Source organism: Eubalaena glacialis, chromosome 4 (assembly GCF_028564815.1).
Source record: "Eubalaena glacialis isolate mEubGla1 chromosome 4, mEubGla1.1.hap2.+ XY, whole genome shotgun sequence".
In the NCBI taxonomy this organism is placed as follows: domain Eukaryota; kingdom Metazoa; phylum Chordata; class Mammalia; order Artiodactyla; family Balaenidae; genus Eubalaena; species Eubalaena glacialis.
In genome coordinates, this window is record NC_083719.1 from 62,471,210 (window position 1) to 62,759,567 (window position 288,358).

At 39.8% G+C, this 288,358-nt stretch overlaps 3 protein-coding genes and 1 pseudogene across 4 annotated transcripts; 2 read left to right on the forward strand and 2 right to left on the reverse strand.

The window, feature by feature from the left end:
* Positions 1-719: 719 nt before the first annotated feature.
* On the reverse strand, positions 720-182,506 carry ARSB (arylsulfatase B). The gene is made up of 8 exons (XM_061189387.1): positions 182,025-182,506; positions 163,317-163,503; positions 152,981-153,171; positions 145,629-145,836; positions 102,454-102,697; positions 76,804-76,874; positions 4,297-4,419; positions 720-3,520 (listed from the first exon to the last, which is right to left on the reverse strand). Exons 1-8 carry the CDS (start codon positions 182,328-182,330, stop codon positions 3,255-3,257), a joined length of 1,596 nt encoding a protein of 531 aa, XP_061045370.1. The 5' UTR covers positions 182,331-182,506; the 3' UTR covers positions 720-3,254.
* LOC133089786 (large ribosomal subunit protein eL15-like) lies at positions 105,880-106,547 on the forward strand (annotated as a pseudogene).
* Positions 182,507-199,831: 17,325 nt separating the features above from the next.
* DMGDH (dimethylglycine dehydrogenase) lies at positions 199,832-260,483 on the reverse strand. 2 transcript variants are annotated; one of them, XM_061189390.1, is made up of 16 exons: positions 260,287-260,483; positions 259,203-259,377; positions 251,344-251,442; positions 249,722-249,886; positions 246,810-247,014; positions 240,413-240,661; positions 238,350-238,548; positions 232,022-232,191; positions 231,406-231,559; positions 229,228-229,393; positions 228,634-228,764; positions 227,142-227,359; positions 225,589-225,746; positions 223,173-223,232; positions 207,215-207,349; positions 199,832-200,181 (listed from the first exon to the last, which is right to left on the reverse strand). In XM_061189390.1, the coding sequence occupies exons 1-16, from the start codon at positions 260,370-260,372 to the stop codon at positions 200,038-200,040; spliced, it is 2,514 nt and encodes an 837-aa protein (XP_061045373.1). In that variant the 5' UTR covers positions 260,373-260,483; the 3' UTR covers positions 199,832-200,037. The 2 variants fall into 2 exon arrangements, with proteins under 2 accessions (XP_061045373.1, XP_061045372.1); XM_061189389.1 differs by having other exon boundaries at positions 200,089-200,970.
* BHMT2 (betaine--homocysteine S-methyltransferase 2) lies at positions 260,308-275,978 on the forward strand. The gene is made up of 8 exons (XM_061189391.1): positions 260,308-260,572; positions 265,396-265,528; positions 267,477-267,568; positions 268,536-268,727; positions 269,964-270,111; positions 271,177-271,359; positions 271,621-271,849; positions 275,058-275,978. Exons 1-8 carry the CDS (start codon positions 260,498-260,500, stop codon positions 275,137-275,139), a joined length of 1,134 nt encoding a protein of 377 aa, XP_061045374.1. The 5' UTR covers positions 260,308-260,497; the 3' UTR covers positions 275,140-275,978.
* Positions 275,979-288,358: the final 12,380 nt, after the last annotated feature.

Consider the following 288,358-nt stretch of genomic DNA (forward strand, 5'->3'; position numbering starts at 1 on the left):
TCTTTCTCTTCAAATAGCAGCATTTGATAAATGCATGTGGACTTGATTGTACAATCAATTCCCCAGGAAGCTACATTTGTCCATTCTCCTCTGTTGTCTGCGGTGGTGTCAAATAGGTCCACAAGTCTAACACTTCCTTTAAAAGGTGGAGCCTAATTCTCCTCCTCTGTGTATGGGCTGGACTTAGTGACTCCTTTTTCAGGAAGTGAAAAAAGGTGGAAGGGACAGTGTATGATTCTGGAGACCAGGTCATAAAAGGTACTGCAGCTCCCTCTTTCTCTCTCTGGATTTCTGGCTCTGCTGGAAGTTTGCTGCCATGTGTGAGGATATGACACAGCCCATGGAGAGGCCCACAGGGCAAGGAACTGAGGCCTCCAGCCAAGAGCCTTGTGAGTGAGTCACCTTGGAAGTGGGTCCTCTAACCCCAGTCAAGCCTTCAGATGACTGTAGCCCTGGTCAACTGCTTGACTACAGCCTCATGAGAGACCCTGAGGCAGAGCCACCCAGCTAAACCACTCCTAAAGTCCTGACTCTCATGTAATGTGTGATGTAACAAATCTTCATTGTTGTAAGCTGCTAAGTTTGGGGGTAATTTATTATATAGCAATAGAGAACTAATACACTCCCTTATTATCACTTTATATTTACTCTGACCCTCTCTTGACCTTCCTCCAATATCCTTTTTTATAGTTTGTGTCTTTGGGGCAATGATGGACACATTTTTTTTAGCTCTGATATTTTTTGCTATATTTATTTATTTAATAGCTTTCTTGAGTTATAATTCACATACCATAAAATGGGCTAACACATTTTTGAAATTGTGGTTAAAAACTACACATTTTAACCATTTTAAAGTATACAATTCAGAGGCATTAAGTGCATTCATGATGTTGTGCAACCACCACCACTATCCAGTTCCAGAACTTTTTCATCTCCCAAATGGAAACCCCATACTCACAGCTGACACATTTTCAAAGATAAATTTAATTTTTTTGTCCCCCAAATCTGACACAATCAGGTAGTAAAAAGAAAAACAATAAACAAAACTTCTTTAAAGGTAAACAAAATCAGAGAGAAACACCATTAATACTTCTAATGACAGCATATGAATCTGTTCACATTCTTATACAGAATAAGAAAATTCAATGAGTACATTCTATTATGGATAACATAAAATCTCAAATAAAAGTTTTACCAAAAACTCTGTCTTTAAAGTTCCCTTTAGGTCCATCGAGTGTAGAACATCCACATCGTACATAGCGATCAAGGAACTAGAACTGGGAACAGCTGCTGGGACAGCAGGGGGAGCAAATAGGTGTCATGTAGTGATGTCCTCCAATCTTATAGTATTAATGGTACCTACAGTCCTGGGGTTAGAAGGATCCAGAAGGAACCTCTGGGCTCAGTTAGTTCCTAATATCTGCCACAGGTATGGGAGTGAGAGTTAGTAGCATTTTGGCCAGCTGCATGCCAGCCCAGGAGTAGGGTACAGGTTGGTAACAGGTGTCATTAGTTCTAGCACCATTTCTTTCCAATCACTGTATTTTAATACAAGTTAGTCGTAACTGGAGAATACTGCTACTGAATTGAAGGATGGCCGTACCATGACCTATATCATACGGCTTGGTAGTTTTAGTTTCTAGTGTCCTCTGAAGAAGAGAACTGAGGATTATTGGCAGAAGAGTATCTTCAGTAGGCATATTTTTCTCCCCTCTCCCTCTGAGAGGACATTACAACTTCACTGTGGCGTGTCCTAGACTTCCCAGATATGCAGACTGTGCTCCTACCCCAGGAGGGCAGCTCGAGAACAGAAAAGCGACGGTTGGAAGATATTTATATTCAGCCCTGTATTCAGCTCATTGGACTAGCACCTTCCATGGTGTGAGACTTTCTCATTTACTCATTTGTTCATTCATTCATTTATTTTTTTAAAAGTGTATTGAGTGCCTTCTATGTACCAGGCATTGGTGCCAGTTTGACATTCCTGAAGCTAATCTGGACTGGTCCACGTTAGTAGGACACTGGTGGGGCTAAGAAAGAGCTGGCAGGTCAAACTGTGCATCCTCCTTCCCCAACTTCAGAATCTCAATACAAGCAGTAAAACTGAGAGACTAAGAGAAACGTGGATGTGCCTTCATCTGTGTTACCAAGGCCCGGTATCCCGGATGCCGGCCATTTCCTTTTTCAAATTGCCTACTTGCATCGTCTCAGGACAATATTATCCTTTCCCAGGGTTTCTCCTCACTGCTACCGAAGAGCAGTGCAACTGAATATATTATGAGACACAGCTACGCTCATGAGAATAAACTAGAAAAAAAGTCACCAAGCAGATGACAGAGACCCAAGCACTGCCATGAGCATGCCCACAGAGCCAGACGCACTGCCCTTTCTGGGCGGGGCTCTAGCTTTAGTGTCAGGAACAAAAGGAAGGCAGGCCTCAGCAGTGTTCCAAAAACCAGTGGTGCGCATAGTGGAGAAGCGAAGCAGCCTTCCCAGGCATGGGATACCTGAGTCAGAAGAAAGGGTAGAAAAAGAACCACAAAGGGAGTGGGGTAGCAGGCAGTCCAGGCAAGATGCACAGTGGCTGGAAAAAACTGGGGAAAAAACAAATTTCTTTATTGTAAAAACCAGAACCAAGGAGTAGGCCTAGTGCCACACTGATCTTAATAATGCAATGAGCTTTATGCTCCATGACGGGATGAGTGACGAGGTGAGTGAAGACATGCATGAGCGAGCAGTGAACCAAGCCGGGGTATTCACATGGGATGCCTAAACATGATCTCTCACAGACAGGGAGAACCCCTGGCCAATAGAACCATTAACAACTGTGTGACCCTTTCATTTTGTTACAAGAAATGTGAATCACTCCAATGAAACCCAGCTATGGGCAGAGGGAAATCTAACATCTGACTTGTGAGGCAAAAAGAGCCAGCTGCCCCAGGTTCCAAGACTCAGTAACTTCCTCTTTCAAATCGTGTTCCCTGCTGTCCCACAGCTCAGGAAAGAGAGAATGAAGCCAGTCACCCTCTCCTCTAGACACACGCCCCAGTCAACAGCAGAAGTACTCAGATTTTATCAGCATCTCAAATGTACTAGGGGTTGAAATTAGACACCTCAGTGTGGTTTAGGAGCAAGAGAAGGGCCAGGTGAACCTAGGTTGGGAGAACAAATGAGACAAGAGTCATAAAGTAAAGGCCTGAAGTCCAACTCGCAACAGAAAGGCTTTCTAGCTGCCCCTTAGGTTGCCTGAAATCCTACATCCAAGGGCCCCAAGCCCCAGTCGCCTTAGGATCACAGCGGGGATCTTGTGCTGGGAAGTACACGGGCACTGAGTGTTTCTGGTAGAACTGCAGGCGGGAAAGGAGCTGCTTGACGATATGAGGATATTCTCTTGACAGGTCATGCCTTTCCTGTGGGTCCTGATCAATGTCAAAGAGCCAGAAGGTCTTGGTCGGAGGGTCCGAGGAGGGTATCACGGAAACATTATATTGAGATGGTGGAGGAAACCAGTAACCACAGCCTGGCAAAGAAATACAACAGTTTATTGGAGGAGGAGTATTGTAGGCAGGTTCTAATTTCAAGGAAGGAGTCTGGGGGACAAGGCTGAGCTCTGTTGTGGGTATGGACACATAAAAAAATCTGGCCCTTGATGCTATGTCTAGATCTGTCTCCGACTCTGACTTCTGGGGCTTTAACTAAACATGTCTCATGTGTGTGTGTCTGGGGGGGGTGGTGGTGGTGGTTATTTTTAGTTGTCACAGTGACTTGTCGGGGGGTGCTACTGCCATATAGTGGTCCGGGCCAGGGATACTAAAATATCTTAGAACGTATGGGACAGTCACAAACGATGAAGGATTGTCTTGCCGCAAACGCCAAGAATGTCCTCATTATAAACATTGCTTAATTGCATCACAATCTTAACCATCATACCACATACCATAAAAATATTTAAAAGATGTCACTTCTAGAGAATGTGCTCAGGGGAAGCAACCTCCTCCCCCTGCTATACCATTGGTTGAAGATGTAGCTTTCAGAGATTCTCTTTGCTAGCTAGAAGTGCTGTGCTTGACGGCCGTGCGTATCTGAAACCCTTATTTTCCATGAAGCACTAGAGCTGCATTTCTTCCTTTCACCCTCCCCCCACCTCTACAGTTAATTCTTAATTTTTTAAAATTTAGGACCAGATGACACTCCTTCCCCTCATTCAGCAGCCCCAGAGATCATGTTTTGCAAAAGGCAGTTGCTCTTTGGTAAAATTTTCCTAGCTGTTCTAGTGGGAAATGTTAAGCCTTCTACCTGGGTAGCCCGTGAGGAGTTTCCAGTTCCTGTATCTAATGGCAGCATGGACAGATGTGTTGAAGGCTGAATATTCTGGAAGGGAAAAATCATCCTTTGCCGGAACCATGCTGTTCCCAGGACCTGGTGAGAGGGTTTGGAAGAATTAGATCACTGTTACTGGAATGTGTCGTTATAAATCAACATTTTACATCCCTCTTGCAGAACAGTAGCTTTTATTCAACACTGGAGCGTAAATGTGGATCCTGCCACAGAAATGAATCTTCTATTAAATATAAACAGAAAGCTCCAGTTACATTAAACGTCAGTCATAAACCACCACTAATATAAAGGAAATCCCAAAGAGATTAGAACACTAATTCATCCTTAAAACCACTATGTTCTGCCTACGTACAGCTGGCCATATGCAGAACTGTGTTCTGTGACAGCATGTGGGGTGGGTTCTTTGGTAGGTTTTGTTTTTGCTGTTAAATGATTGAGTTAAATCCATTCTCTGTGTATACTTGTACACCTATGCAGATAATGTAATACATTATAAAATGCACATTTTAATGGAGTCTGTCTCAAGCTATGAGAGTTCAAGCATGCCATGATAAATCGTACATACATTTATTTTTTTAACCACACTTATGAAATTTAAAAGTAAGTGAGCAATGCTCAGTTAACTATTCAGATAAGATAATTCTGGTATATAAATTATTGGTTGGTATCATGGATTATATTAATTTATCATCTTGAGGTCTTATATTAATTGATCATCAGGTTTTGAGGGGAACAATTAATAGTACCTGCTCCCTCTTCCCCTCTTGACTTTGGAACCAGTTGAGAGGTAGAGGCCAGAGAGATGGAGCTAAAAATATTGCTTTTGTTACTGATGAAGTTGATCGGAGAGAACATAACTTCAGATCTGTGTCAGAGAGGCCTTGCTAATAATTGACCCTTGTGTGTTGACATATATCCTGGGGACAGGCTGGCTCCAAAATTAGACAGACAGAAGGGTCTGAACTGAGCATGCTCAGTTCCTTCTTTCGGATAACTTCCTTCTGCGCCTGCTTGTGGGGAGGAGCGAATAAGGTGAGAGAGACCTGAGTTCTACTCTAGTTGAAGACCCTGGTGGATCCCTGAAGGCAAGGTATGGAGGTCCCCACCTCACTCCTACCTGTGCATGTTTAAAAGCCTCAACTTAGGGCTTAATTGTTTAATATTTAGTCTGTTTTAAATCCACATTTATCTGTCAACTTTTCAAATATGGTCATAGCAATCACCTTGGGTGTACTTCCAAAGGCTGTCAGACTACCTGTCCAATGACTAATAGCTGTAGTGTGTGATGTGTCTGTAAAAGTGCCCTCACCACCATCTGTCCAGCATCACCATCACGTGATAAAGGACTTTGACAGTGCCCTCCACCCCGCCTGAGCGGGACTTCTGTGCTGCACGCAGTTTAACGCGGGAAGCACCGTCAGTGGTGGAAAAGGCAGGGAGTTTCGTTCTTTTGTCAGTCTTGTGGGAATGACCCTGGAGAGGCATACTGCAGACTGAGCCAATAAATACTGGTGGTTTCAGACCTTCAGTCTTAACAATCAGTACCAACAAATCATCAGCACCAAAGAGGAAATCTTTTGGACTTCTTGTTTCTCTGTTTGCTTGTGGCTATTTTGGCTCCAATACAAACGGATGCTTCTAGCGATCGAGGTGTATGAGGACGTCTACCATAGGAAGTATGTTCTTAATATACAGGCTGTGGTAGAACTGTGAGCCCTCATGATTTACTACGCACAAGTTTGTATATAAAGACCACATTTTGATAGCAAAGAATGTTAAATAAAACAAGTATGCTTTGTGAACATAAACAAAGGAAGGAAATTTAGCTGTCTCAGCTATACTTATATTTATATACATTTATTTTTAAAACAAACAGGAACATAAAATATCTAAACAATAAATAAGTCTAAGACTAAATGATGAAAGATGCTGTTATCTCAACTTAAGTTTTTTCATTTTGAGAAATTAAACAAAGAGCAAAGCACAAAGAATAATATAACTAACACCCTGTGAGCTGTCACCCAGAATGAACAGATGTTAACATTTTGTCAAATTTGCCTTTTTTTTTAAATAAGGGAAGTAGGACAATTAAGACGAAGTGACAGACTCCTTTTTCTCCATCCTCAATCCCAGTCCCTTCACCCACTGCCCCAGAGGCTGCTGCTGTCACGACTTCAGTGCGTCCTTCAGCCATTTAAAAATACAGTAACACATATGTGTCAAGGAATAATACACAGTAGTTTTATACTTTAGAAATGTACATGTATGTGTTATGCTATACATATTTTGCAGCTTGCTTTTTCACCCACTACTGTGTTTTTAGAGCTCAGTGATTATGTATGTATATATATATGTATATGTATGTATGTATATATATATTCTTTTTAACTATTTAATATTTCACTACATAAAAATACCACATTTTATTTATGCATTCCCCTTTTAATGGGAATTTAGGTTACTTTACTTATTTATTTATTTTTGCTATTACAGTTGACCCTTGAACAAGATGGGTTTTTTTTTTTAAATGATCCTATTTTATTTTTATTTATTTATTTTTAACATCTTTATTGGAGTATAATTGCTTTACAATGTTGTGTTAGTTTCTGTTGTATAACAAAGTGAATCAGCTATATGCATACATATATCTCAATATCTCCTCCCTCTTGCATCTCCCTCCTACCCTCCCTACCCCACCCCTCTAGGTGGTCAGAAAGCACAGAGCTGATCTCCCTGTGCTATGCGGCTGCTTCCCACTAGCTATCAGTTTTACATTTGTATATATGTAGTGTATATATGTCCATGCCACTCTCTCACTTCGTCCCAGCTTACCCTTCCCCGCACCCCGTGTCCTCAAGTCCATTCTCTATGTCTGCGTCTTTATTCTTGTCCTGCCCCTAGGTTCATCAGAACCATTTTTTTTTAGATTCCATATATATATGTTAGCATATGGTATTTTTCTTTTTTTTATTTAAATTTTTGAATTTTATTTTATTTATTTTTTTATACAGCAGGTTCTTATTAGTCATCAATTTTATACACATCAGTGTATACATGTCAATCCCAATCGCCCAATTTAGCACACCACCACCCCCCCCGCCCCCCCGTGGCTTTCCCCCCTTGGTGTCCATATGTTTGTTTTCTACATCTGTGTCTCCACTTCTGCCCTGCAAACCGGTTCATCTGTACCATTTTTCTAGGTTCCACATACATGCGTTAATACACGATATTTGTTTTTCTCTTTCTGGCTTACTTCACTCTGTATGACAGACTCTAGGTCCATTCACCTCACTACAAATAACTCAATTTCGTTTCTTTTTATGGCTGAGTAATGTTCCATTGTATATATGTGCCACATCTTCTTTATCCATTCATCTGTCGATGGACACTTAGGTTGCTTCCATGTCCTGGCTATTGTACATAGTGCTGCAATGAACATTGTGGTACGTCTCTTTTTGAATTATGGTTTTCTCAGGGTATATGCCCAGTAGTGGGACTGCTGGGTCGTATGGTAGTTCTATTTTTAGTTTTTTAAGGAACCTCCATACCATTCTCCATAGTGGCTGTATCAATTTACATTCCCACCAACAGTGCAAGAGGGTTCCCTTTTCTCCACACCCTCTCCAGCATTTATTGTTTGTAGATCTTTTGATGATGGCCATTCTGACCGGTGTGAGGTGATACCTCATTGTGGTTTGGATTTGCATTTCTCTAATGATTAGTGATGTTGAGCATCCTTTCATGTGTTTGTTGGCAATCTGTATATCTGCTTTGAAGAAATGTCTGTTTAGGTCTTCTGCCCATTTTTGGACTGGGTTGTTTGTTTTTTTATATTGACCTGCATGGGCTGCTTGTATATTTTGGAGATAAATCTTTTGTCAGTTGCTTTGTTTGTAAATATTTTCTCCCATTCTGAGGGTGGTCTTTTCGTCTTGTTTACGGTTTCCTTTGCTGGGCAAAAGCTTTAAAGTTTCATTAGGTCCCATTTGTTTTTATTTCCATTTCTCTAGGAGGTGGGTCAAAAAGGATCTTGCTGTGATTTATGTCATAGAGTGTTCTGCCTATGATTTCCTCTAAGAGTTTGATAGTGTCTGGCCTTACATTTAGGTCTTTAATCCATTTTGAGTTTATTTTTGTGTATGGTGTTAGGGAATGTTCTAATTTCATTCATTTATATGTAGCTGCCCAGTTTTCTCAGCACCACTAATTGAAGAGGCTGTCTTTTCTCCATTGTATATTCTTGCCTCCTTTATCAAAGGTGACCATATGTGTGTGGGTTTATCCCTGGGCTTTCTATCCTGTTCCATTGGTCTGTATTTCTGGTTTTGTGCCAGTACCAAACTGTCTTGATTACTGTAGCTTTGTAGTATAGCCTGAAGTCAGGAAGCCTGATTCCTCCAGCTCCATTTTTCTTTCTCAAGATTGCTTTGGCTATTTGGGGTCTTTTGTGTTTCCATACAAATTGTAAAAGTTTTGAACAACACGAGTTTGAAATGCATGGGTCCACTTGTACACGGATTGTTTTCAAGAGTAAATACTACAATACTACAGGATCTGAGGTTGCTTGAAACCGTGGATGTGGAACTGTGGATACAGAGAAACTATGGGTACAGAGCTTTGACTATAAGTTATACGTGGATTTCCAACTGCACAACAGCACAGAGGGCTGCCGCCCCTAACCCCCACATTGTTCAAGGGTCAACTGCATAAGCTATCCTACAGTGAACATTGGTCTTCAAGAGTCATCTCATCATTGTTGGCCTTTTGTATTTTCAATATACATTTTAGGATCAGCTTGTCAATTTCCCAGACAAGCTGCTGGGATATTGATTATAAAGATACTGACTTCAGGGATCAGTTTGGGGGTATTGATGCCTTAAAACATTGAGACTTACAGTTCACGAGTACGGTGGATCCCGACATTTATTTAGGTTTTAAAATTTTTCTCTTAATAACATTTTATGATTTTCTGTGTAGAGGTCTTACACATCCTTTGTTAACTCCCAGTTGGTTGATGTTTTTTGATACTAATATAAATTCTAAGATATATTTCACATTCTGAATGTTTGTTGCTAGTATATAAAAATACAATTGACTTTTTCACATACTGACCTTGTATCCAGTGATTTTGCCAAATTCATTTGTTAATTCTAATCCTTTGTTTATAGATTCTTGGGATTTTCTACACATGATATTGTGTCATCCGCAAATAACAACATTTGTTTCTCCCTGTATTATCTTTACATCTTTTAATTTCCTTTTCTTACCTTATGACACTGAACAAAATCTCCAGTATAATTTTTTTTTAATATCTGAATCACTTTACCACACACCAGAAACCAACACAACACTGCAAATCAACCACACTTCAGTTAAAAAAAAAAAAAAAAGGATCTATGGCAAAGTAAAATAGGTGGTAAAAGCCAGTATAATTTTGAATAAAAGTAGTGATAGTGCAAACTTCTGTCTCATTCCTGATTTCAGAGGAAAAGCTTTTAATAGTTCACTGTTAAGTATGATGTCAATATAAAATTTTTATAGATACACTTTATCAGATTAAAGAAGATCCTTTCTATTCCCAATTTACTAAGAATTGTTATTTTATCATAAGTGATTGTTAAATTTTATCATATGCTTTTTCTGCATAAAATGAGAATATCATATAATTATTCTTTTCTACCCTTTAATGTAATGAATTATATTTATTGATTTTTAAATGCTAAACCAACCTTGCATTTATGGGATAAACTGCTTTTAGTCATGATGTTTATCCTTTTTATATATTGCTGGATTCACATTTTGTTTATGACTGATTATATTTGCCAGCAAATATTCACATTTTGTTTAAGATTTTCACACCTATGCTCAACACAGAAATTGCTCTAAAATTTTTTTTGTAATGTTCCTATCATGTTATTGAATCAAGGTTATATAGGTTTTATAAAAGGAATTGGAAAGTGTTCCCTGAAGAGTTTGTGTAAAATGAATGTTACTCCCTAAATATTTTGAAGAGTTCATTTGTGAAGCTATCTGGGCCTAGAGTTTTCTTTTGGGGAAGGTTTTACATTATTGGTTTTTTAACAGATATAGGGCCATTCAGATCTTCTATTTCTCCTTTTGTCAGCTTTGATAAATTGTATTTTATTGGGAATTTGTCTAGTTCATATAAACTTTGGGTTTTAAAATTCTCTTTCTAATGCCTGTAGCATCTGTAGTAACACCATCTTTTCATTCCTGATATTAGCAATTTCTCCTTTTCACTTTTTTCCCATGATAAATTTTGCTAAAGGTTAATTGATTTTGTTAGTTTTTTCAAACAACCTATTTTTGAGCTTTAGATCCGGACTGTAGTATGTTTTTCTATTTCATTAATCTCATCTTTTATCCTTTCTTCTATTTTCTTTGGGCTTAATTTGCTGTTTCTTTTATAACTTCTTGAATAATTGATTTTCAGCATTCTTTTCATTTCTTATATATACATTTAATACTATAAATTTTTATCCAAGCACCAATTTTTTTTATCATGCAAGTTTTAAACATGTATCTTCATTATTCAGGTCAATGTACTCTCTAATTTCCATTGTGATTTTCTTTTTGACTCATGGTTTATTTGAAAGTATTGCCTAATGCTCAAACATTTAAGAATTTCCTAGTTATCCTTTTGTTATTAATTTCCAGTTTAATTCCATTATGGTTAGAAAATATATTTCTTGAGTTTTAAAACTAAACTTTTAATTTTAGAATCATTTTAGATGTACAGTATATGATTTAAATCCTCTGAAAAGTGTTGATATTTGCTTCATGGCCCAGCACATGGTCAATTGTGTACTATTCCATTCTTACTTGAAAAAACATGTATTCTCAAGTTGTTGGGTGCAATATCATAGTTTATTAACTATGCTGTTCAAATCTTCTATATCTGTACTGACTTTTTGGTTTCTTTGCTTGTTCTATCAGTTACTGACAGTTATGTTGAAAATCTTTCACAATAATTTAGAATTTGTTCATTTCTCCTTTTAATTCTGTCATTTTTTGCTTCACACATTTTGAGACTATATTATTAAGTGCTTACAAATTTAGAAGCAAAATTCTGGTTGATCACCCCCCCCTTTTAAAAAAATATTTATTTATTTACTTATTTATTTGGCTGCACCAGGTCTTAGTTGTGGCACACGGGATCTTTGTTGCTGCGTGTGGGATCTTCCTTGTGGCGTGCGGGATCTTTAGTTGCGCCATGCAGGATCTTTTAGTTGCAGCATGCAGGCTCTTAGCTGTGGCATGCGGGATCTAGTTCCCTGACCAGGGATTGAGCCCGGGCCCCCTGCATTGGGAGTGTGGAGTCTTAACTGCTGGACCACCAGGGAAGTCCCTGATTGTTCTTTTTATAATTTTGAAAAATTCCTCTTTATCTCTAATAATGTTTTCTCTCTTTAAGTCTACTTTGATGTATAGATACTGCAGTATTAGCTGTCACTGTTGTTGTTAGTCTTTGAATAGTATGTTAGTCTTTGAATAGTATATTTTTTTCCATCTATCTTCACAGTGTTAGGCTCATATGCAATACAAAGAAGTATAAAAAAGGGTGTGGTAGGCAGGATAATGACCACTAAAGATGCCCATGGCCGAATGCCCCCGGAACCTGTGAATATGTCACCATACTTGGCAAAAGAAACTTTGCAGATAGGATTAAGTGTAAGAACCTTGAGATATGGAAATCATCCCAGATTATCTGGATGGGCCCATTCTAATCACATGAGTCCATAAAAGCAGGGACTATTTTCTGACTATAGTCAGAGGGAATTTTGGCCAGAAGAAGAGTGAGAGAGATTGCTCAAAGGCAACTTTGCTGCCTTTGAAGATGGAAAAGGGGGCCATAAGCTAAGGAATATGGACAACCACCAGAAGTTGGAAAAGGCAAGGAAATGGATTTTATACTAGAGCCTCCAGAAGGGAACACAGCCTTGCTGATACATTGATCTTAGCCTTGTGAGACTTGTGTTGGACTTTTGACCTACAGAACTGAAAGATAATACATCTGTGTCATTTTAAGCCACCTAAGTTAGTGGTAATTTGTTACAGCAGCAATAGAAAACTAACACACAGGGGCTCTGTTATTTGTAATCTTACAAATTAATTAGGAAGAAAGGAGATTATATATGAAATGGTTAAATAACAACATGATACAGAATATGATTAAAATCAAACAGTAAATATTATAAAAAGGTCATGGTAGGAAGAAGCTGGTGAAGGCTGAAGCACAGAGAAAAGACTGAGGAAGGAAGTGAGACTTTAGGTAAAGACTTGAAAGATGCATCCCTTTGTTATCTACCACTCCTCCCCGTTTCTAGTGTACAACAATATAGGGTATGGCCGAAGTCGGATTCATCTCTATAACCCCAAAGCTTAGCCCAGTGCCTTGGCACATCAATGATAAGTGCTCAACAATGCTTTACTGAATCAATAAATGACTAAAAATTGGATAAACTGGAGGTAGAAAAGGGAAGTTTAGACTGAAGAATGAGAAGAGCAGTCCCAATGATTAATGCCATTTGAATCACAGTGATGTAACTGCTGTTGGAAGTTTGGGTGAGACAGTTGGAAGATGGGGTGAAACAACGTCAAGGCGCTAAATACGAGGTTGAGAAATTGCTGCTTTTCCCCTTCATCAGTAGGAAGACACAAGAGGAATTCAAATATGGTTTTTAAAGATTGAACTATTTTTTCTAACAGATTTATTAAGATACAATTCACATATGATACAATTCACTGCTTTAGAGTATAAAATTAAATGGTTTTTAGCATATTCATAGAGTTGTGCAATCATCACCACAATAAACTTTAGAACATTTTCTTAAAAGAAAACCTATACCATTAGCAGTTATTCCCCATTTCATTCCATACCCTCCAGCCCTAGGCAACTCCTAATCTACCTTATGTTTCTTTGGATTTACCTATTCTGGACCTTTCTTATAAATGAAATCATATAATATGTAGCTTCTTTCACTCAGCATGTTTTCAAGTTTCATCCATGTTGTAACATGTCGCAGTACTTCACTCCTTTTAATGGCTAATATTTCATTGTATAAATATGTTGCATTTTATTTATCTAGTCAGTGGTTGATGGGCATTTGGTATGTTTTCACTTCTTGGTTATTATGAATAATGCTATGAACACTGATGTATGTGTTTTTGTATGGGTCCATGTTTTCATTTCTCTTGGATATAGACCAAGGAGTGGAGCTGCTGGGTCATATGGTAACTCTATGTTTAATCTTTAGAGGAACTGCAGACTGTTCCAAAGTGACTGAACCATGTTATATCTCACCAGCAGAGTATGAGGGTTCCAATTTGTCCATATACTTGTCAACACTTATTATTGCCTGTCTTTTGATTATAGCCTATTGGGTGTGAAGTGATATCTCATTATGGTTTGGATTTGCATCTCCCTGATGACTAATGAAGCTGAGCATCTTTTCATGTGTTTATTGGCCATCTGTATATCCTCTTTGGGGAAATATATATTCAGATCCTTTGCCCATTTTAATTTAGGTTATTTGTCTTTTTATTATTTAGTTGTAAGAGTTCTTTATATATTTCAGATACAAGTCCCTTACCAGATGCAAATATCTTCTCCTATTTTGTGGATTGTCTTTTCACTTTCTTGACAGTGTCCTTTGAAACATGAAAGTTTTAAATTTTAATGAATTCTAGTTTATCTAATTTCTATTGTACTGCTTATGCTTTGGTGTCATATCTGAGAAACCATTGCTTCACTCAAGGTCATGAAGATTTACGTCTATGTTCTCTTTTAAGAGTCTGTAGTTTTAGCACTTATGTTTAGATCTTTGATTCATTTTGAATTATATTTATATGTGGTGAGAGGTAGGGGTTCAACTTCATTCTTTTGCATGTGGGTATCCAGTTGTCCCAGCACCATTTGTTGAAGAGACTATTCTTACCCTATTTAATTCCCTTGACATTCTTGTTGAAAATCAGTTGACCATAAATGTAAGAGTTTATTTCTGGACTCTCAATTCTATTCCACTGATCTATATGTCTACATTCTTAAGCCAGTACCTTGATTACTGTAATTTGTGTAGTAAGTTTTGAAATCAGAAAGTATGAGTCCTTCAATGTTTTGTTTGTTTGTTTTCTCCAAGATTACTTTGGTTATTCTGAGTCCCTTGAATTTTCTTATGAATTTGAGGATCAGTTTATCAATATCTGCAAAGAGCCAGCTGGGATTTTGTTAGGAAGTGTATTAAACCCATAAATCAATTTGGGGAGTATTGCCATCTTAATGGTATTAAGTCTTCTGGTCCATGAACATGGGATATCTTTCCATTTATTTAGGTCTTCTTTAAGAAGACAGCTTTTGTACTTCTTTTCTTAAATTTATTCCTAAGTATTTTATTCTTTTCAATGCTACTGCAAATGGGACTATTTTCTTAATTTCATGTTTCATGTTCATTGCAGAGAAATACAGCTGATTGTTGTACATTGATCTTGTATTGTGCAACCTTGTGGAACTTGTTTATTAGTTCCAATAGTTTTTTAGTTGACTCCTTGGGATTTTTTATATACAAGCTCATGTCATCTACAAATATGGGTAGTATTACCTCTTCCATGTCAATCTGGATATCTTTTATTTCTTTTTCTTACCTAATTGCCCTGTTAGAATCCCCAATATAATGCTGAAACAAATAATGAAAGCAGACATCCTTGTCTTATTCCTGATCTTAGGGTAAAGCATTCAGTCTTTCCCCATTCAGTATGATGCTAGCTGTAGGTTTTTTGTAGATGCCCTTTATCAAATTGAGTAAGTCCCCTTTTATTCTTAGTTTGAGTGTTTTTATCCAGAAGAAGTATGACATTTTGTCAAAAGCTTTTTCTGCATCTATTGTGATTACTAAATATTTTTTGTCCTTTATTCTACTGATATGGTGCATTACATTAATTGATTTTAGGTGTTAAACTAACCTTACATTCCTGGGATAAACTCACTTGGTCATAGTGTATAATCCTCTTTATATAAATTCCATTTGCTAGTATTTTGTTGAGGATTTTTTGTATCTATATACCTAAGAGAATTTGTGTTTAGAATTATTAAGTTTGTGTTTTCATTACTAAATTGACAGTGTATTAGATACACTGTTGAGACAAAAGACAGGAAGCAGAGATTTCTTAGAATGTTAATGACTTTCAGAATTTTACTGACATAGTTGGACTAGATCCAGATTTAGAAAATATTTATTAACAACTATGTGATAAGAGAGCATTGTGTTCTTAAATTCTATGACATGAAGTGATGAGCAAAGACACATCTAAGGGAAGTTTTGAAGGTAAAACCTAAGATTTCTGGTGACTAAAGGTTATAAAAGATAAAATTCCAAGGTTTCAAGTTTGGTGATTGAGAGAATATTGTTGATATTGGCAGAATAGAGATGTTAGGGCAGGAAATAGTGGTGATTATATGACCCTGGAGTTAGGCATGCTGACTGTGAAGAATTAATATGAACTCAAGAGAGAGATATCCACTACCCATGGAGCTAAAACACTGGACTCTATAGGAGAGACTGAAGGCACACACTGATTCAAGCACTATCCACAATACAGTGATCATGGAACCCTGGAAATGGATTAGCTGTCTGTAGAGTGAAGCAAGAGGAAAGCAGAAGCCCAGAGACAGAGACTAGTGCCAAAGGAAAACTGTCAGCAAAGGAGGCAGAGGAGAAGAAAATAACATGAGGAAGAAAACCGGTTCAAAAGGACATCACAGAAGTCAAGAGAGCGGAAGCTTTCGGACTGTGATTCAAAAGTACCAACTATTCCATCCATCATCTTGATGGATGAGAAAAGGGCATAGAATTTGTTAACCTCTGGGCAGAAACGAGGGAGTTCACACAGAAGCATAAACAAACACATCTTTCTCTTTTCCTTCCGAGCTGAAAGCCACCTCTGAGATAGATAATAAAGCTTTCCGGTCAGACAGATATACTCAGTTATAAGATGGATTAGTCATGTGTATTGATTTTGGATGTAAAGAGGAGATCAGCAGAAAAATTTAGGGCAGATGAAGAAAATCACTATCTTACATAATATATAGTAAACGTATAGAGCTCCTTATCTGAGCAAACTCTGGAAATCTAAAGGAGTTCAAGTTTCCAGAATGAGGTGGACCATCAGTTTCAGTGGAGAACTGTGTTTTCCAAAGCCAGAAGGGCTTCCAGACACACCTTGGGAGTTGCCTTTAGATGGGATGGTGGGTTAATGGGTGAGGATCCAGGGTCCCATCTCCATTTCAATCAGCGCAGTTTAGCCCTTAAGAAAGAATCTGTAATATATATTTGCTAAACATATTGTACTTCTCTACACTTTTGATAAAAGGGTCTGCGGCTGAGAAAATTTGAGAGACACTAATTGGGAAGGGACTGAGGGATGCCTGGGACACTTCTGATGGTCTGGTGTTCATGAAAGGCAATCTTGCCTTCTTGGCTATACAACGGATCCTCCTGACTCTTGGGAAACTACCCTCTGATATAGTCTATGATTGTATTTTATAAAATACATTATTTTTTCTATGTAATTTATATGTTTACTGTTATATAAGTTGGAAAACACAATGTATGAACAGGAAAATTAAAATTACCTGTAAATTTATTAGCTGCTGTTAACATTTTGGTGTATAACCTTTGAGATTTTTAACTATACAAGGCTTAAACAAAATGTTAAGTCACGTTAGCTGGCTTGCAAATAAGAAGAGGAAAGCTCATAGAAAACAAAGTTTCCATGGTTCAGAGAAAATTGGGCGGGGGGGCGAGGAGTCTCCAGCATCAGTGCAGGGCTGAGCGGGATCGTCTGGGTCTCTCCCTCTCTGTACCGTCCGAGTAGAATGGACTGGTTGTGGCTGGAGAGCAGGGCCTATGAAGAGGTAATGTTGTGACCCCCCGCAAAGGAAAGCACTGCTGGGAATGGTAATGAGGGCAAAAGGAAAGGGCTGGGGGATTGAAGTGAGCCCCTTATATCCCTCTCCCAGAAGGCCATGGTGCATAGCAGTACAGAGCACATACTTTGGGAACCAGATTGCTTGGGTTCGAATCTCTGCTCTATCACTCACTGGCTGCGTGATCTTAGGTGTCTCCTCATTTGTAAAACCAGGATAACCTAATTTATTTCACAGACTAGTTGTGTGGCCTAAATGTGATGACGCATCGAAAATGTTTATTAGCAGTATGTCTAGCACATAGTAGGTGCACAATAAATGTTATTATTTCCAGTTGTGCAATCTTGGGCAACTTTCTTAACCTCCCATGCCTCAGTTTACTATCAATAAAATTAGTAGAACAACAACAAGTGAGATAAGGCATATACAAGTGCTTAGCATAGTATGTGGTATGTCGTCAACACTATCAACATTAAAGATAATAACAGCTAATACTTATAAGAACTTACTACATGCTGAAAAACATAAAACCACTGTGTTAAGTGTTCTATGTATAGTAACTCATTAATTAACTCATTAATTCCCATAGTAGCTCTATGAAATAGGAAATAATGTCCGGCAATAAAGGTCACTGAAAGCTAGCTATTATCAGTTTAAAATAGGTTTTTTCTTTTATATACTGTTCTACTCAAGACTTTACAAAGAAGAGGAAAGTAGATAGAATTCATTATTACACCAGAAAAAAACAAAAAAATAAAACAAAACAAATCATTTCTCTGGTCTGGGTTTAGAGAGGACCTATTTGTTCCCCCATTCATGTTCTTCCAGAGTTTGAACAGGATTGGGGAGAAAAGCATTTATAGTGGAACCATTAATTTGTCACTTTGAGGGTTTAGTTCCTTTTCTGCCCTGTTGTATGGCCTGTCATTCATTCCCACTGAGCTCCATTTGTTTTTGCTTTGTTTGTTTTATAATTTAAAATTTCATTCTGCCTCTAATGACCCATTTTATTCTTCATGCTAGCGTGACGCCATCTTTGTACTTTGATGACAGTGCATATATACTTACCGCAAACTTAATCACTTGGGCTACCGGGGAAAATCCCCAGCTTTTCCAGGTATTTGGTTATCAAGGTGTTTTCTAAAATGCAATCCTTTCAGGTATATTTTTAGTGAACAGGTTGGATTTAAGTATAATTAGCAACAACTACCTTCAACTTTCGTGCTTAAAAGTTCTTGAAAGTAGCTTGTTTGTCAGTTTGTTATGTGAGTCAAACGTGTCTCTTAAAGTTTATTACACTAAAGTTTTATTTACACTAAACATTTGATTGGATTTCTTCAATCCAATAGAAGTTCAAGGGATCCCGAATTCAAGGTGAAGTTCAAATTACTAAGGTCCCTACTGTGCCGGCCAGTCCGAGCCCCACTGCCCACTGCCTGCACCTCCGCCCACATCATAGTGCATTCGGGCTACTTGTGGAGAGACACGCGGAGTGCACATGTGGATCAAATCTCCAGTCTGCTCACGGTTTTACGTGTCCTGAAAGCTCAGGCCACGGCTGCCTCCCATCTCACTGTGTGGTAAGGACTTACATATCCAGATGCCAATGTGCTCATTGTTGTCTTGAGTTTGTTTTTAAAAATCATTCTGGGTCTAAAAATAGAAGTTTTTCCTCTAAAAATAGTTCCTGAAAAACATTGGTTAGAACCGCCACACTCTGAGCTGACACTTTACTGACCCTCTTTCCTTAATTTTCAGAGATGAGAAAAAAGCCCCTAACAACCATAGGGACGGCCCTCCCAGCTCGAAAGCTGGGATCCACAGAGCTTTTAGGAACGCAGCAGTATTCCCTCTGCCATTACTCTCTAGTTCTGAAAAGGAACTCAGAGAAACCACTGTGCATTTCAGTGGCCTTTAGAATAATCTCTTTCTATTATCTTGTTAGATCATTTAACCACTCTGACTTCCTGTTTCCAAGTATGTCAAATGAGGATAAAAATAATGCCTACCTCTCAGGATGGTTGTGAGGATGAAATGAGATCCTATCGATGGTGAGTGTAAGTAGAAAAATCCTGGTTACAGGTCTTGAGTTCCCACAGCAATTGCTACAGGACTGGGCACACAGACAAAACCAACTGACCAACTCAAAAAAAATCATTGCAAGTCAAGTTGAACCTGTGGCCTTGGAGTGATAGCCATCAAAATCAAGGTGTGATCAACTACCCTACCCTGTAATTACTGAGAGATTTGAACCAGCTGGAACAAGGTATTATTAGACAATTATAGGGAGAAGGGGATGGGGAAATTAGTCAAAGGTATTAGTCAAAGGGTACAAAGCGTCCTTTATGCAAGACAAGTCCTAGAGATCTATGGTACAGCATGGTGTATACAGTTAACAATACTGTGTTGTGTACTTACAAATTTGCTAAGAGGGTAGATCTTATTTTAAACATTCTTATCTCATACACACACACACACACACACACACACAATGATAATAAATAAAGGAGGTGGGAGGAAACATTTGGAGGTTATGGATATGTTTATGGCATAGATTGTGGTACTGGTTTCATGAATGTATACTTATTTCAAAACCCAAGTTGTATACATTAAATATGTACAGCTTTTTGTATGTTGATCATACCTTAATAAAGTGGTTTCAAAGTGAATGAAGGAATGAATGAAGAAAGAAAGAAAAAAAATTTTATGTGAAAAAAATGTGGCGACACCACCTAAATTTTATATGCTAAACCAGAGGTCTGGCCAAAATTGTGGAAATAGAGTGAAATAGAACAGGGATTCCCAATTCTGGTTCTACATTGGGATCACCTGACCCCTATAGTCATCTTAGTACTGAACTCTGCTCCCTGAGCCCCATGCAGCTCAGCCCTGGTCTCTTGCCGGGCCCAACCTGCCAACATGGACTGCCCAGTCCTCAATGACGTGAAATCACCATCGTCAGCAAGCAGCATCTATTATGCTTGCCACGGTCTTACATAGTTCTTCCCTCCGAACAAACTCTGTGGAGCTGCCCATCATATAAAAGAGCTAAAAGCAGAGCTGTCCAGTCTCCACCTGGCTTCACTGTCAGTAGGCCCCAGAGGACCCCTTGGGCGCCACAGACCCCAGGGTAAAAGGCAGCGGCCCAGAGCACTCTGCCGGTCTACGGCCCTACCACCCGGAATGTGCCTCATCTTGTCAGGGCACTCTGCTGGCTGCACCCACGCGGGCACAGGTGCTGCAGGTGAGGGGCTGGGGGCCTGGGGAGCATGGCGGCACTGGCGGATGGTAGCGCTGTTTAGTGAGTCTGGGTTACAGCGGGCCACGTGCCCTCTGCCCTTCAGGGCCACCTCCACCCCTCGGGGCCTGTGTAGCCCTGCTGGTGTGTACCCGGAGAAGGGAAAAATAGGGAGGCCTGACCACCATGAAAAATTCCTCACCAAACTCATACTGCCTCTTATCTCTGGACTTAACCCTGATTGCTGCAAGTTTATTGTTACACCCACACGACTTGTTTAGAATCTTGTCTCTCCTTGATGAAATCCTTACAACAGGAAACAGGAGTGTTGGGGAAATATGCCAGACATAAAGCTAATCGGAAAAAGGTGAAGAGGAATATTACGGATGTTATTTATTACCTACAAGGGAAAAATCAAAATGCTCATAATTTCTATATATGCACTCCACATGACAGATTTCAAATGAATCTAGGTTTATGATTTTTGGTTTACAAAGTCAGTTTCTCCAACACCTACTCATTCAGTCCATATTTGATATTTTAAAAGTCCTAGTGAAAAAAAGAGCTTTGATGTGGCTTGCTCAGCCTAGACACAGTTCAAATGTTAATCATTATTGAATTGTGCATAATAAGTATTCAGAGAATGTGCCTGTGTTACAGGGAACTTCAACAGTTGGTCCATGTCTGACATTAACCAAGAGTGTCAACTGAACAGTGTAAACCAAAGCCACAGAAAAGCACCATTCAGGGAATCCTCAAGTCACAACTGTCCTAGAAAATTAAGCAATTTATACGGCAAATGGATTGATGAGAGATCTTCTCATACTTTGGTTCAAATGGATCTTGAATAAGTATCCTATTTTACATTAATCACTCATTTGCCTCTTAAACAAGTATTTCTTTGTTGATCACTCTACGTGCTAGATACTAAATCTTCAGCATGTAAAAACCAGAGTCCAGCAGGTAATAATAAAAGAATTTTGTTAAAACAGCAGAAATTCTAAACTAGTGGAATGAACATGTGTTGACGGACTGAATAAAATGCACAAAGCGCTGGGTGATTCCAAAGGAGATGCTAGCTGCCTGGGAGGATCCAGAAAGGTGGTGATCTCTGAGCTGGGCCCTAAAGGACAGGATGACGTGACAGTAAAGAAAAGGTGACAAAGATGATTCAGGGACGGGGAGTGTCTTCTTGAAATTTTCTTCTCCCTATGGTATCTTCCTTCTTTTCTGTCTCTAAATAGGAAAATGTGTGCAACGCACTCACCAGGGTGCCTGGCACAGAGAAACTGCTCCATCAGAGTTAGTTATTATTCCTACCTGATATCGTTTTCCAGCCTCTTTTGCTTCTTCTTTCTCTGTTCATCTCTTAAGTGTTTTCCTTCCCCAAGGTCAATGCTTAACATTCCCCTGGGTATGCTGGACTCCACAATCTCATCTGTTACCCAGACATTCTTCTGTCTGTCCAATCCCCCATGTCTCTAACCCAGGCCAACCTGCCCAGGCACCACGAAGCTGGAGCCCAGCCTTCTTGCCTCACTCACACGTTGCCCTTCCCATCACACTCCAATCCTGCCTTTGGAGACAGGGAATTTGACATGCATCCCCTATTTATGGCCTTGAGCATCAAAACAGGTTCAGCTTGTTCCTCCCCTCTCCTCCACGGACAACAGTTGAAGTACTCTCTCTGGCTCCACCACCTCTCAGTTGCCCCCATGAGCCACCCTGCCGTTCTTCAGCCCTGTGACCGGGGTGAGGAGGAGGGACGGGAGTCAGGGCGATCCTGTAGATCTGGCTGCCCGTAGGAGAGCTTCTACAGGCAGCTCCTCTCTAATGTCCCACACGCACCGCCAAGTCTTGGACTCCCAACCTTGGTGCTTTATCTCCACATCTTCCTGTTGCAGATAAAGTGGCAGAAACATACAGACTGAGAAGAGAAAGGGGTGGAGGACGGAACCCTGGGGGAGAACCACCATTTGAAAGGCAAAGCAGAAAGGGAAGGAACCAAAAGACTGAGGAGGAGTTGGACTAGAAGAATGCCTCAGACGCCAGGGGAAATATTCCATGGAGAAAACGGTTCATGTCAAAGAGAAGGAAAGTATGAGAAAGCAGGGAAGAGAGGCTGAATTTGGCATATAGGATGTCACTGATGGCTGTGGAGATGGACTCTCACTGGGCTTAGAACATATAATGCCCATAAGAAACATGAACGAGGGGTCCAGTGAGCTTGTAATAACAAAGATAAGACATAGAAGAGTGTGTTTTTTCTCTAATCAGCCTCCAAAGAATGTGACAATGGACAATCGTTTCCAGTTCTGGCATCATTGTTCACGTGCCAGCCACCATCTCCATTCTGATCCTGCCCCACAATGGGCTAATCTAATGCAGAACTATGGCTATCCACTGAATTCACATTTTTAGTCTGTCTCTCTCTAAGTACAAGTTTTTCAAGTAATTGGTAGAGTCTGTCAGCAAATAGCTATAAATAGGCACCGTGTATATATAGAAAAAAGAGAAACTAACCAAAAATATTCATCTTCAGCCTGTGATTAAGATGATGAGCATGAACGAGGCTGAGTCGTCTGTTCCTTGGCTGGGGATGAAAGAGGAAACACTCCCCTGCCCCCAACATGGCATTTAGTGAAATCCCAACCACAAAGCCTCACGGTCCAAGATGGCTTACTGAAGGCCATGTCTAGGCTCTGAACACATTTTTGGATAAGGATGAAATAATGCTAATTTAATCCTTAATTTGGAAAGGGGGCCCTGCTTATGGGATCAGCCCATAATGGCTGTCAGGTGGGCCTGGCTGCTCTTGGGCATCTGGTGATGCCGCCCCTCCTGACCCTGGGAGCTCAAACTGGGGCAGCAGGGGCAACAATTACAGTGCAGAAAACTGAAGCTGGTTGGCACTCCTCTGAGGACAGCCCTTCCCAGCATTGCTATTCCATGGCCCAAACTCCAGCATGTTACACAAACCCTATAATCACCGAAATGAGGACCACTAGGTGCTGCTTGCCAAAGGTCAAAAAGCAAACATTTGCGACAACTCTTTCTAGACTACCCGAGTCGTTGGCAGCAGCCCAGTTGAAACGAAGGATGTTTTATATTTTGAGACCATCAGGTTCTCACAGCAACCAGGATTCAGAGCACACTCTCCCTTTCCATGGAAGACTGGAAACGCATCGGAGACAGTAAGCAAAGATGGCGTCTTGGCTCTCCAACTGAGTTAGAGAGAATGAAATGGTCAAGAGGTGCCAATAACTCTTCAGATCAACTTGAAAAGGTTCGGTTCCAGAAAGCACCTGCCTTAAAGATTCATGAATCTGCAGATGCTGATTTGAATCTGGCAGCTTGATTATGGAGTCCACCAGACAGATATCCTGAGATTCCTGAAGCCTCAGTCCTCTCCCTGAAAACCCCGTATTAACTGTCACATCCATATTCCTGAAAGTGCTTCCTGAAGAATGCTGGCTGTTAGGCACCTCACACAATTCATGAAATGACTCACAGAAGGGGCAGAGTGTGACTCAGGGGTGGCCGTCCCTGTCTGGACAGACGTTCTCTTCCTAGTAGTCAGGTTGCCTTTTTGAGGCCCAAAGCAGGTAGGAGGGACTCCATTCTAAATGTCACTCCCCACTTCTTCTCTTTCCCCTGACACTAGTGTCAGCCTCGTCACATTAAGGGAGGATGTGAACAGCAAAGCCCTGTTTCTGAGGCCTGCATACGGGAAACCAATTAAGATGGGGAAAAAAAACCCAAGATAGTACTGAATTTCCCATCTCACTCAAATAAGACTGTTGAGAAGCAGGCAGGTTTAGAAATGGAACGGAGGGGCCAGCTATCCTATCAGGGGCTCATCTAACTAGAGGATGGCACCCTACAATGGTTTAGGTGATCAAAACCCCACAAAGCCAGGGAGATTCTGCAAATATGGTCCTTTGGTCTGATGCTGTCTTCTGTTTCTTGTACAGTTTTTCACGTGAAAAATCTTGATAACATGGAAAATCTGAAAGACAGACCTCCAGGGCAATACCGCTATTCTCTGCAACCCCTTTCTTGGGGGAAAGGAGTATTGTAAATAGGGAAATGGGAATATTTGTAACTGAAACCTTCATGACAAACCCAGAGTTGGTCTCCTGAATGGGCAGAAGAAACAAAGTAGGAAGCTGCCTACAGATGGCTAGGGACTCACTGACAGGCACGGCTCCCCATCAAATATTTTGTCCAAAGATCTCCCTTTGGGGCTGGAATTCCCAGAAGAAGCATTCCCCCTTAACTGGCTAAGGCTTTACATTTTAGAAGAGATCATATATTCAAACAACAGCAACAATGACCACAACCACAAGAAATCAAAAAGAATGTTCTGGGCATCTGCTATGTTGAAGGAACTATGTGTTATAGGAATTATAGAAAAGCATTAATTACTTATTTCTTTTTGTGAGGATGTGCCAGGTACTGTTTTAGATACTGAGGAAAGTAGCTCTACTTCAGAAGTTTAGAATGAATTGGAAGGATAAATGTCAATAAAAGGTGAAACATGATAAATGCCAAAGGAGTGGTAAGATATAATATAAATAGGCATTAATTAAGCACCTAGAATTTGCAATCCCTTGTGCAAAGGACTTTGGGGAGTGTAACAGGACTCCAAAGACAGAAAGCTTATTTGCTAGTTGGTGGGGTAAAGAAAGGCTTCCCAGAGAAGGTGAGACTTGGGCATGAGCGCTGGCCCTGAATAATTGGTAGGATTCGGAGAGATGGGTGGGCAGGAAGAGGATGTCCCAGGCAGAGGGGAATAGTATGAGATGGGAATTCACCGAGTCTGTTTTGACTCTGGAGGATAGTTCTGATTCTCATAAAGCCCTCACTGGTAGTGATTCATGTGTGTGCACTTTAACTTGGTTATTGCATTTGCCTCTGACATAGGCTTGTGACCTTCAAGTCATAGGACCTCAGTATCTATGAAATGTCTGTCCTGCCTGAGGGCATAGAGAGAGAATCAAACACTGAGCGTTTGGAAAAAAATAATTTGTTTTTTGGAGAATAGTTGGACACCCTGGCTGGCTGGAGGGGGTCTGGGATAAGAACAGTTTGGAAAGGATAGGTTGACTGAGTTGCCCCAAACTATAGAAGTTAGACCTTTTTGCAGTAGGTAACTGGTAGCCAGTAACATAATTTTGAGCAGGCATGAAAGGCACATTTTAGAAAGACTCATCTCCACATTCACTATGACCTGATTATTAAGCTTCCCAGATGACTTGATACTGCAAAAACATCGCAGCCAGGAATAACAGGGAAGGGGTAGTCCACACTGCAGATGTGTAAATTAGCATTCCATAGTAGAGCTGGAAGAACCCAATCAAACAGCCTCGCTGGGAGAGTACTGAAACAGTCCAGGCCTGGGAGGCAGAAGGGAAGTCTGTAGACGGTAGAGCGGGGAAAAAAGGACTATGAGGTCTGCAACAGCATCACTGAAAGAAGAAGCAAACACCGTGGGGGAGAGGTTGCTTTTTGAGGGGGATGATGAATTAGGTTTAGACACGTTGTATGACATAAGCAAGCAGACACGTAGGTTTAGACGTGATGATGGATGTACCGCAGGTGCTCCAGGAATAGAGCCTCAACCCTGCAACATGGCCCACGGGGCCTGCACGATCTGCTATGCCTCCTTCTGGGGATCACAATCCCATCAGTTTCCTGGCCTCCTTGTTAGCTCTGTACCAGTGGAATGCGGACGGGGTGGGAGCACGACTCCCAGGCAGGCCTGGGCCCAGAAAACCCTCTTGTGCACAACTCTCCATGCAGACAAGCATGCCGGCCTTGGCCGCTCATGAAAAATGTCAGAGCCAAAGATAGAAGGAGCTGTGGTCCTTGAAACACTGCTGGGAAGAGAGCTGTCTACTGATTAGGAATACTCACCTTGTACTCTACACGAATGAGAAATGTCTGGATTATCAGAGAGTTTGGGTTTGTGCCGGATGCCAGCATTATCTTAGTGAATCCATCCCTCCTCTGGTCTTATCCACTCCCCTTGTCAGTATGTTCCAACCGCACTGGTTTCTTTCAGTTCTTTGGACACACGGAGCTCTGTTCCTCCGAACGGCCCTTCCCTGCTGCAGGCGTCTTCGCACCTGCTCTTCCCTCTCCCTAGAAAGAGAACAACTCTTTCTTTTTTTTCTACAACTCTTTGCCTGGTTAACTCCCTTTCGAGGTCTCAGATCAAATAATACTTCCTCAGAGTAGCCTTTTTTGACCTCTGAAATGAAATGAGGTCAACCCCTGTTCATCTTTCGTAACCCCCATTACAATCTGTAGTTATCTATTTCTTTGTTTCTATGTCTCCCTCTACAAGTATAAGATCCGAAACGGGCAGGGACCATGAGTGTTTTGTTCGGCAGTGTACTGTACACTGGCGCTGTGAGCTGATCAACATTACCGATTAAGTGACTGAGCTGGAGCTCCCGGGGATGGTTACACTTGAGAGGGAGCTACGTAGGGACAGATGGACAGAGACAGCGGCCGAGATCCGACTGTGGGAAATACACATGCGGGGGTAGCATCTGTATCTCAATCTCACACCCCCAAAAGAATAAGGTGTAGAGAAAAGACACTAGAATAATTAAGGAGATAATTACTATAGAATGAAGAATGTTAGCGCTCCCACGGGGCCTTAGACATCATGTAGCCTGAGCTCCGCTTGCAGAGATGAGGGCGTGGAAGCCAAGCTCCCTGACCCGGCTAGTTGGTGTCCGAGGAGGGAGTTGTGGTCAGGTAGCCAGCTCTGCATTACGCCAAACTAAAAACGTTTGGTCTCTTCTGTTTGCGTTGATAGCTGAGAGGGAATTTGTGGCCAGGATGAACCTGCGGTCCTACCTCTCGATCTAAGGGTGTCTCCTGAGGTTCTTATGATGGATTTCAATGAACTGGTATCTCCAGGATCTTTTCTCCTGAATGGTCAAAGAGAAGGAGGGCTGTTTGCAAGCATGAGGAGGACACATCTACATTCTTATTTGGTTGTGTTTGCTCTCCTGAGAATGAAACAAGTACTTACCCGGGTGAGATAAAGAGCTTGCTTTGGAGGGATAAAGTGCAGGCACCCTGGGACCTGGGAAGCAGCATTTCCCCCTCCCCATGCGACTCCTCTGCTCTCAAGGAGAGTGTTTTCACTCACCTGTGGCAGCTGGAGCTCCAGCCCTGAAACTGACACTTCACTATCATATATTTCCCTCTGCGCTGGGGACACTTCTTGTATTAATACGATTAAACCAGCTTGTCAGTCCTCTGGTATGCTTTGAACACTTGAGGGAAAGCTGGCAGCTTACTGGGGCTTTTCCAAAAGAAATATTTGCTACTAAAAAGTGATTTCCACACACATCCCTGCCTCCCTTGATCAGGAGATAATTACTGGGCTGTTCAAGCTGCTGAAGCTGGGACCTGGCACAGCAAAGCATGAGCTGCTGCTAAGAATGCCAAAGCGGGCAGAGGAAGCCCCCGGATTTGCACCACCCCAGGCCTGCTCCACTCTTGCAAGCTTCCATGAGGTCAGGGCATCCAAGTTCCCACAGAAAGAGTGCTGGTCTCCTTGGCTGGAGGGCTTGGATGCTTTCCTATTTTATCCAGCCTGAGTCCTTTTCAGAGGTTCAAATGAGGCAAGCTCTATGAAGACTGGAATTCTTCCTCCATGAAACACTGTAATTTATTCATATTTCAATGAACATTTATTGAGCATTTACTCTAAACCTGGTGCCATACCAGGAACTGGTTTTATTCCATTCAGTGATTATTTATTGAGCATCTACTAGGTGCAGGGAGCTATGCTCCAATGCTATTCCCTGCAGGCCAGGAGCTCTATGTCTAGCAAAGGGCCCGTTGCTTGTTTCAGTGGCCTTACCCCGCACTTGAAGGCGGCTGGCAGAATCAGACAGGCTGCCTGGCAGTCCTGGTGAGTCAAGGGTACAAGCAGAGTGCCCGAATGGCTCTAAGACTCTTTAGCCATTAATGTTTTGAGAATAGAAAAGAAAAGCCCCTTAGCTTCAAGGAGCTCACCTAAGATATATGTAGAGCTAGACTCCTGCCAAAAGAAACAGAAACACCAGGGGAGAGATTCTCTCTCAGGATTCGTCAGTGCTCATGCAGATGTAACCAAACTGTGAAATGGAAAGAAAAAGAGTATTTCACCCTAGGTCTGGTGAATTTTTTTCAAAATGACTTCATTCTTCTCCATGCCTGGCCACCTCCTCCAAACCCACCTGCCACTGAGGTTAGAGAATTTGGTTGATGCAATGACATAAGCTTCTCCAGAGGAAAAAGGGAGAGGGTAAGTTAGAGAGGAGAGGAAGGTTGGAAACTGCCTGACTTTCACGTGACACAGAAGAAACAGAAGCCATGGAACTATTCTGACTTCACAAGCTGGGTGCAACAGCCACTGGGAGGACAAGGGCGACAGTTCACAGGGATCAGGGGAAATCTCTTGCCGTGGCAGATAATTAATACACTAAAACTCACAACCAAAGGCAGAAATGGAAGCTGTAATTACCCAAGTGCTTTCAGAGTGGGCCCTGGAGAGGAGATAAAGTGGGCGGTCCTTACTTTCACAGCTGCTGATGGCCCAGTGGGGATGGCCCGTCTGTCCCCATGGGGTTGGCTACAGTTGTCGGCCTATCTCCCACCTCCCCGCTCACTCACAAGGCTCCCTGCTCATGGGCAGCAGTCCCCACAGCTGTGCACTCGTGGGGCATCAGGACAATGTGGCCAGGTGTTCCTGTGTCCTCAGAGGTCCCTGTCAAGTCTCATAAAATCAAGACCATTTGAGGGCAGGGACTAGACCTTCAAGTTCCTTTCAAATTACTAGGACTTAGCTCAGTAAGAGCCCCATAAATATTTGCTGAGTGACTGATCCTTCCCTGCAACATTCCTGTATCTCCTGGCCAGGGACCACTGGTGGGGTCTCAGCATCGGCTGCCAGGTTTTTGTGAGAACAACACACAGACACGGTTTCTTAGAAACGGGAAGTTCCTCACCGATTTACTCAAAGGGATGCACGCTGGAGAGTGAAACCCCAACTAAATTATAAATCACATTTCAAAGGGACAGTTGAAAACACCAAAGCTTTTTCCTAATGATCGCTGGATCGTGTAACCAAAGCATCAGATTGAATCCTAGAGTCATATCAGGTTTACCTGTACGCCGAGTTACTTTCTTTATTTGCCCCTTATCTGTGGTGGGAATCTGACATTTCAGCTACATGTCAGAGCAGAATTACGCCAGCGAAGCCCATAGGCAGCTACTATTCCATTGTTAGAACCTACACTTGTATACCGGATACGTGATTTTATACCGGCTACGTGATGAAGATTTAATAAGACTAGAAGGAGAACAAAATGAAGTGATTAGGAAGAAATATGTCCTTTTGTTTCCATTCATTAATTTCATTTCTAATTATTTTCCTTCTATCTATCTTCCACTGCAGAAGGAATAGGCAAATGCAAACTTGTCTTCTCTTTTCCATGGCAGTAAGAACTATTTCTGAGAAAGCAAAACTCTCTTTCTGACCTTGACTAGAAAAGCAAACAGGAAAGGGAGGGAATGATAATAAGTGAGGATAAATATATGCTCAACACTGCTTTGTCCTCTGATCAGGAAAACGGTGGGGCGAGCTGGCATGTCCACTTTAAGCAACTTTCCAAGTTTTGGTTATCACTGCCAAAGCACTGCTGGCTCTGAGGCTCTGGTATACGCCCACACCCAGAAAGGATGCCCGAGGCACTCACCAAAGCACCGAGCCCCGCAAGGAATACATCAAGGAACAGTCCCTTCAGGCTGTCCAAAGGGCAGCCCTGGAAAGTCAGGAAAAGCCTGGACTCTGGCAATAACAGAACCTCAAATCCAGCTCTGACCCCTTCCAGCTGTGCAGCATGGGCAAATGACTTAACTCTTCTAAGGCTCACTTCTCTATAAAATAGGAATAACACCACCACCTATCTTTCTGGGGTTTCTATGAGGATTAAAGGGGCCAATGAATGCAAAGTGCTGAGCCAGTGCATGGCACCAAATAGACGGAAAATATGGTGGCCTTCATTGTGATCGTTATTATTATTATAAAATCTACTCTGGTCCCATCCTCCTTTCTACCACCCTCTGTGTAACTTAGGAACTTAAAGCAGACAACAACAACAGCAACAAAACTAACCACCACTCAGAGGAAATGAAAAACAACAACAGAGTCACAGCGCCCCCTGACACGCATAACAATTTGATACTTGAAGGATGCCACGAAGATGTCAATAGGAAAGATCTTTTTTTTTTTTTTTTTTTTTTTTTTTATGTCTGGTTTCTTTTTTTTTTTTTTTTAAACATCTTTATTGAAGTATAATTGCTTTACAATGGTGTGCTAGCTTCTGCTTTACAACAAAGTGAATCAGTTACACATATACATATGTTGCCATATCTCTTCCCTCTTGCATCTCCCTCCCTCCCACCCTCCCTATCCCACCCCTCTAGGTGGTCACAAAGCACCAAGCTGATCTCCCTGTGCTATGCGGCTGCTTCCCACTAGCTATCTATTTTACATTTGGTAGTGTATATATGTCCATGACACTCTCTCACCCTGTCACATCTCACCCCTCCCCCTCCCCATATCCTCAAGTCCATTCTCTAGTAGGTCTGTGTCTTTATTCCCATCTTGCCACTAGGTTCTTCATGACCTCTTTTTTTTTTTTTTTTCCCTTAGATTCCATATATATGTGTTAGCATACTGTATTTGTTTTTCTCTTTCTGACTTACTTCACTCTGTATGACAGACTCTAACTCCATCCACCTCATTACAAACACCTCCATTTCATTTCTTTTTATGGCTGAGTAATATTCCATTGTATATATGTGCCACATCTTCTTTATCCATTCATCCGATGATGGACACCTAGGTTGCTTCCATGTCCTGGCTATTGTAAACAGAGCTGCAATGAATATTTTGGTACATGACTCTTTCTGAATTATGGTTTTCTCAGGGTATATGCCCAGTAGTGGGATTGCTGGGTCATATGGTAGTTCTATTTTTAGTTTTTTAAGGAACCTCCATACTGTTCTCCACAGTGGCTGTATCAATTTACATTCCCACCAACAGTGCAAGAGTGTTCCCTTTTCTCCACACCCTCTCCAGCATTTATTGTTTCTAGATTTTTTGATGATGGCCATTCTGACCGGTGTGAGATGATACCTCATTGTAGTTTTGATTTGCATTTCTCTGATGATTAATGATGTTGAGCATTCTTTCATGTGTCTGTTGGCAATCTGTATCTCTTCTTTGGAGAAATGTCTATTTAGGTCTTCTGCCCATTTTTGGATTGGGTTGTTTGTTTTTTTGTTATTGAGCTGCATGAGCTGCTTGTAAATCTTGGAGATTAATCCTTTGTCCGTTGCTTCATTTGCAAATATTTTCTCCCATTCTGAGGGTTGTCTTTTGGTCTTGTTTATGGTTTCCTTTGCTGTGCAAAAGCTTTTAAGTTTCATTAGGTCCCATTTGTTTATTTGTGTTTTTATTTCCATTTCTCTAGGACCTGGGTCAAAAAGAATCTTGCTGTGACTTATGTCATACAGTGTTCTGCCTATGTTTTCCTCTAAGAGTTTGATAGTGTCTGGTCTTACACTTAGGTCTTTAATCCATTTTGAGTTTATTTTTGTGTATGGTGTCAGGGAGTGTTCTAATTTCATACTTTTACATGTACCTGTCCAATTTTCCCAGCACCACTTATTGAAGAGGCTGTCTTTTCTCCACTGTATATGCTTGCCTCCTTTATCAAAGATAAGGTGACCATATGTGCGTGGGCTTATCTCTGGGCTTTCTATCCTGTTCCATTGATCTATATTTCTGTTTTTGTGCCAGTACCAAACTGTCTTGATTACTGTAGCTTTGTAATATAGTCTGAAGTCAGGGAGCCTGATTCCTCCAGCTCCATTTTTCGTTCTCAAGATTGCTTTGGCTATTCGGGGTCTTTTGTGTTTCCATACAAATTGTGAAATTTTTTGTTCTAGTTCTGTGAAAAATGCCAGTGGTAGTTTGATAGGGATTGCATTGAATCTGTAGATTGCTTTGGGTAGCAGAGTCATTTTCACAATGTTTATTCTTCCAATCCAAGAACATGGTATATCTCTCCATCTATTTGTATCATCTTTAATTTCTTTCATCAGTGTCCTATAATTTTCTGCATACAGGTCTTTTGTCTCCTTAGGTAGGTTTATTCCTAGGTATTTTATTCTTTTTGTTGCAATGGTAAACGGGAGTGTTTTCTTAATTTCACTTTCAGATTTTTCATCATTAGTATACAGGAATGCAAGAGATTTCTGTGCATTAATTTTGTATCCTGCTACTTTACCAAATTCATTGATTAGCTCTAGTAGTTTTCTGGTAGCATCTTTTGGATTCTCTATGTATAGTATCATGTCATCTGCAAACAGTGACAGCTTTACTTCTTCTTTTCCGATTTGGATTCCTTTTATTTCTTTTTCATCTCTGATTGCTGTGGCTAACACTTCCAAAACTATGTTGAATAATAGTGGTGAGAGTGGGCAACCTTGTCTTGTTCCTGATCTTAGTGGAAATGGTTTCAGTTTTTCACCATTGAGGACAATGTTGGCTGTGGGTTTGTCATATACGGCCTTTATTATGTTGAGGAAAGTTCCCTCTATGCCTACTTTCTGCAGGACTTTTATCATAAATGGGTGTTGAATTTTGTCGAAAGCTTTCTCTGCATCTATTGAGATGATCATATGGTTTTTCTCCTTCAATTTGTTAATATGATGTATCACGTTGATTGATTTGCGTATATTGAAGAATCCTTGCATTCCTGGAATAAACCCCACTTGATCATGGTGTATGATCCTTTTAATGTGCTGTTGGATTCTGTTTGCTAGTATTTTGTTGAGGATTTTTGCATCTATATTCATCAGTGATATTGGTCTGTAATTTTCTTTTTTTGTAGTGTCTTTGTCTGGTTTTGGTATCAGGGTGATGGTGGCCTCGTAGAATGAGTTGGGGAGTGTTCCTCCCTCTGCAATATTTTGGAAGAGTTTGAGAAGGATAGGTGTTAGCTCTTCTCTAAATGTTTGATAGAATTCGCCTGTGAAGCCATCTGGTCCTGGGCTTTTGTGTGTTGGAAGATTTTTAATCACAGTTTCAATTTCAGTGCTTGTGATTGGTCTGTTCATATTTTCTATTTCTTCCTGGTTCAGTCTCGGCAGGTTGTGCATTTCTAAGAATCTGTCCATTTCTTCCAGGTTGTCCATTTTATTAGCATAGAGTTGCTTGTAGTAATCTCTTATGATCGTTTGTATTTCTGCAGTGTCAGTGGTTACTTCTCCTTTTTCATTTCTAATTCTATTAATTTGAGTCTTCTCCTTTTTTCTCTTGATGAGTCTGGCTAATGGTTTATCAATTTTGTTTATCTTCTCAAAGAACCAGCTTTTAGTTTCATTGATTTTTGCTATTGTTTCCTTCATTTCTTTTTCATTTATTTCTGATCTCATCTTTATGATTTCTTTCCTTCTGCTAGCTTTGGGGTTTTTTTGTTCTTCTTTCTCTAATTGCTTTAGGTGCAAGGTTAGGTTGTTTATTCGAGATGTTTCCTGTTTCTTGATGTAGGCTTGTATTGCTATAAACTTCCCTCTTAGAACTGCTTTTGCTGCATCCCATAGGTTTTGGATCGTCGTGTCTCCATTGTCATTTGTTTCTAGGTATTTTTTGATTTCCCCTTTGATTTCTTCAGTGATCACTTCGTTATTAAGTAGTGTATTGTGTAGCCTCCATGTGTTTGTATTTTTTACAGATCTTTTCCTGTAATTGATATCTAGTCTCATAGCGTTGTGGTCGGAAAAGATACTTGATACGATTTCAATTTTTTTAAATTTACCAAGGCTTGATTTGTGACCCAAGATATGATCTATCCTGGAGAATGTTCCATGAGCACTTGAGAAAAATGTGTATTCTGTTGTTTTTGGGTGGAATGTCCTATAAATATCAATTAAGTCCATCTTGTTTAATGTATCATTTAAAGCTTGTGTTTCCTTATTTATTTTCATTTTGGATGATCTGTCCATTGGTGAAAGTGGGGTGTTAAAATCCCCTACTATGATTGTGTTACTGTCGATTTCCCCTTTTATGGCTGTTAGTATTTGCCTTATGTATTGAGGTGCTCCTATGTTGGGTGCATAAATATTTACAATTGTTATACCTTCCTCTTGGATCGATCCCTTGATCATTATATAGTGTCCGTCTTTGTCTCTTGTAATTGTCTTTATTTTAAAGTCTATTTTGTCTGATATGAGAATTGCTACTCCAGCTTTCTTTTGATTTCCATTTGCATGGAATATCTTTTTCCATCCCCTCACTTTCAGTCTGTATGTGTCTCTAGGTCTGAAGTGGGTCTCTTGTAGACAGCATATATATGGGTCTTGTTTTTGTATCCATTCAGCCAGTCTGTGTCTTTTGGTGGGAGCATTTAATCCATTTACATTTAAGGTAATTATCGATATGTATGTTCCTATTCCCATTTTCTTAAATGTTTTGGGTTTGTTATTGTAGGTGTTTTCCTTCTCTTGTGTTTCTTGCCTAGAGAAGTTCCTTTAGCATTTGTTGTAAAGCTGGTTTGGTGGTGCTGAACTCTCTCAGCTTTTGCTTGTCTGTAACGGTTTTAATTTCTCCATCAAATCTGAATGAGATCCTTGCTGGGTAGAGTAATCTTGGTTGTAGGTTTTTCTCCTTCATCACTTTAAGTATATCCTGCCACTCCCTTCTGGCTTGCAGCGTTTCTGCTGAAAGATCAGCTGTTAACCTTATGGGGATGCCCTTGTGTGTTATCTGTTGTTTTTCCCTTGCTGCTTTTAATATGTTTTCTTTATATTTAATTTTTGATAGTTTGATTAATATGTGTCTTGGTGTGTTTCTCCTTGGATTTATCCTGTATGGGACTCTCTGTGCTTCCAGGACTTGATTAACTATTTCCTTTCCCATATTAGGGAAGTTTTCAACTATAATCTCTTCAAATATTTTCTCAGTCCCTTTCTTTTTCTCTTCTTCTTCTGGGACCCCTATAATTCGAATGTTGGTGCGTTTAGTGTTGTCCCAGAGGTCTCTGAGACTGTCCTCAGTTCTTTTCATTCTTTTTTCTTTATTCTGGTCTGCAGTAGTTATTGCCACCATTTTATCTTCCAGGTCACTTATCCGTTCTTCTGCCTCAGTTATTCTGCTATTGATCCCATCTAGAGTATTTTTAATTTCATTTATTGTGCTTGTCATCGTTTCTTGGTTCCTCTTTAGTTCTTCTACGTCCTTGTTAAATGTTTCTTGCATTTTGTCTATTCTATTTCCAAGACTTTGGATCATCCTTACTATCATTATTCTGAATTCTTTTTCAGGTAGACTACCTATTTCCTCTTCATTTGTTAGGTCTGGTGTGTTTTGACCCTGCTCCTTCATCTGCTGTGTGTTTTTCTGTCTTCTCATTTTGCTTATCTTACTGTGTTTGGGGTCTCCTTTTCACAGGCTGCAGGTTCGTAGTTCCCGTTGTTTTTGGTATCTGTCCCCAGTGGCTAAGGTTGGTTCAGTGGGTTGTGTAGGTTTCCTGGTGGAGGGAACTAGTGCCTGTGTTCTGGTGGATGAGGCTGGATGTTGTCTTTCTGGTGGGTTCGTCCACGTCTGGTGGTGTGTTTTGGGGTGTCTGTGGCCTTATTATGATTTTAGGCAGCCTCTCTGTTAATGGATGGGGCTGTGTTCCTCTCTTGCTAGTTGTTTGGCATAGGGTGTCCAGCACTGTAGCTTGCTGGTCGTTGAGTGAAGCTGGGTCTTGATGTTGAGATGGAGATCTGTGAGAGATTTTCGCCGTTTGGTATTACGTGGAGCTGGGAGGTCTCTTGTGGACCAGTGTCCTGAAGTTGGCTCTCCCACCTCAGAGGCACAGCCCTGATGCCTGGCTGGAGCACCAAGAGCCTTTCATCCACACGGCTCAGAATAAAAGGGAGAAAAAATGGAAAGAAAGAAAAAAAGAGGATAAAATAAAATAAAATAAAGCAATTATAATAAAAAATAAGAAAAAAATTATTAAGAGTAAATTTATTAAGAAAAAAAAATTTTTTTTTAATTTTTAAAAATAGATTTATTAATTTTTTATACTAAAAATAAGAAAATAATTATTTAGAAAAAATTTATTAAGAAAAAAAATTTTTTAATTTTTTAAAATAAAAAATATGAAAAAACTTATTAAAAATTTTTTTAAAAATAGAAAATAAGGAAAAAATTTATTAGGGAAAAAAAAAAAATTTTTAAGCCAAAAAAAAAAAAAAAAAAAAACGGACGGACCTAACCCTAGGACTAACGGTGAGAGCAAAGCTATACAGGCAAAATCTCACCCAGAAGCATACACATATACACTCACAAAAAAAGGAAAAGGGGAAAAGTTAATATATCCTGCTCCCAAAGTCCATCTCCTAAATTTGGGATGATTCGTTGTCTATTCAGGTATTCAACAGATGCAGGCACATCAAGTTGTTTGTGGAGCTTTAATCCGCTGCTTCTGAGGCTGCTGGGAGAGATTTCCCTTTCTCTTCTTTGTTCGTACAGCTCCCAGGGTTCAGCTTTGGATTTGGACCCGCCTCTGCATGTAGGTCCCCTGAGGGCGTCTGTTCCCCGCCCAGACAGAACGGGGTTAAAGGAGCAGCTGATTCGTGGGCTCTGGCTCAGTCAGGCCGGGGGGAGGGAGCGGTACGGAGGAGGCGGGGCGAGCCTGCGGCGGCAGAAGCCGGCGTGACGTTGCAGCAGCCTGAGGCGCGCCGTGCGCTCTCCCGGGGAAGTTGTCCCCGGATTACGGGAGCCTGGCCGTGGCGGGCTGCACAGGCTCCCGGGAGGGGTGGTGTGGAGAATGACCTGTGCTCGCCCACAGGCTGTTTGGTGGCGGCAGCAGCAGCCTTAGCGTCTCATGCCCGTCTCTGGGGTCCGCGCTGATAGCCGCGGCTCGCGCCCGTCTCTGGAGTTCGTTTAAGTGGCGCTCTGAATCCCCTCTCCTTGCACGCCGCGAAACAAAGAGGCAAGAAAAAGTCTCCCGCCTCTTCGGCAGCTGCAGACTTTTTCTCGTGCACCCTCCCGGCTAGTTGTGATGCGCTAGACCCTTCAGGCTGTGTTCACGCAGCCAACCCCAGTCCTCTCCCTGGGATCCGACCGAAGCCCGCGCCTCAGCTCCCAGCCCCCGCCTGCCCCGGCGGGTGAGCAGACAAGCCTCTCGGGCTGGTGAGTGCTGCTCGGCGCCGAGCCTCTGTGCGGGAATCTCTCCGTTTTTCCCTCTGCGTCCCTGTTGCTGTGGGATCCGCGCTGATAGCCGCGGCTCGCGCCCGTCTCTGGAGCTCGTTTAGGCGGCGCTCTGAATCCCCTCTCCTTGCGCGCCGCGAAACAAAGAGGCAAGAAAAATTCTCCTGCCTCTTTGGCAGCTGCAGTCTTTTTCCCGGACTCCCTCCCGGCTAGCACCGAAGCCCGAGCCCCAGCTCCCAGGCCCCGCCCGCCCCGGCGGCTGAGCAGACAAGCCTCTCGGGCTGGTGAGTGCTGGTCGGCACCGCTCCTCTGTGCGGGAATCTCCGCTTTGCCCTCCGCACCAATGTGGCTGCGCTCTCCTCCGTGGCTCCGAAGCTTCCCCCCTCTGCTACCCGCAGTCTCTGCCCACGAAGGGGCTTCCTAGTGTGTGGAATCCTTTCCTCCTTCACAGCTCCCTCCCACTGGTGCAGGTCCCGTCCCTATTCTTTTGTCTCTGTTATTTCTTTTTTCTTTTGCCCTACCCAAGTACGTGGGGATTTTCTTGCCTTTTGGGAGGTCTGACGTCTTCTGCCAGCGTTCAGTGGGTGTTCTGTAGGAGCAGTTCCACGTGTAGATGTATTTCTCATGTATCTGTGGGGAGGAAGGTGATCTCCGCGTCTTACTCTTCCGCCATCTTGCCCCTCCCTCCAGGAAAGATCTTTATGGACCAACTTCTGCATGCAACACACAGCATCAGGCACCATCACAGAAATAATCACACCTTTCCTACTAACAGTTAATGTTTATTGTGATGGCTCCCTCCAGAACTTACAGGAAATAAAACATAGTATCTGGATTGGCCCTTCTGGACATGTTATGGTTTCGATGCTTTCGATCTCAATTATCCACGCAACTGGATTTAAAAAAATGTGTTTGTGGGTCTGTGCAGCCCCATCATTCTGTTGCCTCATATTAAGTTCCCAGTCAGAGATTCCTTCTCACCCTGCTCTTTGCAAAGGGCCCCAAGCACAGCTCTTTACATTTACCCAGATCGCATTCCAGCCTGTTAGATTTGTCTCATTATTCTCGACTCTCGGCTTCTCCTGGATCCCAACTTGGTTGTCCACTGTACTCATTCTCAACCACAGCTCTTATGGCATCTGGAATGTGAATATGGCTTTGGCAGCTTCCTCCAAGTCACACCACTAGAAAGTGGAACATGGGCAGGAAGCTAGACAAGATGTTAACTCAAACGGGGACATGCCCCCAAACTCTTAAGTCTTACATGGTTCCATTGAAGACTCCACCAGTTGGTGCACACTTGCCGTGCTTACTCCTCCACTCCTTGTCACCCTGAATGAGCTAGTCTTTCTCAGCTCCCTTGCAACTATGTCTGTGGGCTGCATAGGAGGAAAGCTGGGCCAGGCAGCTGGGAAGTGGTTGAGGACCATAGCGTGAGCACAGAGCATCCCAAGGTGAAGTGTGCGTGTGTGTGTGTGTGTGTGTGTGTATGTGTGTGTGTATGTGTGTGTGTATGTGTGTGTGTATGTGTGTGTGTGCACGTGCAAAGAGGGGGTTGTTTTAGAAACAAGAGGGTGGTGGAAATGAGACCAGTGAAAATCTATTCTGGAGAACATTAAGCTAATGGACTTCAGAGCAACCAGTCTGTGGAGGGAGATAAAATGGAAACGTTCGAGAGATTAAATAATTCAGGGCTGAGCCTGCCCGCCACACTGTCTGTTCCTAAGTGGCTGGTGGTCCCCAGGCTCTATCAGATAACACATCTTCAACAGTTGGCTTCCAAGCAGAGTTAGCCCCATGAAGCTGTCTTTCTTTTAAAAGGTGCCCTTGCCAGCTCCCCTGGGACACAGGCACATGAAGTGGCACTTTCTCTTCTATAACCTGTCAGCAACGAGGCATCTCTCCCATTACCTCTGGGGAGAGGTAAGTGCTTCATCCCAGCAGGAGGCGAAGCCCAGCGCTCTGGGCGCAGATCTGCTGTCCAGAACTCAGGGCTGTCCCCAACCCCACCTGACCAATGGGAGGAGACGAGTCTTCTTTACAAGGCCTTACACATATTTGAGAAACCTGAGGAAAGGTCTTTTAAGAAGGTGCTGGAGGGGTGGAGAAGCCAGTAATTTCGGTCCTCTTCCCTAATCTTCAGAGGTGATCTTGCACAAGGCAAAGAAACATAATAAAGTGAATCCAAGAATTGAGGGGATGAGAACAAAATAAACTTATTTCCACCTTTTCTCCTACATACTTAAAAAACATCTTATTATGAAAAATTTCAAACACACACAAGAGTAAACTGACTAGTATAACAAGCACCAAGGCACCCAACTCCAGCAATTATCCGCCTGTGGCCAATCTTCTTCCACCTTTACCTGCTTCCCCCTCCTCCCCACATTGTGTCAAAGGAAATCCCAGCCATCATAAAATTCGCCTGTAAATATTTCAGTATATATTTCTAAAAGACAAGGTTTCTTCAAAAAAACATAATTGTAATACCATCATCACATTAATAGTGATTTAATGGGCAGAGATGAGCAATGTTTCCTAGAACATTAACAGTAATTCTCTAATAGCTTCACATATCCAGTGCTGTGGTCTGAATATTTATGTCGTTTCGAAATTCGTACATTGAGATCTTAACCCCCAAAGATGATGGTATTAGGAAGCGGGGCCTTTGGGAGGTGCTTAAGTCATGAGGGTGGAGCCTTCACGAATGGGATTAGTGCCCTCATAAAAGAGGCTCCAGAGATATCCCTTATCCTTTCACCTTGTAGGGCACAGGGAGAAGTCATGGCTGTGAATCAGGAAGTGGGCCCTCAACAGTCTGTGACCCCGTTAGTACCTTGAACTTGGACTTCCCAGCCTCTAGAACTGTGGGAAATAAATTTCTGTTGTTTATAAGCCACCCAGTGTGTGGTATTTTGTTATAGCAGCCTGAATGGACTAAGATATCCAATTAGCGTTCAAATGTCTGACTCTGTGTGTTTTTTTTAAGTAATTAATTTTTTAAAATTTTTATTGGAGTATAGTTGCTTTAAAATGTTGTGTTAATTTCTACTGTACAGCAAAGTGAATCAGCTATATGTATACATATATCCCCTCTTTTTTGGATTTCCTTCCCATTTAGGTCACCACAGAGCACTGAGTAGAGTTCCCTGAGCTATACAGTAGGTTCTCATTAGTTCTCATTGATATACATAGTATCAATAGTGTATATATGTCAATCCCAATCTCCCAATTCATCCCTCCCCCCCTTTTTCCCCCCTTGATGTCCATACGTTTGTTCTCTATGTCTGTGTCTCTATTTCTGCTTTGCAAATAAGATCATCTATACCGTTTTTCTAGATTCCACATATATCCACATGGTTTTTACAACACTTTTCTGATGAGGCCTGCATCACCTCCAGGTTGGCCGGGAGGACACCATCCTAGTGCACATCCTTGTGTGCGTAGCTGGCATGGGGTACATGCTCGCAGAGCACATCCTGTACTGGGTGGAGGGAAATTCATTTCATGTTGCATTTACATCCCCCAGCACAGAGAAGCACTCCCATTAAAGCACTTCCCTGATTTCCGGAGCCACAGGCAGCTTCAGAAAGCCAAATACTTTGGAAGGCCACCAGGGACCAATCTCACTCCACCTTCAGGACAGCTCAGTACTCAATCAGCTGACACCTCCGTCCTGTTTGCAGTGTCACTGGACGGACTCTGCCCCCCTTGTCCAGTCCCTCCCTGCTGGGGCTGATGTCCTGGCTGACACTTCTGTTGGATGTGGAGTGATGGGGGGCAGCACACAGAAAGGCATAAATATTAGCTATTCCACTTGCCCTCCTTTTGACTTTCTCAACTAGTCAGAGCTAAAATGTTAATGAGTGCTAAAGGTGTCCATCTTAGGTAACAGAGTTGTAATAAGATGTGTAAATTACAAACTATGTTCCAGGTAAATTACAAACAGATTTGCAAGAAGACTGTGTAAATTACAAACAATGTGCTGGGAGGGGACACAAGGATGAATGAGCAGACATTCAGGCCCCTGTCTTTGAGAGGTTTGGAATCTAACAAAAAATATACATGAATTAGCCTGCCATAATGGGCTAGAGGTGCTGAGTGGTCGCTGAGGAAGGAGCAATTAGGACTTAATTCTGCCAGGAAAGGAGGTGGTGGTGCTTCCTGGGAAAGCTTTACCGAGGAAGGTTACGTCTGAACTGAAGGATTAGCCAGATTTTACCAGGCAGAGGAAGGCAAGAAAGGGCAGTCAAGGCAAAAGGAAAAGCATGAGGAAAAGCTCAGAGGCACGAAAGCATGTGGCATATTTGGGGGGGACAGGAGGAACACGGCATTGCTGAGCACTGGGAGGGAGGGTCAGGAAATGGGGCTGGACCCCGTGGCTGGGCCTCACCTGGGCAGGGCCTCTACAGTGTGGACTTGAGCCCAGCTCTATTCTGCGGCAGCACTGGGATCTCACTGAGCAGTGCTAACCAGGCAAGCAACTCTTATGGAGAGGATTTCAGGCCCACCTCCAGCCAGCAGGAGAAGCATCTGGTGACAGACCTTTCGGCACATACTGTGGGTGACTCTCTCGTGTGTCTACGCCGAGGGCCAGTCCCATGGAGGAGCTGGAACAAGTGAGGAACAAACAAGGACACAGATGATCTGGAGCATGTCTGGGGAGGAGGGTAGGGGCTGTCAGGTCTGGCTCAGCTCCAGAGTCAGCAGCACTTCTTGCCCTTCAGCTGCAGCTGCGAGATCCATGCTGCGGTCAGGCTGAGGCCGGCCAGAGCCCCAAACCAGGCCTGACACCAGGCAGGCGCAACCCTGCAGCTGTTTGGGACAAAACATTTGGCCACACTTGCTGCCCGTAGGCTTTCAGCCCTGGGCTCCTGCTCTGATAACCATGTCCTGGCAACCTGCCCATGAGACCTGGGGCCTGCCTTGCTCTGCCCACAGCAGGCCTGTAGGCCTGGCCCTGAACCCCATCCCATCGACGTACTTCTTAAGCTCCAGGCCCACTTGCCTGGTTCTGTGATTCCAGCTGACCTGGGGACCCCCGGTCTCAGAGAGGAGTCGGTGCGGCTGAATGTCGGCAGAAGATGTAGACTGTAAAAGCAGGGTTCATCTCTGGCCTATCCCCCTCCCTCCACTGAGAAACCTCAGTCTACTGATGCAGCATGGCGAGCTTTCTCCTCGACCCCTGGATTAGGCAGACAGTAGTCCATCTGCTATCCCAGAAGAAAAGGCGCTGCACCCCAGCTTACCCTTAGCAAACTTGCTCTCTTAATCTCTGTTCACTTCTCCAACTTCCTGTCAGCCCTATGCCTCACTGCCCCCCGCCCCTGCAGATCTCCCTACTGAGGCAGAATGAATGTTAACCTGTCTGTCCTTCAAGTGCTCAGAGTAGGACAGTCATTTCTCTTTTGGAGACAGATGCAGACAGAGCCTGCTATGCAGGAAGTCAGGACAGGAGGGGAAATAAGAATGGAAGTGATTCCATTTATGTCCCAAACCAGATCTCTGATCCCATGAATTTCTAGTACCATTGGTACAAGGATTCTGGGAAGAACTCAGTTGTGAAAAGACAGAAACAGTATAGTGAAAACTCTCCTTGCTTTGAACTGAAAAATGAAGTGGGTGCCTGTGAGTTATTTGTTTCTCATTTGCTTTGGAAAGAGATTGTCTACAGAATTTGGAAACCTACATTCCATTTCAGAAAGCAGACCCAGATTTCTGCCGACAGTCAGTTTGGCGGGGGCGGGGGTGGATTTTGTCTGTTTTTGCCATGTGAGCTCATGTTCTGGGGGACGCACTCTGCTGTTCTAATTCTAGACACCAACAGAGCTGTACCTTCAATCACGCAACTGTAATTAACATGGAATGAATGGCTTTTGAGCTTTTATTGAGGACGCATTTTCAGAAAACACAAGAGCTTCCTTCTGCAAACAGTCAGCGCCACCAGGGACTCCATTAGTTAAACATCTTCAACCAGGATCTGTACTCGGCCTTCCTGTGCTTTGAGAGTTTCAGGAACTTTCAACCACCAAACCCTCCCATGTTCGATTGCACCAGAAAATGATTGTGGTTGGACGTCTCTCAAGCTCTCAAAGGCTTTGAATCTTTGACCTACTGTTAATGTACTTAAACTTCTTGCTATGCAGATGGCTTTATACCATATGACAACTCAGCAATACAAGAAAAGTTAGGTAAATTTCTGTGGAAAATTCAGGTCCTGAAGGGTCGAGTTCAATTTAAGGTTTGGAGCAAGCGTCTGGATCTGTGGGTGTGATAAGCTGAGGGCTCTTCCTTCTTGCGGGGCAGCAAGAGCACAGAAGCAGGAGGATAGTTGACACTTAGCATGCACTGCCAGCCATTGTTATTTTAGGTTTCATCTGTCCAGCTAGACTGCACATTTCCTGAGGTTGGCATCCATATATTTTTGCCTTGCCCACATTTCCTCGTAGAGTGAGGCAACGGGTATTCATATTTGTTGATTTAATAATGGAGGGCACACATTGATAAGGCTAAACTTTTAGGGGGTGGCTCTTTTGGTTAGTGGAATTCTATTCTGGGTAATGAAACTGCATCCCTTATTCCCTCCCTAAGAACCCAAGTTCTATCAAGAAGACACAGTGAAACTAGTAATATAAACTAGTGGGACCTTGAAATTCATCCTAGGAGGCCACTAAAGAGTTAATTCAGTTCTTATATGAGAATTATGAGGCAAGGCTATAAGAATTACACACAATGGATTTATAACACAATAAGATTTTTTTAAAGGACAAAAGTAGTGACTGGGGACGTTTCAGATGAAGAAATAACTATGTTAACTTCACTGCTTTTTAAACATTTGCATCTGTGAATTGCAGAGGCTCAACATAAAGCAGATTGCCTATATCCACTGAAAGTCATTCTGGCATGAGAAATTTCTCTTGCATAAAGCAAAACAGATGTGTGAGAAGGAAAAGCAAACTCTCTTATGGGTGTATCAACGTTCGGAATTATATAGTTATCTCAGGAACTGCATATTGTGTGAAGCAATGAGTACAGAATCTTGACCATACTATGTCCCTAAAAACGCAATATAAAAAGCAGAAACTTAATATCTGGAAAATACTAATTAATGCATATGAAAAACCTAACAGTGTATTCACACTTCATCCACAATTTTTTTTTAAACTGGAAGGATATCAGCCAACTGAACTAAACCTGCACCGGAGATTAAATATTCAGAAGTTTTGGCCAAGTACTGCCCGGAAGATGTGAACTGAGATCCACTTAACTGTTCAAGCAATTAGAAAAAGTGCCACATCCTTGTGAGCAGGAGAGTACACCAGGGGCCTATGCGTGTGTGTCTACATATTGGGATCCACAAGCTCATCAATTTGGAGATAGGAAAGGGCTCAAAGGCTGCCCCACTGGAGGTATGGGTCAGAATTTACAGAGCAGTAGACAAGTGCTCTGCTGTCTGCTAGGTCCTGGGAAGTGCACAGAAGAATCACAAACAAGAGCACAGGCACCAAGCCAGGAAGGAAAGCATAGTGTTCTGGGGGGCGCCCACCTGGCCTGAGAGAAAAGTAGAAAAGTATTATAGTGAGGAGGAGAAGAGAGAGCAGACCAACTCCTTAATGAACAACCAATGTGAAACCAGACTGGGAAAGCTGTTCAAGGAAACTTCAAATATGATCTACGTGTTTAAAAAAAAAAAAAAAAAAATACACACACACACACACACACACACACACACACACATATATGCATACACATATATATGTACTAGATTGGGAATGGCAATATAACAGTCAAGATCAATTTGGTAGAAATTAATGCTAATATGATTAAAGTAATCCCAAATATTTGATATGGTCACATTCTAGAAGCAAAGTCACAGGAACAGTTTTTTTCAAATACACACACACACACACACACACACACAAAATATCACTCACACAACATAGCATTAGCTGCAGCTAAGGCTCGGAATTGTCCTGGGCACACATGAATATAATAATTGATGATGGTGATAAAAAAAAGTTTACAAATTATGAGTGTACATCTAAAGAATAAATAAATGTATTTCCACTAATAGTTGTTCTATCCATGCAGTTATACATATTAAACTTTAGATACAGTCTCTAGCAGAAGCCACACAACATTTATTTATCACTTTAAAAAAGCCACAGCAATGATTTGTACTCTAAATAATAGTCATGCAATACTATACAAATACCTACTTTTCTCATTTTGTATTTATTGTATCAGCAAAAGAGAGAGCGCTCTTCGTTTCCTTCTGATTTTACTAAATATATTTTCTGAAACTGTGTTCTGATATTCAAAATTACTTGACCACGATGAAGAGTGGCCCCCACTTGCCGCAACTAGAGAAAGCCCTCGCACGAAACGAAGACCCAACACAGCCAAAAATAAATAAATAAATAAATAACAAATCCTTCCCTCTACTTTAAAAAAAAAAAAAAATTACTTGAGTGAGAAAGAATTATAAAACACAAGTATCAAACACTCTTCAGTAACAACACTTGGGATTTTAAAATCCATTTAAAAAGAATGAACTCCAAATATGGGTTGTATGAATAAACAAAGTCTGCACATTGCAAAAGGTTGATAGTGTGTCTTCACATCTAATTGTGTGACCACTTCCTTTATTTCACTGATTGGCAGTATAGTTTGAGATGTCTGTTGGCCTGCCACTTCCGAAGGAACATATAAAGAACAAACGAAGTACACGGAATAAAAAGTTCATTGTTAATGAAAGGCTCTGGCATCTGAATTTAATAATCAGATGCCATTTGGAATCCATATTGGTTTTCAACATTAGAGACACTTAAACAAATCAGGCTGTAATTATACATAACTCATGCATATATTTAAACACTGATTAATCTCTCTTTTTTTTTTTTTAAAACATCTTTATTGGAGCTTAATTGCTTTACAATGTTGTATTAGTTTCTGCTGTAAAACAAAGTGAATCAGCTATATGTATACATATATCCCCATATCTCCTCCCTCTTGCGACTCCCTCCCACCCTCCCTATCCCACCCCTCTAGGTGGTCACAAAGCACCGAGCTGATCTCCCTGTGCTATGCGGCTGTTTCCCACTAGCTATTTCACATTTGGTAGTGTATATATGTCAATGCTACTCTCTCACTTCGTCCCAGCTTCCCCTTCCCCCTCCCCGTGTCCTCAAGTCCATTCTCTATGTCTGAGTCTTTATTCCGATTAATCTCTCTTTAGATGTACACATGCAAACTCTTATGAAGGATTCTTAAAAGCAACCTCATAAGGAAGAAGAATGAGGTTGTGGTTCAAGAGGGATCACCAATGATGCAATGAGGAGATATCAGTTCAGTGTCCCCCAAGTTGCTTTGAGCTGTCTGTCACTGCATGAAATCGCAGTGCCTTTATTCATCTGTTTTCCCCACCTGAAATGGCTTCTCCCCTCTTTTAAAAGCCCAGTTGAAATCCAATCTCTTTTCTGAAGTCTCCTGAGAACTCTACTTAGGAATATTTTTCTTCTCCCCATATAACATCTCCCTATTATCTGTCTTCTCTATTACTCATCTAGTTCTTCAGCATCCACTGAAATATATCTACATTTTATTTCCCTGACTCATTACATGCTCTTTGCAGACAAGGAACTCTGGGTTATACTCTTTCCATCCCTACAGCAACCTTTCTCAGTGTTATCCTTGTACCACTAGAACTGCCTGAGTGTTTGACCACACCATAGCTTCAGAGATCCTGCAGCTATATGGAGAGAGGGCCCAGGAAGCTACATTTTTAACATGCTGCCCAGGTGATTTTTATGCACTCTAAAGATTGAGGACCACTATATACAAGGACTACATATAAGAACTAGGAGAGTGCTGTGAACATAATCAGTACCAAGAAATATCTGTTGAATATACAAAGGCACCCCAAAACCCCATACTAAACCAAACCAAACCAAAACAACAACAGCAAAAGCAAACAAACAAACCAAACAAAAAAAGTGTGAAATTAAAGGCATTAGGCTTCATTTTATGTCTATAAGCTTAATCACAACGCAATTATCTTTTCATGAAGTTGACTGAACATGAAGTGTTATTTTAAAGAAAATGCTTATTTTCTAGTATTATGGTTGCTGAACAGGGCAAACCATGTTTCCTAAACTTTTAATTAGGAGGTCTTATGGTCACCTCCCTTTCCCCTCTTTGCCTTTCCCTACTAGCTTTCCCCAAGAATTTTTTCCTTGGCTTTCCTTCTTGTCTCCAATGCTCCTTCCCTGCTTTTTGTCCAAGAGATTGATTACTTTTCACCCATTTCACTGTGACTCACAAGCTCAAGATAAGGAGAGAGCAGGTGCAAAGAACAGGGCTCTACAAGTTTACAGAGTACGTTATTCAAATTAGAACAAGACACCCTTTCTGTGCCAGGAAGCATAACTTGGCAGATGGAGGACAGGTTGTGCCCTTGTGCAGTTAGCAACCTGAGAAACTGTGCATGGCAGCCTGTCAAAAAAGGGGAAGGAAAGCATCTGAGCCTACTATCCTTGTTCCCACATTTTCCTGAAGAGAGCTTCTCTAGAGCTCCATTTTTACCTGACTTTACTCTTTTTGCTCAGGTCCAGATGCTATTAAGTAATAAGGAAAGTTCCAAACATTATTCATTTGAGTGCTCAGAAGAAAGCTGCATGTAACATATTATTGTGAAACTAGCGTGAAGCACTTGCTTTTTATTTCCACAGAGGAATGAACAAAGGGAAAAGAATTTACAGGTTGGGAAAAGGTAAAGAACTTTAGCCTTATGAAGGAGACTGAGGAATTCTTATCTCTGGAGATGGTTTGAAATAATATAGGGAATGATCCATCTTTGGTAGTTTATGGTTGATCTGAGCAAGGTAGCCTCCTGGGACCCGTTCTTCTCCATGAAGGCCCTTTCCCTATAATGTGAAGCTTCTGGTCCCTGCCTCTGCTGCCATTTCTGCTGGAGCCCCCTGAGGCCTTGAGGCCCCTTTCAGAACCACAACCTTGGTTCTGAAGTCCCTGCTTCTCAGGGCCTGAGTTACCCCCTTGAGTAGAAAGTTGGTGGTGGTTGCAATAGCAGCAGGTACTCAGGCAGGTCTGTAAAATATATAAAAGTACTTTCCTGAAGATATGTAGATTTCTCAGGGTACAAATTTGATCAGGACAGCATATCCAGTCTAGGAGATATCTCAGAATCTCACTAGCCTGTGGACTCCTAAATGGCAGGGACCCCACATTCTCCTTCATTATTCTAACGCTTAACAGTGCCTCACAAAGAAACTTCTCAGCAAAAATGCTTACTGATGAAAGGAGCTGAATTCCTCCTCTGATTCTGCCTCCAAAAGTCCTTCTCTGTTTGGCTCCTGGAGGGTATTTCCTTCCTTGTGTCGCTCACCATCCCCCACCACCACCCTCAGTCACGGGTTTTCGGGGCCCTAGGCCCTGGATCTCCAGGTGTCATTTCAAGGTCAGATGGAACCACACCCTGGGCAGCTGTGGTTGGCTGAATTCTCAGCCCCATGACCTTCATTCCCCGGTGTTACTCCTGTGATTATGCAACTTACGTGGCAAAAGGTACTCTGCAGATGTGATGAAGATTACGAATCAGTGACCTCAAGATAGGAAGATTATCTGGGCAGCCTAACCTAATCACAAGCCTTTTAAAAACAGACATTTCAGGCTTCCCTGGTGGCGCAGTGGTTGAGAATCTGCCTGCCAATGCAGGGGACACGGGTTCGAGCCCTGGTCTGGGAAGATCCCACATGCTGCGGAGCAACTAGGCCTGTGAGCCACAACTACTGAGCCTGTGCGTCTGGAGCCTGTGCTCCGCAACAAGAGAGGCCGCGATAGTGAGAGGCCCGCGCATTGCGATGAAGAGTGGCCCCCACTTGCCGCAACTAGAGAAAGCCCTCACACAGAAACGAAGACCCAACAAAGCCATAAATAAATAAATAAATAAATAAATAAATAAAGGAGTTCCTTTAAAAAAAAAACAAAAAACAGACATTTCTCTGGCTCACAGCAGAAGAGACATCAGACATTCCAGACCTGAGAGGGATTCGACAAGAGGAAGATTCTTTCTGGCTCTGGGGTAACAGGGCAAAGATGTGAGAACGGGCTCTAGAAGCTGGGAACAGCCCTGCAGGGAGACCAGGACCTCAGTCCTACAACTACAAGCAACCGAATTCTGCCAACGACTTAGAGAGCCTGGGGGCAGATTCTTCCCCAGAGCCTCCAGGTGCGAGCCCAGCCTGGCCCACACCTGGACTGCAGCCTGGTGAGGCCCTAAACAGAGAACCCAGTTGAGCCTGCCCAGACCTCTGACCCTGAGAACTGGAAGATGATAAATGGGTGTTGTGTGAAGCTGGGAAATTTGTGGTCATTTGTTACACAGCAACAGGAAGTGAACCCAGCAGCCCTCTGGGAGTGTCTGGAGCAGTGCTCCACATGCCTCCTGACTCTAGTTGACGTGCTTCTCTACTTGGGGAGATAAAGAATGGACATTCATAGACCAAAAACAAACTCCAGCTCTGGTTCTTCTTATTGCTGTCCTTGTTCACTGACCCACTCGACCAACTACTTCATTCTCTCCCCTCTTAGCGCTGCCCTCCCCAAACCTGCACATCTGTCAAATCTTGCATTCTGCCCTCTGTCTAGCTGGGCTTGTACTTTACAGTGAAAGCCTCTATGCTCCAGATCTGTCCTTTATGCACTCAGGACCCCACACGGCTCCAACCTAAGCAATTCGAAATACAAATATAGAACTTTTTTCTTTTTGCAAATTATGTGCAGTGCCTTTTATTTTAAAATTGGTTGGCAAACGACCAAGACCAACATCTGAACGATAACTTCTGTGGAATAGAAAGACAAAAAAACCCCACTATGACTGGGATGGGGTACGTTAAAACGGGGGAGGCAAAAGAGGATGCCTCTAAGCTATCCGTGAAGATGGGTTTGGACATGGCTCTTTTAAAAACTTCTTTGTCCCTTTGCAATCTTTTCAAGTTAAAAAAAAAATTCACCTCTGTCCTCTTGTAGTGGTCTACAGATCTACACAGATCTGGAGCAATGCAGTGGATGTGCCTTTAAGAATTAGATAATGTGACTTGCATAAAATGGTCTTGAACGGAAATGAGTCAAAGTAAGATCCTTGACATACCACCAGGGCTGCTGAGACTTGAGTATTTGGGGCAAAGACAGCCACCATCCTGGATGTTTTTACTGAGTCTTGAGATAAATATCTGAGATTAAAAACTCCTACGTCTAAGGTTCAGGGGCCTTACCCAAACTACATGGCGCTGGGCAGACCGGCACTCTAGAATCCAGTTCTCTAGACGACACTTCATCCCTTCTTTCCGGAATCCTACCTCCCTTGTGTTTAAATCGAAAGAATTCATCAAACAAAGCTGCTTGTATTTCTAAGAGAGAGGGGAAACGATTTTCAAGTGCCTTGCTTGATCCCCTGTCATAACTAATCCCCTCTTTCTCCTTAAGCAACTTGGCTCAGTCCTCTTTTTAGGGCTAACTGTATTCTGCCTTGCATTCTAAGTGGCTGTTTATACATGCTCTTCACCCACAGCTCCCTCCAGCTCCTTGGGGCAGGGCCAGGTCCCCGTTATCTTTGTACCTCTCAGGGTCTGCCCAGGGACCATTCAGTCCTTGCTCAAGGAGTCCACTTGGAGCACTGAACTGGATTTATAGTGGAGCTTTGCTTTGCTGTCAGCTTTCAGGTAGGGGCTTAAGGTTCCTTGATCCAGAGAAACAAGGGCCAGGCGGCAGCTGCACTCAGCCCACTCCCGGAGACCCCTCACAGGAGGGAAGGGCTCACAGCCCCAGGAGGTGCAAAGCACGAAGCGGGGGTGGGGGGGAGGAAGGAGGCTCCAGATGCAGAGGAGGGCGAGCCAATCTCATTTCCCACCTGGTCCAGCAGCAAGCCGGCTTGCTCTCTAATTTGATCTTCTCTCTGCCTTGGCCAAGGCCAAGTGCATTCCCTGTAGAGCAAGTGTGAAACAATGCAGTTGCTGTTTCAAAGCAGAAAAAAAAGAGTGGTGGTGGGAAGATGTGAGGAAAGCATTTTTCCTGATTTATTTTTTTAAATCTATGTGGTGGAAGAAGCAGTCATGAAGATCAAATATGCAGTAAATTCAGAACCGTGAAGGGAAAACATTTTCTATTGTCCTTTAAAATCTTTGACACTTTATCTAATCACTTATTCAGTCACTCAGCAAACTCAGCATATACCCTGATTAGGGCGTGTCTCACTTTGTGCAGCTGGTGTATGTGCTTGTCCCCTAGACCAGAGAGTCTCCAGGGCAGGGACCTTCTCAGTCCATCTTCACATCCCCAGTGGCTAGCACGGTGCCTGGAGGGCAGCCGGCATGCTTCCAGAAGAAGGGAGATGAGCCCAGATAAATGTCACAGAAAGGCCAAGTCATCTCGTCCCGAAAAGGAGCCAATGGATTTGGAAATTAGGAGGCTACTGGTGACCTAGAGGGTATTTGAGGGAGAAGGCAGATTGCAGTTGGGTAAAAAGTAAATGGGAGAAACACTCACTAATGGGCACAAATAAGCGTGTTTTAAAAAATTCATCTAAATGTACATTGTTACACGACTGGTGAAAGAAACTACAGAATACTATACAGCAGTTAAAAGAATAAAGTAGATTCATATCAGCGTTTTGCAACCTCGGCGTTATTGACACTTGGGTTGAATAATTCTTTGTTTTCGGGGCTGCCTATGTATTGTAGGATGTTTAGCAGCATCCCTGGCCTCTACCTACTAGATGCCAGAGCATCTCCACTCAGGCTGTGACCATCAAAAATGTCTCTAGAAATTGCCCCCATTTGAAGACCACTGCTGTATACGTACTGACCTGGAAAGATCTCCAAGGTAGATCGTTGGGTACCAAAAAAAAAAAAAAATGTGGCAAAGAAGTACATTTTATGATACCATTTATGTAAAAAAAGTACTATATATACACACATACATAATTTCCATAAATCCATATTATATAAGTATGTACATCTTCAGTGGTCTAGAAGGACAAAACTGCTAGCAGTGGTCATGTCTGGGGAGGGGCCTGGGGCTGGAGGGGTCACAGTAAATGTTGGCTTTATTTGTACTGCTTGTGTTTTTAAAACATGAAAATATACTTTGTATTAAAATTAAGAGTTTGTAAATGAATGGAAATAGTAGATATGGAGAAAGTACATGCACGTTACTCCTTGACAAAGTTTAAAGATGAAGAGAAAGTTGGCTAGAATGAGGCAGAATTAAAGGAAGGAATTTTTAGGATGTGGGAAAATTGAGCACTGCTGACTTCGGTCAAGTTACAATTTTGTATAAAGCATTATGGGGGGGGGTAACTTCTAGAATGCTTCCACTTATTAGCTTAAGATTTCAATAATGCTTTGCCAGCAATGATTTTCCCACTACAGTTAAATATGCATGAAATGATAGAATTTCTCTTTCTGTTTTTCCACCGCATGTTTCTTTAATTTGTGTTTCTTTGGTGTGTGTACAGCTTTCTGTAAGTAAAGTGCTGATGCCATTATGGAAACTGTCACTCTTCAGAGTTGGAAAGACCTGAGAATAAAAGCTGACTTTGACTTGTGTTTGGTCTGGCATGGCTGGGGATACTGCAGGAGTGTATTTGTTTTTCATTAATTTGTTTGTCATTTTTCTCCATGATCTATGGAACATTTATTTCCCCTGAAGCAAATGTCAGAGGTTTCTCTTGGTTCTGCTGGGGTAATGAATTGTTGAGAAAAAGAAATTTTTCTTATATGCTATTTGATTGTGGAAGGAGACATTTTGTGACCTTTTGCTATTTTACAGTGATAATGAATTTCCTGACACACATGGAAACTTTGGGCTTCTTTATTAAAATAATAAAGTTTGAGGAATAACTTTGACCGGGACCTTTGTAGAATTAATCAAATACAGATTTTGGAAAATTGATGAATTTGGTCTTTACAGAGACATTCTAATTTATTCCTGTCACCAAGGCAGTACACAGATCTATACCACATAGAAACATCAAACAATTAACTACAAACCCAAGTCCCAGAACAGAGATTTAGGCGTGTTTGGTGCGAGGAGGTATATATAGGCTCAGGGACTGTCAGCCTGATCACAGTGTTGCTTTGTTTCCTTTTCCTTTGTTCCTTTTTTTTTTAATTGCAAAAGTATTAGTACAACTTGTAAAAAAAATTTGGCCTACACTGAACAGAATGAGAAAGATAATAAAAATCATCCATAATCTCACTCTCCAAAGCTAGTGGACCATCATAACATTTTGGCGTATCCCTTCTAATCCTATTTTGATGCCTGTATTTCGTGTACAATTGAGATGATACTGAATATAAAATTTTATATTCTGTGTTTTTTCTCTTAAATATGCATTTAAGGTTTTGTTTCTCATCTCTAAACACTTTAAAGAAAAACTATACTGAGTCCTCTTAGGATGTTCCAAACAAAGGCATCAACTCATGGGGAAAAAAAGAATAGGTTTTCTTCTTCACAATATGATAGGAACATCAGATTCTACCATTTTTCCCTCTAAATGTGGTAAGTGATGATATGTTTTTCAGATGCTCTGAAATTATAGACATGTCTTTGTTTTTAGTTTTGAGAGGTGATAAGAGAAAACGAACCTGCTGAGTCCAGGATGCATGACAAGCTCACACGACGACACTAGGTGAGGATGCTCTGTGTTCCTTGGAGGCAGAGTGACAGAGTGACAGGGTTCCCAGCCCCTGTTTTGACCAGCCACATGGATGCATGCATGTCCAAACCCACACCAGAGTAACCTCTCAGTCATTTACAAAGGCATGAGCACGGGGCATCTTCTTTTCCACACAGCACCTTTAGCCACTGAGTTTCTCCACATAGTCTCTCTGGGGGTTCACTGGAGTTTCTCTGTACTCATCCCCAATAGTCTACAAGATCAGAGCAATACCTAGAAGGAGTGAGAACCCACAACCAAGGCAGGGTCTCAGAGAATCTGGGTGAAAGAAGTTGGCTACCCCATTCTTGACTTGGAACCACTTCCTGGGTGGTATATGCTCAGTTTACTACCATTTTTTGGAAGCTTGGGTTTTCTTCCTGAATGTTGACAGAATGAGAACATCAAGAACAAAGGGGAAAAGGAACCAAGTTTCTGAGATAAGTTCTAAAATCTTCACGCCTCACTGGCTTGAATATATTCTGAATTTTTTTCATCAAACACCAGATTACTTTAGGATCAGAAAACAATTTGGCATTTGGATAATGAGAAAGACAATGTAAATTGCTATCCAACTAGCCTAAATAGAAACTTGGGGGGAAATTTATAAAGACCTATAAAACAGTTCTAAGATTTAAGGTCTCGTATCTGTCTTTAACTGCATATCTCACGACAATACTTAATTAGTCTTAAATCAAATATTCATGCAAATATTTTAAATTGTGAATCTTGAACTTCAAATCCGGTAAAAGTCCTTCCTAGCCTAGGGACCGGCTACGCAAAGGATGCTCAGAGAACCAACAGCATTGGCAACACCTGAGACCTTGTTAGAAACACTGAATTCAGGCCCCAGCCCAGCCCACCTGAACTGAGTGACCCACATGCTCATTCAAGTTTGAGAAGCACTGGTTTAGACTCGGGTAATAGACCAGACTTTTGGAATGCAAGTGTTGTCACCTGGTGGTCACAGATGACTTCTTAGGCGATGCAGGAAAGTTGTTAGTACTGTTCACAGACTGCTTTTTTCTTCCCCATTAACAACCTAATTTCTAGTTTAATCTTTTCATCATCACCTCACTGATGGTCAGAAGCTAACCCTGACTGCTGAGAGAGACTATAGCTCAGGTAACTATCTGTGATTTTCTGAGGTGGGAAAACAATGCCAAGATGATTACCCTTTTGATTTGGGGTGAGATTAAATGAGAGAAAAGAGGATGCTTGGTGTGAAAGCATCTGAATGGCTGGAGTACTCCACTGATAATACAGTGCATTTTGACAGATACGATCCGGAACTTTAAGGAGTGTGTTTTTCTCTCACTTGCTTACTTCTGCTTCTAGAAATAAAGCAGCCTATGTGCAATATAAGTTTTCAAGAGTGCTTACAAGCAGGCCTAAGCTCAAGAATATGTTTGGTTTAGCAGTTGGGGGAATTTAAACTCAAACCCAGTTTTTTTTTTTTTTTCTTTAACATCTTTATTGGAGTATAATTGCTTTACAATGGTGTGTTAGTTTCTGCTTTATAACAGGGTAAATCAGCTATACATATACATATATCCCCATATCTCCTCCCTCTTGCATCTCCCTCCCACCCTCCCTATCCCACCCCTCTAGGTGGTCACAAAGCACCGAGCTGATCTCCCTGTGCTATGCAGCTGCTTCCCATTAGCTATCTATTTTACGTTTGGTAGTGTATATACGTCCATGCCACTCTCTCACTTCATCCCAGTTTACCCTTTCCCCTCCCCATGTCCTCAAGTCCATTCTCTATGTCTGCATCTTTATTCCTGTCCTGCCCCTAGGTTCTTCAGAACTTTTTTTTTTTTTTTAGATTCCATATATATGTGTTAGCATACGGTATTTGTTTTTCTTTTTCTGACTTACTTCACTCTGTATGACAGACTCTAGGTCCATCCACCTCCCTACAAATAACTCAATTTCATTTCTTTTTATGGCTGAGTAATATTCCATTGCATATATGTGCTACATCTTCTTTATCCATTCATCTGTCAATGGACACTTAGGTTGCTTCCATGTCCTGGCTATTGTAAATAGAGCTGCAATAAACATTGTGGTACATGACTCTTTTTGAATTATAACCTAGTTGGTTTTTAATTCAACCTTATCACAAAACTTGATGAAGTGTCATCAAGTTATCTAAAAGAAAGCAGATATTGCACAATGGAAGAGCTGATGTCATCCTTGGAGCTGCCAAACCATCAACAATTTGGAAAGTGAATTTTTTTAAAGGGAAAATATAAAATATGAAAAACATGTAGTTCTTAGATTTGCTTACATGCTCTTCCAAGTGTCTGGTGATTTATGTACATTTTTTTCCATTCTTTTCTAGTTTGGTTTCCACTGTCAATATTTTCATTTTAAAAGAATGTATTGAGCTCAATGAAGAATAAATGTAACCCTTTGTAACTTGTAGAAAGATTAAGAAAAATAACCTCACATAAATCTGAAAATATGGTTGAAATTAGAAAAAAAAGAGAGAGGTTTAGATTTTTTTGTCTCTAACATTAAAATTTTTAAACATTAGTTATTAACAGAAATCAGGTACTACATTCTAACTTGTCCAAGAAATAACCAAAATCTAACCCTCGACTTTCTTTAAATGAAATATATATCTTACAAATAATTCTTACATCTCAGGCAAATGATTATAAAGGAGGGTGGTACTTGAGCTGACTTTCTTTCTCTTTCCTCTTTTATTCTTATTTTCTCTTTTGAGAAAAGAGCTAAAAGTCAGGTAAGTACCAAATTATTATCTGGAAGGAGTTTTTACAAAATGATATAGAAGAAAGGCACTGAAACGAATTTTTCTAAGTGGTCAAAATAATCGTGACTTCCTGTTTAAGTCATTATAAATTATACTAGTGTCAGACTCTTATTTACCATCAATTAAGCCAAATCTAAGGTTTTTGTCTTACTTTATGAACAAACATTAGCTATTACAAATCAAGTACTCTGATATCTATCTAATCTCTTTTTAAAAGATATTTAAGTCTTTCCCAAGTCTTTCCTTTTTCCACTTGTTTTTAAATAAAGAAGGACATGTATTTGACCACTGCTTTTTGTTGTGCCACTGCTCTAGACACTTGGGGACAGTTACGAATAGAAAAGACAAAACTGTCTGCCCTTGTGGAATTTATATTTTAATGGGAGAGGAAGATGATAAACAAATAAGTATTTAAAATATAATTATGCCAGATGGTGATATGCACTCTAAAGAAAAGAAATGCAGGTATGGGGGAGGGGAGGGAGGGTGCCTAGAGAGAGCCTAGAACACAGTGCATTGTCAACATTCGTTTCTTTTCTTTATTTTCCTTCATGTGCTTTCTCTCAATTCCCTTACTTAAATCATGTGTGTACCCTGTTCAAAACTGCTTATGTGGACACATTTAGGAAAGGGGGCAACTATCACAGGTATCTAACACCCCTCACATTTTCAAGGGAGGAGTTAAAGCTGGCTGACAGCTCCTTTCCTGAGAAAATAGTCCAGTGCCCCAGGAGATGAGTAAGAGAGAGACACACTAGTAGACTTTAACAAACATTTCTAACTTGGAAATCAGGGCAGGTCAGAAGAACAGAAAGGAAGCCTCCAAGTGAGAACCTCTTTCATTACTATGGGTCAAGAGTATTAGAAATCACCTATGCCAGGAAGCCCAAGAGCATCTCTAGCACACTAGATGGGAAGATTGCATGCAGGGGGTCCATCCTAATACGGGGTACAGTAGCACAAGGAAAGGAACCTGCATACCTGGAACAGAATTGGGGTTGATGAGAAATGACCATAAAACTGACTCCACATCAATGGCTACATCAAATACAAAGAGATCACCTAAAGATTATTTTCGCCTTTTAGGATGGCTCAGTGCACCAGACCACTCCTCCTCATCCACTGGCTGTTAGATCACTGAACTAGTTCTCTATATCTCATGTAAACTAGTTCTTCTGTTTTTATAGTTGAGATTATTCTAACAACATACAGAGATGGAACCCAAAGATAATCCATCTATGCCATTTTTAGCAAAAACCAGCTAAGTTACACTCAGTAACAAAACAATGCCAACATGGAACATATTAAAATCTACAGAAATATGAAACTATTTCACAACATAAAAGAAGGAGATGAACATATCACTGGAGGCAGAGGCACAGCATACCTGAAAACTATTTACTGAAGAGAAAGAGGAAGCTGTCAGCATCAGTTTTGTGTACTTCATACAAACAAGTGAAATATTAACTCTGTGAAGGAAGAGGCAAAAGATATAACAATAAATCTGGTAATTTTTTCTTAATAAAAAGAGCTGGGGGAAGCCTATAGAAAGGCAGGGAGGAAAGATAATTGCCATCTTACATTTTGAAAAGCCCTTGGAAGCATAAAAGAGAAGTAGAATGAGATCTGTGAAAAAATAAAATAAAATCAGCAAAGTGGAACTCACCCCAGACTATAGGGGAAAAGGGCAAAGACATAAAAATGAGAAGTGAAAAACATATATATGAAGGAAAAAGTTTATCTAACACACATGTAAGTGGTGTTACTGCCCAAAAGACCAGAGTACATTTAACAGAGATAAAATCCAAAGATAGATCAGATAAAAACCTCCCTGGGATTTAAAACAAACACACAAACAAACCCTGACTCGTGCAGTGCTCACTGTGTACCAGGAAATGCTGATGAACTAAATCCAAAATACACTGGTGATATAAATATTTTTAACTATCAGTACCAAAGACAAAACACTATAATTATCTAGGCAGAGGGAGAAAAACTGGATACCTGCAAAGCAAGGCTATCAGGGTGTACTAAGGTTACTTTTCTGTAATAATAAACGTCAGAGACCATAAGCAATGTCTACAGAATTGTGAAGGGAAAAATTGTGACCTTGGGATTATTTACCCAACAAAGTTGTCATTATGCGTGAAAGTAACAGAAAGATTCTCAAATATTCAAGGCCTCAGAAAGCACACCACCCATGAAATTTCTATGGAAAGAAGATAATTCCAAGATGTACCTAAACCAACGGAAAAAAGAATGAAAATGAAAATTCTATCTCAAGATAAAATTAGTTATAGTAAAAGGAAGCAAACACTGAAATCTATAAGTAAGTTACATAAAATTAAATTTGTTCTTCACTCCTACACCCTGGGATCACTTCCCAGGTAAACTGACTACATGCAAGTCTTTGTCTCATGTTCTACTTTTTTGTGAACCAAAACTAAGACAGTGAACAAGAATGAATAATTCAACACACGATGCTGAAAATATTAACTGAATAAAAAAAAATAGTTCTCTAACTGATGTCTCATAGTAAATGTTCATTTCTGGCAGTATGGTGAACTAGAAATCTCAATAGACCCTCCCTCCAAAAACAGCAAAACAACCTATATAAGTTTATTTTTAAAAGAAAAAAAATTCAAATGCATTGGTGATATGTTAAGAAATTAACATTGGGGCTTCCCTGGTGGTGCAATGGTTACGAATCCGCCTGCCAATGCAGGGGACATGGGTTCTAGCCCTGGTCCAGGAAGATCCCACATGCCGCAGAGCAACGAAGCCCGTGAGCCACAACTACTGAGCCTACGTGCCACAACTACTGAGCCTGTGTGCTGCAACTACTGAACCCCCGTGCCTAGAGCCTGTGCTCCACAACAAGAAAAGCCACTGCAATGAGAAACCTGCCCACTGCAACCAAGAGTAGCTCCTGCTAGCCTCAACTAGAGAAAGCCTGCATGCAGCAACGAAGACCCAATACACCCAAAAAATAAATAAATAAAATTAAAATAAATAAATAAAATTAAAAAAAAAAAGAAATTAACTTTGAAAATTATAAGGTGAGGACTGCTGCTTCCAACCAAGTAGGAGAAATGGGAATGGTGGTTGAAAGGTACCAACTTCCAATTATAGGATTCAAAAGTTCTGGGGACCTAAAGTATAGCATGGTGAATATAGATAACAGTACTGTATTGTATACTTGAAAGTTACTAAAAGAGTGAACACAGGAGATTGGTTCAAGATGGCGGAGTAGAAGGACATGCGCTTACTCCCTCTTGCGAGAGCACTGGAATCACAACTAACTGCTGAACAATCATCGACAGGAAGACACTGGAACTCACCAGAAAAGATACCCCACATCCAAAGACAAAGGAGAAGCCACAGTGAGACAGTAGGAGGGGCATAATCACAATAAAATCAAATCCCATAACTGCTGGGTGGGTAACTCACAAATTGGAGAACACTTACACCACAGAAGTCCATCAATTGGAGCGAAGGTTCTGAGCCCCACGTCAGGCTTCCGAACCTGGGGGTCTGGCAACGGGAGGAGGAATTCCTAGAGAATCAGACTTTGAAGGATAGTGGGATTTGATTGCAGGACTTTGACAGGGCTGGGGAAAACAGAGACTCCACTCTTGGAGGGCACACACAAAGTAGTGTGAGCATCGGGACCCAGGGGAAGGAGCAGTGACCCCATAGGAGACTGAACCAGACCTACCTGCTAGTGTTGGAGGGTCTCCTGCACAGGTGGGGGGTGGCTGTGGCTCACCATGGGGACAAGGACACTGGCAGCAGAAGTTCTGGGAAGTACTCCTTGGTGTGAGCCCTCCCAGAGTCCGCCATTAGCCCCACCAAAGAGCCAGGTAGGCTCCAGTGTTGGGTCGCCTCAGGCCAAACAACCAACAGGGAGGGAACTCAGCCCCACCCATCAGCAGACAAGCGGATTAAAGTTTTACTGAGCTCTGCCCACCAGAGCAACAGCCAGCTCTGCCCACCACCAGTCCTTCCCATCAGGAAACTTGCACAAGCCTCTTAGATAGCCTCATCCACCAGAGGGCAGACAGCAGAAGCAAGAAGAACTACAATCCTGCAGCCTGTGGAACAAAAACCACATTCACAGAAAGATAGACAAGATGAAAAGGCAGAGTGCTATGTACCAGATGAAGGAACAAGATAAAACCCCAGAAAAACAACTAAATGAAGTGGAGATAGGCAACCTTCCAGAAAAAGAATTCAGAATAATGATAGTGAAGATGATCCAGGACCTCAAAAAAAGAATGGAGGCAAAGATCGAGAAGATGCAAGAAATGTTTAACAAAGACCTAGAAGAATTAAAGAACAAACACCTAGAAGAATTAAAGAACAAACAAACAGAGATGAACAATACAATAACTGAAATGAAAAATACACTAGAAGGAATCAATAGCAGAATAACTGACGCAGAAGAATGGATAAGTGACTTAGAAGACAGAATGGTGGAATTCACTGCCACGGAACAGAATAAAGAAAAAAGAATGAAAAGAAATGAAGACAGCCTAAGAGACCTCTGAGACAACATTAAACGCACCAACATTTGCATTATAGGGGTCCCAGAAGGAGAAGAGAGAGAGAAAGGACCCAAGAAAATATCTGCAGAGATTATAGCCAAAAATTTCCCTAACATGGGAAAGGAAATAGCCACCCAAGTCCAGGAAGCTCAGAGAGTCCCAGGCAGGAAAAACCCAAGGAGAAACATGCTGAGACACATAGTAATCAAATTGGCAAAAATTAAAGACAAAGAAAAATTATTGACAGCAACAAGGGAAAAATGACAAATAACATACAAGGGAACTCCCATAAGGTTAACAGCTGATTTCTCAGCAGAAACTCTACAAGCCAGAAGGGAGTGGCATGATATATTTAAAATGATGAAAGGGAAGAACGTACAGCCAAGATTACTCTACCCGGCAAGGATCTCATTTAGATTTGATGGAGAAATCAAAAGCTTTACAGACAAGCAAAAGCTAAGAGAATTCAGCACCACAAACCAGCTCTACAACAAATGCTAAAGGAACTTCTCTAAGTGGGAAACACTAGAGAACAAAAGGTCCTACAAAAACAAACCCATAACAATTAAGAAAATGGTAATAGGAACATACATATTGATAATTACCTTAAACGTGAATGGATTAAATGCTCCAACCAAAAGACACAGGCTTGCTGAATGGATACAAAAACAAGACCCATATATATGCTGTCTACAAGAGACCCACTTCAGACCTAGGGACACATACAGACTGAAAGTGAGGGGATGGAAAAAGATATTCCATGCAAATGGAAATCAAAAGAAAGCTGGAGTAGCAATACTCATATCAGATAAAATAGACTTTAAAATAAAGAATGTTACAAGAGACAAGGAAGGACACTACATAATGATCAAGGGATCAATCCAAAAAGAAGATATAACAATTATAAATATATATGCACCCAACATAGGAGCACCTCAATACATAAGCCAATGGCTAACAGCTATAAAAGAGGAAATCGACAGTAATGCAATAATAGTGGGGGACTTTAACACCTCACTTACACCAATGGGCAGATCATCCAAACAGAAAATTAATAAGGAAACACAAGCTTTATATGACACAATAGATCAGACAGATTTAATTGATATTTATAGGACATTCCATCCAAAAACAGCAGATTACACTTTCTTCTGAAGTACACATGGAACATCCTCCAGGATAGATCACATCTTGGGTCACAAATCAAACCTCAGTAAATTTAAGAAAATTGAAATCATATCAAGCATCTTTTCTGACCACAACGTTATGACATTAGAAATCAATTACAGGGGAAAAAATGTAAAAAACATAAACACATGGAGGCTAAACAATACGTTACTAAACAACCAAGAGATCACTGAAGAAATCAAAGAGAAAATCAAAAAATACTTAAAGACAAATTAAAACGAAAACACGATGATCCAAAACCTATGGGATGTGGCAAAAGCAGTTCTAAGAGGGAAGTTTATAGCAATACAATCCTACTTCAAGAAACAAGAAAAATCTCAAACAATCTAACCTTACACCTAAAGGAACTAGAGAAAGAAGAACAAACAAAACCCAAAGTTAGCAGAAGGAAAGAAATCATAAAGATCAGAGCAGAAATAAATGAAATAGAAACAAAGAAAACAATAGCAAAGATCAATAAAACTAAAAGCTGGTTCTTTGAGAAGATAAACAAAATTGATAAGCCTTTAGCCAGACTCATCAAGAAAAAGAGGGAGAGGACTCAAATCAATAAAATTAGAAGTGCCGTTTACCATTGCAACAAAAAGAATAAAATATCTAGGAATAAACCTACCGAAGGAGACAAAAGACCTGTATGCAGAAAATTATAGGACACTGATGAAAGAAATTAAAGATGATACAAATAGATGGAGAGATATACCATGTTCTTGGATTTGAAGAATCAACATTGTGAAAATGACTCTGCTACCCAAAGCAATCTACAGATTCAACGCAATCCCTATCAAACTACCACTGGCATTTTTCACAGAACTAGAACAAAAAATTTCACAATTTGTATGGAAACACAAAAGACCCCGAATAGCCAAAGCAATCTTGAGAACGAAAAATGGAGCTGGAGGAATCAGGCTCCCTGACTTCAGACTATATTACAAAGCTACAGTAATCAAGACAGTTTGGTACTGGCACAAAAACAGAAATATAGATCAATGGAACAGGATAGAAAGCCCAGAGATAAGCCCACGCACATATGGTCACCTTACCTTTGATAAAGGAGGCAAGCATATACAGTGGAGAAAAGACAGCCTCTTCAATAAGTGGTGCTGGGAAAATTGGACAGGTACATGTAAAAGTATGAAATTAGAACACTCCCTGACACCATACACAAAAATAAACTCAAAATGGATTAAAGACCTAAATGTAAGGCCAGACACTATCAAACTCTTAGAGGAAAACATAGGCAGAACTCTCCATGATATAAATCACAGCAAGATCCTTTTTGACCCAGCTCCTAGAGAAATGGAAATAAAAACACAAATAAACAAATGGGACCTAATGAAACTTAAAAGCTTTTGCACAGCAAAGGAAACCATAAACAAGACGAAAAGACAACCCTCAGAATGGGAGAAAATATTTGCAAATGAAGCAACTGACAAAGGATTAATCTCCAAGATTTACAAGCAGCTCATGCAGCTCAATAACAAAAAAACAAACAACCCAATCCAAAAATGGGCAGAAGACCTAAATAGACATTTCTCCAAAGAAGATATACAGATTGCCAACAGACACATGAAAGAATGCTCAACATCATTAATCATGAGAGAAATGCAAATCAAAACTACAATGAGGTATCATCTCACACCGGTCAGAATGGCCATCATCAAAAAATCTACAAACAATAAATGCTGGAGAGGGTGTGGAGAAAAGGGAACCCTCTTGCACTGTTGGTGGGAATGTAAATTGATAAAGCCACAATGGAGAACAGTATGGAGGTTCCTTAAAAAACTAAAAATAGAACTACCATATGGTCCAGCAATCCCACTACTGGGCATATACCCTGAGAAAACCATAATTCAGAAAGAGTCATGTACCAAAATATTCATTGCAGCTCTGTTTACAATAGCCAGGACATGGAAGCAACCTAGGTGTCCATCATCGGATGAATGGATAAAGAAATGTGGCACATATATACAATGGAATATTACTCAGCCATAAAAAGAAATGAAATGGAGGTATTTGTAATGAGGTGGATGGAGTTAGAGTCTGTCCTACAGAGTGAGGTAAGTCAGAAAGAGAAAAACAAATATCATATGCTAACACATATATATGGAATCTAAAAAAAAAAAAAAGAAAGGTCATGAAGAACCTAGGGGCAGGATGGGAATAAAGATGCAGACCTAGCAGAGAATGAACTTGAGGATGTGGGGAGGGGGAGGGGTAAGCTGGGACAAAGTGAGAGAGTGGCATGGACATATATACACTACCAAATGTAAAATAGATAGCTAGTGGGAAGCAGCCGCATAGCACAGGGAGATCAGCTTGGTGCTTTGTGACCACCTAGAGGGGTGGGATAGGGAGGGTGGGAGGGAGGGAGATGCAAGAGGGAAGAGATATGGGGATATCTGTATATGTATAACTGATTCACTTTGTTATAAAGCAGAAACTAACACACCATTGTAAAGCAATTATACTCCAATAAAGATGTTAAAAAAATAAATAAAATGATCATATTAAAAAAGTAAAAAAAAAAATTAGGTAATGAAATAATATATCAGGTGATCTGCATTCTGTAAGAATGTGTGCGTATGTGTATGTCAGTCTGTGAGTGAGGGTGTGGAGGGGAGAGTGAGAGAGAAGAGAAAAGCACACCAAACATTAATATTAACAATGGTTACTTTGGGGTGGCAGGATAGTGGAATTAGAGTGATTTTTACATTTATCCCTGAGCGTTTCTATATTTTTCAAAATTTCTAAACAAAAACCCTCCCATGTATTATTTGTGTAAAAAACAAACAGGGAGCTTCCCATTGCAAACAGGATCAAGGCTAATCTCCTTTGTCTAACAACCTATCCTTATTTATCTTTCCCATCTCTTCTTTCCTGCCTTCCCTTTGGCCCCAGAACAATTTTACTCACACATCCTTTTACTGACACACTTCTTCGTCTCGGGATTGATCTCCACCTCAGGAAATCTTACAACCATGTTCAGAGCAAGGCTCCCTTCCTTTCACGAACTAGCCTTGCACAGCAGCTCTCTATCAGACTTTAGGGCAATGATCTGGCAGTTAATCAGGCAGAACTGGTAACATCTCTACCACGGTTGACTTCAACTGTATTTGATTCTCTTTTAACTTTTTGTATGTTTTTGTTCTTCTCTTCAAATTGATTATAAGCACTCTTTGTATTTTTCATCAAGTCTAGTGCAACAGAGTAGTTATCTGTGGTAGACAAAATAATGGTCCCCCAAAGATATCACCTGTAAGCAAGTGACCAGAACCTGTGAATATGTGAGGTTAGATGGCAAAGGGGAATTCATACTCCAGATGGAGTTAAGGTTGCTAATCAGCTGACCTTAAAATAGGGAGAGTATGCTGGATTATCCAGCTGGGACTAATGTGAGCACAAGAGTTCTTAAGTGGAAGAGATGGATGGAAGAGGTCAGAGGAGGAGATGTGATGATGGAAGCAAGGCTGGAGTGATGTGCTCTGAGAAGGACTCAACTCTTCACTGCTGGCTTTGAAGATGGAAGAAGGAGAAGATGGAAGAAGGAGGCTGCGTGCCCAGCAAGGCAGGCAGCCTCTCGAGGCTGGGAAAGGCAAGGAAATGGATTGTCCCTTAGAGCCTCCGGAAAGGAACGCTGCCCTGCTGACACCCGGGATTTTTGTCCAGTGAGATCCATATTTTAACCTAGATAAATTTCTGTTGGTTTAAGTCGTTAAGTTTATGGTGATTTGGTCCAGCACCAATAGAAAATTAATACAATGCTAACTATTATTTTCCTTCATTCACATTAAAATCAAGAAAGATAAAACCAAAGTTGTTGAAATAATAAATTTAAAACTATACTTTCTGAAGAAGTCTACCTTAATCACCCCAAATGCCTCTCATTATTTCTTCATTTCTCCTTATGCCTATGTATTTGATTTATTATCACTTATCATTTGTTGCTACTTTATTTTATAATTGTGTTAATACCATTTCATGGGCATATATATTTTTCCTCTGATTCAAAAGGCTCTTCAGAAGCAAGGACCATGTATTTATTCTCTAGGTATTTGCTGCCAGTGGTAGCAGATTTTATTCTATAAATGCCTGATTACTAACATCTTACATTATGGGTTACTTAAGGCAGACGATGTCCTCAGCTTTCTGCAGTGTACTTCTCAGAAATGTTTTTACAAGTTTCATTTCAGCCTTATACATAAGCACCCTAAAGCCCGTAAAAAATCTGACCAGATTAGTCAACATTTAGAAAGTGGACTTAATACACTTTAATTCCACTGGATTTGTCCCATAAAATTTAGTGAGGTTTTATGTTTTTCCAGAATTTTACAGTTGACAATTTCAAGAACGGTATATATCTTTACCCTTACAGGCTATAAGACTGGGGAATTGAGGTAGGAAGATGTCTGGTCTAGACTGGGAGAGAAAGGAGACAGTCTGGACATCCCCAAATCTTGAAGAGACCTGGGTGCAAAGAAGGCTCCAGTGTGGAGGGTGGAGTGGGCACAGGGGCTGGATCTGAAAGGGACTATTTGGACAGTAGTCTATTTCTGTGTTGAGTATCAAAATCAGCATAGACCTTCTAATAAACTAGGATTGTCAGGCTACTCTTGGAAGCCATTGCTAAAATTTCTAAGCTCTACCAGAATTAAAGAAAAGTAACCAAATAAATCAGCGGTCAGTTGGAAATGAGAGGATTTGGCATCATCGTAACCCTGGGGGAAGAAATAAAAGCTGATGTGTAAATGGGGTTTCGGGCAAGTAACCACATGGCCAGATGCCCTTCTCCCAGAGGTAGGCCCAGCCCAAGCCCTTCAAGTCAGTTTCTGTTATCTGGCCCTGAGAAGCCTTAAAAAAGGTGCTTACCCTGATTTCTCCAAACATAAAATAGGGGCAGTGGGATTTGCCATTTCTGTGTAGTCTAGGCCTGTGGTGAGGATTAATTAGTGTTTTGAAAGTGCTGTGGGTTTGGTTTGGTTTATTTATTTTCTCAGGACGAAAGCCAGTACGCCAGCACCAAGTGTTAACAGCGAAGGTTTGATGTATGTTACTTGAGATGCACTGGGTGAAGTGGGGCAGATGGGAAACGAGGCTTGTGGGACCACTTTCGGCATCAAAAAGGCCACATTTCCAAACACATTTAGTACTCCCCAAAGTGAAGGAGGCAGAATAAAAGGCTTTGAAAATTAAAAAGGAGAAAAGTTATCTGTATTTAGGCTCTGGGATTGAGGGTATGTACCAACCCAGACCAAGGAAAATTTGACGAGCTGCTACAGAAAAATATTGGCAGCTAGAGAAGACACAAAATTCTGCTAACTTTGTGACAAGCTGTAAAATGAGCTCCTATATTTGACAGAGAGAAAGAATGGAACTCAGGCAGTCAGGGTATCAGGGTTAATAGCTGAGGACAAATGCTGTCACATGCTAGCTTCTTTGACCCAGGACAGGTGGGCATAGGGACCAAGAACTCTGGTATGGCCCATACCTCCACTCACTAAGAACCCAGCAACCTTCTAGATATTACAATCTCATAAGAACCCTCTAAGCTGGTTTTTAGAAATAAATCTTTATGGCTTTATTCCCGATTATGGAAGTAATGCATGCTCATTACTAAAAAATAAAACTGCAGAAATACATAACATAAAAAGTGCAGGGCTTCCCTGGTGGCGCAGTGGTTGAGAGTCTGCCTGCCAATGCCACGGACACGGGTTCGAGCCCTGGTCTGGGAGGATCCCACATGCCGCGGAGTGACTAGGCCCGTGAGCCACAACTACTGAGCCTGCGCATCTGGAGCCTGTGCTCCGCAACAAGAGAGGCCGCGATAGTGAGAGGCCCGCGCACCGCGGTGAAGAGTGGCTCCCGCTCGCCACAACTAGAGAAAGCCCTCGCACAGAAACGAAGACCCAACACACCCAAAAATAAATAAATAAAATAAATAAATTTTTAAAAACCCCACAGCAGCACCGCAGAGTGACACCTGTCCCCATTTAAAAAAAAAAAAAAAAAAAGTGCAGACACTGCACCTCCAATCCAACAGCCAAGATATAGGCTCTTAGTTATTGTTTGGACATATTTACAGGTGATAGCTATAACGGTCTCCAATTTATAGGTGATGAAACAGATAACTCAAAGAACTTATCCACCGGCTCACAGGAAATAAATCAAAGCTGGAATTCAAATTCAGGTCTTTCTGACACCCCGGAACTCTGTATGTTCCATTAGGCTACACTGCCCTATCCCCACACCCTGCTCCCTCATCCCACCACCATCCTCAAAAGTAATTACTACAAGGCACCAACCGGGTTTCCATAACTAGCTTTACAAAGAGAAGCTGCCGTCATCCACAGCATCAGGTTACATGTGAAATAGCAAGGTTAGTGCCACAAGGAGATCTGTTTTCCCAGCCTCATTTAAATGTATAATCCTCCATCAACATGCTGTTATTTGAGTGAGATGATTATACTTTTCCATCAAAACCAGTGTAGAACAGAAAGCAAAGAGACCCCTGAAGTCAGTAGATCATATCTTATATGTGAGGCCTGGACCTGGAGAGCCCCGAGTTCCAGGTCTGTTATCTCTTAGTTGTTTGTGACCTGGTGCCTCAGTTTCTCCATCTGGATTGTAAAGCGGGTGGATGAACTGACTGCCAACATGCCTTCTAGCGGCTGGAATGACGGGCAATCTCACTGACGGCTGGTGGGCCTCATGTATCCCACCTAACTTCTAAAATTCTGCTCAACATCTCATTTCAGGCTGAAAGACAGAAAGTTGTCCTGTGTTGCGACTTCTCAAATATGCCCAGAAAGAAATGAACATGCTTTGAAAATACTGTATAAGGTTATTGTTCTTGCTAGAGTTATTCTAATTAAATGAGTGGATGATAACGAACTTAAATGACTAGTTTATTAGCATGCATTCTTGCAGTATGTCTAAATCTCCTATACATAAGGCATTGAGAGAGCTATACTGATGAAACCTTGCCCTCCTTGAATATAATATACACATGAATATAAATAACTACAGTATGAAGAAGCAAGAGCTCAGTGTCTCAGGATGCTCGGAGAAACTCAAGTGACTCTAGTTTGGAGGGATCAGGCAGGGCTTCATGGAGCAGTAGGGATGTGCCCTGAGCCCCCGAGAAGAGTCAGAGAAGCAAAGGAAGATGGCGGAGGGCATTGCAATGGTGCTGAGGGGTTGCTTCGGCGGAAAGACAGAGGTTGTAAAAGGCAGGCTAAGGAGTCTGCCTGTGGCTGTAGGCAGTTGGCAACCACTGACGGCCATCAAGCAGGGAAGTGAGGGGCTCTGTCTGTGTTCTCTTCCAACAAAACCTAAAGCCTACGTGATTTCCAGTACGTACAACTGTACCTAGCACGTCGTGGGCAGGCAGTATCTCCTGAATGAATCATCTCAGAAATGGCAACCTAATGTCAGGGAGTGGATTTGAATTTGCTTTTAGGAGGAAACATGGAACAGCGCCAAGCATGTAAACCTGGACGACTCTTGGATCTCGAGTACGGATCTGGCAATTCTGCCACAGAAAATGCATGCGTGAGAGAGGGGAGGGAGCGAAGACTGTTCTTTCACCCTGTAATCACGAGCAGAAATAACATCCCATTATAACCTTTAAAGAGAAGAGGCCCTTTCAATGAAATAGTAACAACACTGTACAGTATCACTTTGAAGACTTGGCCTTTGGTGTGGAAAATGCTAACATCTGTCAGGGCCCTTCATTTCTAATCAAGCTTCTGCCAGCAGAGTCTAAGTGCTTTCTATGTGTGCATGTGTGTAGGGTATCTACGTACACGTTACACAATTGGACGGACGTGAGAATTCCGATGATTCACAGAATGCCACGTCTGACTTCCAAGGTGAGTTGCGCTCACAGATGGAGGTGGTAGCATCTTTACCTCAGAACAGCCCGGGTCAAGCCTGGAGGCTGTAGGATGAGTATATATATTTTCTCTAAGGCAAACTAATGCCTTTGAAATCATTTCTCCTCCTGGTTTGAGGCAGGCTGACTAGAACCGAGGGAGCCACAGAGCTTGGAGGTGGAGTGCCTCAGAACCAGGTTGAGCGGAATTCACACCTGTGGGACCTCGGAGCCTAACCTGGGATCAGAGCTGCTCCCCACCACTTTGGATGTTTTCAGGCTTTCCCATTAAATCAGCTTCAACGGTACCATCCCCTTCCCTCAGGCTCCCGCACAGGTTTTCTCCACGGCCCACTCTGTACTGCTGAAGAAAGACACTGAGTCAGGTCAGCCTGCTAGAAAGAAACACTTTAAAGAAATGCGGGGCGGGGGGGGGGTGTGGTCCACAGGGGGAGAATAAATCTTAGGATCTTAGAAAGGAAGGAGGGAAGAAAAAGATACTATGTGAGAACATGTCCATGCAAGGTCACCTGAGAACAAAGTCTCTGAAGATGAATAAAAAGTTTCCTCATAGCACACAGGAAAGCAATTACAGCCCACATGTGTGACACTGGCCATAGGGGCCGGCGGCCGGGGAGATAAAAGTAGAGCCAGATTTGGGGGCACTGAGAGAGCCCGTGACCAATGCAACAATGAAAGGGAGCCTTCCAGGAAGGCAGGGATGGGAACAGAGCACAAAGAACAGGAAGAAGAAGCAGCGCCCTCAACTCAGAGGGGAAGTCAGGCTGAGCTGAGACTGGGGCAGGGGCTCTGTCAATATGTATTTGTCCATCAAGGAGGTCTGGGGGAAAGGAATGAAGAGGGCAGGGAAAATGCCACATCATCTGATATTTTCAATTAGGGGAAGGGTGAGGGTGGGCATTTATATGCTGAATAAATCGTTTCAAATATCTGTATGTGATAATGTTAATTAAAATAAAAAGTAGCTTGTGAGTGTTATTTTTGTTTTAGGCACAAAAGGTAGGACGGGAGTTCAGGGTTTAAGAGGAGAGTGTGAATTGCCATCTGGAGTCACTTTTAGGTTCAAGGCTAAGAGACAATAAAACAGAGACTTTAACCTGTTGATCTGTTCATCATTAACAAATATTTATTGAGAACTTAGTATGATGGTGGGCCTTGTGCTATGCACTGGGAATGTGGCAGTAAATGAAAAGGGTATAGATCCTGTCTTCATGGAGTTTCTATGATTTTTTTGGGTTTTACATTTTACTGTTAATATTTAAAATTGTGGTAAAATATACATAACATGAAATTTACCATCTTAACCACCTCAGTTCAGCGGCATTAAGTGCATTCACATTGTTGTGCTACTATCACCACCATCCATCTCCAGGACACTTTTCATCTTGTACAACTGAAACTCTATACCCACTAAAAAGCAGCAACTCCCATTCCCCTCTCCACCTAATCCCTAGAAACCACCATGTTACTTTTTGTCTCTGAATTTGACTGTTCTACGTACCTCCTGTAAGTGGAATCATACAGTATTTGTCTTTTTGTGACTGGCTTATTTCATTTACCATACTGTCCTCAAGTTTTAACCATGTTGCAGCATATGTTAGAATTTCCTTTCTTTTTAAGGCTGAATAATAATATTCCATTGTATGTATGTTGCACATTTTGTTTATCCACTCCTCTGTCAATGGACATTTGGGTGGCTTCCACCTTTTGGCTATTGTGAATAGTGCTGTTCAAGTCCCTGGTTTCAGTTCTTTGGGGGTATATATCCAGGTATGGAATTGCTGGATCATACGGTAGTTCTGTTTTTAATTTTTTGAGGAATTGCTATACTGTTTCCATAGAAGCTATACCATTTTACATTCCCACTAGCAATGCACAAGGGTTCCAGTTTCTCCACATCCTCATCAATAGTTGTTATTTTCCTTCCTCCATTTCTTCCTTTCGGCCTGTAGCCATTCCAATGGGTAGGATCTATGGTTCTTCGAGACACCTTTATGCTTTATTGTAGAATCTCCCGGTCTATGGGAGATCCTATGACTTCTGGGGTGTGTTTGTGTATGTGTGCGTGTGTGTACACTAGTCTTTTTTGGAAATATTTTTACTATTAGTACCCAAGCCACAACCTACCAAGAGTATGTGGCCATGAAAAAACCCTAACTCCACAAGTAGGAAGGGCCTCTGGGGGTGCCCTCTACTCTTAGAATAAGAGGGAGGTGGTATAGATGTTAAAACCCAAGAGGCCAGATTTTGAGGGAGCTGGTCCTACACGGAAGGGAGGGCCTCCCTGGGAAAAGTCTAACATCGATTCCTCTAATTCATGACAGGAGGAGACATTGGTCCACCACTGCCAACAAGACCAGCTAAAGGAGACAGTGCAGGTGAAAAACTGGAATGATGCAGTGACGTTTTAGAACAGGGATCAGAAAGGTGGGCAGGATGTAGTAACAGCAAAATCATATAATACTCACATTACTCTAGTGCTTATAATGTTTCTAACATTATCACGTGTATTCATCTATTTACAGCCATGTCTTTGGCTACACCACTGCTTATTAATGCGTGCACCTTTTCCAGCAGGGTGAAAAAGGAGAAAGTGAGGAAGCAGCTTGCTCCCTTGAGGTCCTGTGTATACAGAAACCCACAGAATGCTGAAGCTAGATGGGACCTTAGAGGTCACTTAATTCAGTCTTCACCTCACAGATAAGGAAGTGACAAAGTGGCTTTGGGGAAGGTGGAGGTGGAATATTACTCTCTTATCCCGTAAGTAAGTACACATCATCTGGGAAGTGCTGGAGTTAGAAACCAAAGAAACGTTTCTGTGATAACACAGACTCAATTGTCAATCCTTCATTGATACCCTAGATTGGCTGCTTTCTGATTTTATTCCACAACAGCCTCTAGAACATAGTCATAAAACATATTCTGTGAATATAACATGCAGACTTGGCTGTCCTATAAATACATATTTTCTTATAGCTGGATTTAATTTTTCCCCCACAAACTAATTGCCCAGAAAAGGAACTGGGCTTGTATCACCATCCTCTGCAGGCACAGGACCCCAAAGATAACTCCCCTTTTTCCTAATTCTGCCACACAGTGGTGTGAAATGGATATGAAAACTGGGCAGAAAAGGTCCCTGGCACTGCCCACACATAAGGAGGAGGCGGCACCTTGCCACCCGCAGGTACACACAGTAGGGGACACCCTGTTTTTGTGAACCAACAGTGAATGTGGCTCTTTGTCAATGGCAGGGCCTGACAATGTCCCTCATTACATGCAGGGTTACAGCAAGAGTCCCCAGGCTGGCAGGGAAGGCCAACAGGAAGGCCTGGAGTGGACTCCTAGGAGGGGGGAAGGAGCAGCAGGCAGCTAGAAAGTGTCTCTGAATTTGTGACAGCAGCAAAGGGTCTCAGTAAGTCCAGCAATTAACATGTGGGAAACTAAGTTGAAGAAAAGTGAAGGGACTTGCTCAAGACCTTACAATCTATGAGGGGCAAGGCTAAGACAGTTCTCTCTTCTGATTTCCATGCCCCAATTCTTACACTGGTGAAACTTTCTGCCTGTGCTATTACTTTGCTAGAGGCACTTGAGGGGACGCAAAAATCACAGCAGGTTATGCTAAGAAGCCCACGGCAAGCAGCACTATGGTCGGGTCACATGGGCGTATAGCTCTCAAGCTCCCATTTCTCATGCCATGACAAAATGCAGCTTCGTGAGTGAAGGGGGCTTAAGGCTTTTCACTTGTAGATGGAACTTAGTGGATGAGGACAGCTTAAAACCACTGTAATGTGGGCAGCATATTCAGCACATCCCTGGAGGCTATGCTGGGCTTTGCAGTGCATTAAATTACTCAGAAGCTGTAAAAACCATTCCTGCCTCCCTTCTGGCCACCCTGAGGGATTCTGATATGACTGGCTCCTGGTTAGCAATCACTTCTCCAGTGAGCCGGTTACAGACTGCAATGTGTCATATCCCTAGGTGTGCTGGGGCAGAGAAAAGTTTAAACGATTGACGTAGCTCCACAGGAACTAATCATAGGTGTGTGATCCTCTCACACAGCTGATCAAATCATTTCCAAGCATTTTCTAGAACAATTCTTCTAGACCAATAGACATGCAAGGCAAATTACACATGTGATTTTAAATTTTCTATTAAGCACATTAAAAAAGGAAAAGGAAACAGATGAAATTGCGATCAATATATTTAAACTCAATATATCCAAAGTACTGCCACTTCAACAAGTAATAAATGTATATATGCTTTATATTTTTCATACTCAGTCTTCAAAATCGGATGTGCGCATACTCACAGCACATCTTGATCCACAATTAGCCATATTTCAAGTGCTCAGTAGTCACACAGGGCTCGTGGCTACCATATTGGACATATTACTACCCTTGCCTCTCTCACTGACGTCTCTTTACTCCAATAAAAATAGAAATTTCTCCATCCTGTAGCCATTCCTACCTATCTCAGGGCACTTTCCTTTCCAGGTCTAGTGATTCTAGGTGGTCTTTATTCCATTTCAACTCTCCTCCAACTGTCCATTCAGTCATTAAGTAATCATCACTGAGTACCTACCAAGTGCCGGGTGTTTGTGTTAACTTATGAGGATGTAAAGATAAATATGACATAGACCCTGATATCCAGGAGCTCTCGGCTTAGTGGGAAATGCAGGCACATACAGGTGAATTTGGTGAACACTATACAGAGATACATACGAAGGGGTGCACAGAGGAAGGAGTACTGCTTCTTCCAGGGCTTCTGGAAAGCATTCACAGAGGTGGGACAATAGCGCTGGGTTTTAAGGGATGAGGAAAAATTGTGGAGAGGCAGGGAAAGGTGTTTCAGGCATAGGGAAAAGCATGTTCAAGACATACGTATGACAATCTGCATGCTTGGAAATGGCAAGTGTCTAGTAGGGCAAGAAGATGGCAAGGAGGGCCTGGAGTGAGGCTGGCGAGGTGAGCTGGACCTCAAATGCCTGAAGACACACTCAGAATTACTGGGGGTCATTCTCCAGAAGGGGGAATCTTAAGGCAGGTTGTAACACAGATTGGAGAGGACAAAAGAGTAAGGAGAGCCTGAATGATGGGGTAGCAGTATGTCTAAAAGGAGGGGATGTGAGCACCCAAGTGAATGAAGGGAGTATAAGAGCACTGTTTTCTGCAGACAGTCTCACGATGAGGCCTTATGATGGAACCTGGGCAAAGGGCCAAACAGTTAAGGTTTTCTAGGCCCAAACTCATGACGTAGGGTCATCAGGGCCACCAGCATGGTATTTATATAGGACTATTACAACCTGTGGGGATGTGAAAGCACCACATGGCCTCTTTCCCTGCAGGAATTAATAGGGTTCCCTATGGGTTAATTTAGGCAGTAGGCAGAATCAAGCTAAATTGCAGCCTTGCCAGGGAAATCATGGGTTTATGAGACCCAGCAGGTCTGGGCAGCACCTGACCAGCCTGATCAGATGATGTGATGGCTTATTTGACCCTGAGTTTTCTAGAAGGAGGCTCTGACACTCTCAGGTAAGAACGGGGCAACAACAGCATGACATTTACAGTTAGAAGGAGGCTCGGAGATCCCATGGGTTCTCCTTTTATAGATGGGAAAACTGAGTCATGGAGAGGGAAATGGCTTATAAGGTCATATAAGCCATTAAGCAGCATTCACCCTTTGTGGCACCAAAGCCACAGTGAGATTGGTACAACAGGTGCCATGGAGAACTGTTTACCTTTATAGAAAACTCAAGTGGAGAAAGAGAATTAGGCTAGAGAGACACTAGGTAATAAAACTGTCTTTGTGAGCCAACAATATTTAAATTAGTAGCAATAAACAAGGTACTCACATGGTGAAACATCTACAAAGTTTGGATCGATATTGTGCAGCAGCTCCATTCTGGGGGATGGGCTTCCTTCACTAGAAAAGAATTTTTTAGAAAATGTTAATTTCCTCTCTCAAATGGGTATCAATGATTGTAATACTTCCTTTCCTCGTATTTACAGGAAATAACAAACCTGCCAGTTAACAACTTGGTCATGAATTCAGAGGCCTCCAAAATGTGTGGTTGTGCATCTTCAAGTAGTCAACACTTGTCTACATTGTCACAATGACTGAACGTTTACATAACAACTTCAAGGTCAAGCACGTTACAATTAAAAAAATGAGTCCTGTGACCCTTTGCAATAAATAATCTGGCTGTACTTAAACATGACCATTCGTTACAGCAGTGAAATGAGAACTCAAGTCATTCAGTGTAGACTTCATGCTGAACACTCACAGGGAAATGAAGAAAGAGCATCTGCCAAGATGGCAGCGCCCATATCACAGATGCAACATGCCTTTTAAATATTAGCCTGCATGAGAAAAACGAATGTCTTCCATGTCTAAATTTACAATGTGAAACTTGTATGTAATACAAATACATGTGAAATAGTTATAGTTCTTTAAGATTTTTAAAAATTGTACGTGCAAATACAATCACAACCTACATTACTGTTGAAAAGAACTTGGAGATCAGTTAGTCCAACGCCCTCATGTTACAAATGAGAAAGGCCCATAGTAAGTTACTGGCCAAACAATGGGTAGTGGGTGTTTTTTAAAAATTGGGAGCGTAAACACGACCAGATGTATGCCGGGTGTGCATGAGGCACCCATGTCATTTTGCTAGTATAGACTCAGCCTTATGGAAGAAGTTGTTAGGTATAATTTCAATCGTTGGACTACTTGATAATCCAATAAAAGGTTGCAAAGTACTGTTAACACCATAGGATTTGTCCACATAGGAATAACCAATAAGGCCCCTGAAAATAAGAGGACATGTTTTCAGGTGGTTCAATGTCCACACCCCAAACTCACAGCTAGTTGTCTACAGCAGTGGCTTGGGATTTCAAGGACCCATAAATTTTCAAAAAATCTGGATTGTGATTGGCAACGTTGTATTTGCCAAGTAAGGAAATGTTAAAACAAAATTCATGAATTAAAAACAAAACCAAAAAACTTTCAACTACCATTACCATAAAATAAAGGTAATTTTAATAGCAACAAAAGGTAGGATGAATACAATCTCAGAATAAGTGACAGTCCTTTAAAGTGAATATGTTTAACTTCAGAATTCTATAAGATTTCCTTTTTCCTCTCTATTCCATAAAACCCACTAACTAGAGAGTGAGAGGGAAAAATGCAGGGATGCCTCTAGGCCTGGGGGCAGCACTATGGGGGGGGGCAATATTTCCCTGGACTCCTCATTTTCTTCCTGAGGCATTTAACTAACTACCTGTATACCATGAGACTGTCAACCGGTCCAAAATGACAGGAACTAGGGTTTGATCCTGGAAGCTCTGAATGCAAGTAGGGATGATGAGCAAAGAAAATGGTGAATGAGAGAAAATCTTAACAGAATGATGATGATGGTGTCTAATTTGTGGGGTTAAAAACAAGCAAACAGAGCTAAAATCTGGATGATTAAAAATAGCAAGTAAGTCAGGAGGGGAAATCAGAATGAAAGCATTTTAAAGTCCTTGTATTGTTTGGAAGAGGGTAAAGCTGTTCATTAAATTTAGATTTAGCTAAGTAAAATTTGCATGTTAAAATTTTAAGGTAACTTAAAAACAAAGATAGGACTTTTCTGGACCACGGAAGAACAAAACAAAATTCATTCAATCCAAAAAAAGGCAAGAAAGGAGGAACCCCCAAATTTCTCATCTTTAAAAGCAGAGCTCACTGGAATACCCCCAAAGTATTAGGCATGGTTAAATAACACATATTTTTCTAATAACTTTTAAAGAAAGTGTATCTGTATATTATTCATTTGTTTCATTTTTTCATTATTCAGAAGAGCCACAGATATTGCAAAATAAGGGAACTTAATAAGATGAGATGAATTTTGAACACTAAAGGTTGTGAGTAATCCCAGTGATGAATTATTTGCTGGGAAAAATCATCACAGGCAGAATCATCATGATGCAAATCATGATGAAATAAAACAAAAGCCAACCAACCTTCCTAAGTATGCTGTGATGCTACTTTTTAAAATGTACGAATCAGAATATTTTGACAAGGATGTGGTTGGAGATATATGCCAAGGAAATACAATAGAAGACAAGCGATTAAAACAATAACCAAACACCCTAGGGACTCCAAGTTATTAAATAAATCAAGAAAACCAAATGTACATTTAAGGGAACTGAATAAAGTATCATAAATCTTGGGTTACTCCACATCAAAATGTTAAAAGTTACTAAAATCCCTAGACAAGGTCATGTACCAATTCCCTGGAACTAGTCCTTTGGAAAGTGATGGATTTTAGAAATATCTCCAGGTGAATTTTTTTAAAAGAGGCATACATCCATGGGAAGGGAAGATGGTAATAATGGAAATATGGAAAAATATACACCAAACTGTTAGCTGGGATGGGGGAATGGGTGGGGTGAGACTACAAAAGACTTTTATTTTCTACAGTGCTTTATACAACTAGCATGCATTATTATTGTAATCAGGAAAATTTTAAGATTTTTTAAAGTATAGAACTTGTGAAAATTTCTATGCTTCCATAAAGACATTAAAAAGTATAACAAAGAGAAAACTCAGATATTTTACAGAGTTTGGGAGTTTAAAGACAGGAAAACTATCCAGAACTACAAGGTACATGCAGTATTTAAATGCATTAGTTGATTTTTGGAATTTAATTGCATGCTACCCACGTATGTGGTATCACATACTGATAATAACTGATCATGTAATTTCCCTCTCAGGAGTGTAGAAATTTCCCTGTATGTTTAAGATCAGGCTTGCCTTTAGCAAAAACAGTAATAGTTTTAGGGTCACTGGGTTCTCATGTGTCACCACTTAAGTCACTTCTTTTCGTTTTGGTAAAGGGTTCAGAGCCTCAGTGCCTGAGATGGAGGGAATAAGAGGAAAGAGAGAGAGATGTTAGGGAGAAAGGAGGGAGGGAGAAAAGGGAGATGAGGAGGAGGAAGAAGAGGGAGAAGGAAAGAAGGGAGGAGAAGAGACTGTGGGTTTCCTTTAATAGTTACGCACCAAGTTAGCAGAGACTCACTAAAGCACTTAAAACGCGCACACACACTACACACGTCAACTCCGCGTGGCTAATTTCTGCGGAGACAAGGGCACAGTATAGTGATGCTGGAACAGAGAAGTGGACCCAAGTCACCTGGAGAAGAACATGTGCAGAATGAGGCTGGTGGGAGGGATGGGGAGGGTGCGGGGTGAAATGAGAGATCACAAAGGCCCGCTCTGCAAGCTTCATAGCCTTGCCTAGGGAACACGTTAAGAGTATTTAAAGTGATTCTGCAAAGACCAGTTATGGGTAGAGAGGCACTGGTCATTACAAGGCGAGGCCCATTGTTGGTGAGGGGAATCCTTCAGGCCCAAATGACACACCCAGGAAGAACACCCCCGACTCAGCTCAGCTCCCACCATCTGTAGGAATTCAATTTCCCCAGAACTGAGAAACTGGACACTGATACTGGGACACTGGTACTCTGGTTATTGGGAAGGAATATCTACCACTGGATTAATAAACACTCTTTTTTTTAATATATATTAAAAGAAAGGAAAGTTCAGTAAGTAGCCACATATTTTCCAGTGCAGTTTAAAAACAGTCTTCCCTTAAGAACTCACAGGGGCTTCCCTGGTGGTACAGTGGTTGAGAATCCGCCTGTCAGTGCAGGGGACATGGGTTCAAGCCCTGGTCCGGGAAGATCCCACATGCCGCGGAGCAACTAAGCTCGTGCGCCACAACTACTGAGCCTGCGTGCTCAACTACTGAGCACATGTGCTGCAACTAATGAAGCCTGCCCGCCTGTGCTCCATAACAAGAGAAGCCACCGCAATGAGAAGCCCGCGCACCGCAACGAAGATTAGCCCCCGCTGGCCGCAACTAGAGAAAGCCCGTGCGCAGCAATGAAGACCCAACGCAGCTATAAATAAATAAATAAATAAACAAATAAATAAAATGTCCTTAAAAAAAAAACAGAACTCACAAACCATTGGCCACTTAAATTTGAGTACTCTCTAATAATCATATAAAAGATCACACTCCTGTACCTGGAGGGGAAAATGCTTGGTCATTTTTTTTTTTTCCTATATCTTTTTAGGGCAAACCTTCCCTACTGTTGCTGTACTCCCGTTCCTTCCCCACACCTCTGCAAATTTTTATCAATAATTTCCACTTGCTTATGCATGTTCCTCTACGTTTATGTCAAAAACTAAATAAATAAATTTTATTTTTAACTATCTTTTCTTCTTTTCACCATTAAATGTCCCCCAAACAGTATGTTTACATCAGTTATTCTCTTTGTCTCACATTAGAATCACCTGAGGAACTTCTAAAATCCAGATGCTGTACCTCATACCAGAAGCATCACTGGGGGTGGAACCCAGGCGTCAATATTTTTTTTGGACTCCCAGATGATTTCAACATTCAGCCAAGACTGAGAACCACTGACCTGGAGCAGTGCTTCTCAAAATTTAGATCATTTGGGGATCTCATTAAACTGTAGATTCCGATTTACAGAGCCCGGGGGTGAGGGGAGCTCAGGAATCTACATTTTTAACAGGTTCCCAAGTGATACTGATGTTGCTGGTCTGAAGACCACACTTTGAGTAGCGAGATTGGGAAATCTACTAGAGTCTTCTTACCTCGGATCTGAACTCTTCTGGAGTTTCCTAAATCAGAAACTCATTTAGATTAGAGCTAATTTTAGAGCAATGATTCTCAACCTTGGCTACACAATGCCATCACCTGGGGAGCTTTAAAAGATACTGATGCTTGAGTTCCACCATAAGAGAGTGATCTCATTGATCTAGGTTCAGCCTAGGCATAAAGATTTATAAAAGTACCCAAGCTGATTTTTGTCAAATTAGCTTCACTGAAATATAACTTACAAACTATACAGTTCATAATGTTTTCAAGGTGTATCTATTTTATAGCATGTATCAATACTTAATTCCTTTATATGGCTGAATAATATGTTATTGTATGGATGTATCACATTTTCTTTATGTACTCATTTGATGGACATTTGAGTTGTTTCTACATTTTTTGGCTATTATGAATAATGTTATTATGAATATTTATGTATAAGTGTTTGTATGGACATTTGTTTTCATTTCTCTTGGGTATATACCTAGGAGTAGACTTGTTACATCATATGGTAACTTTATATTTAAACTTTTAAGGACCTGCTAATTTTACGCTCCTACCAGCTATGTATGAGTATTCCAATTTCCCCACATCCTCTTATTAGTGACCCTTACGGATGTCTACCTTTTTTATTATAGCCATCTTAGCTGATACAAAGTGGTATCTCACTGTGGTTTTGATTTACATTTTCCTTTTCATGTGCATATTGACCATGTGTATAACTTCTTTGGAGGAATGTCTATTCAGATCCTTTGCTCATTTGAAAAGTGGGCTATTTATCTTTTTATGATTGAGTTGCAAGAATTCTTAATACATTCTGCATGCAAATCCTGTATCAGATACATGATTTGTTAATATTTTCTCTGATTCTGTGGGTTTTTTGCTTTCTTAATAGTATCATTTGCAGAAAAAAAGTTTAAAATTTTGGTTTAGTACAGCTTAACTATTTTTTCTTTTGTTGCTTTTGGTATTTTATCTAAGAAATAACTGCCTAATGCAAAGTCATAGAGATTTACTCTTATGCTTTCTTCTAAGATTGCTATGCTTTTAGCTCTTACATTTATGTCTATGATCCATTTTAAGTTAATTTTTGTGTATTCTGTGAGGTAGGAATCCAATTTCATTCTTTTGCATGTGAATATCTAGTTATCACAGTAACATTTACTGAAAAGATTCTTCTTCCCAATTGAACTATCTTGGCATCCTTGTCAAAAATGCAGCTGATTCTCCAGATTTAAAAATGGGCAGAAGAACTGAATAGACATTTTTCCAAAGAGGAAATGCAAATGGCCAACAAGCACATTAAAAGATACTCAACATCACTAATTATTAAGGAAATGCAAATCAAAACCACAATGAGATATCACTTCACACCTGTCAGAATGGCTATCATCGAAAAGAACACAAATAACGAATGTTGGTGAGGATGTGAAGAAAAGGGAACCCTCATACACTTTTGGTGGGAATGTAAATTGATGCAGCCACTGTGGAAAACAGTATGGAGGTTTCTCAAGAAACTAAAAATAGAAGTACCATACGACCCAGCAATTCCACTCCTGGATATATATCCAAAAAAATACTAATTCAAAAGGATGTATACACCCAATGTTGACAGCAGCAAGTAACCACCAACAGACGAATGGATAAAGAAGATGTGGTGTGTATATATGTAATGAATACTATTCAGCCCTAAAAAAGAATGACATTTTGCCATTTGCAACAACATGGATGGACTTGGAGGGTATTATGCTAAGTCAAAAAAGTCAGACAGAGATAGAGAAACACTGTATGACATCACTTCTATATGGAATCTTAAAAAATGCAACACTTCAGCAAGTGGTGTTGGGAAAGCTGGATAGCTGCATGTAAATCAATGAAGTTAGAACACTCCCTCACATCATAGACAAAAATAAACTCAAAATGGCTTAAAGATTTAAATATAAGACATGACACCATAAAACTCCTAGAAGAGAATATAGGCAAAACATTTTCTGACATAAATCGTACCAATGTTTTCTTAGGTCAGTCTCCCAAGGCAATAAAAATAAAAACAAAAAGAAACAAATGGGACCTAATCAAACTTATAAGCTTTTGCACAGCAAAGGAAACCATCAGCAAAATGAAAAGACAACCTACATATGGGAGAAACTATTTGCAAATGATGCAACCAACAAGGGCTTAATTTCCAAAATATACAAACTCAATATAGAATTCAATAACAAAAAACCAAACAACCCAATCAAAAAATGGCACAAGACCTAAATAGACATTTCTCTACAGAAGACATACAAATGGCCAATAGGCATATGAAGATGCTCAACTTTGCTAGTTATCAGAGAAATACAAATCAAAACCACAAAGAGGCATCACATCACACTGGTCAGAATGGCCATCATTAAAAAGTCTACAAATAATAAATGCTGGAGAGGGTGTGGAGAAAAGGGAACCCTCCTACACTGTTGGTTAGAATGTAAATTGGTGCAGCCACTATGGAAAACAGTACGGAGGTTCCTTAAAAAACTAAAAACAGAGTTGTCATATGATCCAGCAATCCCACTCCTGGGCATATATCCTGAAAAGATGAAAACTCTGATTCAAAAAGATAGCAGTCCAATGTTCATAGCAGCACTATTTACAATAGCCAAGACATGGACACAACCTAAATGTCCACTGACGGATGAATGGGTAAAGAAAATGTGGTATACATATCATATTTATATAATGTGGCATATATGCACATATATATATATATATTTCACAATAGAATATTACTCAGCCATAAAAAAGATAATGCCATTTGCAGCAACATGGATGGACCTAGAGATTATCATACTAAGTGAAGTAAGACAGAGAAAGACAAATATCTGATATCACTTATATGTGGAATCAAAAAATTATACAAATGAATCTATACACAAAACAGAAACAGACTCACAGACATAGAAAACAAATTTATGGTTACCAAAGGGGAAATATGTAGGAAGGGATCAATTAGGAGTTTCAGATTATCAGATACAAACTACTATATATAAAATAGATAAATAATAAGGTCCTACTGTATAGCACAGGGAACTAACTACATGCAATATCTTGTAATAACCTATAATGGAAAATAATCTGAAAAAGAAAATCTATCTATCTATCTATCTATCTATCTATAGATAGATAGATATATAACTGAATCACTTTGCTGTAAACCGGAAACTAACACAACATTGTAAATCAACTATACTTCAATTAAAAAATAAAAAAAATACAACAAACTAGTGAATATAACAAAAAAGGAATGGACTGACAGATATAGAGAACAAACTAGCAGCTACCAGGGGGGAGAGGGAAGCAGGGAGGGGCAATATAGGAGTAGGGGATTAAGAGGTACAAACTATTATGTATAAAATACGCTATACGGATATATTGTACAACAATATATAGCCAATATTTTATAATGACCATAAATGGAGTATAACCTTTAAAAATTGTGAATCACTATAGTATACACTTGTAACTTATACTGTACAGCAACTGTACTTCAATAACAAACATACACACACACAAATGCAGCTGATTCTAACACACAGCTTAGGATGAGGATCGCTAATTTCAAGGCTTGCTGTATAAGGTCACCATATTTGATTGTATGTTCTAAATTCTTGATTTTTTTTTCTGTAGAGCAAAAGATGGGTGCTAAGCTTTTAGGGTGCTTATGTAATGAGTCCATATATAACGATAATGACTTCCTCTTGAAAGGAAGTCAGTGCGCCAGAAAATACCTTAAGAAATCTATTGACAACTTCCTACATTCACTTTCTTTATATGTCCCTGTATAAGTACCTTGAACACGAACTTTTAGCAGATGATACAATTTCTTCCTCAAAGGTGTGTGTACCAAAGTGAGCTAGAGGGGAAAAAAAGTGTATTTTCTGTATTCATAACACTTTTCAGCAATATCAACTGTGTGATCATCACAATCTTGTAGAATAAATAGTGGCCTCATGAAGCTCATAAAATGTTCATGGGATTGATTATTGCTATATTATAGTGTGTTAACTTTTATCTTCTATATGTATCTATGTATTTACAGGTAATGCTACAATTATTGTGGCATTTCATGATTCTTTTGTATATCATACTGTTCCAAAGCTTCAATTCCACACAACTGAACCACTAGAAAGTGGACAATGTCAATTGCTTCAACAGTTTATGGTCCTTTTTCCCCACCAATTCCACAGGCCTCACTCTCTCACATGCAGCCCTGTGCTGTCTTTAAGAGCATAACCTTTCAGGGTCTGCATCTCAACTCCACAAGGTTATATAAACTTGAGCCTTGTTTTTCTCTCTAGCAGAAGGTGGATAAAAAACACCTACATACAGTGTTGTTATGAGAATTAAATGGGGAAACGTATGTAAAGTGCTTGGGCTATATACTAAGTGCTAAATAAGCTGATAGCTTAAAAACAATGACAACACCTTTCGTTGCAAAATTCGGATCCTGACTCTGTAAACATGGAAAGAATATAATCACGGATACAGGACTATAACCTAGATACAGATACAAGAATAATATGTAGATAAAATGGAACATTAATATTCTTATCCATCCCTCTTGCTGGCAAGAGTTCCCCTTATGAAATACACTGGTGTAGCTATAACTTTAATTTCCAAGATGTATTACGATATTCTCTTCCATGTGAGGGTCTCTTTTTAGAAAAGTATCAGTGCCAAATACAGCCAAGTCACACAGTCCACTCACGAACTGCACATAAAAAAGATACATTGCAATCTGTTATCTATGAATTTCCCCTATTTTTTGGATTAAGCATATGGTATAGTTTAGCTGTATGAGCAATATTATCTTCATTAGACTGTTGATTCCAATTGCAAAATGTCAATCTCTAAATAATGACGGATGATGTTCATGGAAAATGATTTTTCAATAATCATACAAGTTCATGAAATGCCCTGGTTTTATTATGGCAAGGTAATGGGTGTTTTTATTAGGGCAAAAGTCTGGGCTCCAGGCTGATAGGAATGAAGCAGAGCCCTCTAATCAGCTTCTTTAACGTAGGCACCTAGGGGACTGTTCAGAGACACTTCCTTCCTGCAATGTTCACTACCCACCCTGGCGTACATTAATGGTCATGGCAGTAAGAACCATGGTGGTAAGAATTATGCAACAAAAAAGAACTGTAAGATGTTCACATTGACCACTTAACGCAGAGACCTACCTCTAAACCAGTGAAATGGACTTGTCTCATGCACGTTCATAACAACCAAACTGGAGTAATAAGGAGGGGGGGGAGAGTGTTTGTTTTGGCCAAGCTAGTTAGAATAATAGTAGCTAGAATTTAGAGAGCATGTATTATGTACCACACACCATTTCAAATGTTTTACATGTACTATCTCACTTAATCCTCAACATTATGATGTAGATACACCTTGGCACAGAGCAGCTGAGTGACTTACAAGATAACCTGTTTGAGCAGGTGACAGAATTGGGTTTGGAACTCAGGCAAACTCCTGAATTCCCCACTCCTAACCACTATGCTAAATTGCCTCCTTGGTCAAATGTAGATATGGCCTCAGTATCTTTTTAAATGTATAATGTTTCCATTTGTTCAGCTTATTTTTTCTTTTTTTAAAATTATTTATTTTTGGCTACATTGGGTCTTCGTTGCTTCGTTGCTTCGTTGCGCATGGGTTTCCTCTAGTTGCAGCGAGTGGGGGCTACTCTTGGTTGCGGTGCGCGGGCTTCTCATTGTAGTGGCTTCTCTTTGTTGCAGAGCATGGGCTCTAGGCGCACAGGCTTCAGTAGTTGTGGCGTGCAGGCTCAGTAGTTGTGGCTCACAGGCTCTAGAGCGCAGGCTCAGTAGTTGTGGTGCACAGGCTTAGTTGCTCCGCGGCATGAGGGATCTTCCCATACAAGGGCTTGAACCCGTATCCCCTGCATTGGCAGGCGGATTCTTAACCACCGCGCCACCAGGGAAGTCCCCGTTCAGCTTATATTTAAGGCTGAATTAACAAATATCTCTATTCACTTCAAATGCCTCTATTAACAAAAGAGTTAATCATTTTTCTTCATCCTCTTCTCTTAAAGACTTATGTAAAATGATACATAGTTAATTGTCTCTGATGCCATTTCAGTATTCAATTCTAATTTACCCAAATTTCACGTTTTCTGGGTTAGTTTTTTTTAAAAAAGGGGGCAAGGATGCACTGATCAGTAACTAGTTTCCAATATGCTATAAATATTTTCTAAAAGTCTACAGTTTCAGACACTGAGATCACAGCACTGTCCATTTATAAATAGAGTTTCCAGTTTTTGATTTTCAGTTTCCAACTAGTTGAAGGGTGCGGCAGTAAAACATTTCCCATAAATAAATGAAGTACTATGATACTCCACACTTCTTTTACCACTAGCTGCTGACCATCTGTCATAAAAAAGACACACCCTGGAAGGCAGTATCAAATTTTTAGAAACAGAAGTAGCCATGGCACTATTTCCTGAGATGAAATTTTGAAAAAAAAAAGTTACTGACTAAAAAATTCAAGAAACACCCACAGAGTAACATCCACCCTGTTTACCTTTTGTAAGCATCATCATCATCATCATCCTTATCATCTTCCCCTCACGCTACTGAGTTGCTACTATGTTCCAGGCACTGTGCTAAGTGTCTCATACATATTCTTTCAGTACATCTTCACACAAGTGCCTATGAGGTGGGCATCACTAATGTTACATTCTACGCATGAGGAAACTGATACTTAAGAATTGTAAAGTAACTTTCCCAAGATCATACAAGTAATAAAGGGAAGAGACTGGATTTGAACCAGATCTAACCACAGACTTCACATTTTCAACCATTACACTAGTGAAATTCCCCACAGGACTTATTTTCTTTGTTATGTGGGTGAAGGTGATATTGGGTTTGTGTGAATTCCATGCTCCTTCAAAAGCCATTTTAACATGCAAACATTACCATGAATAAAGTGTTTAGCCAAGGAAATTATAAACTTTTGACTAAATTTGGTGAGGAAATACGTAACTTAAATTCATCTGATGTAAGAGTTTTAGATGAGGAGAGAAATTTTTCATGTACATTTTTATTAAGGAATCATTAAATGTTTAAAGTAGACTACTTGAGAAATATGTAATATTATTAATAATTGAATCACGCCCTTATTACAATCTTTTCCTATTCATTACTAAAAAATAATTGGTAGGACTTCTGGGTTAGTATCAGGGCAAATCAGCAGAATCTAATGCGCCTTTTTTCCAATTTCCATTATAATATCTGTGAAGAATTACAGAAAGATGAAAACTGGCAACAGTGTTGGAAACTAAAGAGAAGACCAGATGCCAAAGTCTTGAGGGGATTTTCACTAATGTCAATGCTGAAGAGATTAACAACATATTCTTGGATTCTAACATAAGAATCAAAACCCAGTACGAAAGAAAATCGAAAAAGATGGATTCACTTTGTCTACCTCTAGCTATAGAACTCAGGAGCCGCACTAAACCAAAATTGGGCAGTGATCTCCTCTTAGCTGTCTTCCAGAGGTAGCCCATCATGCCTTTCCTCTCTCACTGACAGTTTCTTCCCTCTCTATGTCCCTCCGGACAGCAAACACCAGACCAACCTGGGAGGAAACAGAAGAAACTAGACAGATGTGTCACATCCGAGAATGTGATGCAGCCAGACAGAAAATGTCTGCAACAACCCTCAGAGCACTACATAACTATGGACATAGTGTAGAAGCTCTTTTGTCAAAAAGGGTAAAGTAGGGAATCAAAAAAAAACATCATTTCTTAAACATTTTTTTCCTTTTTTAAAAATTCAAGTATAGTTGATTTATAATATCATGTTAGTTTCAGGTATACAGCACAGTGATTCAGCTATATATATATGTATGTTCCAGTTCAGATTCTTTTCCCTTATAGGTTATTACAAAATATTGTGTATAGTTCCCTGTGCTACACAGTAGGAAACATTTTGCTTTAACTTAAAAAATATATATATATATGTATATTTACTTGACTGCAGTGACTACACAAGTAGACTTTGAATGCAGGGCTACTGGTTGGTGTTCCCTATCATCTTTATTTCATAAGCCAATTTTATAATGCTCCATCTCCAGTTTCTAGTGCTGTTTTTCTTACACTGGAGCAAAAGCTGAAGAACATGTGAATTTCCAGATTTCCATAGAATAATGGTGGCCATCTACATTTGAATCTCTCCACACACTTCCCTTAAAAAATGTACTGAAAAGGAAAGAAAGTCAAGTCACCCAACACCCAAACCTACAACATAAGCAGGAGAGAGAACATATTTAAACCTGGATGGACATGAGGAAATAACCATCTAAGACCTGAAGGGTCAGTGCCAGTGCCCACGCTAGGGAAGAGTCAGGCTGGGATCATGCCAAAAAGGGTGCAGGGTACAAGAGGGGAAGGGACTCAGATCATGTCTGATTAAATAAACCCAGAAAGAGGGCCCCACCCTGAGTGACCAAAGATCTGGTACCTGGGGGATTGGATGACTGGCTACCGGGGAGTCATAAGGAAGTGGCTTGGAAAATGTGCAGGATCAGAGTGGCAGTCCCGGGCAGGTGCCAATTCTGAGAGAGGCAGTTGAAGAACAGGTGTCTTTTGGAAGATGGATGGTAAAGGGAAAGGAGGCAGAGGCAAAAGATCATGGTCCTCCTGTAATGACATAGTATCTGTCATAGAATCATAAGAAGGTAGACCAGAAAGAAAGGGGCAGCATTTACTAAAGAAAGTGTACTTCACTGGAGCAACATACGAAGGGGCTCTTGAACTAAGAAATAAATTAAACTATCCAAATCCCACCCCCACAGGTCACCTGCTATTGTGAGTCCAGGAAAAGCTAACATACATAAACATGAAAAAAGAGCTCAGCATCTAAACAAAATTACCATAGAAATTTTTAAAAATAGCAAATGAGAATTCAAAATTTTGACAAATGAAAATACTCTCCCATATGGAAAAAAAGTCACAAAGCAGAAGAAAACATTTACATAATATTTCAACATGAATTAAATATAACTAAATCAGCAAATGTTGATATTAAAAAAAGTTACCATGAATCAAACATTTAAAAACTCAAGACACCGAACTAGGGGAAGAAACTGAAAGAAAAAACAAAATCTCAGAAATGAAGGGACATTATATATAACTAAAAGTATATGAAAGCATATAGAGAATGAAAATGAAAAGAGAGAAGCTAATTAATTCAAAATAAGGGAAAAAGAGAAGTGAAAATGATCAGAAAGGAACTGAAAGAAGCAAAAGATATGCAAACAAGGTTCAATAATATCTGTAATTGGAGTCCCTGAAAAAGAAACACAATAGAATGTCAATTTAAAACTATAATTAAAATAAACTCTGAAATAAAAGACCTGAGTGTACCCTACTGTGCATCTGGGAACCTGACCCAGTTTGGTCACTTTTGAGACATAGCTAGTAAAAAAGTCTTAGACTTTAAATAATAATAGTGATAATAAAAATCTTTCAGACCTCCAGAGACCTGGTCTGGGAAGATCCCACATGCCAGGGAGCAACTAAGCCTGTGTGCCACAACTACTGAGTCTGCACTCTAGAGCCCGCGAGCCACAACTACTGAGCCCATGTGCCACAGCTACTGAAGCCCACGCACCTAGAGCCCGTGTTCCGCAACAAAAGAAGCCACCACAATGAGAAGCCCGCACAGTGCAACGAAGATTAGCCCCCGCTCACCGCAACTAGAGAAAGCCCGCATGCAGCAATGAAGACCCAATGCAGCCAAAAATAAATAAATAAAGTAAATAAATGTATAAAAAAAAGAAAGAAGATCACAATAACATTAAATTTATCAACAGCAACATACAAAACAAGTATACAGTTGGGTAACATTTTCTAGAAACTGAAGGAAGGGAAAGTATGAGACAAGGATTTTATATCAGTTGAACTGCTTTGCTATTATCAAAATTGTAGGAATGGTTTTAATATATGGGCAAAAATCCAAAGAATCCTGAGAAATCTATTAAAGAATGAATTCCTCCAACTAAGAGATAATTGAGAACACTTTAGAAATGGACAAGTGGTTAGCACAGAATATATTATTATAGATCTAAGACAAAAACAAACTTGTGGACAAGGACAGAAGAACAGCATTATATATTATATGCTCTGACAAAGCAGAAATAATAGAACTAAAAATAAAACTGAAAGAGAAAGGCAAGAGAAAGGGTAAAATTGAATAAGTTGTTGATTTCCTTATAGGTAATAAGTGGGAGTCGAAGATGACATTTAAAGCTGACAAACCAAATAGAAGAACCTAAAAAGGGACTAGAGAATTATATAAAGATATTAGTATAATGATGACACTAGAATAAACTATACATTGTTCTAAATATTAAAAGAACCAACATAAGATCAAAGATAAAAAATACATATGGGCTTCCCTGGTGGCGCAGTGGTTGAGAATCTGCCTGCCAATGCAGGGGACACGGGTTCGAGCCCTGGTCTGGGAGGATCCCACATGCCGCGGAGCAACTGGGCCCGTGAGCCACAATTACTGAGCCTGCGCGTCTGGAGCCTGTGCTCCGCAACAAGAGAGGCCGCGATAGCGAGAGGCCCGCGCACCGCGATGAAGAGTGGCCCCCGCTTGCCACAACTAGAGAAAGCCCTCGCACAGAAACGAAGACCCAACACAGCCATAAATAAAATAAATAAACAAATACTTTAAAAAAAAACAAAAACTATTTTAAATAAATAAATAAATATAACATAAAACAATACAACAAAGCTAAGAATTAAAATTATAGCAATATATAAAAACTCATCTACCGAAATAAAATATTTTCTGATTGGATCACAAACAAAACCTAATATTACACCTAATAACTACAAAATACACATTCTTTTCAAGACTACATGGCATAGACTCCAAGAAAGTGGACCAAGTCTCAAATTTAAAAGGACTGAAATAATAAAAAGTATGTCCTCTGACAACAACAGAATTAAACTAGAAATCAATAATCTAACAGAGAAAACCTGAAATATTTGGAAAATAAACAACACACTTCTAAACACATGGGTCAAAGAAGAAATCACCATTTGCACCATTTCCACGATTATTCTTAACAATAATTTTGACATAAATTCTACCTTGTCAGATATACCAAGATTGTAATCTCAGCTTTCTCTGTGTTTGCAGGTAAACTTGGTACACTTTGCTGTAAAGGTACTTACCAGAAGACAATAAAGTAGTGTCTATAGAATCATAAGGAGAAAAGATTTGACAAGAATTCTTTGTCAAATTATTATTTTTGTTTGAAGGTAATAGAAAGATATTCTTCCATATGCAAAGATTTTTTTAAAAAAACCTTATCATTTATGTGCCTCTATGAAAATTAAAGTATTAACCAACTGATCAAAAGATTAATTAAAATTAGGAACTGAGAATGTGAAAGTTAAGGAGTATTTGTAATATAAAAAGTAATTAACATATAGATCAATATACATACTTTCTCTATATGTGATTACAAAGTTGAATGCAGAAGAAAAACTCTTTAGAAGAGTTATAAGATTTACAATATTATATTTCAGAAAGCTGGGTTTATGATTCCAGATTGAATTAAAAAGCACTTGAAAGTAGAAAATAAACAGGAAAATATTGATCAAAAAGTAAAGGCACAATAAAATTTTCTTGGGTATTTCTGCTTCCAGCCAAGATGGAGTAACAGGCAGACTGGATTTACCCTCCTACCTAAAACAACCTAAAGGGAAACAGACAGAATATATGAAACAACAGTTTTCAAAAGATGAGATATCAGGCAAAGGACAGTGATCCCTGAGTGACAGGAAACAAAGGAGGTGAGTCTTATCATTGCCTTAGCTTATTACCTTGAGAATAATAAGATTCTAAGCCCTGGTACAGGGATGGGGAACTGAGGCATAACCCAGCGGACTCCCTGATTTGAGAGTTGAGGGTCCAGGGAGACCCAGGGAGCTAGAGTTGATAGGATAGAGTACCAGAGAAGAAAAAGTTGCACAGAAAGAGAACCCTGGAGATTTGCAGAGAGCCCCCTTAGAATATTTAGCTGAGCACTGATCAGATGTATGTGACAGAACTACCCAAAACTAGGGAAAGAACCATCTGAAAGGATTAAAGGGACCAGTGCCCAACATTCACATGGAGTTGGGAAAAATAGTATCTGTTCCCATCAGCCAGATTGGAAAAACTTAAAATTCACAGGGCACTTGGTAGATTACTAGGGAGGTTTTGACTCAGCAGTGAAGAATAGGTAGCCCTAGACTGGACACTGCTCTGGACCTGCCTAATAAATCATAAATGCAATACCCAGAAGGCTCAAAGTGTTCTCAACTAATTTAACTTCATCTCAGAACAAAGCAAGAAGAGTCATAACAATAAATAAATATCCAAGAAGGTAAAATGTACAATGTCTGGCATCAAATCAAAGATTAAAAGTCATGGAAACATGACCCATAATGAGGTAACCATTCAATCACAACCAACCCAGAACTGACATAGATGTTGGAATTAGCAGAGGACATTAAAACAGTTATTATAAACTATATTCTGTATGTTTAGAATGTTGGATATAAAAAAGATATAAAAGATCCAAATTGGACTTCTACAAGTGAAAACCTAGAATGTCTGAGATGAAAAACATACTGGATGGAGGCAAAACATTCTTGGACATAAATCATAGCAGTATTTTCTTAGCTCTGTCTCCCAAGGCAAAAGAAATAAAAGCAAAAATAAACAAATGGGACCTAATCAAACTTAAAAGCAAAGGAAATCATCAACAAAATGAAAAGACAATCTGCAGAATGGGAGAAAATATTTGTACATGATGCAACTGATGAGGGGTTAATATCCAAAATATAAAAACAGCTCATACAACTCAATATCAAAAAAACAAACAACCTAATCAAAAAATGGGCAGAAGACCTAAATAGACATTTCTCCAAAGAAGACAGACAGATGGCCAATAGGCACATGAAAAGATGTTCAACATCGCTAATTATTAGAGAAATGCAAATAAAAACACAATGAGGTATCACCTCACACTGGTCAGAATGGTTATCATGAAAAAGTCTACAAATAATAAATGGTGGTTCCCCTTTCTGGGAACCCTCCTACACTGTTGGTGGGAAAGTAAACTGGTGCAGCCACTGTGGAAAACAATATGGAGGTTCCTTAAAAAACTAAAAGTAGAGCTGCCGTATGATTCAGCAATCCCACTCCTGGGCATATATGCTGAAAAGGTGAAAACTCTAATTCAAAAAGATACATGCAGCCCAATGTTCATAGCAGCACTATTCATAGTAGCCAAGACATGGAAACAACCCAAGTGGCCATCGACAGATGATTGGTTTAAGAAGATGTGGTATATGTATACAATGGAATATTACTCAGCTGTAAAAAAGAATGAGTAATGCCATTTGCAGCAATATGGATGGACCTAGAGAATATCATACTAAGTGAAGTAAGTCAGACAGAGAAAGACAAATATTATGTGATATTGCTTATATGTGGAATCTAAAAAATAATACAAATGAATTTATATACAAAACAGAAACAGACTCAGAGACATGGAAAACAAATTTATGGTTACCAAAGGGAAGGGAGGGGGCGAGGGATAAATTAGGAGTATGGGATTAACAGATACAAACTACTCTACATAAAACAGATAAGCAACAAGGATTTACTGCATAACCCAGGGAACTATATTCAATATCTTGTAATAACCTATAATGGAAAATAATCTGAAAAAATATGAATATATAACTGAATCACTTTGCTGTACACCAGAAACTAACACAATATTGTAAATCAAGTGTATTTTAATTTAAATAAATAAGTGATATTATAAGTTCTGAATATTTTCAATTGCATGATTTATAAGATCATTGATGACTAGTATAAGATTCATAAATATTAAGCTAATAACTGCATTCAAATATTTTAAATATACAAAATTCATGAATCCTTTATAAAAAACTATACATCAAAGGACATATTCATTAGAATGAAAAGGCAATCTACAGAATGGGAGAAAATATTTGCTAACCATATATATATAAAATAAGAAGTTAATATCCAGAGTATATAAAGAACTCCTGCAACTCAACAACACAAAAAACCAAACAATCTCATTTAAAAATCGATGTTTGTTTTTTGATACTGAGCTGCATGTAAATTTTGGAGATTAATCCTTTGTCAGTTGCTTCACTTGCAAATATTTTCTCCCATTCTGAGTGTTGTCTTTTCATCTTGTTTATGGTTTCCTTTGCTGTGCAAAAGCTTTTAAGTTTCATTAGGTCCCATTGGTTTATTTGTGTTTTTATTTCCATTTCTCTAGGAGCTGGGTCAAAAAGGATCTTGCTGTGATTTATGTCATAGAGTGTTCTGCCTATGTTTTTCTCTAAGAGTTTGATAGTGTCTGGCTTTACATTTAGGTCTTTAATCCATTTTGAGTTTATTTTTGTGTATGGTGTTAGGGAATGTTCTAATTTCATTCTTTTACATGTAGCTGTCCAGTTTTCCCAGCACCACTTATTGAAGAGACTGTCTTTTCTCCACTGTATATTCTTGCCTCCTTTATCAAAGATAAGGTGACCATATGTGTGTGGGTTTATCTCTGGGCTTTCTATCCTGTTCCATTGATCTATATTTCTGTTTTTGTGCTAGTACCATACTGTCTTGATTACTGTAGCTTTGTAGTATAGTCTGAAGCCAGGGAGCCTGATTCCTCCAGCTCTGTTTTTCTTTCTCAAGATTGCTTTGGCTATTTGGGGTCTTTTGTGTTTCCATACAAATTGTAGAACCCTCTTGCACTGTTGGTGGGAATGTAAATTGATCCAGCCACTATGGAGAACAGTATGGAGGTTCCTTAAAAAACTAAAAATAGAACTACCATACGACCCAGCAATCCCACTACTGGGCATATACCCTGAGAAAACCATAATTCAAAAAGAATCATGTACCAAAATGTTCATTGCAGCTCTGTTTACAATAGCCAGGACATGGAAGCAACCTAAGTGTCCATCAACAGATGAATGGATAAAGAAGATGTGGCACATATATACAATGGAATATTACTCAGCCATAAAAAGAAATGAAATTGAGTTATTTGTAGTGAGGTGGATGGACCTAGAGTCTGTCCTACAGAGTGAAGTAAGTCAGAAAGAGAAAAACAATGCTAACACATATATATGGAATCTAAAAAAAAAAAAAAAAGGTCATGAAGAACCTAGGGACAAGATGGGAATAAAGACACAGACTTACTAGAGAATGGACTTGAGGATACGGGGAGGAGGAAGGGTAAGCTGGGACAAAGTGAGAGAGTGGCATGGACATATATACACTACCAAACGTAAAATAGATAGCTAGTGGGAAGCAGCCGCATAGCACAGGGAGATCAGCTCAGTGCTTTGTGACTACCTAGAGGGGTGGGATAGGGAGGGTGGGAGGGAGGGAGATGCAAGAGGGAAGAGATATGGGGACATATGTACATGTATAACTGATACACTTTGTTATAAAGCAGAAACTAACACACCATTGTAAAGCAATTATACTCCAATAAAGATGTTAAAAAAAAAGAAAAGAAAAAAAAAATGGATGAAGGACTCAAGTAGATATTTCTCCAAAGAAGATACACAAATGGCCTGCGAACACATGAAAAGATGCTCAATATCACTAAATACAAGGCAAATGCAAATCAAAACCACAATGAGGTATCACTTCACATCCATTAGAATGGCTACTATCAAATTTTTTTTTAAAGGGAAGGAAAGAATCAGTGCTGGTGAGGATGAAGAGAAACTGGAACTCTTGCACATTGTTGGTGAGAATATAAAATGGTACAGCCACTATGCAAAACAGTACAGCAGTTCTTCAAAAAATTAGAAATAGAATTACCATATGATGCAGCAATTCCACTTCTAGGTATATAACTAAAAGAACAGAAAGCAGGGTCTCAAAGAGAGTTTTGTACACCTATGTTCATAGCAGCATTATTCACAATAGTCAAAGGTGGAAACAACACAACTGTCCAACAATGGATGAATGGATAAACAAAATGCGGTATATACATAAATGGAATATTAATCAGCCTTAAAAAAGGAAGGAAATTCTGATACATGCTACATGAATTAACCTTGAGGATTCTATGGTAAATGAAATAAGCCAGTCACAAAAAGACAAATACTGTAGGATTTCACTTGTATGAGGTATCTGCAGTAGTCAAATTTATAGGGACAGAAAGTAGAAGGGTGGTTGTCAGGAGCTGGGGGGAGGGGGAAGTAGAGAACTGTTGTTTAATAAATATAGAGTTTTAGTTCTGCAAGATATAAAAATTTCTGGAGATTAGTTATACAACAATATGAATACACTTAACACTACTGAACTGTACACTTAAAAATGGCTAAGATAGTAAATTTTGTTATGTGTATTTTATCACATTTAAAAATAGATTAAAAAAAGAAAAATATACTGGATGGAATTAATAGAAGATTAGGAATCGAGAAAAAAATTAATAATCTTGAAGGCATACTAACAGAATCTATCCAAAATGAAATATGTAGAGAAAAAATAATTAAAAAAAAAAACAACGAAAAGAACATCAGCAAGCAGAGGGCAACTTTAAGTGTCCAGGTGAGAAGACTAAATATCTCCATTCTTCCCAAATTAATTTTCATGGTTAATCTCATTTAATTTTTAAGAAGCTTTTCTTTTAATGAAATAATTCCAGAGTTCATCAGAAAAAATTAAAAAGTGGGACTTGTCAAGAAAATTTTGTAAAGGAAATATAATGGGGAGGTGAATAGCTATTTCTGCCAGGTATTTAAATATACTCTAAAAGGTATGTTTACAACAGATTACAGATTACAACAGTGAGGTGCTAACACAAGAACAGCTAAGTCAGTGGACTAAAATAGATGGCACCAAGACAGATCATAGCACTAATAAGAACTTAGAACCTAAAGTGGTACTACAAATCAGTGAAAAAGGAAATATTCAATAATAATAATAATGATGAAATTATTATTCAATAATAATTACTCAAAAATCAGTCTGGGTTGTCTTGGTAATATTTGAAATAAAGCATCATTTTAGTTCAGAGGTTCTTAAACTTTGGCTCATTAAGAATTATACTTCATTGGGCTTCATGGTATCTGTGAAAATGGGGTGAAAAGTGACTTATCTTTCCTTCAAAATTCCTCTTGAAACTGAATCCATAGGTGGGGAAAGTCTTTATAGTTTCATACTAAGTTTTTAAGATATTTCACATCATCAGGTAATATTTGATTGTCACCACTGTCACGTTTTTTAAAATAATTTATTTATTTATTTATTTATTTTTGGCTGTGTTGGGTCTTTGTTGCTGTACCCGGGCTTTCTCTAGTTGCAGCAAGTGGGGGCTACTCTTCATTGCAGTGCTTGGGCTTCTCATTGTGGTGGCTTCACTTTTTGCAGAGCACGGGCTCTAGGCGCGCGAGCTTCAGTAGTTGTGGCACACAGGCTCAGTAGTTGTGGCTCGTGGGCTCTAGAGCACAGCCTCAGTAGTTGTGGTGCACGGGTTTAGTTGCTCCGCGGCATGTGGTATCTTCCCGGACCAAGGCGCAAACCCGTGTGCCCTGCATTGGCAGGCGGATTTTTAACCACTGCGCCACCAGGGAAGTCCCCACTGTGATGTTATAACATCTAGAAGAGTTTCCCATTGATTAGAAAGTAAAAACATTACTACCATTATGATTAGGGGTTCTGCTTTGGTTATATAAATTTAATGAAATATAAAGTAAGTTTAAAAATCCTTCGAAGTGTCTTGAAACAACCTATAGGCTGCTTATCAAGTTGAAAAGCAGAGAAACCATACAGAATCAGAAAGAACTTGGAGAAGCCATGTTCCCTAGAATTGACAAACATGTTCTGTGGCTTCGAACAGGTGAAAAACTGAAGCAGTCACGGAACTCAGATTGCAAAGAATGTCACCCACTCCAGAATGGCTATTTCTTCTAAAATTTAATATTTTGGAGCAGACCTAAGAGGAATTGATAACTACACAACTAGTGAAACGGATGCTCTCAGCATAGCCGACTCTGTTACTGCCATTACCGGCATTCCTATTTCATGAGACCTTTTTGAAATTTTCAGAAACTACCATCATCTTGAAAATGGTATTTCCAAGTAAACATCTTACTGAAAAAAAGGTCGAGAACTCTGGGCATAGACTGAGAATCCGACATTTGGCTGTCCATTTGTTTTTACTGCTTTGGAAGAGAAGCTCCTGACGTCAATGTGACTGGTTGCTTTCTGCATCGGCCAGCATGGGTGCCAAATGCTCTGCCGCTGGTACTGAATGAACGCTTGCCTAGTGCTGTGAGGAGCATCAACTTCATCGGGACAGTGGGGGCTGAATCATTGCTTTCAGGATCTTTCATCAGGAAAAGAGAGCAGAATGAGAGCAGTTCTTCACCTACTAAACAGAAATTTGCTGAATTTCCAGAGGAAAGTCTTGAAATGCTTGATTAGACATTGGGCAGAACTTTTACTTTTTTCAAATAGAAAAGGAAAGCCACTCTCTCATGGTTTCATGTACTTGGACAATAGTTTTGGTTGTAATATTCTAGTTACAGCCCTGCAGTCAACATTATGTCTGCTGTTGAAGGACGCAGAGCTCCTGTTCTATTCAAGATGGGTCACTAGGAGTTCAGCATGCCTCTGACACTGAGGAAAGACCTTCTGCAATCTGGAGTTAAGGGTGGCAAAACTTTTTCCAATTTCTCGGCAGGCAGAAGCAAGTATGTGCCAAACTCCTAAACGTTACTTCTGACAAAGATAATTTTAGGATTGAAATGTGGGTTTATAGTCCAAAATTGGTGATATGGATGAACATCAATGACTTGCACTTTGCCAAAGATCAGAACCTCAGTGAATCTGGGAACAGAGGAAATTATTCAAAATAAATTCAACTGTTTCTCAACTCAAGCCTACCCTCATTTGGTCAAGTATGCCACGATAGCTCCATTTGCTCATGAGTGCTTTTATAAGCCACAATAAGCCAAGTGTGCTTTTTTTTTTTTGCCACCAAAACAAAACAAAACAAAAAAATCAAAACTGATTGGATGGCAAGCCTGACACATATGTCATCATATCAAAACCACTCAAAACTTTCTCCTGCTTCTGTAAGTCAAACTTCAACAGCCTTCATGGTGGAAGTTGGTGATAAGCTGAAGTTCAAGTTTTGCTTTGCTTGGAAATTTTTATTTCCTTTTTATCATAAAGTAGGTATTAATTTTTGCATTAAAAATGAGTGCGAGGCAAAGGTTTTCAAAGAATGTCATATTTTTCTATGCGTACATAGAAAAGAATGTGTAATCAATATGTAACATCATAAAAATAAATTCTATCTAAATTATTGTACATATGCTTAGGTACTTTTTTTGGTAACCTCATAGCTTTCAGAGTCTCAAGGAGCTCTGTGATTCAAAAATTTGAGAAAAACCCCATTCCTCTGATTTAGATATTGACCTCACGTAACACACAAAATCATTTCACAACAGTTCAAGAATTACATGGAAGAAAATCAAACCACAACACTTAGAAGAAAATATAAATGTTTAGCGGATTTCAAGCTGAGAAAAAAGCTTTCTGGACAAAAAAGCAAGAGAAAAATAATAAATAAATAAAAACGGCCATTCTCTAGTTCAATTAGTTAATTTCACTTATATCTAAGGGGAAAATCCAAACTGTAAACAGAGCAGGTCATTTTCCCCTGGTCACTAGGGGACCAGTCAATCAGCCACTACCCCTTGCTGTAACACCCAACAGAGGTTTAAAACTATTACACTAGACATTGTCACTCCATCAGTAGAAACAATACCTCCAGTATATGTACATTTATTTATGTTTATCAATTGGATATATGTACTAATCTACTAATATATTATATATCTTATAAAATATATACTTAAAAAAAGATGAGATAAAATTAACTACAAATACAAGTTTTAAAGTTTTCTTCCTGCACCCTTGCAGGTATGTACACCTCCCCATTTTGGGGGCCATTGTTCGGCATGGCGGTGGCTAAACAGGAAGGGCTTGCCACCATTTCCAAAGCTAAGTCTGCGTTCTGCTCCCCAGATTGTGCACCTCCTTCACATCTGCCAGCTCTCTGTATCACAACACACTGTTTTACTGCCTTCCTAGTGCAGATCATTATGGGACGTCATCTACTTATTTATGGGTTTACTTGTTTATTCCCACCCCCTGGCCCCCCGACTCCCCATCTGGAATATAAGCTCCATGAGAGCCAGGATGGTGCCTGTCTTGTTCATTCCTAGTTCCTCCACACCTAGAACAGGGCTTGGTACATAGTAGGTGCTCATTAGATACTTATTGTGTAATAAGGGTATACAGCTGCTCCCCCACTCAAATTCCAGCTCTTCCTCCTGCTTGGTCCTCCATTCTCCTAGCAGGCAACAGGGCAGGTCCCCTGACCCTCTGCAGGAAGCAAACAATACCCTATCCTACTTCTTAGCACAGCTTCCTCTCATGGAGGGTGAGCCACTGAGGACGATCTTACTCCTCAGAGAAAACACAGGCCCCCAATCTCAAATCCAGAACTTAAAAGTATATACATATATAATTACAGTATTTCTAAAGGCAGTTCTTCTCCTTTTTTAATCATCTATTTGCAAGCTGAACTATCATATTCATGCAAAAGCGATCCTTCTCGATCAAGTCAAGCTGTTCTTAGAGCTTCTGTCCTGGGAGGGAAAAGAGACAGGTGGGCAGGTACCTGATGGTTTTCCACACATCGAAGCCATCCAGAGGCTTGGTGCCCTCTGTGCTGCCCCCCGCCAGCTTCACCAGGGTCGGCAGCCAGTCGGAAATGTGGATGAGCTCCCGGTTCTTCACGCCCCTCTGTTTCAGCAAGGGGCCGGCCACAAAGCCCACCCCTCGCACGCCTCCTTCCCACAGGCTCCACTTTCTTCCGCGAAGGGGCCAGTTATTGCCCCCTGCCAATGTCTGCCCACCGTTATCTGAAACACAATTAGGTCATGGCATGAGGACAAGGCTAACTATTAGATGCATTTAAGAACAGAAGACTTGGATGCATGTTATTATTAAATGGTGCTTAGGAACTAAGAAAGAAAATTCCTCTTTCCCCTCTCCCATACCACTACCCTCCTCCCACCCAACACAACCCTCCATCCCACAGACATAACCAGGGCGCAGCATGGCACATGTCTGACACTAGACCTTTAAATCCTTTAAATGGAGAGGGCCACTGAAAAACAAGGAAGGCCCCTGAGGGGAACTGCTTGGGATAGAGCCCTGTGCTGAGCAATGACTAGGATTCAAATGCATGCATGCAACTTTGTGTAACACAGGAGAGTGAACCCAGGTAGGTGGAGCCCCTCCCCGTACATGAAAAGACACCTCTGAATAAGTTTCACTTAGGAACCTAAAGCTCCGAATTAGTGGGGATAGCGAACCTTTTTATTTTCTTCCTGGAAAATTTTTCTAACATTTAAACTGGTAACAGAATTAACATTTGACTCCCTGGTGATCTGAACTCTTAAGTGTGAAAGTTGAAGACTTCGCCAGTGGGTTAAATGTCTCTGTACACAGAACAGTTGGATGGAAAAAATAATTGCAAGAAAAATTCCTCCCTTCTTGACAGGATGGCAGGACAAAGCTTCATCGTATACTGTGTGCCAGGGAAGAGAAGGTTTCTCTCCCAAGACAGCCAAGGGAATGGAGGACATTGGGGAAGCCAGAGAAGATACAAAAGTGACTTCAGTATCTTACCAGCTGGGTGGGGCTCAGAGTTAGAAATTAAGTTGGACTGTAGAAAGTAAAAAGTCGTATTTCTTATATACTGAGGTTGTAGAATCATATTATCTCCAAAAGTACTCATACACTTAGGTGACTTTAGAGATATGTTTTAAATATCACTTATTTGCATGTGCGTTACACTCCGATTAAATGTTTTCTAAAAGCCACTGTTATCCAAATGAACCACAGGAGGGCAGTATGACAGACGTGCTCTATAGAACATTATGTATAAAGAAATCTAACACAGAAATCAAGCTCTATCAAAGCCAAAGGATGCTCATGGAAGGAAAAAGAACCAGTATTTGTTAAGCACCCACTCTGCACCAGGCACCCTTCTAATTTCACATTATCACAGACTCTGGAGTCTGATAGACGTGGAACTGAAGCATGATGCCAGCCACTCACTAGGTGTGTGACCCAGGGCAATACACTGCCTCAGTTTCTCATCTTTAATGCAGAGATAATAATTCCTACCTCATTCATGTATTATGGTGAGAATTAAGTGACATCATTTATAATAATGGTTTGGGGCTGGGTACCTGGCACAATCTAAGTGCTCAATAAATGGTAGCTAATATCTATAAGAATACAAATAGTCTAGTATTATAACTATTTTGTCATGAGAGAGAGAGAGAGACTTGAAAATGCCAAACAGCTAATAAGTGGCAAAGCTAGGATTCAAACAATGTCTGTGTGACTCCCAGGCTCCTCCTGCCCCCAGAGTGCCCTGCTCCTGAGGTCCCTGGTATAGAGTGAGTTTTATATCTATATAAAACTTTACTTCTCTATGAAAAACATAAGCATGGTCAATCTCAGCTAAGTGTACACTCTTCCCATGATACAGCAGGAGAGCTATCTCAAGATGATGATAATTCCCTTACGAGGAGCCTCTGTTGCTGGTGGGTAAGAAATTCAAGGCTCTACTGTCAAGGAGGCTTCTGATCAAGCCCTTAACACACCAGGTCTTCAGTTCTTCTCCGTGCTTCGTGAGGGGGAGAAGGAAGAGTCTTGAGCTACATTAGCGGAAGGTAACAGTTCTTCAACACAGGTGGGTGACAATCAATCTCATCATTTGCTATCAGACAAGAACCTTTTCTTAAACCTCACATCTCTTCTTGACAAAGCAAACGGTCACCCAAGCCAGTTTATTAAATACACATTCTATTTCACATGAGCAGACCTGCACGCTCAAAACAGGGGGCACCATCTTTAGACAAAGGGAATTCCTCACACTCCACTGAGTATCAGTCACCAATAACCATTGTATCAAAACTTAAAAGAAGGTGCTGTTCATGTGATACAAAAATACACTGGAAAGAAGTGTTTACACTCTACCTGTGAAGTCAAGAATGGCTAAGACAGCACTATCATTTCCCTCTACTGTCTGGATTGCTATAAATGATACTGGCTCAGGGATTGTAGAAGATGCCTGTTGTCTCCATTTTTGATAGATAACACTCTTTTGAAATATTAGATAATGTCTCTTTCAGTTCCACCTATTCGTTAGTGCTCAATACAGAAATTGTGGATGGTGAAGATGGTAGAAACAAGAGTGGAGGTGATGGGGAGAAGTGTGGGGTGGGTTTGGAAGCTGATCTTAGGCCCTTGAGGTATGACTCAGGAAGGAAAATACTCTGGGCTGTAAAGAGAATTTGGCCACGGCTGCTACCGTAGGAGCTGGAAGGTGTTTCCACATCTTATTTGGGAGGTGCCTATGCAGCGCGTGTGACTGTTTTTGCATTAGCTTCTGTGATGTTTTTCCCATTAGCAATGATAAGCGATTCTATCGTCTGTTATCGATGTGGCTTCCTCCATCATTTTTCTGAGAGCACTCCAGGGAGAAAGCACTGTTAACTGACACACCTGCAACGCATTCTCTTGGGCTCCCCAGTCACAAAGCCAACTGCAGAATCCACTGCATGAAGAGGACAATTCAGCTTTGCCAGGGACCCGGCCAGGCGGTACTGGCTGATGGTCTCCACTTACCAGCAAAAATCCACAGACTTAGGCCTTTGAGAAATAGGGTGCTGTCCATTGGTTCTAGTGCATTTGCTCAGGTATTTCAAGGAGTTGGACATAAAACTGATCAGAGTAACAGCAAGAATAAAATCAGCTCATTTGAAACAAGGTAGAGAAGGGGGCTTCCAATATTGTTCACTTAAGTCTGACATAAAGTTCAAAAAGACAATGGAACCACCACCATTTCAAACACGTTTCTTTTCATTTTCTCTCCTAATTTTCCTTTGGGCAAAAGTTAATTTTTGTTCTTGTTAAGAATTAATTTTCAGGAGAAAATTTTCATGTTTCATTTCCTGGCTGATTTATGAAAAACTTCCAAATCAAAATAAGATGACTCGCCTTTCCGTCTGGTGGCAGCCATCAGGTGAGCCGAGATGCGCGCTTACAAGTACATCCAGGAGCTATGGAGGAAGAAGCAGTCGGATGTGATGCGCTTTTGCTCAGGGCGCGCTGCCGGCAGTACCGCCAGCTCTCGGCGCTGCTCCGGGCGCCCCGCCCCACCCGGCCCAACAAGGCGCGCAGGCCGGGCTACAAGGCCAAGCAAGGTTATGTCATATTTCGGATTCGTGTGCGCCGCGGTGGCTACAAACGCCCAGTTCCTAAGGGTGCCACCTACGGCACTCCTGTCCACCATGTTGTCAACCAGCTCGTTTGCTCGAAGCCTTCAGTCTGTTGCCCAGGAGCAAGCTGGACGCCACTGTGGGTCCCTGAGGGTCCTGAATTCTTACTGGGTTGGTGAAGATTCTACGTACAAATTTTTTGAGGTTATCCTCATTGATCCATTCCATAAGGCTATCAGAAGACACCCTGACACCCAGTGGATCACCAAACCAGTCCGCAAGCACAGGGAGATGCGGGGGCTGACGTCTGCAGGCAGGAAGAGCTGCGGCCTTGGCAAGGGCCACAAGTTCCACGACACCGATCAGTGGTTCTCGCTGCGCAGCCTGGAGAAGGCGCAATACTCTCCAGTTCCACCGCTACCGCTAATATAAGTAATGTTTGTAAAATTCTTACCTAATAAACAGTTTAGGACATCCATGTCTGCTTAAAAGTGTTTTTTAATGTCTGTTAAAACTAGTTGTGTGCAGATTGTTCATTGAATGCATTGTCAAATTCTGAAAGTTAAAGTGCAATAATGTTTGAAGACTTTAAGTGATGGTGTATCTTGTTTCTAATAAGGGAAATGCCTTTGTTTTTGCTTTATTAGGGAGTTGATATGTCCGTGTTTAAAATGCTGTTTGGGGGATTCCCTGGTGGTTCAGTGGTTAAGAATCCGCCTGCCAATGCAGGGGACACGGGTTTGAGCCCTGGTCCGGGAAGATCCCACATGCCGCGGAGCAACTAAGCCCGTGTGCCACAACTACTGAGCCTGCACTCTAGAGCCTGCGAGCCACAACTACTGAGCTCGCGTGCCACAACTACTGAGCCCGCACGCCTAGAGCCGGTGCTCTGCAACAAGAGAAGCCACCGCAATGAGAAGCCCACGCACCGCAACGAGGAGTAGCCCTTGCTCACTGCAACTAGAGAAAGCTCGAGTGCAACAATGAGGACCCAACGCAGCCAAAAAAATAAAATAAATAAATAATGCCGTTTGGTACAATAGGTGTAAAATTCTGTAAAAGAGGAGTGCAGAAACCAGCCATGTAGATTTGTCGGTGCATGTGATGAAATCTACAGCTTTACTGGGGTGATGCAATGCTCTGCTGGTTTACTCTAAAGTGGCTGTTTTATGGAGTCTGGCAAGGACAAACTTTAAATTGGGTTTTCCTTGGAAATGTGAAGGATGTTGTGATCCTTTATCATGATCATATGCAGAAAAATAATGAAAGTTGACTAGGGCCCACATTTTTAGACTTAATCTACTATTCCATTTATGTAACTGCTGCTTCCAAAAGGCAAAAAGTAAAGGAATGCCACCATTTTTTAAGAGAATTGAATAAACCTGTTGCAAGAAGTGTCTCTTACAAATTGAAACAAATCCTGGTTAACCTAAATTAAATTGCCTTGGCCTCCATGGTACCACTGAAGTTCACATAAAAGGTGGGAGCTCCTGATTCAATCCTATGACTCTGGGATCTGTAGAATACTTAACTTCATGCAAAATAGTGATGGTATTTACACTAGTATATATCGAAACTGATGGAAATTGAACACTAGGTAAATGAGAAGGGAGTTTTTAACCCTAAGGTTTGTAAGCTAGTGATGCTAGGATTGGGAAATTGGTGTTCATCAGGTACCTTTCAAGTGTGGGAGGATAGAAAAGGCTTGGATCAAAATTTTAAATGTTTTATCTGTAGTATTAGTTTGTGACCATTATGAACTCTAAGCCACCTTAGGGGGGAAAATAGGGTTGGTTTTATTTAAAAGTAACATTGCTAAGTCCAATCAGTGTTATCTTGGGTCAAGCCACTTTATCCATTCCCATAAGGCTACTGAGGAGAGTCATGTAGTTGGTGTCAATACAAGTTCAATTGGTTTCCAAAAAAAAAAAAAAAATAAGATGACTCCAACTAGTAAAGGAAGTTATGAAACATTTTTTGGGGGGAAATCATTTTTCAACAATGTTTTTGGCAGGGAGAAAACCTAATTATAAAATCTTTGCCATATAGAAAAGAAATGTCAAAATAAAACAAACGTCATCTACAGATGGTAAATCTCACTTTATTATTCATTAGTGAACAAAAAATAGCTGTCAGAAAGTCATGGAAGGGCTTCCTTGGTGGCACAGTGGTTGAGAGTCTGCCTGCCAATGCAGGGGACATGCGTTCAAGCCCTGGTTTGGGAAGATCCCACATGCCACGGAGCAACTAGGCCCGTGAGCCACAACTACTGAGCCTGCGCGTCTGGAGCCTGTGCTCTGCAGCAAGAGAGGCCGCGATAGTGAGAGGCCCTCGCACCGCGATGAAGAGTGGCCCCCACTTGCCGTAACTAGAGAAAGCCCTCGCACAGAAACGAAGACCCAACACAGCCATCAATAAATAAATAAATAAATGAATGAATGAATGAATGAATGAATGAATAAATAAACGGATCATCACGTTTTAAAAAAAAAAGTCATGGAAAAACACTGGTTAGCCAAAGATCCGAGCAAACACATTAAGTATATGACAGTGAAGCCTCATTCGCATCCAGCTCATAAAAATTAAGATGGAACCATGACAACAGCATTAGTTTTTAGGACTACTCCCCAAACAGGGTAATGTTGTGGCTTGGCTTTAGAAGGCTGCCCTGAACCATCAGTGTGTATCTCCATCTTGCTGCCCCCATGGATCCTTCAACCCTGGCTTACCCAAGACAGGTCCTCACTCTGACTTGGGGATCCTGGAGAGAAAAGCAAGGAAGGCTCCAGCAGCCTTGCACCAGGGCCTGGACTTCCCTCTGAACAGGCCACCCACAGGAGTGTGATAGATGAGCAGACAACAGGATTTCAGAGACCAAGAAGCCTCTTTGTCCAATAAAGGACCTGTTACTCATGGTTGATTCTTTTAGACTAATTTTTTACTTCATGCAAATTGGAGAGTTAATGTATGCCTTAGTAGTCACCTAAAGGATTAGGTAAATTCAATCTTCTCCTAATGAAAGATTCTAGAGAACATATCTACCCAGACATTCAATTTACAATCTGATGTTCTTCTCTTTCCTTCTTGCTCTACATTCAACACATTCACTTCTGCCAAGTTGATCATGAAAATGGATTTCCAATCCACCTCCCCCTTCTCCAGCCCCGTTGCCTTGGGTCCAGCTCTGGTCTCACCTGGACTCCTGGGGTAACATACAGAATGTTTCACATTGCTATCAGAGGCATCTTTGTGAAGCCCAAACCAATCAGGCCACAAGCATGTTTAAAGACCTCTAACTGCTTCCCAATCAGGAAGAAGTTCAAACTTCAGTCCAACACATGGAATCCTTCATATGTGGCTCCAAACTACTTTTGGGGCATCAGCTCCTGCCTTTCCCCACAAAGCATGCACTGTGCTTCAGTCACAGAGAACTTACTTCTTGTTGTTAGAATACAACATGCTGACGCTGCCTGGGTACATGTTGGCTCCTTTGCCTAAAATGCCCTCCCCATCTTTCCTGCTTGACTTAAATGTCACAATGCTGTTTTTAACTTACTCCCCCAGACAATCTGTCTCTTCACTGTCCTCCTGCACTTTATACTTTTCTATCACATTTATCTCTGTATGGTGTTAATTAGTTATTCATGGTTTGTCTTCCCCAAGAACTCTGGCTCTCCAGGACAAGAACAATGTCTCATTCTTCTTTGCATTCCCTAAGACCTAGCACAGGACCTGCCAAAGAGGAAGGCTCGAGATTTGAGGGTGGAGGGGGGGAACAAATAAGTGAATGGAGAAAAGGCCACCAAAAATGGAGACTGAAGACACTCTGAATTAAAATTAACTCTGATTACTGCATAGGGTTTTCTGAGCCTTCATCCAGCCACCCCATGACCTTAACTTTTAGGAAGCTGTTCTGCACACAGATGCTGCTTATTTTACAGGATATTGGCAAGAGGCACTCCTGGAACCCCATGAGGATTTAAACAAATCCAACCCACAAATACCAGAATTGTTTGTCCAATCTGGATCAGTTACCCAAAGTCAAAGGGGTTGTTGGAGAGCATTTGAGGAAGCACGGTCCTGGACGGGAAGAGAGTCCTCACTCACCCCTTTAACAAATCTTTCTAGATTTCATGGTCCATGGACCACTCTAGCTTTGGGGAAATGGCAGAAAATAAGACAGACAAGGTCCTTTCACATGGAGTGAGGAGAAAAAGAGGTAGGATCTCTTCACTCGTGGTAACTGGTGACTAGGCCTCTTAGAGAAGCTGTAACCAGAATGACAGGGTAGAGCCAACCACCGTCAGAGAGAGAAGAATCCAGGCACGAGGAGCAGGAGGCGCAAGGGCCTGATTCAATTACACATCAGATGGCCGGTGTTCTGTGTCAAGCTTCTTAATTCAAGACTAAATTAACCGTACTCTTAAGAACCACTCTGAACTTAAGGAAAACTTGAGCTGAACGATGACTAGATATAAACAAAAAGGTGTCTGTTTTATGACTAATATTATTTTTTCCTATCATTACTACAGTCACATTTCTAATTTTATTGAAGTGTACTCAAGGAATAGGAATTAAGTGCTGTGAGTTTGGGCAAATCACTCTCTCTCTGAGCCTAAGTTTCCCCATTTGAAAAATGAGGATAATAACAATACCCATCTTAACATAGAGCCTGGCACAGAAGTAGTGCTTAATAAATATTAGCAATTTTCATTGATGATAACCACCACCAGCAGCAGCATCAAAGTATGCAGAGCAGAACAGGCTCCTAGCTGGGTATTTATTAAATAGATGCTAGATTTAGGTTTTATAACCATACTCTGAAGTGCCATGCTTTTGTAAGAAGGTATTTCAAGCATAGACCCTTCCAGGGAGCATTCTCTTCTCTGTATGTAATTTCTTGAGAGTCATAAAAACACGATGAATTGTGAGGGGTTTTGTTACGATTCCTTTCTGTTTCCATGAATTTAAATAAAGCATATCAATTATCAAAGAAAGAGGTACAATGGCCATAGCCTGTCATTCAAATTAAATTTCAGAAACTGAATCTTTATTCAGATATTCATCTGAATATTTGTAGGGGTTTTAAATGGTTTGCAGCATTCAGGGCAGATCAACGCTCTGACCCCCCAACTCCCAGTCAGACACAATCAGACTTTACATCTTGATTAAAAGAACCAGCCAGGGGAGTGTTCCTGCCGAGCTCGCATTAAGGGGGATTCTGGTGGAATGGAATTGGCAGCCAGACGCCAAATAACTGATGCAGCCACCAAAAGAGCTAAAGATAAAGAAAGATGGATGCAGGGAAAGGGCAAAATCAGGAATGAATGGGGGTCAAAAAGAAAAAAAAAATTACACGGGGTTGTAGTAAAAGATTTCCTCATTTTAACGGGACGAATATCATTGCTTATAATGATGAGATACCAGTGGGATTTTATCTTCTCCTTTAAAACTTATTAAGGATGAAAAGTCTCAAAATTCTGTTGAAAGAATGAAAACATTTGGTCTCGAAAAGTTAAAATGGAACTGGGAACTGGAAAACAGTGTCCTAATTTATTACATATTTGTAGGCAAATAACTGAACTTTTTTCTGAAATTTAAATCATAGGTACTCACAGATCTTAGAGATCCTTAAATGAAAGCTGTAAGCACAAAATGTTATGAGTCACTCTCACTTAGATGGCAAGGGTGATGCTAGCTTTGACCTCCACATTCTGGATCCCCTAACAAGTAGCACAGAAGCCCTTTGTTTGGAATATTTAGGGTCAAGAAAAGTACCAAATGTTTATTCAGTCCTTTCTTACAACTAAAGTTCTCCTTGCTTTTCCTGCAGTTCGATCTTGAAAGAATGCTTGTTTGTTTTTTTTTTTAAGCTAATAAAGTTATGAATTTCAGGGCAAACTAAAATGTTTTGGCACCTTTACGGAGTATCATAGTTTACTCACAGATTACTTGGCTCCCCTTCCAGACTTGAAACCCCTTTAAGGTGGCCAGATAATTTTTTACTAGATAGCTATTTATCTGTCACTAACGCCAGTCAAGAAGTGATAGATGAAAAAAGTATCACAGAAGTGCTTTAGAGTCTGGCAAGTTCAAAGACAGCAGGAGAGAAGTGAAAATATCATCAAGAGGTAGAAAAAAAGTAAAATTGTGGTTGCAAAATAGTAAGTGGACTACTTGTATGGTGAGAAAGATGGGAATTGAGGTCAATGATTTTTTCGGAGAGAATGATACTAGAGAAAGCTCACATATTCTATTTGGGCAAGCATCAACTACTTTAATTTGTCTTTATGTTTCCACATCTACAACACAAGTTAAATGTTCTGAATTTACCCTTGAAGCAGAAACAACATTTTACTGGATCTCTACTTCATAAGTAGTCAGATTTGCTTTTAGAGTTACTTGGAAAAAATCAATAAACCAAACTAAGTGGACAGGCAGTTTTGTTTCCCCAAAGCTCTTCTCTGAAGTTTGCTAACTGCTAAAGGATCTCGCTAGTATGTGATTGTCTAATTATGGCACAAGAGACCAAGAAAAAGGTCATGAGAACATTGATTAGCACAATCTTCTTTGAAGAAAAACAGAAGAGTAAATCCTAAGAGATCTCATCACAAGGAAAAAGATATTTTCTTCTTTTTCTTTTATTTTGTACCTATACAAGATGATGGATGTTCACTAAACTTAATTGTGGTAATCATTTCATGATGTATGTAATTCAAATCATTATGCCATACACCTTACACAATGCTGTGTGTCAATTATATCTCAATAAAGCTGGAAGAAGAAGAAAAAAAAAAAGAACAGAAGAGCGAAACATTTAATGGCAGAAACAAACCAAAAAAATTCAATACACCTAAATACTAAGAAGTTTGTTAAAAGAATTTCAAATATTGAATGCATACTTAATAAAGGCATAAGAACAAGATTCCCTTCAGATCTGCAGATAACACCTGGTCCAAAGGCAGAATGAAACAAACTCTGAGTTCTCAGACTCCTGGTCCTCCTGACCACGTGAGGTGGGCAGTACCCCTTCTGACCAGGATGACACAGTGAGAGGGAGGAGAAGTCCAGGTGACCCTGGCCATCCCAAGGGCAGGGGAAGACAGTGCTAGCTGTTGGGAGTGAAGGCAGCTGGAGGAGAAGAGAATGTGTGGCAGGCAGCCTGGGTCCCTTGCCCAATGAGAGGCAAGTAGTTAAATGGAGGCGCTTTAGTGAGACCAAAGGACGCTGAGAGAGAGAAGGTCCGGTACCTGGGAAACGCAACGTCTCCTGATCAGCCATGAGCTAGGATTAAAAAACAAGACCAAATAACCAAACAAATCAAAATAAATGCCCTGAGTGACCACAATAAGCATCACCAAGTCCCTGCAATCAGATCCTAACTCAGGGCCCATTTGGTCTCGGACACAATTCTAATAATACATATGATGGCTGGCTTCCTAATTTCATAGCAAATTAGGTAGGTGCAGACTGCTGGAGTTGTTCTCCTAAGAATGAGGGAAAGAGCAGAAAAGATATGCATTTTAAAAGAAAAAAATATGAATTTTAGTTTTAAAACTAAAAAAAGAATTTCCCTGTTTTTCTAGTGTTAAGTGATCCACACTGATGTATATTAAGGACACCACTGTATGAAGCATAACACAATGACGAAAAAATTAAAATGATAATCCTACATCATTAAGACGGTAAGAGGCTCAGGGTATAGTTAAGGACAGCTTAGACCTAGAAAAAGGTTTATAGCCCATATTCATGTCTCTGATCCCACCTAGATCAATATACTGTGACCACCTCCACCTGTCATTTTTAGGTCACAACTGCAGGCACACAAAAACTTTTACTATCATGGCATAGAGTTAAGCCTATACATGGAAAAGAGAGAAAATGATACCAGGTCAGAGTTGGGACCCCAGCAGGACTGAGCTCAGCTGCAGGCGGGGGAGAGGGGGGAGCAAGTTACACTTTTTGCACGTCTACTTTCGTGGATTGAAACCTGTCATTACCAGGCATATGTGTGAGCATTATGGCTGGACACCCTGTGTTTGGTGGCTAGAATAGTTGTGTTAAGTTACCCTGCAGGTGAGACAGAAGGTGTTTTTACTGTTGTGGTTATTTGGTTTTTATTGTGAATGTGGTAATATGTGACCTGCCTGCAGGCTCATTCACAGATTTTACCTTTTTATCTAATAGCACCTGTAATAACTGGGGAAGTTCTGAAATAGGGAAAAAAAGCTTCTGTATCATGGTTCTCAAGCCTTTCAAGCCTAACACCCCCTTATTATAACAAATGTTTTGTCATGCTCCTTTGACTCCCTGTAATGGAATTCATACACATTATACTTGCACACCTAATTTTTAAAATAACTTTAAATGTAATATAAAGGAAAAATGGCAACTGATAATAAAATAGCATGTATTTCATATGAAAACGTGCAGGCACAGAATATATAGCAAAGTGGTTAGATAATTGCCTGGACTATATATGAATACAACTGGACTTAAAGGAGGCCATTCCACACTAGAAGTACAGAAGAATGAAAGAGAGCAGGGATGAACACGAGAATAAAAATCAGAATTTATCTTCCAGAAAACAGAGAGAAGCCTAAACTTCCCAACTCATTCTATGAGGCCAGCATTACTCTGATTCCATAGCCAAAGACATTACACAAAAAGAAAACTACAATGAACAGAGGTGCAAAAATCCTCAATAAAATTTTAGTAAAAAAAAATTTAGTAAATCTATATATAATAAAGCTATATATAAAAATGATAATACGTGATTGTGTTAGTTTTCTATGGCTGCCATAACAAATTACTACAAATTTAGCCACTTAACACAAGTTCATCATCTTATAGTTCTAAGTCTGAAGCAAGTCCCATTGGGCTAAATCATGGTGTTGGGAGGGCTGCATTCCCTTTCAGAGGCAAGAGAGGAGGATCTCTTCTTAGCCATTTCCAGTTTCTAGAGGCTGCGAGAATTCCTTGGCTCAACACTCTCTTCCTCCATCCTCAAAGTCAGCAATGGCAGTTGAGTCTTTCTCACTTGGTATTACTTTGACCTCCTCTTTGTCCCTCTCTTCCACTTTTAAAGACTCTTGAGATTCCATTTGGTCCAGTCAGATAATATTCCCATCTTAAGGTCAGCTGATTGGCAACCTTAATTCAATCTGCAACCTTAGTTCCCCTTTGCCATATAACATAAGATATTCAGAGGTTCAGGGCTTTAGGACGTGCACATCTTTGGGGGAAGCGAAGGGAACACTGCCCTGCCTACCACAATCATGATGAGCAATGAGGCTTACTCTAGGATTGCAAGTAATTTTCAAATAAAAGAATAACCCTGGGAGAATTACACTACCCAACTTCCAAGACCTCCTATAAAGCTACAGTAATCCAGACAGCTTGGTACTAGAATAGAGACCCTAATAAAAGAACCACCCGTTAGTGATTATTTGATATTTAGCAAAGGTGCCAAATAAACCAGTCGAGGAAAAAGTCTTTGCAACAAATGATTCTAGAGTAACTGAATATCTATGGGGGGGAAGAAAGAACCTTGACCAATCCCTACTTCACAACTTACAGAAAAATTAATTGAAGATGGCTCATATTTCAACTCAATAGTAAAAAAAAAAAAAAAAAAAAATTAAAATATGAGCAAAGGATTTGAACAGATATTTCTCCAAAGAAATGGGCAAGAAGCACATGAAAAAAATGTCCAAGGGGATGCAAATCAAAACCACAAGAGATACCACTTCACACTTACTAGGACGGCTATAATAAAAAAGACTATGACAAGTGTTGGTGAGGATGTGGAGAAACTGGGACCCTCATACACTGCTGGTGGGAATGTAACATGGCACAGCTGCTTTGGAAATACTTTAGCAGTCCCTCAAGAAGTTAAACATAAAGGTACCACATAACCCAGAAATCCCACTCCTAGGTGTGTATTCAAGAGAAATGAAAACATGTATCCACACAAAAGGTTGTGCATGAATGCTCATAGCAGCATTATTCATAACAGCCAAAAAAAGTGGAAACACTCAATGTCCATTAATTGATGAATGGATAAGATGTGATATATTTTCAGCAATATACAGGGAAAAAAAAGGATCACAATAAAAAGAATAAAGTACTGACACATTCTACAATATTGGTGAACCTTGAAAACATTATGCTAATGAAAGAAGCCAGATAAAAAGGCCATATACTGTTATTTTTCCCTTTATATGAAATGTCCAGAATAGGCAAATCTATAGAGACAGAAGGTAGATTAGTGGCTTCCAAGGCCTGGGAGGAAGGGGAAAATGCTAATGGATACAGGATTTTTTTTGTGCGGGTGATAAAAAAATTAGATAATGATGTTGATTGTACAACTCTGTGAATATACTAAAAACCACTGAATTGTACACTTTCAAAGGATGAATTTGATGGTGATGTGAATTATATCTTAACAAAACAAAACTGTATGAGAAGAAAAAGATGGACCAAAGACCTAAATGTAAATGCTAAAACCATAAATCTTTTATAGAAAAACATAAGAGAATATCTTTGTGACTTGGAGGTAGGCAAATGTTCTTAAAATCAACAGGTTTGGTAATACATTTATGTATTAAAATTGATAAGACCCATAATGGTGTAAGATGAAACAGAGTGATAATATAACTTCAAAGGCAGAATAAGCAGTGGGGTAAAGTGCAGCTCTGGTCAGCCGGTGGGATCTCACTGCAATTAAGCAATCATTCTACATTTTTTGCCCTTTGGATGAGAGGTGGGTTAAGGAAGAAACCCTACATTCAGGAAAACTCTTCCTGTTGTCACTAAAATGTATACCATCTGCTTCATGGAAACAGTCCAAGCCTGCCCACTCCATGTATATTTCAGAGCACAGGCAAGGTTATACCTCAGTACAACAGATGTGAGTCTTCTAGACAGGGCATTCTCAACACCACCCTAATTATCAAAGCCCGGAGCTTCCAGGACATGGCAGATTCTTTGTTCTTGTTTTCACCAATCCATCAAATTGACTTGGCTTCTTTTAAAAACAGTAGATCTTTTCTGGAATCAATGTGTCTCTCTTTCTCTTACAGACTCCTACTTTTTATATCTCAGTTTTTCATCAGGGCCTTTTGTGGTAAGCTGACCCTACAAAACATCTGCCTGGCATGTGAGACACAAAATTTTCTTTTGGAAAGCTTTTTGTATGTACCCAAAGAGACTGCGTCATTGTTTATTCCATTTTTGGCTTCCTGCAAGTTTAAATGTAGAATCAAGTGGAAAATGACTTCAAAATAGATAAGAGATTACATGAATCTTTCCATACTTCGTGTAGTCATATGAAGATATATTAACCCTATCAGATATGAAATACTGTGCTAGTGATTTATTTTTTATTTTCTGATTTGTGTACAGTAAAATTCACTTGTTTTGGTGTGTAGTTCTATGAATTTTGACAAATGAAGTCATATATCTAGCACCACAATTAAATGTGAAAATTAATAAAGGGAAGACTCACTAAAATGGAGTTGAAGTCCAGAAGGGGAAGTTCTCACACAGTACCACTCAATGTCAATTTCAGGAAGAATTGTCAGTTACAGACCCCAACAGAAGAATCACCAACAGGAAAGAATCATCAAATACGGGACCTCAACAGGAAAAGACATACATTGCATCGCTTACAAGAAATCGACCACCTCAGCAACTCAGCCAATGAAAAACCACATTCACCTTGAACTCTCACTTTTCTCCAATGGACTTTCATTCAAAACAACCCTTCCCAACTTCTTCCTTTTTCTCTATAAAATAATATCCCTCTCCTTTGCTGGACTTGCCTATTCTTTTGCTATATCTTGCTTGCCCTGAATGTGCAGTTCTTCGCCATTCCTGAAAAAACTCATTTTTGCTGGTAAAATAACTTTTAAGGTCAACACAAGATATAGAACAACTCCATCACCCCAGAATCAGTCCCTTGTGCTACCCCTCTATAGTCAAATCCTCCACCCAACCCTTAACCCCTGACAACAACTGACATTTTTTTCCATCTTCAAAGTTTTCCTTTTCCAGAATGTCATATAGGAAGAATCATACAGTGTGTAACCTTTTGAGTCTGGCTTCTTGCACTCAGCATAATGCATTTGAGATTCATGCAAGTTAGTGCATGTATAATGGTTCATTATATTGCTGAGTAATAGCCCACTGTACAGATGTACCACAGTTTCGTTTATTTACTAGTTGAAGGACATTTGAGTTTTTTCCCAGTTTTTAACAATTATTGATAAAGCTGCTATAAACATGGGGGCATAGGTTTTTGTACAAACATGTTTTCATTCCTCTTGGGTAAATCCCCATGATCAGAATTTCTGCTTTCAAGATGTTTTTTCACCTTTGGTTTTCAGCAGTTTGATTACAATGTAGATGTGGTTTTCTTTGGGTTGATCTGATTTTACTGAGCTTCTTGAATCTATACATGTATCTTTCACCAAATTTGTGAAGTTTTCAGACATTATCCCTTCATGCATTTTTTTCTGCACCAATATTTTTCCTTTTCTTCTGGGACTGTAATGACATAAATGCTAAACCTTTTGATATTGTTCTATAGGTCCCTCAGCTCAAGTTTTCTTCTTTTTCCTCTCTGTCTTTCAGACTGTGTAATGTCCACTGATCTATCTTGAAGTTCACTGACCCTTTCCTCTATCATCTTCATTCTGCTATTGGGCCCATATAGTGAATTTTTAATTTCAGGTACTGTATTTTTCAGTTCTAAAATTTCAATTTGGTTCTTTTTTTCCCTTTCTATTTCTCTTGAGAATTTTTATTTTTCCATTCATTTCAAGAGTGTTCAACTTTATCTCATGGAGAATGGTTATAACTAACCCAATTAGATTCAGAGTACAAGTTCTGTCTTGTCTGTGGACAGTGGTCCTAATATCAGTTTAGTTTTTAAAGTCTTTGCAATGACGTTTGGGTTTACCCAGTGTGTGCCCAACCCAGGGGTTAGTCTGGGACGCGGGCAGTGACTTATATCCCAGGTGAGTTCCTGAAGTCTTTGCTTTGCTTCTTTGGGTCTGTGTGACACCTGCGCATCTTGGAGCTGAGCCTGGGACTTATGTCAGTTCACACACAGAATCAGGGGATCCTCTTCTCCAGCTCTTTCCTCTCTGAGATTCCCCTATACTTTCCAGCCCCCAGCGTTCCCTTTTCCTGGCTCCTCTGGTCAGAAAGACAGGTTTCTCTCAGGTTTTAGCCGCCTAAAAACACAACTGAGGTTGCCTTTCGGAGCAAAGCAGCAAAAAGAGAGAAAGAGATAAAGTAATAGGATCCTCCTACTCTCTTTGGACAAAAGGGGCCCCTTTTCCCTGGTCCTGTGGTCAGAAAGAATCTTCTTATTGCGTTTTAGGAGCCCAAACCCCTACCACAAAAGCAATGCAGATCCTCAACTGGGGCTGGCCTTGGGGCAGGGTCAGGAGAGAAAAGAGAGAGAAAAAAAAAGAAACAAATAAAACGTGAATTCTCCTATATTTTCTAGCAAAAGACACCTTTCCCAAACCTCTGGTCGGAAATAGGGGGTTTCACCTGTAGATTCTGCTGCCAACACCTGCTTCATAGTTCCATAATTCCATCAGCCCTTGGGTCAAAGCCGAGAGACAGAGGAGCGAAAACAAAGCCCACAAAACTCACCCCGGGTATAGGGGATTGGTGATGCTTTGACTTCATCCCTGTTCACCATTTGCTTGCTGTTGTTTACTTTTTAGGTGCCCCAGGCAGCTGTTTTCTGTATTGTCCAGAGTTTTTAGTTGTAATCCATGAGAGAGACAGGCTTTACGTGGCTGCTCCATCCTGCCCGGCACCAGTAGGGTACGCTCATGATTTTAACGAGAATAGGCCCATGGGACTTGGGATGTCTGGTCCTGGGTTTTGTTGGTGTTCGTTTTTGTTTTGTTGCTGTCGTTTTTACCTTTGCCTGGATTTATATAGAAACAGAATGAACGACACCTCATGCGAGGTAAGAATAAAAAAGAAAGCTATTATTTGAAAGGCCTTAATTAAGCACCTGCTCGGTGCCCATGACTGCTGTCAGCACTGTGGGAAAAGACAACAGAGGGTCAATACGTGGTACCTGCTCTCAAGGGACATGAGAAGCCCAGCCCAGGTGAAAGACTGTCCACTATTTGGGTTAAAAAGGATACAGAGAAAGAAGAGAGATGAAAACTGGGGAATTAGAGAGGGTGACAGGGAGGCTGTTCAACCTCGGGCCAGACCTTGATGGAGAGGAAAAGGCACATTCCACCCAAGGGGGAGAGGGCTTGATGGGCTAATTATTCTTCCAAAGTTGGTTTTGTACATTTTTATTACACATTGAGTTTATTTGCCCAAAGGAAAACTAAGAGGCAGTTTCTCAGGGCATTTTATTACTCCTGACCCTGTTCTTCCCTCCCCTTCCCTCAACTTGGTAAAAAGCGTTTCCAGGACTTTGGTTCAGAGTGAGGACTGGAGGCCCAGTCATGCTGGAGTGAGTCATGGGATCTTTCCTGGGGAGTCTTGAATTACCACAGACAAAATTCTCAATAATGGTTGTAACTCAGCTGGTTGCTGGCATTGTTCGTGTGCTTCAGCTGAGTTAAAACATTCGGAAGTTTAGTCTTCATATTTTATTTGGGTTTATTCCTACAATCACAAAGGCAGTATCTTCATTCGAGGATAGCATCTATTATATTTGAAAATACTTTTTGTTAAGTATTCAGGAAGGCTTTGCACGGAGAGCCCCTGTGAGCAGACAGCCACAGAGGAGGAAAGGCCACGGGTAGAACGGTTGCACAGATGGCCAAGTCCATTGTGAATTTTCACTTGCAGCTGTGTGGAAAATACCTATGCGGGTGACTCAACATCTATGGATTTCTAGCTTAAAATTACAGCACGGCAGAGAATGTTTTCAATGGCTGAGCATATAGGGAGGCTGGTGAACTTCAGCCAGTTTTGAGCCCATCAGCTACCACGCGTTGCAATACCGATGGATGATTAAATAAATAAACAAAAGAGACCCTGTCACCATCAGGGCATCAAGCATGGTACGTGGACAGCTGGCACGGCAACCAGACCTGTGGCTGACAGAGATACTGTATCTATTTCCAATAATAGAAATTTAGCTTCCTGCTTGTGTGACTTAATGCTGGGGTCTTGGTTTTCTTTTCTGAACTGAGGTGTGCTCAGATCCAAAGTTATTGCTTGGCCAGCCCATCAGGATCACATGTAAATGGCAGGACCCGTGACTGCATCACATTTGTGCCTTTTCACGGTTCTGTCTGGGAACTCTACCTTTTGTAAAAGACTTTGCTAGTGTCCTTCCATCCCCATCCCCCCACTTCCACCCTCCTCCTGGCTGGCTGCCGGGACTGTATTTTGTCGCTTATCTAACACAAAATAAACAGAACAATCTGGAGCTAATTTAAGTGGTTTACCATATCAGGATACAGCTGGGAAAGATTTTAAGAAAAAGGCTCAACAGGAACAATAGTTCTGTGAAGCTGAGCAGCGGCAGAGAGCACAGGAAGGCGGCTTCAGACAGCCTGGCAGACAGCTGTCAGCCACTCCAATAACAACCCCCGAAGCCAATGAAAACGGGCAGGGTCTGTACGGGCCGCTCAGCCGGAACCCTCACAAGGAAAACAAGGGATTCGCGGGCGTTCTGAGTTAATGGCTCAAGTGTGAGGGCCACCAGCCTCCTGGGAGCCCTCCGGCAGGGCTCCCATGCAGGAGGGACTCAAGAGGAATTGTAGACAACACTTCACTGCTCCACGACACTGGCCAAGACTGTTTTTTTTTCTTTTTGACGTGCATGCATACACGCTGGCTTTATCCAGACTTAGGAATCCAGCGAGGCCCCGCAGAGGAACATATGTTTTTGACATCAGTTTCTTCTACTCTGCAGGCGGGTTGTCTTTTTTTTAACTCTTTGGGGGCCTCTGGCTAGACCTTGAATTTCCTGGTGCAGCTTGACAGAGATGAGAGGGCTTGAGGGAGTTAAATAAAGCTATGTGCTGCCCTTGAAAGAACTTGCAAACGCTTTATATATTAAAACAAACAAGAAAACCTCACTTGGATCAAGCTTTTGACAAAAATTCAACCAATTAGGTAAACGGCATGGTCCTGAAGGCAGTGACGTTTCGTGCAGAGAATACTGGATTGGAAGAGTAGAGCCTGGGACTGGAAGTCTACTTCTGCCACCACAAAAGGCTTCTGGGTCAAAGTTTCCTCACTGAGGACCAGATGCCCTCATCCTCTTCTTCATCCTCTAATTCATGATATTAGCTTCTGCTCACACTTTCTTCCAGAGAGCATTCGACTTAGTAAAAATGTCCCTCTGACAAGGGACATAGACAACCTCTGGGTCTATTATGAAACAATTCCATTTGTAAGAGGATAACTTTTAAAAAAATCATCCTTGTCTACGTTCTAAAGGAAGAAGAATGCCATTTGGAAGATTCAATTAAAAAAAAAACAAATAAAAGAGTAGAAATTAAATAAATGTTTTACTAGTCACTTTCCATCTATTGTATCCTGTGTCACAATAGATCATGATAATAGACCTAACTTAAGACTCAAATTTCAGCATGCAAATAGGCAGAGATATGGATGGGCTTTCTAACAGCAGAAGGAATAGGAACACGTCTAAAAGATATTTTAAAAAAATAGGAAGGCAGAGAAATATCCCCTTTAGAAATGTAATATCCCTTCTATTTCCAGAGCATGTAAGTTTGGACAATGATTATTTCAAAAATATCCAAGCACACTTAAAAAAATCCAACTCTCTGAAAATATAAAATCTCTCTAGAACAGCTCTCAAACAGCAGTATGTACCAGAATCACCTAGAAGGTATGTTAATGCACAGATTGCTGGGTCCCACCTCCAGAGTTTCTGGTCCAGAGGTGGGCCTGAGAATTTGCATTTCAAAGAGGTTCCCTGGTGATGGTGATGATGATGCTTCTGAGACCACACTTTGAAAACCATTTCTCCAGAGACAGACTGAATGGCTGATACATTAAAGTCAACCAGTTTTACTCTGCATCTTTTTTGTTGTTCTTTTGAATCACTGGTCAAGTGTGGTTGACGAGTGAGAGTGGAAAAATAAGCAAGAACACAAATGGGTACTGAATCCATGCAGAATATTCACAAAAGTCACACAAAGAGAAAACGGCTGGACCTTAACTTTTGTGAGGATTAAATTATAAAAGAATTATAAAAGTAGTTATTTTCTGAAGGGTAAAATTGACCTTTACTTAAGGATAAAAAAATGTGGCAAAGGAGAAATTTTTATAATAATGAGCGCCTACTCTAGACTCCATACACAGTGGTTCTCATCCTGGCTACACTGCAGAATCACTTGGGGAACCAGAATCTTCAGAGAGGGCTTTCAAGGTGCTTTGGAAATACAGAGAAGATTGCAAACCTGCCTAGAAGGTGTTCTGCCCTGGAGAAAAGGGTGTTTGAATTCATTACTGGACCACAAAGTCTCAAATGATATCTTAGAAATCAACACAAAGATGATGATGTCAAGGAAGATTAAATGGCATGCGAGAAACTGCACAGCGAGTTAGAAGCAAAGCCACAGTAAAAACTCTTTTCCTGAAGCCCATCCAAATCTCTGTCTATCATATTATTTGACTACAATGGCAATAATAATTTGAAAGATAGAAAGAAAAAAAAGGTAATCGGGGAGAATTGAAAAGAGAGATCTCAGTACACAACAGTAAGGTCAATAATCATCTTGGAGATTCCAGTGGTTTCATTCAAAGTATCCATTTTAAGAAACTGAGGAGTCAATACAGGCTTTCATCAATTCCGAAACCACGCTTCTAATGAATGGTTATGTAACCAGGCCTTCGCTATCTACAACCTAAGTGGTTGTGGTGAGGTTGGTTAATAACATTGTTGTAGTACATGAAGACCATATGTATTTGAAGAATAAGGAAAAAGAGACAAGATGGACTAGAGCAATGCCATCTGGCAGCCTGAACTGCTCACAGGCAAGCTCTTCTCAAGCAAGCTGTTTCTGATACTCCATCCGCGAGATCACCGTATTGCACTGAGAGAGGTTTGCCAGAGGGAAAGTGAGGTCATGGAGTGATTTGGTAAGGCCCCCAGCTCGCCTGTGACTCAGCCTACGTAATGGGACTCAAAAATGAATTAAAACTACATTTTAAGAGCCGTATCTTCCACCTGGTTCCCATCACTGCTTTTGGCTAGCAGGAGAAGGACCTGTCAGTTTTTATCGGCAGGAGGTAAAAAGGGACAGCACGTTTCAGGGAAAAGCAAATAAACATACTTGCCAGGATGGTTTCGGGTTTACCAACACAGCAGGTGGGTCAGGAAGCACTGCACCCATCCAAGTAATTGCAACGGCAACATTTCACTCAACCAGACAACGTGACATCACACGGCCGAGGGGAAGGTATGTTTTGAGCTCAGACTATGGAACAGAGGGTCACGCAGGAGCTTCTCCAACTATCTGACTAAGGCACTTACATGTTATGGGAACTTTTTTCTCTTGGGATCAATTCACATTCCCACTATCCATTCCCGTTTCTTGATAAAAACCAAACATACAATCAGAAATAATTTTTAAAGCAGCTTTGCTGAAAGAATATTTGAGGCATTAGAAAGAAGAATCAACGTATCATTTTGATCACTAAAAGATTTTTTCATGGTTATTGAAAACACACTGAGAGCTTGGGGACAGGAGCCAGGGCGTCAGTGGGATCCGCAAATGTGTCCTGGTCAGCCAGAGCAGTGCCTCCTTCACCAGTCCATTTCTTGCCAGCCAAAATCATGATGGGAACCAGGCTTTTAAAGGGTAGTTTTAATTCACTTTGAGTATCATAAAGTAGGCTGAGTCACAGACAAAAGCAGCAGTTTGGGGTGGACTTGGTAGTTTTCATGTCCTATTGTATGATGGAGCCTATTTATTTCATTTGAGTCTCATGCTTCTCACGCTAGGATCAGACACAGACGTCCTGGTTCCTATCAGTTTATTTTACAAAAGCGCATTTGAGTCTCTTGATCCATATTTCAATATAGGCCCAGTGTTGTATATTTGCACTTGGAGCTGAAATTTACAGACTTGCCATCCTAGATACATCACAATCATTCTCTGTCACTATGTGTGTAAGTGTTTATGCCAAAATATCAAATTGAGATACCCAAAATTTTAGCAAAATGAAAAACCCCCCAAAACCCTCTCTTTTCTGGCTGGAGTCACCCAAAGCATGATTTCTTTAAATGACTGCTATTGTTAAAAATCATGTTTTTAAATAATTTTTAATATCAGAAAAATTGTTGCCATAGAAAGTTAGGTATTTACCTTGGGTAGTAGAATAATGGATAATTTAGTTTCCTCTCTATACCTTTCAATAGTTTTCTAGTTTTCTACCATTATCAAGTATAATTTTTTATCAGAAGCATGATTAATTTTAAATAAATTAATGAGGATACTAAGGATTTCTTTCAAAAGCTGATATTAAATCTAAAATAAGTGTGGCTCATTGTATAAATAAAGTCTTCTCTGGAATCCAAAGGTTAGAAAGTATTATTTTAAATGTTAATTTACAAAGAAGAAAGAAATGAACAGAGAAGTACTTTTAGAGAGAAAAGTACATTTTAGAGCCAAATTATTAAAAAATATAAAGTGAAACAAGCCCTCAATGTTTCCACCAATCCCTGTCTAAGCCCCACCTTGTTGGAACAGGGTGGCCCACATACCTGCATGGAGTGGCCCCAAATACTCGGAATCGTATGATGCCGCTGAGACACTTTATATTCATTATATTTCAAGAAAGTCTTCTGACGGATATTAAACATTCCTATTAATTTTCCACATAATTTGCCAACCAATAGACTAGTTTCTTCAGCCCCTGAGCATGTTCTTCATTCTTTACTTGTGTATTTCTGACCAGAAGAGACATAGTTCAATTCTGGTAGAAACGTTCCCTTTTGCCAAATAAATCTGGTCTTTACGATCAACGTGCAATCTGTTTGGTTTTTGTTTCCCATTCATTTCCTGGATACCTCCTTGAGTTATCTGATAACTACCTGACCAACTAACTACTGCTGCCACTTCAATTAACATGGACACAATTTATCCTGCTGACATATCTAGGCCCTTGGCTTCTTTTTTTGAGTTTCATCAGTCACGGCATAAGGGACTCTTCTGAGCTCTATCGATACTGTAACTAAAGGGAAACCAGTGATCCCAAGAAAAGACCCTCTACATTGAGGATCCTTATAAGTAAAGCATTTTGTTCAGGTCAGTCTGAGGCAAGCTACCTTTATACACTAAGAGAAAAGATGCCCTAGAGGCAGTAATGGGGAAGGTCAAATGGGCTCTCTATTAAACATGAAGACTGCATTCACTAGGGAAAAAAAGAAAAGAAGGGAGAGGATGTAAAATCGAAGGTAAAATGGAATCTGACATCTGTCAGATCTAAGTGGATGTTGACTTGCCCCTATGTAATCTTAGTCTGTGACTTCATTTATATTCTGAGATCAGCATTTATTACAAATATCCTCTAAGCTAAATGAGCTATTATAATTTTAATAGGAAACTGAAGTCTTGGATGAGGATGCCATGTGATAAGTGAGGCATGGCTCCCACAAAATTCAAAATATTCCTGACACATACATACATCTCACGTGTGAATAGGTGATAATAAACACACACTCTACCCTACATTTCTTTTTAGGATCTCAGCAATTCTGTGAAGGCTTCCCATTCAAGTTCCAAGGCAGATAAGTGGCCAACTACATCAAGGTGCCCTGACTTTTGGGGAGAAAGAGAAAGCTCCTCCCTGGCTTGTTCCATTCCAGAGCAAAGAAGTCTGGGTCTGGGCACATGGACAAGCTTTCTTTAGTATAAAGCCAAGAGCAGATTTGATCAAATTTCTGGGTTATTGTGGTAAAACACTAAACTTGCCTGTCTTCTGGGAATATTTAGGTAGAATAAGAGGTCACTGAGATAACCCCAGGAATCCTACCCCCAAACTGCCCATGTCATCCCAAGTCATTCTTCTCTTACTGACAAAAACCAAAAGATAAGAAGGCAGCTAAAATACCAATTTGTTCTGCAGATAAAATGTTATCTTAATGCAAAGTTTTCTTCCTGAGATTTATCATTTTCCTATTAAATTGTATCATTTATCATGCCTTAAAAGCAATGTAAGTGTCTAAGGAAATCAGTAACAGAGTAAGGAATGAGAAAAGGACTTAGTAACTGGAGATTGTTACTCGTTCATGGAGGGGATCTTTCTGGCCTGTTTTCTACCAGGAATTATAAATGCATATATGCCTACACATATGCATTGCAAAGTCAAACTTAAAGTATCAATTTACTATGTGCAGTGTTCTGACCACAGGGGATATAGTGATGAATAAGACAGACAAGGCCCTTGCTCCCTTGGAACTTAATTTGATAAACAAGAAAAAAAAACAAGCAGACAAGATAATTCCCACAGTGATAAGTGCTCTGAAGAAAACCAACGCTGTGATGGGATAGACAGTGAGTGAGGGGGCAGGGAAGGCAACGTCAAACGAGGAGTTGACTTGTTAGCTGAGACTTAAAATGACAAGGCATCAGCCCTGGGATGGTTAAGATGAAGAGAGTTCCATACAGAGGGAATTCAAGTTCAAAGGCCCTCTTTAATACAATGTTAGGATAGTGGGATACATTGTACCAAAGTTGCTTTCTTTTTTTTAATAAATTTATTTATTTACTTATTTATATTTGGCTGAGTTGGGTCCTCGTTGCTGCGCGCGAACCCGCTCCAGTTGCAGCAAGCGGGGGCACTCCTCACAGGGTGTGCGGGCCTCTCATCGCGGCAGCCCCTCCTGTTGCAGAGCACAGGCTCCCGGCACACAGGCTTCAGTAGCCGTGGCACGCAATTTCAGTAGTTGTGGCTTGCAGGCTCTAGAGCACAGGCTCAGTAGTTGTGGCACACGGGCCCAGCTGCTCCACGGCACGTGGGATCTTCCCGGACCAGGGCTCAAACCCGTGTCCCCTGCATTGGCAGGAGGATTCTTAATCACTGCGTCACCAGGGAAGCCCCCAAAGTTTCTTTTAAATTAAAGATTATATTAACTATATTCCTATTTTAAATATAGCAGTGTGTACATGTCAATCCTATACTCCCAATCTATCCCTCCCCCCACCCTTCCCACAAGTTCATTCTCTAAGTCTGCGAGTCTGTTTCTGTTTTGTAAATAAGTTCATTTGTATCATTTTTTTTTTAGATTCTGCATATAAGTGATACCATATGATATTTGTCTTTGTCTGGCTTACTTCAATTAGTATGATAATCTCTAGGTCCATCCATGTTGCTGCAAATGGCATTATTTCATTCTTTTTATGGCTGAGTAATATTCCACTGTATATATGTACCACATCTTCTTTATCCATTCATCTGTCGATGGACATTTAGGTGGTTTCCATGTCTTGGCCACTGAAAACAGTGCTGAAATGAACATTGGGGTGCATGTATCCCTTTGAACTATGTTTTTCTCTGGATATATGCTCAGGAGTGGGATTGCTGGATCATGTGGTAGCTGTATTTTTCATTTTTTAAGGAACCTCCATACTGTTCTCCATAGTGGCTATACCAATTTACATGTACCAATTGACATGTACACACTGCTCTATTTAAAATAGATAACCAGGGACTTCCCTGGTCTTCCAGTGGTTAAGAATTGGTCTTGCAACACAGGGGACACTTGTTGGATCCCTGGTCAGGGAACTAAGATTCCACATGCCGCAGGGCAACTAAGCCTGCGTGCCACAACTACTGAGCCCGCACACCACAACTAGAGAGCCTGTGTGCCACAACTAGAGAGCCCATGTGCTCTGGAGCCAGCGTGCCGCAACTAAGACCCAATGCAGCCAAAAATAAATAAATAAATATTCAAAAATAAAATAAAATAGATAACCAATGAGGATCTAGTGTAAAAAAAAAAAAAGACTATATTAACTATATTCCTAATAATTTTCTGTTGTTGAGAAAAACATAGGCTAAATAATGCCTGGCAATCAACCACAAAGAAACTTCAAATCAAATTTTGTAATTATCATCACTTTTCTTCCATTATCTATGCCACCCACCTACTTAATTTCATTGAAATGTATTTATGATAGGATACATATCCATTTGAAGTCCTTTTTTGAATGCAATTGTGTTTAAAGGTGGCAAATTAAACCACAGGTTTGACCAGAATCAAGGAAAACTGAATGCTCTTCAATCAAATTTGGCCAAAGTCAGTTAACTTCTTAGAAACTTATAATGGAACAAACCAAGAGACAGGCACAGCTCAAACTGTCACCACACTTCCTCATGTTGGCCCATCAGCTTCGTGAGACATCCTTTCAATCCTAAAGACAATTAATTCATAGTTTATAACTGTAAGTTTGAGGTGTAGAGTAGATTTATTAGTAAAGAGTAGATTTATTATTTCTCTTTGGAAAGGTATCTCCTATGTAGCAACTAAAAATTCCACATGCAATTTCATAGTTAATATATTGGCACATCAGGGTTTTCTGATGGTACTACTAGGAACTAAAACTACCAATACCAATACCAACATATTGTCAATTAAAGTAGAATTATTTGAAGTGGAATTATACTTATGGAAACTTTTCAGGAATATTCCCTTTCAGTTTATAGACTTCATCTGATTTGATTTTTAAGGGCCTTTCAAATATTTTATATCTATCTATCTATCTATCTATCTATCTATCTATCTATATATATCTCATATCTGCTTTCTGAATCCCCACACTTGGAGCCCCTTATTCTCACATATATGTATATGTATGTATGTATTTTTAAAAACTTTTAATTTTAGAACAGTTTTAGAGGTAGAGAAACATTGTGAATGTAGTACAGAGAGTTCCTGGACCTCTGGAGCCTAAACACAGATACAATATTTGTACAATAACATATTGCCCAGAGATTACTGCTGTGGTGTCCTGGTCAACCAGTGTAAAAAGGTAAAAAGCTCAGATAGTGATGATAATAATAATCATAGCTGTATTTATCAAATTCCTTCCTTACACCAGGCCTGGTATCAGGTACTTTACATGAATTATCTTATTTAATTCTCTTAATAGTCCTGTGAGTAAGCGTTATCCCCATTTTGCAGACAAGAATACTGATGCTCAGAAAAGTAATTTACCCAAAGTCACCCAATTAGTAAGTGGTAGAACGAGGATCTGAACTCGGGTTTGTCTGATTAAACAGTCCCTGCTCTGTCCTAACCATTTGCTACGCTGTCTCTCCAAGATGGGCCCCTGAGTTGCCATGTCTTCTGGTCTGTTATAAGTCAGACTCTGCCCCAACCTCGGAAGCCAATCCTGTGGGCAGCCTCGGCCCCTATTCCTGGCTTTGCCCAGATCTGGCTTCCTAACCTCTCCCTGTTCCCAGTATGCCAAGTAGTTGATTTTCCAGAGGATTCTAGATTGACTGAAACTGGAATCTTTGTTGGCATACTATATTGCTCTATCAGGCATCTGACTTGGGCAGTCTTTTGGAGTTAAAATGTAACATCAATTTTGGGTGTTCTTTTGAGTTGGGAGAAAATCTAGGTCCATTACTAAGTTCCTATGACGAGCAATGTATGCCCAAGGCCAAGAATAGTAAAAGAGCACAAGAGCAAGAGTTGAATGGGCTTCATGGAATACACTGAACTGGAGTTGAGATAATCACATGTAACTTTAAAAACAAAGCATTGTCCTGAAATACCAACATTTAAAATCATTTTTCTTTTCCAAACTGTTTCTTACTTCTTACTCTTCACACACTGTATAAGAAAGATCCACTGACCATTATTTCTGCACTTGCAGACATACTCTCAAGATTCTTGACATTTTTCAAGCCCTGAATGCTTAAGGAAACAAATGCTGGCTGACTGGCGGTGTCTCCAAGGAAGAGACTGCTTATGTCTGCTCCTTTCTGAATCCCCACGCTTGGAGCCCCTTATTCTCACAACCTATCACATCTTTCTCATTTACAATTCTCAGCAGGATCCCTCGTTGATGGTTACACAGACTGTGCACTAATCTACAGGAACACCGTTTCCTCAGTCCATGTAACCACTGATCTCCCTGAAGCTCCAAAATCAATCCGTGCTTCAGGACTTGAGAAAAGATTATCAACAAAGGGAGAGCCATCTAAGAGAAAAAGTAAATAAGTTCTTGCAGAGAAAATAAATGCCATTGTCATACACAGCAACAAGACTGATTAAATTCTTCAAGAATATGAGCTGACAATTCAAGCAGTGGGAATGTGATAACGAAGGTTTCATAGCTTCACAGCAACTCGGTCTCCAAGAAGCCAGCAAGGATGCCTAAATCTTTTTTTTATTGCTATTAGGAAGAAAGTAAAAGTACCAAGATCAAGAATTCAATTTACTTCTCTTAACTTTCTAAACGTTGTATAAATAACTACATTATTTTTTATTTTTTTAATATAAACTTATTTATTTTATTTATTTTTGGCTGTGTTGGGTCTTCATTGCTGCGTGCAGGCTTTCTCTAGTTGTGGCGCACGGGCTTAGTTGCTCCGCGGCATGTGGGACCTTCCAGGACCAGGGCTCAAATCCGTGTCCCCTGCATTGGCAGGCAGATTCTTAACCACTGCGCCACCAGGGAAGCCCATAACTACATTATTGAACAAAGTGCAGTGTAGAATTTAATAAAAAGAAGTGCAACTAAAAATGAGACACCTCCTCACTTTTCGGAGCAGCATGTTCTATTGTGGACAAAAGACTTGATTTCTCAAAGAGCCATGTGATACTATGAATGTAGTAGCTGGAATGCAAAGCAAAAGATCTAAGTTTTCAAACCATTTCTGTTACTGGTCACCTATGCTTTTCAACAAATCACCTCCCTTGGGATTATATCCCTATTTACGAAAAGGTGATAATTATTTCTTATCTACCCCAGAGAATTAGAAGACAATGGGGCACTACAACAAAGGGGACATTTTAAAGACCTTAAGAAGCAACAGCACCCTGGTGGGTAGGGGATGTGATAAGCCCGGAGGAGGCCACGGGGGGGGGGGGGGGGTGGGGGGGTGGGGGGGGGTGGGGGGGGGTGGGGGGCAAGGAGGATACAGGAAATCTCTCTATCTTTCCCTTAATCCTGCTGTGAGCCTAAACTGCTCTTAAAAAATAAAATCTTTAAAAAAAAAAAAAAAACTTTCCGTTTTGGAAAAGATTACTTCTATTTTATGGAGAAATACTTTCCTAATAGTGAACTTGTCCAAAAAAGAAAAAGATTTTATAATCTTAAAAAAGAAAAAGATTGCTGAAAATGGATACAGAGTCCTTGAGAGTATCTTCGACCTATATAAGTCATAATGATTAAAATTTCAAAGAAACTGTTATACAGCATGAGCATTTAATAATATTTTGATCCCGGATCTCATAATTCTATTTGTTCTATGTTGCAACGGTATTTCTTCTGGCACCAAGGAGGAGTGTTATCACATCACAGCAAACAAGTTAAATATTTTGGGTTTTCTTTAGAGCAGTTAGAAAAGACTTTCTTTCCCACTTCTGCCTCCATCATGTTGCATTCTGCATTTATAAAATGATAATAGGGGCTTCCCTGGTGGCGCAGTGGTTGAGAGTCTGCCTGCTAATGCAGGGGACATGGGTTCGAGCCCTGGTCCGGGAGGATCCCACATGCCGCGGAGCAGCTAGGCCCGTGAGCCACAACTACTGAGCCTGCGCGTCTGGAGCCTGTGCTCCGCAACAAGAGAGGCCGCGAGAGTGAGAGGCCCGCGCACCGCGATGAAGAGTGGCCCCCGCTTGCCGCAACTAGAGAAAGCTCTCGCACAGAAACGAAGACCCAACACAGCCAAAAATAAATAAATATTAAAAAAAAAAAAAATGATAATAGGGGTGATCATCGTTCTTGGCCAAGTGCCTCTGTACATGCTGAGACCCACTGGAGTAATATGTACTTCAAGTAATGAGACTGCCTTCTTTCTTTTTTCAATATTCCAACCCCTGATTTATGCAACCAAAGGAATCACATCTTTCCGGAGAGTCACTGGGAGGCAATACCCTTATTTCAATGATGCCGTCAGTGCTCAAGGCTGTTTTTGGAAACATCTTCAGAGCCAGTTTACAAGCCTCCTAAGCAAAACGACCTCACCACTCCTGCCTCCAAAGAAGGAGGTTAAGAGACACAGCTCTTGCTTTGTAGAATCTTACAGTCTACTATGTGTTATTTTCATCTTAGCATGATCGTTAAGAGAGAAAATCTTCAATAAATAATCCCTGGGGAACTCCCACAAGGACTGAATTACTGCAAAGCGACAATCTAGAGCAACACTGTCCAACAGTAATATAACCTGAGCCACACATGTAATTTAATATTTTCCAGTGGCCACATTTTGAAAAAGGTAAAAAGAAACAGTTAAAATTAATTTTAATAATATATTTTATTCAACCCAATATATTAAAGATATCAGTTCAACATGTAATCAATACAAAAAAACTGAGATATTATTTTACATTCTTCTTTCATACCAAGTCTTTGCAATTCAGTCGTTTCTACTTACAGCACATCTCAACACAAATGAGCCACATTTCAGATGCTCAATAGCCCTCTGCAGCTAGTGGGCACCTATTGGACAGCACAGACCTGGATCTTATTCTTCCCCGAATAATGAAGGCTAGTGAGCTATTTCGTATTGGATTAACTGAGTTCTTCTTGACATTTTCTTAATTCCTTTCACTTGTGAGTAGATGACCATGGTACCAGAAAGCTGTCTGTAACACTGGGCAGAGTTTGGCATTATAACAAAAAAAGACTATAACAAAGTCAATCTGACCTATGCCAGAAAAAATGGAAATTAAAACAGAAATGGTAAAGAAAGGTCTAGAAGCTCTTTCACCCACCAACAATTTGGCCTCTGGTTGGCCTCTGAGATGCCACTGTAGCTTGGAGAGGCTGCCTGTGGCTTTCTCAAAACCGGGAAAAGCTGGAGACAGCTTTCAAGGGGAGGGGTTTGCCTTTGCCTAGGAAAAACAAAACCTGTGATCTAAGTTGCCTAATCATTCACAACCCAAACATGCTGAAAACAAAGGAATAGCGAGGGGGCAAGGACCTGGGGAGAGCAGTGAGCCAGAGGGGCTGGAGAAGCTGAGACAGGAATTTAGGGCTTAGGAACAGCAGGGGAGAAAGGAAAGGAAATCGAAGACTCAGGAAGTGCCTCTGAAGACCCTTCATTCCATTATCCAGGGAGACCAAGGAGGCCAGGCCTCCCTGCATTCATTCTTAGCAAGAGTGCAGACTCCATGGCCCAGACCTGCGCACAAAGGTACTTCATGTCTGTTGTGTGGGACGGAGGCACATCCTTTAAGAGGAGCCATACCAACCACCATCAAGATTTGCCATCCAGGACATGCAGTGTCCCAGTGTCACGTGGGGTTCTCTCACAGCTAAGCAAAATCCTTGGCCATGTGGCCAAGGGCTAGACTGCTTGCCCCACCTCCCACTGGCAGTTTCGAGGAAACACAGCTCCTGCCTCAAGCTCTAGGTAAGGATTAGTGGGCAATTTTTGGTGAATGAATGGAGTTGATCTCCTTTAAAGAACTTAAATTCTTCCATTAAATGATCAAGAGTGGAAACCTGAGATTTTGAACATTAAAAAAAAAAAATCCATGAAATTAAATGTATTCTGTTCCATAATTTGCCCCATTTCTTTTAATATAAAAATGTTTTAAATTACTAACCAGTTAAATTAAATAATTTTCCTTCTCTACATTCAAGCAAAATTAACATTCCAGGAGGACACACCCATGGTTTTGGATGTCCCTTTGAACACCAGTGGGAAGGCTGGACTGGCCTAGTCACCACACCCAGAACACACCTTTGCTTCCCTCCCCCTGCTCGTCTGCTCATGCCACTCTCCATGCCCCAAATGCCCTGCCCTCTCTTTCCATTCACCTGCTGATATTTTATCCATCGTTCAAGCACAGTTTAATTTATATCCTAGCTCCTCATGAAGCCTCTCCTGCTGACCCTGATCCAGAGGCTCTCTTCCAAACTTCATCTTTCAGTTCCACTCACTTGACTTTGACCTGTGGCCTGTTGGTAGGTGGGTGTGTTGCTGGATCTCGAATGCAAGCACACTCCTCCACCTGCAAATATTTCCTGAGCTTTGTGCTAGGCACTGTGCTGGACTAGTGGCTCGACAGACTTTTTGCCTTCCCTGTGACCATTCACACTGCCCTCTGTAACATTTCTCCTTGAACTAAGTGATTTTCAGCCTGGAGATCAGGGAGAAAACACAACTCCTTCTAGTGCATGCGTCAGAGACCCAGACATGGGAAAGGACTTCTCCAAGCCATACACTTGCCTGGCCCCTGCCTCAGCCTCAAGGGAATGTGATACTTATGCCTCCCATCTTTAGCTTCTGGTCTCCTCAGGACCAACACATTGTCCTAAATAAAATCAAGAGTCATGCTTATTAACTGACTAATTCTTGTTGTCAGGAAGAAAATGATGACTCACATGGTCAGGTGACCTCACCTGGTGATAGCGTGATGATCACAACCCACCATAGATACCAATCATGCCCCTCCCTTCGGGGACTCCCCGATGTGAGCTGTATGTACTGCACACAGGGCACTTTTGGGAACTGGATTTTCAACAGATCCCACCATTTAGCCTGCTCTATTACCTCTGGACGCGAGAAAGACCTTCTAACATCAAACATGACACCAAAGTGGGATTTTAAAGCAGCACCATAAAGCCAACATTCTTAGTCCAAACACAGCACTCCCTTCCTTCTTGTACACTGCTGACGAACGTGTGTATGTCTGTGGATGTCAGAACATGTTACCAGATCACAGGCTGTTTTGAAAACAGATATAGCTTTGGGTTTTGTTGGTAGTCTCCACAGAAGCGGATGCCATTTTTAATGTTTGCTAAGTTTTTTGAAGCCATTTTTCTTTTTTCAAAACTCTGCCCAAATAAGAAAGTGTTCTGGAGTAGAGACAATAAAGAAACAAATCACTGTACTTGGTACAGTCATCCTAGGAGGGGTTGATTAAGTGTGGACCATACTGTGAAAGAAAAATAGGAAAGAGATCATAGAGACCACAGTTGGTTAAGGTTGACAGCCGCCGGAAAGGAACAAACCCGTGGTGCCAATAATCTCTGAAATATTTTCTCATTAAGGACACATGAAAAAAGAGCCCCCACTAGGTTAAGGATTATTCTGTAAGAAAGGAACAAGCCTGGAAGGCAGATTTCTGTATACAGTGTTTTGTTGATGCTTGGTACCTAACTGCCAAAGTCAGCAAGAGACGCGATGGGGATTTTTTCAAATATATCATTATTATTGTTTTTAGGCCTGGCCGGGGGAATCTCATGCTTCTGAGAGCAAAGGATGAGCAGCCTTTTAGAGGCCGAGCACAGCAGGGCTATCTCCCACAAAGAGCTTCGGCCCTGGTTCCCAGGCCCTCCTCGGAACAGCAAGTCTCCTTAAACTCCTGGGAAGGAGGGAGACGGCAGCCTTTCCTCAGCTGCCTAACAGGGGGCCTCAGATCAAGTCGGAAAACCACAGCAATCACTGTATAAACCCAAAGTGGAGAGGAATCTGGGACAGAACGCCGGCACAAGCTAGCCCTGGAATGCTCCAATTTTGGAGCAAATGCCTTGTTTCAAATATATTCCACACACATGCACAGCAGTTACCACTGCCTCAAGGAGAACCCCACACATGGAGAGTAAAATGGGGAAGAATTAGATTGTTTGGGTTCTTTAGTAGCTAAAATTCAGTCACTCTCATTTTTTTGTTTTCTTAAAAAAACTACCACACAGTCAATCCTCATTACGTTCTGGCAGATAGGAGTATAAACAATACACAGCTTTTGTTTGTCAACTGAAAATACTGGTTCCTAAATTTTTACCTTCCATGTATAATTAATGACATTGATTTTTTTAAATTCCAGGCGCAAAACACCTGAAATACAATCTATTTTCTGCTATTTCAGAAACTAATAATTCCTAGGCCATTTAGTCCCCTCTTTCATCCTCTGGTTGCCTACTGCGTATTTGCATCTATAACTGGGGTGACCTGACTTTACTTCAGCCCCTTCCTCCTGCTGTGACTGTGGTTCCCACGTGATTATTTTTACGTAGAACCTCCTTTTCACCTTGCTTCATCCTCCAGGGCAGCCTGTCCAACCTAAAACTCCCCTCGCCTCCACAGGGGCTTTTGGCTCTAATGAGCTCTGTGAGAAATGTACAATATAAGAAATGGATCCATTTTAAATGTGACCTTTAAAATGGAGTGCAAAACAAGAGGCGAAAGTAAACCCAAACAAATTGGAAAGCTTGTAATTTAGTCAATAAGTATGCTCAGTTCAATATATATTTTCCATTAAGTATAAACTCAGGGAAAGGCCACTTCTCATAGAAGTGTGAAAGTAAAGATTACTTCATGTTTCTCATGCTAAGAAATTCATAATATCAATAATACGATATTACATTATAGTATATAGGTAGAATTATGATAAAACATGGAAGATCTGATAAACATAGGGACTGAGAAGCATCTTTGCCTTAGACTCTGGGCTTGTGGATTCAATGGTTTGTCACAGAGAATACAAATGCAAGACTTTGTTCTGGGGGCCTTTAAAATGTATTGATTATTATTTTCTCTCAATAAAATAATCAACAAATCCATATGCATTACTGCCTATTACTAATAAAACCTTAAAGTGATCCGACATGCTTTTAGCATGGACATTAACATGAAAATTCTAAAGAGGTGAAATGGGTTAATGACCTCTGGCTAGGGAGAAGATAGTTCTCATCTCACAGTTTTGAGCTACGTGTCGTTATTCCCCTCTATGGAAGTTGTGTTGAAAAAAGCACTATTTGCAAAGAGAAAGCCAGTGTGGATCCACTATATCACTTATTCACTTAACAGGTTTTCCTTAGCTTTGTCAGAAATGCATTTAAGAGTCTGAAGAACTTAGTGAGATTGATTTGCCAGCATCAAATTACTTTGTTCCTGGCACAGAATTTCTATAATATTTATAAGTCTGCCAACTGTCTAATAAGTACATTTAAACTGTGAAGGAGTTCTCCATTTGTTGGTACCAGTTTTGAAGGGAATTCAACATACGAGGGAGAAAGGGACATAAGATTTAGGGGAATTAGTTAAGAATCTTTATCGCTCTAAGGTATTAAATCACACATAATTTTGTGAAAGATAATCAGATAATAAATGTTAAAAGTTTAGGCTCTGGAATAAATTACTCTGTTTGTTCAAGTAGAGATGTGTGATCGAACAGGATCTGGTCAGGGTTCCTCTATGGTGGTGCTACTGGGTTCTGTCTCTCTCTCTATATTCTTCATTAGGTAAATTCCCAGGGTTTGAATAAGTTACCTTAGATCAAAAGTTCTCAAATTTCTCTATACAGAAGAATCACCTGGATTACTGTTGAAAATGAAGATTCCTGGGCCCAGATCCCAGGGTTTCTGATTTCATTCATTTAGGTTCTGATTTAGTAAGTCTGTAATAGAGTCTGAGAAATTGTATTTTTAAAAACTGAGATGAAATTCACATAACATAAAATTAACCATTTTAGTGTGTCCAATTCAATAACCTTTAGTACATCCACAATGTCATGCAGCCGTCACCTCAGCAAGTGCATTTTTAACAAACACTCCACTGCTGCAAGTGGTTCCCAGCTGGCACACTCAGTTACCACCTTAAATGCTCAGATGATGATGACAAGGGATGAGGAAGCCTCATGGGTCTCCTGCAGATTATAAAAGAAGATTTTTTTAAAAGTGTCTTCAAACATCTGCACCTAAAAAATATATGCCTTTACCTCTCCCTTTCACTAAATATAAGTGTGATACCAAGAAGCTAATATATGTCAGGGTTTTCTATACTACTGGATTCAACAGTTATTTGTTTGGATGCACCCAGTATTTTTATGCTTGTGAAGAAGAGCAGTGCCAAGTGAAGTAAAGTGAGAAAACTGGAAAAAATGAATCACCATTCTATAACCAGCCAGATCCAGGGCTTGTTTCCTTGGGTTTTAATCACATTATTATAGCACATTATTAAATTCAACTTCAGGCAATGAAATTGTCAATAAACATAGAAAAAGTCTCCAGAGGAAATCAGGTTTGTCTTTATAGTCAAACTCTCCTCCAAATGTAAGTGAAAATGGTTATTCTGATAAGAGTTAATATAAACATATAATAGATGCAGAAAGATGTTGAGATCAATCGTTGTTTTCTCTTCAAGGTTTTAGACTCAGTTTTCCTAGTTTTAATTCATGATCAAGTTGCTCCAGAGTTGCCTCTAATTTTAGCTCATTTTACTCAGGGCTAGACTTCTGTGAAGATTCCTGGAGTTTAGCAACTATAAAGCTCAGCTGTGGTGATAGGAGCCCAGGTTAAAATGGTATCTTCCTAATGGCCGTTAGTGCTGCTTCTCTTAACCAATACTCTGCTAAATTTACACAGACATATAATAAGATGAATAACATCTCGTTGTGATGAGTTAGAATAAGATGAAAATTCATTACAATGCGAGAAACCAGGACTCACAGACAATCTGTAATGTCAGAGAGAACGCTGGAGAAATTTCCATAAGCTGTAGGGCTGGAGAAGCTGAGCTGAAGAAACGAGGGCTGGTCTACCCTGTCTGCCTCGACGTGGAGCCACTCGCCTACCTGAAAAGAGGCAGGAAGGCAGCCCAGGACGGGACAGTGCTCATATCTGACATGACCAGAGCATTATTACCTCTTCAACTTCCTATCTGCAGTGAGAGATCACAACTCCCAGAGAACAGTGGGCAGAAGAAAGGGCCTGGCAGTGGGGCACACTGCCCTGGCAAATGCCCCCCTAAGTAAAGCCCCGAAGGTGTGGAGACAGGAAGAATCTGGTAGCCATGCCGAAGAAGCAGCCCGAAGATAAGAAAATGTGAAGTAGGTCAGTCAGGTTCACTGGAGTGTAGGACACTCAATGCCTAAAGGTCACTGGGAACAGAGAGAGTTGTGTGCATCAACCTGACCCCAAGCTATAGATTTGAGAAGGAATTAACCAGGGGACAGTGACCAGAGGCCAAGAGATGGCCATGCACTCTGGGCGGATAGGTCCTCGACTGCTTACACTCAGAGGAAGAGTATACAGCTGGAAATGATTTACTACGGAAATGATGATTTTAGGAAAGTTCTATTCAGAAAGATTCAGGAAAATCATGGGTTTTATGAATAGAAGTGTAGAAAGCCAAAAAGTAGAGATTAGGGACAATGGGATGAGATAGAAGGAAAAGATGAGATGTAAAAGCACGGCTGATTAGGTTTAACAGGTACTGACCTCAAGTTGATCTGGGTTTGAATTCTCCTCTTCCATCTATTAGATGTATGGCTCTTAGTCCATTCGGCAGCTATAACAAAATACCATGGACGGGGTGGCTTATAAACAACAGAAATTTATTCCTCACAGCTCTGGAAGCTGGGAAGTTCAAGGTCAAGGCACCAGTATAGTCACCTTCTGGTAAGAATCCTCTCCTGGTTCACAGCCAACATCTTCTCACTGCGTCCTCACATGGAGGAAGGGGCTAGAGATCTCTCTGGTGCCTCTTTTGTAAAAGCACTAATCCCATTCATGAGGGGTCCTCCCTCATGACCTAATTACCTCCCAAGGGCCCCCACCTTCCAATACCACCACATATGAATTTGGGGGGAACACAAACATTCAGACCATAGCAGTAGACTTGGGCAAATCACTTAACCTCTTTAAATTTTGGTTTCTTCATTTTTAAAGTAGGGATAAAGAAACCCATTTCACAATGCTACTTGGAACTTTAATGATTAAAACATGACTAACAATGAGAAAGTATAGGAAAAGCACTAGAATGGCCTGGGATGCAGTAAATATTTAATAAACAGTAGTCATTATTATTACTAACAAACTTAAAAGAAAAAAGAACTGATTGAGTCAAAGAAAGGATTGCAAAGATGCTAAAAATACTATCAATAGTAATCTCCACTGGAGATATTAAGGAGCAGAATTAAAATTGCACAAATGTCTACCTGGTAATGCAAAAGAGCTCCAGCAGACTGAGAAGAAGGGTGAAAAATTGAAACTGATGAAAGAAAAGCTGAGTCAGTAATTCAACCTACAAATTAAAGACATTTTTGAGAATTAAATCAGAACAAAAGCAATAAACAGAACAAAAGCAATAAGCTAAAATATGAACAAGGAAGACTTCCTGGAGTGAAAAATAATCTCAGCATGCAGATCAAAGGGCTCACTGTATTTCAGGCAAAATTAATTTTAAAATATTTTAAAGACCCACACCCCTAGATATAATTAAGCAAAAAATTTAAACTATGGAGATAATTTTTTTAAGGCTCCTAAAAAGGTTCCAGGGACCAGCTTACCAGAGGGATCTTTCAAACAATCTGCAAAGTGTTCCAGAGCATAGAAAAAGATGGAAAAACCTCCAAAGTATTTTACGACATGTGTATAACCAATACAACAAAACCCAACAGGGAGAAAAGAAACCACCTACTCCACTTTTACTTTTAAATCAATGCAAATCTTCTAAATAAAACCCTAGCAAACTGAATCCAGCAGTATAATTAAAATACATACACACTATAAAGTTGGATTTAGCTCAACAAAGCAAAGATGGTCCAAGACTAATGTATCTATTAATATATCAAACTGTCAGAATAAGGCAACCCAATTATAAGGTAATTCCCATTTTCTCAGTGTAAAGCTCCCAAAATTATTTTCGCCGACTTGAATAAATCTTATGGCTATTTATGAAATAGTCAACTATCTATTTAAAATATATTTATGTATACATATTTGAAATCATATAATAAAAGAGATATACAGATCTTAAAATATTGCTTTTTTCCACCTTCACTTATCATGAAAAAACTGTACTCCACCTCTCCCCATGCACACTTGACATCAGTATCTGTTGTCACAGGAGCCACCCTGAGACGTTTAACAGTTTTCCAGAGCTACCATTTTCACTTCTGTCTGAGTACTTCTCAGTCTATGTATGATACATCAATCCATACATACGTTCATTTCAGGATATAATTTATCCTTAAATTGTATAATTGTGATATCTACAGCAAAGGCTTGTTTCACAAACTTATAACTTCCAATTCTTAAAACAGTGAGGTCATTTCCCAGGAATAATTACTAAATCAGTATTAAATGTCTTGGACTCCTTTTTAATTGATTCTTTCCAGTGACCTCTATAAGCATTCAAGACCAGCACTGATCAAAGTGCTTTACCAGGCTGTTCAAAATAAAGGAAATTGAAAAAGACTCTCGGACTATGAGAGAACTTGTAAGGACTTAAGTATAAGATGTTGCCCTCTTTTCTGAAGGGTAAGTTTTTTGGGGAAAACATATGTTATCTATACTCAACCTTTTTCACAGCAGGACACACTTAGAAAATTATAGTATTTGTATAGCACTAAAGCAACTGAAAAAGGCTGGTCAGGGTGGATGCTACCCCGGCCCTGCCGAGGCTTCTCAACAAATAAAAATTGCAGCACACCTCGGGGAAAACACTGCTATATCTTGAGGTCCAGTAAGAACTTCCAGATCATCGTGTCAGAGGCAGAAAGGGTGACACCTGGCTCTGCCTGGCTGTGTGACCTTAGGTAAGTTACTTAGCCTCTTTGTGCTTCAGTTCTCACATCTGCAAGATGGGATAATAAGAGTCCCCAGAGAATTATTGTGAGGATTAACTGAACTAATTCATGTAAAACACTTAGAACCATGTCCCACACATGGTAAGTACTCAGTAAATGCTACGTTCTATAACCATGCCTAATTACAAGCAAAACAAAACAAAACAAAACAACTCTTTAAAAAAATCTATAAGTAGAATACCCAGATTAATTCCTCAACGTGTCACCTCATACTTCTCACACAGTCACTTTACAGTAAAACTTACCAGATGACAAGTCCTGACCTCACCCTTGGAGTTTCCAATCAAATTTTTGGGTTTTAGCCAAGGATCACTAGGGGTCTGAAAAAGCCTCCTTCATGAAAGACAGACCAAAACAAAGATACAAATGACCTTAGAAGAGAAAGAGACAAAGTTGGGAGTACAAGCAAACTTAAAAATATATACAATATTGTGAAGCAACTATACTCTGACAAAAATTTTTTAAAAAGTAAAAAAAAATACATGTATGTGTATACCTAATACACACATATATGTATATGTATACACATACCTACATACACATTCACATTCACATATATATATATAAAATTAATGGTTAAGAGTGCAGGCTTTGGAGAAATAAATTATTACATTTATAAAATAAAAACAAACTTTACAAAAAAGGAGTTATCAGAAAACAGGAAAGAGTTTTTGACAATTAAAAAATATGGTGGTTGCTGCTACTGGGCATATGCCCTGAGAAAAACATAATTCAAAAAGATATATGTACCCCAGAGACTTTCCTAGTGGCGCAGTGGTTGAGAATCCGCCAGCCAATGCAGGGGACGTGTGTTCCATCCCTGATCCAGGAAGATCCCACGTGCTGCGGAGCAACTAAGCCTGTGCACCACAACTACTGAGCCTGCGCTCTAGAGCCAACAAGCCACAACTACTAAGCCCGCACACCACAACTACTGAAGACCGCGCACCCTACAGCCAGTGTGCCACAACTACTGAGCCCATGCGCCGCAACTACTGAGCCCATGGGCTACAACTACTGAAGCCCACGCACCTAGAGCCTGTGCTCCGCAACAAGAGAAGCCACAGCAACGAAAAGCCCGTGTACCGCAACAAAGAGGAGCCCCGCTCACCGCAACTAGAGAAAGCCCACGTGAAGCAACAAAGACCCAATGCAGCCAAAAATAAATAAATAAATAATAATAAAATAAAAAACAAAAACAAATACATGTACCCCAATGTTCATTGCAGCACTATTTACAATAGCCAGGATATGGAAACAACCTAAATGTCCATCTACAGAAGAATGGATAAAGAAGATGTGGTACATATATACAATGGAATATTACTCAGACATAAAAAGGAATGAAATTGGGTCATTTGTAGTGATATGGATGAACCTAGAGTCTGTCATACAAAGTGAAGTAAGTCAGAAAGAGAAAAATGAATACCGTATATTAACGCATATATATGGAATCTAGAAAAATGGTATCGATGAACCTATTTGCAGGGCAGGAAAAGAGACACAGATGTAGAGGACGGACTTGTGGACATAGGCGGGGAAAGGAAGGGTGAGACGAATTGAGAGAGTAGCACTGACACAAATACACTACCATGTGTAAAACAGATAGCTAGTGGGAAGCTGCTGTATAGCATAGGGAGCTCAGCTCAGTGCTCTGTGATGACCTAGAGGGGTGGGATGGCAGCGGGGTGGGAGGAAGGCTCAAGGGAAGGGGATATATGTATACATATAGTTGATTCACTTTGTTCTATAGCAGAAACTAACACAACATTGTAAAGCAATTATGCTCCAATAAAAAAATAATAAAATAGACTTGAAAAAAAATGGCGGTTGCAATGAATTCAATAGAATGATTAGAGAATAATGATAAGGAAATTTCCCAAGTAGTAGAAGAAAAATAAAGAAAATAGGGGAGGAAAAAAACTAAGAAAATTAGAGGATTGATCCAATATCCAAATAACAGGAGTTTTGTAAAGAGAGAATAGGAGAAAGGTGGGGTGGAGGGCCAAACAATTCTGAAATAAAGAACACAAGGAAATTTCCCATAACAAAAGGATCTGCATTTTCAGATGGAAAGTGCTCTATGAATACTCAGCATAATGAATAAACCACGATCTACACCCAAAGCACATCATAGGTAAATTTTAGAAAACTATGTCTAATGAGAAGGGGGAAAAAAACACATATATATAACAGATTAGGAATCAGAATGACATTGTCATAATGAAAATGATTTTTCAAAAAATTTTTCTCCCTTCTTTTGTTTTTTCTATAATCAGTGATGTATGACTTTATTGTCAGAAAATTTTAATATAAAAAAATCTATACTTGGAGACTCTAGCCTAGATTTAAATGGTTCCATTTCTTAAGTGTCTTCATAATGTCACAATCTGTCTCTGCACTGATCAGAGACCCCTCTAGTCAGCGGAAGTCCTCTTCATAGAGGATGCCTGGGCTGTAGAGATTGTTGGGAACAAGTCAGTCCAGGGATTCACTGCCCAGCTGCCCTGCATAGGAGTGTTGTCCACTCACACTTACTCAGTTACTGAGAGCTTGTTTGCAAGCATACTCCAAGAATATTTTGATATCTGAAGGAAGACGGGAGAAGGCTCATAATTCTTTTTCCTTAGACACATTTTTCTATCCATTATTATCATGTCTCCACTCTTGCAGTTAGCATTTATTTTAATAAGGAACTGCTAAATGCTCCAATTTATCTTCATTCCATTTATTGAATACTATGTCCTAAGCTCTGCCAAGAGATGATTTTCCTATTGACGGACTTACCTGTGGAGAAGATGAACACCGTGTTGTTCCAGAGCCCACGGCTTTTTAAGGCTGTGGTGACATTTCCCACTGCTTCATCCATAAGGGACACCATTCCTGCATAGTAATGCCTATTCTTATCTTGGATAAAGTCGTATGGCTTCAGGTATTCCTCCGGGACCTGAAGGGGCTCGTGGACAGACTGGAGAGCAAGGTAGAGAAACAGAGGCTGGAAAGAGAGTTTGTGCAAATCAGTTAAGAGGGCTTGGAAGCATTAAATATATAGAGAGAAGCCCAGATTTATCAGTTAATAAAAGTAATATTCATACAACCCACAAACTGGGTTAGAAATATTTGTAAGTCATGTATCAGATAAGGGACTTGTATCTAGAATATATTAAGAACTCTTACAACTCAATAATAAAACTCAATTAACCCAACTACAAAATGGGCAAAGAATTTGAATAGATGTTTCTCCAAAGGAGATATACAAACGGCCAATAAGCACATGAAAAGATATTCTGCATCATTAGTCATTAGGGAAATGCAAATAAAAACCACACTGACATACCACTTCACACCCACTACGAGGGTTATAGTTTTAAAAATGGAAAATAAGAAGTGTTGGTGAGGATGTGGAAAAATTGAAACCCTCATTCATTGCTGATGGGGATGTAAAATGGTGCAGCCAGTTTGAAAAACAACTTGGCAGCTCCTGAAATTGTTAAAGATATAGTTACCATATGAGTCAGCATTTCCATTCCTAGAAAAACAAAAGCATAAATCCACACAAAAACTTGTACATGAATGATCACAGTGGCATTATTCATAATAGCCAAAAAGTGAAAACAACTAAAATGTCCACCGGTTGATGAATGGATTAACAAAATGTGGTATATTTTCAGCAATATACAGCAATAAAAGGAATATGATGCAGCCATAAAAAGAAATGAAGTACTGACACATCCTACAACATAGATGCACCTTGAAAACATTATGTTAAGTGACAGAAACCAATCACAAAGATCACGTTTTGTATGATTCCATTCATATAAAATGTCCAGAATAGGCAAATCTATGGAAACAGAAAGTAGATTAGTGGTTGCCTGAAGCTGTAGGGAGTTGTGGGGGAGAGGAGGGATGAGTGACTTCTAACAGGTACAAGACTTCTTTTGGGGGCAGTGAAAATGTTCTAAACTTAGACTGTGGTGATGGTTGCACAACTCTGTGAATTTACTATTGAATTGTGTACTTTAAATGGGTGAATTTTATGAAAATAAAAGCTTGAGTTCTAAAATGGCCTAGAAAGCTCTGATCCAAACAAATAATAATAATAATACCAATAATTCTGTCTCACGTAATACTCAAAACCACCTTACTACACCCATTTTACAGGTAAGTTAACTGAGGCTTAGAAAGGTCATATGACTTGCACAAGTTCATATTAATTGCAGAGCAATTTCCTATTGGAGACCCCACTATTACAGTGTGGCTATGTCCCAATAGATGGGTTAGCTTTCTGCTTTAGCTGAAAAATAAGTTACCACCTTTTAGGAGAGGTTTAAGGATTGTTTATATTTTTATAAGAAAACAAGTGAACACCATGCCTTGTTAGTCTTTGATCTAGGACCAAACATAAGGCCAATTTAATTCCTGGAAACTAAGGAGTATGATACATTGATTCTATTTTACCTCTTACCCAATTTACAGAATTTAACGTTAGTGATATTCTGAGTCAGCCTCTTCCTCTTAGTGAGTCTTTCTGAAGGCTCTCTTCACTGTGCTCCTATAGAATTCTTTAATGAATTGAAAACCCTCAAAGAGACAACAACTGGCTCAACCCAAGAGTAAAAACATAATTCTGTTGAAGTATTTGAGGCATTTAAATCTCATAAAGGAATGGGGAAAAGTTAGAATGCAGATTGGGAGGTGGGCTCATATTTCATTCATTACTGTTGATAAATTGTTTTAAATTACATATTACACATCACTGTGATACAGTAATGGGTATACATATATAGAACTCAAATAGACACCCAAGACAGTATTTTTAGTTCAGATCTTTGGAACTTAGAAACACCTTTTCCCAAAAATCAAAATGTCCAAAATGGCTGTTCAATATCAAAGACATCACTTTAAAACCTATTTTACTAAGGAGGCAGGTGATGGAATAAAAACCATGATGATGTAGACCCTAGGCTTCATTCGTACATTGTTTCCATGGGAACACATTCCAAATTCCAACTCCAAAATGCAACACTAACCACTTTGACACAGCTTTAGCTCTGCCTCTGCTGCTCCTTGACACACGCGCGTTCTCCTCCAGCCACACAAGTCACACTGAAAAGTCCGTGTTCCTCCAGACCATGGTGAAGGGAATCCCAGCAGATGCCCCGCCCAGGTGGGGAGGAAGAACCCTGGGCTAAGATGTTCGGAGGGGAAAGGATGTGCAGGGGCATCCAGGACCTGCCAGCGCAGTGAGGTTCTGCAGTGGGAAATGCCATCTGGATCTTCAGCACCAGACCAAGCCCATGCCCCAGCCACTAGCCAAGGTCTGGATGGGGACGGATTAAAAATTGGAAAGCTGCAACGATTTGCAACCCACATAAAGTTTTAAAAATCAGGAAATGTCACATGAAAACCTGTTTTGTTTAGTTTTTTTATTTTCTTGAAAAATCAGAACTTCTGACAACTCCAGGTCCACACTCCATCTGACAACAAATGGCTGGAGTATGAGAAACAGAGACCCCCGGCCTCCCCCAAGGGCTCTCTGATTTTCTAGTCTGCCCACTGTCCTACCTGAATGACTTCATTTATTTAGGGTAGCAGCCTGGCCCTTGTAAACACTAGACTTTGTGACCCTGGTCTGGATTCTCTACAGTGGACAGGGGTGGAGAGATGAGAAGGGGAGCTCACTGTTTCAGGAGAAAGTGCTCACCCAGGTCATTATGGGCAACTCGGCAGCTCCCGTGGTTAAGGAGGGAAAGGGGAAGGAGGGCAGGTCGTTTCCAGCTAACAAGTGATCCCTGGAGGCCATAGCTGGGGAGGGTGGTGGAGGAGAGATCTCATAACCACTCTGGGGAAAAAATAATGTTTCTGGGACCATCATTAAAGCGTCTTATAAATATTCAGTGTGGAAATCATTCTATACACTTTGTTAAATATAGCAAGAAATTACCTGAAAACCTTTCCTGTAATTATTCTTTAGTGGTTGAAGACATGACCGTCGCTCTTGAGGGATTAAAATGATAATACTACAACAATTCCCCCATTTTTCCAGTGGTCAGGCTCCTGTTATTTCAAACAGAAGGGGCATAACTGAGAAGAGAAAATGAAAACAACCCCTGGGAGATGCAGTCTTCCCTGGCCTATGACTGTTACAGGCCCCGCAAAGGCCTCGCGCTACTTGCCAACTAAACTTACAGGTAAAGGTGATCCTTGAACAAAACAAGTTGTCTTTTTCCCATTTCGTCAGCAGTGATCTAGGACCATTTAGTGTATGGGCAAACATCCTTGCACACATCGGTATGGCTCTGGGTCACCAGGAGTCAGAATGATAAACAGTGTAGCCCATTTAATGAGGTGAGGACCAATGTACCACATTTTAGAGTATTTCCATCCAATATTGTAAAAATAAAGTTTCAGCTCTCACAAGGTGAGCTTTATTCATGGAACAACTCATTTGCCAGCAGGGCTAGATGTGAAACATTTCTATACTACTTTTAAATTGAAAAAAAAAAAAAAATTAACAGAGTACTCTTCGTAGTACCACATGGTAGCCCAGTGGAAAGAACAATTAACTCGGGCCCTCAGGTTCTCCACCACAGTCAGGAACCCGCCTGCAGCCTCTTGTCCTAAGACCCTCCCTGTAAACAGCTGTAGCCAATTTCCCCACACCTGCCAACCTCAGCTCGCTGTTAGCCCAAAGCGAGCAGCCGCCATCCTGGGGATGGGCTCATTATTATTACGCTGTCTACTGACTTGCGTCCCAACCTAATGGAGCCTTGGCCTTTGGAGACTTTCAGGCCCATTCTGACCTTACTGACATCCTGATTCAAAACACCAAAGTCCTGGACCCGAGTTTGATCTCCGTAGATCTCCGGGTTTGTGCAGGACCTTGATCTCTCCCTTGGTCTTTCTTGGGTCCAGATCTCTGCTCTCACCAACCCAGTTACAGCTGCCGCCTTTACACCAACCCTAGCTGTACGTCTTTCTTTAGGTCTGTAAATTGGAATCCTAAATGTGAATCATGACCAAATGTTTAGGTATTAAGTAAAAGTATGACATTATAACCTAAAGTTATTAGCATATTAAGATGGTGCTGAGGGTTCACTTCCCTTTCTCATTATGCTAATTCCAGCGAGGAAGAAAGCCTCATTTTCATTTCTTTAGTACATTTCCCTAATTTAAAGTATAACTTTTTAAAAAGCATATGATATGTTTTTAAAGTGTTATTCTCTTTGACTTCCAAATTAAGACATTTCTTTCCAAATTGTGACAGGAAAAAGTAAGTGTCTACCACTAGAAATTCACGTTTGTTTTAAGAAGCTGCTAGTAGATGAGGTATGGGAGAAAACATTTATTTTTATTCTGCAAAGTTTTGAGGGGGGCTATTTTTAACCAAACGATATTTTGTGAATGTGTTACTTTCACATTGTAGTATTAGTACTAAGGGAATTATCCTGTAGAAAAAAGAGAAAAGACATTCCTTCTTAACACTGTGCAATGGTTATTAGCAATATCTCCCTGATTCCAGCACCAACTGTGTTTCTGTTACAAAATAGCTCCATATGCTTTTTTTTCCCCAAGTGCTCTTTAAAACAGAAACATTTTTAAGTCAGCTTGTGGATACTTTGTGTGTATTTCTTTAATGATTTCCATCTTAGAGCAAGTTGCCTATGTTACAGTCTGTAGATAGCACAGAGAAGTTAGCACAGAATTAGATTCAATGTTGGAATAAAATGATGAAAGTCCTGTAATTGGTGTGCTGCATCCTTTCATTGAGAATTGAAACTATAAACATTGGCATTTGCTGTCTTAAACCTTCTGGGGCTATTACTCAGCTACTGATTATTTCATTCATTTATGTCTATGCTTCAAACTTGACTTTGGGGATGCTGAAAAGGCTGGCTACTGCTTCGGAACATTTCAGTCACTGTAGGAAAATGACCACCTCTCACCCAGCAATTTCCATATTACCTATAAGCAGCACCATACTAATCACACAGGTTTGGGTGGCTTGTGAGCTCTTAGGGCCTACAGTTTTCCTCAGTTCCTGAGCCTTCCCACCTACACGAGTTAAGACAGCCCACCCACCAGGAATGATTTCACCCCAGGTGCTTCCTCTTATTTGATTAATGTTATGGGCACTGGGAGAGAATACTCTATTGTTCCTTAATGGAAACTAATTTTTATTGTAGGCATCTTATACTTGTTGCATGATTAAATAGTGGTATATTGTGAACTTGTAAAGGGCAGCTGGCTTCTGCTTGCTTCTCTGTGCTTGAGAGGAATCGATAGTGACTGCACATCCGAATCACTGGTTGGAGGTAGGGGCAGAGGGATAATTAAATACCAGTGATAGGGTCCCACCCCGGACCAATAAATCACAATATTTGGAAGTGGTATTTCTTCCAAGCTTTCCAGATGATCCCAATATACTGTCATTGTATTGTATACTGGAACCATCAAGCTAAATCATACACTGGGGCTCACAGTCTCTGGTCTGGGATATAAACTGTGAACTAGGGAGGCTTGTTAAGTGCACTGAGCTCTGGAGTTAAACAGTGCAGTTTCTGATTCTGTGACCTTGAACAAGTTACCTCATTTCTCTAAGCCAGTTTGCTTACCTGTAAAACGATGCCCACCTCAAACTTCAAAGGACAGGACAAGGACCACAGTCCCCTCAAGATCTTATCTTGTTCTTTGGGTTTTTAACCTTATCTATAACATGCCAAGCATACAGAAGAAAACTGAGAACTTAAGCCAATTACCTAGCAGTTATCTGTCCAACTACCTGAATATTGGTTTAGATCCAGATTTAAAATCTGCATATGTCTACATATTTGAGAGAATATTCCAATTTCTTCCATGTACCACAGCAAGCATGGCCACTCCAACAGGTCAGCATGAAAGAGTAAACAAAAGCCAAAAGTGGGGCAAAGCTGAGGACAGACACCAGGAAAGACACTCAATGCTATGTTAGGGTAGGCAGGAAAAAACTATGTCAAAAAGGGAGTCAGGAGCCAGGTACCAAGTCTGAACAGGTATCTAAACAGGAATCCAAATGGTGATCTGCACTGAGGACCTTCAGTAACTGCCAAAGAGGCAAAGCGCAGGAAACTGGAAAAACTGGATAACACTGCACATTCTGTAATTTGCTGTGTTAGAGTCCTATTGAAGGTCTAATTTCGAGGGCATGTTAATACAGTTCTTAATGAAGCCATATTTTGAGCCCAGTATCTGACAACACAAATATCTGACCCAGTTTTAAAGGCGTTTATAAGCTAAATCCAGAGAATTCAGCTTAAACTTGGGTTCAGGAGGTTAACTCCAGATTAACAATGACAACAACAAATGTCAAGGCTATTCAGACTCTTTTCTACCTTTATCTGTAAATAAGTCAAAAGATTTCAGCACATGACATATACAAATAGCTTCAGTGTGGTCGATGGGATAAACAGGCTCAGCAGTGTACCGTGTTTACAGATTAGAAGACTCAATATTGTTAAGATGTCATTGTCCCCAAGTTGGTCCGCAGATTCAATGAAATCCAAATCCAAGCAGGTACTTTTTTTTTTTTTTGGTAGAAATTGGCCAGCTGCTTCTAAATAAACATGGGAAGGCAGAATATTTAGAATAGCCAAAATAACCTTGGAGGAGGAGGGCTGGGAAAGTTAGAGAACTTGCCCTGAACCTTAAGTTTGTGGATACCTAACAGAAAGTTTGCCATAATAATGCTTCATCTTGTACATAAGCCTAACATTTTTTGAAAAAGTCAATTTACTAATTACCACACCTGCACACAGGATACTAAAATAATAAAACTCTATTTGTACAGAAACACTATATGCACAGCTTTCCTCAAAGTGTGATCTGGGGACCACGTGCAGCAGAATCACCCTTGAGTTTCCTTAAAATATTGACATATGGATTTTTCCCAGACCTAATGAATCAGACTTTTAGAGGTGGGCTCCAGGAATTTCTATTTTTAACAAGCTTCCCAGCTGATACTGAGGTACTCTAGAATTTGAAAGCGACTCCCCTAGAATTTATTAGGTTTTTCCCTAAAGGACAGTGGCCTTTTCCTATAGTCACCTGAAAGAGATGCTATCTTCACACAATTTTGATATCAATAAAAAAGCAAGACTCACCTTCTCTGGTGGGTGGTTAGTTATGAGGGTTGTAGCCCTTTCAGTAAAAACATTTGTTGAATACATATTTTTATACCCTGTTGCAACTTCTTCATCATCTCGAAAATCAAGAGCACATCGTGTAACATTCAGAGCATTGATTAACGTACAGCGCTCATGGGAATAGTAATCTTCACTACCTAGAAGATATCCTACAAGGAGAATGGGAGATGAAAGTAGTCAGCATAGCATAAAACATGTTAAACGAAGGTTTCAGCATTTAATTGCCTAATGCAATTGATTATCCATGTCAGGGCTAATCAAATGACAAGGCTAATCAGAGCACCATTTCTTAACATCTCTATATTTGCTAGCATAAGGCATTAAAATGTTATTGTAAAAAAAATTCAAATCTATCCCTTAGCCAAGTCTTTAGAATATAAGCTCTATCACGTAACTCTCAAAGTGGGTGATTCCAAGTAAATATGTTTTTAAAAATCAGAGTTTAAATTCAGTAAAGGTGATGACATTTTAATCTTTTAAAGCTATCGGTTAAAATAGCATATGGTTCAGGTGATTTGTTACAAATTTTTACTCTGAGGTGATCACATAAATGAACGCAGAATTCAAATAACGTTGATATTGACCTTGGTCGACTGGCTTCAAGGTTATTTACAGAAGTAGCTCTTGGAGGCATCATCTTTAGTCAGATGCTGACACCCACTGGTGAAAGACACAAAGATTTCCAAACAGGATCTCTAAACATAACAACCAAAAGAGCAAACTAACATGTGGCATTGAAATTAGATTTTTCTACCTCTGGTAATTTCAATTTTGCCCCCAATTTAAATGGCATCAATGGCCTATCCCACAATTTAGACTTAATCATGGGAGAAATGTTTTCGCAAGTTTAGTTGTTCCTGCAAATGTTCCATATTTTCCTAAAATATTAAAATAAGCTGTGCTGCATGTTATATGATTCTATTTATATGAAATGTTCAGAATAGGCAAATCTGTACAGACAGAAAGTAGGTTAGTGGTTGCCTGGGGCTATGAGGGTCGGGGGAAAATGGGGAGTGACTGCCAATGTGTATGGGGTTTCTTTTTTGGGGTGATGGAAATGTTCTACATTTGGATTGTAGTGACAGTGGTACAACCCTGTGAATTTATTTAAAAATCAATGAATTGTACATTTTAATGGGGTGAATTATATGGTATGTGAATTACACCTCGATAAAGCTATTCAAAAGAAATAACTGTGCTGGCCTCTGAGTTATCTCCTGACAAACACTGCTTATTAACATTAAAATGAAGATAATAAAATTGGCCTCTTTCCCCAGTTCTAAATATTTCTTATAATCACAATTAAAAGCCCTACATACCTTACCTAGTAAATGAATTCATTTTAATTTCCTCCTTTTCCATGATTCAGTAAATTCAAGGTCCTAAATACAATGAATATCTTAGTTTTAAGATAACTCTTTAAATGGTAATCTTTTCTCCTACATGTATAACAGAAAGGGAAAGCCAATGTGTTTGCTAATTAATATGTAATCGAAAAACAAATGTATCCGTGAAAATAATTTCAGTCCTTATATGGGTAATTAAAGGGGTCAGGACACTGGTGTTCTATTTGGGGTTAGTAACTGCTGGTAACACCTTGAAGAATCACTTCAGGTTCTTTATCTGTAAGAATCAACTGTTTTCTATCATTTGGGGAAATACATGCAGAGGATATACTTGATAAAAAGATGCATAAACCATAAATATTAAAAAGTTAGTACAAATAGGATTCCAATAGAACTCTTTATTCACATAATAGAACTATCTATTCACATACTTGGCCAAACTAATACCAAGCAACCATGTGACAGTCACATAGAACTTTCTCATAACAATGATTCACAAATTTGAACTTACATGTTGAGTCTAAAGAAGATGGCAGCCGATGCTTTTTAGGGAAAAATGAGACACTACGTTTTGAACCATTAAATCTCTGACTGCTATATTTAACAGCTTTATTGAGAATAATTCACATATCATACAAATCACTCATTTATGTTGTACAGTTCAATGGTTCTTAGTGTACTCAGAGTTGTGCAACCAGGCCCACAATCATCTGCTTTTTAACAGAACATCTAAGTCATAACAGTGATAACAACTGCATGGTCATCATGCCCTCCTTCTCTGCAAGTCTCCCTTCCATGAATGTGCGGTGGGGTGCCTGTCTGTCTAAATCCAGTTAGGCTTCTTAATCCTCATAAAAGGATATTATTTCCACCTCTGTCCAACTGAATTTTTAAATATATAATTTGGTTTAAATATATAATTTTAAAATATAAAATTTGGTTTTTAATAAAAACAATTAAAATATCCTTCCAGCTGCCAGAGTACAGGTATCAACCCATCGTTAAGCCAAGGCCTGATTGAAAATTGTCAAAGGATATAGAGGCTGTTTTTTCCTCTAGAATTTCCAAGATGACAAAGAGGTCTTATACCCAAGTCCTGTTTTTAACAGCTATTTAAGGGTACTGAGGATATATCCAGATTCATCAAGAAAGAATGCATTATTGATTAAGCAATGTCTGCTAGAGAACCCAGATGGGAGTGGGGCACACGGTGTCACGTCTGGATGTCCTTACATCTCGACTTAAACTGTGGTTCCAACTAGGCACTATAGAGCTGTGAGCTTCAACTGCACTGTGTGGGCCCTATATAATCACTTGAACTGAAAGGTACTTTGGTGCTCTGGTCCTAGCTTGAATAAAAGAGAATGTGTCAAGAAACATCTATAAGGCAACCACCATTTTATTACTAAAATGATGTTTTTGAGGATGCTGTCACCTTACCTTCTCCCAAAGGAGAAATTTCTCTCAGGTCTAAGAGCCAGAAAATGCTTTACTCTTCCTGAACATCTGGTTTCCATTTAACTTATAAATAATGTGACTCTTATAGACTGCTTTTTTTTTTTTTTTTGCTTTGAACATAAGAAGTCCCAAATCTCAGAGTTGAATGTGAGGTCTGCTACAGCCAGGCAGGTTTTGTTTTTTTTTTAATAACTCGGTGCCAAGCAACTATTCCATCTTTTTCTATTCATCCTGATTTTTAAAAAATAGATCTTTATTGGAGTATAATTACTTCAAAATACTGTGTTAGTTTCTGTTGCACAACAAAGCGAATCAGCCATATGCATACACATGTCCCTATATCCCCTCCCTCTTGAGCTTCCCTCCCATCCTCCCTATCCCACCCCTAGGTAACCGCAAAGCACCGAGCTGATCTCCCTGTGCTATGTGGCTGCTTCCCACCAGCTATCTATTTTACATCCAGTAGTGTACGTATGTCGACGCTACCCTCACTTCACCCCAGCTTCGCCCTCCCACCCCATGTCCTCAAGTCCATTTTCTATGTCTATCTCTTTATTCCTGCCCTGCAACTAGGTTCATCAGTACCACTTTTTTTTCAGATTCCATATATATGTGTTAGCATACAGTATTTGTTTTTCTCTTTCTGACTTACTTCACTCTGTATGACAGACTCTAGGTCCATCCACCTCACTACAAATAATTCAATTTCGTTTCTTTTTATGGCTGAGTAATATTCCATTGTATATATGTGCCATATCTTCTTTATTCATTCATCTGTCGATGGACATTTAGGTTGGTTCCATGTCCTGGCTACTGTAAATAGTGCTGCAATGAACATTGTGGTACATGTCTCTTTTTGAATTACGGTTTTCGCAGGGTATATGCCCAGTAGTGGGACATGGTAATTCTATTTTTAGTTTTTTAAGGAGCCTCCATACTGTTTTTCATAGTGGTTGTATCAATTTACATTCCCACCAACAGTGCAGGAGGGTTCCCTTTTCACCACACCCTTTCTAGCATTTATTGTTTCTAGATTTTTTGATAATGGCCATTCTGACCGGCATGAGATGATACCTCATTGTAGTTTTGATTTGCATTTCTCTAATAATTAGTGATGTTGAGCATCTTTTCATGTGCCTCTTGGCCAACTGTATGTCTTCCTTGGTGAAATGTCTATTTAGGTCATCCACCCATTTTTTAACTGGATTGTTTGTTTTTTTGATATTGAGCTCCATGAGCTGTTTGTATATTTTGGAGATTAATCCTTTGTCTGTTGTTTCATTTGCAAATATTTTCTCCCATTCTAAGGGTTGTATTTTTGTCTTATTTATGGTTTCCTTCACTGTGCAAAAGGTTTTAAGTTTAATTAAGTCCCATTTGTTTATTTTTGTTTTTATTTCTGTTACTCTAGGAGGTGGGTCAAAAAGATCTTGCTGTGGTTTATGTCAAAGAGTGTTTTTCCTATGTTTTCCTCTAAGTCTGGTCTTACATTCAAGTCTTTAATCCACTTGGAGTTTATTTTTGTGTATGGTGTTAGGGAGTGTTCTAATAGCTGTCCAGTTTTCCCAGCACCACTTACTGAAGAGGCTGTCTTTTCTCCATTGTATGTTCTTGCCTCCTTTGTCATAAATTAGGTGTCCACATGTCCGTGGGTTTATCTCTGGGCATTCTATCTTGTACCATTGATCTATATTTCTGTTTTTGTGCCAGTACCATACTGTCCTGATTACTGTAGCTTTGTGGTATAATTTGAAGTCGGGGAGCCTGATTCCTCCAACTCCATTTTGCTTTCTCAAGATTGCTTTGGCTTTTCGGGGTCTTTTGTGTTTCCATATGAACTGTAAAATTTTTTGTTCTAATTCTGTGAAGAATGCCATTGGCAGTTTGATAGGGGTTGCAGTTAATCTGTAGATTGCTTTGGGTGGTATAGGCATTTTTACAATATTGATTCTTCCAATCCAAGAACATGGTACAGTTCTCCATCTGTTTATGTCATCTTTGATTTCTTTCATCAGTGTTTTATAGTTTTCTGAGTACAAGTCTTTTGCCTCCTTAAGTAGGTTTATTCCTAGGTATTTTATTCTTTTTGTTGCATGGTAAATGGGAGTGTTTCCTTAATTTCTCTTTCAGATTTTTCATTGTTGGTGTATAGGAATGCCAGAGATTTCTGTGCATTAATTTTGTATCCTGCAACCGTACCAAATTCATTGATTAGTTCTAGTAGTTTTCTGGTGGTACCTTTAGGATTTTCTATGTATAGTATCATGTCATCTGCAAACAGTGACAGTTTTACTTCCTCTTTTCCAATTTGTATTCCTTTTATTTCTTTTTCTTCTCTGATTGCTGTGGCTAGGACTTCCAAAACTATGTTGAATAACAGTGGTGAGAGTGGACATCCTTGTCTTGTTCCTGATCTTAGTGGAAATGCTTTCACCACTGAGTATGATGCTTGCTGTGGGTTTGTCATATATGACCTTTATTATGTTGAGGTAGGTTCCCTCTATGCCCATTTTCCGGAGAGTTTTTTTTTATCATAAATGGGTGTTGAACTTTGTCAAAAGCTTTTTCTGCATCTATTGAGATGATCATATGGTTTTTATTCCTAAATTTGTTAATGTGGTGTATCACATTGATTAATTTGCGCATATTGAAGAATCCTTGCATCCCAGGGATAAATCCCACTTGATCATGGTGTATGATCCTTCTAACGTGCTGTTGGATTATGTTTGCTACTATTTGTTCAGGATTTTTGCATCTATGTTCATCAGTGATATTGGTCTATAATTTTCTTTTTTTGTAGTATCTTTGTCTGGTTTCGGTATCAGGGTGATAGTGGCCTCATAGAATGAGTTTGGGAGTATTCCTTCCTCTGCAATTTTTTGGAAGAGTTTGAGAGGGATGGGTGTTAGCTCTTCTCTAAATGTTTGATAGAATTCACCTGTGAAGCCATCTGGTCCTGGACTTTTGTTTACTTGTGATAGGACTGTTTATATTTTCTAATTCTTCCTGGTTCAGGCTTGAAAAATTGTACCTTTCCAAGAATTTGTCCATTTCTTCGTGGTTGTCCATTTTTTTGGCATATAGTTGTTTGTAGTAGTCTCTTATAATCCTTTGCATTTCTGCAGTGTCAGTTGTCATTTCTCCTTTTTCATTTCTAAGTTTATTGATTTGCAACCTCTCCCTTTTTTTCTTGAGGAGCCTGGCTAAGGGTTTACCAATTTTATCTTCTCAGAGAACCAGCTTTTAGTTTTATTGATCTTTGTTATTGCTTTCTTTGTTTCTACTTCATTTATTTCTGCTCTGATCTTTATGATTTCTTTCCTTCTGCTAACTTTGGGGTTTTCTTTGTTCTTCTTTCTTTAGTTGTTTTAAGTGTAGGGTTAGATTGTTTGAGATTTTTGTTTTTTCTTGAGATAAGATTGTATTGCTATAAACTTCCCTCTTGGAACTGTTTTTGCTGCGTCCCATAGGTTTGGGTCGCCATGTTTTCATTGTCATTTGTTTCTATGTATTTTTTGATTTCTTCTTTGATTTCTTCAGTGATCTCTTGATTATTTAGTAGCGTACTGTTTAGCCTCCATGTATTTGTGTTTTTTACAGTTTTTTTCCTGTAATTGATTTCCAGTCTCACAGCGTTGTGGTCAGAAAAGATGCTTGATACGATTTCAATTTTCTTAAATTTTCCAAGGCTTGATTTGTGACCCAAGATGTGATCTACCCTGGAGAATGTTCCATGTGCTCTTGAGAAGAAAGTGTATTCTGCCACTTTTGGGTGGAATGTTCTATAAATATCAATTAGATCTGATCTATTGTGTCATTTAAAGCTTGTGTTTCCTTATTAATTTTCTTTTTGGATGATCTGTCCATTGGTGTAAATGGGATGTTAAAGTCCCCTATTATTGTTGTGTTACTGTCGATTTCTCCTTTCATGATTGTTAGCATTTGCCTTATATATTGAGGTGCTCCTATGTTGGGTGCATAAACATTTATAATTGTTATATCTTCTTCTTGGATTGCTCCTTTGATCCTTATGTAGTGTCCCTCCTTACCTCTTGTACCAGTCTTTATTTTAAAGTCTATTTTATCTGATACGAGTATTGCTAATCCAGCTTTCTTTTGATTTCCATTTGCATGGAATATCTTTTTCCATCGCTTCACTTTCAGTCTGTATGTGTCCCTAGGTCTGAAGTGGGTCTGTTGTAGACAGCATATATGTGGGTCTTGTCTTTGTATCCATTCAGCCAGTATATGTCTTTTGGTTGGGACATTTAATCCATTTACATTCAAGGTTATTATTGATATTTATGTTCCTATTACCATTTTCTTAATTGTTTTGGGTTTGTTTTTTGTGGGTCTTTGTGTTTCCCGCTTAGAGAAGTTTCTTCAGCATCTGTTGTAAAACTGGTTTGCTGGTGCTGAATTCTCTTAGCTTTTGCTTGTCTGAAAAGCTTTTGTCTTCTCCATCAAATCTGAATGAGATCCTTGCTGGGTAGAGTAATCTTGGTTGTAGGTTTTTCTCTTTCACCACTTTAAGTATATCCTTCCACTCCCTTCTGGCCTGCAGAGTTTCCACTGAAAAATCAGCTGATTACCTTATTGGGATTCCTTTGTATGTTATTTTTTGTTTTTCCCTTGCAGCTTTTAATATTTTCTTTGAATTTAATTTTTGTTAATTTGATTAATATGTGCCTTGGTGTGTTTTTCCTAGGGTTTAACCTGTATGGGACTCTCTGTGCTTCCTGGACTTGGGTGACTATTTCCTCTCCCATGTTAGGGAAGTTTTCAACTATAATCTCTTCAAATATTTTCTCAGACCCTTTCTTTTTCTCTTCTTCTGGGACCCCTATGATTAGAATGTTTGTGTGTTTAGTGTTGCCCCAGAGGTCTCTGAAATTGTCTTCAACTCTTTTCATTCTTTTTTCTTTATTCTGCTCCTTGGCAGTTACTTCCACCGTTTTGTCTTCCAGCTCACTTATTTGTTCTTCTGCCTCAATTATTCTGTTACTGATTCCTTCTAGTGTATTTTTCATTTCAGTTATTATGTTGTTCATCTCTGTTTGTTTGTTCTTTAGTTCTTCTAGATCTTTGTTAAACATTTCTTGTATTTTGTCAATCCGTGCCTCCATTCTATTTCCGAGATTCTGGATCATCTTTACTATCATTACTCTGAATTCTTTTTCAGGTAGATTGCCTATTTCCTCTTCATTTATTTGGCCTTATAGGTTTTTACCTTGCTTCTTCATCTGTGACATATATTTTTGCCATCTCATTTTTTTTTTTTTTCAGTAAGTGGGATTTTGTTCCTGTCTTACTGGTTATTTGACCTGATGCTTCCAACACTGGGGTTAGTAGGCTATTGGGTAGAGCTGGGTCTTGCCTGAGATGAGGAACTCTGTGAGACCTCACTCTGATGAATATTCCCCATGGTCTGAGGTTCCCTGTTAGTCCAGTGGTTTGGACTCAGAGCTCCCACCGCAGGAGCTTCGGCCTGACCCTGGGCTTGTGAATCAAGATCCTGCAAGCCACCTGGGGAGGCAAAAAAAAAAAAGAAAAACCAAAAAACAATAACAAAGTAAAAAATAAAAGTAGGCTAGAAAACTAACAGATAGGAAGAATATAAAAATAAAAATATAGATGAATCAACAACTGGAATGTACAACAGTACCAAATAGTAAAAAAAAAGAGGAGGAGGGAAATAAAAGGGGGGGGGGAGGTCTTGGCTGTGGAGGGCAGGGCCTAAGCAAGGGTGAGGTTTGGGTGGTGGGCGGGCTGATGCTCAGGACCCATAGGGCTGGAAAAGGCCCTGGAGGGTGGGCGGGCGGGCGGGGGCGGTGTTAGGCTCAAGGAACAGAAGGGGCCCAGGAGTGCCCCCCAGCCCTAGTCTCAGAGGGCAGGGGACATCACCTGGGAGCCCAGCAGGCTTCCTGGGCTCGAGTGGGCAGGGCAAACACCCTCCTCTCCTCTCCTGCTCCTCCGGTCTGGGAGGGCCCCTCCTGCCTGCCTCTCCTGATCTCCCCAGCCTCCCTCCTATGCCCCCAAGAACCTATGCAGCCTGGAGGGGGCTTTGGAGGGCAGGGGATCGGTCTCGGAGCTCAGCAGGCTCCCTGGGCCCGAGTGAGCAGGGCAATCACCCTCCACTCCTCTCCTGCTTCTCCCAGAGGGCCCCTCCTGCCTGCCTCTCCTAATCTCCCTGGCCTCAGGGACGCCAATCCTCTCTGGTCTCCACTTCTCCTCCCCCTTCAGTCCCCTTACATCCTACTGGTTCACTTTGGGGTTCCTCCTGTCTCCTTGGGTGTCAGAGTCCCCCACCAGTGGCCAGCAGGCGCCCTAGTTGTGGGGAGACACTAACTCCACTTCTTCCCATACCGCCATCTTGACTCCATCTCCTCTCACCCTGATTTTTTAATTCTATTTATTTTTTAAAAATTTATCTTCATTGTGTGTTCCTTTTTGGATATGGCAGTTTGTAAATAAATGAAGAGACAAATGGGAGGTAGGTAGGGAGATAAACAGCTAGACAGATAAAATAGAATAGCTAGACGGAAAGCAAAATATGAGGGAAGTTGGGGGTGGGAGGTGGGATGAACTGGGAGATTGGGATTGATGTATATACACTAATATGTATAAAATAGATATCTAATAAGAACCTGCTGTATAGCACAGGGAACTCTACTTCACTTCGCTGTACAGTAGAAACTAACACAACATTGTAAAACAGCTACACCCCAATTAAAAAAACAAAGCAAAATATGAAAAGAACTTGACAGAAAGCTATGTAGCCCCTGGCAAGATAAATAGATAAATAGATTGTTAAGAAATGGTTTGTAACAGGTTTAAAGAGAGCATATTTTTTTAAAAAAAACTGTAGGCTTTACATTTATTTTTATAGGGCTATCAAATCCATAAAATACTTATTATTTGGTATCTTTCCTATTACCATTTGTTATTTACCCTCCCATTTTCTTTATTTGATCTATCTTCCCCAATCTAGTAATTTCAAAAACAGATCTCACAGAAGGAAAGAAGGATGCCAATTGGAAAAGAGTCTTCTCTACTATCTCCAGGAAATACAAAACAAAATAAAACCTTTGAACAAAATTCACGAGGAGAAAAAAATATCCTGAACCTTTGTGAAGGAAATATTCGTGTATTGGGTTTTGCCTGGAATTTTTTTAAAAAATCAGTATGTATCCCCTTTTGGTAATAAGGTTCTCTAAGAATAGAGTGGCCTCTGACTTGGAGGTAGCAGACTCTTCAAAGGCCCCTACGTGGCATGTTGAACCCTGGCAAAGATAACTGCCTGTCCCATCACGAGCTGAGTGCACAGCCATGTTTATGGTGGTGGTATTAGACAGTGGCCCCACAGCAGTGCTGACTGATTCACTCTGTGTTAAAGTTTCCAGTTATTTCATTTGATTACACTTGGCTGTGTTTTATGAGAGGGCTGCAGTTGGCCTGAGTTGTTAAAGAAACATGTGCATTTCCATTACCAAAGTAGGTATCAAATCCTCGGCGGGTTGGAAGACATTCTTTCCGGTACATTCCCAGGTGCCATTTTCCGACCATGTGGGTAGCGTAGCCTGCTTCCTTTAGAAGCTGGGGCAGGAGTTTTTCATCCAGAGGAATGCAGCTGGGCTGACAGGGCCAGATTATTTGGTGCTGTAGACCTGTGTGGATCTTAAAACAGATAAACATAAAATTATGGATTAATGATGTTGAAACATTCTGAACAAGCAGATAAAGTGGTTGCCTAATTTATTGGACATATGTGTAAACATGAATGCTTAATTCTATTTCTGTACCAGTTTAAGGCATTTCTAAAAGGCGTTTTTCTCACTTATTCAAATAAGGTAATAGACATAAATAAGAATTTGAAAGAAATGAATAAAAGCAGTCTAACAAACATTAGATAGTTTCAACAAATATTTATCCAGGAACTATGTTAGAAACTGTTAAGTTTTCACTTCCTACCTCAAAAAAGTAGCCATAATATGAAGTGTGGATCTATCAAGGAAAAAGTGTTCCAATTTCTATGCACATGAGATGTTGGTGTTTGATTAGATGAAGCTTCTATAATCTTTCAAGACTTGATTTTTTAAAAGGGTATAATGAAGATAATGATTTGCACTTCTTATTCTACCTTACATAAAGCATAATTTCAAAAGACAGTGACCAACTTTTCCTTAAAAAAAAAAAAGTGGCCATCTGATCCATAGGTTAGGAGTGGCTCCCACAAGTATCACCAGGGTGCAAGCACCACACAACTAATTTTAAGAAATTATCACGTGTTGAGTCTTGATGTAATATTAAAATAGAATACCCACAATTATATGAAAAGGCTATTAAAATAATCCTCTCTTCTCCAACTACATATCTGTGTGAGGCTGGATGTTCTTCAATGACTTTTACCAAAACAATATACAGTTGACCTTTCAACAACTGGGGGTTAGGGGCATTAACCCCTGTGTAGTTGAAAATGTAAGTATAACATTACAGTTGGCTGCATCCAGGGATTCAACCACAGATCATGCAACATCATAGTACGTATTTAGTGAACAAAATCCACGTACAAGTGGACCCTCACAGTTCAAATCCATGTTGTTCAAGGGTCAACTGTATCGCACAGGCTGAATGCAGAAGCAGATGTAACAATCTAGCTATCTTCTATTAATAGGAAACACGTACAAAAATATAAAACAGGGAGATTGGTTCAAGATGGCAGAGTAGAAGGACGTGCACTCACTCCCTGTTGTGAGAGCACCAGAATCACGACTAACTGATGAACAGTCATCGACAGGAAGACACTGGAACTCAGCAAAAGAGATATCCCACTTCCAAAGACAGAGGAGAAGCTGCAATGAGATGTTAGGAGGAATGCAATCACAATAAAATCAAATCTTTAACCACTGGATGGGTGACTCACAAACTGGAGAACAATTATACCACAGAAGACGACCCACTGGAGTGAAGGTTCTGAGCCCCACGTCAGGCTTCCTAACCTGGGAGTCCAGCAATGGGAGGAGGAATTCCCAGAAAACCAGAATTTGAAGGCTAGTGGGATTTCATTGCAAGACTTCAACAGGACTGGGGGAAACAGAGACTCCACTCTTAGAAGGTACACACAAAGTAGTGTGTGTATCAGGTCCCAGAGGGAAGGAGCAGTGACCCCCATAGGAGACTGAACCAGACCTACCTGCTAGTGTTGGAGGGTCTCCTGCACAGGTGGGGGGTGGCTGTGGCTCACCGCAGGGACAAAGACAGTGGCAGCAGAAGTTCTGGGAAGTACTCCTTGGCGTGAGCCCTCCCGGAGTCTGCCATTAGCCCCACCAAAGAGCTTGTAGCCTCCAGTGCTGCGCCGCCTCAGGCCAAACAACCAACAGGGAGGGAACTCAGCCTCACCCATCAGCAGACAAGCGGATTAAAGTTTTACTGAGCTCTGCCCACCAGAGCAACAGCCAGCTCTGCCCACCACCAGTCCTTCCCATCAGGAAGCTTACACAAGCCTCTTAGATAGCCTCATCCACCAGAGGGCAGACAGCAGAAGCAAGAAGAACTACAATCCTGCAGCCTGTGGAACAAAAACCACATTCACAGACAGATAGACAAGATGAAAAGGCAGAGTGCTATGTACCAGATGAAAGAACAAGATAAAACCCCAGAAAAACAACTAAATGAAGTGGAGATAGGCAACCTTCCAGAAAAAGAATTCAGAATAATGATAGTGAAGATGATCCAGGACCTCGAAAAAGGAATGGAGGCAAAGATCGAGAAGATGCAAGAAATGTTTAACAAAGACCTAGAAGAATTAAAGAACAAACACCTAGAAGAATTAAAGAACAAACAAACAGAGATGAACAATACAATAACTGAAATGAAAAATACACTAGAAGGAATCAATAGCAGCATAACTGATGCAGAAGAATGGATAAGTGACCTAGAAGACAGAATGGTGGAATTCACTGCCACGGAACAGAATAAAGAAAAAAGAATGAAAAGAAATGAAGACAGCCTAAGAGACCTCTGAGACAACATTAAACGCACCAACATTTGCATTATAGGGGTCCCAGAAGGAGAAGAGAAAGAGAAAGGACCAGAGAAAATATCTGCAGAGATTATAGCCAAAAATTTCCCTAACATGGGAGAGGAAATAGCCACCCAAGTCCAGGAAGCTCAGAGAGTCCCAGGCAGGAAAAACCCAAGGAGAAACATGCTGAGACACATAGTAATCAAATTGGCAAATATTAAAGACAAAGAAAAATTATTGACAGCAACAAGGGAAAAATGACAAATAACGTACAGGGGAACTCCCATAAGGTTAACAGCTGATTTCTCAGCAGAAACTCTACAAGCCAGAAGGGAGTGGCATGGTATATTTAAAATGATGGAAGGGAAGAACCTACAGCCAAGATTACTCTACCCGGCAAGGATCTCATTTAGATTTGATGGAGAAATCAAAAGCTCTACAGACAAGCAAAAGCTAAGAGAATTCAGCACCACAAACCAGCTCTACAACAAATGCTAAAGGAACTTCTCTAAGTGGGAAACACTAGAGAATAAAAGGTCCTACAAAAACAAACCCATAACAGTTAAGAAAATGGTAATAGGAACATACATATTGATAATTACCTTAAACGTGAATGGATTAAATGCTCCAACCAAAAGACACAGGCTTGCTGAATGGATACAAAAACAAGACCCATATATATGCTGTCTACAAGAGACCCACTTCAGACCTAGGGACACATACAGACTGAAAGTGAGGGGATAGAAAAAGATATTCCATGCAAATGGAAATCAAAAGAAAGCTGGAGTAGCGACACTCATATCAGATAAAATAGACTTTAAAATAAAGAATGTTACAAGAGACAAGGAAGGACACTACATAATGATCAAGGGATCAATCCAAAAAGAAGATATAACAATTATAAATATATATGCACCCAACATAGGAGCACCTCAATACATAAGCCAATGGCTAACAGCTATAAAAGAGGAAATCGACAGTAACGCAATAATAGTGGGGGACTTTAACACCTCACTTACACCAATGGGCAGATCATCCAAACAGAAAATTAATAAGGAAACACAAGCTTTATATGACACAATAGATCAGACAGATTTAATTGATATTTATAGGACATTCCATCCAAAAACAGCAGATGACACTTTCTTCTGAAGTACACATGGAACATCCTCCAGGATAGATCACATCTTGGGTCACAAATCAAACCTCAGTAAATTTAAGAAAATTGAAATCATATCAAGCATCTTTTCTGACCACAACGTTATGACATTAGAAATCAATTACAGGGAAAAATATGTAAAAAACATAAACACATGGAGGCTAAACAATACGTTACTAAACAACCAAGAGATCACTGAAGAAATCAAAGAGGAAATCAAAAAATATTTAAAGACAAATTAAAACGAAAACACGATGATCCAAAACCTATGGGACGTGGCAAAAGCAGTTCTAAGAGGGAAGTTTATAGCAATACAATCCTACCTCAAGAAACAAGAAAAATCTCAAACAATCTAACCTTACACCTAAAGGAACTAGAGAAAGAAGAACAAACAAAACCCAAAGTTAGCAGAAGGAAAGAAATCATAAAGATCAGAGCAGAAATAAATGAAATAGAAACAAAGAAAACAATAGCCAAGGTCAATAAAACTAAAAGCTGGTTCTTTGAGAAGATAAACAAAATTGATAAGCCTTTAGCCAGACTCATCAAGAAAAAGAGGGAGAGGACTCAAATCAATAAAATTAGAAGTGAAAAAGGAGAAGTTACAACAGACACTGCAGAAATACAAACCATCCTAATAGACTACTACAAGCAACTCTATGCCAATAAAATGGACAACCTGGAAGAAATGGACAAATTCTTAGAAAGGTATAACCTTCCAAGACTGAACCAGGAAGAAATAGAAAATATGAACAGACCAATCACAAGGAATGAAATTGAAACTGTGATTAAAAATCTTCCAGCAAACAAAAGTCCAGGACCAGATGGCTTCACAGGTGAATTCTATCGAACATTTAGAGAAGAGCTAACACCCATCCTTCTCAAACTCTTCCAAAAAATTGCAGAGGAAGGAACACTCCCAAACTCATTCTATGAGGCTACCATCACCCTGATACCAAAACCAGACAAAGATACTACAAAAAAAGAAAATTACAGATCAGTATCACTGATGAATATAGATGCAAAAATCCTCAACAGAGTACTAGCAAACAGAATCCAATAATGCATTAAAAGGATCATACACCATGATCAAGTGGGATTTATCTCAGGGATGCAAGGATTCTTCAATATACGCAAATCAATCAATGTGATACACCATATTAACAAATTGAAGACTAAAAACCATACGATCATCTCAATAGATGCAGAAAAAGCTTTTGACAAAATTCAACACCTATTTATGATAAAAACTCTCCAGAAAGTGGGCATAGAGGGAACCTACCTCAACACAATAAAGGCCATATATGACAAACCCACAGCAAACATCATTCTCAATTTTGAAAAACTGAAAGCATTTCCTCCAAGATAGGACTAAGACAAGGATGTCCACTCTCGCCACTATTATTTAACATAGTTTTGGAAGTCCTAGCCACAGCAATCAGAGAAGAAAAAGAAAGAAAAGGAATACAAATTGGAAAAGAAGAAGTAAAACTGTCACTGTTTCCAGATGACTTGATACTATACATAGATAATCCTAAAGATGCCACGAGAAAATTACTAGAGCTAATCAATGAATTTGGTAAGTTGCAGGATACACAATTAATGCACAGAAATCTCTTCCATTACTATACACTAACAACAAAAGATCTGAAAGACAAATTAAGGAAACAATCCCATTCACCACTGCAACAAAAAGAATAAAATACCTAGGAATAAACCTACCTAAGGAGGTAAAAGACCTGTACTCAGAAAAGTATAAGACACTGATGAAAGAAATCAAAGATGACACAAACAGGTGAAGAGAAATACCATGTTCTTGGATTGGAAAAATCAATATTGTGAAAATGACTATACTACACAAAGCAATCTACAGATTCACTGCAATCCCTATCAAATTACCAATGGCATTTTTTACAGAACTAGAACAAAAAATCTTAAAATTTGTATGGGGACACAAAAGACCCCAAATAGACAAAGCAATCTTGAGGGAAAAACATGGACCTGGAGGAATCAGACTCCCTGACTTCAGAGTATACTACAAAGCTACAGTAATCAAGAGAATATGGTACTGGCACAAAAACAGAAATATAGATCAATGGAACAGGATAGAAAGCCCAGAGATAAACCTACGCACCTATGGTCAACTAATCTATGACAAAGGAGGCAAGGATATACAATGGAGAAAAGACAGTCTCTTCAATAAGTGGTGCTGGGAAAACTGGACAGCTACATGTAAAAGAATGAAATTAGAACACTCCCTAACACCATACACAAAAATAAACTCAAAGTGGATTAAAGACCTAAATGTAAGACTGGACACTATAAAACTCTTAGAGGAAAACATAGGAAAAACACTCTTTGACATAAATTACAGTAAGATCTTTTTTGACCCACCTCCTAGAGTAATGGAAATAAAAATAAACAAATGGGACCTAATGAAACTTAAGAGCTTTTGCACAGCAAAGGAAACTGTAAACAAGACGAAAAGACAACCCTCAAAATGGGAGAAAATATTTGCAAATGAATCAACGGACAAAGGATTAATCTACAAAATATATAAACAGCTCATGCAGTTCAATTAATAAAAAAACAACCCAATCAAAAAATGGGCAGAAGACCTAAATAGACATTTCTCCAAAGAAGACATACAGATGGCCAAGAAGCACATGAAAAGCTGCTCAACATCACTAATTATTACAGAAATGCACATCAAAACTACAATGAGGTATCACCTCATACTGGTTAGAATGGGCATCATCAGAAAATCCACAAACAACAAATGCTGGGGACGGTGTGGAGAAAAGGGAACCCTCTTGCACTGTTGGTGGGAATGTAAATTGATACAGCCACTATGGAGAACAGTATGGAGGGTCCTTAAAAAACTAAAAATAAAATTACCATATCACCCAGCAATCCCAGTACTGGGCATATACCCAGAGAAAACCATAATTCAAAATGACACATGCACCCCAATATTCATTGCAGCACTATTTACAATTGCCAGGATACGGAAGCAACCTAAATGCCTGTTGACAGATGAATGGATAAAGAAGTTGTGGTACATATACACAATGGAATATTACTCAGCCATAAAAAGGAATGAAATTTGGTCATTTATAGACGTGGATGGACCTAGAGACTGTGAAATAAGAGTGAAGTAAGTCAGAAAGAGAAAAACAAGTATCGTATATTACCGCATATATGTGGAATGTAGAAAAATGGTACAGATGAACCAGTTTGCAATGCAGAAATAGAGACAGAGATGTAGAGAACAAACGTATGGACACCAAGAGGGGAAAGCTGCAGGGGGTTGGGGGTGGTGGTGTGATGAATTGGGAGATGGGGATTGACATGTATACACTAATATGTATAAAATGGATGACTAATAAGAATCTGCTGTATAAAAAAAAATTAAATTAAAAAAGTATAAAACAATGTCACTCTTCTAGTGTAATTCTCTTGTTTTGGAAAATACAGTTATTTTCCCCAAGTTATTTACATTAATATGTAATGGAATTATTATTGCTATTTTTCAATGAATAAAAATATTTTTAAATTTCTATTTCAATTTCTGACATAGTAAATTTTGAAAGGTATAACCACACAAACGTAAGCTGTATGGGGTCTTCAATTTTTAAGCATGTACGGAGGTCCTAAAACCAAAAAGTTTGAGAAGGATGTTATGTCTGACAGTGATCACTGTTATGAGGAAAATAGAGAGGGAGATAGTGACAGGCGACTCTTTAGAGAGGATGGCAAAAGAAAGCTTCTTTGAGGAGGAGATACTTGAGCAGAAATCTGAATAAAATAAGAGAGTAAGAGAGAGCCTTGCAAAAATTTGGGGCAGAGCAATCTAGGCATAAGAAATAAGAATGCAAAGGCCCTGAACTTGCTAGGTAAGTTTGAAGGCCGCATGGAAACCGGTGTGGCCCTTGTCACAGCTCCTGTGCTGAGGGATGATACTGCACCCCCTGCTGGTGCACAAGGGGGTCCTTGGTGGCTTCCCTCATTGCCTACCCAGACCCTCCCTTCCCTACAATGTTACCCCTCTCCCTCCGCCCCGATCCCTTGTCCTCGCTTAGCCAGGGAGTTGGCTCTTCTCTGTAGGAAGTGGGGTGGAGTCTCACATTTAATTCTTCACCGACACCAGCTTTCCCTAGCACTCACTGGGCGCTCCTGATTTCCCTAGAATAAATGGGGCTCTGGGGACACCAAAGGTTGACAGTGCCAGTTCTCAACCCAGCCATGACTCTCTGGCGCCTCCATCAGCTGTCAGGTGGGTAGCAAGCAATTATTAATAAATGGTAAAAACAAAATGTGTTTGCAAATGATTTACTTGCTTTTATAATTTAAAGCATAATAGCCCGAAGCTCAGAGAATTAAATCCCATCCCAGCTCTTTCACTAACCGTACACTAAACACTCAGCAACTGTCATAGTAATACTGTGAGCATTGTCATCAATAACACATCACGCCCTCTCACCTATATCTCAATACACTTTCTTGAGGAGATGGGGTGGCATTATACAGAACATGCACCTAAGCCTGGGCCTGCCCCCTGGAGTGGGATGTGGTGCATATGAACATCAAATGACATGTATGCTGGTTCTAATCTATAGTTCTGCTGGTGCTATTAAATACTGATTTATCACTGATCTTCTCAGATTCAAATATTGACTACTCAAACCAGACAGATTTTTGCCTCATTTTGTTTTAAATTCATGGCAATAAACAGATACAAAGTAAACACAAAAACGAAACAAAAACCCTTCAAACTCACCATCTTTTCTTTTTAATTTATTATAAGCTACTTACTATTAAATAGTTTTCTCATAAGCTTTGACGTTGTCTTGAATTTCATTTTTTTGTGTGTCTGTCCAGAGCCAATAACTTTGGAATTGTCCCTGCTATTGCTTGATTTCACGATACCTTTCCATGCCCTCCTAAAAGAACCATGTGGAATATCTTAAATGTTAAATTAAAGTGGGGTTATTTTGAAGGTGATAATATGTTCGCTATCTTGATTATGTGGTAACGGCTTCACAGGCATATACATACCAAAACTTATCAAATTGTATACTTGAAATACGTGTAGTTTACTGCATGTCAATTATACCTCAATAAAGCTGTTTAAAAATAAAAGTGAGTTTAAGTTTTCTATTGAGATTTTTATACCTTGCCTAGAAATAATTGGACACCTTCATTGGGGTATATGCCAGATGCCCTTCATTTGCCCTCCAAATCCCCAATCTGCCTTCTGTTCTGTCTCCAGCCTGGGAAGTTGACCTACTGGGGCCAAATCAAAGGGCTCCTGCACCTTCTGGTTCTGACTGGGTTCAGCCAATGGGGAGCTCAGACTGGGCTTGGAAGGCGGGAAGAGGTGAGTGGCCCTGAGCTGCCAGGCTGTCCGTATCCTGCAGGCCATCCCAAAGGTGGCCTTCTTTACAGGACTCTGTTTCTAGGTTCTGGTCACTCCTCTTTCCTTTCTTCCCCCTGGTCTAGGTGTAGTAACAGCTCCAGTGGGTTATACGCTATGCCTTGTGTTTCCCCCACACATTCATACCTTTTCAAATAGTCCCTTTGCAAATAAACCCTCCCTAAATTATCCTAATTTGAATGTGCCATCTTTTTCCAGCTGGGATCCTGAATAATAAGGATGTTACAATACCCAGGCCGGGAAAGGGAAACATTGCTCTTTAAACATACACACGCACACACACCCATATCCCTGACATAATAGAAGGATTCTGTCCACGGTTAACGCTAGAAGTTTACTCAATAGAAAATTAATCCTGGGTTCAAAAACTTCATAATATATACTAATTGGCAACAGCAGAGGATAAAGAAGGATAGTATTTTATGGAGTTCAAAAGACCCAGTGGAAATAAACGTTATGTGCAAATTTCTTTAAATGGAAAGCTCATCCATCACATGCAGAGAATGATCTCCGATCACTCTAAAGCACTGCCAAGGGATGCTGTGTGATTCACTTTTCTGAGGCCACATGGGCACCACACCAGGTGGTCAGCTGAAGCCTGCCTCTATTACCTGCAATCATACAGAGTAGGGAACATTCTTTTCAGTTCCTGAGAATTTATTCGACAGAACATTTTTATGGCATTACTGGGGGAGGGGAAGCCAAAGTCTGGATGATGGCCAAAAACATGTTTTTGGTCTGTTCAAACACTGTTTGAAGTAAGGAAACTGTAGTGTGTAGAGAAGCAGTAAACAGGCGAATGCAGAGCTGGTTCCAACCCAGCACTTGAGTTTAGCACAGAACTGGAGAGCCACACCATGCTTCATGGGAAAGGATGATAACAAGGCACCAAGAAGAATCAAAAGAAAAAATAAGCGTCACTTTGGCAACCCAACAGCATCTAAAACAATTTCATTCTAACACCCATCTTCAGTGTTTGGAGAGTAGGTGTTGAATGGAGAGGTCCTATAGATAATATATGAAAGTCCAAAGGGGCTACTCTCTTTTTTCCACATGTAGCTATCTCTTCTTCACTAAACCAAATCTTTGAAAAACAGCTTCTCCTAAGATTTTACTTGACTGTCAAGGATTCCCTCCACAAAGGCAAAGGGTCTACAAATTCAGTAAAGGACCTGGCTTGTCTCTGAGTTCTTTCTATGAGATAACTGATGAGAAATCCTTGTTTACATGGTTTGTTGCATGTAAAAATTTATTTGATCCTGTAAGTTATTCTGTCCCCTGTAGACCTGGAATATACTATCAGAGTGGTCTCATGAGCATAAAAGAAAAAACCACTCTCCTGGAGGGGGGAGGAGGAGGATGGCTCCCACATCAGAACCTCTTTATTTCAGCTACACTTACAATAAACTGTCCCAGGGGCCACTACATACGTGGCAATGGATGCTATTTCTCTCCAAACCTCAATAGCGTTGAGATAACATCCAGGTGAACAGAGGAAGACTCTATCCTGTCAGTCTGACCTGTGCAAGATGAACTCATTGCAACCATGTATTTGTGCAATACTTGAAAAACCAGAAAAACAGGCAGCTCTACTATTCCACTTTATACACCAGAGAGCCTAGAGGGAAGCTTCATGACCAGAACACAATCACAGAACATGCTGGTGGCTGGCCAGGAGTTCGGAACTGCCAGCCTGGGCCTGGGCCAGAACACTACAGGTTTTAACCATGGTCAAGTACCACTCAGGCCACCTTAGGGTTTATTCCTGGAGATGCCCCACAGAACAAATGGATAGTGGAGAATCTGCTCCCTTCCCCCTAAGCCTTCTAAAAAGCCATCAGCTGCCCATGCTGCTGAAGCCAAGAGCTACAAAACACACATTATGTGTGTTAGGGGCCTGGCTTTGCCATCTGGCCTGGTCCTTCAGAACTCAGGCTGCAGAACTGGCTGGTATCACTAACAGTTTTAAAGGTCTATTTATTTTGGTGTTGATTAGCAAAGAGTGTAAATGTGACTAAACCGTGTAAAAGGAATAAACAAGGTAAAAACTGTTTCAGTGCCTTCCTCTGTTTAAATTATAAATCCAACCAAAAGCCCAAAATGAAAAGGAAGGAAAATATGGAGGAAAAAGACTTTTTAGAAAAGTGATATGCTTAAGGGAACAAAAACAGAGTTACCAGACAGTAACAGCTTATGCTCAAAGTGATTCTTGGAATAACAAACCTCAAATGTCAATCAACCAAAAAATCCCATAAGTCAATGGGTCATATTCCACTCAACCCCAAACTTATTTCCTTATTTCCCTTTTCCAATTACTTGGGAAGTAAAAAGGTAAAGATCAGATTTTTTTTTTTTTTTTAGTATCTTCAACACTTGCAGACTAAGGCCTCCAGCTGCCCCTTCCGTTTTGGGAAAATGCTCCTGGGCTCTGGCTAGGCTTAGGAAGGACACCTGGCTTCAGCAAAACAGAAGACCCATCAGAGCAAGTCATCCCCAGGGCTCTCTGCGTTAAAACCCTGATGTGTTTTAGCAGATGGCCATCTTGCTTATCAGTATGGAGCTGATGCATCCTTTACTTCTCCTCTTAAATGAGCACAGGAATAAAGACTAGCAAGTTCTTTATCTTTGGAGGCACCTATGGCCTCTGGACTACATGCTCCTCTTATCACTCACTCCTTGGATGCCTTTGCCAGGAAGTCGTATGAACACTCCTAAGGACTACATCTTTCCCCAAGACTCGCCCCTTTCTTCCAACTCTTGACTCCTCTTTGCCCCACTTCTAATCTTAGAGTCCAGGGAGAGGTAACCAGGGACAAGAGACACTGAGAGGCAAGCACTTGGAGGGCTGATAAAGAATGGGCAGGCAGGATACTGAAGGCAATGAGAAAAAGCAGCAGGGAGGTGAGGGCATCCCCAGGCAGAACTGCTTCCTCTTTCACGCCACAGTATGCAATGCCCTATTCTGCCCGCAGCCGTGGGTTTTCCCTGCTCACATTCTTCAAGCAAACTTGCAGCAAAAGTCAAAAATTACCCACAATGCTCCCGCACAGCCTCCTTCCTAGATTTCCTGTTCAAGGTTCTGCTTCAGGTGTGAGTGAAAAGGCGTGAAAGTGTCTTGTCCGTTTATCAACGTGATTCAGAGAAATGTGGCGTGGGTCCCTTAAGAATGAAACCTTGGCGTCATCTTTCATTGCTTCTATCCTCTGCCGAGGTTTCAGAGTTCTGGTGGAGTGGCCCCCTCAGGTCCCAAGGTAAGAACGTTCCCAGGTGAGGACCAAAGTTACTTTACTCTTTTTTTTTCCCGGAAGGAAGTGTTTCTACTAAGGCCTACCAGTTTTGTTACCCTTTCACCTTTTTAATTTCTTAAAAAGGAAGCCAGGGCGCTAGAAATGACCTGCCAACCCTAAGCAGTTAAGACAGTGAGCTCTTTCAGGAAACGCACAGGTGTTAAAGCGCTTAGCACATTCATTCATTTAGTTGCTCAACACCAGGTGCTTCTCCAGGTCAGAGACAAGTGAGGCAATCTCATGGAGAAGCCGGACCTGAGAACAGACAACCACGCTTAAAATGTGAACTAGGAGTGCAGAGGTGTAATGAACATTTTGTGCTGAATAAAGTCAATTTGTAAGAATAAGGAAATTCAGTATTTTCAAGTCTTTCGTTTGAACTAAAAGGGGTATACAAATTCTATTAGAAAAGCTGAAGGATTTTTATTTATTCTCCCACTCTTATAAACATCTTTATTATATGTGTTTTTTATTTTTTATTTTTTTGGTACCCCAGACGGGACAGGAACTCACAATCCCTGGCTTAGGATGTGTGTGTTTTTTATTGAAATATATTTGACGTAAAACATTGTATAAACTTAAGGTGTACCACATGTTAATTTGATACATTTATACATTATGATAGGATTGCCATTGTAGTGATAATTAGCACTTCTATCATATTATATAATTATCCTTTCTTTTACAGGTTGGAATCATTAAGTTCCAGTCTCCTAGCAAGTTCAATGGTTATCATACAATATTATTGTCTGTATTCACTATGCTGTGCATTAGATCTCTAAGTCTTTTTTGCTATGTGTTGCAAGTTTGTACTCTTACACAACTGTCCTAACTCTGTCCTAACAGAGACAATGTAGTACTGGCATAGGATAAACATAAGGATAAAAATACTCACAAATCATATATCTGAAAAGGGTTTAGTATCCAGAATATACAAAGTGTTGGCAAGGAGGTGGGGAAATTAGAACCCACATACATTATTGGTGGGAATGTAAAATGGTACAGCTGCTATGGAAACAGTTTGGCAGTCCCTCAAAAAGTTAAACATAGAGTTGCCATATGATCTAGCATTCTACTCCTAAGTATATACCCTAGAAAACAGAAAAAAAAATATATGTTCATACAAAACTTCTACATGGATGTTCACAGTGGCATTATTCATAATAGACAAAAAGTGGAACAATCCAATGTCCATCAACTGATGAACGGATAAATAAAATGTTGGTATAGTCACACAATGGGATATTATTCAGCCATGAAAAGGAATAATACATATTATAACATGGATGAAAGGACATCTATTGTATGAGTCCATTTTATATGAAATGTCCAAAATAGGCAAATCCATAGAGATAGAAAGTAGATCAGTGGCTGCCAGGAACTAGGGCAAGAGGAGAATGGGGAGGAACTGCTAATGGGTTTCATCTGGGCTGATGGAAATGTTCTGAAACTAGACAGTGGTGATGGTTGCACCACCTTGTGCATATATGAAAAACCAATGACATATATTTAAAATGATTAATCTTATGGCATGTGAAATATAACTTAAAAATACATATATAGGGAAATAAGCATATCATATATTGCTGGTAAGAATGTAGATTGATACAACCTACTGAAGTACAATTTTGCAATATTTATCAAAATTACAAATGCCTCTACACTTAAACCCAGAAAATTCCTTTTCTAAGAATTTACCCTACAGATATATATTCAAACATGTGCAAAATGACATAGATACAAGGTATTGACTTCAGCATTCTCTGATATATCGAAAGGCTGGAAACAACCTGCATGTCCATCATTATGTGACTAGTTAAATAAATTATGATATATCCATCTAACAAAATATTATACAGCCATAAAAACTAATGAGGATGCTCTTTATGTAACAATATGAAATTATTTCAAATGTTAAGTTAAAAAAAAAAAACGAGGTACAAAACACTGTGAAGAGTGTGCTACCATTCTGATCATTTTGGAATTTGTAGAAACAGGGAATCACTATGCAGTATACTAGGAACTAACATAGTGTTATAGGTCAGTTATACTCCAACAACCAAACATACACAGAAATAGAGATCAGACTTGTGGTTAGCAGAGGTGGGGGGGAGGATAGATTGGATGAAGGTAGTCAAAAGGTACAAACTTCCAGTTATAAGATAAATAAATGCTAAGGAAGTAATGTACAACATGATAAATACAATTAACACTGTTGCATGTTATATATGAGAGTTGTTAAAAGAGTGAACCCTAAGTGTTCTCATCACAGGAAAAATTTTTTCTTTTCTTTTTTATGAGATGATGGATGTTCACTAAACTTATTGTGGTCATCATTTCATAGTGCATGTTCGCCAAGTCATTATGCTGTACACCTTAAACTTATACAGTGCTGTAGGTCAATTACATATCAATGAAATTGAAAAAAAAAGAACCCCCCCCCCCCCGCCAAAAAAAAAGAGTATGCTACCATTCAAATCAAAGGAGAGGGAGGAATATCTACATATATATTTGCTTGTATATGCATAAAGTACTTTTGGAAGGATATATACAATTTACATAGTGTTGTTTGCCTCCAAAGATAGGTAACTGGATGCCTAAGGAACAGAATATGTGTGTGTGTGTGTGCACACCTGTGTACAGCGAGAGATTTTGAAACTTTTGAGTTTTTAAACCATGTGAATGGATTTCCTATTCAAAATGTAAATAAAATATAGATTTTATAAAAGATTTTTAAAATAGTGAATGAATGAGTCATAAGGCTGTGGAAAGAAAACTAATGTAAGTATATAGAGACCTGAATTTTAGTTCCTGGATTACCAGTAACTACTTAGCTCATCTGCTGGTCAATCTCCCTCTCCCCTCCATCTAACCTCTATGAATTTTTCACCAAAGTATGCAAGTTTTAAAAGGTTCAAATGTGAGGATTCGGAACAATTAAATGTCTCAATATAAAAGGTTGAATTCACGTTCCTTTTTAAACAAGTTCCTAGCCGCGCAGCAAGCAGCTCCTGCAACTTGTAAGGCAGTGTTGGGCAAGATTAATCTCTCTTTCTACCAGTAGATGGAGATAGTGGGTAGATAATGTGCTTTTGCCAAGTTAGAAACTTGCTCTAGTGGACACAGGAAACATAGAGTCAAAAAAATTTACAGCTAGAAAGAGCCTTAGAGTTCAGCCCAACTCCCGTATTTTACACACATGGAAAATGATGTCCTTCGAGGTCAGGGTCTGAAGGCTGACATGGCAAAGACTGAAACCCACATCTCACAACTCTTAACTGGTCCTCTTCACTAAATACTCTTATAAGCTAAAAACCTAAAATTCAGCGTTTATTGGGAATACAAAGTTCAATCAGTCAAAACTTGTTTATCACTTTGCGCGCTTCTAATCTAAAGTTAGATGATTGAGGAAGGTGGCACCTCTATTAAAGCATGATTGTTAGGTTCACAGATATGACTATTAAGCAATTCTTTCAAGTACTTAATTTTGAAATAGTCAACAAATTTCCTCATTTTATTGTCTAAAATTATGCACAACACATGACTCATTTTGAAATGAAACCTCTCTCCCCATTTTCACTTTACATTTAACATAAGGAACTCCTAACTTGAAATCTAATGGGTTAATTTTTTTCATCGAGATGTTTAGGAATGACCTATATGTCAAAAAATAAGAGAGATTAGTTAGTAAATCCGAAGCAGCTCTTGCGATGATGTTTTTAATAATTCTGAGTAGGCAATGTAGTGCAGTGGTTATAGAGCTACTGCCTGGTTCAAATCCTGACCCAAAACTTACCAGCCCTGTGACCCTGGGCAAGCTTCTTAACCCCTTCCTCAGTTTCTTTGTTATCAAATAGGGATGATAATAGTAGTACCTACTTCATCTGGTTGCTGGAAGAGTTAAATGAACTAAGACATGTAAAATGCTTAGAATGGTACCAGAATATAGTATCTGAGGCCAGTGAGGCTCCTTGGCTCTCCCAGAAATACTGACTCTTTTAAAAAAAGGATGCTTGCTAACCAAAGATAATTTCTAATTGAGTCTCTTGAACTCAAACAGAATAAAACAGGGGAGAAAAGCCAAGCAAAATGTTTGGGGAGGCTACACTGATTAGCCTCTACCTTTCCTTCACTTCTTAACCTCAGGGTACCCTAAATACTCGTTTTTTTGTTTTGTTTTGTTTCTTCCCAAGATGGAATGTTGGTGACTGATCAGGGGGGATGTTCGGAGGCAAAAGCAGTCCAAACAAGTTTTTGAAGTGTGGTATTTGCTTTCCTGTTCAAGACTGTTGGAAGGGAGGAAGTTGGAGAAATGAATGGCCCTCCCATTCTTCTGCAATTTGAGTTCAGTTCTCTTACTTCAGATCAAATGCAGAACCATTTGGGCAGACCCTGTTTTCCCTCTTTTCCCTTCTTTATTCAGATGCTCTTTTACTCCTACAAAGTGTCCAGTGTGACATTTGCATCAGAGCAGAGATTCCTGATTCCACGTAGCAGCCAGTTAGAATTGCGGAAAGTACTTAGGGCTGATGGTGAAGGGAACCATCCTTTACCTCTACTGCAAACCTTGACTTACTTTTCAGTCCATAGTAAAACTCTATCATTTCTGTTTCTTAAAGTCTTCAGACCACTGTGCAGATCTTTATTGCAAGTGAACCCTCCCTTCCCTTGATCTCAGGACAACATGAGGCTAGGGTTGATCTGAAAGGCTACATGAACACAGATTTGGGAGGGCAAGGTTCAGGCACATCCCTGTGACTTTCACAGTAAGGGCCCAAAGTATGGCTGTTGAATAAACAGTACATACAAACACTACCTGTTTATTGTATATTTAACATGGTCATAATCACAAAATGTCAATCTTATTCAGATTAAGAAAAAAAAGAGTCCAATTTTAGAGGCCTGAGATGACTAGTGGATGCAGGAAAGGCACAAAACCCAGTTTTACCACTTTCTAGCTGTGTGATACTGCCAACTAAAAACTGGCACTTGCCATCTGCCTCTACAAGGAATAAGTCACTGGCCACTGCAGCCGCTGACCTTCAACGCCCCTCCGAAAGGAGTTCAGGGTGGAGATCAGGAGCAAGGCACTCTGTGCTCTGGGAAAAACTGGCAGACCAGGTCTTCAGATAGTTAGATATTTTCAGAAGAACATTTTGAGCCCATTTCCTGCACCTCCTCATATCTAGAAAAGCACTAAAATCATTAATGGTGACATCTGCTCCTCGTGACTAGCAGCAAGCCTCCGCCAAAACGTGTGCTTGACTGCACGCACCCCCTTCACTAAAATCATATGTAACACTGACCTTCCCCCCTACCTCTTTGGAGCAGTTTCTCAGAGCTATCTGAAATGCTGTCTCCCAGGCTATAGCCCTCATTTTGCTCCAAATAAAATTTAATTCACAACTCTTACATTGTGCACTTTTTTCAATTAATAATTCTTAACATGTCATTGAACCTCTACAGGTTTACTGCCTAATGTGTAAAAGGGGATTAAAAGTAACAGCTACCTCACAGGCTGTTTCAAGAATTAACTTTAAAAACAGTAAAGCACTATGCAAATGTTCTTGATATTCTTCGTTATCTAATGTATGCGTGCTCTCTACAAATATACTTTACTCTGTTAACTACAGAGAAGTTTTAAAAGAGATAATGAAAATGCTCAGAGGCGTTCAATACAGGTTACATCTGAAGGGAAAGTCAGAAGCCCAAGAAAAATCAACTTGGTTTTCATTCCAGGGCTGCTGAGAACTTGGAAAAATTAATCTTTGGTCGGGCAGTCCTAACCTCTGACCGCTGGGTTTACAGAAACCAAAAGCGCACCCACTGCGGGCTCTCCTTCGTTTTAACGCTCCTCCCCACCCAGCTTTCCTGGCTCCCCATCTCTCTCTGCTTCACTCCTGGGTGCCCCGCCTGCTCGCTCTCCATTCTCCCACTTCAAGACCGCTCGGGAAAGTCCACTCGCACCTTCAGCCTACTGACTCGCAGTGCCCCGCATCTGGCATTGCCCAGAAACCCCTTCACCCCGACCTTCTGAAAACGGAAGACAGAAACACCACCCGGAGAGGTGGGGCGCCGGGGGATGAGCGGCGCCCTGGAGCCGGGCATGCGCAGAGGCTGCCGCGGGCTGCGGGCCTGAGAGAAGCAAGGACAGCGCTGCTAGGGCCAGAAGCCGCCTCTTTGGGACCGGGTTCGGGGGAACCGATTCCGGCTGGCCAGCACCCGCCCAGGGCTCGGGGCCCACTTCTAAGAGGCTCGCGGGCCGGCCGGGCCGCCGGGGGCGCTGCGTACCTGGTAGCGGCCGGTGAGCAGCTGGCTCCGCGACGGCGTGCACAGCGGCTGCGTGTAGTAGTTGTCTAGCAGCACCCCGCCGGCCGCCAGCGCGTCCAGGTGCGGCGTGCGGATTTCCGAGCCGTGGAAGCCCACGTCGTTCCAGCCCAGGTCGTCCGCCAGCACGAAGACGAGGTGGGGCGGCCGGCCGGCCCCGGCGCCTGAGCCCGGCGGCGGCAGCAGCAGCAGCAGCGGAAGGACGGCGGGGAGGAGCGGCCTCCGCGGCCCGGGGCTTCGGGGCAGGCTCGCCGCGCTGCGCGGGCCCATCCTGCGCCGCCCGCGGTGCCCGCGCCTGTGGCGCCCCCGGGCCCCGGGCACCGCTTATAGAAGCAGGAACTGGGTGGCCGGGGCCTGCCCCGCCCCGGCACGGGATTTCACCCCCAGCAGGCCGCGGGCAGGAGAGGCCCGGCGCCGGAGCCTCCGCCGCCTCTGACCCGGGCCGGGGCCGGTGTGGTGGGGGAGGAGCCAGCGGAGAAGAACTCGGGCAGCCCTTGCTGCAGTGCTCCGTGGAAACTCCGTTGATGCTTGATAGGAGCTAAGATCTCTTATTTTTCCACCGAAGAGCTTTCCCTCGTGGCATCGTAAAAGAGGAGCAGATTTGTTCTTTGTACTAACTCTTCACAGCTTACAAAGCATATTTCACAGCCCTCATCTCTTTAAATCTCGGAGCAACCCTGGCAGCTAGGAATCACAATTATTGCCTTTTTTTTTTTTTTTTTTTCCAGAATAAACAAGCTTGTAGTTGGTTGAGGCTAACCCAAACCCAGTTCCGACTCCAGATCTTGAGCTACGAGGTTTTAAAGGTCGTGAAAGAATAATTTCTTGCAGAATTATTTCTAGCAAAAGAACCCAGCCTCGTGCAGGTGGGGGGACGATGAAGGGGCAGAGGTCTGGGTGATATTTCCGATTCATTTAAGAATAGCGTACACCTGTGAAGCCATTTCCTCCCCACTAGCAAAAAGGGGTCAAACACACACTCCGACTGCACGGTGCCCTTTTGAAGGTGCAGTTTTACTTAGGCTGCCCTGGCTCTTGATTGGCGTGCTGTGTGGCCATTGAGTAGCTTATTAGTTTGTCCGGTTCATAAGCCCTTTAAGAGCTGGCTCCCCCAGAATCAAGTAGTGAACCAAAGAAGTATAGTATCTAATTTGCCTGAAATAACCTGTGGATGGAAGGAAAAATTCCCTTAGCCACATGCTCATTGAATTGAAGTTAGCCTTATGACCAGTATATTCCCATTGTCATCAAGACTCTGCCTACTCTGTGTCTGGAGATACACAATAACTGTTAACAGTTGTAGGGGAAGAAATTTTGCACAGCATCCTTTCACGTTATCTGCATCTGATTCCTTGGGAATCTTTTTACAACTTTATAGGCTGTAGATAACCGGTAGCGATGGAAACTAATTCTTGTTTATACAAATGCAAATGAATTCTATACAGTGGAGTGGCATCCTCACCACCGCCGGAAAAAAGTTTTGCTTCCACTTACACATTTATTTAATATTCCTGATCTGGTTCTTGGATTGTCCTTTGAACTGGTGTTAACACCTTACCCATTTTCTCATTAATGTTAAATAAAATCTTTAACATGTATTCATTTTTATATATGTATTAGGGTCACAATTTTATCTTTTTTTGAAAATTATTCTTTAATATGTGGAATGTTTCCCTCTTACATACATAGAATTTTTTTTTTCTTTGTATGAAGTAGATTAGTTTATGTTACATCCACTTTTCACCACTGGTGGAATCAATGAAATTTAACAGGAAAAAAATTTTTAATTTAGCATTAAAGTAAAAAGAAAAATTTTGAAGCGCTGTTTGACTCTCATTAGGTTAAGGCTTGAAAATTCCATTTAAAGAGCCTGTAAGAGATCTTATAGGGCTGAGAATTTTCCACAGTGGCACTTGCACGCCCCTCTCTCCGTAACTGTTCCTCTTTAGGCTTCCTGATAGAAATCAAATTGCCAGAACAATGGCTGCTAATCTGCAGGAACAATTCCTCCTTTGACCAACTGCTCCAGAAACTACTAAACTTTCACTGAGCCTTCCCATGTCCTGAATTTTCAAATAAAAGCCTATGCAAATAGTGCTCTGGAAATGTGCACATCAGCTAATTAAAAAGCTAATTAATTCTATTTTTTATTTATGTATTGAACACCCATGATATGCAGTACTGGCTAGTTATTGTAAAATCTCTGAAATGGAGTTAGTCTGTTGTTTCCTAATGATTAGATTCAGATTATGGGTTTGAGCAGAAATACTGCAAAAATGATGTTGTCTTCTCAATGCTTGATGTTAAGAGGCACATGTTGATTTGCATTAGTATTTGATAACTTTGTTAAGGCCACCATTTCTCCCTGTAAAGTTACTATTTTCCCCTTGTAATTAATCATTATTTTATGGGGAGATACTCTGAGAATATGTATGTATTCTGTTATTCCTAAAACTTTTGCTTATTGGTTTTAGCACTTGCTAAAACTAATGCTTCTTGCTTCAATCAATATTAGGATGATTGCCAAATGGTGATTTTCTAATTCTATCATTCTTTCTATAATTTATCAGTTGTCTTTCTACTGTAAGGAGGAACTTTGCATTCTTCCCCATTTGTTTATTTATTTGTATCACTCTGAACTCATAGATTATTGTTTTAATCAGTATGCTATAATACTTTATTTCAGTGCTCAACTTTCCTCTGATTTGGCCAGTGGGAGCCCCTTCAGTCTGGCTCTTGTATCCTTTTGGCATGTCCTCTTTAATCTTTGAGCACTCCCTTACTTTTTGATACAACAAGATATTCTAGATTCATCTTGTACTTTTCCTTCCCTAACCCTGGAATGAGCCATTTCTCCAAGGAACCCTGATTCCTTTTAGTGGAGGATGGCCTCTAGAAACCAAGATCTGTGCTATAGGTGTACTCACTGTTACTGGGCTGTCACTGCTTGTAGGACCTCCCACTAAAGATGGAAACTAGGACTTCCCTGGTGGCGCAGTGGTTAAGAATCCGCCTGCCAATGCAAGGTACACGGGTTCAAGCCCTGGTCTGGGATGATCCCACATGCCGCGGAGCAACTAAGCCCGTGCGCCACAACTACTGAGCCTGCGCTCTAGAGCCCGTGAGCCACAACTGCTGAGCCTGTGTGCCACAACTACTGAAGCCCGCACACCCAGAGCCCATGCTCCGCAACATGAGAAGCCACCGCAATGAGAAGCCCACGCACCGCAACAAAGAGTAGCCCCCGCTCACCACAACTAGAGAAAGCTCACACGCAGCAATGAAGACCCAACACAGCCAAAGATAAATAAATAAATATGTATTTTAAAAAAAGATGGAAACTAGATATATGTGTACACATATACACATACATTATTTATATATATATATACACACACACATATTATATAGATACATATGTATAGACATAAAACCATGAGTTCATAGTGAACACCTCCAATTCTATTTTCCCCTTTTCCATATGTGTATGGGTTGTATCAATTTTCACTATCACCAGCCATTAAAAAATACTATGCTTTTTAATTTTTGCCAATCTGATAAGAGAAATGGTATCTCAGTATAGTTTTTGTTTGTTTTTCTTTTTGTATTTCTCTTATTATGAGTAAGGTTAAACATCTTTTCATATGTTGAAGGGACATTTTTACATCATTTTTCTGAATTGTCCATGTCATTCTCAACTGGGTTTTTGATCATTTTCCCCTCAGTTTTAAGAGTTCTTTCTATATTAGATATATCACCTCTTTGTGATTTATATCACAAATATTTTCTCCCAGTTTGTCAATTGTCAAATATTTTGTTAGAGTGTTTTTTGACATGCCAAAGTTATTTTTTATGTAGGCAAGTTTATCAATATTTTCTTGTTGTATTGCATATGGATTTGAGTTAGACTTTCCTTACACTAATGTTTAAGTCAAATTCACCCATATTTTTTTTTCTAGTACTTGTATGGTTTCAGTTTTTACATTTAAATCCCTGATCCATTGGCATTTATTTTTGTGTATGATGTGAGATAGGGATCTAATTTTATCTTTTTCCAAATGGCTACTCAGTTATCCTACCTCCACTCATAAAGAGAATAAAGAAGTCCATCATTGCCCCAGTGATATGAGATGCCACCTTTATCATATGCTTAATTTCCATATATACTTGGGTCTATTTCTGGGCTCTTTATTCTATTCCACTGGCCTACCTGTTGACTCATGGACTCAGTACCACACCATTTCAGTTACGGAGGCTTTACAGTATGTTTTAATGAGTGATAGGGACAGTGACTCCTCAGAGCTTTTAATTTTTAATATTTTCCTAACTATTCCTGCATGTTTTTATATAAACTTTAATGTAAACATGTCCAGTTCCATAAAAAAGTTTATTGGTATTTTTATTGGAATTGCATTAAATTTATAAACTAACTTAGGGACAACTGAAATCTTTATGATATGAAGTTCCATATCTAAAAAGAAAGGGTATCTTTCATTTTTTAAGGTCTACTTTTGTGTTTTTTAGAAGTGTTTTAAATTTTTCCTTATATCAGTTTTGTACTTTTTTTTTCAACACCTTTATTGGAATATAATTGCTTTACAATGGTGTGTTAGTTTCTGCTTTATAACAAAATGAATCAGCTATACATATACATATATCCCCATATCGCCTCCCTCTTGCGTCTCCCTCCCACCCTCCCCATCCCACTCCTCTAGGTGGTCACAAAGCACCGAGCTGATCTCCCTGTGCTATGCAGCTTCCCACTAGCTATCTATTTTACATTTGGTAGTGTATATATGTCCATGCCACTCTCTCACTTTGTCCCAGCTTACCCTTCCCCCTCCCCGTGTCCTCAAGTCCATTCTCTACGTCTTTATTCCTGTCCTGCCCCTAGGTTCTTCAGAACCATTTTTTTTTTATTCCATATATATGTGTTAGCATACGGTATTTATTTTTCTCTTTCTGACTTACTTCACTCTGTATGAGAGTCTCTAGGTCCATCCACGTCACTACAAATAACTCAGTTTTGTTCCTTTTTATGGCTGAGTAATGTTCCATTGTATATATATATGCCACATCTTCTTTATCCATTCAACTGTTGATGGACACTTAGGTTGCTTCCATGTCCTGGCTATTGTAAATAGAGCTGCAATGAACATAGTGGTACATGACTCTTTTTGAATTATGGTTTTCTCAGGGTATATGTCCAGTAGTGGGATTGCTGGGTCATATGGTAGTTCTATTTTTAGTTTTTTAAGGAACTTCCATACTGTTCTCCATAGTGGCTGCATCAATTTACATTCCCACCAAGAGTGCAAGAGGGGTCCCTTTTCTCCATACCCTCTCCAGCATTTATTGTTTTTTTATTTTTTTAAAGTACAGAGTTTTTTTTTTTAATTATTAGAACTTTTAAAACCCACAATCATAATTATCTTGTGTCTTTGGAGAAGAGGGAAAAAAAGGCAGATTTTTTTCTTGAATTTTTGAATTTTATTTTTTTATACAGCAGGTTCTTATTAGTCATCAATTTTATACACATCAGTGTATACATGTCAATCCTAATCGCCCAATTCATCACACCACCACCACCACCACCACTCGCGGCTTTCCCCCCTTGGTGTCCATACGTTTGTTCTCTACATCTGTGTCTCAATTTCTGCCCTGCAAACCAGTTCATCTGTACCATTTTTCTAGGTTCCACATATATACGTTAATATATGATATTTGTTTTTCTCTTTCTGACTTACTTCACTCTGTATGACAGTCTCTAGATCCATCCACGTCTCAACAAATGACCCAATTTCGTTCCTTTTTATGGCTGAGTAATATTCCATTGTATGTATGTACCACATCTTCTTTATCCATTCGTCTGTCGATGGGCATTTAGGTTGCTTCCATGACCTGGCTATTATAAATAGTGCTGCAATGAACATTGGGGTGCATGTGTCTGTTTGAATTGTGGTTTTCTCTGGGTATATGCCCAGTAGTGCAATTGCTGGATCATATGGTAATTCTATTTTTAGTTTTTTAAGGAACCTCCATACTGTTCTCCATAGTGGCTGTATCAATTTACATTGCCACAAACAGTGCAAGAGGGTTCCCTTTTCTCCACACCCTCTCCAGCATTTGTTGTTTATAGATTTTCTGATGATGCCCATTCTAACTGGTGTGAGGTGATACCTCATTGTAGTTTTTTTTTAATTAATTTATTTATTTATTTTTGGGTGTGTTGGGTCTTCGTTTCTGTGCGAGGGCTTTCTCTAGTTGCGGCGAGTGGGGGCCACTCTTCATGGCCGTGCGCGGGCCTCTCACTGTCGCGGCCTCTCTTGTTGCGGAGCACAGGCTCCAGACGCGCAGGCTCAGTAGTTGTGGCTCACGGGCCCAGTTGCTCCGCGGCATGTGGGATCCTCCCAGACCAGGGCTCGAACCCGCGTTCCCTGCACCGGCAGGCAGACTCTCAACCACTGCGCCACCAGGGAAGCCCCCTCTCATTGTAGTTTTGATTTGCATTTCTATAATAATGAGTGATGTGAGCAGCTTTTCATGTGCTTCTTGGCCATCTGTATGTCTCCTTTGGAGAAATGTCTATTTAGGTCTTCTGCCCATTTTTGGATTCGATTGTTTGTTTTTTTCATATTGAGCTGCATGAGCTGTTTATATATTTTGTAGATTAATCCTTTGTCCGTTGATTCATTTGCAAATATTTTCTCCCATTCTGAGGGTTGTCTTTTTGTCTTGTTTATGGTTTCCTTTGCTGTGCAAAAGCTATGAAGTTTCATTAGGTCCCATTTGTTTATTTTTGTTTTTATTTCCATTACTCTAGGAGGTGGATCAAAAAAGATCTGCTGTGATTTATGTCAAAGAGTGTTCTTCCTATATTTTCCTCTAAGAGTTTTATAGTGTCTGGTCTTACATTAGGTCTCTAATCCATTTTGAGTTTATTTTTGTGTATGGTATTAGGGAGTGTTCTAATTTCATTCTTTTACATGTAGCTTTCCAGTCTTCCCAGCACCACTTATTGAAGAGACTATCTTTTCTCCATTGTATATCCTTACCTCCTTTGTCATAGATTAGTTGACCATAGGTGCATGGGTTTATCTCTGGGTTTTCTGTCTTGTTCCATTGATCTATGTTTCTGTTTTTGTGCCAGTACCATATTGTCTTGATTACTGTAGCATTATAGCATAGTCTGAAGTCAGGGAGTCTGATTCCTCCAGCTCTGTTTTTTCCCGTCAAGACTGCTTTGGCTATTCGGGGTCTTTTGTGTGTCCATACAAATTTTAAGATTTTTTGTTCTAGTTCCATAAAAAATGCCATTGGTAATTTGATAGGGATTGCAGTGAATCTGTAGATTGCTTTGTGTAGTATAGTCATTTTCACAATGTTGATTCTTCCAATCCAAGAACATGGTATATCTCTCCATCTGTTGGTATCATCTTTAATTTCTTTCATCAGTGTCTTATAGTTTTCTGCATACAGGTCTTTTGTCTCCCTAGATAGGTTTATTCCTAGGTATTTTATTCTTTTTGTTGCAATGGTAAATGGGAGTGCTTCCTTAATTTCTCTTTCATATTTTTCATCATTAGTATATAGGAATGCAAGAGATTTCTGTGCATTAATTTTGTATCCTGCAACTTTACCAAATTCATTGATTAGCTCTAGTAGTTTTCTGGTAGCATCGTTAGGATTCTCTATGTATAGTAGCATGTCATCTGCAAACAGTGACAGCTTTACTTCTTCTTTTCCAATTTGGGTTCCTTTTCTTTCTTTTTCTTCTCTGATTGCTGTCGCTAAAACTTCCAAAACTATGTTGAATACTAGTGGTAAGAGTGGACAACCTTGCCCTGTTCCTGATCTTAGTGGAAATGGTTTCAGTTTTTCACCACTGAGAACGATGTTGGCTGTGGGTTTGTCATATATGGCCTTCATTATGTTGAGGTAAGTTCCCTCTATGCCTACTTTCTGGAGAGTTTTTATCATAAATGGGTGTTGAATTTTGTTGAAAGCTTTTCCTGCATCTATTGAGATGATCATATGGTTTTTCTCCTTCAATTTGTTAATATGGTTTATCACATTGATTGATTTACATATATTGAAGAATCCTTGCATTCCTGGGATAAACCCCACTTGATCATGGTGTATGATCCTTTTAATGTCCTGTAGGATTCTGTTTGCTAGTGTTTTGTTGAGGATTTTTGCATCTATGTTCATCAGTGATATTGGCCTGTAGTTTTCTTTCTTTGTAACATCTTTGTCTGGTTTTGGTATCAGGGTGATGGTGGCCTCATAGAATGAGTTTGGGAGTGTTCCTCCCTCTGCTATATTTTGAAAGAGCTTGAGAAGGATAGTTGTTAGCTCTTCTCTAAATGTTTGATAGAATTCGCCTGTGAAGCCATCTGGTCCTGGGCTTCTGTTTGTTGGAAGATTTTTAATCAGTCTCAATTTCAATGCTTGTGATTGGTCTGTTTATATTTTCTATCTCTTCCTGGTTCAGTCTCAGAAGGTTGTGCTTTTCTAAGAATTTGTCCATTTTTCTTCCAGGTTGTCCAATTTATTGGCATATAGCTGCTTGTAGGAATCTCTCATGATCCTTTGTATTTCTGCAGTGTCAGTTGTTACTTCTCCTTTTTCATTTCTAATTCTATTGATTTGAGTCTTCTCCCTTTTTTTCTTGATGAGTCTGGCTAATGGTTTATCAATTTTGTTTATCTTCTCAAAGAACCAGATTTTAGTTTTATTGATCTTTGCTATTGTTTCCTTCATTTGTTCTTCATTTATTTCTGATCTGATCTTTATGATTTCTTTCCTTCTGCTAACTTTGGGGGTTTTTTGTTCTTCTTTCTCTAATTGCTTTAGGTGTAAAGTTAGGTTGTTTATTTGAGATATTTCTTGTTTCGTGAGGTAGGCTCGTATTGCTATAAACTTCTCTCTTAGAACGGCTTTTGCCGCATCCCATAGGTTTTGGGTTGTTGTGTTTTCATTGTCATTTGTTTCTAGGTATTTTTTGATTTCCTCTTTGATTTCTTCAGTGATCTCTTGGTTATTTAGTAGTGTGTTGTTTAGCCTCCACGTGTTTGTATTTTTTACAGATTTTTTCCTGTAATTGATACCTAGTCTCATAGCATTGTGGTCGGAAAAGATACTTGATACAATTTCAATTTTCTTAAATTTACAAAGGCTTGATTTGTGACCCAAGATATGACCTATCCTGGGAATGTTCCATGAGCACTTGAGAAGAAAGTGTATTCTGCTGTTTTTGGATGGAATGTCCTATAAATATCAATTAAGTCCATCTTGTTTAATGTATCATTTAAAGCTTGTGTTTCCTTATTTATTTTCATTTTGGATAATCTGTCTATTGGTGAAAGTGGGGTGTTAAAGTCCCCTACTATTATTGTGTTACTGTCAATTTCCCCTTTTAAGGTTGTTAGCATTTGCCTTATGTATTGAGGTGCTCCTATGTTGGGTGCATAAATATTTACAATTGCTATATCTTGCTCTTGGATTGATCCCTTGATCATTATGAAGTGTCCTTCTTTGTCTCTTGTAATAGTCTTTATTTTAAAGTCTACTTTGTCTGATATGAGAATTGCTACTCCAGCTTTCTTTTGATTTCCATTTTCAAGGAATATCTTTTTCCATCCCCTCACTTTCAGTCTGTATGTGTCCCTAGGTCTGAAGTGGGTCTCTTGTAGACAGCATATATATGGGTCTTGTTTTTGTATCCATTCAGACAGTCTATGTCTTTTGGTTGGAGCATTTCATCCATTTACATTTAAGGTAATTGTCAATATGTATGTTCCTATTCCCATTTTCTTAATTGTTTGGGGTTTGTTATTGTAGGTCTTTTCCTTCTCTTGTGTTTCCTGCCTAGAGAAGTTCTTTTAGCCTTTGTTGTAAAGCTGGTTTGGTGGTGCTGATTCTCTTAGCTTTTGCTTGTCTGTAAAGGTTTTAATTTCTCCATTGAATCTGAATGAGATCCTTGCTGGGTAGAGTAATCTTGGTTGTAGGTTTTTCCCTTTCATCGCTATAAATATGTCTTGCCCCTCCCTTCTGGCTTGCAGAGTTTCTGCTGAAAGATCAGCTGTTAACCTTATGGGGATTCCCTTGTATATTATTTGTTGTTTTTCCCTTGCTGCTTTTAATATTTTTTTTGTATTTAATTTTTGATAGTTTGATTAATATGTGTCTTGGTGTGTTTCTCCTTGGATTTATCCTGTATGGGACTCTCTGTGCTTCCTGGACTTGATTGACTATTTCCTTTCCCATATTAGGGAAGTTTTCAACTATAATCTCTTCAAATATTTTCTCAGTCCCTTTCTTTTTCTCTTCTTCTGGGAACCCTATAATTCGAACGTTGGTGCATTCAATGTTGTCGCAGAGGTCTCTAAGACTGTACTCAATTCTTTTCATTCTTTTTTCTTTATTCTACTCTGCAGTAGTTATTTCCACTATTTTATTTTCCAGGTCACTTATCCGTTCTTCTGCCTCAGTTATTCTGCTATTGATTCCTTCTAGAGAATTTTTAATTTCATTTATTGTGTTGTTCATCATTGTTTGTTTGCTCTTTAGTTCTTCTAGGTCCTTGTTAAACGTTTGTTGTATTTTCTCCATTCTATTTCCAAGATTTTGAATTATCTTTACTATCATTACTCTGAATTCTTTTTCAGGTAGACTGCCTACTTCCTCTTCATTTGTTTGTTCTGGTGGGTTTTTACCTTGCTCCTTCATCTGCTGTGTGTTTCTCTGTATTCTCATTTTGCTTAACTTACTGTGTTTGGGGTCTCCTTTTTGCAGGCTGCAGGTTCGTAGTTCCCGTTGTTTCTGGTGTCTGTCCCCAGTGGCTAAGGTTGGTTCAATGGGTTGTGTAGGCTTCCTGGTGGAAGGGACTAGTGCCTGTGTTCTGGTGGATGAGGCTGGATCTTGTCTTTCTGGTGGGCAGGACCGCGTCCGGTGTTGTGTTTTGAGGTGTTTGTGACCTTATTATGATTTTAGGCAGCCTCTCTGCTAATGGGTGGGGTTGTGCTCCTGTCTTGCTAGTTGTTTGGCATAGGGTGTCCAGCACTGTAGCTTGCTGGTTGTTGAGTGGAGCTCGGTCTTAGCGTTGAGATGGAAATGTCTGGGAGAGCTTTCGCCATTTGATATTACGTGGAGCTGGGAGGTTTCTAGTGGATCAATGTCCTGAACTCAGCTCTCCCACCTCAGAGGCATAGGCCTGACACCCGGCCAGAGCACCAAGACCCTGTCAGCCACACGGCTCAAAAGAAAAGGGAGAAAATAAGAAAGAAAGAAAGAAAGAACATAAAAAGAAATAAAGTTATTAAAATAAAAATTTTTTTAATTATTAAAAATTAAAAAATTAAAAAGTAATAAAAAAAAGAAAAAAGAAAGAAAGAAAGAAGAGAGTAACCAAACCAAAAAACAAGTCCACCAATGAAAACAAGCACTAAAAACTATATTTAAAAAAAAAAACAAAAACGGACAGACAGAACCCTAGGACAAATGGTAAAAACAAAGCTATACAGACAAAATCACACAAAGAAGCATACACATACAGACTCACAAAAAGAGAAAAAGGAGAAAAACATATATCTTTTGGGAAGTCTGACGTCTTCTGCCAGTGTTTAGTAGGTGTTCTGTAGGAGTTGTTCCACATGTAGATGTATTTCTGATGTATTTGTGGGGAGGAAGGTGATCTCCATGTCTTACTCCTCTGCCATCTTGAAGGTCTCCCCCCGTACTTTTCTTGTTAAATTTATTCCTAAGTATTTTATCTTCTCTGTTGCTACTGAAATGGGGCTTTCTTTACCTTTTTCTCTCTTTTTTTTTTTTTTAGATTTTTATTTATTTGTTTATTTATTTATGGCTTGTGTTGGGTCTTCGTTTTTGTGCTAGGGCTTTCCCCAGCCGCGGCAAGCGGGGGCCACTCTTCATCGCGGTGCGCGGGCCTCCCACCATCGCGGCCCCTCCTGCCGCGGAGCACAGGCTCCAGACGCGCAGGCTCAGTAATTGTGGCTCACGGGCCCAGCCGCTCCGCGGCACGTGGGATCCTCCCAGACCAGGGCTCGAACCCGTGTCCCCTGCACTGGCAGGCAGACTCTCAACCACTGCGCCACCAGGGAAGCCCCTCTCTATCTTTTAACTGGTTATTTTTTGTGGACATGATGGCTACTGATTTCTGTATGGTAATTTATATTCTGCCAAATACTTAATTATTTTATTGTTTTAGTTTAATCATTGATTTTTTTTAGAGTTTCCCCAGTACATAATCACATAAAATAATATAAAATAAAATAAAAAGCATTCCAATCAGTTTGAAAATGCAGAAATTAGTACTGAAAGAAAGGCAGCTCACAACTCACAAGTAGGTATTAAAGTTAATTATTTGGTAGGTGGGGTGCTTGGAACTTGGGATATATGTTTTACATAGAAAAGATATTAGAAACACCTGATTTGCATTCTAACCCACACAAAACCCATTTAACCTACAGTTAAAAATCTCTTAACTCCTAAAAATCAGTAAGAAAAAGACCAACAATCCCTTTTAAATAGGCAAAATATAAGAACATAATCGTTTACAGAAAATGAAATATAAGTGGTTATTAAATATATGAACACATGTTAACGTCACTCAAGTGAGAAATACAGGTTGCAACTTCAATAACATACCACTGACACTCGTGAGAACTTATTGTTTGGGTCAAGTAAGCCCTCATACACTAACCACAAGTGAAATGTGGCACGACCTCTACAGGGAACAATTCTGCATATCTACCAAAACACACATACACTTTAATCCTGCAGTTCCAGTTGTAGGAACTTATCCTTCAGATATAATCAGTGTCAGAAACATCATATGCATCAAGATATTCATTTTAGCCTTATTTTTTATTAGAAAAAGATAAATAGTGGGGCCTGGTCAAAATAATTGTGGGATACTAAGCAATCATTTAAAAGGATGATATGGAATAATCTCCAAGATACACTGTTAATTTTTTTAAGTTAGGCAAAGAACATTATGCTTGGTATGTTTTCATTTGCTTAAAATTACATGTATAAATGTGTGTATATATACATATGTATGTACATATACACACATATATTCATATATTGAGAGAGAGAAATGCTTACATACTTATAGAGAATCTCAAGAAGGATACAGAAGAAATGATAACATTGGTTGTCTTTGGATAGGCTGGTTGACTGCAGACAGGGATAGGAGAGAAATTGACTTTCACAATATATCCCTTACACCTAAATTTTAAACTCTGAGCATATATTATCCGTTTCTAATAGTATTATTATTAACAATTTTGTAATAACATAATTTACATTTAAACAAAAAGTAAAATGAATTTTAAGTTAGAACAGATTGCTAAGAATAAATATCCCCCAGTGAACATGGTTGTAAAGCCCAAAGGCCATACACTGAGAAAATCACATGGATGCTTTTGCTGTACTTCTTTATTTCTCTGGTTTGCAGAGACTCGGGTTCTTGTCATGGTGCTAACTGGCTATAAGCTATGCTCAGAAGTCATGATACCTGTGTTTCAATGCTTGTCTCAACCTGTTTGATTTCAGTGCCTTTGAATATGATAAATTTTGTATACAAAGGCTGAACAATTTTAAACATATCTCTAAAGGTTTAACCGTTGGAGTAGAGATAAGAATGGCAAGAGGTCTTTCCTCAGAGAGAAAAACTGAAGTTTACTAACTAAATGTGGTTAATTATGGTTGGTGTTACTCATTGCCCCATCACTACCTTGAATAGTCCAGAAGGAGATAGACTTGAATATCAGAAAGAATAGCCATACTTTGTTATTTTAGATGTCAGCTATTAAATTATTTTCAAAATATATTTAGTTTTGAAAATTGATCTGGGATGGGTTTGTTTCTACCATATCTAAGTGAGGGGGTGAGAGTCTTCTTAAAGGCTTGTAAGGTCATATACTGGACTTAGAGATGAGTATATAAGTTGGCAGTAGTTACATGCATCAGTTATATGCATGAACTGCTATCAGTGCTAACTACTGCCAAGGCATTAAGAATCATCAAGCCTCCAAGCATGTAGGAAGGTAATTTTCTCTAAGAAGCACCTTCAGTTTATTGTTGGTTTTGTTTTGTGTGTTAGTGTATGTGTGTGTATTGAGAGGAAAAGGATCCGTTTAAAAAAAGAAGAAAGATTTCTTTTAACTCTGAAAATTCTCCCAATTTCTGAAATTGAGAGTCTGGCTAAAAACAGCTATGGCCAACTCAAATTGAAACTCCTTTGACCCCCTCATCTTGCCCATTGCTTATCACCTACTACCTCCTCAAAACCAACTAGATGAGAGTAGATAGTGGAAAATAGTACCATTTGTATAAAAAAGATTTTGATATAGCATTTTCTGTGTGCTTAAGACAGTGCACAAAAGTGTACATAGGTCAATGAATTCTCACAAAGTGAACAGACTTATGTAACCACCATCCTGATCAAGAAACAGGATGTTGGTATTACATTTTGTCTTGTATCTTCTTTCCTTACCCTCACCTTTCACCCAGCCTGAGCCTTAGTGTTCACACAATATTTATTATATACAACAACTGAATTGCATTCACTTTATCTGTATTGAATTTTTTTACATTGTATACCAATTTCTTAAGCGGTTCTAAGCCAACTCTTTCCAGCCATCCTTAAATATCTCAAACCAATGTGAATGCTGTATTAAAAAATAGAGGGTCACATTACATGACCAAAAAATAAGAACCTACTTTTACTAGATAAGAAAGCACAATTAATATATATATGGTCTTTTAAAAAGTGAAACGTACATAATTTAAATAAATCTAAAAAGGCACACAGTGAAAAGTAAATTTTAACCCCTCCCCAGAAATACTAGTGTTACTCTTCCAGAGATAGTCTATAATTTATAAATACAATTTAAATATTTACATTTTTTCCAATTTGAACCTAAATGATAGCATGTTGCATATTGTAATACACCATGCTTTTTAAAAAAAATTTATTTATTATTTATTTATTTTTTTGGCTGTGTTGGGTCTTCATTGCTGCGCGCAGGCTTTCTCTAGTTGCGGCGAGCGGGGCTACTCTTCATTCCAGTTCACAGGCTTCTCATTGCGGTGGCTTCTCTTGTTGCGGAGCACGGGCTCTAGGTGTGCAGGCTTCAGTAGTTGTGGCACGTGGGCTCAGTAGCTGTGGCTCGCGGGCTCTAGAGTGCAGGCTCAGTAATTCTGTCGCATGGCCTTAGTTGCTCCGTGGCATGTGGGATCTTCCCGGACCAGGGCTCAAACTCGTGTCCCCTGCATTGGCAGGTGGATTCTTAATCACTGCACCATCAGGGAAGTCCATACACCATGCTTTTTAAAAATTATAATGTAAGTAGCCCTTTTAAATGTGTTAGTCCATCCCACAACCTCCTTCCATCCTAGTAGCCATGTTTGCACCTCTTGACCCTTTGGCCAGAGCTGAACAGAGTGCTGGTGTTGTATGCCAGTCATTGTCTTTTGCGATGCGATCCATTTCATGATCTTTCTTTTCTCTGCTCTGTATCACAGGTGGGCCAAACCCTACAAACTACATATCCCAGGCTCCTTTACCTACATGGCTCCCAGCTAGGTTCATCCAGTGGGAGGCACTTGTGAGAGATTGGAAGGTGGAAGGAAGAAAGAAGCCAGGGTGTTTCTTCCCTTCTGTCTGCTTCAGGCAGCATCTTCACCGGTGTGGATATATCTCTTCTATGGTTCCTGCTCCCACTAGCAGGCCCTCCCTGTATGGTCCTAGTGTCAGCTTGGCAGCTGGCATCCCTCGCTGATTCTCCATGTTAAGTTCCCTCCTCTGAACTACCTGGCAAGTTAGTCACACAGTGAGGCCATGTGGAGAGAGGTGCCCTGCCAGCCCCAGGTGTTGCCATCAACCTTAGTGAGGTGCCAGACTTGTGAGCGAAGAAGCTACCCTGGATGATCATTTTTTAACGATTCTCTGCCCCTTTTACATGACACAATTATTTTTAGTAATAATCACAAAATGAAATAATAACAACCAGAAAAGAAATGCAAAGAGTGAAAAGTTTCTATTAAACTTTGAATATATAGTCATGCCAGTAATAAATAAGAAAAATAGAAATAAAATAAATGTTATAGTATAAAAAAGCAAGGGGTTAATATTTTTAAATTATATTAAGTAGTGTTGAAAAAGGAAAATATTTATACCCACAAATTGGTCTATTGTAATAAAGTGGTCTGTTGCCTGTGAATAATAAACATTTTCTGTTTTTAAGCTTTGCAGTGACTTCACTGAATTTTTTCTTTGCATATTAATATTTACCAGACAGTATAGCCAGATTTATCCAGTTATCTTTCCACAAAGTTGATAGAAGAACATTTTTTAAGCTTTTAATTTCAAAAGTTTATTTTACATGAGCAACAGATGTAAAAAAAAACTAGGTAAGGACTTTAACATAATGACAAGTTTGGCAGAAATTCATAAAAATCTTTCACAACAAACTCCAGGAATTGCAATACTGCCTTTGGTTCTTTGGTAACAGTTATAGTGGCTTTCAAACATGTCTATAGTTACAAAGTTTCCACTAAAATATCTTCATCAGAAAATTCATCATACATTTCTGTTACATACAGTAAAAACTTCTGAAGTTTTTCTTCATCTGCTAAAAATCAGAGAAAGTGGCTGAATGGTAACAAACTTTGACGTTATTTGATCTATTGCTTTAGAACAAGTGCCCAATTATTGGTGAAAAAGATGAAGGCATTCAAATACTGCTTTACTGATTTCTTCTAGCAATGTAAGATCAGCATCTTATGTTGTTTCTCCTGGCATTCTTTAAAATTTGACTTTTTAAAATAAATGACCATTTCTTTAGATTTTGTTTTTGCATAGTCAATTGCCTTCTCCACAAGTTCTGAGTACTGTTCCTTTGATTAGAGTCTGCTATAATAATATTTTATGTAAATAATTTTCCAGTAACTAGTTACTGAAAAGTTACAACTTAGGTAACTATTAAATTGTGCCACTGATGTAGCATTATATTTTCTTAATTCTTTCTTATTTATTTATTTATTTATTTATTATTTATTTATGGCTGTGTTGGGTCTTCGTTTCTGTGCGAGGGCTTTCTCTAGTTGTGGCAAGTGGGGGCCATTCTTCATCGCGGTGCGCGGGCCTCTCATTATCGCGGCCTCTCTTGTTGCGGAGCACAGGCTCCAGACGCGCAGGCTCAGTAATTGTGGCTCACGGGCCTAGTTGCTCCGCGGCATGTGGGATCTTCCCAGACCAGGGCTCGAACCCGTGTCCCCTGCATTGGCAGGCAGATTCTCAACCACTGCGCCACCAGGGAAGCCCAGTTTCTCAATTCTTTCATTAGTTTTAACACAATTAACAATTGGGCTACAGAGAGGCAGAGAATGAAAAGCACCTATACCCTATACCAGAACTGGGAGAGAGGGTCTGGATAATATTCTTAATAATTAGCAAATGTTTGTTAGCAAAAAGATTTCCTTCATTTCTCAGGTAAGAGGAGATACCAAAGATAAATGAATGGCATGTTGAAGAGTTCTGATACATGATTACTTTTATAAAACATTTAAATGTAAATTTGGCATGTTTTCAAAACTTACAAGTTAAGAAATTATTTTAAAATCTATTCTAACTATAGAATCTTATTATGCTTCACATTCAGCTTCTTTAATACCTATTTACTGAACTTTTCCTAGGCAGCAAGTGTGTGTGTAGAACAAATGATAAATGACAAACTACCTTTTATGAAAAATTTGATTTATTCTGTCAACTAAACACAAATAATTTCAAGAGGTACATCAAAGAATTATTCCTAAATGGCTTTTTTTTCTTGCTGTACACAATGTTAAGGGCAATCCTGTCAGCTCTTAAAGCTCTTGTTTGACCTGCTTTGTCAAATGCTTGTGAAATGATATTCAGAACGGCACAATGTGATGTCAACTTGCATTAATTCTTTCCCAAAGAGAGGTGTTCAGTATTCAGACTGTGTTTGTACTGGCACAGTTTATGTTTCGGCTTCATCTCAGAAGGTTTACAAGTACCATTTCCTTTGGAAGACTCTGTTCTTGTTTGCAATTTCTCTTCTAAAACCTTTGAAAGGACAATAATGACGTCCCATAAAACTGCTTTCAGGGAAGTCATTAAGGAAGTAAATATTTCAAGGAATTGAATAAAAATGTTACATATACCAATATTAAATTTTACTATTTTCTTCCTAGATATATTATGAAAAATTAAAATGATCCCTTATTCAACTAGTATTTTTCAATGAAGTAAATCCATCAACAATACTGCTTTTGTCTTTATGTAAAACATAATTTGTTTTCAGCTAACAAGAACCACATACAAATGTTCCTAAAATTATATAATGTTTTCTACTTCAGTTGTAATAATGATTGTATGTTAGCAAACACTTAAATGTTTTGCTGAGTTTCATAAACAACAATATAGAATAGTAAAAACATTAGCTTCAAATTTCATCTGAAACAACAATGTAAATCACTCATCCATTATTCTATCTTGCTTAGAAAACAAGAGAACGGTTTTAAGATTCTGATGATTTTGAAATAAATTTTTTGGTTTCCCCTATTCCCCAGCAAATCAGTTATAATTTTCAGTGCAATCATATAGCAACCATAATTCAGTTGCCTGCTCAAAGTCTTTTCAAATTTTGTCCTTTCCACCTTTTTTCTGAAGCTGGTTTCTGATTGGTTCCGTCAACACCAAGGGTTCTTTTATGACGGTTGCTGAGTAATTTTTGCCTAATAGTTCAACTTCCACTTGTTGTCCCACTTTACTTAGCTCTACAGGGACGTACGCGAAAGCCAGACTCTTCTGGATGCTGTAACTGTAGCTTCCGGAGGTCGTGTTGCCAACCACCTGAAAAACAAGACCCTACCACCCTCAGCATCTTGGTCACAGCTTTGTGTGCTTCCTCTTTAGATGAAAATTCTCAAAAGATACGTTCAACTTACAGAGTTTTATGATATGCTGTCTGTGAGGATAACACTAGGAGGAAAACTTCACTTTTTTGAGAAGCTTAATGAAAGTTTAAAACTTATGAAAAACAATTCTCAAAATACACATCCATGTTGCTCTGAAATTTCTCAGTTTTAAATAATTACATCTAGTTTCTTAATACCTAGGACTATTTTGCTCAGTTTCATGCCAAGAGATCTGATAGGAAGAAGAATCAAATATTTTCATTTTGAACTTTAAAAAATTCTCTTCCATCAAACTAGCATGGCAATAATAGATACAAAGGAGAAAAATCTAAAAATCCAAATGCAAATCTAGTCAACTGTTCCTGCTGGTATTTAGAAAATGGCCTGCCAGAATAGTGCTGAATTAAACTCTATTAATATATCAATAGTCAATGTGAAGTGAATCTTCTATATGAATATATACAGATTTAACAATTCCTGGTAATTGCTAGGCATTTAAATAAATGTTAACTTTACCCTCTCTAGCTCTACCATGTACAAAACATTTTGCTAGACATTCTGGAGAATGAGTAGAGGCCTGGTTCCTACCCTCATGAGCTTCCTGCCTAGTTGAGGAATTAACATACAGACACGAGAAACTGTAACCAGGAAGCCAAGGTAGGCAACATAAGTAAGCCAGGATTTGTTCTACATTTTGAAGGTAGGTGGAGTTAGGTGGGTAGAGAAGGGGGATAAAACTTTCCAACATGAGTGGAGACGTGGAGTTCGGTGTGAATGATCAAAATTAACAGGGATGAAATAGGATAACTTGGGATGGCAAACCAGAGAAAAATACTGAACAAGGAATCAAAATTTAGGAGATGAAAACAATAATTTTATGCTACCAAAAAAAAAATCTATATAACAATCCTGATTAGAAGATTAGATCTGGTTTCCACAACTCCTCTTATCTGAAGGAAAAGATGCAAGAAAAGGAAAAACAGAGTAAAATGCAAAAAAATTACAATACTGGTTTAAACACCACTTTTTTTTTCTAACATCTTTATTGGAGTATAATTGCTTTACAATGGTGTTTTAGTTTCTGCTTTATAACAAAGTGAATCAGCTATACATATACATATATCCCCATATCTCCTCCCTCTTGCGTCTCTCTCCCACCCTCCCTATCCCACCCCTCTAGGTGGTCACAAAGCACCGAGCTGATCTCCCTGTGCTATGCAGCTGCTTCCCACTAGCTATCTATTTTACATTTGGTAGTATATATATGTCCATGCCACTCTCTCACTTTGTCCCAGCTTACAATTCCCCCTCCCCGTGTCCTCAAGTCCATTCTCTACATCTGCATCTTTATCCCTATCCTGCCCCTAGGTTCTTCAGAACCTTTTTTTTTTTTTTAGATTCCATTTATATGGAATATGTATGGAATTGTTATATAGATTTTATATAGATCTAATCTTCTAATCAGGATTGTTCCATATAACATATATATGGAATATATGTTAGCATACGGTATTTATTTTTCTCTTTCTGACTTACTTCACTCTGTATGACAGACTCTAGGTCCATCCACCTCACTACAAATAACTTAATTTTGTTTCTTTTTATGGCTGAGTAATAGTCCATTGTATATATGTAAACACCACATTTTTAAAAAGTAAAAGGAAGACAACAAAAGCAAAATGATACATAGCCCGACTTAAAACTGCTTTTCCTGGCTACGCAGCATCGCACTAATCCTTACAGCCTTACTGTCTAGCACAGCGGATGCTTATAGCGGGTGCTCAAAAACATCCATGGACATGAATCAGCCTGGTGATGTTTCAGCTGCCTCAGCAAAGGGCTCACGACAGTCAACGGTCATATTATAGCATTTCTAGTCTCTTGTGCATTTACGACATTAAGTACAGACTCCTATCTCTGTAGCCCCAGTTTTTAATTATCTTGTTGAAACCCCACATCAGAAGCTCTCCATATAATTTCTGAACTTGTTATGGTGATTTTAAAAAAGTGAATGCATTCATTAGTAAAAGTTTCTCTCTGGCAGATTATTAACTGCCAAGGTATTGCTGAGATAACACACGTTTCAAAATGGCTTTTCTCCTCTAGATCATATTTCCGTGATATAAAACTGGGATTTGGGTCAGGGCGGCTGGAGTTTTAATCATCGCATTTTTGAAAGACCTTCTTGGTAACTTTGGTTTCACTTCTGAGTCTCTAAAACAGAGATTTGTGTTTGGAGCTCTGGGAAAGTTAACCTGGTTTTCTTGGGCATCTTAAGAAAACAGGAAGAATCCTGAACGAATCTCTTGGTCAAATCCCCTAACTCACTGGATAAAAAACCCACAATCACTCTTCAGAGACTGCGTGCCCCATCTCCCTGGGCCTTCCCATCTCTTAAAATCCCAGCAGTGATTCTTCTTGCAGTTATTTCTGCATTAGCAACTTTAAAGAAATAGCATGTTTATTTTGTGAGTGCTATCCTTAAAATATTTATTGAATGCTTTGCTTTCTGTTCGATTACTTTCATTTCTCCTTTAATTTCTCTCTAATCCAGGGGTTGTTAGTCCAAAGTATTTTAGAAAACTGGCCTTTCCTTTTATCTTATTACTAAGTCTCCAGGGAAAGGTTTTCCCTGGCATAAATTCTATATCATTCTACCTTAAAATCTTCCAGATTCAATTAAATCCATTGCTTCGTTTTGCTCAGTGAATCACAAGAACAAACCACCTCACCCTTTGCCTAGTAGATTCTCATGTTCTTTGTGAAATCAAACAGTCAGCCTTCTTTTTACCAATGTAAACAATCCTCACTTATTTTTAGCCTTGTCTCATTCTTCTCTTAATTATGAGACTTAAAGATGCCTGTAACAGACTTAGAGAAGATAACATGGTAAATAACCTTTGAAAGCGGGAACATAATTTAAATTGGATGATATATTATGTTTCTTTGGCTGTCCCTGTGTGTTTTAGTTTATTAATAATGAAAAAGAAGACTTTCTAAACTCTTCAAGCTTCCTTCTTCAAAAACCTTTTCTTCAAAACTTACTTCCCAGCAAAGCTGCTTTTATAACTAATTAAAGCCCCTCTCATGCCCTCACTTATGCCTTGATTTTTTTATATAAAGCCTGACTTAAAATCATAATCCCTCCCTTTAGCACTGCCCATCTCCCAATTAGACTTTACTTTTCCCCAAAGTATTCATTGCCCTCTGACATGCTATTTATTTTATTTTATGTTCATTGTTTATCTCTCCCTCTCCTGGAATATAAGCTCCATAGGGGCAGAGATTCTTGTCTGTTTTGTTCACTGCTGCATCCTTAGTGCCTAGAATATTGCTGTCACATACTAGAACTCAGATCTGTTGAACAAATAAATTAACATGTACCCTATCGCTAGCATTGCAAATATCTGCATGAATAGAATACCAAATACAAAAGGTAGAACAAGTCCAAAGTCAGGAAATAAAAATAAAAAAAATTTCATATCATTCTAGAGATAAGGAAGATCAAAGAGTGTCATCTGCATGATAAAATGATGATCCTACTAAGCATCCAAGAGCAGACAAGCTGGTATCAGGAAATTTGAGAGAAATATTACTAATAACTAAAATTACAATTGCCTTAGCAGCTCTATAAACAGATGGCACGTACAGGAAAGATGAAAAATATAATGTGTAAACTCAGTGCACAAATGAGGCAAAGGGAATAAAATTTAAAAATGGAACTTGAAGGGGATATATGTATACATATAGCTGATTCACTTCATTGTATAGCAAAACTAACACAACATTGTAAAGCAATTATACTTCAATAAAAAAAAATGGAACTTGGGTTTCCAGGGTTCTTCTTTTTTTCCAGCTTTGTTGAGATACAATTGACATATAACATTGTATAAGTTTAAGGTACAAGTTTCCAGTTTTTTAACTTGGGTATGGTCACATTTAAGATGACTAAAAATCTGTCAGTTGAACATGGTCGATGTGGGGTTGCATACAGAATGTTATCACAGAGCTTCTCGTTCATTCCATGGCCAGGTAAAACAGACTATCAGTAGAAGTATGAGTGCAGACCGTATTAGGAAGACTGAGATAGTTGGATGAGAATAGAGTGAAAAATGTAGAACAAAAAGATGAGGTGAGGGAAGTGTAATGACCAGGGAAAAATTAATTAGAGGCGGAAAGAACCTTAGACATTATCTCACTCAGTGGCTTCATTTTGTAGATGAGAACACTGAGACCCAGAGAGGCTCAAGCAGTTAGTTAATGGCACAGGTGGTTATCAGTGGAAATTGTGGGCAAATCTTAAATCAGAGAAAGAACATATTAAGAAAAGAGGGCTGAACCAGAGATCTAGAACAGCAACAGGAAGTGGAGACCGTGAGGTAAGAGTAGGAACGGTTCAAACAGAAGAGCAAACAACACAATTAAAGGTGAGGCATTTTAGAAAGAGGTTCAGATCTGAGAAAAGATCTATTGGCTTCATAGAATCTAAAACTATAACATCCACCTGTTACTCAGATGTGCAAGAACTGTGGGTATATAATGAAGTGCTTAGGAGAATACAGTGGGCCATCAGAGACAAAGAAGAGAGCAAATGGGGGTATTCAGCATGGCTTAGAAGAAAGGATAAGAATTCAAAGTCCAACTGCACCTGGGTCAGAAATCAGCTTCGTCAATCACATGTCATAGCTGTGTAACCTCAAGCAAGTTACTTAATCTCTCTGAGCCTCAAAGCCTCATCTTTAAATGGGAATGATCATACATATCTGGGAGGGGTCTTGTAAAAGTAAATGAGAGAGGGACTTCCCTGGTGGTCCAGTGGTAAAGAATCCGCCTTCCAATGCAGGGGACACGGGTTCAATCCCTGTTCAGGGAACTAAGATGCCACATGCCACTGGGCAACTAAGCCCGTGCGCCATAACTACTGAGCTCACGCGCCTCAAGGAGAGAGCCCGCGTGCCGCAAACTACAGAGCCCACGCGCCCTGGAGCCTGCGCACAACTAGAGAGAAGCCTGAGCGACGCAATGAAAGATCCCGCGTGCCACAACGAAGAGCCCGCATGTCGCAGCTAAGACCCAACGCAACCAAAAAAATAAATTAAATAAATAAATATTTTTTAAAAAGTAAATGAGAGTACATAAAAATATCCAGCACTAGTAGGAACTCTGTAGATGTTAGTTCCATGTCAAACTGACCCCTGCCTCGGCCCAAATGGCCATATCTTTAGTAATCCAAAGGCTGAGATTGACACCACTGGCTCTCCTCTCCTCCAGTGCTCGTTTTGTCACTGAAGAGATGGGGAAAATGAAAACAAGTATTAAGTAGGCTGTAGTGCGTAAGGGAAAAAAAAAACAACCTGGGAATAGAATCTCTGAGTATTTGGGTGTTGACCAAGCAGACCCTGCTCAATACAGAACAGATGTTTAGATGAGTCTTGAAGGCCCTGTGGTCGCCACATGGTCTAAGCTGAGTGTCCCTGCCTGATAACCCCTGCCTGATAACACCAGCCAAAACACAGCAAAACGTTGAGCCAAACTGGGTTTTACAAATAGTCATAAAAAGTGGAGGAAGTGAAATTCTATTGATAGGTTATCTAACTTTGGCTTTACTGAAGACCAAGAGAGACAGTGAAATGTAGCATCCCAAAGGGAGAAGAAGGTAATCTTACTCCTCCTGAAGAACCAAAGGATTTCCACTTTTCCCTTTATCTACTAAGGTTTAACCCTCTCTTGTCATAGATGTTTTCATTTGGAAATTGTTTTCTGCTAATGTGCTAAGGTACGAACTGCTTCCTCCTGAAAGATCCCTGAGAAGCTAAGTCAGAATACTGAATTCTCTATAAAATCTCTCTCTTGCATTCACAGATACAGATGTGGTGAGCCAAGAGGTCATTTTACCTTCTCAATCATACCTTCCTCATTGTCCAATGTATTTCAAATCCTGCAGTTTATTTTCTTTCATTAAACCATATAGAATATTATGTTTTCCAAAATGAGCAGCATTTCATTATCCTTTCAGTTAAGTAATTTCTGTTTCTTGAACGTCACTTCAGAATTCAAAAGAGTGTCATCTCACCAATAGATAAATAACTAGCAAAAAACTGTAAACGGAAACAGAGACAAGGAGTTTCTGCTGCAGAAACACTGCAGTGGGCCCCTCGCTATGGGTCCTCAGCACTCACCTTGCCATCATACCAGATGCTTTCATTTCCCTCCGGATCAACATCGTCCGTTGCCAAGGTGAGGCAGACCAGTCTCCGTTTCAGCCCCTTGGCTTTAATCTGTTTCAGTGCTTGCTTTCCTATGAAGTCTGCTGGCTGCAGAAATCCAAGATAATGATGATGAATGAATACTCAGACACTGTGACAAGGTTAGAGATGCAAGCATTTAAATTCGTCTTTGCTATTTTCTCGCCAATTACACATTAAATAAAAATACAGATTGGATCAAACGTCTAGACAAATATTTCTTAGTCCCTGAATGACACCTATTCTTTCAGAAGAGGTTAGACTTAAGGGTAATAACTTGTGATAACAATTTTACCAGAACTACCTAGGCAGAAAAATGTAAGGCATGATATTGAGATGGTGGGTTACGAAAGGGACCCTTGTATCTACTGGTTCTGGACAGTGGGACCGGTGGGCAGTGATCAAGGCACAACTCAGTTTCTACCTAAAGTAAATCTTTCCTAAGAAGGAAATTCACTTTTTTGAAATGTGATGCCAAAGCAACTCCAAAATGCCTACATTTTTTCCTTCTTCAGAATAATGGTCCCCGGAATGCATTAACCTACTGGGTTGCACCGTTAGTTCATTCAAGAAGTTTATTGAGCCCCTACTGTGTGGGAGGCATCATGCTGGGCCCTGGGTTACAAAATTAGTCAAACACAGACATTTTGATCAAAGAGCTTATTCTGTAATGCTGTGCTTTTCAACCTTTTTTTTCCCTCCTTCCCCACAACACATGACAAATGACATTCCTACTCCTAGTGCAGTCCCCTGGGCACACTCAGGGTTATTCCCAATGCAGCGCAAGTGAGTGAGAGTGACACTGTTATACGGAGGACGTTGAATCCATTCTTACACATTAAGAAAAGTAGGGAGCATGCAAACTTTCATGTTTATTAGTAACACACCTTACAACTGAGTAGGACAAACAGATGAGCCATGACTCCTCAGTGGAGACACTTACTTAGCTGATAAAGGAGACACCATTCTATCCAAGCAGAATGCCAGGGACACTTGACAAGTATGAGAAACTAGTCAGAGGCTAAGAGCAGTGAGAGTGCAAAGGAGGGAAGGCTGACCCAGGTGGGGTATTGGGGTAAGGCTTCTACATAAATGTGCCCATCTCTTTTCTTAAGGAGCCAAAGGAAGAATTTGTGATATCTAAATCACATCTCTGGTGAGTTAGATTTATAATGTGGAAGACAAATTCTCAAAACAGTTCTCATAGACTATTCTCTGAAAGAAAAGGAAACAATAATTTTGATTTTTTCACTGGTCAAAGAAGAAAGGAAGCACTCTTTCATGACAAACATGTCCTCTGCTACCAACATTTAGGATTTATACAGCTCTTTCTGTGCACATAACATTAAGGATTAGGTTCAGCAAGCCCCTTCACCTCTCAGTGAAGCAGCAGGAGGGGTCCTCACACACCCTCTGCCTGAGACCCTCCCCAGTTCACTCCCTTACTGACTCAAAGCTTCTAGGACAAGCCCAAAATGCAGTAAGATTTCTATGGATATTGCAACTTTTGATTGCTGACTGCACAGGAAGCTAAAGAAAGTTTCCATTGGCCAAGGTTAAAATAATTGCAAAACAAAAGTCCAATTCTTTCCCCTCTGCTGTGATCCAGATAGTGAGAACCAACTACAAGCTTTATTATGAAACCAGATAAAAATTCAAAGAAGACTGGAACCCATGTTATTTAAGACAGGACTACTGGGGGAAAACAAAACAACAAACACAGGAAGAGCTTGATTCATTTGAGTTCTTATGTAGGATAAATTCATGATAACACAAGTCATAACAAACCAAAGTTCATTATAGTTAAAATATGTTTATCTAAATACAGAAAGAGGGGCTTCCCTGGTGGCGCAGTGGTTGAGAATCCGCCTGCCAATGCAGGGGACACGGGTTCGAGCCCTGGTCTGGGAAGATCCCACATGCCACAGAGCAGCTAGGCCCGTGAGCCACAATTACTGAAGCCCCCGCGCCTAGAGCCCATGCTCCGCAACAAGAGAGGCCGCGACAGTGAGAGGCCCGCGCACCGCGATGAAGAGTGGCCCCCGCTTGCCACAACTGGAGAAAGCCCTCACACAGAAACGAAGACCCAACGCAGCCAAAAGTAAATAAATAAAATAAATAAATTAAAAAAAAAAAAAAAAGGTTGGGACAGTGGAGGCAAAATTAAAAAAAATTAAAATAAATAAATAAATACAGAAAGAATGCTACAACAAAATTTTTTTGCTATCTTGGTATGTTTTTAAAAGAAGACTTGCTATCATGGATACATGATGACAAGGGATGCTTTTTAGTGTTCTTGTCTATATAGGAAGTCAATGATTGCAATGAAAAAAAAACCCACTTTATTGTATGGAAAAGCACACAATCCTGGAGTGGCCAAGCACTATATAGTGTGTTTTGTGGAGTGCTGGGAGATCCTGAATGGCTTCCTCACCTCCTATTATGAAATCTGAATCTTTGCTGATAGAGATTCATTTAGATCTTGAAGGTTTGGGGTCCTCCTGAGTCCCTATTAAAGAATTTTCTTTCAATTATTTACTCAGTTGTTGTTATGCCCCTGCTATGTATCAGATACTAGATACAGGATATTCAGAGCTAAATACAACAGGGTCTTGTAGCCTCTGGGAGGTCCCTGAGGAGATGTGACCCCTTCCCCCCACATCACAATATGCCCAGCGCTGAAATTATTTTATCTCCTCAATGTTTTAACATATCAGAGGAAAAAAGAATGATTTGAGATTACTGGAAACATGGTAGAATATGACAGTTATAGTATACAAATCAGCTATACCAATTTGAAACATGATTCACTGTTGCTTCTGTGTGTTTTATGAGAGTGTGAAAATCACAACATTTTGGAAATTTAAAACAAAAAATGTCTAATGCATGTCTAAGGCAGAAATGCAAACAAACAGTTGCTATGATGGGGGCATGTACAGTGGGAGCTCAAGAAGGCGTATGATCAGTTCTATCTAGGGTGAGAGGGGGTCTGGGGCAGCATTCTGTCAGCAACAGTTTTATAGAGGAAGCAGCTTGAACCGAGTTTGAAAGATGAGGCTTCATGATAACTACTGTCTGCATACCCTTCTCCAAAAATCCTTGCGCTTTTAAGTCGATCTTCCCAACAATCCATAGATGGTGGATTTGGGGTCTAAAAGAAGTGAGTTAATTTAGCCAAAGACACTCAACCAAGATCTCAGAAGTCCCAGCCCCATTCTTTTCATCTATTTTGAGCTGCCTTCACTGAGCCTCTTAAGCCAATATCTGCCACACCTTCAGAGGGACTGTGGTGAAAGCTGGCCACATCCAAAGCTTTCAGAAATGGGCACTCTGGGGGGTGCTGGACGAGAACTGCTGGGGTGGATGCCATGGGCGTGGGGGGAATAAGATGTGCTGGAAGGGGAGTCTGCCAAATTCATAATTTTACCAAAGTCTAAGCAGGAACATAAGGTATCAGTTAATCATAAGAAATAGGAAAGATGGGCACCCCAGAAAACTTCCTTTAAAAGAGAAAAGTTATAGTAAAAAAATTCAAAAAATAATTTAATTCATTATTAATTTAATTAAGTTACTAATTTCATTCAAAAATTAAAGTAGTAAGTAATATTAATAATATTTACAATTTATTAGGCACTTGCTATGTGCCAGATGCTATGCTGAGGGCTTTACAATCATGAGCTCATTTAATCCTCATTAAGATTCCTATAAGACAGATCATTTTATCCCCAGCTTATGAAGAGAAGGCCCAACAAAGTTAAGGGTCTTTCCTGAGGCTTGGTTATGTAAGTCAGCACCTTTAGATTTTATCCATACGCATTTTTTAAATGGCTGTGCCTGGAGTCTATCACGGGCAGGAACAGCTGATGTAAATACTCTAAAGAATGTTTCTTTTAAATTATTTTGAAACACAAATATATGATATCACTTATATGTGGAATCTAAAAAAAATGATACAAATGAACTTATTTACAAAACAGAAACAGACTCACAGACATAGAAAACGAATTTATGGTTACCAAAGGGGAAGGGGGGAGGGAGGGATAAACTAGGAATTTGGGAGTAACATATACACGCTACTATATATAAAATAGATAAACAACAAGGACCTACTGTATAGCACAGGGAACTCTACTTAGTATTCTGTAATAACCTATATGAGAAAAGAATCTGAAAAAGAATACATATATATGTATAACTGAATCACTTTGCTGTACACCTGAAACTAACACAATACTGTAAATTAACTATGATTCAATAAAATAATTAATTAATTAAAAAATTATTTCTAGGTAGCCTGAACCTATCTTGAATGACATTCACTACACAATAATATTTTTGTACTATGTGAAAGGATTTGAAAACACCCTGAAGGTTAATATTAATGAAATTTAACCTCTATATCTGTATATCCCTGAATTAGGAAGTGATCTTGTCAGCAATATCGTCCTTAGACATGAATGAAAACAATACTCAAACAACAACAACAACAACAAAAACCTAATTAAAAGTAAGGAACACATACTTAAAACACAGATAAGAGGTGACACCTGCCCCTTGAGACAATTCTCCCTTCCCAAGCTAACCTTGGGCCTGACTTGGGAAGATTTAAAAGTGGGGTGATAGCATTTCATTCTCATTTTGCTTGGCTTTCCTCCCAAGATTGTAGACTTTATTATATAGTTATTATTTATAAATGAGAGAGGAAAATGTGTCTGAAGGTTAAGTGCTGTGATTAAAATTGGTGCCTTCAGGATGACCTGAGAACAGAAATGTATTTCTTAATGAGTCACTACCAAATTAACTATATAAATAGCTGTTAATGTCTTTGAGAAACATTTCTGGGGCACTGAGATTATACCTTAAAATAATTTTGGCTTATATTTCTAATCTATTAATTTTTAAGAAGCAGTAAGAGCCATTAAAGCAGCCACCTGTGATGCATCCTAAATATAACATCCACACAGATGAAAACATTAAGTAGATTTTAAGTGAAATGTAACTCCTCATCTCTTACTAGCTTTATTAAAAGCACACATATTATCGAAAAGCACATGGAAATGAAATAAATTAAACCAGTATATTTTGGGTTGGGATTCTCAGAGCAATGGAGAGTTTTCAGATGTGTAGCTAAAGCGAATTCGACAGCAGCAGTGGAAGGAAGGTTCTGATACGAACTCAGGGTGGTGGGCTCTTACAGACCAGGAGAGAAATGATAAAAACCTAGTTTTGGACCTCTTCTGTTCCATATTTAGAGTCAAAACCCATCAGAAAATTCAAAGCAGTCATCAGTTTGATTGAATTTTTGGCCAAAATCCTTTTAATCTAAATGTCAAAAGTTTCCAAAGGCATAAGAGAATCAATGTAACATCCTGGGTCCTAAGAAAGCTCCTCTTAGAAACCAGGCACAGCACTGGTTGTGGAATCACACTCCTGCGTTTGCAGACCTGAAGAGAGCTGCAGAGAGACCTGGTGGTCACCAACTACTGTCAGTGGCAGAGCAGAGATGAAAATCTGGGTGATAGATTTCTGCCGCTGTCCCTCAACACATTCCTGAAAAGTTCCTTATTTAAAATGAGGGCAGGAATCATTCATTAAAAACAGTCCTCATGGGACTCCCTTTGGAAAGCACGTGCCCCTGACTAACCTGCAGTCCATGGGAACCTTAACTTTCTCTGGGCATTTGTCAAATACCAGGTGCATCTGTGTTTGTCTCGCAGTTAAACTGATGAAGACATATACTGGATTCGTTCATTTGGGGGAATGGATCTGACTGGCCCACCACCCCATCAAGACAAATTATACCATCATTCATTTCATAGTCACACAGTTTGAATCATAGAAGTTTTTAAGCAGGCAGAAAACTTAGTCCAAGGTCATTTTTCATATGAGAAAATTAAGGCCCAGAGTTAACGTTCTTGCCCAAAGTGAGTTATTACTAAACCTCGAATCCAGGCTTCCCAATTCTTGCTTCCTTTTCCTCTATGCAAAACTTTGTAACATTCCATGTAAGTTTATAATAACCACAATTTCTCTATCTCTTTATTAGCAAAATATTAAATTATGAGTGTAGCAAGTCCAGTCTATTATTGACTGGAAATGAATACTCTCACATTCACAGTTTTTATTCTCTGCTCTTGGCAATTTAAAACAAACAATTTATCTAGCATTTTTCTAACCAAAACCACTAATCAATTAAGTATTCCTTCTCAAAAAAGTCTTTAATATAACTAGAAAAGGGACTCTATTAACCCAAAGAAAGGTGTGGATACATTGAAACCTGGAGAAAATTTTTAAAATATGATTCCCAAGCCAGGCCAATAATTCGTTAATTAGCATCCAAACCAAACTAGATGTTTCAAAATGAAAGTAGCCCCCATTGTGTGTTTTATGACTTTTACTAGATTCAATATTAAAGAAAATATTTACTTTTCAGTCTTTGAGTCTTATGATTCACAGGAAAACAGTGGAATGGACTTGTGGCTTTGTCAGATGTACTTTTTTTTTTTTTAATTGGAGCATAGTTGATTAACAATGTCGTGTTAGTTTCAGGTGTACAGCAAAGTGATTCAGATGTACTTTTATGCTTAACTGCATTAGCAACAATTAGAACATAGAGTTTTCATAATAGCTTTCACCTCTCTAGACTACAGTGAAGAACAATTGCCCATTTGGTGTTTTAAGTAGAGCACTCAAGCCTGAATGCAAAGTAAATAATTATTATTTATTTCTTAAAGGAAATAAGAAAAAAACACAAAGAAATGAAACTGGAGTCTTCAAAAAACTGAAAGGGTTTTATCTATAGTTGGTTTTCCATAAAAGATTTGTTTTAGATTCCATTCAATAAGATGGAAGGGACCTAACATTTATTGAGGTATCAAATGTTCTTTAGCTCATCTAATATTTATAACAAACTTATAAGGTGGATATTTTCTTCATTTTACAGTTGATAAAACTGAAGTGCTTTTAGGTTAAGCAACTTTAGTTTTAGAATAGGTTAGTGGCAGAGCCATGGTTCAGACGCTTCAAATAGTTACTAAACCCGTATGAATTACTGGACACAGAACCAGCCCTGAGGATTCTTGGCCTCTGTCCCCAGGGAGCTCAGAGTCTAGCTAAGGAGGCAGCCAGTATTATGGGGTGTAAAAATATCATGGTAGAGATAAATACAGGGTGCTATAGAAGAGGGGTCCCAGCACTCCCCTGGCTTTAATTGCCACCTATATATCAATGATCCAAATCCATACTTTCAGAGCAGAGGTCTCCAAACCAATGTGCTCAGCTGCCACTGAGACTCTCCACTTGGCTGTTCCATAGCCTGCAACCTCGCAAGTCCTTCCAACCTCTGAATCACACCACACCTGTTTCCTAGTTCATTAACAATATCCTAGATCCTACTTTCCACTCCCTTCACAAATAGGCCTTCATGTGGTCTCCAGCCTACCTTTTTATTATCACTCATACCTCTTTCTTCTCTATCCTATGGCCACTGCCTTAGTTGAAGCCCTCAACATCTCTCCACTAGATTTCTTCAATAATTGGGGAAAGTGATCTTCCAGTCACCAGGGTAATTCCCTTTTAATCTGTTTTCCATCACCAGAATGTCACTCCTTACTCAAAATCCTTCAAAGGCTTCTCAGTGTCTCCAGGATACACTCCAAATTCCCTAGCCTGGCAGATGAGACCCTTCTTGATGAGGTCCCAGTACTTCTCTGGCATTATCTGCATCTGCTATGTGCCAGCCCTGATAAGTGTTGGGGATAAAATGGTAAACAAGATGTATTTTGTATTGCCAGAAACTGTACTCAAGAAGTTTATGTCAAAAGATCAAGAAAAATGAACAAAATAATTGCAAGCTGTAACATATCCCATAAGGAGGATGTAGTTACAAAATTTCTTTTAAAAATTATCAAATAAAATCCAATAACATAGAAAAACATAATACATCATTACTAAGTGGGTTTTATGCCAAAATTAAAGTTGGGTTAACATTTAAGAATAAATGTAGGGGCTTCCCTGGTGGCGCAGTGGTTGAGAATCTGCCTGCTAATGCACGGGACACAGGTTCAAGCCCTGGTCTGGGAAGATCCCACATGCCACAGAGCAACTAGGCCCGTGAGCCACAACTACTGAGCCTGCGCGTCTGGAGCCTGTGCTCCGCAACAAGAGAGGCCACGATAGTGAGAGGCTCACACACTGCAATGAAGAGTGGCCCCCGCTTGCCGCAACTAGAGAAAGCCCTCACACAGAAACAAAGACCCAACACAGCCAAAAATAAAAATAAATAAATTAAAAAAAAAAAAAAGAATAAATGTAACTCATCATATAACAAAGTAAAAAAGAAAAACCATATGATTATCTCAATGGATGCAGAAAAAGCACTTGCCAAAATCTAATATTCCTAATTCAAAAAACAAAAAACCCAAACTTTTAGCACTAAGAACAGAAAGGAATGTCCTCAGCCTGATAAAGAGCATCTATGAAAAACCTACAGCTTAGTCTATGAAAAACTTACAGCAAACATCATACTTAATGATGAAAGACATGATGATGATGAATGTTTTCCATCTAAAATCAGGAAACAAGATAAGCATGTCTGCTCTTAACACTTCTATTTAACTTTGTTGCAGTTTCAACCAGTAGAGGTTCTAACCAATACAATAAGGCAAGAAAAAGAACTGAAAGGCATCCAGATTAGAAAAGAGAGGAAGAAAAGCTTTATTTTCATACAATGCAATTGTCCACATAGAAAATCCAATGTAATCTACAAAAAGAAAAAAAGAAAAAAGAGAACTACACAAAAAAGTACTAGAACTACTAAGTGGGTTTAACAAAGTTGCAGAATGTGAGATCAATATACAAAACCCATTGTTTTCTACACACTAGCAGTAAACAACTGAAACTTGAAATTAAAAATGCTATTTACAATAGTATCAAAATACAAAATACTTAAGGATAGATCTGTAAAAAGATATGCAAGACCTATAAACTATAAAACAGCTTTGGAATTAAAGATTACCTAAATAAACAGAGAGATATACCTCATTCATGAGTTAGAAGACTTGAACTGACCTATAGATACAATGCAATTCCAGTCAAAATCCCAGCAAGCTTTTTGATTCATGGAAATTCAAAGGACGTAGAATAACTAAAACAACATTGTAAAAGAACAGCAAAGTTGTGGGACTATCACAACCCGATTTAAGCTACAGTAATCAAGACAGTATGGTATCATCATCAAGAAAGATAAATAGGTCAATAGAACACAGTAGAGTCCAGAAACAGACCTAAACATATATGGACAACTGTTTTTTGACAAAGGTACAAAGGCAATGCCATTTGAACATATAGCCTTTTTCAACAAATGGTGCTGTAAACAACTGGACATCTATATGCTAAAAAATAAACTTCAATCCATATCTTTTACCAGATAGAAAAATTAACTAAAAATAAATCACAGCTCTAAATGTAAAAAGATGATAAAACATCTAGGAGAAAACAGCAGAAAATCTTTGTGACTTTGGGTTAGGCAAAGATTTTTTACATACAACATGAAGAGTATGATCCACAAAAGAACAAATTGATAAGAACTTTAAAAATTCAAAAATTAAAAACTTCTGCTCTTTGAAAGTCACTATTAGACAGCTATATGTATACATATATCCCCTCCAAGTTCCATTTTTAAATTTTATTCCCTTTGCTCCATTTGTGCACTGAGTTTACAGGTTATATTTTTCATCTTTCCTATACGTGCCGTCTGTTTATAGAGCTTCTAATGCAACTGTAATTTTAGTTGTTAATAATATTTCTCTTAAATTTCCTGATATCAGCTTGTCTGTTCTTTGATGCTTAGTAGGATCATCATTTTATCATGCAGATGACATTCTTTGATCTTATCTCTAGAATGATATGAAATATTTTTTTATTTTTATTTCCTGACTTTGGACTTGTTCTACTTTTTGTATTTGGTATTCTATTCATGCAGATATTTGCAATGCTAGCGATAGGGTACATGTTAATTTATTTGTTCTACAGATCTGAGTGTCTAGCTGGTATACTTTAAGAGTCAATTTATTGCATGTTAAGCTGTTAAAATAATAACAATAAAATAAAAGCAATCTAAAGAATTACTTCAATTCATTCCTAGCCCAGGGTTTCCATAGACTTCCAAATTAGAAAGCAGTCAGCTAAAGAGCACACTTAAGCTTTTAGGCTGGAAATAGAGTATTGTTTCATAACAGAAATTGGATATATATGAGGATAATGATTCAATGCTTGTTAGTTTAATGTGCTCTGACAGATGTTTCAAGAATGATAAACTAGATCTCAGACTAGATTTTACTTCCTTTTGTTCCTCCTTTTCTTTTTTTCCCCCTTTATCATTCAGCAAAAGAAATGGGTAAGAGACTAAGGATGGCTTAATTAAAATAACACAATCGTGTGGCTCATATAGATAACATAGCAAGTGTCTTCGACCACTCTGCAAGGTGGTATTTCATAGAATTTTAGACATGGAAGGGAGCCCTCATTTTACAGACTAGCAATCCCAGATGGAAAATGAAGTTAAATAGCTTTTCCAAGGTCACAGAGCTAGAATTTGGTGACATTTTTAAAAAATTCATTCAAAAAAAGAAAAAGAAAAAGAAAAAGATTTGGGGCAGAATATATTAACTGGTAGCCAATTGTCTGACCAGGCTGTTTTTCTGCTTTCCTGTTTATGCATAGGACCATAAGCAGGTATGAGGTTAAAATAACTGAGACAGTGGTTCTCAATCTTCATTGCATAATAACAACAAGAAACCAGACTCTACCCCCAGGGTTGATCCAATTGGTTTGGGCAGGTCAGTGTTCTCAAAGTTCAGCGTTCATCAGAATCACGTGGAGGGCCTGTTAAAACAGATTGCCAGCCCCACCCCCAGAGTTTGATTTTGGGGGTTGCAATGGTGCCCGATAACTTGCATTTCTAATAAATCCTGAAGTCACATTGATGCTGCTGGTCTGTGAACCACACTTTGAGAACCACTGGGGGTAAGGCATCTGGTAATTTTTCTTTAAGTTCCTCAAGATGGTAACGTTCAGCCAGTTGAAAATCACTGGCCTAAAAACAATCATTCTCAATCTTTTTTGGTATCACCTGGGGAATTAAAAAAAATACTGCTGCCTGAGTCTCTACCCCAGCTCTTCTTTTTTAATTGATCTGGGATGCAGCCTGAGCCTTGGGATTTTTTAAAGGATTGCATGAATAAAGGAATCATACTTCAGATGATTGTGACATGCAGCCAGGACTGAGAGTCGTTGAAAATTTTTTGCCTCCTCAAATCTTATTACCATTTACCTAAAATTTCCCCAGAGCTGGGTACTTTCACCACCATCACATATTAGAAATTCCTTTCTAACTGGTTGTCTATGAACAATGATTTATTTCCACTTCGATGTTTTACTAATGCTAATATTTATTGAATACTTGGATGCAGTCGGCCTGGTGGTGAGGGTTTTGCCTCTTTACCATCCTTTTGTTTTGCTTTGCTTACTGAATGGTTATGCTTTAAATCATCTTTCCTTAAAGAGAGACCCTGTAATTTCTAGAATCAATACTGTCTTCTAAGTTGTGGTTAATATATATCACGTTTTATTCTGTTTCTGCTGGTTAGAAACTCAAGACAGGAAAAGAGAGGGAGAGAGAGAAAGGGTGGGGGGATCTTATAGAAAAAAAAAATTCTTCTGATCTTAACACATTACCCTTAGTATTTGCTTCTCTGTGGCTCTTGGCTGGGGTTATCTGGAAATGGATAGATTCAGTAATTCCAAGAGGAAAATTCCAAGAATACTTATGACCGCAACCTAAGGCAGCTGATTTTCCTTTTGCTTTAAATTAATGCATTTCTTTCATTTCCAACTAAAAAAAAAAAAGCCACTAATTTTTTCCCCCAAAAGTAACTTCCTCTGGAACAAATTATAATACTATTAAGCACAATGATATGACTTGTTTCAGGTAAAGGGGCTTTAGCTGAGAAGACTTAAAAGGAAATATTCAGTTATTTTTACCTGTTTCACAGCTGTGCTTAACGCTTCCTGTCAGGACCCTATGCTCACTCTTTACAAGACAGAACTGATACGTGCTACTACACAGCCCTCCTCATGCAGAACAGTATTTTCAGAATTAAGGTTAAGAATGCATCCTACAGCTTTAGTTCCCAAAGTTCCATTTGTTCCAAGCTTCATGAGATCTGAGAGCCGTCAGGAGCTGTATCTTTAACTTTTAGACCTGTGGCCTAGCGAGGTGATTAATAAATGGTACTTAATTAATGTTAACTAGATGAATGAATGTATACACATGTCTGTATTTGCTTCACATAAGCCCACACCATAGGGAGACCAAGGCTCAGACAACTCTAAGAGTTAAGGAAGGCAAATGCCACCTTTACGATCTAAGATGTCTTCGATACTCCATTTTTCTTTTCCTTACTTTTGTACCAGTTTTGATAAGAACACAGTTCAGCCTAATGAGGTCAGATGGTCCATCTCCTCACCCACCCACTTTCCTTCTTAAAATGGCTAAAGCAGCTATTCTGATACTACCACAAAACACAAAATTACTTATAACAAAAACATAACTGTGGGAGGTATTCATCGATGAAATGTAGCCATGTAGATTCTATGATACATGTTGCCAGAAAATTTGGGGGCAGTTTTTCAAGGCCGATAAGCCCATTATGGGAAAGGACCTGGCTGGGAAAAGTGGTGGGTGAGAGAGCACTGCAGGGAGGTCAGAGTTCAACCTGGGCCAACACACAGGACAGCACCTAGGTCACTTCTCTGCGCTTCAGTTTCCTCATCCTCAAAGGAAGAGGTGGTGCTGAGTGACCTCCAATGGTCCTCCTAACTCTGACACAGCCTGCATCTCTATATTTCTCTTCATATTATGGCTTACACAATCACTGTGGAAACACTTAAGGGCCGAGCAGGGAAGTCTACATATTTACTTTGAAGGATAAGAAAAGAATTGATTTTAAACTATTGTAAAATGTCAGGATTTAGGGTTTTGTTTTGTTTTGATTGGTATTAAATACAAATAGTCCCCTGTATTTGCTGCTTCAGTTTTCATATAACATCAATTTTCCAAAGCAATATGGACTTGCATTATATTATTCTTTAAAATGTTGTATGGGGGTTTCCCTGGTGGCGCAGTGGTTGAGAATCTGCCTGCCAATGCAGGGGACACGGGTTCGAGCCCTGGTCTGGGAAGATCCCACATGCCGCGGAGCAACTAGGCCTGTGAGCCACAGTTACTGAGCCTGCGCGTCTGGAGCCTGTGCTCCGCAACAAGAGAGGCTGCGATAATGAGAGGCCCACGCACCGCGATGAAGAGTGGCCCCCACTTGCCACAACTAGAGAAAGCCCTCGCACAGAAACGAAGACCCAACACAGCCATAAATAAATAAATAAATAAAATAAATAAACGCAAAAGTTTAAAAAAAAAAAAGAGTCTGCAGAACTGAACGTCCTTGCCCTTAAAAAAAAAAAAAAAATGTTGTATGAAGCCAGGTTGGGTAACATTTTTGTTTTGAGGCACAGGACTTGAATTACCAAGGGACACAGTTCAGTTTATAATATAAATAAGTTTTCCAGGAACCTGTTTTATATTAGAGACTGCTACAAAACTAAGATAAAATTGTTGTGAGACCACCAAATAGGCTTGAAACAAAGTTGATCCAACCTATTCACCTGTCTTGGAAATTAGCAAGCATCGCTACAGTTAGGTTGATGCCCACTAACGACCTGAGTCATGGTAATTAAAAAAGACTGGCTTGATTAGGTCCAGGTCCTTGTGCTACATGGACCTTCACCCAATGAAAGCATTAGAAATTAACTTTATGACACCAAAATGAGAACCAACAACAAAGAAATCATAAAAACATACCATAAATCAAAATCATTATCTATTAAATTACTTAGTTTTGAGCTGAGCTTTGGTTACTGAAATAATTTAAAGGAACTAATAAATATGCAGTCCACACTACACCTGCTTATAATCATAAAGAGAGTTTTAAAAATCCATTTTCAACATGAAGAGGTCGTTTGTGCCTTATTCCCAAACAATAATACCCAAACACTGAAGCAAAAATGTCGGCTATCTATTTACCTATTGGTGACCAACAACAGAACTTTAGTGCTTTCGGGAGTCAGGCCATTTTCACCCTTATTTTACAAAGCTAAACCAAGACTTCTGTTATCATAAGGAGCAATCTGCTGCTAGCGTCTGCCCAAACTTCAAGCACCTGCTTTCTCTGGTCTGGAGGCAGATGGTACATCATAAAAATAAAAGTCATGGGGAAAATGCGCAGAAAGATGTTCCCTTTAAAACCCTTTAGGAGGTTCTTTTTTCCTAAAATCTAATGCTATAAATATACATGTTTATGTTAATATCTTAGCTTAGAATTTGGGAACTGATTCAGGGGCATTAAAAAAGTTTCCTTAGCCTGATTCATATTCATGTGTTCACATATTTCCATAGAATGGGGAAACAGCCTTTACATTAGCTGATTAGCACCTAAGGCAGGCCAGAACAGGAATTTTGGAATTCTAACAAATATTCTGAGCGAAAGCAGCTGCCATCTTTATCCTTCAATATTACTGCTAACTGTACCTCCATTAAGTTCTCTTATAGTAACTAAGACACCGTTTAACAGGTGTCTGAATCAGCTCAGGCTGCTATCACAAAATAGCACAGCTGGAGTAGCTGAAACAACAGGAGTTTACTTCTCACAGTTCTGGAGGCTGGTGAGTCCAAGATCAAGGTGCCGGCCAATTTGGTTCTCCCATGAGTCTCCTCTTCCTGGCTGGCAGACAGTGCCTTCTCACTATGTCCTCAGACGGTAGAGAGACAGAAACCTCTGATCTCTCTTCTTCTTCCCATAAGAACATTGATCCCAACATGGAGGCCGCACCTCATGATCTCATTTGAACCAATTTCCTCCCAAAGGCCCCACCTCCAAATAGCATCACATGGGGCTTAGGGCTTCAGCGTATGAATTTTGGAGGGACACAAACATTCAGACCATAACAATGGAATAACCTCATTTATATTTGTGGGATTTGTATAGATGAGCTAGGGTGTAATAAATTGGCCTCATAATATGCTTTTCCACAATAATTATGTAGGGTGGTGTTTCTCAAACTTTAGGTGCATCGGAATCCCCTGAAGCTTGTTAAACACAGATCTCTTGGCCCGACCTCCAGGGGATTCTGATTTAGTAGGTCTGTGCAGGGACCTGAGGATTTGCATTTGTAACAAGCTCCCAGGTGATGCTGACGCTATCTGTTTGAGAATCACTGATGCAGGGGTTCCCTTTGGAATGTTAATATCAGTTATGATTCTTTGGGCCTGTATTGGCTTCTCAGTAATACCTGTTTTATGCTGAACATATTTGAAATGTGTCAGTTTGCTTATACGCAGATGTTGCAGTTACATACAAAGATGCTCAATAAGCAGATGGATAGATCTGCTGGGGCGAGGCTGCTTCGTGCTGTGAGCACCCAGGGAGAGTCAATTAATGCAGTATGTCTCATTAGCTAATTGTGACTTCACAAGTCACCAAGATTTACAAGAGTGTCTGCTGACATCTTATCCTTACTGATTTTTAATCTTAGAATTTAGATCTAGTCTTTAAAGTTGCTGGATTCTGCTATCTTACATCTACAAGCACGTTGCAATTGTTTGAACTAATATCAAATTTTGACAAATATTAATATGAAGCATTTGAGCAATGCTTACTATACATGTTCAACTCATTTGTCCTGTAATCATACTTGGCTAAATTTTAAAGCATGGCTCTGTCATGAAACAGCATAATTTTAAGATTTACTTCAAGTACACTTTGGAATGTAAACATACCTTATTTAGCTTTACAAAATATTGCAGTCCAGCTTCCAAGGGATTTGTATCACAGTTCATCTAAAAGGGAAAACACGCATTTTAAATCTTAGATGAGTGCAAATTGTTTTAATAACATCACTTTCATATATACTTTTTAGGGAAGAGAACACTTTTTCACTATGAATATAGATTCTGAAAAAGGAAAATTGTGGACTGGCCTCAAAGTAATTTTTTTTAATCTAAAATTCAGAGGTAGCCTTTCAGCAAATACTGTTATTTCAATAGCAAATTAGAAACTAAAATTCACAGTTTGTTTCCAAGGCTCTCTTTGCATAATAAACATCTGAGGGATACCACAACAATGATGTCTTCCTAGAAACAAGACTTTCAGAAGCTTTTATCTAATAATTTTACATATAGAGGTTTTGAAAAGGTATTAAGTAATTTACTTATCTTACAATCATCCAGAAATTGGGATAAGTAGAGGAAAAAGCAAGTGGTAGGAAAATGGCTTCTACAGAGTTCAGGAGAGGGAAAAGGAAAAAATAGAGATTGAATCTCAATCTTTTCAAATTGGTTGAGTTATTACAATATAGTTCAAGGGGAACTAAAGCCACTATTTGGGACTAGACCTGATTTTTGTTTGCTTGTTTATTTTGTTGTCGTTGGTCTCTTTTGCTCCAGGAGAACTGGTCTAAACATCATAAAAAGTAGCCAAACTTAACAAAAAAACAACACAGCCCTCGTATGAACTGGATGAGTAATATAAACTTGTTTTACATAACATAAAATTTTGGCCTCATATTTCCTAATCCATTTGAGCACCTCTAAAATTATTTTTTACCTGCTCAAAGTTTCAGAATTCCAGGAAAAAAATGAAAACAAAGCCCAGATGCTTGATTGATGTATTAACACTAGAGGGCGCGCTGGCACTGCTGGGAAATCGGAGGGACAGGGGATGGAGAAAACCATTTCAGAGGAGGGCTCCCAGGGAAAAGGCAGGGTGGCGCAGAAACGCCTGACCGCAAAGGCTGCTTCAGCTGCTTCATCCCTTGTGGAGTGTGGAGGCAGAGCCATCCTCTACTTTTCTCCCTGCAGCAGCCTCCGCTGAGAACCCCACCCACACCCGGCTTGTAGGCTGAGAATCCTTGTAACACAGCACCTCTCCTGCAAAACAGTGACTTGCCCCAGGGCCCTCGTTCTTTCAGGGGCTCCAGGAGGCTGCCCTCTCTACCTCAAAGCCCACTTGCTTCTGCCCCTGGTCTAGCTGTCCAAGGGACCCTGCCTGCACTTTCAAACCCACTCTGCCCTCAAATTTATTGTTATATCCTAGGCACTTTGTAGACTATCTAATCTCGACAATAACTCTGGAGGAGAAAGATTGGCCCTATCTTATAGAGAAGTAAACAGACTCTAGAGGGTTAAGGTCACACAGTTAGTATGTGGTGGAGGATACATCTGAACCCAAGAGACCCTACCCTGAAGTAAGTACATCTTTTACCACTGTCCCTTATCTCAACTCCCAGGCCTAAAATCTTAACGTCTTCCAAGGAAACAACTAGCAAATCTGAAAAAATTAAGGGGCCTAAAAATAGCCTGCCATATTGGAGATAAAACAGAGAATAGAGCCACTTTTGTGTAATCTGGACCAAGTTGTTTATTATTTCTTAGTGTGATTGTGTTTTGAACAGGGATTGTGTGTAGAACTGCCAACCCCTTGCCCAAGAATCACCAATAATACCTCCTTCAGGGAGAGTTGAGAAGGTAGATGAGATCATGCCTATGAAAGTGGTGTGTAACTACACAAATAGAAACCCTGAGTTCCCATTATTAATGGTGGGAGTGGGCTGGACCAACACATCCCAGACCACCAACCCCGCCCCGCCTCAGAAAGACCCCTTTGGTTGCTACTTCCCCAAAAGGTGCGGGATAAGAAAGAACTGAGGATGGGCAATGTGACAGAGGAGAAGGAAGAATTTGAAAGGTAGTCCTCAAGTCCCGTGCGGTAGGCAGGCTCCCTTGGGATAGCCACAGCTCCGCACACAGTCAGAGACAGATGTCCAGGGCTCTCTGCTAAGCCAGAGGAATTAGGGCAGAATAAACATTATGTCATAATTCCACTGAATTTGCAACTGGGAGATTGAAGAGAAAAACCTCTTTCCCTAATTAAATAAAACTTCGGGGAATTCCCAGGTGGTCCAGTGGTTAGGGCTCTGCGCTTCCACTGCAGGGGGCATGGGTTTGATCCCTGGTCTGGGGAACTGAGATCTCGCATGCTGCACGGCATGGCCAAAACAAAAAAAATTTTTTTTTTCTTATAATACATACTTTCTCTTACAGCCAGAGCCAATGTTAACGCAGTTAAAACTAACCCTTATATAAAAATCAGATACAATACACGTAAAATTTTAATAAAGATGCTAGCATTTCAAACCTCTGACCCCCAGGCTCTGAAAGCTTTCTCCAGTCTTAAGGCATTCATGGCATAGGTTCCAAAGTTGTCAATTCCCTCTTTCTGGCCTGCATTCATGATAATGTCATAAAGTGCCGCAGAATCTTCTCGTCTGTGGTACAGCTCCCAACCCAGCTCACCTGAAATACACCCACAAGTGCCCACCAGAGTAAGAATGATGATCACTGAGTCTAATGTGCATTAGCTAAAACACATCAATAAATGGAGAGATTCCATTTATGCAATATAGACATTGTTGAGTTTTAAAAGACCAGTTCAGAAAAAGGTTGTAACCAAACCCCACTGCAAAGGAGCCTGCCATATCACAGACGCTTTTGTGCCCAATCCTGTCCCCCGCACAGAGGGTAGCATCTAGGACATCTCATGACACAGAAAGACTGTGATGCAGGAGTTACTCTTGCCCCTTGACCTCAGCTTCATAATGTTAAGTGAGGAATTAGCATGGCAGAGTTTATCAAGAAAAGGGGTTCAACGTTTAGACACCTCAACCCCCAACTCCTTGGCCCCAAATCACAAGGCTTAAAGATAAAGGCAACTGATGACAATTATTCAAATGGTCTTCGCTGTGGGATAGCCGTAGTCTCTAATGCCCCCCACTCCCCCTTTCTTCCCCATTTGGTCATTTCATTCACCATTAGAGCGGTGGGCAAAAAACAAAGAAAATGAAACCCAACCCAAAGAGTCTGCTTATTTTTTATTCTGCTTATGTTTTATTCTGGTCACCATTTTGCCAAGGTTGGGCAGAGGAAGGATGGTGAAAAGGGACAGCGGAAGCCCAGGGAAGAGCTATGGCCTTTATACTGTGTGTTCGCCTCACTCCTCATGTCAAGGGCTGATGGTGAGGTGCTTCTCCAGGACAAACACCAGAATGTGAGCAACACGTAATTGAGTGAATGCCTGGGCACCCAGTACGCCTTCTGTGAAGGGACAGGGAATCTAGAGGGAGTTAGAAGTGAGCCCAGAGCACCAATGGGGAGCATTCATTCATCCCTGTTTCCAAATATCTACTATGTGCAATGTTAGCTGCATAGCAAGTCTTCCCTAATGCACTTAGAGTCAGAAAGAAAGATGATCAGTGGTAATGCTTTAAGAGAGGTGCCTGATACATTCACGCTGTTCTCTATGGGAGACTCTATCAATGGGAGACCATTTTGAATGTTCCCAAACAGAATCAGCTGGCCTGAATATTCTGTCAACCCTTCCAACTATTCCAACAGCCATCTTCTTCCCACTTTCTTACCTACCTTTCCAAATGGTAGGCAGCTAGCTATGAGCCTGGAACAACAATTGGAAATCTGTGGAAGGACTCTCTCAGACTAGGAGTGAATAAACAGAATTGTCAGAAGAGTCAGGCAGGAGAAATCTTTCTCCAAAGTTAAAATGACCAAAATGAATGTGTGTGTGTGTGTGTGTGTGTGTGTGTGTGTGCTGTGTGTATGTGCATGCGTGCACACATTTCTGGTAACTGCTTTTAAATTTTAGAGACTTATTTTAGGTTGTTTTCCAATTCTTACCAGTATAAGATATCCTGATAGCAGTGACAGGAATGTTGGAAACCTTTAAAGACTTGGTCTGAAGAAACTTGAAAATATCATCACTAAGATCTTCAGAGGTCAGTTTCTGAAGGACCTTTCTTGCATGTGGCCCTGCGACGCCAAGGACTCCAAGCTCATCGGTTATGTTTTTAATTTCAACATCATATCCACCTTTGACAGCCTCTTCTTCAATCCATCTGCATTTGAGATTCATAAACATCGTGTTAAATCTTGCTTGAATAATGCATGTTGGTAACAGATTATTTCTCGGAAGAAATGCTCTGTGTCTAGAATTGCCAGAAAGTCCCTAGAATGTCATTTCATATAATCACCTAATTTTTAAAGTTGAGGAAACTGAGTCCCAGAGATGTTGAATGATCCTCTTTAAACTACCCACTTAAATGTGTGGGTAATTTTTCACAGTACAGAAGGACCCTTCCGTTTAAACAAGCTCTGCCACACGATTCTTTTAAATAGTGACAGCGCTATTGCATTTAAACTGATGATTCAATCTTGGGAGAATTTTCTCTAATACCTGTACACAGGAGGCATGCTTGTGCTGCTAAAGGTTAATAACGTGCCTGCCACCAGACACATACTTGCTTTGACAATGACAAGGAAAAGATTAAAACTCTAAAGACTAGTTTCAATTTCTGAGTCTTGATGAGTTATTGGAACCCAGTTATAGGGTTTGTTTATAATTTATTGAGCAGTCTCTGGAGCTACACAAGTCTATCATAAAATGATCATCTGTATTGACACAAAGCTAAGCTACTAAAATGGCTCCCAATGCACCTTGGATTGAAGGATATAATTTGCATCATTTTACAACTAGAGTGAGAATCTGTCAGAGTAAGATGTTTATTAAACAACAATATTCCAAATATTTTTGAAATACTGAAGATGATAGATTTTAGAGTAGACTAAATAGTAGACTAAAGATTCGTGTGAAGGATTGACTTGGCAGGTCAATGATTTAGATGCAGCTTTGTGGCACAAAGCATGAAAAAGGAAGAAGAAAAACCAGGGAGGCAGTTCACTAAAGTGGACCAAATGTGGGCATCAGAATCAACAAGGCTGGCTTGAGCAGGTTACTTTAACCCAAACTTCACTTTCCTCACCTGAAATAGGGAATAATATATACCTTGTAGATATATCTATTAAAAGAATTTATTGAGATAATGTGTAAAAATGGTTTTGACATATTGGTGATACCTACAAATGGGAGTTAATATTATTAAAACCAGTAAACCCCATGGATGGATTACCTTTGGGAGGGGGATGGTTATAGGGGACCTTCAAATAATTTCCTCTAAGAGACATGAAGTTTATTTAAAACAATAAGATTTTTAAGAATTAAAGTTGTACTTTCAATTACTGGTAAAACAAACAAACAAACAAAAAAAACCTCGGTGCAAGATTGGGTCAATATATAATCCATGTAAAATTTTCTTACTAGGTGTACACTTACCTAAGATCATGAAGTTCTGATCCAGAACCAGTTATTAATAGAAACTCCCCAGGAGACTGGTGAGAAACTGTCAACTCAGCATATACTTGACCTTTTGGTGTTAACATGTGACTTATATTTGTAAAACCCACCTACACAAAAGAATTTTAAATTACCTCAGGATGAAATAAAAATCTTATGTGTCCTTTTAACACCACATGGAAATAAAAATGTGGGTGTCAACAATGAAAAACATCTGAATGCTATCATTTATATCAATTGTGTGAACTATCTGTAAACTTAAACCCATTAATTTTGAAGTTTTCAGTTTAAATGACCATTATAATTACTTGTCATAAAAATTACACTTCAGCCAATTTGGGGGTTCCCATTTACACAACTAAACAAAGTCATAAGGTCCTTAGATGATAATTCATTTAACAAAAATTTAAATTTGAAAATTAGCTAGAATACCCTTGGTTAGTTGAAGGGTTCTGGTGTTCATACAGAAATCATTAGGTGAATTGAAATAACATATTGGTTTTTTTGAAAACGAGAGGTAGAGAATTAAGTAGGCCAGAATCCTGGACCTTGTACCCCTATAAGGTTATTTACCTTGGGAATGACATTTGCAAAGAGATGGTCCAACAATCTAATGGAGTCTTGGCCTTTGATATTAAACTTGCCAAATGGTGACAGGTCAATCACCCCTACTCTTTGCATAACCTGTTTATACTCAGAGCCCACAGGATCAAACCAGTTTGTGCGGTGAAAACTTGGCCTGAAACACAATGTTTGTCATAAAACAAGAGTTACTCATTTTCAAAAAATTACAGAATAAGGATATTTTAATACACCCTATTTGCCTAGAAAATTTCATTTGGGGGAAAAGCGCCACCTGTTCTACAAATCATACATATATACTGGAATCTGATTTTTTAAGTTACTCATCTATCCCTTGACCCATTTCATAGTGAATGAAGTATTAATTAACTAGAAAATAAGATAGGCCATGTGGGTTCTCAGATCTGGAAAAGAGCTTAGAAGTTAACCAATCCTGTAGTTTTCAACCTTGGTTACATATTAGAATCACCGGGGAAAGCATTTTAAAAATACTAATTTGGGGGACATAATTAAACCAGAATATATGAGGGGTAGAGCTATCTTGTCTGTTGTTTCTCAAACATTTATGCAAATACATCACTTGTACTTGTTAAGATGCCGATTCTGATGCAGCAGGTCTGGGGAGGGGCCCTAGATTCTGCACTCTAACAGGCTTCATGCTGGTCTACCTGGAGTAAGCAAGGATCTGGTCCAACATCTTCATTTTTTAGAGAAAAGGCACCAAGTGACTTCCAAGGTCTTTGCATTAGTTAATGACAGAGCTGGGTCTGGAACAAAGGTCTCCTAACTCATTATGCAGGGTTGTTTCTACTTTATAGAGCGGACTATTAATGTGGTATTTTAACTTCAGAGCAGGATGCTAAGTCTGCAAAATGAGTTTTCAGTGGTTTAATTATTAAAATAGTAGAAGAAACAGGCCAGGTCAAAATAGCACAAGGTGAAGAATAGATCTGGCATTTATCTGAGTCATTTAGGAAAAACCAAACCAGTATTTTGCCCCCAGGTAATCTCCACTGGCTGACTACAGAGTCCAAATTCATTAATCAACAACTGGCCCTCTACTATACTTTGGACCTTTTAGATCTGATCTTAAAGTAGACATCAAAACCTGTTTAAATAAGCAAAATGACAGGTCAAAAAAAAAAAAGAGAGAGAGAGAATTGGACTTCCCAGTGGTGCAGTGGTTAAGAACCCACCTGCCAATGCATGGGACACGGGTTCCAATCCCTGGTCTGGGAAGATCCCACATGCCGCGGAGCAACTAAGCCCGTGCGCCACAACTACTGAGCCTGCACTCTAGAGCCCGTGAGCCACAACTACTGAAGCCCGCGTGTGTAGAGCCCGTGCCCCGCAACAAAAGAAGACACCGCAATGAGAAGCCCGCGCGCCGCAAAGGAGAGTAGCCCCCGCTCGCCACAACCAGAGAAAGCCCATGCGCAGCAATGAAGACCCAACACAGCTGAGAAAGAAAAAGGAGAACTTAACGTGAAAAGGAAACTTTGTTTTCTCTTGGTTTATGGATTCTCATGAGAAAAAATATATAATCACTATTAATCCCAAGTACAACAGTGGTATGCAATCCAAGTATAATGGCAACAACTTTAGAGGAATTCAGAGAATTGTTTTAGTGATATGCTTTACGTTTTAGTTCAAACTAAAATAGTAAGTAAATGACCTTTTCCCCTAATTTATTAGCAGTGCATATAATTTGCATGATTCAATGCACACACACTAGAAAGCAGTTGCTTTGAGTTATTCCTTGACAAATAGAAAATCCATATTTCCATACTGTTTCCATACTATGTGACTTGGCCAGGCATCCTAAACCAGGACAAACCTTTAGGAGCCAACTGAAGCCATGTGGGGATTTGGAGAGGGTGGGGAAGGTTCTCTGAGCAACTGGAAAATGCCAAGCAGAGGCTTCATCTGGGCTGGTTATAGGTCTCGCGAGGCCACATGGGTCCTAGATGTGGGCCAATGTCACGTGGGATAAACTAAGGCCTGCACTGCACAAAAAGTGATTTTGGTGGGAAAAGGCTCAATGCTCTTTGGAATGGGGTGGAGTGATGGGGTGGGAGGGGGACACGGCACTTCTCTGGGGTCCCTCCATTCCACCCCCAAATTTCATTCTGCGGTGAGAGTGACAGGCAGGTTAAGTCACTCACTTACCTGTACCCAGTGTCCTGGCCTGGTTTATAGAACCAGTGTGGCTGCTCCCAGCCTGCATGGAACCCCATGGAACACTTAGACTCCAGGGTTTTATAAAGCCCACTGACTCGCTGAGTTGGCCTCCCGGCAAACCGTTCTTCTTTAGGGTAACCAACTGAAAAAGGAAGATAGGTGCTCTGAATAGCATAGAACCAAAACTATAAAATATTTTGAAGGGATTCAGAAAATGGAAAACACAGCACTTAAAGTCTAGAAGCATATATATATATATTATAAATTATATACCTATATTATATATAATATATTTATAATATATATACATATATATATACATATATATGCATTAAATTTATGTTTGAAAAAAACCCAAAGCTGTCATTTATATTGATCATCAAAGGGTAAAGTAAAAATAGATTTAAAAGTTCAAATCACTTATGCATTCCTCACATTAAAGATATATATTCATATAGATTCCTTTTTGTGTCTTAGAAGCACATGCTTTTTAGACTCCCTAACCATTCCCCCACGATACACAGAATAAAAAGCTTCTAAAGTCAGAAGTGATGTAAGTCAATTCTGAACACACTTCATAGACAACGGTAAATTTGCACTTTACCAATATTGTTGAATCCATATGACTCTCTTGCTTTGGCCTCGGTGTACTGAGTTGTTGTCCATTTGCCATAGCGATTGGGATCCAATTCTATCAGATCAAAAGGAGGTTCTCCATGCAGGATCCAGTCACTGAGATATTTCCCTACCCCACCAGCATGGATTATGCCATACCTTTCAAATACAGAAATAAACACCCTGTTACTAACACATATTGTTTTCCAACAATGAAACATGTCCATATATTTAACAAGGCCTCAAAGCTACAGTGTTCTGTGCTATTGCTATTCAAAACACACAACCAACATAATCTTTATGCTATCATTTTTTTTCCTCAAAAAAAAAAAAGTTTAGGCATCCAAATTAAATGTGCCTGACTTGATAGCTAGTTTCTTTCCACAGTTTCAAGAGCTGTATATCTGCAAAATATTCTATGACTCTTAGCTAGTAAGGATGCTTGCTTTAGGAAAAGGGAGGAGAGGAAGCACACAGGCAGATGTGGTTGGTACCTTATCAGCCCTCTTGAGCTATGATTATCCTCACTAATAGGAACTTTGCAGGAGAAATATGTACACTGTAGAGTGGCACACCCATCTCTTCTCAGACTCAGTTTAGTTCAGGTTCCCATAGCGATGACCTCTGCACAAGGATCTTGGGCCATTATCGTAGAAGCATTCAGACAAAGAGGCATTCACCCAAGGACTTGTGGGAAAGAGGAGGAAGAAACAATGGCTCCTGTATTTTGCAATTTGGGTCACTTGGTGGGGAGGGTTGGCTTGTTTTCTATTTCCACATGAGGATGCTTTAAAACCAAGAACATGACTGTGGCAAATAATTTGATACCAGATGGAGGGATCACAGTTTAACGTCGCCCCTGGGCAGTCCTACCCATTCATTCTTGTGGATAAAGGAAAGTCTTGATGAAGGACTTTACTGTGGGTTCGCCTGTGGTTTAAGTCAAGAGAAGCTTCTGAGGAATTGGATGAGCAGGGAGTCACCGGTAGAGGACCAGGAAAAGGAGCTACACGAGCAGACTTCAAAATGCAAGAAATTCCAGTACCCCAGACGACAGCTACTTAGCCAGCATCGCAGCTTCTAAGAGCATGGGAGGACCTTAGCAAAGATTGGAAATGTTAACTAACTTTTTCTACAACAAGATGCCAGTTTTTCTACTTTATAAAAATGAATGCTTATATTTGTTATAAGGATATTTCTCAAGCAGAATAAAAAGACAGCAATTTATACTTCTCTGGATAGTTTTAAAAAGAGACATGGCTCATCCAAATCACCCACAAACAATCTCATTAAGTTTCAAGAAAGCAAAAAAAAAAAAAAATTAAATACATGCTTAAAATAATTGTGAAATATATGCTTAAAATGTTTATTCACTTAAACAGTCCCAATGTATGGTATACAACACTTGCCATTTTTGAGAGCTAGAGATACTGTTTATAAGACTTGAAACTATTTAAAGTTCTTCTGATATTCACTGAGTACTTACCATTTACCAAGCATTGTTTCCTTCTAACATGTACCGGCTGATTTATTCTTTAGCAACTCTATTTTACCAATGAGAAAACCAGCCTGCACTCAGGGGTTAAATAAGGTCACGCAGCAATAAAGTGCAGATTCAGGATACAAACTCAGTCTTCTGCCCCCAGTACACACTCCCTGTTATTGGACTTTACTTCTTCAATGGTTCTCAATCTTTTTTCAGCCAAGACACACATAACAGAATTTACGTCCTTGGCAGACTCCTTGGGCATAGCTAGGGTTGTGCTTCGGTTTCCTGTGGTCTCACTGCTACACCATCATGTTCTTTCCAATAAATGGGGCAGAATGCTGTTATTTGAGGATAATACTGAAGCAGATCTATTTTTAAAAAGTAAATTTCAACAAACTTCAGCTCTATAACCATTATTAAGTTATATGTAAAATCCCATACAACTGAATGCTATGAAACATCTATTGAGAGCCCCTGGTGTAGTGGTTGAAAGTGTAAAAGCATAGAGTAAGACAGATCTGGGTAGGATTTTTGTTCTGCCACTACCAGCTGTGTGACCTTGGGCAAGCTGTGTAACCACCCTGAGCTTTAGTCTACATGTGCACACTTTATGGTGCTGGTGGAGAATTAATTGACATGGCATTTAAAAGCACATAGTAGGCAAGCAGTACATGGTGGCTGTGGGTCCTTGTATAACCAACAAGAGTATGTCTCTGCCCAATGGATAAGATTTTCATAAGGAAGTAACGTGTGAAGTGGAAGTGAAAGGGAACTTGAAGAGGAAAGAAGAGTTAGGCTCTTCTTCTAGGTCTAGCATTAATCTGTAGAACCCACTTCTTCTACATGGCCTAGCGGCTATACTTTTTGAGTGTTTGTGTATGCTTTTTTATGATAACTGTGAAACTGTCTTTCCTCTCTTTAAATTTGCTGTTTATAATCTGTTCTAAGCCAGGATAACTAGATTCAATTCAATCCAACTCATTAAACATTTGGGGAGCATTGTGTTAGTCACCTAGAAGCAGAAGAACTTATTAGATCTGGTATAAAAGTAAAACAGCTTTGACTGAGGGTATTCTGTGAGTAAGGTAAATGAGCACTGGCATATATGTAGACAGTCTGCAAATACCTATTCTCTCGACTGGTTGGACTAGAATAACAGACAACACTGAAATGCTGAACCCTGGGCCCTTCTCCAGACTACTGGATCAGAATCAATAGGAGGGGTGTCTGGGAATCTGTTTGCTTGTTGGTTTTCCAATTCCACACACCTCTCATGGATCCTAGTGATAACTAATAAGAATTTCACAGATAAGATGCAAAGGAGGATGAAACACATGGAAGTGACTAACCACAAAGTTGAGATTCTGCTTTTTAACAAGCCCTGGTGCTCAGCCAGATATGGAAATCACTGGCCTTCAGAACCATGGGATGGATCACTGATATAAACTGGGAGGGGTAGCCGATGTGAGGATTCCACCATGTTACATAAGAAATATCTTAGCAATCCCAACTTTTAAATAACAAGAAGGCCTTTTGGGGTCAGACCAAATTGGTCAGAGAGAGTGTGGCACTTTGTGCGCCCCAACCTGTTATCTTCCCCATTCACCTCGCGATGTCTACAACCTGGGAAAATTACCCAGAGCAATCAAAGCAGGAGTCCAACATCAGCCCCATACAAGTAGATACAATTTCTAGGTGATAAGTAACTAGTGTTCTAAAGAAAGCAACTTCCTAATTTCCTTAGTGACAGGTGTTCTATTAAAATACAAATATCATGAGGCCAGGAATACTGTCTGCTCTTGTTCACAGATAAAGAGCAATGATCTGCAAATAAGTGTTGACTAAATCAATAATTCAGTGATTAAGCTAATTGCAGAATCAAAAAGAATAAAATGTTTAGGAATAAATTTAGCAAAAGAAGTACAAAACTTACACTCTGATAACTACGAATCATTATTGAGAGAAATTTTAATTAAAAGTCCTAAACAAATGGAAAGACATCCTTTGTTCATGAATCGGAAGACTCAATATTAAGGTGACAATACTCCCCAAGTTGATCTACAGATTCAATGCAATCCCTACCAAAATCCTAGGCAGCTTCTTTGAAAAAACTGACAAGCTGGTCCTAAATTTTACCCAAAAATTTAAGAAGCCCAGAATAGCCAAAACAATACTGAAAAAGAACAAAGTTGGAGGATTCACACTTCCCCGTTTCAGAACTTACTGCAAAGCTACAGTAATCAAGACAGCATGGTACTGGCATAAGGATAGACATATAGATCAATGGAATAAAGTTGAGAGTCCAGGAATAAATCCATACATATATGATGAATTGATTTTGACAAGGATGCTGTGGTACAATAAAAAAAAAAAAAAATTTGGTCTTTGTTCCCAGTTCCTGGCACAGAGCTCCTAAAACTTTTGGAATTTATATTATTTTGTATGCTAACAGATAGCTCCATGGAAGGGGGGGCAGAGGAACTAGATAGCTTCAGAATAGGGGCTGGTCACCATAAGTTCAATCACCAATGGTCAATGATTTAATCAACTGTGCCTGTGTAATGAAACTTTCACAAAAACTCCTAAACAACAGTGTTCAAAGAGCCTTTGGGTTGGTGAACCCATTGATGTACTAGGAAGATGGTGCACCAGAGAGGGTATGGAAGCTCTGCACCAGACCCCTCCTCCCATACCTTGCTCTATGCATTCCTTCCATTTGGATGTTCCTGAGTTGTATTCTATAGAATAAATAGGTAAAAGTATGTAGGGTTTTCCTGAGTTCTGTGATTATTCTTGTGAATTATCAAACCTGAGGAGGGGGTTGCAGGAATCTCCAAATGTATAGCCATTCAGTCAGAATTACAGGTGATCCCTGGAAGCTGAAATTGGCATCTGAAGTGAGGACAGTTTTATGGGACTGAGTCTTTAACTAGTGGGGTCTGCACTAACTCTGGGATTTAGCAGCAGAATTGAATTGAATTGTTGGATAGTCAGTTGGTGTCAGAGAATTGGAGAATTAAATGTCAGAAGTGGTGTCAGAAAAAAGACATCATAGATGCCAACACATTTCAATGAGTAAAGAATAGTCTTTCAACAATTGGTGCTGGGACAATTGGCTATCCTCAAATGAATCAAGCTGGGCACTCACCTCATAGCACATACAAAAATTAACTCAGAATTGATTAAAGACCTAAACGTAAGAGTTAAAACTAGGGACTTCCCTGGTGGTCCAGTGGTTAAGACTTTGCCTTCCAATGCAGGGGGTGTGGGTTCAATCCCTGGTCGGGGAGCTAAGATCCCACGTGCCTCAAGGCCAAAAAACCAAAACATAAAACTGAAGCAATATTGTAACACATTCAATAAAGACTTTTAAAAAAATGATCCACATCAAAAATATATATATTTAAAAGAAAAGAGTTAAAACTATAAAACTCTCAGAAGAAAACACAGGTATAAATCTTCATTAACTTGGATTAAGCAATGGTTCTTATATATGATATCAAAACTACATTCAAAAGAAGAAAAAAATTCACATTCTGGACTTCATCAAAATTAAAAACTTTTGCGTTTCAATGGCTACGATCAAGAAAATGAAAAACCCACAGAATGGGAAAAAATCGCAAATCATGTATGGGATAAGGGTCTTGTATCTAGAATATATAAAGAACTCCTACAACTTAACAATAAAAAGACAAATAATCCAATTTCTTAAATGGGCAAAGTATACAAATAGACTTTTCTCCAAAGAAGATATATAAGTGATGTACAAGAGAAACACTCCCACATGAACATGCCTACATATGGACTCTATAGGGGATTTCCTAAGCCCTCAGTTACATTATACCTTCCAGCTTCCTATCTTCATCTGGTTTTCTCCCTCTGGATGTCCCAAAGACCTAAACTTAACACTGTCAAAAATGGAGCTCATTATTTTTCCAATTATTTCTTCCTTTGGCCCCAGAGTCCAACCAGGAGTCAAGTAAGAAAGGTTGCCATCATTTGCTATTTTTCTCTCTCCCTTAAGACCTGATGCAATCAATCACCAAATCTAAATAATTTTGTTTCCTATCTCTCAGTGCCCACTGCTGCTTCCTTAGTTCAGACCCCAGCCTCTCTACTGTATTGGAAGAACAGCACCCCAACCAGCCTTGTGCCTCTGATGAGACTTACTGCCTTGTTCTCAGTGCCCAGAACTAGACCTGGTACAAAGCTGGCCAATCATCAAATATCAGTTGAATAAATGGCCAAATAAAATGGGGAAGAAAAGTAAAATATTAGATACTGTGATATGATAGTAAGGTAGGCTTGACGTTAATATTCACCAAATTAATGGGACAAATATTAGAGATGAAACATCAAATGGGTAATGGAACCATAAATAGTAAGCAACCAGAGGAATCATAAAGAAACAAAAATCATGTTGAACAAACATGAATTATGGTGAAAACTGCATCAGACATATTACACATTTGATATTTTGATTTATCTTTGTCACACTGTGTTATGAAAACATCCTTGTAAAAGTGGGGCAAATTGACCTATCTGAACATTCACAACATGAAAGGAAACATAAATAATGGAAATGGCAGGAAATATGCAAAGAGAAAATTCCAGGAAATCATTGCCCTTCTGTGTACAAATCTTTTAAACCTATACAAGTCAAAGTTTTAAGACTAAAATTTTTTAATCCTCACATTTCATTGGTCATAAAAGGGAGAAGACTCTCTGCCTCTCTCCCATTTTCCATTCTTGGCCTGAGATAATGGGATAAGACTTCTCTAAACTACATAACTCTATAATAAATGTTGAATTACATAGAGATACTCACCCAAAGCCTATAGCCACCCAGTAGTTTCTGACCCCCTGATGGGGCCCTACCATAGGCAGAATGTCAGGAGAATAGGTGATAGGACCATTGACGATATTGATGATGTCAGCCTTCTTCAAGACTGGAACCATTTCCATGGCAGCCTCAACGTGTTCCATGATTCGGTCTAGATCAGACTCAAAGAGCTCCTTTCCAAAACCTGAAGAGAAATGCCATTGTGGTCAGGATGCCGCAGCTGCCCTGACGTGTGCTCCAAAGTGATTTAAATCTCTGAATCAGCTTACATTTAAAGATGGCCCGTTAGGAAGGTATTGTACTTTCTTTTTTAAGTCTAAACTTGATATTTACTATCAACAGATGAGTACTGTTATATTAGTATACTATATTACTGAGAAGAATAATGTTATTTCCTGAAACAATAAATCATGGAAGTTAACCTTTTTAATAGAAAATTTTAATTTACGCATATTAGCAGTTTCCAGCATTTAGGCCGATCACAATTTTAAAAAACAAACAATAATAATTTGGTTTGTCAAGAGAGGTCTTTTATCCTTCAATTAACCATAGAAGTCTGCTTCATCCTCTCAGGTGAGGGCAAATGGGAGTTTGCAAAGTCATGTCAGGACACTGGGGATAAATGCAAAACCACTTTAGCATCTAGGATGATGAATTCTAGACACCTTTTAACTCTTAGCGGGGAAGGAATGGCATGGAGGCTTCATTCCCCTAGCCCCCTTCTATACACATCCGAGGGCTGGAATTCTGTGAAAAGAGTCAGGGTCTTGGAGCACAGTCATCTTCTCAGTCATAAAAGGCACTGGGATTGAAGGCAGGGCCACAGATGAGCTGCTGAAAGAATATCGCCACCAATACCAGGGATGCTCCCGCACAGCAGCCAGCCAGCTCTTTCTTGTCCCTCCTGTGGACGGCACGTCAGGTCAGGGAGGCCTGCAGATCACTAGGGTTAGACCAGGGCATGTGGACGCCCAGGGCCAGCCAACAATCTGGCTCTTCCTCCAACTGGAATTATTTAGATATTTGTTCAATAAATATTGTTCAATATTTGTTCAAATATTTATTTGGAGGAGAGATTGCCAGCATGGGGGAAGAACAGAGAAGGAGACTCCCAGGTGGCAGATTAGCCCTCCCTCTGGGATCAGGAGCTATTCCCCTCAGGCCCGAATGTGCAGAGCCCACCCAGCAAAACCGAAGCCCTCAGTTGGCTGGCCCAACTTCTGTGGAAGGTGATTTATCATTTGTAGTAATGTGGGCACAGATGTTCTTTGAAGAGTAGGAGGGAGGGATTCATTCCCTAGCCCAAGTAGCTTATCAAAGTATAATTCTAGAAAGCACAATTACCTCCATTTCTTTATATTCCCTATAATATTTGTGTGCCAATGACATTTTAGCTCCTTTTATAGATTAAAACCTGAGATACCTCCTTAGGTGACCCAACCCTTCACCTGGCTCTGCAGAAATGTTTCATGAAAAACAAAAACAGGTCCTTCTCTCCCTTACAGAACTTGAAAGAGAAACTATGGTACCTCCTGAGTTAGCACTGAGGCCTAAGACTTTTCCACATCCATTTACGCAGCACAGGAGGGCTTCAGTTCGCAGTACCAACTTATCCTGCTCTGCTATAGACTTTGAGGCTTTCATTCTTAACAGGCTGGATGTCCTATCTCTGCTACCTGTTGTGTTTCCAACTGTCAAAGCACAAGAGCAGCTATATCCAAATCTAGAAACTAGACCAAGTAAGCAGGGGAGTGAGGAGAAAAGGGGGATGCAGGAGGTTGATGTGGGCAGGTGAAAATTACCTGGGGCCTTCCAAAGCAGCGGGGAGCATCTTTTTCAGCTTTTCCATCACCAATTCTCTTTCCTTATCCCCTGCTGTGATTGTTCAAAGGGATATGAGAACAGAATTTACCTCGAATCCCCCACTTCCAATGTCCCAGGTATCTGATAGTCTAGTATTATGGTGTCATCTTATTCTACAGCCAGCCCAGAGTTACAAGGAAGATAAAATAGATGTGTCTGCACACACTTCTATTTGCTGAACCCACCTGGAGGAACTCCACTGGTGACCCATGAGTCCTGAACTTTCATTTTCTCTTGACTTTCATATGGACCAAACAAAAGCCCATCCCTTTCCTGTCGGAGGTAATAAGATCCTTCCAGGTCACGGAGCACCGGGAGTTCTCGCTTTAAAGCTTTCACTTCAGGGATGGTCGATGTGACAACATACTGATGCTGAACTGGAATGAGAGGATGTTCTAGTCCAATCATCTTACCTACTTCACGAGCCCAAAACCCTGAAATAAAAAAATCATTTAAAAATGTCACCACATATAAAAACATACCACAGACGACATTGATACAGCAATTTCAATTAAAATAAAATATTTAGAATACTTCAGTGTTCATGGCAAAGTCTAAAGAATGTCCTAACAATGCAAATGAACTTATCTACAGCACAGAAACAGACTCACAGGCATAGAGAACAGACTTGTGGTTGCCAAGGGTGGGGTGGGGGAGGGATGTCCTGGGAGTTTGGGGTTAGCAGATGCAAACTATTATATATAGAATGGATAAACAACAAGGTCCTACTGTATAGCACAGGGAACTATATTCAATATCCTGTGATAAACCATAATGGAAAAGAATATGGAAAAGAATGTATAATATATATCTGAATCACTTTGCTGTACAGCAGAAATTAGCACAACATTGTAAATCAACTATACTTCACTAAACTAAATTTTTAAAAAAAGAATGTCCATAAAAACTTTACATTTTTTGTCATTGCAAAATTGAATGGGAGAAGAGAAGACAATATTTTACACTACCCCAGAGTTTTGAAGAATCTAAGGGAACTCCATTCCTGAAAAACAATTTTGCCCATAAGCAAAGGTGTGCAAAAAAGAAAATTATCTGAAGGAAAAAAATAAACAACCCAAATATATAGAATGTACAAATGTTGATAAGAAAGACAGTAATGGACTGACCTTACCTATAGAGCAGGGACGGTCAGGCAATGGAAGAGGCCCCGGGTTGATGTGATCAACATAATAATCATGCATAATAAAGCCCTGCTAGTCAGTCCTCTATCCCTCAGACCCTCCTCTCCCCAAATTGTTGAAGCCTAGAATTCCACAAACACAGAATTGTTCTGTTAACTTAAAATTTGAAAATGTATACACTTTGGGAGAGATAGCCTTTTAAGTTTTCTCTTCTTTTAAAAGTTAATTTGAATATGTTTGGAAGATCCTTTCTTGCAAAGGCATGAAGGCACCTGGTGTCCAGAGCAGGGGGGAGGAGATGCCACAGCAAAGAGGAGAGGGCTCATAGATAAGTGGGAGTTCCCACAACCTATGTTTCTCCCTTCAGTGTGCAAGGGGACTGTCTTCTTGGGGGAAATGAATATTATTTTTTTTCCTTTGCAAAAGATGGAACCAGATAATTTGTGACTGAAAGACCCTTGATTCTCCCCCTAGGTGACTCTTCAGGCTACAGATGTGGAGCTAAAGTCAAGACAATAAAGAGACACGCCCAAGGTCACACTGGGAGACCCTGAAATGGTGGTCACATCTTATTGGTTTTTCTTGCTACAGAAAGACTATTTTAAAAATCCAAGACTCCTTCACTTGTATAAAGGTATTTGAGAAACTAAAATGATAAAAATGATTAGTTGGCAGGGATGCAGGGTCACCTGACCCATCAATGAATTATTGGGGGGAAGGAGGGTTCTATTTGCTTGTTTGTTTGTTTCATAATAATTTTGAATAATCATTCAAATGATTAGGGAATCTTCCTTAAGTTATTTCTTTAGAGGCTGCATTCTCTAAATTTTTAACCATTTCTGTTTCTCCTTCTTTTGGCAATCTAATAAGGAGTTCTGAAGTCTCTGTCATTATGAAGTTCAGAGCTAGACACAAATCATCAATTATGAGTCTAGGAACCCTGACTACTGTACTCTTATATGACATCTAAACATCACTCTTGCGTTCTGTTGTTTTGTTTTGGCCTAACGGCTAAGTTGGTCACACTTGGATAACAGCCCCAGAAATGGGTGTCCATTTGCAAACCAAAAATCTTACCTGTGGGCATTAGAGCTGTTTGCTGGTCTTTGAATAATTTAATGACTTAATTTATTCTTGCCTAGGAAGATGTGAATTACCAATGTCAGGACTTTGTAGGATAATATAGTAAAGCCACATATTCTAGTTATATGCACTGGAGCAGTTTTAAAATGTAAAAAGCCAAAATATTTAGCCTAGCAATTCAAACTACTGCAGTGGTTAATATACTTGCTTCAATTAAAAACATAAATTGAAGAAAATAAATCCTGTCCTATTCAAATATATTTATAAATTTCTGAATCTAATTGCTTGTTTATTAATATACTTCATCATTAAAATAAAGTGGAAGTGTATGCATAAATATCATATAACTATATTACTCCAAACCCCATAGCAAGCTCGACACTGTTTTTCCCTATGTGGTGGTGTCTGTTGGCATTCTCTTCCTCTATATGTCAATCAAGTTAACATAAAACTTGCCAGGATTACACTTCAACCCTTGCTAGATCACCCACCCAGCAAGTTCAAAGGGAAGAGAAACAAATGTGGAGGAATCCTCTATAATCTACCATTATCACCTGAAAAAACACTGAAGAGAAGAGTCAATAAAAAAGTGATCATTAGAAATGGCTTCCAATTTTTTAAAATGCAGTGACTGACAGAAATGGAGTTAAAATGAACAGTACAGGTTGGTGGACAGGTTTACTTCTACTAGATGGTTTATACAGTGACAATGATGTTTATACAGTGACATTCTCTGATGCAAAGTATTGGTAAAATTAAGCAATTCTTTTTTGGCTGAACACTGGGCTTCATCTTGGCATGACCCAATCACATTTCTAATTTACCATATTAGGAAAATTCTTAAGTAAAGTTTACAAAGTTATCTCAGGCTTAATGAGTCAACTGTAAACAAGGTCAAGAGAAACATTCCTCACCATGCAAAGAAAAAGCTTGCATCACAGTGAATAGCTCCTGTCCTTGCCTTCAAGCTGCCTCTGGGGCTCAGGTTTGACCGAAGGTAGAGTGAAGCTGTGTTTAAAGCAGTACTGAAGGCAAGTTAGCCTATTGCACACCAAGAGGTCAGCAGGGTCAGAAACTGTTCCTCAGCTCTGCTTGCTCAAGAATAAGGTTTCTACATCCCCTCTCCTGTAGGAACACTGATACAGCAGTGTTTCTCAAAAGATATTTTACAGACTAGCTGGTACAGACAGTACAGTACCTGGAGTACTTGTTTAAAATACAGCTTCCCAGCCAGACCACCTGGGAAACTTCCCACGGTGACTCTTATGCACCTAGGTTGAGAACCAAGCTCTTTGGGAAGTCAGTTTACCAGCAGAATGGGTGCTGGATGACTACAGAGCAAGTGAAAGGATCTGGGGAATCTTAAGGCTGGTACCAAGAAGCTGTGACACTTGACGCTAGTGTTTTCCAGACCAGGGCATAGACTTTCAAGGAAATAATTATAATAATCATAAAAATGATCATTATTATACTTAATTTGTTTATTGCTTTCTATGTGGTAGGACTTTTCTGGGTACTTTACATCATTTACGGATCAGAATAACTTGTTCAGATGGGAATTATTATCTCCATTTTACAAATGAGTAATTTGCCTAAGTCACACAGTTGGCAATAATGTGTCTCTGGTCGAGATAGCCCCACTGCCCTGGACAGTCCTGGAGACACATCAGCAAACTGACAAATTTCTGCTTTTAGACTTCTCTTTCCATGGATATCCTGAAGATTCAGCAGCCTTCTGTTATGACTCCATGTAAAGAAACTTTTAGCAGGTTATGGTACAATTGAGTAGATAAGAGTGGCCTTTACATCATTTACGTTTTGGTTGTATTTCCAAGTCTATATCCCGGTTACTTTGATTAGGTTTCAGAGCTGCCTGAGGGCCTCACCTGAATTTATGAGACATCCTGGACTCACTGAGTAACTCTGGGAAACATTCCATCAGACACACATTCTAAATCATGTTAGCACAATGCCTTCTGCAGATGGTTGCTTTTATTCATAAAATTAATCTTTGTTAGCTTTAAAGTCTAGAAAGGGGCATATCCAAAACTTCACCCCCAATTACTGAGGTTTACTTTTTGGGGAACTTCTATACTTTAAATAAAGTTTTTTTTGAAAACAGACATAAATAACTAAACACACACCCCTCCACACCTTCCACGGACTATTTATATGTGATCAGTTAGATTTTCTCCAATAACTTTTGCCCAGTGGAACAGAAGAGATGGAGAAGAAAAAGGAAAAAAAAGATATGGGCCAGAGATGTGATCTGAATGATGTAAAGAACTGAGAATTGAGACCATATAGTTCTTCATACAACTGTGAACAAGGAGCTGCCTGGAGTTACCAAGACCTGAGGATGGAACTCAGACGTGGCTGAGTTAAAGGCATCAGGAGCAAAGAATGAAGAAGGACGTCCTGAAGAACAGTTTTTCTGGTGCAGGTCTGGGATTTGTTTTCTGAGGGCAGTACCAGAAAAACTGTTCTCCAGGACCTCCTGCCATTGTCCTCCTCTGCCCTGATCACCCCACAAGATTGCACAGCTGCATAGAATATTTCATCTGGTAACCAATGTCCTGGGCTTAGGTCAGACCTCTTTGGAATTATTCTTTCTCTTCAGAGATTCCTTATTCCTCACAGATTGTGCTTTAGAAAACAAAATATTACAATGGCAATGAATCGTGCAAATAAATATTTATCCATTTTAGGAAAACAATAGATAAATGTGTTAAATTAAGGTCTTCTATGTTATTTGTCAAAATATCAGTTGGGAGTGTGTGGCTGCCTGAAGCACTGTGTTAAGAAAAATCGTGGGGTTTGTCCAAGTCTCTCTGAAATGAGTGCAGTGATCAATTAGCAATGTCTGACACGGGTGCTGGATATGAAGTCAGAGCATGTTTATTTAGTATTTGCTATCACTATGAAAACAGTCAAATGTTTTTAGAGGCTGAATTCATGAGACCATAAGAAAGTTGCAAGATTACAAAGAATTTTTGCTACTTGTAAAAAAAAGGATGAATGATTTCATTGCCTTAGATCTTCTAGCAGAATTTAGACCAGATGTACCCAAGGACAGTGGGGGATGGGGGGTGCCTGATGGAGATTTCCTTGGGGGCGGGGCAAGTGAAATTCAAAAACAAAGCAAAGTTTTATGCCTTTGCTCTTATTTATTAGGTAAGTCATTTTACATTATTTGGAATTTCAAATGATGTTAAAGAATGAATGAGATTTTATGCTTTTCAAATGGGGGGCATGGGTTAGAAAGATTCAGAAATACTAACTTAAACTCTTAAATACTGAAGACATGACTTTTTCCAGGGCCACTAAAAATGGTTTGTTAAAAAATAACATCAATCAGAAGTTACGATTTAGAGGAAAGAATCCTAAGGGTATTTGTTTCTGGCATGTCCTCATGGCGTATCATCTGATCTGATAAATAATAAAGATTGTTTTCATTTTGTAAATTTAAGCAATGACTCAAAGAGCAGAACATGAGAAAATCAGTAGCTGCCTCATGTTTATTTTAGGTTTTAAATTAACCATTATGAACTATAGATAAATATAAGTTATTAGCCCAGTTTAGATTGCACAAGCAGTTTCATTTGCACAAGGATTTATTTTTATGTGTGATATTTGAAAACTACTTCATAGGCAAAGAACCTGATAGAAAGTATGTTAATTCAAGAATCAAAAGACCCAGGTTCAAGTCCTGGCTCTGACATAACTGTCACTTTGCCAATTAGTATAACCTTCTTGGACCTTGGTCTCCACAAATGGAAAATGAGTGAGTTGTTAGATTATCTCAAATATCCCTTTTGGCTTCATTACTCTGAGTCTAAATTGTAACAGAGCAACCTAAAGAAAAGATTATGAAATATATTTAATAATGTGCTGAAAGGAAAAGGGTTAAAAGTTTTTTGAACAGAGTAAAGTAATCAAAATAGATGAGAAAGAACACAAATAATCAACTCTGCTCTAAAAATCAAACTGAGAGCCAAGAGGATGCTCGTGAATTTGAACATTAGAATTTGGTTATTATTATAAAGAAAGTGTGAACACAGGAAGGAAAAAGAAGCATAATTTGGCAAAACATTTTCCGGAGCAGAATAAAATGGAGCATGGAGAAGAAAACCAACTCGCTATGGATAACCAAGGACAGAGCTGTATCTCACACAAGAAGAGCAAGGTGATGGAGGGAGAGCTTTGTAGCTCAGAAACAGACAAAATGTTCGCCATGGGAGTACCACGGTGTTTCATAAGAATGTTCATAGTGTAAAACATTACGTTGTGACTAAATATCTTCTTTCTTTGCCACTTGAAAAAAAAACAGTATTTTTCTTTTTTAAATGACGCTTACCTGCAGCATTCACAATTCTATTTGCTCTCATAGATCCCTGTGGTGTTTCAACATCCCATGTTCCATCTGACTTGGGTTTCAAAGAAGTCACTGGTGCAGGATATTTTAAAAGGGCACCATATTTCCTAGCCCCAGCAGCCAGGGCCATAGTTAGAGAGTAAGGATCAATGTGACCATCTCCAGGATTATACAGTCCAGCTAAAATCTAAATCGATCACAAAAGAGTCAATATTCAAATGAATACATATACTCACTCAGTGTAACTGTATCCTGTCAGCAAATGTTTAGCAAAACTGGACTTAAAAAATGCATCATGGCATCAGATTGATCAGTCTCCACTTTTTTTTTCCTATGTCCAAGCTCAGAGCTAGGCAGGACTCACATTGAGAGTTAAGTAGACAGGCTATTTGACAGAGGCTTGCAATTGTCTCCAACATTTATTCTCCCCTCCCCCACAAAGCAATGGAAACCAAATGTTTATTTAGACACATAACCACTAAGAACAAAGAGTTTCCAATAGTTGGCAGCTACTAGTTCCAGATGGTAGCTAAAACTATCACTAAATTCTGGTCAATGAAATGCAAATGAAAGTGTCAAATGAAAGTGTCATGGTCACATGAACCATTTTAAGGAGACAACTGGCATATGCCCTTTGTCCCTTCTTTGTCCCTTCCTCCATTCTGCTGTCTGGAATGCAGACATGATGGCTGGTGCTCTAGCTGCCATCTTGGAGTGAGAACAAAGGAGTCACATCCTAGGAATGACAAAGCAATGATCCAGAAGGTGACTGGATCCCTGAAGTCTTCATGGATAAGAGCCACCATTCAGCCCTGGACTGCCAAAATGAAAGAGAAATAAACGTCTATCTTGTTTAAGCATTATTATCTTGGTTTCTAACATTTGCAGTCAAATCTAATACTAATTGATTAATTATTTATATTTAATTGTTTAATACTGTTAATAAATTCACATGTTAAATATATATCTGGTGTCAGGAAAATGTATACTTGATTCAGTCATCAACAACTAGTTCTTAAATACCTACTTTGTGCTAGGGCTTGAGGTACTGTGGGGGAAACAAAGAAGAATAAAACTCAGATGAAACAAGGAGGGAGCACTGAAATAGTACAGTTAGTTCTCACCCATTCAGCAAAAATCTATTAAGCACCAAGTATGGTCAAGAGGCTTTTGTCAATTTTTTTTCTGCATCTATTGAGATGATGATGTATTTTTGTCCTTCATTCTATTCATGCAATATTGCATTGATTGATTTTTAGATGTTAAACTAACCCTGCATAGCCAGGATAAATTCCACTTGGTTATGCTAAAAATATCCTTATTATATGTTGCTGAATTCAGTTTGCTAGTATTTTGTTGAGGACTTTTGCATCAATATTCATAAGAGATACAGGTCTTTCTTTTCTTGTGATGTCTTTGTCTTGTTTTGGTATCACAGCAATACATTCTAGCCTCACAGAATAAGTTGGGAAGTGTTCAATTCTCTTCTATTTTTGGAAGAGTTTGTGAAGAATTGTAGTAATTCTTCTTTAAATGTCTGGTAGAATTCACCAGCGAAACCATCTGGGCCCCAGCTTTTCTTTGTGGGAAGTTTTGGATTACTAATCCAATCTCTTGTTATAGATTTAGTGCAAGAGACTTTTGGTTTTCATGGAATTTGTATTACTGTAGACTTCTAAACGTCACTTTGGTGTTTTATAATGGATATGTCCTTATGCAGTGACCCTAGATCTATTTGATTTGGCACCCGGCCCAGAGCCAGAGAATACTCTTCCCACGTATTTCCATTGCCCAATGTCCTTGAGAAAAATCTGTGATGGTGAGAACTTCCAGCAGAGCATCCCAAGATTGACATATAAACAGATATAAGAATATCCTTCCTGGCAGTGGTAGCAGAATTTTAACACAGACAATGCAATGCAACACCAATCTGCCACCACATTGGCATCACACAAAACTACTGAAAAGGAAGTGCCAGCAGCCTGTCAAGATTCACAGGGGCTAACAACCCAGCTCCCAGAGCAAGGCTATGAACCCTTAGGCGTCAGAGATGCTACACTGGGGAGAAACACAAGCCTCTGCTTCCCTGAACAGCTCCACCTTGTACCCTTAGGTAGCATATGTACAAAGGAGTCAGAGAGCCTGGGTTCAAATCTCCTCCAGCTCTTTCTAGCTGGATGGGCTCGGGCCCACTATGTACACTATCTAAGCTGCAATTTCCTGTTTAGTAATAATCTATACCTTCTATTATTATTGTGAAGAGTAAATGAGATTATACATGTAAATGGCTTTGCATAATACCTAATACATTAAGTATGTGCTGTAGTGTTAGGTAGTGCAGTATTAGTCATTGTTATTATTATTCAAATGGGATTATCACCCAGCAAAAAGACACTAAATTCCCAAGTGGATTTTCTCAGCTAAATTTGGTTAGATCAATACCTGTCAGGGTAGTACAGCTATGAGTTAGGTGATATCTGTGTAGCAATATAACATGTACTTTTACCTTTGATTTTGTAAAAAAAAATGTCAGTAACACAGTCTTTCTATACACACATTTGTCACACCTGGTTATTGTCTTCTCTGCATTTCTCAAACAGAAGGTTTATTATAGAAACCTCCAGATCTGGGGGACACAGTAATAGAGAGGTATTGAAAATGTTTCCTCAGTTGTAATAGGTAGAAAGCTAATAAGATTTTTCATTACCTTTACTGTATTTAGCAAACATAATAGCCCATCTTATAATTTACCCAAATTCCAGCATTAATCATCTGATTTTGACATTCAAAATGTGTGCACAAAGATTTTTCTAATTAAATTTCTAAAATAACATTTTCTGATCTTAATTAAAATCAACAAATGGTAAAAAAAAAAATGTCCTTAGGATAAATACCTTATTCATGTTGAGTAAAGGAAACATCTCTTGTATTTTTTCAGGTTCAATAAGATACTGTTCCGTTGCATGCCAGCCAGTCCGAGTCATTTGATATTTAAATTCATCTACCCTTACAGGAGTTGTAGCAATTCTGATACTACCTGGCTGATGGAATCCCACCACCTGTGACGATAATGCCAGTAAAAACTCATAAATAAATCACGATTTGGCACTCAAACATGGTTCTTCTCCAGCACAATGAAAATGAAGTTGTGTAAGAAAAGAGATTCACTATGCAGTGAAAGTGATAGCTATATACCATATTTACATCATATGAAAAGATGTTCATTTTGCAAATATTTAGTAAGTGTCTCCTCTGTGCCAGGCACTATGCTAAGCCCCAGAGATGCTGTTGTGAACAAGAGAGATGAAGATCCTGCCTGGATGGAGCTTACAGTCTATAGGTGAAGATGGACAGCTAAACGCATAATTACAACATGAGATAGTGCTCATGTACAGAGTGGAAGAAAATTATGTGAAAAGAAGAAAGGCAAAGGATTTGAAGAGGGAACATGAAGAATCAGAATGTTGCAGTGAGGAGATTAAGTGTGAATTGAAATAAACATTCATCTGGCATTTATTGAAGTCCTTTAGTTGGCCAAGCACTCAACAAGCCCCTGGGTGACAGTGATCAAAGATGCAGTCATTATCTTCAGGTTGCTTGGAATCTGTAGGGAAGACCAATCAGTAAAGCAACAATCACAATTGAGAGGGATTCGTATTATAAGAGGTATGTGCACACATGTTCTTAGAACCAAGAGATATGCCCTCAGCTCCACCTGACTGCTGGGTGAACAAAGTCAAGGATGGCTTCTCAAAGGAGACACCCCCCGGGAAAGGGTGGAAGGTGAATGCTGAAATGGGGACCAGAGGGAATGCTGTCTCAGGCAGACAGCCCAGCTCATTCTAGAACTGTACGTAATTAAGAATAGTTGAAGCATCTGAGCATAGCAAAGAGTGGCAAGAGAAAACATTGGAAAGGCAGGCAGGGCTTAGCTAATGAAGGTCCTTCTTTTTCTTTGGCTTTTGTCCTGTAGACTGTGGGGAGCCATGTGATGGTTTTAGGCAAGGGAAATAGCATGAAAATTTTAAGTAGACTTCAGTCTTAGTCTGTGGATACTCTTTGCCTGCCACTTTACTTTGAAAGTACTAATACAAATGAGAAGAGATAAAAATAAAAGTGAGGGGCTTTTAGTGAAGTACTTTTCAAAGGCATGTGACAATCTGGCATGTACAGTTGTCAGATCCTTTGCAATCCAGTGCAGAAAGGCTGCGATATCTTAGTTTCTAGATATAGCAGCTAACTAAAGATATTTTTGAAAGTTGCTTTTTATTCTTTTCTCATTTAGAAAATCAGGAGCAGGTAATTACATGGGTAATACACTTCAAGAAATTAAATTGATTGAAAAGCAAGCTCTAGAGGTTCTCATCTTAAACTCTCATCAGAATCTTCTACCACATTTCACATGCCATGGCTGTCACTACACACAGCGATACAAGATGATATCAATATCCTTCAGTAATCTTATGTATCTCTGAGAAACTGACCTAAAAGACAATTTCAAGCTAAATGCATTTACCTGTCCGGTTTCTTCTTCCAGTTTCTCATAAAGTTTGATGCTATCATAATGTATTTTCTTTAAGTTTATTCCAGGATGAAAGTAAGTTGTTAAACCTGCCTTAAAAGTGGGGAGGAAAGGAAATACCGAAAAAAATTAACATTCTCAAAATGTTGATAGTTTATCTGTTACGAAGTAATTTACTACTGGCAAGAAATTGACAAGCACCAGCCAGTCCTCTGGGATGAGAACACATCAGCACCAGTTTGAGTGCACATTGCATAAGGCTCGTGACAGTTATAAGAACCCACTTGAACCGCATAAATAATGTGAGAGCCAGCCAACAAACATATATAGTAAGTCCCTAAAAGTTATTAGGGAAAGGATTGTTTGCAGATTCAGAAATGGGATGATTTAGATGGAACCACTTAGGTTAGGAATGTACGCTATTAGGAAGAATATGGGGGGACGGCATACAATGTGGATTCAAACCAACAAAGCGTGTGTTCCCTTAAGGGGAAGGACCATGAACAAGCAAGCAAAAAGTTTTCCTTGTCCCAATCCCCACCATTCCCTTGAATCAAGCGGCCCTCCTATTCTCTTTCTTGAAATTTCCAAAATTGAAGAAGTGGACCATTCCTAGGAATCAGAGCCTGTTGAGTGGTGAACAGACCTTTGTCATAGCTTAACCAGTTGATGAATGAGCACATAGATTATACCCCGCAAACATTTCCTGAATAAATATTGAATCAGCACTCTCAGGAAAATATCTAAATATCACCTGCCAAACCCATTTTATCAACTCTGGCGGATGCAACATAGTATCCAGACAAAGAATTCTAAGCAATGATATGAAGCAGGTTCTCTCAGTTAAGTGTCTGGGGTCCCATTCAGCAGCTAATTTATCCTGGAAAGCTCATCCGAATACAATCTGTTTAAAATAAAGTCTGTTTGGGAGTATTTATAAAGTTCTTCGTGTTGGGCATTTGGTTCTCCTGATATCACTTATATGCAGAATCTAAAAAAAGTGATACAAATGAACTTATTTACAGCACAGACATAGACTCACAGACATAGAAAACAAACTAATGGTTACCAAAGGGGAAAGAGCCGGGGGAGGGATAAATTGGGAGTTTGGGATTAACAGATACATACTACTATATATAAAATATTGATAGATAAACAATGAGGACCTACTATGTAGCACAGGGAACTATATTTAATGTCTTGTAATAACCTATAATAGAAAAGAATCTGAAAAAGAATATATATGTATAACTGAATCACTTTATTGTACACCTGAAACTAACACAACTTTGTAAATCAACTGTACTTCAATTGAAAAAAAAAAACCCGCCATTAAAGTTCATCAGTAACCCTTTACGGACCAGAATCCTCCGTGTCTATCAAGTATTTGTTCAAGCATTTGGCTACTTCTCTGAGAAAAATGTTGGCCCAACGTCATAGGTCCTCTCATAGCACAGCCCCATAATGAGGCAACTGTGAGTCAGGCTCCCTAACTTTCAGCCAAATATCACATCCATCTTTACATGCTTGGTATCTAGTGTGATATGAAGTTTTCTAGTTCAATAATAGAGAATCTCTGGCCTTCAGGTATCTTCTAGAGAACTCAATTTTGTTTTCGATATATCTTGTGTCAGTTGAGAAAATGGATATTCACAAGCCTGGGCCTAGGGTTCTGTTCACCATTCACTCCTCAATATCCTCTAAGTTTAACCTAGGTTAAGCCAGACCACCCGAAAATGATATATCTACACTACATCAATCTTCTTCCTCACCCTGGAAAGCTGTTTTCATAGAATGAGTTAATGATCTCTCTTCTGAAAGAGTCACATCGGTTTGTTTTATAAAGCTCTTACTCAAAACATTTAGCTCAATATCCTTTTTTTAGGGAACAAATTCTTCTAGGAATTTCTGGTCAAGGAAAAATTGGTCTTTCTTCCTGAAATGCTATAACTATTTCTACTGAACAATTCATACAACCCTAGTTTCCTTGCTGCCAGGACAGTCAGAAGCAAATCCTGAGCTCAATTTTTTATCAGGAATAAAATTACACACACACACACATATACATATATATATATATATATATATATATATATATATATATATATATATATATATAATTTTTGTATTCCTTATATTTTTTATCAACCGGTTTTTGTCTTTTAATCTGTGTTTAAAATTTGGGGTCAACCATATCTCTGCTTTTATTGTGAGTTATTTGAATGTAATGTCCTACATGGTATTTATTGTTAATTTGTGTGCCAGTCCTGTGGCATGGGGTGGAAGAAGGGTACAGTGTTTTTCCTTTCTGGGCTTCAGCAAGGATATTTTAAGTGGGAAGTTTGAAAAAGAAGAAAAACACTGTTCTTATCCTTCAAGTTTTATAGTCTGATTGGGGTCATGAAACGTTCATACATGAAACAATGAAATCAAGAGCATATGATTAAGTGCCAGAGCATAGAGAGAAAGACACAAGAACTAAGGGAACTAAGAGAAGAGAAGATGCTGGAAGGATCACAGAAGGCTTCATGGAGGACAGGCAGGGGCTTACTTTCGATTTGAAGAAAGAAAATGATTATAGTTGGTGGAGAAGATAAAAGAGGGAAGATGAAACACAGACAAGAATAATCATTAAGACAACAAGGTCCTATTGTATAGCACAGGGAACTATATTCAATATCCTGTGATAAACCATAATGGAAAAGAATATTAAAAAGAATATAAATATGTATAACTGAATCACCTTGCTGTACAGCAGAAATTACCACGTTGTAAATCAACTATACTTCAATTTAAAAAAAAGAATAATCATTAAGAACTATAACCCTTTGAATAAAATAAGAATTTATAAATCCTTGTTGATATAAATAAATAAATAAGTAGGGAGAGTGGAAAGCTCTTCCTTCTAGCAGACTAACAATAAGTATGAAAGGAATGATGCAGTTAGAAAACTCATCCATGGATGCTAAAGCTAGTGATGTTCTCTCTCTCTTTAATAATCCTTCCCGCTCTGTCATGAGCCTCTACAGCCTCAAAAAGCCCAGTGACTGACCTCAAGCCTTCCCATATCCCAGTGCTTCCATGCACTCGCACACAATAAAAACATTTGAGCATACCCACTAAAATATGTGTATTTCTTTACTCCCACATGACATATAAATATGTATTACTATATTAGCAGAGATCATAAAACACACAAAAAACAACTGGAAATGAACTAAATATTGTAAATAATTCTTACTTTATTGATTGTGCAGAAAGGTTTTTGAATTTTAAAAATTTATTGTGTAGAAAAGCTTTTGAATATTAAGCTTATTAATATTTTAGCAAGGGCTATATAATATTTTATATTACTAAAATATATATGTTGGATTAATGTTGGTAAAACAGCGATTTGAAGGTCTAATTTCTTGGTGTGTTTTCTTTTGCGATGGTTTGAATGGCTCTGATAGCTGAAGAAGCTATCTGTCAATGATACAAAGGTGTAAGTGGGAGAAGTGTCCCCTCTTGGTTGTACTCTCTGTATCTTGATGCCACTTCTTCCATTCCCATCACCACCTACCAAAAGGTTTTTACTGAAATTTGACTATTAATGTTTCACGTTTTCTTGTCCATCAGCTGTTATAAGTTAATTGGGAGGTATTGCATTTTACATTTTAAAAAATGGGTACAAACCCACTGAAACTCCTCATTTGGGAAAATGTTAAATGGGTTTAAACTTAACTTTAAATTTATCTCTTGCATGTATGAGAGTTTTTTCTAGGTGATACATATCATTTTGGCCAGAAAAATCTAATAATGATACCAACATTTCCAAACACCCCTTCTCAAAATGCTTTCTTTCCAACAGGACTATTTTCCAAAAATTATTTTTCACTTATTGTGAGCATCACCTTGACTTTGAAGGAATAAACTGCATCTATTGTTTTGTATGTATCTACTACATAGAATGACTGGCAGCCACTTCCATCACTACAAAGATCACCAAAGTGGGGACACTTGTCTTTTTGTAAAAGAAAAACTTTAAGTTTTACAACTCTTTTGATTATTGTTATGGGATAACCAACAAACCTCTGTGTAGTACAACACTCTCAAGGTCATTCCCTCTCCCTTTCATCACAAATAATATTATTTAAAGCCTTGTTTCTATAAAATCGATCATAACATTGATATCCTATAGCATGTGATCTGCAATATGTCATGACAGACTGAAGACAAAAGAAAGAATGGGGACACTCCCATTGTACAGCACCAACCTCTCCCTTAGGCAGCATTGGTATCATATACAATATGTCACCCACATCAAAGGTGAGGGCTATTTATAAAGATGAGTAAAGCTTAATGTCTTTCTTATATTTTTAGATAAAAATAAATAGAAAGGTCTAACATTGTCTTCCTACACCCCAAATGGATAATCTTGCATCTTTAGTCCTCAGCCCTCCAAAACATCCACTTTGGCACCATTCCCAGGGGCAGCCTCTCCTGGGGACCCCATATGCCAAAACTGCTTCTTGCTCCAGTCTCTCCCCTTTCCTTCCATCCTACAAGAAATGTTCTATATTAGCAGTAGTATTGGGTGCTGACAAAGCAGTCTCGTTAAAATCCAGCAAAACCTCAAGACTATTGGATTTGTGATTCCATTTTGAATATTCACATTGCAAGCTGTGCCCTCCTCCCCAGTGCATCTGATTCCTGCATGTTCCAGAAATGTTTAGCCTTGAGCACATGCTATTCTTCAGTGAGACTGCCTTTATTTTTGTAGTCTGCCCCTTCAGCTAGCCCCCCAAAACGTCCACATTCTCATATCTGCTCCAAAATTTCTCTGTGTTAAAAAATGAATGGATAAAGAAAATGTGGTGTATATATATAATGGAATGTTACTTAGCCATAAAAAAGAAGGAAATTCTGTCATTTGCAACAACATGGATGGAACTTGACTTGACAGCATTATGCTAAATAAAACAAGACAAAGAACTATAAATACCAAATACCATATGATCTCATTTACATGTGGAATCTAAAAACAAACAAACAAACAAAACAATGGAATTCAGAGATACAGAGAACAGATTGATGGTTGCTAGAGGCAGGGGTGGTGAGGGGGTGAAATGGGTGGAGGGGGTCGAAAGGCACAAACTTCCAGTTATAAGATAAAGAAGTCCTGGGGATGGAACGTACGGCATGGTGACTACAGTTAACAATACTGTATTGTATATTTGAAAGTTGCTAACAGAGTACATCTTAAAAGTTCTCATCACAAGAAAAAAATTTTGTAACTACGTGTGGTAATGGATGTTAACCAGACTTATTGTGATCATTTTGCAATATATACAAATATCAAATCATTATGTTCTACACCTGAAACTATTATGTCAATTATATCTCAAAAAAATTCTAATCTGTGGCATTTCTTCAGGATGCTCTTTGGTGGGAGACCCCCTTGTTTGCAAGAAATCCTCTAATCAGCTTCCTAGGGCAATCCAGTTTTCTTTTCCTTTATTTGTAGGGGCCCAAATAACCTGGCTTCTGATGCCTGAGTCCATCTTGGGCTCACACTGCGTGAATCTCATTTTGTGAACCAGAGCCTACGACTTTGTTCACAAAGCAGAAAAATGCCTTTTCCACTCATTCTGGTATCTCTCTGCTTAAGGGGAAATTATCTTGCACAGTTGACTTTTAAGAAGAAGCCATCGTCTTAAAAACTTTGCCCACTTTTCTTAAAAGATCTTAGGCTAAGGATATGTTGCTTTATTGTTATTATTATTATTCATGGGATGTTTAAGAAGTAATATTCAGGGATTCTAGTTATTTTAGTTATTCTAGTAACTAAATTGCAGGTTACATCAAGTCAATCCACTATAAATGAACAAAAAAGTAATTAAAATATTAAAGTGTACACCCTCCTTAACAATCCGGAAGTGTTAAAAGGGTGTAAGCCCTCCCTCTCAGGATATTCCCGCTTGCCAAAATTTCCCTCTGCTCACATGCTCTTACCTGGACAGCCTCATGGCCCCCTTGCTCCCTCACTCCTGCCCAGTCTCTGCTCAAGTGTCACCTTTTCGAAGTAGCCTCCAGGCTCCTCCACCCCATCATTCTTCATCCCTTTACCCCGCTCTACTCTGCTGGCACTGATTACTCCAGAGCATCATTTGTGTTTTTTCCATCTGCCCCACCAGAATGTGGCTCCATGAGGGCAGGGGCTTTGTTTTGCGCACTGCTGCGTCCTCACCTCCTAGAACAGTGCTGGCCTGACACAATATAGGCTCTTCATAAATATTTGTTGAAAGACTGACCCAATGTCCCCTAAAAAGAAGTCATAGGAGAGCTGTGGGAGAAATGCAGGCTTTCTATTCCATGATAAAAGGAAATCTGCAAAGAAAGTCTAGTTCAGAGAAGGGAGAAGAGCCAGAAGGGTCAGTGGCTTCCTGGACCCCTCTCTCCAGGTAGCAGGAAGCAAGCTGAGGGAGAACTGGTGACACAAGAGACAAAGGTGCCTATGGAGACTCAGAAAAGACACTCAGGGAGGACTAGGTAGCTGGGCCTCCCTCCCAGACTGAGGGGTGAGGGGGCTGGCAGGAGAAGAAAGAAGGAAGAGGAGTAGGGCTTGATGCCGTTTTTCTAGAAGTCTCCATCCAATTGGTGGGTGTGGTCTGACTATGTGACCACAGGGACTCTGGGGTGAACTGGGCTTAAGTCTGGGCATCAATCTCCCCGAAACTCAGCTGGAGGCAGGAGATCCAACTCTATCCCTTACAGTGAGCAGGTTCTGGGTGTCAAAAGGCCCCTAAAAGCAGGGTTCCCTCTTGTCTCAGTAGGAGAAAGCTAATGATAGAAAGGGATGATGAGCAGAGGCTAACACTGCCCAACTTTTTTTAAAATTAAAGTATAGTTGATTTACAATGTTATGTTAGTTTCTGGTACACAGCAAAATGATTCTGTTATACATATATATATTCTTTTTCATATTCTTTTCCATTATGGTTTATTACAGGATACTGAATATAGTTCCCTGTGCTATACTGTAGGACCCTGTTGTTTATCTCAACTCTTCCTCCAAACAAAAATGGCACCTGCAGTCATAAAATCTTCCTCTCCCATCTTAGCTGACTTCAGAAATAATTGGTTTGGCAGTATGAAAGCAGTGTCAATCACCTCATTTACCTGAGCAGCTTTCTATGTAAGCCCAATTATTATACAGCACTGGAACAATTATGCATACCATTAAATAGGCGAGATTGACTTGGTCGTGTGTTTCATTTAACACAACATGAAAGCTGTGTTGCATGTTCTCAGCCCTCATAGTTAAGCCCTCATGAAGCCAAGCTGTTGTCTCACAGCACTAGCTTAAAATCATAAATCAATAAACATAAAAGGATCACTAAAGCCAGGTGAGGGGACATAGGTAAACGTCACAGGCCTGTATTCAGGATCACCCAGACACTATCCTTCGGTACAAAAGCTAACATTTACTAACCACTTACCATAATAACTTTACACATATTAATTCAATCTTCATCACAACCCTATTAGGTAGGTACTATTAATATTCCCATTTTACACATCGGGAACTAGAAACTTAAGTAAGTTGCCAGAAGTCACATAAGTAGAAAATGACAGAGTCAGGATTTGAATCCAGAGTCATATGTTCAAGATCATCTTCTCATGATTATCAACATCATAAATGTTGATCACCCCCTTAAAGTATACCAACTAAACTGCAATTGCAACTTCCAACGCTATGGAAAGGGAACTCACTCTAAAGAGCTCTCAGTGGGGAGCTGTGAATGGGAAAAAAAATCAATTGCACAAGTGACAATTCAGTGCATATGACAGTGCTGAGATGGTTTTCTTACTGCGTGCCAGGTAGATCCAGCAGTGAGCTCCGATTTCTCCAGGAGGACCACATCTTTCATGCCTGCTTTGGCCAAGTGATAAGCCAGACTCACACCAACACAGCCACCTCCAATTATCACTGTTTCTGCTCTGTCTTTCCATCTTGTTTCTGCAGGTAAGGGTGGGTTTTCTTCTCTGGAAGACATTTTTTTTAATAGTAGCTTTACTAGGCTATGATAGTTATAGTTTTTTGGGGTTTTTTTCTGACTAGTGTGATTCTCCTTACTTATTCTTCCAGTACTTAACATCTAGTGCCTGTGAGAGTTACATGTGCTGACAATCATTTGGGAGCCTCAACCTGACTTAGGCAACCTGGTTGGGGGAGGGAGGAGGAGGCATTTGAACCCCATTCCCCTAATTCTGACCCATTGTAGATACTTAATAGAGCTAAAGAATTGAACAGATGACTTCTTTTTCTCAAAGAAATCTAGAGAATAATTTTTCTCAGTCTACTTTAAAAACACACTGATTTTATTCCATTAAAAAAAAAACCCATAATCATCATGAAGTCCATTATCTATAAATCTTGGATCACCTCTTCCCTCCAGTGTTTTCCAGGCTGAAGAGAGCCAGATGGAGTACAATGCTCTTCCTCGCTCAACGTCCTCTCACCGTGTACCTGCTTCTCTAATTATAAAGATTGCTCAGTGGCTTGATATATTGATTTGCATGTCTGTCTTCCTAGCTAGATCATGAGCTTCTCCAAGACGCATTGTAAAAAGCAAGGTATAAGTAAGTCAAAGAAGACCCCATATACACCTGCGTTTGCCTCCCCATAGACCATCTCTGGATAGATACAGAAGACACTACTAACAGTTGACTGGGGAAGGGAATGGGGGTAGGAGAGTCTTTGCACCAGGAACCCTTTGATAGTCTCAGTTTGAACGGTTGTGCATGGAAAAGAACACACATAATTCGAGAAGAAATCTGAATGCCCACTTCTCGGGGTCGGAAGCACCCCTAACGCGGAGACCGCCTCAGCCCTGCGCTCGCACCCCGCAGCTGCGCAGCCGCGGGCCTCCGCGCAGACCCGTCCCCACTCACCCTTCGCGGCCGCAGACGGAGCGTGGGCGGCCGAGGGAGCCCCGCAGCGGGAAGCCCCGCAGCCGCAGCGCGCCCGAGCGGAACATGGCGAGGTCGAGGCCATAGGGCGAGGGCGCGGCCACCTACTCCCAAGCCAGCAGACAGCCGGGGCGGCGGGGCCGGCGGGAGGCGGTGGGACCCTCCCCCCGGCGAGGGGCGGGCTTCTGGCTCTATGGGCTGCCCGCCACTCAGCGCCCGCCACAGCCGCCGCGCGATGGCACTGGCCGGAAGCCCCGGAGCCAAGAAGGTGAGTTTCGGGGAACCCGGGAGGTACTTAGCCCTCCTGGCCGCGGGGCTTCACCTCAGCCCCTAATCAAGCTCTGCGGTCTGGGCGGGGCACCTGGACGTCTCTGAGCCTCGGTTTACCCGCTCGCGAAGCGCCTGGACGACGGTACTGCCTAGGTGTCAGGATGAGATAACAAAACTGGGTAGCATTTATGGAGCCTTGACTCGCTGCCCTGCACTGCGCGAGTGCTTCATGCAAATTATCTCCTCTTCACGTTTATTCCCATTTTACAGGTGAGGAAACCGAGGCTCAGAGTCCGTCAGCTAGCTCAGGGTCACCGATCTAGTCCAGGTGGAGCAGGGGTTTGAAGTCTAGCCTTCGGACTCAGGCCGCGCTCACATTTTCTGCCCTCCGCCCGCCCGCACCTACAGCTCTTCGACTCAATGGCCCCAGTGCTCGTGCCCCTCGTGTGTTTGGGAAGGGCCGTTGCCTGGTCTCCCAAGCCTCGGACTGGCCTGAAACCGGTCCCGGGCATGGATACCCCTAGACCCGCGGCGGGGATGGTGGGGTGCCCGGAGCCGGGGGTGGGGTCTCCGCCTCATCTCACGCCGCAGTCTGGGTCTCCCGGCTCCCCTTTCCCGATCTGCTCGCCAGCTGTCGCCCTGTTCCCCCATTTTTACGCTGGATGTGTGTGTGGTGGGGAGAAGGGGTGACAAAACAAAATTAGGAAAAGGGCATGAACTTGGACGCGGGACATCTCCAAACTCCTCGAGGCAACCCCCCTGGGCTCCCTAATTCGGAAGAGAGGGTGGAGAAGGAAGGGGGGATGTGCACCACCGTTTTATTTAGTAATCCTAAAAAGATAGGAACAACCAAGATGCCCTGCAATAGTGGGCTCCGTTAATAAAGTGCATCCACTTAATAAGTTATTAGGCAGCCAATTAAAAAGCTAAGTATGGGAACAGGCAAAGTGCTTTGCAATGTTAAGTTACAAAAGGAGATATATCACAGACTGATCCCAACTACATAAAAATATTTATACACACACTGTAAGGAAGGACACAATAATGGTAGTAGTTACATAAGATGTGGAATGTAGGTTTAAAAAACTTAACAAAAAAACATATTTTGGATATGTTTTTCTGATTATAAAGGTAAAATATGGGCATTGAAGCAAATGAGCATGATAAAAAGAAAAAGAAGCAAAGAACATTGTGCTGACTTCTTTCTCTGAACTTTCTCTAATACTATGTTCACTCTTACAGTTCATTTTTTTAAAGGTTTTTTAAAATTATGCTGTCCCTGTTCTATTTTTCCTGGCCTCTGCTCTTTGCAACACCAAGATTATCATATGAGAATCCATGTTAATGTGTACCTGGGAGTTTAAATGTTAGTGGGGCAGAGCTAACCTCACCTCTCTGCTCAGCTAACAGGTGCATTTTAAGAATTCATTTAACTGCTACAGAGGACACCTCCAATTGCTTCTTTAATCCAAAAGAGCAGTCCTGGTCGCAACTTCAGGCAGATGGACCTCTGGCAGCTTCCTGCCATAGGGTGAAGGTGGTCTACTCCTCTGTGTATGAATAGAGGTCCCCTGAAGCCAGATCTTAAATCCAAGAGGTCTAGCTACTGTTATCTGCAAAAAGAGGACATAAATGCCTCTCAGAGATCACCATCAGATCCAAGGCAGAGTCACTGCCACACTGAAAGGGAGGATGGAATGAAAATATAAATATACTGCAAATAATTTACAGCGCTCTTTATTTTACACAGTCCTGTCATTCTAGAGCTGGCTTTAGATCATACAGGTGTAGCAGTTAACTGAGGTGGTAAGTCTAGCAGTGAAGGAGGGGCTAAAAGATGCTCTGAATTCAAATATTGATAATTTAGTTATTTTGCTAATGGATGTTTATAAAACTGGCAAAATTTAAAATGTTGGACAAACATCCAGATAACAGATCAAAATGCCTTACCTTTACTTGGTATCATGAAGGCAACAGTCAAAATTTGCACTGTCATTTTCTTAAAATCCTAGCTAATTTTCTGTTAAAGAGTATCATTTTTTTCCTCCTTGTCAGGACCAAGCTTATAGCATATGTGAGGTATGTGCCATTTTCAGAACAGTCCTGTCCATCTGCTAACTCTTGGCATATTTTATTAAGGGCCTACTCTTTGTTACGTGCTGTATGAGGTGGTAGAGATAGAGCCTCAAGCATTTTACAGCCAAACAGAGGTGACAGGAAAGTAACCAGGTACTGCAGCACAGGTGATGGATGCAGGAATAGAGGATGTATGAACTTAAGCAGGAGACAAAGGAGGATGTAATCACGAATAAGAGTAGGTCAGGCAAAGCTTTGCTCTGGCAGCAATGGAAGATAGTTTAGAGTGGGCTGGAGTGAATTGGAGACCATTTCAATAGCCCAGCGGCAGTGAGGATGGGGGGACATATGTGAGATGTGTTGAATAGATATGCTTGGTGTAACCCTATGACAGATTGGAGGTGGGAGGTAAGAGACTAACCTATAACACCCAAATTGTGTGTTAATGTTTTTCCCCCTCTAGAATTGTTTGATGCGTAGTATTAAATCTGATGAAGTTAACCTGGTTAACTTCATTGAAATGTGTTAGATTTTCAAGATGCAATTTTAGAAAGATGACGATACCTCTGATTCTCTCTTCTATGTCCCTCTGCAACATTTATTTATTACACTGTGCTGTGATAATCTGTTGACCTAATGGCCTTCCCCAAGGTAGCCAGACTTGGAGATTCTTGAGGGCAGGGACCATGTCTTATTCCAGCGTTTACCCCTCTTGCTAGAACTGGACCTGGCATGTGGGAAGGTCTCAATGAAAGCTGAAAGTTTAAGTCATTTTCATATTTTGAAAGTCCAAAATGAAAAGAGCAAATTTCATTTTATGGAGGGAGTAGGGAGAGAGGTGAGAACCATAGAATACATTAACATTTCTTCTACATTCCGCTAAAATTCATCTTTAGATATAAAGCATGGAAAAATAACCAGAGTCAGGAGCTCTCTCTGTCAAAATAGTGTTTATGGTTAACAGAGCTGGGCTCCATTCCACTTCCCTCCACAGGAAAATGGAGATGTGGTGGAGATGGTGGCCTGGTGCTTAGCCTCAGGGCAACCGCTTCTAATGTACCTTCCTGGGCTGCAGATATGACTGGTTAGAAGGGGCAGCGGGAGCCTTTCCTCCCCCATTCATGCACTGCTCTGTGTCCAGCTGTAGGCAGGGCTGAGAGGAACTGGCTGGTATTTTCAACAAAAGGCTGTATCTTCAACTAATGCAGTCTATACAAGAGGGATAGGGAGCCCCATGGGGGTGTTTGCAGTTTTTATAAATCGCAGGGAAGTTCTCTCTGAAAAAATGACACTTGACCAAAGACCTGAAGAAAATCAGAGGGCGAGCCATTCAGGTATCTGGGGAAGCACTTTGTAGACAATGGAAACCATAGCTTTGGATAACTGCTCTGGATGCAACCTTGTATTCAGATTATGGGTGGGCTGACTAGAAAGGTGGTAAATAGAGACTAGGTGAGGAATTTAGAAGGTCTGATGTCTGCTTTTTCACTTACTGAGCTCTATGATCTTGAGCAAGTCACTTAGCTTCTCTGAACCTCAGTTTCCTCATTTATAAAGTGGGAATAAAAACTATCCGCCTTGGGGCTTCCCTGGTGGCGCAGTGGTTGAGAATCTGCCTGCCAATGCAGGGCACACGGGTTCGAGCCCTGGTCTGGGAAGATCCACATGCCGCGGAGCGACTGGGCCCGTGAGTCACAACTACTGAGCCTGCGCGTCTGGAGCCTGTGCTCCGCAACAAGAGAGGCCGCGGCAGTGAGAGGCCCGCGCACCGCGATGAGGAGTGCCCACCGCTCGCCGCAACTAGAGAAAGCCCTCACACAGAAACGAAGACCCAACACAGCCAAAAATAATAAATAAATAAAGAAAATTTAAAAAAAAAACTATCCGCTTTGCCTAGCTCCCAAAGTTGTTAAGAGTGCCAAATGATAACGTGTCTGTGAACATGCTGGAAAATGTAGAGTATAATTATAAAACGTTGTGTCCAATAGGATTATGTCCAGTGGTTCACACACAAAAGAGGTTTATTTTTCTCACCTAACGAGAGGTCACCTAACGGACGGTCACCGTCCACGGCCTCTGCAGCTACTCCAAGATGTCATTAAGACACCAGGCTGCGGTTATCAGCCTGCGTGTGGCTTTCAGTGGCATGGCTGCAAGATGATGGCTATACCTCCAGGGCTTAAGTTGACATTCCAGACAGGACAGAGAAAAAGTGACAAGAGGGAAGGAAGTGGGCATCTGTATCAGGAAAGCAAAACTTTTCTGGAAATCTTCAGCAGACTTTCACTTATTTCCCATTGGCCACCACTGTGTCACATGGCCACCCCACCCCCTCAGCAAAGGAGCCTGAGGATTTTTTTTTTTTTTAAGTTGGGGACATTGTCTCCCCAAACAAAATATATTAGCAAAGAAGAGGAGAAAAAAATGCACATTAGGTGACTAGCAGTGTCTGCCACAAACATCTTGAAAAACCAAAATAACCATTATGGAATCAGCACTTTAACTACAATTTGACTCAGATTAAATTGTATTTGAGAAAAAATAGTCACAGAACTTTGCACAAAACAAGTACCTGGATTGTCCAATAATAGAGTATTCTCAATCTTTCTGAAATACTATTAGGCACGGATGATTTCAACAGAACTGAAGCTGTGAGAGCATTGTACCACCTTTCCTAAAATTAGAAACTGCTTTTAGGAAAAAAAAAAAGAGGGGTCTTAGATGATTTTTCTTTCTCTTCTTCAGGGCATTTTGGAACGTCTGGATAGTGGGGAGGTTGTGATCGGAGACGGCAGCTTTCTCATAACTCTGGAGAAGAGGGGCTACGTGAAGGCCGGGCTCTGGACTTCAGAAGCCGTAGTAGAACATCCAAATGCAGGTCGGTGCCAGCATCACCCCTGAGTGTTTATCTGGGTGACATTTTGCTTAAATCTGACTGAGAGAAGATAAATAAAAGCGAGCATTTTCTTTTTTTTTTAAATAAATTTATTTATTTTATTTATTTATTTATTTTTGTCTGCACTGGGTCTTTGTTGCTGCGTGCAGGCTTTCTCTAGTTGCGGCGAGCGGGGGCTACTCTTTGTTGTGGTGCGCAGGCTTCTCATTGCGGTGGCTTCTCCTGTTGCAGAGCACAGGCTCTAGGCGCGCGGGTTTCAGTAGTTGTGGCATGCGGGCTCAGTAGTTGTGGCTTGTGGGCTCAGTAGTTGTGGCTCATGGGCTTTGTTGCTCTGCGGCATGTGGAATCTTCCCAGACCAGGGATTGAACCCGTGACCCCTGCATTAGCAGATGGATTCTTAACCACTGCACCACCAGGGAAGTTCCGCGAGCATTTTCTAAGGACTGTTTCACTTGCCAAAATTGCCAAGATGTGGAGACAGTGGCAGTACATGAGCTGAAGAAAGGGCTTCTCTCTCCTTCCCGCCCTCCTCTACACACACACACACACACACACACACACACACACACTTGCATCTTCGTATTCAGGGAGTGCTAAAATATACATACCAATATTTGTTCCATGAATATTTACCTTGTGTATATTCAAGAGTTTCCTTAACATAATAAAACTGTTATTGCTTCAGATTCATCCTTCTGGCTAATTTGCATACGATATTAAAACAGTACATTTGGTAGGGACGATTAATGGTAACCACCAGCTTAACAGAATATAGACAGTAGGCAGCCAGGTTCTGTTGGGTGGAGGGGAGGGACAAAGAAATAAACACAGTTATACCTCATCCTCCTGGCTGAAAAAAAAAGAGTTGGAGGTAGAAACTGTGATAGGATTGGTTAGTAACATCAAATTGGAACTTTATTTCTATGTTTGCTCTTTTTTGTATTTGCTGTTCTAAATGAAAGTGGGAAATAAAGCCAAGGAAGATATGGGTGAAACGGGATACAAGCTGGGAATGGAACTTTTGATTCACTCTGATTTTATTCATATATACACAGTGTATCAGACAAACATGGGGTCATGTCTAGGTCCTTCTACTGACCAGCTGAGTGACCTTGGACAAGTCATTTGACCTCTGAGGATCAGTTTCTTCATCTGTCACATGGGGGCATGACATGGGCTGGTGAGGACTTGTGAATTAACCCACATGAAATGCCCATATAAGTACCCAATGGCCATGATTACTGTTTCATCAGACACCCAGAGTTATATGGTAGGACAGAGTTTTGTCTTTCTGTTAGCAGGAGGATTTCATCTGACCCAAGAAGGACTCATTCTTAATTTTAGAAAATCTTCTTTGCTCAACCAGGAAGAAAGTGTTGATATAGCAAGGATAAAGACTGAGGTGGGGAGAGATGAAGAGAGAGAGAGGAAGGAGTTTCTGATGGGCCAAGGAAAGCTCCTTGACTGCGTCTCCCCAGCTGCTTGCTATTGAATACACTTGATGGGGGCGCCACCCATATGCATTCTGCCCACTGTGAGAATTCCCTCATCCTACTTTGAGGGCTCCCCAGTGCTGACTGTAAGTAGAAGAGCTACATCCTTCATGACACCGGCAAATGAATAAACCCTCTCTAGACCAAGAGACCAAGGGACAGTTGGCCAACTGGGCCTTAGTGTCTGCATGTGACTGCACCAGGCCATGGGGCCCACTGGCAGGTCAACATGAGGCTACTCTAAACAGCCCCCATTTGGTATGGACTCTGCCTTGTCCCTAAATTCTGCTGACCTGAATCTGAATTTCTTTATAAGTACCAGGTTTGAAATTGTGTATGATTGAAAGAGATGTGAGTGGATGAGCTGCCGCCGAAAATGATAGCTTCTGTGATTTTTACTTTTTTAATTTCAATGGAAAAAACAACTCCTTTGTAGTTCGTCAGCTTCACATGGAATTCTTGAGAGCGGGATCAAATGTCATGCAGACTTTCACCTTTTCTGCCAGTGAGGACAAAATGGAAAGTCAGGTAAACGATAATGGGGCAGGTGGGAGCGGGGAGGGGCGGGGAGAGGGATCATCTATAATAAAAATAACCTCTTGATGGGAATCCATGGAATTGACCTGATGTGTTACTACACTTTATTACAAACTCCTCCACATAAAATATCTATCCAGTAATTAATCATGATGTAAACATATATGTACTAAATAAATAAGCATTTTCTGTCTCTTTATCTAGGGGAGGGGGTAGGACTGGGAGAAAATATGCCATTAGAAGGGCATGGCCATCCTTCTGTGATATGTTTTTGTAGGGAAAGAACACTTTATAGATGCTCTTGTTACCTTCTCATTTCACATTCTTCTTTTCTGACTTGTCCATGTGGAGACAGGGCGGTCCTAGGGAACACAGCACTGGCCTAGGAATGAAGAGAATTGGGTTTTATACCCAACTTTGTTGCCACCTATTGGTTGTGTGACTTTGTGTTAGACACTTAACGACATGGAGCACTGGTTTTCTCTGCCAAATGGAGACAACTGATGCTTACATGCATAGGGTTGTTGAGAAAAGTGGGTGAGGATGTGGAAGTATTGTGAGATATCCTGCAAATATAAAGTATTAATACTTGTAAACGTTAATGCCCATTTATTCATTCAACCAACCAACATTTATTGAGTACCTGTTATAGTCCATTCTCTATGCTAGATACAAAGATGATACAAAGGCATAGACACTATTCTGAAGTGGCTCACAGTCAAGTATGGGAGACAAACAAATGAGCATTTACTAAAATCCAGTGTGGTAAGTACAATATGGAAATACAAGCTCACTGGGAATAGAGGAGATGATACCCAACTCTGCTGGTCTTCTCGAATTGCAGTTTAAACCAGTGACTTGTGCTCATGCTACTTGCTCATTGCCCCCTTTGATATCTGTTATATCTCACCTTTAAAATGCCAGGCTCACCATGTGTACTCTTGCTGTCTAACCTCAGTGGGAAGCTGTAAACACCGCTGCCTGTGACCTTGCCAGAGAAGTAGCCAACAAAGGTGATGCTTTGGTAGCAGGGGGGATCTGCCAGACATCGTTATACAAACACCACAAGGATGAAGCTAGAATTAAAAAACTTTTTCGACTACAGCTAGAGGTTTTTGCCAGGAAAAATGTGGACTTCCTGATTGCAGAGGTAAGCCTAGCATTAAAGGGGCAGGGCTGGAAGTAGCTGTGGAGGGGGGGATAGAGGTTGTCGGGGAGTAAAGCCTAGAGGGTAGGCGGCTGCTCAGGCCTCACCATTAACACTCAGTGCCAAGTAGTAGTTTCCTTGCCCTCCTCCATCCCTGCCTTGCTCACTCCCATCTCTCTGCTTTCACTAAAGCTGTAACATCTGAGCGATATTTTGAAGTTAGAATCAATAAGCATTGTCACTGACTGGATATGAAGGCCCGGAATATCCTCTTTCTCCCATCTCCCTATTTCCCATCATGATTGCTACCATCTAGAGTCAAGGCCTTAACCCAGCTCTTCACCCCCAACAAGGACAATAGCCTACCAACTGCTAGTTCCCCAATCGCCCTACCGAACTTACTGAAAACCTTGCTACATCAACCTTCCCAAGGCTTTAGGGCTACCCAAGCCTGGCTAACCCACCTGGAAAAAATCATCTACAGAAATGAACACAAACTCTGCCCTATATGTTCTCCAGATGGATGAGAACACAAGTTTGTTTTTTAAGAACCTCTCTTTTGACTTTCTCTGCCATTCCTCACACACTGCTTCTGCAGAATCTAAGTCAAAAAGGAAGAAACAGGGAGATTTCTGCTAGCTTTTCTCCACTTACTTAAATTAAGTTCAGCTGTTCAATTGTGGCACTTATGGGAAGCACCCCTGCAAATGGCCTGGGTTTATCAGACAAGGTGTCCTGTCTACCATTGGCAAAGACACTCAGTAGCTACCCCTCCCTTCTCTGTGGCTCGATGTTCTCATCTGGGGAAATAATCATATTTCCCTTCTTACTTTATGGAGCACTTTAGAATTTCTAACTAGAAGTGAATATAAAAGTATTTTGAATTGTAAAGCATGATAAACAATTATTCTGCAGAGATCACCCAAGTTCCATAAAAAATGAGTCCAAAATTTATTAGCAAAACTTTTGTTCCTTCAAAAGTATGATTTTAAATACTCAGTTACTTTAAAACCTTTTTTTAGTATGATATCTGAATGAAAACCTATATGTTATTGTTAAAGGAATTAAAATATTTACTCGTAAAAGTATTCTTTAGTCAGTCTGGTAGAGACACATTTCTTAGCACATTTTATCACATATATTTGGTAATTTTTATAACTGTTTTTGCAACATTTGCGGTCTACCACTCAAAATCTGCTTTATGTTTGGACAAATAGAAGAACATGAAATTTCTCTTAGTATTTTGAACATGCTGAAGAAGCTGTGTGGGCTGTGGAAGTCTTAAAAGAAGCCAGAAAACCCGTGGCAGCCACCATGTGCATAGGCCCAGAGGGAGACATGCATGGTGTAACACCTGGAGAATGTGCTGTGAAGCTGGTGAAGGCAGGTAATGTAGACCCATGATGTGATAAGCAGTTCAGTTATTGTTTATGAAATGTTTCTTAACATTGGGAGAGCAGTTCGGAAATAAAAACATTAATTGGAATTGATCTCTTTATCTGTAAAACTTAGGAGGTAGAGGGGGACAGCTAATTTCTAAGACACCTTCCAACTATTAAAAAAGAAAATAAAGATCTTTGTGTCTGTTTTTGTGCCAGTACCATACTGTTTTGATGACTGTAGCTTTGTGGTATAGTCTGAAGTCAGGGAGCATGATTCCTCCAGCTCTGTTCCTCTTTCTCAAGATTATTTTTGCTATTCAGGGTCTTTTGTGTTTCCATACAAATTTTAAAATTATTTGTTCTAGTTCTCTGAAAAATGCCATTGGTAATTTGGTAGGGATTGCACTGAATCTATAGATTGCCTTGGGTAGTATGGTCATTTAAAAATATTGATTCTTCCAATCCAAGAACACTGTGTATCTTTCCATCTGTTTGTGTTGTCTTCAATTTCTTTCATCAGTGTCTTATAGGTCCTTTGCCTCCTTAGGTGGGTTTATTCCTAGATATTTTATTCTTTTTGATGCAATGGTAAATGCGATTCTTTCCTTAATTTCTTTTTCTGATGTTTTGTTGTTGGTGTATAGAAATGAAGTCAGACAGAGAAAGACAAATATCATATCACTTATATGTGGAATCTAATAAAATGATACAAATGAACTTATTTACCAAACGGAAATAGACTCACAGACACAGAAAACAAACTTATGGTTCCCAAAGGGAAACAGGGAGGAGGGAGGGAAAAATTAGGAATTTGGGATTAACAGATACACACTCCTATATATAAAATAGATAAACAACAAGGACCTACTGTATAGCACAGGGAACTATATTCAATATCTTGTAATAACCTATAATGAAAAAGAATCTGAAAAAGTATATATGTATAACTGAATCACTTGACTGTACATCTGAAATTAACACAACATTGTAAATCAACTATACTTCAATTTAAAAAAGTAAACAAGTAAATAAATTGTGAAACAAGTAAATAAATGTATTTCTTTGCATAGGGGCTTCAATCGTTGGTGTGAACTGCCGATTTGGGCCCTGGACCAGCCTGAAGACAATGAGACTCATGAAGGAAGGCCTATGGGCTGCAGGGCTGAAAGCACACTTGATGGTGCAGCCCCTGGGGTTCCACATGCCCGACTGTGGCAAAGGAGGGTTTGTGGATCTCCCCGAATATCCCTTCGGTAAGCTCAGGCACATATTAGAGATCTTGTGGTTTCTTGTTGTGACAAAACGGAAATGGCTATAATGAACAGCTACAGTACAGACTTACGATACGAGACTGTATAAGACAAAGACATTCAGTGTTAATCAAAAATTAGCTATCTGAGGAATTCATACTCTAAAATTTATAGTTTCTTCATCGAAAAAAGAAAATACCCCTTGAGCATCGATTGTTTGAAAATAGAGATGGTAACAGAAGTGCAATAACTATTGTATTACAGCACTGGAGCCCAGAGTTGCAACCAGATGGGATATTCAAAAATATGCCAGAGAGGCCTACAACCTGGGGGTCAGGTACATAGGCGGGTGCTGTGGATTTGAGCCCTACCACATCAGGGCAATTGCAGAGGAGCTGGCCCCGGAAAGGGGATTTTTGCCTCCATCTTCTGACAAACATGGCAGCTGGGGAAGTGGTCTCAACACGCACACCAAACCCTGGATTAGAGCCAGGTAGGAATTTTTTAATTAACTTACTATTTTCCTCTAATCTCATTTTATTTATTGTTAGCATTATGCATGCACATGGTAATACAAATTCAAAAGTATAGAAGTATACAAAATGAAAGGTAAAAGCCGCCCATTTCTGACACCCATCCCATTCCAGGGGTAACCTGTTTGCCATTTATGTTTTGAAGTCTTATTTCTCTATTTCTTGTTTTATCAATTTTAAGTGGTAATTACCCTTTATGAAAGCTGAGGGATTTAAATCACATAATCTTCCCCCTTGCCCTGATCTCCTTTTCACAAATTTGACTTATTACATTTTTGCTTGTTCTGTTGGTGATCTTTACAAGTTTGAATTTCATATTTAACTACTTGTTTTTTAATCCATCAGTATGAGGCAGTATCTTTTGATTCCACTCTCTGTAAAATAAGAATTGCCTTCCTCCATTTCCCTCTACTTTTCCTCCCTCATCTACCTCTTGGTTTCTTTAAGGTATACAATTACTTTTACATCATCAAGGTTTATAACCAAACACAGTATAAGCAAACACAGTGGCAATTCAGTAATTAAGTGTTCAATTCCATGTGAAATCAAGACTTGGAACATGTTTCAAACTGAAAACCTCCTTTTTTCCAGCAGGAGATTTCAATATGCAGGAAACCAGGGAAGGCCAGTCTGATCTTTCTCTTTCTCTGTCTTATGCTTCCAACCCTCCTTTCCCATATTGCTAATCATGGTTTCTGACCTCTTCAGATTCAAAGAGAGAGGAGAGCGGATGGAAAAGGGAGTAAACTTGTATTGCTTAATTGACACCCAATTAGGAAGACCACATTCTCTGGGCCTGGCACATCCTCATGAGTGTATTTACAGTTCTTCAGAGGCTGCCACTGGGAACTTTTGTCTGTATGTCTCATGCCACAGGCATTGCATTTTTCTCTGAAAAATTTTCTCTGCTTCGTCCTCAGATCCCAACTTTCTCAGCAGGTCACTATAGATACACACTATTTTGAGGAGTCTCATTTTCCATCCTGGTGTTTCTCTTGAGCCTGATTTTAAATATGCCCAGGCTGGCTCCCTCTCTCCTATTAGGCTCAAAACTGGCTACAAGACTTTTCATCCTCCCTTTAAGGAGACAAACTGAGAGTGTGGTCTGATCCCAATTTAACCACACTCTCTTCATTCACAAAGTAGCTGACCCATTGGTCTCTGTGATCTAGATTTTCCAGTGTAGAGTCAAGTTAGTCATCTGACTGGCTCTTAGCCACCTACTTTGAAACTTCTGCAGAGTGTCTGTCTGGCTTTAATACCTGATATCTATCACATCTTGTGCCACCAATAAAATTTCCAATCTAATATCCTGGTACTCTGATCACTATTTTCTAAACATGATTCACTGCAGAACCAAGAGAAAGAGAAATAAACCTATTTTACAAAACCTGAGCCCCTTGTGAGAGAACGTTCCAAGCATCAAGGTCAAATTGATTCTCTCCTCTTAGATTTCATCCATAGTCCAAATTCAGGCCATACTTTAATTTGCTTCATAGTTGGACTTTCTTTGTACAACGTTTGGTTTTATAGGAATTTCTAATTAACTTTATTTTTTATTGTTGAAAGAAGAATAATAGACCGTCACCTTCTCTAAGGTCTTCCAATATCTAAATTATACTGTTTGTTACAATCAATCACTTTATTATTGAAGATATTTTTCTGGGGGCTCCTTGAATTACTGTTCTGTTTTGAATCATTCTCTCTCTCTCTCTGTCTCTCTCTCTCTCACCTGTCAATCTTTTCCATCTTTTAGAAACTAACCACAATTTCTGCTCTTCTCTAATCAGAGCTGTTATGTCTTTATCCATTTTGTACTTCTTTATCCATTTCAGTAGAATTTAGAACAGTCTTCATTTTTGAACATTTAGGACAACGTTCCTAATGTAAATTAATTTAGATTGTAGAAGTAGGCAAGAAATCATTTAGGCAAACATTTCTTCTGGGAGGTATGGATATTTATCCAGGAAGATTTTTTTACAGGTCTCATGCTTAGAAAAAAAAAGTACTAAATAGAAATATAGGGACTTCCCTGGTGGCATGGTGGTTAAGAATCCGCCTGCCAATGCAGGGGACACAGGTTCGATCCCTGGTCCGGGAAGATCCCACATGCCGCGGGGCAACTAAGCCCGTGCGCCACAACTACTGAGCCCACGCTGTAGGGCCCGCGTGCTGCAAGTACTGAGCCTGCGCGCCTAGAGCCTATGCTGCACAACAAGAGACGCCACCGCAATGAGAAGCCCGCGCACCGCAACGAAGTGTAGTCCCCGCTCACCGCAACTAGAGAAAGCCCGCACGCAGCAACGAAGACCCAACGCAGCCAAAAAATAAGTTAACTAATTAAATAAAATTACTTTAAAAAAGAAATATAATTAAAAGGTGAGGAAAGCATACTTTGATGATGATTAAAATAGTTCAGATAAGTGAGAAATGGCTTATTTTAATAAACACTGTCTAGGGATCCTTAAAATTCATTAGCAATTTCAAATAAAACATTATTCTATAGAATAAAGCCAGACATTCCTTGTACCCTAAACTCCCAAACATACTGATGTTCACAAAAATTTGTGATTACCCAGAAACCTGTAGACACCCCAGATTTCTGACATTTTCATCATCCAAAAATATTGGTTTATTCATTGTTTCATAGGTAAAATGGAAAAAACTATAAAAATACATTTAACACAAAGGCCTGTGACCAGGAACATTTGTGTTCTTTCTTTGTCTAAAAACAAGGCACAAATACAAATTAATTTGTATTCTGTTTTTGGTTACTTTTTGAAGAATTATACTTTGTCTCATTCCTTTTAAAACTGGTTTCATATACTTGTCATTATGTTAAAATATTGAGTAGAACTAGAAGGACCCTGCTAGAAATTTACGAATGAATATAATTCAAAAAAACATATAAAATTCAAACACGTTGTCTTTTTCTGAAAGGTGGTATGAAACCCAGTGATTGTTATTGAGGATAGAAATGTAGAAAGACTCCTGGAATTAATGGATATGGGCATAGTTTTTCTGTCTGTATATTGAAACTGAAATTCTACTTTAGCCTGATCATCCACCAAACTTATGAGTATTTAGCCAATATATATATAAAGTATTGGACTTATAAAATAGACATGAATCTTTTAATTGATTAACTATATATTTTTTAAAACACAGGGCTAGAAGGGAGTATTGGGAGAATCTGCTGCCGGCTTCAGGCAGACCTTTCTGTCCTTCATTGTCAAAGCCAGACGCCTAAGGAGTAATGAAAGAAAACACTGAAATAGCAGAATGGAAAGAAATCCCCCTCAAGCCCCATCTGGAACCCTTCCTCGCCTCTATCCTCAGGCCACCCTGATGTCTCCAGCTGCTGAACAGCTAATGTGCTGTCAATTCAACACAGGATGCGTATTGCATTCCTGCTGTGCTTAAGCTCCGAGCAGGATGCTGGGGGAGATGCAAAGCTGATGAGAAAGGCTTCTCGTCCTCCAGGTACTTACTGTCCAGTAATGCTGCAGGACATGCTTTTGAAGGGAATCAAGAATAGTGAAACTTGTCTTTTAGGGTGAATTTGAGATGTTAAAATAACCAAGTCTGTGAGCAACAAACCCAGTGATTAATTCCGGAGACTAAACTAGGTACAGAAGGAGGATAGAGCAGCATTCTAAACTAAAATGAAAGTAATGAGTCTGCCTTTCTTAAATGATTTGTATAATGACTCCAAAGGCAATCCCAAAGGAAAAGATGCAAAAAATGTTTTAGGATTTTTTGAAACAATCATATAACCTTCCAAAGTGATTACTTTCAGAGATGATTTTACTTAAAGGTGTTAGGTCCCAGAATTTTTAAAATGTGTCTATATAATCACAAATAGCTAGATTATAAACTACTAAGGACAAGGACAATGTGATATGCTTCTTATATTTTTCCTTAAAGTATTTATCATTGTGCCAGGCATACTAATAGATGCTCAATGAGATACTTATTGTTGATTGTTTAAAACAAATAAAAATAGATAAACAGTTTTGGAAGACCTTTTTAAAAGTCAGAGTTCAAATCTATCTTGGTCTAATATTTTCTTGACTTATGTTTGAGCTATTTGCTACATGCCATTTTCTCTCTATTTTTCAAAACAATGTATCAATTTGTAACAATAAAATTAAAAATAATTTACCTTTTATAAAAGTGTTTGAATACTTTAAATCTTACGGACATTCTTTGGAATAGTATTAACAACAAGCATTTATTACTTATTATGTTCCAGGCTCTTGCTTCTCTCTCTCTCTCTCTCTCTCCTCTCTATCACATATATATATGACAAAAGCCAACCTAGATTTATGAAACACACAGGTTTCATTTTGGGTTAGTAAGTGCAATGCTCAGAATAGAATGTTGATGAGATGGAAGTTGATAAAACTTCCAAGAGACAAACAGGTAACAAATAAAGTCCTTAAAAAATAGATTTCCTAGATTGAAAGAAAATTTATATAGTAATTGGATCACATTTTATTATAGATAATAATAAAAACATATTGGGGAAAAGTATTTCAAACCATGTGGTTCTAACTCCAATTTAATAATTATGCCCCAAAATAAAGTCAGAAAATTATGCTCAGTCCTCCACTGTTATTGCCTTGGTCTGACAAGACTAGAAAATACATTTAGATAATTAAAAATAATGGAAAAGTGAAAATTATATTTTATGTAGATGAAATGGTTATATAGCTAGAAATCTCAAGAAGATCATCTGGAAAGCTCTTACAAACAACAGGAGAATTCAGTAAAGTGACTGGTTAAAAATTTTATATACAAAAGTCATTGCTTCTCTATATACACTTGACAACGATTTTGAAAGTATAGTGGAAATAAAGATCTATTTTATTTTTTCAGCAAAATGATTAAATATCTAGCAATAATATTACAAAAAATGTGTAAGAGCTGTTGAAGGAAAGTTGAGGATGCAAAATAAGACGAATAAATCTACACACATGCTCATAAAGAGAAAGACAATATTTTAAGATACAAAGTTGTTCTAAATTGATTAATAACTGTAATATAATCCCAAGGGGAAAAAAATCATGAGTGTTGAGGGGAAATAGACATGCAAACCCTCAAGTGCACATGGGGGTGGGGGGTATATTCTAGGGGTTATGAGAAAATTAGATAAAGAGAGATAGTGAGGAAGGTGTGGCCTTGCCAGATAACCACTATATATAACATAGTAATTAAAGCCACTGGATACTTGTATTAAAAAAAAGTTCAGTGGAACATATATGTATATATATAAATGTTAATGTATGATAAAGGGGGTATTATTTCAGGTCAGTAAGGGAAAGCTGGATTGATAAAGGAGGTATTTCAGGTCAGTGAGGAAAGCTAGATTGTTTAATAATGTTGGACATTTGGTCAATCACCTAGGAAGAAAAAGTTGGATCTCTTAGAACAAGTTCAAGGTTGATCAAAGTTTTAAACATAAGTCCATAAGAGAAAAGCCATAAAAGAAAAAAAAAACATAAATTTCACCATATAAAAAATTTAAATGTGTGCACAAAACCCAAAATACTCTAAACAAAGGTAAAGTCAAATGGGAATAATGTGTAAGGCAGGTTAGTAACCACTATTCCAGTAAGGGGGTCTTGAGCTGTCTAAGTTCAACCATCCTCCCACCTATGTAGATGTTGTGAGGAGGGCTCTCCTATGTGATTGGCCTTCAGAACTCCACCCTGTTTTCTTGGGCTTACCGGTGTTTTGAGAGGGAGATGTACCCAGCTAGGGACCAAGCAAAGCCTTGGGGTCAGTACTAACATCATCACCCTTGCTTGACCATCACTCTTTCACTGTGGGATATGATGCTGTGAGTCAGGTGCCCCAGGAAGCACAGGGCACCTGGTAGAGATGATGTGAGGTGCTGGGTAGTGAGTCTGCAGGCACTGACAGGGAGTTCAGGCAGCTTCTGAGCACTGACACATTATTCCTTAATGTGGTACTTAAGGAACCACAGGCCCAACTTGACTCTTTCCTTCCCAGGCAGCAGGTCCTCTCCCTTCTTTGGAAACTTCTAGGGATCAATTCTCAGCTCCTGTGGCCCACATGCAGCTCATACTGTCTCTTCCCCACTTCCCCCAATGCCCAAAACCTTTTAAGTTTTCTGAAAAGCCTCTTTCCCTCTTGCTGTGTTGATATAACAGGATATTAGACCAAAAGTAATGGAGAAATGAGGTCCACTTTCCTAAAGGCACCCTTATTGGAGGTAGGGAAAATATTTGCTCTTTATCTTTCCAGTGCAGGAAAAAGAGGAGGAAAGAATAATAATTTATTCTTTCTTTTTAATCTGTAAATTATTATGCATAATAATAATTTACAGATTAAAGCAATCTGAATGCTAGTATCCTGCCACAAATATTTACATACATTTGATATACCAAGGGAGATTTTCCTTAACCTATAAATCAGAAAATAGATTTCCTTAACCTATTAAATATAGGAAAAGATATGCAACACATTCAAAATTAGGTAAATGCATGTGAAAACAAGAAGATACCTTTTTTCACCTATCATTAACAACAAAAAAAAAGATGATATCTTGTGTTGTTGAGAGTGTAAAGGAAAAGTCATTATCGTACATACGCTTTTTGTAGAAGTGTAAACTTGTACAAGCTATTTGGAAAGCAATTCGGCCATATCTATCCAAATTTAGAATTCACACACCCTTGGATGAGCAATGTCATTTCTAGGAATGTAGCCTACAATTATTTTCATATTTGTGCAAAAGCACAAGTCTGGAAACTGCCAAAATATCCATCAGTGAAATACTAGTTAAGTGATTTTGGAACATGTACAGGATGATAAACCATGGAGCCATTAAAAGGAATACATACTATGATATCATATGCTATTGCTTATATGTGGAATCTAAAAAAAAAAAATGATACAAATGAACTTATTTACAAAGCAGAAATAGACTCACAGATATAGAAAACAAACTTATGGTTACCAAAGGGGAAGTGGGGGAGGGATAAATTAGGAGTTTGGGATTAACAGTAGATATTAACACACTACAATATATAAAATAGATAAAGAACAAGGACCTAGTGTTTGGCACAGGGAACTATATTCAATATCTTGTAATAACCTATAATGGAAAAGAATCTGAAAAAATATATATATATATATATGTATAACTGAATCACTTTGCTGTACACCTGAAACAAATACAACATTGTAAATCAACTATATTTCAATTAAAAAAAATTTTTTTAAATTTTTTTAATTAAAAAAGAAACAGAATACCTGAGCTCAACATGAACTGAAGAGGAAGGACCTCCCAGATAAGTTCTAAATGAAAGTATGCTCCCATCATGCGTGTGTAGAATATTTCTGGGAGGAATGCTTCCCTCTTATGAAAGGAAGACTAGTGATTGAAAGTATGGTGTAGAAGGAAGACTTCATTTTCTCTGATACCTTTCTTAGTGTCTAAATGTGTTAATATGGGTAGTTATTACTTTTTCAATGAAATAAAAAATTTTTAATTTTTATAATTTTAAAATTTATATCAAGATTTCTGATTGCAAGAGGGAAAATCAGATATCATGAATTTCCTGTTGTGATACAGAATGAGAAACACTATATCAGCAATGATGTACCAGCCAAAGGTGCCTGAGTGGAATCTAATCAAGCCTTTGGATTTCACTTCCAATTTAGAGGAAATACAGGTGATCTAGGAACAAGGTAAATAATTCCACAAGGAAACAATCAGGTGAATCATATATGCTATAGGATAGCTGGCCTGGTCCATTCCACAGATCCATGTATTGGGAGTGTATAATACACATGTATAAAACAAACCAATGCAACTCATGGTCTTGTATTGGATCCTAGTTTTGACAAGCCTACTATAAAAGGCCTCTTGGGTACAAATTAAGAAAAATTTAATATGGACTTGGTATTAAGGAATCAGAATTAATTTTGTCCTTACTTTTTAGAGATAAATAAGAATTTTTAATGCATACTAAAATGGTAAATTACTATTTATAATTCACTTTAACTATTTTAACATAAAAATGAGGGTTTTCTTAAAAAACAAAATTCCTATAGGTTCTGATTTGGTATAGAGAAATTAAGAAAAAGGTCATTGTAAAAAGTCAAAAATGATCAGTGAAACTAAGAAAAACTGGTTTGAACTAGCTCTTTCCAGTTCCATAGCAGATGTTTACTGTACTAGGGAGTTACCAGGAAGAGTAGATGGCCCTCTGATAAACCCTGCGGTGCTGTGTGTAGAAACAGCGACGCAGACCGGCAAATTGCTGGCATGGAAACCATCACAAGGGATCGAAGAGATGTGCTGAAACTAAGAGGCGAAGTTCAGTTGGAAAAACAATTCCTGCTTCACAATGAACACAGCCACGATTTGATACCCTTAAGCAAAATTGTAAGCAAAGTTAAGCAACCCATTTTGGCTGTACAGCCAGCTGCCTTGAAGTCAAGCAGATATTTTGTCTAATCAATAATGAAAATGCTGAAGAGTGTCAGAAGGGTGCAATTTTGCCTGACATCAGAGTTATTTTATTAGAGTTTTGAGCAAAGTAGATGGGGCATGCTGACTATGGCACTGCTGGCACTCTGGCAGTCACATTTCATTTCATTCCTGCTATTTGGTCAGAAGAGAAAGGAGAAGAGGAGAAAGGGGGGAAGTAAAAGTTATATTTTTCATCATAGGGATTCATATGAGCTGGCCTCTTCAAAACAGTGAAACTGGAGAAACATCTTTCCATGTGATGGTGACTACATACCGTGAAGATTCTGTGCTCTCATACCAATTATATTCACTCATTCATTCATTTATTCACTCATCCACTCACTCGTCCATTTGTTATTCAAATAACATTTTCCTAGTGCTTGACCTCTTGTAGTTACTGCACCCCTCCCATGTGCTTCCAAAGTACCCTACCTTAATCATGAATAAGTACAATGTAGTTTTAATACTCCCTTGATCATTCCTGTTTATTTGCCTGTCCCCTACTAGAGGGGTCAGAGAAAATGTCTTGTTAATTGATGTATTCCCATTACCTGGCACATTACAGAACTCAAAAAAGATGTGTTGGTTGAATGAATGAATGAGTGGGTGAATGAATGTACAAACCAAGCTAGGGTCAAGGGATGCAAAGACAAATAAGCCACTGACTTATGCTGCCTTGTTGAATTCTCTTGCCAAAAATATTTTGAAGAACAAGTACCTGACATATGACAGACCAGCATTAGATTGTGTTCGTTTGAAAAAGCTGAAGTTGGGGAGACTGGTGCGAGAAAATAGGGGGCATCAGGAATCGGAAGGGCATGCTATGCAAGCAGAATGGCTCGGGGGCAACCCCAGGAAGGTCCTGGCTGGAGTAGATGGAGGAAGTGTTAAGGTAGAGGAGGGAGTTGGCACTCAGGGTCATTAGCAATGGAAAAAAACACACCTTTAAAAATACATCATTGCCATTTAAAATATGGAAACCACTTTGAAGTCTAAGAAAATGTAAAGCCAACATGGCCATTCTGTTTCTTGAGAAGATGAGTGTGGGGCACACTATTCCAAACTACTTTTAGCAACAGCAAAATGATAAATCATACTTTTCTGATTAGGAGATGAAGAAATATTGGTTCCCTATTCATGAAAGTTGGGCTTCATTCCATGCTGAAGAAGCCTTACAAGTTGCTATGATGAACAGATATACCTATATGTTCTGATTTCAGGGGCAATAAACACCCGCCTACACTCCCCTCTAAAAGTGCTTATTTCTCTTACCTACTTGTTCGTTCATTCATTCATTCTCTTCCAGAAATATTTATTAAGGCTGTTATGAGCGAGGCACTGTTCTGGGACTACACAGGGTGATCAAAGGGACTGGTTGGTCCGGGACAAATCCAGTTTTAGCACTGAAAGTCCTGTGTCCTGGAAAACCCCTCTCTCCTGGGCCAAAGTGGGTCATCCTAGAGCCTGCATCAGTGAGGTGAGGTTGAAATATTAGATAGAGAGGGCCCTTACTAAAAAGGTTATTTTCAGGAAAAAACTTGGAGGAGGTAAGGACAATAACACATGGATATCTTGGAGAAGAGAAGTCCAGAAAGGTCAAAGCCCGAGGCAGCCAGCTTGCCCCACGTTTTCGAGGAACAGCCAAGGAGTCAGGGTTGCTGGGGACACAGTGAGAGAGGAGAGAGTGACAGGAGCTGAGATCTGGAAAGTAGGGAAGTCACATTATGTCAGGACTTGGCAATCTTAACGAGGATTTTGGCTTTTACTCTGATTCATATGAGAGGACACTGGAGGGTTTTGAACCAAGAGAGGACAGGATTACTTTGGCTGTTGTGTTGAGAATAAGCCACAAAGAGGTCAGAGCAAGGAAAGAGAGGTGTAGGATTTAAATTGTCTTTTTGAAAGTTCTGGTTTCTCTCAGCTGTGCCCAAGGAAACTGAGGGAAATGTTATGGTCCATTTGGGGGCTCAGTTTTATCTTTAAAAAAAAAAAAAGGCCAGAGGGAGGAGTCTTTACTCTTTCCTTATCCAATTGTGACTGCTGATTCTCAATTTTATAACGAGAGGGAAGCAGTTTCAAACATGATGTTATCCAAATTGAAACTCAGAGCGGTGCAAACTTACTGCCATGGAGTGGTGTTAAGAATGTGCGGTCTGGGGCCAGACCACCTGAGTCTGAATCTCAGCTCTGCTGCTTACTAGCTATGTGGCCTTGAACAAGTGGCTTAGCATGGGGAAGCTCCTTGTTTTCCTCATCTGTAGGAATAAGGACTATACCTACTCTTAGAGTTGTTGGGACAATTCAATGAGTTAACACATGTGCCTGGAGCAGGGTAAGTACTCATTCATGTTAAACATTATTATAATTATTAAGTCATCCAGCAATAGATGCTCAGCTTTGACACAGATGTGAGCTTTCAGAGACAGAGCTTGTGACTTACTAGTCACCGTATCTTTTTCAGCCCTGAGCACAAGATTTGCTGAATGAATAAATAACTGTTACTAAAGCATCAGTCATATTATTTTATGGACTAACAAAAATTGAGTTTAAGAACAGATAACTTGAAGATTATTTTTTGTCTTGGAAAGTAAATGCTTAGGTCCTGGACACATAAGAGATTACTTTGAAAATAAATTCTATCAGTCAATGTTCTTGTTTGCCAGCAACAGAACCCACTCTACCAAGTTTAAGCAGGAAAGGGTTTATTAAAGATTACGCAGAAGTTCAAAGAGCCTCCAGGAGGGCCAGAGTCAGCCTGATCTGATTAAACAACATTCAAACTAGTCCATGGTGACGCCACTGCTGACACCAGATACAAAGACCACCCCTTCCATCACTGCTGCCGTGGCCACACCCATTCCAGAATAGGGGTCCACTTGATGCCTGCTTCATCACACCCACCGCGTCTCACTCAGACTCTCAAGTTGGTGTATGTGATTCGGAGGGCCTCAGTCACAGGCCTGCTACATCCTAGCTGTCAGGAAAGCTGGGAAAGTGAATTTTGGGAATTCTACCTTGGGAAGGCAAGACTCCTAAAATGGGAAAATCCCCCTAAACATAGGAAGGATATTCAAAGATTGGTAGGCAGCCAGACAACAGGACCACATTAACCAGGAGAAATCAAATATTCAGTTGACTAGAAATACTCTTATGATACTCTCACATTAGAATCTAATCATATGTATGAGATATATATCATATTGAATGTGTAATTGAGGTTATAAACTGAAATTACAAGTTAGAGATAATGACTGAAATAAAAACCAGAAAGAGGGGGAAATTCTGTTTAAGTTTTCCATAAACTTGAACGACTGTGAGGACCTGATTTAAAATAGAGTATTTACATATAACTCTTGGACTTGCTCAATTTATTTTTCCAGATTTTCTTTCAAATGGAATAGTAAAATAGAAATACAGCATTTTAGAGCCCAAGGAGAATAGCTCTTCTGGTTCGACTCTATTGTTGTTTGATGAGAGGAAGCTGAGGCCCAGGAAAGTTCAGTGATTTACTCAAGCGTCATTGTTGAAATGAAATTATGTTGAAAAGCCAAATAGTTTTATTGTTTCTTGAAGAACCCTTTTTCATAGCCTCCCGTAATACAGTGAGGAAGCAAGTTGCTTTGATCAAAAGGGCCCAAATCTTGGCTCTCTTCAACATCCAGACAGAAAGGCTGCTTGCGCTTGCTGTGTTCTTCTGAAGAGATTTATTCCTGCTTCCTCCCAAGGATGCTGTATCCCAAAGCCTCAGACATGAAGAATGAGACCAATAAAATCAATTTCCACAGAGGCTATAATGTGGAAAATACTGCTCCTTTTTCCCTGCTAAATCAAACAATTGAGCCGGCTTTCCCTACAAATCCTCTCCTTTCGTTGTAGCATCGCAACATTTATTTGACAAATATTTATTGGAGACCTACTTTGTGTCAAGCACCATACTAGGCGGTGGCCTGAATCTATTAGCATCAGTGCTTTGGGATTAATTTGGAGAGCATGGAAGCTTGCTCCATGTAATTAGTCTCTTCTTTAAAATGTGGTAGAAAAACCCACCAGTTGTCAGTTGTTAAAGTAAATAAATAGCCTTTGGAAAACATTCTGATTCTTAAAAACATTTTAAGGAACAGAAAAGAACATTTTAAGGAGGATATGATGGTGAAAATCAATTAAATTAATTAATTAGCTAATTAATGTAACTAAAGGCACCCAGGTATATTCTGTATCTCTATAAGCATCCCCGCTGGATAGTGGGAGAGGAGGACTAACAGGGGATGGCAGCAAGAGGCTGGGTCATCCAAAGAACCAGTTAAAATTTTGTTGCTTGGTTCTTTGCCTATACAATATCAATTGCCACAGGACAAACTACTGTTTATGTTGATGTGACCAAATGTTAGAGAATGGGGTGAGATAGTGAAAAAAGGAGATTAGGTAAAGAGTAGAGACACATGTTCAAGTCCAATAAAGGCTCCAATAAAGGTATGTGTGATCTTCACAGGTCACTAAATCCCTCTCAGCCCCAATATCTTAAAAACAAACAAACAAAAAGAGTCAGGAAAAAAGACAAACTAAGGAATGAGAAAAAAAATTTTTTGCAAATCATATACCTCAGTAGGGTTAATATCCAGAATATATAAAGAACTCCTACAACTCAACAGTTTTTAAAAACCTAATTAAAAAATGGACAAACACTTGAACAGGCATTTCTCCAAAGAAGATATAAAAATGGCCAACAAGCATATGAAAAGATGCTCAACATCACTAACCTTTAAGGAAAAGCAAATCAAAGCTACGATGAGGTATCAACTCATTAGAAATAGCAAGTGTCAGTGAGGATGTGGTGAAACTGGAACCCTTGTGCACTCTTGGCAGGAATGTAAAATGGTATAGCCACTATGAAAAAGAGTATGGTGGCTCCTTACAAAATTAAAAATAGAATTGATGGAATAAAATTTATGTTTTAAGGCAGGACAAGAAAATTTAGCATAATGTACTCCCTGCCTGTACTGGGTCCTCCCTTATGTGCGATGTGCATCTGCATTATACATTAACCAGACCTCCTCAAAGGCAGGAATGCCTGTTGACAATAAAGATCATGGCTTTTTTTTTCTTCTTCTGATGACAGCAATGTAACTCCTTAGAAGAATAATTTTTCCTTTCCTAATCCTGTAAGGGGTCATGGTGACCTGTTGCTTGCTTAGTACAAGCTTATCTGGCTTATGCATCTTTGGTAAACTTTATGTAAAAATGTCAGTGTGTCATTTTGATGTATAATCCTTTTTCTCCAAAATGTGTAAGACTGTGCCTTCAACTTCTAACAAAAGGAACAGTCCTCAGAGTTTTCTGAAGACTGTCTCCTGGGTTATAATCCTCAGACTGGCTTCAATAAAATTCTCTATTTCGCCTTTAGATTGACTATTCATTAATTTTTTTGTTAACAGAATTATCATACAATTCCACTTCTGGGTGTATGCCCAAAAATTGAAAGCAGAACCCAAACATATTTTTGTATACCTATGTTCATAGCAGCATTATACACAATAGCCAAAAAGTAGAAGTAACCCAGGTGTAAATCAACAGATGGATGGATGAACAAAATGTAGTATATACATACAATGGAATATTATTTGGCCTTAAAAAGGAAAAAAAATCTGACATATGCTACAACATGAATGAACCTTGAAGACATTATGTTAAGTGAAATAAGCCAGTCATAAAAGGAAAATTGTTATATGATCCCACTTATATGGGGTTCCCAGAGTAGCCAGATTCATAGAGGCAGAAAATAGAATGGTGGTTGCCAGGAAATGAGGGAAGGTCAAAATGGGGAGTCATTGTTTAATGGGTACTGAGTTTCAGTTTGGGAAGATTTTTTTAAAGTTCTAGAAATGGATGGAGATGATGGTTACACAACACTGGGAATGTGTTTAATGCCACTGAACTGTACACATGGCAATAGTTAAAATGGCAAATTTTGTGGTATCTATGTCTTACCACAATTTTTTTAAAAAAGAGTCAAGAGAATAATATCTGCCTGAAGTAACTCACAGAGTGTTATGCAATCAAATTAGGGGCCTTGTACAAATAAGCAATAAGCACCCAGAACTAGTTCCCCTAATCTGACACTGTGGAGAGCTCCAGACCAGAATTTCAAGCCACTGCAGTGTCTACCGTTTCGTATCCTCAATCCATCATGTGACTCTAGCAGACGGCTCTGATGCCCCGGCTCCCATTCCCTCCATACTTCTGACTGAAATTCACCTGTGGCTGCGGAGGCCAGTTACCTGTGGCTCAGGCTCACCTGCCCAGGACAGCGCCCTCCTTTAGCACTGCTCGAGTCATCCTGTTTGCTGGCCCAAGGCCCTCTCCCATGCAGGCTGCAGACCTCTCTTCCCACAGGCAAACAACCAAAAGGGTGAGGGCATTAACAGCCTCAGGGCAGCCCTCAATCAAGGGGAAAAAAATCCAGTGGGTTAATGCTCCAGCATCCTGTCCCTCCAAGTAGACAATGCGCATAGGCATTCTGGTTAATTCTCAGGAGGTCCCACAGCAGAGGCAAGGCAACCCCATTGCCTATAGCCAGCAACTTCCTTAGGGCACCACACCTGGGCTTTACCCCGTCCCTGTCTTACTCTCCTCCTCTTCACTCTGACTTCCCAGAGTCACATCCCAGATAAACTACCTGAAGCCAAATCCAGATCTCAGGAAACCCAGTTAAAAACCTTATGATCCTTAATATTTTTTAATGATCTTTAATTTTATATTAATTTATCTAACGTTTTATAGCTTAACTTTTTTTAGCAGTTCTTAGTTGTGTTCTAGGGTATGTTAACAAATTTATAAATGTTTTGAGACTTGAAACACGTCTTCCTACTTTGCAAGGTGATTGGGTTCCCAAGCCAGCACGAAGTTCCTACTCTAAAGTTAAATAGGAAGGGGTGGTCAGGGAAGGATTTTCCAGGCAAAACTTTGACCTGAGTCTTACAGAATAACCAAGAAAACAAGGACAAGCACTGTACATGGAAGAACTGGAGAACAGAATACGGTCTCAGTTTCTCACCCAACTGTTATAGGCACATGGTTCCTTATGACTTTATGGGGATTTCTAAAAGCAAGCTGGCTGGGATCAAAAGACTAACTCTTCTGTCACCCCCAGGGGTGCGAAAGGCAGATTGTTGGACACTCAAAGCAGAAAAGCAAGAGAGGTAGTATTCATTTTATTTCAGAAGAAAATAAGACTGGATGGGTGAAGCTATTGGAGATGGAACTTCTCTAGGGCCTTTTGCTTTCCGTGGTCTGACAGACTAACTCCAGAGCAAGCTGACCCGGTGTGCGATGAAGGTGAAGGGAAGGGATGGTCCTGGAAAGCAACTATCTGAAGGAGAAAGAGAAGGAAGAGGGGGAATTCCAAGCGATGGTCATGAGAGAGATCGAAGAGGAGCTCTTGTGACCTGGCTGCGGTCACTGGGTGGGACCCATTCCTTTGTCAATCACTTGCTACCTAATTTCTTCTGGCTAATTCAATAAGTATTTATGAGAGCCAGGCACTGTGCTATGCTTTCATCTAACAATTATTATTTACTTAATAATAGATAATAGACTCTTATCTATTATTAGATAATAGATAATAGACTCAATTTGTTGAACAGCAATGAAAAATCATAACAAGTACAAAAAGCAACATGTATTTAGAACTTCTATATCCCTACACTTTATACAGAATATCTAATTTGGTGAGTAAACCAAACTCCTTCCATCTACAGCTAAAACTGTCCTCAGGTAACTTGCAAAGAGAAGGAAATAAAACCCCAAGCCCAGCCCTGAGGGGCAAGAATGAAGTGATTTCAGGGTGGTCTATTGCTACATTCATATTTATCCTCACAGAATTGGCTCTGGGCTCCCCAGTTCTGAAGTTCTGAAATGGAAGCCAGACATTTCTTTTTGCCACCTATGTGGCTACAGTAGTTTCAGC

Coding starts and splice junctions, on each gene's coding strand:
- DMGDH (XM_061189389.1), bottom strand. CDS start 260,372: ATGTTCCGCTCGGGCGCGCTGCGGCTGCGGGGCTTCCCGCTGCGGGGC. Junction 259,378..260,286: donor TCCGTCTGCGGCCGCGAAGG/GTGAGTGGGGAC, acceptor AATGTCTTCCAG/AGAAGAAAACCCACCCTTAC. Junction 247,015..249,721: donor CTTTACTCAACATGAATAAG/GTATTTATCCTA, acceptor TGATCGATTTAG/ATTTTAGCTGGACTGTATAA.
- ARSB (XM_061189387.1), bottom strand. CDS start 182,330: ATGGGCCCGCGCAGCGCGGCGAGCCTGCCCCGAAGCCCCGGGCCGCGG. Junction 145,837..152,980: donor CTAACCACCCACCAGAGAAG/GTGAGTCTTGCT, acceptor CTCTCTTTCCAG/CCTCTGTTTCTCTACCTTGC. Junction 102,698..145,628: donor GGTGTTCATCTTCTCCACAG/GTAAGTCCGTCA, acceptor ATTGTGTTTCAG/ATAACGGTGGGCAGACATTG.
- BHMT2 (XM_061189391.1), top strand. CDS start 260,498: ATGGGCTGCCCGCCACTCAGCGCCCGCCACAGCCGCCGCGCGATGGCA. Junction 260,573..265,395: donor GAAGCCCCGGAGCCAAGAAG/GTGAGTTTCGGG, acceptor TCTCTTCTTCAG/GGCATTTTGGAACGTCTGGA. Junction 271,360..271,620: donor TCTCCCCGAATATCCCTTCG/GTAAGCTCAGGC, acceptor ATTGTATTACAG/CACTGGAGCCCAGAGTTGCA.